The sequence below is a fragment of the Aythya marila genome (genome assembly GCF_965140915.1).
Source record: "Aythya marila genome assembly, chromosome: 27".
In the NCBI taxonomy this organism is placed as follows: Eukaryota; Metazoa; Chordata; class Aves; order Anseriformes; family Anatidae; genus Aythya; species Aythya marila.
The window spans coordinates 2,212,931-2,487,061 of NC_139068.1; the positions used below are offsets into that span (position 1 = coordinate 2,212,931).

At 47.9% G+C, this 274,131-nt stretch overlaps 13 protein-coding genes across 30 annotated transcripts; 7 read left to right on the forward strand and 6 right to left on the reverse strand.

Moving 5' to 3' along the window:
• Window positions 1-21,549: 21,549 nt before the first annotated feature.
• On the forward strand, window positions 21,550-30,294 carry ANGPTL4 (angiopoietin like 4; the record flags this gene model as incomplete). The annotated part of the gene is made up of 7 exons (XM_082780086.1): window positions 21,550-22,098; window positions 22,671-22,781; window positions 23,302-23,434; window positions 27,642-27,755; window positions 27,848-27,943; window positions 28,225-28,500; window positions 29,026-30,294. 7 exons carry the CDS (start codon window positions 21,550-21,552, stop codon window positions 29,205-29,207), a joined length of 1,461 nt encoding a protein of 486 aa, XP_082636212.1. The 3' UTR covers window positions 29,208-30,294.
• Window positions 30,295-34,297: 4,003 nt separating this feature from the next.
• RAB11B (RAB11B, member RAS oncogene family) lies at window positions 34,298-50,152 on the forward strand. The gene is made up of 5 exons (XM_082780100.1): window positions 34,298-34,438; window positions 40,334-40,529; window positions 42,386-42,579; window positions 44,051-44,131; window positions 48,342-50,152. Exons 1-5 carry the CDS (start codon window positions 34,399-34,401, stop codon window positions 48,485-48,487), a joined length of 657 nt encoding a protein of 218 aa, XP_082636226.1. The 5' UTR covers window positions 34,298-34,398; the 3' UTR covers window positions 48,488-50,152.
• Window positions 50,153-51,233: 1,081 nt separating this feature from the next.
• Window positions 51,234-85,784, forward strand: MARCHF2 (membrane associated ring-CH-type finger 2). Of its 2 annotated transcripts, XM_082780095.1 has the most exons (6): window positions 51,262-51,314; window positions 58,833-59,138; window positions 63,344-63,549; window positions 66,817-67,012; window positions 79,897-80,106; window positions 82,667-85,784. In XM_082780095.1, exons 3-6 carry the CDS (start codon window positions 63,374-63,376, stop codon window positions 82,823-82,825), a joined length of 741 nt encoding a protein of 246 aa, XP_082636221.1. In that variant the 5' UTR covers window positions 51,262-51,314; window positions 58,833-59,138; window positions 63,344-63,373; the 3' UTR covers window positions 82,826-85,784. The 2 variants fall into 2 exon arrangements, with proteins under 2 accessions (XP_082636220.1, XP_082636221.1); XM_082780094.1 differs by lacking the exon at window positions 58,833-59,138 and having other exon boundaries at window positions 51,234-51,314.
• Window positions 85,785-86,841: 1,057 nt separating this feature from the next.
• LOC309887966 (butyrophilin subfamily 1 member A1-like) lies at window positions 86,842-93,307 on the reverse strand. The gene is made up of 7 exons (XM_082780087.1): window positions 93,169-93,307; window positions 92,966-93,055; window positions 91,840-92,187; window positions 91,354-91,632; window positions 90,816-90,914; window positions 89,741-89,773; window positions 86,842-88,526 (listed from the first exon to the last, which is right to left on the reverse strand). Exons 2-7 carry the CDS (start codon window positions 93,036-93,038, stop codon window positions 88,006-88,008), a joined length of 1,353 nt encoding a protein of 450 aa, XP_082636213.1. The 5' UTR covers window positions 93,039-93,055; window positions 93,169-93,307; the 3' UTR covers window positions 86,842-88,005.
• A 477-nt stretch (window positions 93,308-93,784) lies between these two features.
• On the forward strand, window positions 93,785-113,613 carry LOC309887878 (uncharacterized protein). The gene is made up of 20 exons (XM_082779907.1): window positions 93,785-94,221; window positions 96,201-96,296; window positions 96,512-96,739; window positions 96,908-96,930; window positions 97,499-97,614; window positions 98,225-98,284; window positions 98,542-99,049; window positions 101,503-101,509; window positions 102,903-103,582; window positions 104,441-104,490; window positions 106,541-106,639; window positions 107,351-107,698; window positions 108,316-108,597; window positions 109,130-109,234; window positions 109,592-109,612; window positions 110,220-110,240; window positions 110,860-110,880; window positions 111,331-111,351; window positions 111,855-111,887; window positions 112,339-113,613. Exons 1-20 carry the CDS (start codon window positions 93,799-93,801, stop codon window positions 112,854-112,856), a joined length of 3,660 nt encoding a protein of 1,219 aa, XP_082636033.1. The 5' UTR covers window positions 93,785-93,798; the 3' UTR covers window positions 112,857-113,613.
• LOC309887975 (butyrophilin subfamily 1 member A1-like) lies at window positions 102,666-105,776 on the reverse strand. Of its 2 annotated transcripts, none has more exons than XM_082780102.1 (4): window positions 105,687-105,776; window positions 104,481-104,766; window positions 104,264-104,338; window positions 102,666-103,614 (listed from the first exon to the last, which is right to left on the reverse strand). In XM_082780102.1, exons 3-4 carry the CDS (start codon window positions 104,334-104,336, stop codon window positions 103,094-103,096), a joined length of 594 nt encoding a protein of 197 aa, XP_082636228.1. In that variant the 5' UTR covers window positions 104,337-104,338; window positions 104,481-104,766; window positions 105,687-105,776; the 3' UTR covers window positions 102,666-103,093. The 2 variants fall into 2 exon arrangements, with proteins under 2 accessions (XP_082636228.1, XP_082636227.1); XM_082780101.1 differs by having other exon boundaries at window positions 102,666-103,656.
• A 1,574-nt stretch (window positions 113,614-115,187) lies between the features above and the next one.
• Window positions 115,188-120,287, forward strand: LOC309887955 (uncharacterized protein). Of its 5 annotated transcripts, XM_082780063.1 has the most exons (3): window positions 115,253-115,363; window positions 116,185-116,958; window positions 117,434-120,287. In XM_082780063.1, exons 2-3 carry the CDS (start codon window positions 116,956-116,958, stop codon window positions 119,594-119,596), a joined length of 2,166 nt encoding a protein of 721 aa, XP_082636189.1. In that variant the 5' UTR covers window positions 115,253-115,363; window positions 116,185-116,955; the 3' UTR covers window positions 119,597-120,287. The 5 variants fall into 5 exon arrangements, with proteins under 5 accessions (XP_082636188.1, XP_082636187.1, XP_082636191.1 ...); XM_082780062.1 differs by lacking the exon at window positions 116,185-116,958 and having other exon boundaries at window positions 115,188-115,363; window positions 117,449-120,287; XM_082780061.1 differs by lacking the exon at window positions 116,185-116,958 and having other exon boundaries at window positions 115,188-115,363; window positions 117,434-120,286.
• A 4,964-nt stretch (window positions 120,288-125,251) lies between these two features.
• On the reverse strand, window positions 125,252-129,609 carry KLHL33 (kelch like family member 33). Its single transcript, XM_082780060.1, has 5 exons — window positions 129,432-129,609; window positions 128,347-128,874; window positions 127,113-128,046; window positions 126,560-126,730; window positions 125,252-126,023 (listed from the first exon to the last, which is right to left on the reverse strand). Exons 1-5 carry the CDS (start codon window positions 129,463-129,465, stop codon window positions 125,447-125,449), a joined length of 2,244 nt encoding a protein of 747 aa, XP_082636186.1. The 5' UTR covers window positions 129,466-129,609; the 3' UTR covers window positions 125,252-125,446.
• Window positions 129,610-131,279: 1,670 nt separating this feature from the next.
• On the reverse strand, window positions 131,280-135,305 carry NDUFA11 (NADH:ubiquinone oxidoreductase subunit A11). Its single transcript, XM_082780103.1, has 4 exons — window positions 135,147-135,305; window positions 134,838-134,930; window positions 132,361-132,483; window positions 131,280-131,473 (listed from the first exon to the last, which is right to left on the reverse strand). Exons 1-4 carry the CDS (start codon window positions 135,226-135,228, stop codon window positions 131,361-131,363), a joined length of 411 nt encoding a protein of 136 aa, XP_082636229.1. The 5' UTR covers window positions 135,229-135,305; the 3' UTR covers window positions 131,280-131,360.
• A 7,610-nt stretch (window positions 135,306-142,915) lies between these two features.
• Window positions 142,916-191,992, reverse strand: RANBP3 (RAN binding protein 3). The gene is made up of 17 exons (XM_082780085.1): window positions 191,920-191,992; window positions 173,656-173,711; window positions 163,052-163,088; window positions 162,876-162,962; window positions 159,345-159,416; window positions 158,073-158,138; window positions 156,566-156,658; window positions 155,379-155,482; window positions 153,304-153,423; window positions 152,140-152,243; window positions 150,819-150,897; window positions 149,818-149,920; window positions 148,779-148,903; window positions 147,334-147,454; window positions 146,512-146,654; window positions 144,400-144,580; window positions 142,916-143,224 (listed from the first exon to the last, which is right to left on the reverse strand). Exons 1-17 carry the CDS (start codon window positions 191,939-191,941, stop codon window positions 143,181-143,183), a joined length of 1,557 nt encoding a protein of 518 aa, XP_082636211.1. The 5' UTR covers window positions 191,942-191,992; the 3' UTR covers window positions 142,916-143,180.
• Window positions 191,993-206,121: 14,129 nt separating this feature from the next.
• LOC309887960 (excitatory amino acid transporter 4-like) lies at window positions 206,122-244,970 on the forward strand. 11 transcript variants are annotated; one of them, XR_014319110.1, is made up of 12 exons: window positions 206,122-206,524; window positions 216,515-216,678; window positions 227,332-227,589; window positions 228,516-228,653; window positions 229,371-229,575; window positions 230,523-230,565; window positions 232,091-232,431; window positions 235,052-235,285; window positions 236,328-236,522; window positions 236,963-237,097; window positions 238,329-239,080; window positions 243,211-244,970. XR_014319110.1 is itself a non-coding variant. In XM_082780079.1 (12 exons), exons 1-11 carry the CDS (start codon window positions 223,295-223,297, stop codon window positions 242,513-242,515), a joined length of 1,692 nt encoding a protein of 563 aa, XP_082636205.1. In that variant the 5' UTR covers window positions 222,826-223,294; the 3' UTR covers window positions 242,516-242,547; window positions 243,211-244,970. The 11 variants fall into 11 exon arrangements, 2 of the variants coding, with proteins under 2 accessions (XP_082636206.1, XP_082636205.1); XR_014319111.1 differs by having other exon boundaries at window positions 227,337-227,589; XR_014319112.1 differs by having other exon boundaries at window positions 216,518-216,678.
• A 1,732-nt stretch (window positions 244,971-246,702) lies between these two features.
• On the forward strand, window positions 246,703-266,709 carry LONP1 (lon peptidase 1, mitochondrial). 2 transcript variants are annotated; one of them, XM_082780058.1, is made up of 18 exons: window positions 246,708-247,120; window positions 248,678-248,766; window positions 249,172-249,291; window positions 250,753-250,981; window positions 251,514-251,575; window positions 252,139-252,268; window positions 252,668-252,751; window positions 253,943-254,163; window positions 255,843-255,981; window positions 257,503-257,681; window positions 258,847-258,934; window positions 260,715-260,837; window positions 261,532-261,648; window positions 261,952-262,092; window positions 262,178-262,343; window positions 263,497-263,705; window positions 264,993-265,157; window positions 265,837-266,709. In XM_082780058.1, exons 1-18 carry the CDS (start codon window positions 246,740-246,742, stop codon window positions 265,999-266,001), a joined length of 2,808 nt encoding a protein of 935 aa, XP_082636184.1. In that variant the 5' UTR covers window positions 246,708-246,739; the 3' UTR covers window positions 266,002-266,709. The 2 variants fall into 2 exon arrangements, with proteins under 2 accessions (XP_082636185.1, XP_082636184.1); XM_082780059.1 differs by lacking the exons at window positions 263,497-263,705; window positions 264,993-265,157; window positions 265,837-266,709 and adding an exon at window positions 262,796-262,885 and having other exon boundaries at window positions 246,703-247,120.
• A 1,919-nt stretch (window positions 266,710-268,628) lies between these two features.
• Window positions 268,629-270,817, reverse strand: RPL36 (ribosomal protein L36). The gene is made up of 3 exons (XM_082780106.1): window positions 270,610-270,817; window positions 269,250-269,384; window positions 268,629-268,759 (listed from the first exon to the last, which is right to left on the reverse strand). The coding sequence occupies exons 1-3, from the start codon at window positions 270,700-270,702 to the stop codon at window positions 268,670-268,672; spliced, it is 318 nt and encodes a 105-aa protein (XP_082636232.1). The 5' UTR covers window positions 270,703-270,817; the 3' UTR covers window positions 268,629-268,669.
• Window positions 270,818-274,131: the final 3,314 nt, after the last annotated feature.

Consider the following 274,131-nt stretch of genomic DNA (forward strand, 5'->3'; position numbering starts at 1 on the left):
GCAGCAATGCCCCAAGCATGCCGTGGCAGGCCCTGATCTCGCAGCACGTTCACGCATGTGCTTGCTCTTAAATGAGCAACTGCTGCTCTCCAAAGCCTGTGCATGGCATTAACTGTGCTGCGCTGAGCCCTTTATGCTTGATAAACACCTTTGGGAAATGCGTGCTTTCCAAATGCCTGCTTGTCTGGAGTTGGGTTTTCTTCGGAGGAAAAAATGAGCAAGCTACTGCCTTTTCTTCCCAGTGGGCAGGGGACTGTTTTTGCCTGGTTTGAGGTGCCTGCAGACATTTATTGCTGTGTTAATGTGAAGTCTGGCATGCTTCATCATGGCTGCTGGCGCAGAAAATCCCTCCCTGCCCTGGGGCTGCGTGCTTGAGCTCTGCTCTCAGGACCCTGCTCTGCACCAGCCCCACATCGTGCTCGGTCACCGGCCGCCTGGCAGCATGTGAGGGACCTGCCAAATCCTTTGCTTGCGGCCGTGGTTATGAAATGCCATGGAGCTCCTGCAGAAGGAGCACGGCAGAGCCCTGCGGACGGCTGGTGGTGATGGGGGATGAGGAAGGACAGCTGCAGACAGACTGCAGGCACCAGCATCGCAGCGCACGGCTCGAGCCCCCGAGCCTCGGATAAATGCTGTGGAGAGGGGACCCAAGGCCAACCTGTGGCCCTGCAGAGACCCAGACTGCTGGCAAGGGAGGGGGTGCCCCTGCCATGGCCTCAGGACCCCCAAATCTGCCCCTTTCCCAGCCTGCAGCCCCTGACGCTTGCCGTGCACCGCAGGTATGTCCCATGAGGTCCATCTCCATCAAGCCCTCTACCTGTCACAGGAAGAGACATTTTGCTGTCCCTCCCTGAGCTAGGTTTTGCTTTGCCCATGCTGCTGGGTGGGTGCCAGCAGCGGGAGCCTCCTTTGTGCTGCAGGGAGCAGCGGCATGGGGCAAGGACACGCAAGCAGGACCAAGCTACTGTGGTCTCTTGGGGTTTCTCTGGGACCAGAAGCAGACCCAAGGCTGGGATGTGAGCCACGCTGCCTGGCCAGGCTCGCTGAACCCCGAGGAGCAGCCTTCAGCCTCCCAGCCCCACCGTGCCCAAACCCAGGGGGCTGCTGAGCACCAGAGAAGCTCAGCGCTGTGGCTCATAACCCACCTGCCTGCTGAGCTCTGTCACCATGGAGATGGTTACTAATGAGGCTGGGCTGTTAACGAGGCTCCTGGTCATTTGCTTGCTCTCCTCTTGCTGTGACTCATCACAGCCATCAGCAGGCTTGGGGCTGCCCCAGATTTCCCCATGTCCCCACACCCTCAGGGACAGGAGCCCCTGGTGTCCCTTAGTGCCTAGCAGGGTGGGGACAGACCGAGTTTGCACAAGCTGGGACCATCTTCAACCTCTCTGCCTTCAGTCACGGAGCTGGCACGAGGACCAATGTCACAACAGGGGAGTGAAGATGTCCCTGGGGGCCCAGCATCCCTCATCCCAGGGGGTGCCAAGCATGAAGGGTAGCTGCAAAGCGTCTTGTGTGTGCTGCCAGCCCTCAGGAGGACACAGCACACACACAAATGTCTCTCCATCCTCACCAGAAGGGCAAATTTTCCTCTCGGGGCCGCTGGTCCTGAAGCTGGGCTCATGAAGCTGCCCCTTGCTGCCCGCTCACACCACACTACCTCTGCCTGCACCGTGGGTTGGCACCGTGATGCTGCAGCAATGGAAACCAATCAACATGCGGAGCCCCAAACATCACAGGAAGCAGCCTAAAAATCGTTGGTAATTAAGCAAGGAAATTGTGTCAAGCTATTTATAGGAGCTCCTCGCAGCGAAGGCATTGTGCTCGCTCCTCAGCCTGGGGAAGCGTCTGCTGCTGGGGGGAGCAGCCACGAAGCTCCTGGTACGCCCCCCATGGCTGCAGCGGGGACGAAGGCTGAGCCCTGTGGTTTGGAAAAAGGCATTGGGCACAGCTGAACCCAGGCATTTGAAGAGGTATCAGGGCTTTCGCCAAAAACTGTGTTGCTCTCAGATAATAAAAGCCTCCCAACCCTGCACTGCTCTGGCCCCAGCTTTGTGCTCGGAGCATGGCAGGAGCTGGGCAGCGAGCCCCTTGGGCTGGGAGGCTTTTGGTGTGTCCCCCCTGCCACCACCCTGGGGAGGGCAGGTCCCCACCGGCCCCCGGGCAGGGGGAGCAGGGCAATGTTGGTGGCGATGCCACCGTGCCCAGGAGTGCTCTGGAGCAGGGGCTTCTCAGATGCTGGAGCAGGGGCTGGCTGGGGGTCTCTGCAGAGAGGGGAGACGAGAATGGGGCTGCAAAAGCTGCTTATGGGATTTGAATTCTTAATCCCCATTAGAAATTAATGTCCAAATCCCTGGAGTGGTGGAAAATCCCACCCCAGAAGTTCATTTTTTCTTAAAACCAGAAAGAAACACAAGCTGCAAGCGTGCGCGACTGGCAGCCCGTGAGCTGGGCAGAGACAGCCTGATTTCCTCTCCACGCTGGGCATTTCTCTTCTGAGCTGGCTGTTATAAAGCCTGGGGACACAGGATCTCACCCCACTGACTGCTCTTCCCTCTCTGACCCAGCCGTCAGCGACTCCTCAGCATCCTGCTCCCAGATATTTGGGAAAACATTTCCCTCTTCTGTGACGCAAGAGCATGGTTTGGGAAGCAGCCGAGCAGCCACCCTTTGGGAATCTGTGTGGGTTGTTTTTGCCTTGAAAGTAATTCCCATCTGACTTAGCAAAGGGCTAAGCTAATTTTACACATGACTTACTTTCACACCTTTAAGAAGGGGCAGTTCCCTTCTCGATGAGCAGAGCATATGGCAGTGAAATTGATTATTTGCTGAATGAGTGAGAACACGCAGCACTGAAACTGCCTTTGATGATGTGACCATTGGAAAAGAGCTGCAGATGTAAATTGATTTTTTTTTCCTCCTTGTGCAGATATGACTGAATAGATCCGGTTACACGTGTGTCTGTGAACTGCAAAGATTGAATTTGATTGTTTCATTACCCTGAGAATCGCCGACAAAGATCACAGGGAAAAAAACAGAGCACAAGCTGCTGTCCCAGCCTTTGTGGGGCCACGGGTCTCTGCCGGAGCATCCCCAGCCCCTGGCAGTGCAGGGGGTCGGAGCTGCCTCTGTGCATGGCTGGGAATCGTCTCCAACATCCTCGCCGCGAGGGAGCCAGGCACTGTCAGCTCGCGTGACGTTTTAATTCAGGTTAATGAAAAGGCTGAGGCAAGAAGGAACAAGCAGACAGGCTCCTCAAAGCCGGCCGTGCGAGAGCCAAACCCGAGCTGACAACCGCCTGCGGGTGGCGGCTGGCGTTTGGGTGCTGATGTTGGGAATGCTGTGGCTGGGGGGGGGGGCATGAAAACAACCTGCACCTCTCCAAGACCCTGTGCACCAACAAACCAACCCGAGACCTTGTGGTGGGGGGAGGTTGTGGGTTTGGGGTTTTAGCGAGGCACGATGTGGGCGTGCTCGGATGGGGTGCATGGGATCTCAGCCCCTGGGGGGGCACCTCCAATGTGCTGGACCCCAGCACCTGCCTCGACACTGCTGGTTTGTGCCACCAAGCTGCTTTCATGCCTGCCCCAAACACAGGACAAGCCCTGAGGTGGGCAGGATCCGGCACCTGGGCAGGGGGATTCAGCCCGGGGCTGGGGGGTCTGGTTGCTGACCACCCCCGCTGGGATGGAGAGGGATGCTGGGGGCCACGCACCACCCCTGTGGGCGCTGTGCACAGAGTGTGAATTATTTCTCATTTTTGCTGTAAAACCGCGCTTCTGAGGGATACGTTCATGAAATATAAATGTGAGAGCTTGGAGATGAGCAGAGGGTCTGTGCACACAGCCTTTCCTATCGCAGCCGTGGTTAATAATGTATGACTTGCCTAATGAGGGCTGTGGTCTGAGAGCACTGAACACCCCGGGTGCTGGCAGGGCTCCCCCCAGCACCCTGTCCCCACTGCTTTACCTGCACGGACAGGCAATGTCCCTACCACCGCTGGGCAGGATCTGTCCAAGGCTCGGCATCTTCACAGGGTGGGTGCCAACTGGTGGGGATGAGTTAGCAACTGGTATGTGATGGGTGGGGACTGGTGGCAGCGGGCTGGTAACAGGCAATGGGTTGGTGTTGGGTGGTGACGGGTGGCATTGGCACCATAAAACTTCCCAGATTTGGGGCAGAAAGGGTGAGAAGGGTGATGGCCTGCTGGGGGGTGGGTACATCTGCACGAAAACTTCTTTTCTTAACCATCCCTGGGTGAAAGCCTCACTTTCTGTAACACCCACGTCTTCTTGCTGGGAAGACGACCCAGAAGAGTTCACTTTGAGTTAGCTGACACCGAGTCTGTGTCCAGGAGCTGCTGGGCCAAGGTTCAGAGGCGAAGGGACCAGCTTGTGCCCACGTGGAGGTCAATGCTGAGCTGTGCTAGGGCCAGGGCAGTGACGGGCCAGGGCTGTGATAGGAGCATGAGTCCTGAAGCAACAGCATGCAGGCACCATGGGCCTGGCTGGCACATGATGCTTTCTGTTCAAAACAATGATGTTGCAAGGCAAGGCTTTAAAGTCCTGTTGGGAAACACGGGTAGCTGGGGCTGTGGGTGGTGGGGAGAGGAGCAACCTTCATCCAGGGATGCTTGAAAGCAAAGGAGCCCCCAGCCCAGCCCGGGCAGGCAGAGCCCGAGCTCTGCACAGCGGGAGAGGTCGCTCCTGGAGCCAAGGTAGATCCAGCCCTTGCTGGAGGACGGGGACAGAGAGAGGCTGAGAAGGTCTTGCAGAGGAGACTCAACCTGGGTAGGATGCCCCAAAAGGCAGGGTGTGGAGTTGTGGGGTACAGCTGGGTGTCGGTGCACAGCCGGGTGTTGGTGCATGAGTTGGTGAACAGCTGGGTGTCAGTGGACTGGTTGGTGTCAGTGCACGGGTTGGTGTTGGTGCATGGGTTGGTGTCAGTGCACAGCCAGGTGTTGGTGCCCAGCCCACTGCATCCTTTGCTACCCCGCCTGGCAGGCGGTGACGCTGATGCTGCCCTCGTCACCATCCCTGGTGGTGCCTGGGTGGGTGTCCCCAGGCAGAGGCTGGCCCTGGGGCCGGCAGTGGGGCCAGGTGAGGTTCCCAGTTCCCACCTGCTGGGCCCGGGCTGAGCCTCCCCCTCCTGGCTCCTGCTCTGCTTTCAGCTCAGCTCAGAAACAACCCCTTTGTTTTCTTTAGTTCCTTTCCTAATTTAGACAGCCCCAAGGCCCCGCGGGCAGATAAAGGCAAGTTTATTCCTTCCCCCTGTTTATGGCTCTGCTGGAACACGCTGCTCCTGCAAATATTACATCAAGGGAATGAGGAGAAGGCTCAGCTTCACCAGCACGCTTCCCTCTCACCCAGATCTGGGCATCGCCGCTCACGGCCCCGATCCCAGCGAGGGACCCAGCCGAGCTCCTGCTGCACCCTGCCTGGTGGCAGCAGCTCTCTGCCTGCCAGCCCCTGTGCCACTGATGCCCTCGGCTCCTTGTGTGGGACACACCACGTCCCTTCTGCTTCCTCAACCACCTGGGCAGCACTCGGTATCATCCCTGCTTGAAAGCAGCCCCTGGGGAGGGAAGGAGGGGGTCCCAGCAGAGCCCCCGGTGCCAGGCGTGGGCATGGGGTGTCCCTGCCACCGTGCTGGCAGCGTGCTGCTGCCCAGGCTGTCGCAACGAACCACGAGGCTGGGAGCTGTGTTTGCTTTGCTGGAACAGCGTGTCACCGCCGGCCAAGCCTCGGTTGCATCATCCCGAGGGGGGACGGGAGAGCGGTGCCCAGCCTGCGGGGTTTCAGCACTTCCCAGTGGGGTGATGAGCCGCCACCCCCGGGCTGCCCCAATCTGGGCTTTAAATCACTGGCAGCCAAGTGAGCCCCAAAAGCCCCTCCGTGGGGCGGGCAGCTGGATGGACAGACAGACAGACGTGTCCAGCGGGACGGGGGTGATGGGGACAGCTTCCTCTCTCCTTCCTGGGAGGTGGAGGCTGTGCTGAAAAGCTGTGGTGACCAGCACCTGGGCACACACCCAGCTGCTCACCAGCAGGATTTGCCTCAAATGCAATTTTTTTTTACTAAAAACCTATCTTTTTGCAGAGCTCCTGACCCCAGACCAGCCTCACCACCACCTCCTGCACGAGGATGGATCCCTCGGAGCAGGGGCTGGGGTGACTTTGGGGATCTCCATCAGCAACATGGGCCACCCTAGTGCGAGAGGACATCATGTTCCCCCAAAATCAGCCTGGAGGCTGGGAGCAAGCTCATCCCTGAGGGTCAGGGACACCCCGAGAGGTGCTGGACCCTGAGGGTGGGGTGGTGTGAGGACAACAAAGGAAATCAGAGATACGGGCAGGAAATAACAAACGTGAGTCAGAAGAGAAGCACGCACACAAGGGCAGCTTGGGGAAGCTAATCTGCAAGGAGATAACGCTGCTGGGATGGAGGAAATCAGACACGAGCTTGTAAAAAGGGAGAACCAAGGCTTTCAAAACCATCCATCGTGGGTCAGTGCATCATGCCTGGCTGCGTCACCCATGGGTGCTGGGGGCAGCGTGGGCTGGAGCCATGCTCGGCACCCAGCCTTGGATGCTGTGGACAGCACGTGCGTGTCAGGGCACCCCGGCAGCCTCCAAAGGTTTCCAAAGCCCCTGAAATCCCACCCTGGGTGCTGATCCCCCTGCAGACAGGGCTAGCCCCCACACAGCCAGCCTGCTTTTAGTCTGGTGGAGATTAAGCTCTCTGGGGGCCTAATGGCAATTCTTTTGGCACGCGTTCAGCAAACCTTAATCCATCTTATCTCCTCTCTGAAAGGATGAACTCGGTGCCTCTCCAAGCGCTCCATGGGGAGCAGAAGCGGCGGGAGCCCTGGCAATGCGCAAGCTGCTGCGGGCTCCCTGGGGATGCCCTACATACAGCAAGGAGGCGGCAGGGCAGAGGCCAGAGCAATTTGACAGCCTGGGAGGAGGCAGAGGATCACACCCAGGTGGCAGGGAGGCTGACAGGGAGTGCCCCGCACAGCAGCACCTTTCTCCCCAGAGTTGATGTCACTGGGAGTCCTGGTGGAATACAGGGAGCACTGGTTTCTTTGGGATGTGCCTGGGTGTGGGCCAGGGGTGGTGTCTGGATGGGACAGGGTTTGGCCCTGTGGTGGCACATCGCTGCTCCCTCCGCACAAGGGCTCCCACACCAGCACCGGCTCCATCCTCTCCGCTGGGCTCCCTCGGTCCCCAGGGATGTCCCCGTTCCCCACGGTGTCCTGAGAGCATCCCGGCACTGCGGGGTGTGGGGCCGTGCTCCCACTGCTGCTCTCCCACTCAGGCACACAAACCTTGAACCTGCCTGGCTGCAAACCTGTCCTGACACCACTAATAATAACCTTGCTAATTGCGCAGCTCTGCCTGATTCGTTTGGTCAGCTCCACGGCTCGCTGTCACGGGAACGCCAACGAGGGCTGGCATTTGCACCCCTGGCCACCGTCTGGAGCACGGAGCCGTGTCTGACACCCAAGGGCACCGTGGCTCAGCCCAGCACAGACACACGGCCCCAGGACTTGCGGCGCAGACGCCCTCCAAGTGCGCTGATCACCTCCAGCACCAGCCCCCGAAGGTGACCGGCTGGGTGGCAGCCAGGCAGCCAGTCCCAAACCCCTCAGTGCTGTGGGATCTGCCTTTCCTGAGCCCCTTCCACAGGAAAGCAGAGAGGACAGAGAAACCATGTGCAGAACTTGAAATTCTCCACTTCTCCTGATCTCTGCTGGCAGTGGGTGTTTGGGGACTTTGTTTCCAGACGTGGTGTCCCTTGGGCTCCTGCCCCAGCACCAGACCAGCGTGCTGGGTGCCCAGAGCTATGCACACCTTCACAGGGAGGTTTCCTGCTCGCAGTCGGGCTCATGGCTGTGGTGAGATGGCTGGGGACAGCGGCAGGAGGTGGCAGTGGTGCTTTATGCCCCTTGAACCCATGGCACTGCAAGGTGGGACCAAACCCACCAGCCCTGCTCCAGCCTCCAGTGGCTTTGCACCATTTGCAGAGGGAGTCCCTGCTGGTGATCATGTCATGGGCTGTGGCCAGCCCCATCCCCAGCCCTAGATGCTTACAAAATCCCAGCACGGACCATGCCCTTCTAACCATGGGATTCGAAGGAAGAAAAACACCCCTGGGCAGGAGGGGTTGGTGGTGGTTGCGGCTTTCCAACATGCTTGAGCAACTTGTTTGTGCTCTTCGGCTGTGGGAGCTGTGGGCTCGGGTGGGCTGGTCTCACCTGGACCATGAAGCATCACCAAAAGGTGCTGGGGCTGTGGTTTGGGTGCGGTGAGGCTGCTGGCGCCGAGGGAGCCGAGGCACGTGCGGGGCAGGCGAGCCGCAGCGGTCCCCAGTGTGGGCAGCAAGGCTTTTGGTTTCCAGTTTCCTTGTTGAAACCAGAAAAATATAACCACACTTGGGAGATGAAAAAAACAAAACAAAACAAAACAAAACAAAAGAGCTATTTTGGTGGGAAGGAAATATTTTTGCTGAAATATTTCACTCTTGCAATTAGCCACACGCCCTTTCCCTTGGCTGTGGGTGGTGGGAGATGCTGCTGGCTGTCTCTCCTTGCACCTCTTGCTCTCACTCCTCCCACGGCTGTGGGTAGAAGGCTCGGGGCCCCTGGGTGCCCTGGCACTGGTGGGCGAGCAGCCAGCAGGGCCCTCATGGCCCCCCCGAGCTGCGTGGGGACAGCCCAGTGGTGGCAGTGGCAGGGAAAAGGATGAAAATAAGAGGGGCAGATCCCATGGCTGCATCCCAGCGAGGTGGTGATGATCTCTCCATGGCCGCAGCCAGGCAGCACCCATGGGTGTTGCCTCTGCTGCCGGATTTCCTGCTGGAGAGCTCTGGCTGGGCCATGGCTCAGCATCGCTGCCCGCCGGCCTTGCTCCCGGCCTTGGGCCTGTTTGCTTCGCATCAGGCTGTGTCCTCACCCCGCCGCCCATGAGTCAGCGTCTCGGGGCAGCCAAAAAAGCCCTTCAAAGCCCCGTGGGTGCTGCTGGGGTGAAAGCCCAGCCAGTGAAGCCATCCCACTGCCTGGCCCCCAGCCCTCCTGCCTCCCCATCGCGGTGTCACGGAGCTCCCTGGGGATGTGTGAGCCAGGCACGGCCACCAGCCCCGCCTCGGGCTGGAGTCAGAGCATTGAGGGACCCTCCCCAGGGGTCTCAGAGGCCTTGGCTGGAAAATGCAGCAGCACTTGCAAGCAACACTCATTCACTCCTCGCCTCCCAGAGCTCCTTTTCCCTCTGGAAGAGGAAATGAATTAATTGAACGGATGAATTGAGCAAGAATTAATTGAGAAGGAGAAAACAAAGCTGTATATTTGCAAGTGAGACGTGAAGCACTGCAGGACCTGCCCACCACTCTCTGCTGCAGGGGTGCAGAGTTTCTGACCCCGGCTCGTCCCACTCCGGCCCCAGCCACTGGATGCCCTCGTGTCCATTCACGCCCTGCTGCGTTGCATCACCGGTTGAACGCGGGTGCATGCCGTCTCTACGGCAACTTGCGGCTAAAAATGGGTAGAAAGTTTGATCTGAGCCTGTGCCAAGATTAATTTTTAATTGCTTCTAATTTCACTCTGCTGGTGTTGGCGAGCCCAGCCCGGCAGAAAGGTCGGGTGGCAGGTGCAGGTCTGGGTTACCCACGGGCAATGCTCCGGCCGGCCGGCACACCGGAGGTCTGCAGCCCCGTGAGGGCTTGGGCTTGTCAGCTCTGGCAGCAGCCAGGACCAGTGCCCTGTGGTTGTCTGCCTGTCCCCACTGTGGTTGTGTGGGCTCCTGGTTCAGCGCCTGCTCCCCATGGCTCTTAGCAGCCCTGGGAGCCCCTCTCCATGCCTCCAGCTGATGCGATTAGGCATCCTGATGGAGCCCCTGAAGCCAGGGACTTACAATTTTTCAGCTGTTGCCTTAGCGCATCCAAATGACCCACATGGTGTTAGAAATTGCCATCAAACCCCAAATACCCCCTGGCGCTCCTGGGTCCATTCCTGCCTCCCCCTTCCCATCCTATGGCTGGGCATCAGGGGAGTGTTTCTGGCATGGAGACGTGCAGGGAAACCCAGATTCTCTGCTTACATGCCTCGGGAGGCATCTCCTCTGCCCAGCATCTCCCTGCCCTGCTGAGCAGGGATTAGGAGCCTGCATTCCCAGGGCAGCTCGCGGCTGCCGTCAGAGAGAGTGCAAATTGCCTGGCCCTGGCTCAGCGCCCCGGCACCTTCCACAAAATCCCCCGAATGCGCCACGCTTGCGCTGACAAAGCAAACATTTATTCAAATGACAAAGGTCACCCCTTCCTTTTTTGACAGCTATTTTTGTCCATTTTGCTAAAGTCCAAGGGTAAAGGAACTGCAGAGGCAGGCACGGCGTGCTAAGGATGAGGCTCCAACCCTCACATCAGTGTGTTGGAGAGATTCAGGAAAGAGAAAATGAGCCTAAGCAGCCATCCTGGGCAGGAGCCGGGTGGAAGGGCTGCTCCGATTTGCTTTTCCCACAGCCATGAGGCCAGGGCAGCCCCATGAGAGCCCAATGGCCCCGTCCCCATGCACCGTGTGTCATCAGCAGGGACCTGTCCCTTCCACACCCAAGTACCCCTTGGCCAGCCTCCAGCACCGACGTCCCCCCAGAACAACCCAATGATGAGACCCTCTGAGATGACGTTTGTGAATATTTGTGAATATTTGTGAATATTTGCAGTAAAGTTGCTATTGTCAAGGAAAATAAGTCTAACTAAAACACATCGTATTTTTTAAATTTGACCTAGTAATTACTGTGATACTGTTAGGGGTATTTATGGTACAGTGACATTTCTAAGTCTTTCTTATTTTTGAAATCTTTTCTTAACGCTTCATCACAAAGGAATGTGCTCAATACTTCCTGGAAGTAAAAGATAAAGATATAAAACATGCACTTGCTGGTTTGTTTGCGGAAATTCTCATCCCTGTGGCTGCTGTAAGTATTTTCTTCTCCTTCCACTTCCCTCACTTACAGTTAAACTCATTGTTAAAATTGCTTCCAATGATCCCCGTTACATTGTATTTTACGTGTTTTAAAATGCTATAAAGCAAATTACAAGCACCTGTATAACCTTTTGAAGGGAAATGTGTAAGTATGTTTTGCATATTAGTTTCCCAACTGCAAGGATGCATTTGCTCACTCAGGGGGGCTGTAAACGGGCAGCTGGGCTCCCTGTGAGGTGCTGGCTGCGTGGCTGGCTTTCACCAGCACCCCGAGGCTGCAGGAAGGGTCACAGCACAGCCTCTCTGCCCACACAGAGCAGCCGCGAGCATCTCAGCAGCACCCAAAAAGAGGCACCTCGGTGACACCAGGTCACAGCCAGCACCTGGAGATCCTCCTGGGGAGGACTTCCTGGGTCTGGACTTGCTGATGGGACCTGTTCAGTGCAGGGGTGTCCCCTGGGCATGGCACAGTGCTGGGGAGGGGGACACACGTGGTGGGAAGGCGATGCCAGCCCCCTTTGGATCCTGGAGATGTGGGGATCTGCAGACCCTGAACACTTTGAGCTCCCTGAGCTGGTGAGCCCCAGCCTGGCCCCACGTCCCTGCACATTGCAAGGAGGCAGATGTGGCTGGGACCTCACGGGACACAACCACAAACCTTGCCCCTCTCCTGGCTGCTGTTTCGCCTCTGTGTGAGCAGCTCTGCCCAGCCACAGGCAGCACAGCCCCGAGCCACCCGGCGCCATGCCGAGCCTTCTCCCTTCTCGCCAGGGTGCCTGAGTCATGCCTGAGTTACAGGAAAACCGTCCTGCGAAACCACATTCCTGGCGGTAAACCCGGGCTGGGAGCAGCTCTCAGCCGGGTGGCACGCATGCAGCTGCCAGCGGGCTCCTCGGCTGAGCAAACAGCTTCCTGCTGCAGATGCTCTCCGGGTGCTCCTGCTCCCCTGAAAAGCCGCCTGGAATGCAGCTTTCCTGCAGAGCCCCAGCCAGGGCTGGTGGCGGCATGTCCCCAGGGAGCCACAGGCTGGAGGAAGAACATTTACCAGGAACCGCCGGTGGACTTTCTCCAGTTGCTCCAGAGACAATCCCGATGACAGCAGAGCTCCCCTGCACGGTCTGATGACACGGTTTTCCCTGCTGTGACCATCTGTGCCGCCTGCCGTTAATTCCTGCACGTTAAAGAAAATCCTCCCGAATATTAAACCCGCATGAAGGCACTGGGAGGCTGCCGACCTGCCCTGGGCATCCCCAGCTCTGCCCTTGCCCCTCCACTGCTCCCAGCTCCGGCCGTTCCCAGGACACCGATGAACACTGGAGCACCCAGTGCAGGGCCCTCAGCACTCTTACTGCCTGATTTCACCCCTTTGCATTATTTTAAGCCTCTTTCTATTGATTTTCTGCACTGCTTCCGTTGCTGGTAGCAGCACTGGCCTCTGCTTGTGTCACATCCCCAAAGCAGTGTGACCCTCAGGGTGTTCGCGCTCTGCTCACATGCAGGGTGTGAAGCCCACCCCAGGCTGTGGGGGTAGGTTTATAGCAGCAGATTTCTTCTGCTCCCTCTCTCTAATACAAATCCTGGCCCTGCCACAGGGATCCGAGAGGACTTGGTGTGTGATGGATGCCCACTGTGGGGTCTCTTCCAACGTAAGATGTTGCCTGGCCAAGGATATCGACGTGGTGATTTCGGAAACATCAGCCACTCAGCAGAAGCAAATCCCCAAGCTGCAATATTTAAGTGACACTTCACACACTGTGCTGAAATGGGGCAGTGCCTGGGCTGCCCACCCTGATGGTGTCACTGCCGGCCACAATGGCTCTGACACCCTGAGCTGCTTTGTTCGATGGGAAACCTCCCCTCTTGGACCACTTCTTAGGGGAAGATTTTCCTGGATCACACTTAGGAGTTTTGTTTTTTTTTTTTTTTCCCTTCATTTTGCAGTACGGAAGCAATCCCCAGGCACCCTGACCCATGCAGGCAGGTCCTTGGCATCTGCGTTTTGCCTCCACGGCTTTCCTTGTTGCAGGGAGACTGACAAATGCCAGACCCATGCTGCTCCCAGGGCACGTGCTCAGGTGCGGTGGTGGCCGGAGAGCATCTGAGCTCACAGCTCGGATGCAGCCTTGGACCCGCTTCAGGTTCGTTTCCCTCTGCTGAGCCAAGTCCTGCGGACTCAGGCATCCGTCCGTGCAGGGTGACCCCCCCCAGCGTTTGTTTTTCTAAGAAATGAAAACCAAACAAGGGCTGCTCTGTCCCAGCCATGCCCGAGCAGCATGACTTCCCTCCTGCTAGCCCCTTCTCCTGGCTGTGCGAGAGGACACAAGGCAAAGGTTGCTGTGAGACTGGCAAGGTGCAGGACAGACGGACAGGTCCATGTGTCTGTGGGTGCTGGTTCCTGCCCGTGCCGAGTGCCCGTGGGGTCCCTGTGGGTGCTGGGTGGACGGAGGCTACTGCCTGGGCAACCTGCAGGTGCCAGCCCCAGAGCCACTGCATCAGCACAGCTGCTGGGAAGGGGCTGCTCAAACCCTTTGTGCTTTGGGGCATTTCCACCCACTTATTTTCAAGTTTCCACCGCATTAATCAAAAACAGTAAGTTTTTTGTTTGTTTGTTTTGTTTTGTTTTTACATCACACAATGCCTGTAGATCCGGTGAAGCGTGAAAATTTAGAAAAATTTTAGATAAACTTTAAAATACACTTATAGACCCTCCTGGAAAACAGCCATGACAAGAAAATCTCCCTTGCCTTGCCTTGCCTTGCCTTCCCTTCCTGATGTGACCACCTGCAGGAAATGTTCCTGTTCCCACGCAGGTTTTCCCGGACGCGTCCACCCAAGTGCACCTTTGGGGGACGCTGAGGAGCATCACCGCCACCTCACACGGTCCCTTGGGGCTCGGCCGTGACCGTTCCCATTCTTTGCCCACTGGAGCCAGGGGGGGAACTGGACCGTCACGGCTGTGAGTCACAACCTGGGCAGGAAGGTGCTGGGAGAAGTTTGGGCCCCAGCTGGGACTTCCAGCACCGAGCCAGGAAGGCTGTGCCTTTTTCCCCTATGACGAGAAACATCCCCTCTGCCCTTGTTCCCATGTCTGCGGCCCCCTCCCACGGGTATCCTGAGCCTGCAGCTCCCTCCCCATGGGACAAGCAGCCGTGGCCCCGTGGGGGTGCAGGGGGTCCCGTGGGATCTGTGGGTGCCCTGTGCTCAGGGGGCTGAGCAGCACTCGCCCTCCAGGCACCCTGCAAGGTGTCAGCCAGGTGTGGAGGTGCCCGGGACCCGCGTGGACACCCGTCCTACGTGTCCTGAAAGCCTTCCTGGGCAGCAGAAGTGACCCTGGGGTTTATCACACGGCCAAAAAAAGCTGTTTGTGCTGCGACAGCAGATCCAGCTGATGAGGGCTGTGCCAGCAGGACGGAGGGGTCACGGCCACCGGCGGGTGCTGGCGGGTGGGTGCTGAGCGGTGCCAGCTCCGCCTGTGCCCCTGTGGCAGAGGAGGAGGGGACGGGGGGACCCTCCTTGCACCCTGGGGGTGTCACTGATGCTTGCCACAGCCACACTCTCCTCCCTTTTGGGTATCTCCTTCCAGAACAGGCAAAGGAAATGAAAGATGTGCAGAAAACACCTGGGTAAATGCCCTGTCACCCCTGTGCCTTGCGGTCCGCTTCAGGCTCTTCCAAAGCTGCTCTGTGGCTGGCCAGAGGCTGCTAATCAAAGGGAAGCCGAAGGGGAGCCACACCACTGTTTCTCTGGGGAGCAAATTTTCTTTTCCTCCCAGCTCCCTCAGCATCACAGAATGGTTGGGGTTTGGAGGGAGCCCTGGAGCTCTTCTGGCCCGACCCCTGCTCCAGCAGGACCACCCGCAGCAGGGTGCCCAGGACCACGTCCAGGCGGCTTCTGATGGTTCCCAAGGAGGAGACCCCACAGCCTCTCTGTGCAGCCTGTGCTCCATCACCCCACAGCACAGCAGCGCTTGCTGGTGTTCATCCAGAGCCTCCCGTGGCCAAGTTTGTGCCCATGGCCTCTCGTCCTGGCACTGGGCACCACTGGCAAGAGCCTGGCTCCATCCTCCCTGCACCCTCCCTTCAGGTATTTGTGGTGAGCCCCCCCTGAGCTTCCCCTTCTCCAGGCTGAGCAGTCCCAGCTCTCTCAGCCTCTCCCCACAGCAGAGGGGCTCCAGGCCCTTCAGTATCTTGGTGCCCCCCCGTTGGACTTCTCCCAGCACATCCACGTCTCTCTTGTACTAGGGGGCTCAGCACCGGCCCCAGCACTCCAGGCACAGCCTCGCTGGTGCTGGACGGAGGGGCAGGGTCTCCTCCCTTCACCTGTGGACAACACTTGGCCTAGCACAGCCAAGATCACCGTCAGCCTTCTTAGCAGCAGGGGCACATTGCTGGTTCTCGCTCAACCTGATGTCCACCAGAACTCCTAGGTCCTTTCTGCCCAGCTGGGTGCCCCCAGCATGTCCTGGTGCCTGGGGCTGCACTTTTCCTTGGTGAACAACACGAGATTTTTGGCAGCCCAGCTCTCCAGACTGTCCAACCCCCTCTGGAGAGCCGGCCACTGTGCCCAGCTTTGTGCCACCTGCAGAGTTACCGAGGGTGTGCCCTTCCCCATCACCCAGAGGGTTACTGGAGATGTCCAACAGGGCAGGACCCACCACCGACCCCCAGTGATTCTGTCCCCCAAGCCTGGCCACGGGGAGCTCACAGAGCTGAGCCCAAACCCCTCCAGGCTGCCACTTCCCAGAGCAGCCTTGTCCGAGCAGTGCAGCCTCCTGGGACCAGTTAGACACCCAAAAATGAGTTTGTTCTTTTTTTTTTTTTTTTTTTTTTTTTTTTTTAATACCCAACTATACTGATTAATGGGGAGTCTTTCACGGCACCAAGTAACCTGGTGACAAAGGCACCAAGGTGCACACAAGCACTGACCCTATTGTCCACCGTTTCCATCCAAAGGGTGGTGAAGCCTGGCGCTGGGCAGTGCACAGGATCCGGCCCCTCTGGCATAGGGCCAGGAGCACCCCGGGTGCTCCGATAGGCATCGTCCTCCCTGGGAACCTGCAGCTCCCTGCGTGGATGAGTCACGAGCCCAAGCAGCGAAAGCCAGTAATCCGAAACACATGTTGTTCAAATTCAGTGATGACTGTAAAAATAAGGGTCCAATTTCTCTGGCTGCCGAGCCTCCCACGTTAACCAAAGTGCTCCAGTTTCCTGCCTGATGGCAAGGGTGACCTTCCACACAGTGACCCAGCGCTCTCCAAGGAGCCTGGGGCACAGCAGGAAGAATAAAGGGTAGCGAGAACTTGCATAACTCCCATCCAGCCCGCCAGGAAAACAAGGGGCTGGTTGGGATGAGCGTTGCGGGCCTTTTATGTTGGCCTTTTTTTTCTGTGTGACGGTGGAAATTAGCTCCCCTGCTCCTGGCTGAGGGTGCTCGGAGCCTCCCCTGGCTGGGAAAAAAACCTTCAGGGTGTAAGGGGGGGAACCCAGCCAAGCTGTGACCCCACAGGTGATACCACAGCCGGGTGCTGGCCTCCACCCCATACGGGCTTGGGTGCACCAGGGCTGCTGGTGGTCTGCCCATGGGGGCCCTGTGCTGGCCGGGGAGCGAGGATGGGAACAGAGCCCGGGGACGTGGCCACTCTCATGGCACATCTGGATCTCGCTGCAACCATTTCCACGTTTCTGACTCACCCCGCTTGGAAATTTGTCTCCGCTCAAGAGGAAATTCCATCAAACGCAGAAATCTTTGCGAACACACTGACGGAGGTGTCCCTGGCGCAGGGGCTGGACAAGGTTGGTGCTCAGCAGCCCGGGACAGCCCCGTTGCAGCTCTTTGCCTTGCCGGGAGCCTCCTGCACCGTGCTCAGCACCATTGGGGCGGTGGGGCTGGGGGCACAGCAAACCCAGCTGCCGAGCAAACATCGGGGTTGAGTGACTCAAAGCGGTCGGTGGCTCTGAGCCCCCGCTGCCAGCTCAGGGTGCCGGGTCCAATCCAGCCCGGCTGGAGGTGCTGTGGCTCTGGGCAGGCTGCAGGAGCCGCCCAGTCCCTTGCTGCCTTGCAGTGAGGCTGGGAACCCCACAGCCCCGCCGCAGCCCAGGTCTCCGTCCAGCAGAGCCACGCTTGGGAAGAGTGTGGATAAGCGAACCCAGCACGTGGCTGCTTTAGCTGGCAGAACCATTTCACCAGCAGGGCTGTGTCTGTGGGTGTGTGACACATAAATCGCTGCTGTGACCTGGTCGGAGCAGAGACCGAGGCAGGTCGGGAGCCCGGCTCTGGCTGGGACGGCTGCCAGCGCCTGTCTGGGTGAGATGTGCTGGCTGCGCTCAGCTGGGGTCGGTGGGAAATCCCTGCTGGATGCCTCCTGACCTCCACTGGAACACAGCAATTGTTCCTCTGGAAAATCTAAATTTATCCCTGCGACGGTGACGGCATAATTCACACATGCCCCATTCCCCTTTCGTTGGAGTCTCCCTCACGCCTGCTCTTTCTAACAATAAAGCGACGCTGTGAGCAACCTTCCCGTCAATTCGCATCCCTCCCAGCCCTCCCGGTGACGTGAGCGCAGGGCTGAGCAGCTGCAGGAATGCAATCTGAGTTCAGACGGGGCTGAACTTTCGCACAGTGACCCAGGGGTCAGCGTGGGAAGGAGCGGGATGGAGCATGGCAGAGAACAAAGACGCTCATCGCAGCCTGGCGGGGTGCTGTGCCCGGGCACTGCCTCTCTGCTTGGGCTGGGGGCACCACGGGGAAGGGAGGGTGCAAGGAATAAAATGCAAAGTCACTCACTGAGAGAAGAAATCTGGGGGATGAAGGACCGCAGGGGAAAGTGATGGGGGAAAGGGGAGGGTTGGGGGAGGTCGCGCAGCATCAGAGGTTTGGGCACAGCCCTGGTCCTGCCCTGCTGTGAGCTCCTGGAGCAGGAGGGGAGGCCCTCTGCCCTCAGAACACACACAGGGGTGATGGGGATGGGGGTGAGGAAGAAGATGGGGAGGTGATGGGGATGGGGATGGGGATGGGGATGGATGGGGATGGGGATAAAGATAGGGAAGGGGGTGGGAAGTCCCCTGTTACTTCAGAGACACCTCCACAAAAATGAACTTGTTGAGACCCTGCTGGGGACAGGGGCTGACCCCTACGGAGGTCATGCAGAGACCTGGGTGATACCCCAAGGACCACGGTGTCCTGCTGCTCCCTGGGCTGCTGCAGTCCCCGTGCAGGGTCTGCCGTGCTGGTGCTGGTCCGTGTGGGGTCCCTCCTGAGCGTGGGCTGTGCTGGTCCTCCCTCCCCTGGCCTAGGGAAGGGGACAGCTTCACTCCCATTGTGCCAGCACCATCCCCGGGACCAAACCTGAGCTCTCTCCAGCCCCAAACCAGCCTGGAGCGAGCTGGATGGTTGGAGCCCCACAGGGATCATCGCTGCAGCCTCCTCCTGTGTAGGGCAAACCAGGGCTCCATCAGCACAGAGAAATGTGCTGAGATCCTCGAGCCACTGGACTGTCCATTTTAAGCTCTATTTAAACTCCTCGGACTGCAGGGAGCACCTTCCCATTACCCTGCAGTCATTCACAGGTAGCTCAGGTCCTTGGGGGGGGGGGGACTTTTCATTTCTGCATGTTAAAAATTCATATTTCTCAGGGCCAACTGGAGATGTCCCAGTAGGAAAATGTATCCAAAGTGAAATGCATAAATCATGTGGCTTCTGGAGGGGCCTCAGCTTCTTGCATTACCTCACTCCCACCTCAGCACAAACATTGCAAATGCAGAAAATCACCAGTGGGAACGCGTTTGCTTCAGGACCCTGCATAACCCCGTCATCTCCCAGGCTGCTATGTGGGACAAACTCTTCTGTTGGGTAACGGCAGGGCAGGGAGCTGAGTTTCTCACAAGATTCATTTAGCCTGACGTCGTGAACCTGGAGTAATAGTCAACATTTGAAATCGTGCTTCCCTGTTTGTCCCAGTGACACGGGGGGTTGTGTTTCCCGATCCGGAGGGTTCTCGAGGTGCTGCCGAGCATGTGGGCGCTCGGACCTCTGCTCTGCAGCTCAGCTCCTGGCAGCTCTTCTGCTGCTGGGCTGCCAAAGGATGGCAGGCACAAGGTGAAAAGCAGAAATTTCACGTTTTTCTTTGGGGGGAGTGATCCTGTTCGGGTGCCTTTGGCAGGGCACGCAGTGGGTGTCCCCTGGAGGGGGGCAGATGTGCCAATCGGCCACAAGCCAAGGGGCAGGGGCCAGCCTGGTGCCCTGAGGCACTGAGCAGGGACCCCAGGTGATGCCCTCACCCTGCTGGGGGGCAATTCTCCATCACCCTCCCCCCAGTGTCCCCAGCTCCCCCCAAGTGACTGCAGTGGCGCAGCAGGGTTTGTGCAGAGGCACCCCACAAACCTCAGAGGCAATGAAAAGGCAATGACCACAAGCGGCATTTTTTGTTTGTTTATTTGTTTCTTTTTTCCCCTTAGGTTTTTCCTAGCTGGTCTTTTTCCCATTCTTTTTCTATTTTTCCCATTCGGAAAATTCTTTCTGGCTTTGTAATAAACGCAGAAGCAATGCCAGCAGTGCGGCTGGGGGCTCCCAGGCTACTCCGCCCGCCAAAATCTCCCAAATTCCTCCTGCCCAGCCCCTACCTCGGTAACTCCTCCCTGCACTGTCAGCTCCAGGTGTTGGCTGGGAGGCCTCTTGCTCACCCTTCCTGCGAGAAGCAGGAGAAGCAGCCCAGGAAATGTTTGTGAAATGCTTGTGAGCACGGCAGGGAGAGGCGCGGGGCCAGGAGAGCAAGGAGCCGTCAGCCGGTTCCTGCAGGAGCCTCCCACACCCCTGTGCATAAACTCACCTCCACCGAAGAGGAGCTTCACCCCCAGGGACAGGGAGTTTGTCCTCCCAAAGTAAAAAGCACGGGAAACCCAAGTATCAGTCACTTACTCGGTCATAGGAAAAGAATTTGGAAGTGTACGTCATAGCTCCTGCCAGGCTGAAGCTGGGAGAGGCTGGGCTTGGAAATCAGCTCTGCAAACTCACGGTTAAACAGGGACCCCCGGGATGGGGGACGCCACTGCCGTGCGCTTTTGGACAAGAGGAAAAAGGGACGGAAGGGACGGATGGGCCCTACCCTGAGCTGCAGGGCTGGGAGCGGGGCTGGGATGGAGGCAGAGCTGCTGTGGGTTCACCCAGCTGCCAGGGCTGAGTGGGGGGAGCTCGGCACAAGCCCCCGCTGCAGCTTTTGTCCCCCATGGGCTCAGCAAGCGGTGGGCAGGGGGCTCACCCCTGAAGGCCGGCAGCTCCAGCTCCAGGATGTGTTTTACCGTGCTGAGCGCTGGGGCAGCAGGAGGAAGCGCCCGGCAGGGAGGGAGCAGAAGGGCTCCATCTGCTCTCATCTGAGCAGAGCCGAGAGCGGCTCGATCGCAGAGTGTGAATTCCTTCGTGGGGAGAAAAAAAAAAAAAAAAAAAAAAAGGAGACAGAAAATCGCTCTAAGCTAGTGGAAAAAGGCAGAGCAAGAAGGAAGAGCTGGTAACTGGAGTCAAGGACATTTTCAAATGAAATAAGATGCACATTTTTCACAAGGGGATGAATGAGCCTTTAGCTGGGGGAAGAATTCATCCTGGATTTCTTAGGGATGGGGAGTGCTGAGACAAATGAATGCCCTGCTCCCCCCAGGCACACAGAGGAGCATCACCCACCAACCCTGTGCCTGCAGTGTGCAGCAGTGCCATGGTCTGGGGCACCCAGCAGAGCCCTGCACCCACTGCAGGGCCCCAGCACCCATCAGGGCATGGCCTGGGAGCCCAGTGCCTGCAGCACACATCCACCCCAAGGCCAGCTGCTCACCATGCACAGGGATCTCTGTGCCAAGGGCTGCTGGGGAGAGGCTGCGGGTGCAGGCACCTGGTGTGGCAGCACCCATGGCTGGGAGATCCACGGGGTTTGCTCTGAGGGGGGTGAGGCAACAGGGTGGCAATGAGGGTACCCAGGTGAGGATGTGGGGTAGGGTCATCAGCATGGATGGGATGGGAATGGGGATAGGGATGGGGGTGGGAATGAGACGGGGAATGAGATGGGGATGGGATGGAGATGGGAATGGGGATAGGGGTGGGGATGGGATGGGACGGGGATGGGATGGGGTGGGATGGGGATGGGGATGGGATGGGGATGGGATGGGAGGGGATGGGGATGGGGGTGGGGATGGGGATGGGATGGGGATGGGAAGGAGATGGAATGGGAGGGGATGGGGATGGGGATGGGAACGGGGACGGGGACGGGGACGGGGACGGGGACGGGGACGGGGACGGGGACGGGGATGGGGATGGGGATGGGGATGGGGATGGGTGGGCGACATGGCGGGGTGTAACACCAAGCATGCACAGGGCTTGTCAGGGAAGGAACGGCTCTTCCAGGGGCTGGGGCTGCGCCCGGCGGTGCGGGAGCCGGAGCGGCTGCGGGAGGAAAAGGAACAAAGCGGCGGGGCCGGGCGGCGCGGGGCGGGCCGGCAGCGGGGCACTCCCCGCCGTGATGCAGCCGGTCCCCGCCCGAGCGCCGATAAAAGCGGCGGCGCGGCGGCGGGGCGCGCACCGGGACCGGCCATGCAGCTCACGGGGGCAGCGCTGGTGCTGTGCGCCGCGGCGGCGGCGGGCATGGCGATGGCACCGGGATCGGGACCGGCACCGGCACCGGGACCGGGACCGGGGCGAGCCGCGAGCGAGCGGCGGGCGGTGGCGAGCGGCAAGGAGCGGCGGGCGCAGTTCGCCTCCTGGGACGAGGTGAACGTGATCGCCCACGGGCTGCTGCAGCTCGGCCACGGCCTGAAGGAGCATGTGGACAGGACCAAGGGGCAGATGCGGGAGCTCGGCAGCCGCCTGAGCGCCCACAACAGCTCCATGGGGCGGCTGCTGCGCCAAGCCCGGGAGACGCAGGAGCAGGGCGAGCTGCTGCGGGCCAGCGTGCGGGAGCTGGAGGGCCGCGGCCGGCAGCTCTTCAACCTCTCCGAGACGCTGCGGCAGCGCCTGGAGGAGGTGGCGGCCGACAAAGCCGAGATCCAGGGCCGGCTGGAGCAGCTGGAGAGCCGCGTCCGGCAGGCGCTGCAGGCGCGGCCGGCAGAGAACCAGAGCGCCAAGGACCTGGGAGCGCTGCAGGTGAGCGCGGGGTCGGGGGGATCCCGGGGGACCCGACCCCACCGGGGGTACCGGGAGAGACCGGGGAGGGGGAGCGGCCCCGCGGGAGCCGGGGGAACCCGATCCCACCGGGAGAACCAGAGCCCATCGGGACCGACCCGAGCGGGGACGCCGGGAGCGAGCAGGGGGAGCGGCCCCGGGGGAGCCCAGGGGGACCCCAACCCGACCCGGGGGGCACCGGGACTGGCTGGAAGAAGCGGGGGGGTCCCCGCCCTCCTGGGAGCCACTCGTGGGGATTGGTCACAGGGAGAGCACTGGGGGACCCGACCCTCTCCGTGCACCGGGAATAGCTGGGGGGGACCGACCTGGGGGCACTGGTGGGGACCCACCCTCCCAGGACACGGGGATCAGCACGGAGGGACGCGAGCCACCCGGAGCACTGTGACAGCGGTTTGGGGGGGACCCGACCAGTCTGGGGACACGGGAGCTGCCAGCGGGGACCTTGCCCCAGGGCACCGGGAGCACCGTCCTGCCCAGCTCCGTGCCGTACGTGCTGCTGCGGGGTTCACCGAGCTCTTCCCCCCCCCCCGCAGACCCTGATGGATGCCCAGAACTCCCGAATCGAGGAGCTCTTGCAGAAGATCAAGCAGCAGCAGTACAAGCTGGACAAGCAGAATCTGCAGATTAAAAGCCTGCAGAGCAAGGTGAGCACCCGTCCGGCTCTGCACGCAGCAGCCATGTGGCTGGGGACCACTGCTGAGTCCTGAAGCCATCCCTCAAAACCCGGCTGGCACGGCACGCTGGTGGCAGCAGCAGCAGTGTTGCTGTCCTCTGGCTTCAAGTCCCTGTGCTGTGGTGTTGGTGCACGGGTAGCAAAAAAGCAGAGCCGGGAGCTTCCATTGTGTTTGCACAGTGAAATGTGAGGTGTTGCTGTGTGGGAAATGAGCAGCTCCGTGCTGTGCTGTTTAGTTTAGCTGTAGAGTAAAATCATTAGCATGGGTGTGAAAAACCCACAATAATAATTCCTGGCTGTGCCAGCCTTGGATGCCTCTTGCTCCTTGAGCTCTCTGGGCAAGTTCAGCCCCCAGCTCTGGTCTGACCCCAGCAGCATCACCCTGGTGATGGGGGGGCAGCAATGCCGTGACCCCTCGGCTCTGCTGGGCAGCGGTGTTGAAAACGAGCCAAGATAAAACTGTTCTGACTTGCATCTTCTCTTCTTTGCAGGTCAACCTACTGATCCCCTTACACCTGAAGGACAACAAAACGCAGTCTCCGAAGTGGAAGATAAACCTGAAGAAAAGCTTCAGCCACACCAACCAAAGCCAGAACGCGAGCGTGGACTCTGTGCTGACGCAGAGTAAGTATCTGCACGTGCCGCCCTGATTCTTGCTGGGGCGAACCAGCAGCAGTTGCAGTCATTCGGAAACAAAAGGTTCAGTTGTCCTGACTCAGGATGTGAGATTTGCTCACGAAACTGGGGCTTGGGAGCTTGGCCAGGCTGGATAAGATCTGGAGCATGGGCAGAACCCAGCCTTCAGGACCAGTATTAGTCCAGCAGGAATTTAAGGGTTTAGGAGGAATTTTTCTGCCTGATGTTAAGAATGCAGTGGGAAGCAAAGAAATTGCTAGCAGGTATTTTTCTCTGCTCCCTGGAGTTGGCTCTTGTTCACCTGCTCTCACTTTTGCCAAGCAGAATCTGCCTCTTGGGTAGAAGGGAGTGTTAGGGTGTCCTAGACCATGAGAAGACAGCTACATCCTTGTGCAACCATCTCCCTCTGCTTGTATTTGGGTCTCGAAAATGAAAGGCGAGTGCCTCAGCTCGTACTGTCCTTAGAGGACGGTGCTGAGCTGCAGCAAATGTCTGGGAGCTGCACTGGAGAGTTGCAGCCCTGGGAAACGTGTGCTAGAGCAGGCGAGTGGATGTCGTATCCAAAGCCCCTGTTTCTGCCTGGAGCATCCCCTGGGGTGGTAGGGATGGAGGAGCTCCTGCAGGGCAGCGGAGCAGCCTGGAGAGGGGTCTTGGTGGCTTTCCCCACCACGCTGTGCCTTGCAACCTCCCTCCCAGACAGAAACCTGCGATCCCGCAGGGTTCACTGGCCGGGAGCAGCTGCTCTCGTGTCGTGTCAGCTAAATCACAGCGCTGGCTCCGCTGGCCAGGGAAGCGTCTGTGCAGCTGTCTGGGGATGTCCAGTCTGAGCCAAACAGAAACCGAGCAGGGCGAGGATCCACGGGGATATCCTGCTTAGGGCTTAACGCAGGGACAGCTATGGGAAAGCACATGGGAGGTTGTATGTGGAGCCCCGAGCTGTCACCGCTGTGCTTGAACACTGGGTGAGCTGAACAAAGAATCCGTGCAGATAAGGAGAGAGGGGACACGGTGCTCCAAACTCCTGGCACCTGGCTCGGTGGGGCCAGCCAGCCCTGCTCAGAGAGGTACTATCAAGCTGGAGGACTGTCTCCAAACCTCTTTTTTCCAGTTTCCTCCCAGCTCTTTGCTTTGTGGCTTGTCTCCAGCAGCATCTCCTGCTCTCCTCTCAGCTCCGGGTTACGCCGAAAGTGGGGTGCAAGGAGGTGGGCGAGGTCTGTGCTATTTCCTGGTGTTGAATGTGGGCTGCGCCGGCTGGTGGGTGCCGGGTGCTGCAGCCCTTGTGAAACGCCTCGGGGCACAGCGAGGACCCCACCACCTGTGGGGGTGCAGCAAGGGGGTGTGTGAGAGCTCAGCACAGCGTGTTCCTGGCTCCCATCTGCACACCGTGGACCCTGCGCGCCCTCAGCCTGCTGGGCATCCCAGCCACAGCGATGGGCTGACCGAGCCGCGAGCTCCCCCCTTCTCTTGCCTAATCCCTGTTGTTGATATCAGTGACAGAAAACAAATTGGCTTCCTCTCGTTACCAAGTTAAGTGAGTTTTCTGGCAAATCTTAAAGCAGACAATATCTGGCAAGGCTGGCCCTGTGCCCCCTGCCTGGGAGGCTTGCTGGCAGCTCTTGGAGCAGGCAGTCGCGGCTCAGCCTCGTGCCCGTGGCTGCTCCCTGCCTATTGTCAGGCAGACCCACGATGCTGGCACAGCCCAGGGGAGCAGCAATGAACTCCACCAGCAGCCTTTTCAGAAAGACCCTTTTATTTGCATCCAGCGAACACAAGTTTTCAGGCCAGGGATGGCGGCGTGCCAAGCATGTGAAAGTTGAAGGCTTGGAGCAGCCTCGAGAGTGAAAGGTTTAATCACTTGCAGAAAGAGGATCACGTCTTTAGGCAGAGCCTGCGCTCCCTGGCAGCTGGCCCAGTAGGCGAAAGGTAAAGCCCCGCTCTCCCCGTGGTGCCGGGACTCCAAAATAATCGGGCTGGGGAGGGTGAGGGGCAGGCGATGCAAACAGCCCTGGTGGGGCGTGAGCGCAGCCAGGCACACCCAGCCCTCCGCCAGGACCGTGCTTGTCGCAGGTTGGTGACCTCCATCGTGGCTGGAGATCCCGCTGGGGAAATACTGTGCCATGCCTGGGGCTGCTCCAGTGAGCCTTGTTGATTTGAAGCCTTGTTTGGCTAAATAAAGGGGGAGGGAAAGGAAAACATCCAGTGCAGCCAGGAGGTCTTGTTGTTCTGCTGGTGCCATACGGATGTGCAACGCAAGCTGGAACTAACGAGCATGTTCCTCAAACAAAGATTGAGCTGAGGCTGTTCAAGCAGCTGCACCTCATTCAGCTGCTCGAAAGTCCCCATTGCCCCAGGAAAACAGAAGAGATAAGAGCGCAACGAGCTTGGTCAGAGCCCAGTGAAAAAACCAGCTGGGACAGGGCTGACTTCAGCACGCGGGAGCCACGTGGCGCAGCCGAGCATCCGCCTGGGCACTGTCCTGCCCGGGCTGGCGATAGTGTGGGAGAGGAGGCGAGGAGAGCACCGAGGGCTTGCTGCTGCTGGGAGCCTCCGGGACATCCCTGCTGCCTCTGTGTGAGCTGGGCTCGCCGTGGGGTCGGGGAACACCCTGGGTGGTTCCTTCCCTTTAAGCCCCCTTTGCCTTCCCTGGCTGCTTTTGCCTAGGGAGCGTGCATGTTGGCGATGTGCTGGGTGTCCCAAAGCTCGGTGCTTTGTGCTTTGATCCTTTGTGCAAAAAGCTCGCCCTCTGTCCGCGTGCATGCGGGCTGGGCTCTCGTCCTGTGCTGGCACCGGTGGCCTTGGTGGCACCTGGTCCTGCCTTGGCATCAGCCGGGGCTGAGGGATGCGAACGGCAGCACTGGGTGTGAGAGGGGGGCCGCCAAGGCGGGGAAAGTTCATGGCAGGGGGGGAGCGAAGGGGGGATAAGGGGCTGGAAGTGGGTGAAAGGTGGCGGTGGGTGTCACATTGCCATCCCCCGCCCCCCTCCCCGCTGACCTTTCCTCCAGTTCTGGCTCCGTCGCCCCAATGGGGATGGGGCCGGGGATGGGGCCGGTGCGATGTCCTGTGGGGCCGCCCTCCCCCTCAGCAGCCCAAAAGGCCCCACTCCCACCCTTTGGCCCCAGACGAAGCCCTGCGGCTCTGAGGGGAGGCTGCTCTCCCTGCCCGGACCCCCGTGAGCCGCTGCTGCTGTGGGGGGATCCCAAGAGGGGCTGCAGGAGGGGGATGCCGGTGTTTGGGTCTCCCCAGCCGCCTGCGTCGGGGTCACGCCGGCAGCAGCTGCGAGCCACCCGAACCCACCCCACGTTCAGCCGGGAGCTGCCCCCACAGGCAGGGAACAGAGCGCCTTTGTCTGGGGGTGACAGGGCCGGGGGGCCGGGGGCACCTGTCCCGGCACACAAAGAGCCCCTTGAGCGTGCCGGCACCCCGTGGCTGAAGGCTCTACGCATCCTCCAGCGGCCTTTCGACTCGGGTTTTGTAACAGGTTTTTTTTTTTTTTTTTTTTTTTTTTTTCCTTGCCGGGTGCTGCGGGTGGCGGTTCCCGGCTGGACTTTTATCAGCGCTGTTGAAACGCTGCGTTGCTGGCAGCCAGGGGCAAAGTCCCCAAGGGGCGGAAGGAGAGGTGGGAGCCCCGTGCCGGGGGTGGCCTCACCCTGTGCGAGATCAGCCGGGGCTCCCCGTGCCCATCCACCCCGGTCAGCGAGTCTCAGGGCACCGCGGGCTCCCTGCCGGCCAGCAGCAGCATCAGGCTTGGCTTGGATGGGTGTTGGGCACCTTCTGGACTTTCTTCCCACCCCATAGCCCTTGGAGGGCTCCAGTATGGGGCTGAGATGGGGAAGCTTTCCCCTTGCAGGTGGTTGCCCCGTCCCAAACCCTGGAGGGAGCTGGAAGTGCCTCGGTGTCTGCCCTCACTGGGGAGCCGTGCTCCCCAGCCCTGGGCTGCTGCCACCTGGCCCGATGCCCAGCTTCTGCCTTGGATGGGAGCCCAAATAGCTGCGTTAGGATAAATGGGAAGATATTGGGTCACTGGCGTTGAAATGCTGGGGACCCAGGGGCTGCCGGCTCCAGCACACATCCAACACCACAGCCGTAGGTGGCAGGCTCCTGGCGAGGGCTGTGCCTGCTGGGGTTGTGTTGACAGCAGCTGGGGGACATGGGACATGGGGATGTTTCCTCAGACACCTTCTCCTTCTTCCTGCAGAGCTCCCAGAGGACTGCCAGCAGCTCTTCCTGGCTGGGCAGCAAAGCAGCGGCATCTTCCAGGTGCAGCCCTCGGGGTCTCAGCCCTTCAAAGTCTACTGCGACATGACTGCAGGTAACGCGCTGGGGATGCCGTGCGCCTCGCAGCACGCTGCACGGCGGCCTTGCCGACGGTAGCCCTGAAATGACTGTCTGTAATCCCCGCAGAAGGTGGCTGGACAGTGATCCAGAGGCGCACAGATGGCTCTGTAGACTTTGACCAGCTTTGGGATGCCTACAAGAACGGCTTTGGAGACCTTCATGGTAGGTAGATGATGGCATTGATCTTATCGCAGGATGAGTGACAGCCTAACCAAGGATGAGTTATTTCCTCTTGCTGGCCCCTAGAGATCTCCACGTGCTGGAGCAGTGTTGGGGTGAGGAGAGGGGGGACACCGCTGTTGTGTCTGGTCTTTCTGACTTGTCCCATGGCCTGGCACGCAGCGGCTCAGGTGCTGCAGTGTCCTGACTTGTCCCATCCAGGGCCCCGTTTGCCTCTGCAGCCCGTCCGGTTCCTGGGACCAAGGCAAAGTTTCTTGTTTCAGGTGACTTCTGGCTGGGTCTGGAGAAGATCCATCACCTCGTCCAGGAGGGAAGGTACAACCTCCTGATCGAGCTGGAGGACTGGGAGGGAAATTCCCAGGCGGTTCAGTTTGAGTTCAGCCTCGGTGGAGAGAGCACAGCCTACACCCTCAACCTGCTGGGACCTCTATCAGGAGAACTGGAAAATGCCATTGGGGACTTCAGGCAGCTGCCCTTCTCCACTCGGGATCGTGACCACGACCTCAAAGCTGACACAAACTGTGCCAAGCACCTCTCAGGTCAGTGTGGGCTCTTCCTTCCCAGGGACGGGTGCTTTCCCTTCCACCCCCGGTGGTGGGCTGGGGCTGGATGCTCCCTCTGGTGCTGAGCTGCTTTGTTCCCTGCACCGGAGACCTGGGGGAGGAGGGACCCATGGGAAGAGCTGTCTGAGGAATGGGGAGGGGTAGCTGAAGCTGTGGTTCAGGTCTTGCCCCAAGAAGTTGCCTTTGTAAGGGCTTTGCTGGCTGCCACCCTTGAGTAAAGCAGGGGCCGGACCCAGGCCTGAGATGGGGCTGCCGCAGGGTTTGGTGAAGTTTTATTGCATGCAAGAAAGAGCAGCAGGGACATACAGACATGTCCTGAACTCCTACTGGGTCCATGCAAGGATTTCCAGTGCGTGGGACTCCTCAAATGTGTACGAGGTCTTGTAAGCTCCCAAAGCCCTGAGGTATGGGGAAAGCAGGGGCAGCAGCTGTCTTGAAGGTGGGTTTGTGTTCTGGCTGGAAGTGCTGTGGATTTAACCCTCCTCTGCATTGCCCTGGTAGGTGGCTGGTGGTTCAGCACCTGTGGCCATGCCAACCTCAACGGGAAGTATTTCCGCTCCATCCCTCGCCAGAGGCACGAGCGCAAGCAGGGCATCTTCTGGAAGACATGGAAAGGCAGGTACTACCCTCTGAAGTCCACCACCATGAAAATCCAACCCACAGCACTGGAAGCAGAGCCCTGAAGCTGCCATTGCAGACTTGACCTTCTCCGTGGAGCGCAGATGTGAGCTCCATCACTTGGTGTTTACAGAAAAATCAGCCCACCCTCCCCAGGAAGCCCCCAAGGACCGTTTCTCTTTGCTAGCAGCCCTTTAGCGGGCAGGGGCTGTGGCACGGCGCAGCTCCTCACTGCACGTAAAACAGCTCCGTGTCACCAAAACCCCTGGATGGGAGCTCCCAAAGCAAGAGGGGAGCTGCCGGCAGGGAGGCCAACCTCCAGAGCATGCCCGGGGGTCTTCAAGTCATCTGGTGCTTTCTGTCCTGCCTCAACACTTCCATGCTGGTTTTGATGAGCTGGGGTAAAAGGGAGGCACGGGAAGGGTTTTGCTACCCTGCCCCAAGCCGTTGGGTACTGAGCCTTGCCGCATCCCACCTCTCACCGTTGTTCCCAAGCCAGTTGTACGCACCCCCTGTGAATTTCCCCTATTTTCCCCTGGCCCCGTGGGGCAGGAGCCTCTGACAGCTTAATCTTGCTTCTGCCATGCAGCCCTGCTCCCGTGACTTCAACCCACTGGGAATGTGGGTGTCACTGGGAGGATGCAGGGCTCCTTTTGGACAAGGGGACTTTGGGCTCCCTCACCTCCCCTGGCCCCAAAGCTTTGAAGTCACTGCGATTTCTGGCTGTGCTGGCATTTGCTGGGAGCTGGAGAAAACACTCCCAGCTCCAGGAAAGGAGCTCCTGCCTTTGGGGTGGGTGTCAGGAAAGGGGGGCAAAGCAGGTCCCCAAAAACTGTTACGGGCCAAGCTGCCGTCTTGGGACTTCCCAAGCATCCTGCCCTATTGAAGTCATATTGACTACTGTGCTAGAGCTCCTAGCTGCTAAATATTGTACATAGTCATTTGTAGGATGTTGGATCTTTTTGATGAGTTTCCTGTTTTAATTTTGTTTCTGTATTTAAATGCAGTGTTAAAAACAATGTGGTGTAATTTATAAATGTTGACGCTGGAAAAAAAAAAACAACTGTAGTTTGTGTATTTTAAACTTTTTTTTTTTGTACTAAAATATCTTTTCTGAAGATGTCTTTTAATAAAAACAAGCCTGTAACTGTCCTGGCTGGATTATTTGCCTGATGGTTCACCAGTAAAGTTGTGTGGGAGCTGTGTGAGCACGCAGCATTCATAAACTTTGCTTTTATGTGTGCTTGATGGGAACACAACATTTCCTTCTTGGTGTGAACAATTTGCAATAGGCTTGTGGACCTCTGAGACAGCAGTGCCTGCTACAGCCCCAGCCATAGTTTTCAGTCTGCTTGAAGCTGATGGGTTTCTATGTTGTTTTTTTCACTGGAAACCAAGCCCTGGGACAGCAGTGACAGTGAGCAGGCCCTTATTCTTTGAAGGCAGAGTTTCACATGGGGGAGATTCCTTGCAGTCAGCAGGAAGGCTCCGTGCTGTGCGAGCACTCGCCAACACCTCGAACAAGAGCAGAGGCTGAGCTCTGAGTTACCTGCATGGGTTAAAGTCAGATCTGAGCAGGAGAAGCCCCAGTAAATAACTTCTTACCTGTTCATAACATATGTGCATAGTAATCTCCGTAAGTATTTATTGCAGGTTTGGGGCAGTTGTTATGTGTAAAGGAATCTGGGGATCCAGCAGAAGCCTTGATGATCTGCTCCTCAGGTAGAGCAGCGGGGCATGTGGTCCCGGACACGTGGCCCATCCAGGGTGATGGCAGAGCTAGAGAGAACAGCAACACATCTTTAGCTGATCATAGGTATTCTACAAGCACAAAAGATTTAAAAAAAAAAAAAAAAGAGGAGAAAAAAAAAAAATAAGAATTGCTCATGCCAGAAGGGAAAGACAAGAATAAACACGGCTTGGGAAGTCCCATGGAGCAGCTGCACAAATACCTGACGCACCTATATGTGGCTCGCCTTCCCCAGCTCCTGTGTCCACCCCCCTTCCCTGGGGAAAATACCGGGGTTAATGATAGCCCCAGGTACAATTGCACAAAGAGCCCATTACGCTGCCCTCTGCTATCTATCCGCTCCCTCTTGCCTTCAGAAATACATTTTTAATGTTCCATTTGCTTAATCCAAAGCTTGTTTAGTCCCTGGGTACAGCAGCAGACCCCGGAGGGCCGTGTTTTAGCCTGGATGCCGAAGTGATTAGCCTAAGGTGGGCTTTGTGCATAAAATATAAATCAGTGCCGCAGCCACACTGTGCCCAGCCATGGCCATTTTTCGGCAGGATACAGGGTTGCCCCCCAGAAGTGCATTTATTTGATCTTTAGCCCCGAGAAGAAGAGGCTGCAGGACAACGTGGGGGTTCCCCAGCTGGGGGATGGCCGAAAACCCCAAAGCCTGCCCACACCCGACACACACCCGCTGCTCCCTTCACCGCCTGCGCCCCCCGACCCCAGATCCCCCCAGCAGCGCTCCCCGGCCGCCAGCTGCACCAGCTTCTGCGACCGGTCTCTGCGCACACAAAACGCGTCCTGGGTCTGTGTTTTCCTCCGAAACCTCCCTCGGATCCTCCAGCTCCTTCATTTTGAACAAACGCCTCGAATGCGGCGTGTGGCAGCTCCCTCCAGTGACAGCGACAGAAACGGCACCGGGCGCCGCTGCCCCCCGAACCCAGGGCAAGCACCTCCTGGCACCCAAAAAACCCCTCCATCTGCCGTCCTCCTCGAGCCCTCTGAGCAAAGCCTCGCCCTGCAGCTGGAAATACAGGCTGCCACTCGATCCACTTGATTTTTATTTTTATTTTTTTTTTGTTATCCAGCCTGCGTCACCAAGGGCAGCCTCGCCCCATCCTCGCCTCGCAGCTTTCTGCCCATCTCAGTGGTGCCCGGGGGATGCTTGGTGCCCAGCGGTGACACGGAGGTGACACACGGCCTGTGCCTCTTTTTGTCAAGAGGCAGCAAAAATTGGGAGGAGGACAGAAAGGAGCAGCACACTGAGCCCTCTCCGACCGAGTGGGCTGTGCGGTGCGGTCTCACTGAGCAGCACAACAAAATGAAAAAGGCAAATTGGCAAAGTGGTGCTCGAGGCCAAAATCTGGGGCAAGTCCAAGAAACAGCTGATGAATAACACGGCCCGAGTTCTTTGTGGTTCTCCCCTCCTGGCACAGCCCAGGCAGCCCCAGACAGGCTCTCTGGCACCCACAGCAAAACCAAGACGCCGATGCCATCGGCGTGTCTGCTCTCAGGGGTTTGCACCCCAGTATATTGTAGTAAAAATGCTTGGGGTTTGTAGGACATCTGCAGCAAGAGGCTCAATGGCCTACAAGCAATTCTAGATGTGGGATTCTCAGAAAGTGTCTGCAGACACGTTACTCCAGCAGCAGCTGGTGACACGTGGCTGGTTTTGGTGACACAAAGCCAATTCCCCAGTGCAAAACCCACCATGAGCCTGGGGGACTCCCAAGGGCTGACAATGGGGGCTTGGGGGTCACACATAGCTCGGCATCGCCCTGGACCTCAGGGCACTGATCCTCCTCCTGCCCAGACATCATCTCACTGCCTGCAGCCAGCATCAAAGCTCTGCACACGCATGTCCTAGGACTCTCTCTTCAAAACTTAAGGCAGCATTTCCCAGGCAGGGGGAGAAGAGAGGGATTTGGATCCCAACCAGTAGGAAATAACTTTGCTTTTTCCTGCTAAATCCCCCTCCAGGATTCAGTTCAGAACTAATTAAGCTGCTTGTGATAATGAAAATGAGATGTTTCACTTCTGCTCACCAGGGCTAAGGGAGGTGTGGGAGACGTTTGCCTTAGGGAATCCCAGGGTAATTCCCTTCCCCAGGGGCTTCTGCAGCTGGCATATCACAGCCCTGCTTCTCTTGATAGCATTTCGCTGTTCAGCAGTTGGATGCTCGATATCCTGGGAGTGCTCGAGTCACTGCACAGCAGGGCCATTGGCTGCGGTCCTGTGGGAGGATGAATATCACAAACGGGAGAAGCTGATAATGCCTTCCTGCAGTCCTGGTTGATAAAACTCCCTTCTGCACAGATTAAAAGCCTGATGCCCTACACCGTGTGTTCTGTGAGCACTGAGATTACAAAGAAAAGGTGAAAAGAGACTTCCTCCCTGCTTCCTCAGAAATCTCTGTCTGTCGGAGAGGAGCAATTTGCCTGAACCTGTGCTGGGCCAGGCGATAGCATCTCCCCCAGAGCCCCACACGTCCATGCGTTTATGGCTTTCCTCCCCAGCTGCTTCCGTTGCCTTTTATGCGATGCCCACACACAATTCCCCAGCACGGCAGTGGGACCGCAATGTGTGATTGCAACGCGCTCCGTTTCTCACCTCATTTTCAGACTACCGTTCATAAAAAAGAATAATTTTCACTGAGCAGGAGCTGGCAGATAAGCTGTTAGGCCGGGTGCTGCCTGCTCACAGGCTCCCACATGTTACCAGCAGACACCGGGACCCCCCGAAACCTTGCTCCTGCGGGCCTGGGGGGCTCTGAGGTCTGGGAGAAGTCGGGGGCACCCCAGAGCCACACGGCCTGGGGGGGGTGCACAGGCACCCCCGCGTCATGCACCAAGCTGAGGGGGGCCCAGGCGGTGGGTGGCACCCCCAGTCCCCTCCCAGCCCCTCCCGGTCCCCCCCGGTCCCCTCCCAGTCCCCCCCCCAGTCCCTCCCAACCCCTCCCGGTCCCCCCCGGTCCCCTCCCGCTCCCCCCCCCATCCTCCCCCCACGCCGCCTCCGTGCGGACTGAGCTCCGCGCTGCGCAGCCCCGCCAAGCCCCGCCCCTCAAGCCCCGCCCCCTCAAACCCCGCCCAATCAGGCACCACCCCCAACAACTCCCCGCCCACACTTTTTTCAGGCCCCACCCATCCTCGCCCAGACCCCGCCCACCCTCCCCCAGACCCCGCCCCCTCTCCCCCCGCCCCCTCTCCTCCCCGGCCCCTCCCTGCCCCCTCTCCTCTCATCCCAGGGTCCCGGCTCAGCCCGCCAAGCACCTCCCCTCCCCACCTCCCCCCTCCCCATTGGACTCCTCCACCCGCCACTCAACGTCTCTCCGACCTCCTATTGGACAAAACCCACAGGGCCGGCGCGACGCCCGCCTCCCGCGGGCTGTGGCGGCCGCTGATAGGCTGCGGCGGTGAGGAGCGGCCCCCCCACACCCTCCTCCTCCTCCTCCTCCTCCTCCCACCCGGCTGGGCCGCGCTCGGTGCCTGGCAGCCAGAGGGGTCGGCGCCGCCATCGCCATGGGCACCCGCGACGACGAGTACGACTACCTCTTCAAAGGTACCGCCCCGCCGCCTCCTTTGTGAACGGGGCCGGGCCGCGGGCAGCCCCCAGGCCCACCCCGAGCCCCCTCGGGCCCACCCCGAGGCCCCCCCGGGCCCACCCTGAGGCCCGCGGGGTCGAGGCCTCGGCGCCCTGAGGGTGTCGCTGAGGCGGCGCCCCCCCCCCCTCAGATCCCCCCTCAGGGCCTGCCCCGGTGCTGAGGGAGCTCGGGCACCGCTCGCTGCTGCCTCACGGCGCCCCCCGGCCCTCGGAGCCGCTGCCTGAGGGGTCCCTCGGGGGTCGGCGTCGTGTGGGGGCAGCCCCCGGTTTGTTCTCCTCGCCTTGGGCCCCCTCTGGGGGTCGCCTCCCGGAGCGCTCGGGGCCGGTGTTGTGCCCAGGTGCTGGGGCTGAGCTGGGGCAGCCCAGGAGAGGAGCAGCTGGGCTGAGCCGGCCGGCCTCGTGCTCCCCAACCTGTTGTGGTTTGGGTTGTGCCAGGTGATCGTGGGGCTTTCTTCCAACCCAGACGATTCTTTGATCCCGTGGTCTCCCGCTGCTGACATCCGTGGGTTCACCCGCAGAGCTGCCCCTCTCCGAGGGTGCCGTCGCTGGGTGGCCTCGGGGCTGGGGGTTTCTCCATAGGCAGTCACCGAAAAATTCCCCCGGAGCTGGACGTTGGTGCTTGCTTTGTGGCCGTGACCCCTGGCAAGGGCAGCAGCAAGGCTTCATTCGCCGGTTGAGGAAAGGAACGAGCGGTTACTCACACGCTGGAAATGATTTCTGGGTGGCTTTGGCTATGTGGTGCCTTTGTTTGACAGGCTTCAGGACTGTGGGAAGGAAAAGCCCTTACAGGTAGAGTTAGAGGAGAACATAAAGCAGAGCTCTAGCCTCGGAAAATATGCTAAACTGTCTGGGTCTGAAACTAGTTTCTTTCTGAAGTCATTCCATCGTCTATTTCCCAAGTGGTTTAATAGCTGGGAACTTGAAAGCCTAAAAACTTAGTTTCTTCTTTCTTTCTGTGACTAGTCAATTAGGTAGGCAGAGCTGTATTCATCCCGAGGAACACTTCTGCTGCTTTGAAATGTGATTTTAATTTTATCGGGAGTGACACAACCTAAAGCTATTTGGGCAGGGACCATGCTGTTGTGTTGATACAGCAAATTGACTTGGCACACTTTGTAGCACTTAAATTAATGAAACGTGGGGGAGAGGATTGTTCTTTTCTGTGTCTTGGGTAGGGGTAGTTGTGTTATTGTTAAATAATAAAACAAAACAACACAAAAACCCCTTCCCTATCTAGTTGTCTTTCCTTCCTTCCTTCCTTCTGGGCTTTTTAGGACCGGACGAGAAGTGGCAAATGTAAACAAGATCAAGTGGGATGCGATCTCCACTATAATAAGAAAACGAAGAGGATCAACTCCCCTTGTTTTCCCTCCTTGCCCCTCCTGTAATGGAATTAAATATCAAGGGGAATTGACATAATGAAAAAAATCAATGTCCAGGGGTTGATTGAGTTCTGGTCTAGCCCCTTCTTTGCTCCACAGATGGTGTTTGAACTCTTCTCTGTCAGGCACATGGTGGTCAGAGATGGGGATGGTGGTGGAGGGGGTGGTTGCTGGCTGGGAAGGATTCATTTCATTTCCTTACCTCTGAGGTTGACTTTAATTTCTGACCATTTCTTCAGCCCCGTTTCCAAAGGAAATCTGACTTCAGCCTTCACAGTTGCACTTGAAGAAATGATCATCCTCACGTTGTAATATTATTTAGGGACGGCTGCTGCTGAATCCAGTTTTTAGCTTTTTATGTAGTGGAAGATCTGGAACTGCTTGTATAGGAGCTTGACTTCTGCCGTGGAGCACAGAATATATTAAGCAGCTTTATGAAGAGTTCAAAAGGCAGAGCCCCATTTGTTGGGAGCATCCTTTGTAAGAAATGCTGTAAGAAACAATTGCTCAGGGATGAAAACAGCGAAGGAGTTGGTAGTAATAATTTCCCCACGCAGCTGGCTCCCTGCTCTTAGGATTCCCTCATGCAAGAGAATGACGACTGGTGTCGTCAGCCACTTTGTGCTCTAGGACTGGCCGCTTCAGTAGGGCAGTAGAAAAGACACACATTATTGGCTTATCGGGTGTAGCACGCAGAGGTCAAACCTAATTTGAGGTTTGGTGGTACTCTGGGGATGCGAATGTGGTTTTAGTCAAAGCTGCTCTGCTAAACTGGCTCCCCTTTATCGTTATGTGCAATTTCCCTTCCTTCTGCATGCACCCCTACAGCCAGAACTGCTCATTTTATCGATCGAAACAAAATGTTGTTAAAAAAGCAATGATCTCCTCATGTTGAGTTTCGAGTGGTTTGGGTCCGGGGTAGAATTTGACGTTTTAATAGCTGTCGAACTATGGGAAGCCTTGTACCTATTGAAGTGCGATCTCTGCGTCGGGTGTCCTCTCGGGAAGATAGATGCTATCGGCGTTTCTTTAAAGAATTAAATTTGAGATTGTGCAGACGTGCTGGCTCGTGAAAAAGGAAGGAAAACAGCACCCATAGGGAAAAGCTTGCTTTTACCTTTGTGGGAGATTGCGCCACTCTGATTAGAGCGTAAGGCTAATGAGGGCTCTGCTTATTAAAATCAAATGTGTGTCGCGTTATTCATCAATACCTGCCAATCCTGCGTACTTAATATTTATAACGAACTCTGCTGATGTGGGCTCTGCTCGAGTCTTAATCCTCCGCGTTGTGCAGAGCAATATTCTCCCTTTGCCAGCCGAATGAACTCTTCTGTTTATAATTATATAATAAACTTCACGTTTCCATTTCCCTTACCATGGAAGGGTTGCGCCAGGTTTTTAATTCTTTCGTTTGCTTCGTGCCAGGATCCCGAGGCGTGACGGGTGATGTGCGGAGAGGCGCTGTGCTCTGCCCTGTAGGTCTGTGCTGGAGTTTTCCCTTTCCTAAGGCCCAGAACCGAGGCATGGTGCCCGTGCTGCTGACACGGAGGCGTTAGGAGAGGCCTCTGATGCTTTGCAGTTGATGGCGGGGCGATGTGGTGAATGGTGAGCAGCAAATGGACACAGGGCAGGGGAGGAGAAATAAAATCAGGAAGGGCTAAAGGAGGGGCACTGCAGTTCGGGATGCGAACTGGGCACTGCGAGTGGCTTGCTTTTGTACTTCCCCATCTGATGAGGACTGACTGTTTCAGATCATGTCCGAGTCAAAACCAGCGTGCCTTTCCCTTAGCAGCGTGGCCCAGAGGCTGTTTGAGGAGAGTGATTTCAGTGAGAGATGTAGCGAGGGTTCATGCTCCTGCATTTGATTTGGGACTTGAGCTCTGTTCAGGTTTGTGCATTCTGACACGCAGTCCTGTCTAGTGAGCAGTTTCCAAGTAGAGGAACTTCCCCAAGTTCGATTTGCTTTTGTCCTGAAGTTCAAAGGTGTCTTCCTGCTCGATTCCTGGAGAAAATAGAGACATGGGCTTCTTTGTGTTCTTCAGCTGCAAGAGAAAACGCTAATTCTTGATCGTGACCATTAATCAAGCAAGAAGCACTTGCAGACTGTGAGGCAGAGAGAACATTGCTTTTGGTGCTGACTTTGCACCTGACTGCCTTTCTTTGTCACTTCTGCATTCGGTGACATCTCAAAGCTGCTCTGAGCAGCTCTGTTGGAGTGGGAACAGCCTGGTAAAGGGACGCTGCTGCTCTGAAGGTAGCCAGCTTGCAGCAGCGGCAGGTAACCAGCTAAAGTGGCACGAGACACCCTGAATTTTCTTCCTGCAGCAAATGGAGCTAATGACCCAAGAGCCATTTGCGGAGTTCAGGCTTGAAATTGGTGATTTTAAAACACCAGAGGGTGGAAGATGGATGTGACCTGGAGAGCTGGCTGTGCCTTCCTGAGCTGTGGCTTCATTAGAAGGTAACTCCTGTTAGAAGCAACTGAAAGCTTTGAGTTTTTGTCAAGCTGGGCTAGCCTGTGTGATTTATACTCTTGCGGCCAGGTTTCTGCTGTGGGGTGCAGCCCCCACAAGCCAGCAATCGCTGTACGAAATGGGTGACCTGCGGCCCGTCCCCACAGTGCTCAGTGGGATGAGTTTGGGTAGGGGTGAGAAGCACTGGTCTGGAAAATAAACTGACAGTCCTAGAGTTAGAACTGAGATTTTTTTTTATCTATTCTCATGCCTGAAAAAAAAAAAATGTATATATATAAAAAAATGCCGTAGGCTGCTTGCGAGTGAAGCCAGAGCTGCATGGAGCTGGTTTGAGCCGTCCCGGGTGGGGAGCCGTGGCTCCTTGCCACCACCCGATCTTCTGGCTGCCCGTTCCTGCCTTGCTTGTGTTTGGATTTTCAGCTGTGCGGGTACAATTGTCCGTCTGTCCGTGCTGTCAGCTGGATGAAGGGCCGGTGGCTGAATCCGGAGCGTTTCAGCGGTCTCCTGGTGCAGCTCAGGAGCTGGTGCAGCACAGCGAGGAGGGGTACAGCAAGAGTTAGGGAATGCTCGGTTGTGTTGGGGGGGCGGGTATGGGAGCTGGAGAGTGTGCTGCCAAATCCGTAGCCTGAAACAATGGCCTGAGCGTTGGAAAACAAAAAGCAAATCTGAAATAACACTGAGATGAGATCAGTTTGCAGCCAAAGTTGTAGCGAGAAGTATTCTGTGGTTTGTGGTGGATGGAGCAGGAGGGTCTTCTGCCCGTGCCTGCTTTTCTGTACAAAAAACAAATAAAAATGAGAAAGAACAACAAATCTGCAGTTTAAACAGAAGGAGGGAATATTCCCAAGGTTAAAGAAGTCTGACTGAGAGTGCCTTTCTTCTGCTCGAGCTGTTAGCTCCAATACCCAAAGCCAAACATGGGGGGCTTGCTGGGACTACGGGAGGGTGGCTCAATGGGTTGTAGTCTCATTTCTCTTTGCTGAGCAGAGCAAGCAATAATGAACACAGGGATTTAAGAACATGCATGTAGTTGCTTTAGCAGCACGGAGAAGCCCCTGGTGTGACAGATACTGGGGCTGTCGAGGAGGAGAGCCCGGTGAGGAAGCAGCCTGCTGGACCAGAGGTGGGGAAGGGGTACGTCGGGGTCGGCAGGGAGCTTCAGCCCCAAAGCAGGGGAACTTCTACCATGAGATGTACCTTTTATTGCCATAATTCTTCTCAGCGCAGCTGCCTTTCATGTGCTAAAAATCTCCCTGCACTAATGTTTTCCTGTTAACATGGCAACACCTTGTGCGGAGGCAGAGATTTTTAGCTCATCCTTTACTTCTCATGCCATCCAGAGCTCGTCCTGCTGGATGAAGTTCGGGTTTGTTTTGTGCCTTGTTGGTAGTATCAGCTGTATTTTGCTCTCCCCTTTTTGTGGGGAACATATTGATGGATTAAATCATTAAAATACAACACACATGTGACCCCAGCAGGGACTGCAAGCAATTATTTACTTAGTGGTTGTTTTTTTTGTGTGTGTGTGTGTTTTTTAGTAAAAACAGAGCAGCCTATACAGTGCAGAGGCTCTTGGCAGGCAGGTAGCTGGGTGTTGTGCTCTTGACAAATGTTTCTCAAAGGGGGGGGTTGCAGCCTTCCTCTGCAAAAGGTTGGATGTGACGGGGACACCTTGTTGCCCCTAATTACTGGTGGTGGTGTGGTTCCTCCCAGGCACCGCTGAGCTGTTGGCTATTGCTCTTGCTGTTTCTCATTTCCATCTCTGAGGAACTGAGCAGCTGTGCGCAATGAAAAGGTTTGGGGCTGTTTTGGGGCTGGGGAAGCAAGCTGTGAGTAGTGAAATCCGAGGTGTTGTCGATGTAACTTTCTCCTACATTTATCCGGCTGTACATCTCTGGGGCTTGCCTGCGAGGCAGTGTAGCAGCCAGGTAGCACTACTGCTCCATGAAAATACTGGTGCGAAGAACTAATTCTGAAAATAATGCTTTTTCTTCCAGTTGTGTTGATTGGAGACTCCGGAGTTGGGAAGAGTAATCTTCTGTCACGCTTCACGCGCAATGAGTTCAACCTGGAAAGCAAGAGCACCATTGGGGTGGAGTTTGCCACCAGGAGCATCCAGGTGGATGGGAAGACGATAAAAGCACAGATCTGGGACACTGCAGGACAGGAACGATACCGCGCCATTACTTCAGCGTGAGTACTGTGCCTTCCTCAGGCCAAGAGCAGAATTGTGGCAGAGACAGCACAGATGCACCTCCAGGTGGAGAACAAATAAAACACATTTGGGACCTGATGGAATCAGACCTCGCTGTAGATCCAAGTCATAAGCTAACAAATAACGATATGTGATTAATACAATGAAAATAAGTTTTAGATTCTAGTGATATTTTTATAGATAAATGACACCTTAAATCTTAAGTCTGGGAAATCTGAGTCTTGTGGCTGTTTTTTTTTGTTCTGTTTTTTTTTTTTTACCTGCCCTCAGTGTGCTGTCTTCATCACGTGGAGTGTCATTTCTGATAGAAGCTGGGTGCTGTTGTGCATGAAGTTTGGGTCTAGGTATGGCAACTTACTGTACTGCAGGTGCCTTCTGGTCTTCATTACCGCCTCAATCTTGCAATTGAAGGCATTTTTAGGACAGTCTGCAGCCACAGACTCCCTTTAAATCTCAGTGAGTTGGAATTAGTCACGGCCCTGAAAATTAGGTCCAAGAGTGCCTGCTGAACACCCAGTAAATGTAAATTACCTCTGGTTATGCTGACTGCAGCAATGGGCACGTCCCTGTTTAAAACAGGGGATGCTGAGCAGCTTTTGGGGCACTTTGTTAGTCCAGACAGTGCCTTAATATGTAACCTCTGATTGGATTTGTTTCTATGCAGATAGTAGGCAGAAGTATCTTTTAGAGGAAGAAAACTATTGGCAGGCTTGCTTATCCAGAATATATTCTGATCATGGGGTTGAGATGTTAATGTTACAGATGGGTGTCACTGTTTAAAGGTTCAAACTTCATCCTGACTAATGCACAGATTGAGCCATTTATATTAAATTTAAGATGAGGGGAGTTTCTCTTGCTGAGGTGGATAGGGTAAGGCAAAACAGATGGGAGAAAAATAGAAGAGCACAGACCAAAGGGAATAATCTGTAGAGAAGGAATGCAAAAGTAAATTAATGCAGGAGGAGATAAGTGGTGAGTTCAACTTGCATTTTTTTTTTTAGAGTTGCTAGTTTGTTTTTTCTCAAGTGTTTTTGTGTTCTTGCTGCTGTAAAAGTTTAGCAGAAACTAAGTCCTGTGATGCTGTCTCTCCTTTTGCTGGTGCAGGCTCTTGCCTGACACATTGCTAGGCCAGTTCAGCTTGCTAAGCCAGCAGAAGGCCAACCAGCAGTAAAAAGCGTGTGTTTTCTGCTGACTTGGTGCTCTGAATCGGTTCAGTGATTGCTGCACAGGTGCTGGCAGAGCAGAGGAGTAGTGGTGGGATTGTATGGACATCATAGGGACCTGATCTAGGTTGGTTATGCTGTCTTGAGCTCTTGGCTTGAGTTGAAATGGGCTAAGACCTGCCCCAGTTTGCCCTGAGGGAGCAAACTTTTTAGGTTACAGGCTTGTGGATGTGTTAGTATAGCCTCCCTCTCAATTTTTTAGAGGGGCAGGAGATATTTGGAAGATCAGCAACAAATACATTTTACTAGGGATTATCTTTCCTAGTTGAAAGATAAGCTATAACTTCACAAAAACCTTCTCATAGTGCTGACTCTGAAATGCATTGTTTTAGTAGACCAAAAGCATCATATCTTCTGCAGTCTTCATTTTGTTAAATGCATTTAAATTTTCTAGAAATGCCATTAAAAATAGCATTTGGAACTTGTTTTTAGGAGATAGTTTTTAAAGGAAAAAAAAACAAAAAACCAACAGTATTAGCATCAGCACAACTTTCTAAATGGGAGGGAACGTTTTTTGCTTTTTTAGTAGTGAACAGCATAGAAGAAGCAGGTAGGAGGTTTGGTGTAACACGGATAATTTCTCTAAAGACGGGTGCCTTTTGTGGTTCCAGGTATTACCGTGGTGCCGTTGGGGCCCTTCTCGTCTATGACATTGCCAAACATCTCACCTACGAGAACGTGGAGCGTTGGCTAAAGGAGCTCAGAGATCATGCAGACAACAACATTGTCATCATGCTGGTGGGTAATAAGAGCGACCTCCGCCATCTGAGAGCTGTGCCCACCGATGAGGCCCGGGCTTTTGCAGGTTTGTAGGCAGTGTGTTCTGGGCTGGTGCTTTCTGAACTTGTGTGTTGTTGTTGTCCAGGACTGAACTTTTACCTTAAGTTTTGTTTTGGCCTAAAAAAAAAGATATTTAAGACTTTGTAAATGAAAATATCCTGGCTTATTAATAGTTTATGGTGGATTTTTTTTTTAAATCTGTTGGTAGGACATGTTTGTGAAGCGCCGTCCTTGAGCTGCCTGATATCTGAAGCATAAACATGTCCTCTAGCAAGGCTAGAAACAGTAAGCAATGTTTAGAGGAGAAAATAGCACAATATAAATATAAAATATCACAATGCAAAATGTCTTTCCCTCCTTCCTAGAGGCCTGGTTCTATGGAGAACTGCAAATGAATTCTGAACCTTCTCTTAGATGGTGTTTCTGCTCCAGAGCACTAATGTGTGTAGTAGTGTCATCTGGTTTCATTGAAATGCAATGATAATCAGACCTGGAGATAACCAATTGTTGGGAAAAGTCTAGTTGGTGATGTGAGCTGCTCCCTCTGCATTACTTCTTTTTCTTCCTTACCTTACAGAAGATTGGTCAAATATTCTTTTTGCCTGTATAGGCCAATGGACATTCAATTTACTGTTGTGTGGCTGTCAGGTTTGAGCTGGAATTTAAATACACAGCTTTTAAATTCCTTTTAGGAATATAATCATTTTTCTGAAATTTGCTAGTAAGCGAGTGCCCTGTGTTTAGTGAAGCTGCTTTAAATTTTCAAATGAATGAAAGAGTCATAACAAATTTGGTAGACACTCTGAATAGAGCATTGCTGTGATGATTTGGTTCAGCAACTTACTTTTTGCCCCTAACTTCCTACTAAGGCTGTTTTAAATATCTCATGGTGGTACAGGTGTTGCAGTTGCTCTGCCTGTATGCCTGTGTCTGGGTAGTGCTGTGCCACTCCAGGCTGGATGTTTGGTTGCTCATCACAGTTGTTAACTATGTGTAGATATATCTTTTGCATTCCAAAAGGCAAGGAAAAAAAATAGATTGTATCACCAGGAGGTTTACTGTAGTTTGGAGGCAGGGTCTGCTTAAGATAGCTTAGATCTATTGATCTGGTTTGGGATGCAGAGGAGTATTTTGATTCCCCTTTCAGCTAACACGTGTTAGCCTGTGCTCTTGCTGAAGGCACTTCTAGGAGTGATCTGCAGCCAGATGGGAATAATATTGTGTGAGGCTGGAGAAAACGCATTGCTTGACTAAATGAGTGCAGTGAGGAAAATATTCTCACGCTGTGGAGAGGCAGTGGTCAAAGGTGCTGCTGCTGAAAGGCTTGTAGCTGATTAAGTGGTGCACCTAATTGCTCCCATTGTAACTGGGGGGGAGGGAGGGGAACCTAGGTCTTGGCTGACTTGGCCTAAAGAAATAAAGGTGAAAACCCCAAATAAAAGCAAAAATAAAGTGTTTTTAAGATTCTTAACTGAACCACTTGTTGTTTATTACAGAAAAAAATAACTTATCTTTTATTGAAACTTCTGCTCTGGATTCAACAAATGTAGAAGAAGCCTTCAAGAACATCCTTACAGGTATGGTTTGTTAGGGATTGAGAGGACCTGCTGAGGTAGTGATCCTTTTTCACGGGCACTGTTTGCAGCTATCAAGACTGTTTTGGAAATGAATGTTGGGAATGCTGGGAATGATGATTTGTTTGCAAACCACCTGATCTTACCTTGTGTTCTTGCTCTCAAACCCCACGTGCCTTTCTGCCAAGGAATCTGGAGATGTTGTAGGCTCCTGATGTCATTGTAGTTGGTTTGTTGTAAGGGTTGCATGCAGCTATGCACCAACAGCGTAGTGGTACGCAGGCTGCCTTCTGGGAATGTCCCCTAGCAGTCCCAGGAATCGTCTGCGAATGTGATAGCAGTCACGGGCCAAAATGAAGCCAAGGATCCTGATTTCCTCTGCCCAGGAATGTTCCTCGGCGTGTGTAAGTGGTGTAGATGAGTGCATGGTGTCTGGTTGCAATTTCAGGACTCGCTGTGGGAATACCACGTGGCTTATGCAGTGGATCCACTGTGCGTAGTATCAGAGGTACTCCAGGTAGTAGCATTATCCTACTTGCCAAGCCCCTGTCTGAAATAGGACAAAAGCATTTCCATTCCTTTAGGTGGGACTTGTTTTCTGCATGTATCTTCTTGCTCCTGGAATAAGGGAGTGCCCTGCTGCATGAGACCTAGAAGTCACCAGCAAAGCTTTATTACTGTAGATACACCAAGTCCTCCTTGCTGTACTAGGCAAAAAAAACAGGGGGGGAGGAATGATGAAAGGCGTGATGAAAGCCCTTCCGCTGATTAGCTCACAGGGGTTTCCAGCTGGTGTTTTGCAAACTGAAGCTGAGCACTTATTTGGCTTCTGGAAGAGTGCAGCTCAGTTTTATGCTAAATACAACACGTGAGGAACTTGCTGTTTCCCTGACAGTGAGGTGGGCCCAGAAGTATGAGTGGTATGGTCAGCGGGTAGCAGGAGCAAGAAGGATGCATACTGGGAGGTGTGCAGGCTGCAGGCTGCGAAAGTGGGAAGCACACGGAGCAAGAGAGATGCTTCAGATAACTCCGCTGAGATAAGCAGTGCTTATTTGAGTGACTTTTTGGGGTATAGTTGGGTGGGGAACTTCTGCAATGGGTCTGGCATGACCCTACTCTAACTTCAGTTAGCTGCTGGTTTGCATGAGGTGCTGGGGTGTGTCAGCACTGCGTGCTCGAGCGCTCTGTCTTCCAGGGGATGCATTATTTTGGCACCACTCTGAAGTGACTCTCTGCAGTTGGGTAGCTCAGAGCCCGAGCTAATCCTTGGAAGCAGATTTCTGGGAACCATGGTGCAGGCACATCCGAGCATGTTTGAAGGAAGGCAGCACGGGCCTGCTGAGCTGGAGCTAACAAACCCCAGTAAACTCAAGCATCTCTGCTGTCAGAGGCTCTGCCTTCACTCTGTGTTCTGCAGTAGTCATATTATGAGGAATTCTATGCTGAGGGATGTTCTGGCACCTTTTTTTTTTTTTTTTTTAATGGATAAGGAGGAATTTACTCTATAGCTACGCTCTTTGTTAGTCCAGTCTCAAAATGCTATTTGATGTGACAGGGAAGTTACCTGCTGATGTTTGAAGGCATAGTCTTAGGCTCCTAAAAGCAGAATTGGAAGTAATGGGTAATTAGCAAAAAAATCTTTAAATTTCAGTTTGACTTAAGTAGGAAGAGAGCTGTCAAAGAGGCATTGAATTACCGTGCTACCTCCGTCTGCCTCATGCAGTCTGAATCTTTTCTTAGAGGGGAGAAAAATCCATACAATTTGTCAGCTTGTTTGTACTCTCTCTTGAAAAGCTCTTTAAGATCCATGACATGGACACTGGGTGAGGTCCAGTTCCTGGCTTTTCCTTACCATAGCTGAGTTTTGGGAGGATAAACTATTTCTGTGTTCTCCCCCCCGTATGCCGTTTGGTGAGGTTGTGCCTAATTTGTGTCCTACTGCCCCTCAAGGTGACCATTTTCTGAGCTTTGTTGTGAGGAGATACTGGTGATACTGGTGGCAGGTAGATGGGAAGGAGCCGTTGTTCTGGTGCTGCTTGGTGATCAGGAAGTGTCTGGTGTACGTTGGTTGTTGGACACTGACCAAAAAATGCGTTTTTTGTTACTGTTCCTTGATTACAGGCAAATGAGGACCTATTACTAGGAAGAGAGCTGAGTTTCAACACTGAATTCTGTGGGTGAAACCTGAATTCTTTCTCAGGCTTGTTTCACAGAGGTGTGGGGGTAAGCAGGGAGAAGAGGATCAGTAGGTCTGGTGCTGCCCAGCTCTGCTGATACCAAAAGCGTGTTGCAGTGGGAGGAAGATGACCAAGAAGGAGGCAGGCAGGAGAAAAAAGGATAGCTAAGCTGCTTCTAAAAAAAAAAAAAAAAAAAAGCATAGACTTAAAATTGGTTACATTCTCCTGCCCAGCAGGATTTGGATGTTACCAGAGCTGCTGGTGAAGTCATTGGAGGATATTGCTATTAAGACAAAGCTGTGGAGAAGAGAAAACTGCCTAGGGCCTGAGCAGGGCAGCCTTGAGAGCAGGCACATTGCCTTTTCTTGGCTGGACCCGAGGCAGCCTGCCTGGAACTGTCGGTGGGATCTGTGCTGTCAGTGGGGTCTGTGCTCTGCTCAGCTGTCACCATCCATCCTGTACTTTCCTTGCAGTGTTGTCCCAAGACTGACCCGGGGTAGAGAAGATGGCCAAAGGTTCTTCTAGGAGAGAGCTGTCCAGTGCTGTCTTCTGTAACAGATAAGGTGCTTCAGGAGCCAGAACTTGAGCTGAGGTCAGGCCTGGGCAAACTGAACTCGAAGCACAGCCTCTTGGCAGCATCCTGGGCTTCCAAGGGTGCTGAGATTGGCCAGCTGAGGTACAGTGGGGATGTAGCTAGTGTGGCTGAGTAGCCCTAAAAAGGCTGTTCCTACCGGGGGGCAGTCATCCCTCTGAGGAAGGAAAAGAAACAAAAAATGTGCTGTGAGCTGGGTGAGACCATGGTCAACTTGGAGGGAAAGGAGCAGCAGGACAGGAGTTCCCTTGGTGGCCACCAGTTTGAGGGAGGTTTTGGTAATAACTCTGAACAGCTAGTATTAAAATTCACCACTGAGCACAAAAGAGGGTGGATGTCATTGTCTCTCCTTTTCCCTAACAGCAAAAAGGGGCTGAAGGTAGCAAGGGGATCAGTCTTGGGTTAAAAGATTCGATTTGAAACAGAGTAAATATGTGCAGATTCTTTCAAATGCAAACAAAACAAAACAAAAAAAACAAAAAACACCCAAACAAAGCTTCACAATTCCCCGTGATTTTTAATCTTTGATAAAGACTTGGCTGTTGCTGTTTTGAGGCTGTGGCTCTATGAATGTGGCCATAATATTTACCGCAGACTTCCAGGGAGGTGCTTGCCCTTTTCCTGTGTTACAATGGAGGGAAGTTGGAACGAGGACTTAGGCAGCGAAATAAATGATTTAAAAATATTTCAACTTGACTTATTTTTACTGACTCCGCAGTTGTGATGGTTTGTTTCTGAAAGCTAACCTGGCAGTCTCTCTTCAGCAGTTATGGCTTCGTGAATCCCTGTGCTTTCAGGCATAATTTGAGTCAAAGAAATCAATTCTTTCAGGAAAGGCATTTTCAGATCAGTATGGGGCCTTACGGGACCTCGTGTCTTTTTTACTGCCATAGGTGAGAAAAATGAATTGTTACAGAGAGGAACGAGTGTTTCTGTCACTTGGTAGGGACAGCTTGCCAGAAGCTAAAGGGTGAACTAGATGCTGTCATTGCTGCTGCATGGCGATGTTTTGCAAGCATCCTGTTGAATAATGTTTTAGATAACATTGCCAATTTTTATCAAAAAAAAAAAAAAAAGATTCCCTGTTCTAGAAACGAGCATTGCTGCTCCTTTCTCATTTAACAAGCATTTTAGTAATATCCATGTTCATGGAATCATTGCAAAGAACATAGGAACATAGGAAGTAGCTGTCGTGGAAGACAGTAAGGAATCTTGTGTTGCTAATTTTTCCAGGCAGAGCTGGAGTATCCATTACAGAGCTGGAAAGCCAGCCAGATGTTACACTGCACAGCTGCTCAGACCAGATTCCTTTTCACAGCTCCCAAGTTAAAATCTTCTCCTTCCTGGGTTCAACCATCTTCATTGACAGCTTGCTGTGAGACGTGCACATGCTCTGTTGAAGAGAGTCTCTTCCTAGGCTCTAACAAGTCTGTTCTCATTTCAGAAATCTACCGCATTGTTTCGCAGAAGCAGATTGCAGATCGGTCTGCACACGATGAGTCTCCTGGCAACAACGTAGTCGATATCAGTGTCCCACCAACCACCGATGGACAGAAATCCAACAAACTCCAGTGCTGTCAGAACCTGTGACCTCCTGTAGATGACTCTTGTGCCCCTCACTTCGTCTGTGCTTCATTTAGAAACTTGTGTGCACTTCTTTATCTCCTGTGATTCAGTGACCCCCTCTCCCCTCCTTTACCCCATCCCAAGCTCCTCCTTTCATCTTAGAGCTTTAATTGTAGGGCTAACATTCCCTTGCCTCTGAAATCCCCTTGAATGTGATGACTTTTGGGCTTGAAATGTTGGCACTGATCTGATAGACATGTTTGTGTTGGAACATCTGCTGCTGGATATTATCCCATGAAACACTCTCCTCAAATGGTTCTGGGTTTTCTTTCTGGGAGAGAAGCCATGGGGTCTTGACTATAACAGTTGAAGAAATAACTACATTTAGGTTACAAGGTTTTTTCCTCCCATAGTCAGATTTTTCTCTCACGTTTCTGTAAACATAGGGGAGAAATTAAAAGAAAATAGCTATCCTACCAAATGCTCTGTTTTCTGTCCTGATGAAGTCTCACAGTGAGGTTTTAGTGGCTGCACACACATAAGAAAGGTGTTGAAAATAACATTACTTAATATGTAATTACCCCTAATACAGTTAGTCTGGCTGTGTAGTTTACCGTTTCCTGCTTGGGAAATCTTTCTCTATCCTTGTTTTATTTGGGAACAATGAAGTATGTCTGCATTGCTTTTTCTGCCACCATGAATGCCTGTGCTGCTTATGCAGGCTTTATGAAGTGGTTTAATATTTATTCATGGCTTATGTTAATCAGTTAACATTATTGTACAGTAAGTGCCAGCATATTCCTTTGAAAAAAAATGTTTGCAACCTGTACAAGTAGGCTTATTTTGTACTGTAGATCAGTGTCTGAACGCAGGATCTTCTCTAGTTCCAGAATTTTTTTGCATGCTGCTTTTTCTCTAGATCTCCCCTACCCTGTTTTGAGTGAGTGAAGCAATATTTTCATGTCATGTATATACCTGCACTTGTAAGGGTTTGGTTGTTGTTAGAGAAACACAATACTTTATACATTTTGTAAAACTTCGGCAGAACCATAGCATCTTAAACTTTCTTTTCATGATCTTTCACTATTGACCTTGTGCATAATCTTCTTGACCTTTACTAAAACGCATAATATTAAGATTTCACTGAACTACTAACCTGTTGTTTCCCTCTTATTCTGTTTTACTGAATTGCGAACTGTAATTCTCAAATGATTGTACTTCACCTGATGTAACAGACCTGTTGTCAGCAGGGTTAACTACTATAATATTTTGTTTTGCTGAATGGGAAGAATGTTACCACGACTTCATGTAGTCAGTCTCTTGCTAGCTTGTGGAAACTCTCTATGATGATGGCTTTTCAGCATTCACTAGCTCTTACACTTGCATCCCTCTGGTAACCACTGAATGTTATGGCGAGGCAATACTGGGTGAAATGATCTCAAGGAAGAGTTGGAGGCGATCTGCTGCTCTCTGAAGGCTAGTGAAGCAATTTGCAGTGAATTTTTGCTCTGTATTCTTCCAGATTTGGAGAACGTGCCTCACTTGATGAATCCTACCTGCATGTTAGCGAGTTGAAGTATTTTCTGATACAAAGCAAATATGAAACTGTAAATTGTGCTCGAAGGGGAAATCTGACATTCCAGTCTCAACTGTTCTGTCTGGTTATGTAATAAAATTAAGGGCGGTTAACTCTGATGGCTTTTCTTTTGTAAGATTTCCAGACCAATGCCTTCAATTTTGTAGCGTATGCACCTAGAGGGCTGTAGTTCAAAGCCAAGGTGGTGCCTACCCTTTCCATTCTCAGCTTTGTTTAGGGGATACACTCCAGACAAAGGGCTGCATGCTTGCAGCCTAATCCCAGCGAATGATGGTATGAATTCCTCCTTGGACATCACAGGAATCTGTCCTAAGGGTGTCCCAGCACAGGAAGCACTTTGAGCACTTGGTATGTACTTGAATAACATCCTCTTGGGACGAAGTGCAGCAAGTGGGAGCTGGAAACTTCTTTTTGGTGGTCCTATTTCGAAGGGTGAGCGCGGCGTCAGGGAGAGGGAACGCGGAGATACTGAAAAATCTCTCCTTTAAGAGCAGGTGGCCACGGGAGGAGCTGGGCTCCTTGATTGTTGAACCTTTAATTGTTGAACTTCTAATAAATGAGTTGAGTGGTGTGAATAATCATGCAGTTTAGAAGCCTTCTGGTCTAGGGTGCCGTGTCAATGTGTTTGCTTTCCAAATCCTGTTCTTGACAGGGAGTTCATTGAGCTGATCGACTGCTGTATGAGGCTGAGACGCAGCCTGGCTGCTTCCCGGCCTCCTCAAAGAGCTTTCCTTTGGTTTTTGACCCTGGGGGAGGCTCTGCTGTGAGGGCTGCTCTGTGCCCCCCATGCCCGGTGCCAGCAGGAGGGGGCAGGGGCTGGAGTGGGGCCAGGGGCGGTTCGGGGTGGCCATGGGGGTGCTTGGGCCTGCGCTGAGCACGGGGCGTGGCCCCGCCCACAGCCCCGCCCCACATAGGCGTGGCATTTCCCGGCCCCGCCTCTTATGGGCGTGGTTAGGAATAGTGGGCGTTGCCACTCGCAGGGGCGTGGCCTCGTCCCCCGAGCCGCTCCCCTATTGGCCGCCTCCTGTTGCCAGCGTGGTCGCGTCGCGCCGCCGGCCCCCTCTCGGCGCGGCCCATTGGTGCGGGCGGGGGACCCGGCGTCAAGGCGGGGCGGCGATTGGCGGGCGGGCGGGGAGGAGGCCCCGCCTACTACCGCGAAGGGCGTGGCCCGGGTGGGCGGGGCCCGGCGGCCGCAGGAGCCGGCGATGGGGCGGCGCGCGCCGCGCTGAGGGGCCGCGGGCGCCGGGACCGCAGGTACGGGGCGGGGGTGGGGGGGCGGCCACGGGCACGAAGCGACCGCACCGGGACCGGGACCGGGACCGGGACCGAGCCCCGCAGCGGTTGGGGGGGGAGGCTCCGGGCGAGCCCGGCCCCGGGGGTCCCGCAGCCGCTGGGAGCCGGCGGGGACCGGCCCCGGGGTGGCGAACGGGGGACGGGGGAGGCTCCAAATCGGCCCCCGCGGTTCCCTCCTCGCTCCGTGCCCGTCCCGGAGCGGCTCCGCTCCCGCATCTCGACCCCGCGGGGCCTGCGCGGCCCCGGCTTGGCCTCCCTTGAAGTTTCGCCGTCTCCTCTCCGCCGTTTGTTTAAAATTTATTATTATTATTTTTATTATTTTTATTATTTTTGACGTCTCAACCGGCGGCGGCGGCGGCCAAAAACTGCTGGATCACGGCACGCGTCCCAGGGGCGAGCCGGCCGGTGGCGGAGGAAGATGGCCGTGACATTGGAGGGGCCCTCCCGGCCTCCGAGCCTTCTGCTCCCACCCGCTGGGCTCTGCCCGGTGCCGGGACCCCCTCGAGAAACCCAAAAGCCCCTCGGGGGTCTTTGGCCGAGGCCGCTTTGAGCGGGGCGACCTGTGGAAGTGTCACGGCTCCGGGCTGGACGCTGCCCCTCAGGACGGCCCCGGCTGCCCCGCACCTTGGAGGAAGCCTTGTGGGGCTGAGGCCGTGCGAGGAGGCAGGTTGGGAACCGTGGGCAGCGGTGTCGGGGCCAGCAGGAGCAGCTCTGGTCACTCATCGGGCACGGTGGCGTTTGGAGCTGTGGCTGCTTCACCCCAAGAACCGGCTGTCCCGCTGCAGCACGTGCGAGGGAGATCCCCCAGTTGGGGACCTGCTTCTCCTCCCGCCCCATATCCCTCACGTATCCCTCCCTTGTGCTCACGGGGCTGTTTGTTCCCCCCTCTCGGCCCTGCTGCCAGCCCTTGTTTTCTTCAGGGCTCTGATTCTGCTCCTCTCTTCTTCCACCGAGCATTTCTGTGCACTTTTCCCTTTGGATGTGGTTTCCGGCACTTTCTCCATCTTCCAGACCCTCTCCAGACTCTTGCCAAGAGTCCTGGTGATGCCGCTGTGCTGGGTCAGTTCCAGTGGCCGTGGCCGGTCCCCTTCACCCTGCTCACAGGGACGTGCGACCCTGCGTGGCTGTCAGGCTTGCACACGCATGGAGTAATCCTTCCAACAGCTGGATGTGAGCCTCGTCTTTCCAAAGCTTAAGTGTCTGAATACAGTTTTTGTATCTCCAAAGGATTACGGAGACAGCTGCAGGGCAGAGTGGAGGACTAGAAAAGCGCTGCTTTTCCAGGTGCACTTGAAGCACTGACGGTAAGGAGCCCTTCAGGAACAGGATTGGAGGGAGAGGAGCAGGGACTGGAAAATCCCTTTGTCACATGCGCCGTAGCGGTGAATTTAATAACCCAAACTGAGGATGCCAGGTCCAGTTTCCCGCTGGCGTGGGCTGGAGCGTTGCAGGCCAGCAACTGTGGGCCAGGTGGCACAGGAAGCCTGTGCTTCACGTGTGTGCCGTGGATGTTGAGTACCAGCTGTGAAATCTGGGTTGTCTGCGGGGTTCGCTGATCAACACCACTGGCGTTGTTGAAAAAATAAGTGGAAACAGAAAAAAAAGCAATAGAACCGATGGTTTCTTGTTTCTGTTGTGCTTGGCTGTGTTCGTTGGTTTTATTTTGCTGTGGAATTGCACTGAGGCTGCAGACTGAGGTCACCCCGTGCTGGACACCAAGGAGGCCGAGCAGAGGAGCAGTGTCATGAATGTACTGATCGTAAACAGCTTCTGACAGAGTCCTTGCCTTAAGAGATGCTGGCAGAGGGGCTTTCTCATTCCGGGTTATTGATGCTGGCCTGGATCAAGCAAGTGGAGGACACGATGTTTCCCCAGGAGGAAGTTGCAGAGATTCCTTCAGATAGCATGGCCAGAATCAACCCCAAATGCTTCCAGCACGATCTGGGAACTGGGGAAGGAGAGGCTGGATACGGGCTCTGAGAGCCTGTTGGCCCTGAGGGACTGCTGCAGGTCCTCACTGTGTGACTGCCTGGAGTAGTTCTGCAAGCCAAGATACAAAGTGTAGTGTAAATTTAGGGGCTTTTTTCTCTGTTGTTTAAAACATCTTAGCTTCTGACTCTGAAAAATGCAAAACCGCTTCCTAGAAGATGAAGGGAGGAATCAGGCATCCTGCACTATAAACTACAGGATGAGTTTGTTTTTCCCCTACTTGACTTTGACTCAGTTTCGAATATTTGGAGCTTTCAGAGTTTCCGTTTTATAAACTCTTCGCTCGTTTTCCTCTTGGAGCAGAGTTTGTAACTGGTGTGTTTTTTCCACCCCCCAGTTTTATTTGCTTCTAGGTGACTTGTGCTCGTGTGCTTTTAGCTCAGACTCTCCCCACGAGCGAGAAGGGATCTCCGTGTGCCTGCGTTTGTCCCCCTGGACACACACTCACTGCTTCCAGCTTAGTAAGGAAGAGCCATGTGGGCCCCATGAGGTGAGAGAGGAGCCAGGTGAGAAATCAAGGGGGTCACAGGCAGAGCTGAGCGTGGCACAGGAGTGATGCGAGTGCTGGGCAGGCAGCTCCCGTGTGGGTTGTGTCAAGCTGCTTTCCTTGGTGGGGTTACCCTATGCCAGCCCAAGCCCTGGCTCCGTCTCTCCCTGCTCTGTGCTGGCCGTGACAGCACCGATCCCCTGGGGAGGACGTGGTCCCATGGGCTGTGTCGTGCTTGTGCCATGCTTGCCATCATTAGAGTGGGTCCCCTCTGGCACAGCAGCACTACAAATGCCACCAAGAGCCCCTCAGTGGTGGAATGGCTCCATTCATGTACCTGGTGTGTGTTACAAGAGCTCAGCGCGCTGGTGGCAAAATGCAGAATGGCAAAATCCTGAAGGCAAGGACTGATGAAGCATCTCGGGGGAGAGACTGAGCCATTTGTGTCCTCTTGTAAGCAAGCACCCACGGTCAGCCACGCTGCCCCGGAGCCTGCCCTGCCTCTTGTGCTCAGTGCTGGCCTGGGTCTCTCCGGGGTGAGCAGCGACCTGTGATTTGTCCCCAGCTGCAGTCAGAACAGGCATCTCCACGTCTTTCCTTCCAGATTTCCAACTCTCAGCTTCAATTTCTCAACTTTCCAGTTTCTGATCAAACAGAAGGTGATTGAGTGTGGTTAACCTCGAGGACAGGCACTGGAAGGGCTCTTGCGATGTTAGCCGCCTGTCGTGGAGTCAGCGACAGGCTGAAGGAAGCATTTTCCTGCTGCTCCCCAAAAGAGGGTGTTTTTTCAGAGGAGCAAGGAGCAATGCTGCCTTGGACAAAGTGTCAAGTACAAACAAACGAGCCAAGGTCTTGAAGTCTTGCTTTAACACCTATGGTTCTGTTTGAAGCTTTGATGTCTTTAGCCCTGTTTCAACCAAAAGCTTTGAGAGGGGTGAGAGGGGAAGGTGCTGTCAGCAGTTTGCAAGGTAAACTGAAGCTCTGGACTGTTCTCAACTTTTATTTCCTCCACGGTTTTTTGTACTTCCCTGCAGACAGATCGGTCAAGGCCTGTGTCTCCACAAGAAATGCAACCTAAGCAAAATATCGCAGACTTAAATGGGGGGGAGAGAGACTGGGATTTTGCAGCACTGGTATCAACAGTGAAGTTTCCCTTCAGAATTGAGGAGGGAGCATGTAGCAGTAAGGAGCAGGTGAAAGGGAGACGCTGGTGAAGGTAGCAGGGAGCAGCTACTTCTCCTTGGCTGTGGGGACTGAGGATGCTCACGGCTGGAGCCTGCCCTGGGGCTCTTCAGGTGTGGAGGGGTGGGAGCTGGCTTTGCTAGCAATCTCTTTGGAGACTGAGCATGCTAAAGAGATTTGCACAGTGAAATAGCAAAGTTGAAACATATAAATAGGCAAGTTAAATTCTAGATCAGATACCTGCTCACAGATCAGCCTGATTTCGAGCGCTGGCTGCGTGCTGGCCTGAGCCGTTGGCACGATCCTTCCTGAGCAGGGCTGCCGCGTGCTGCCAGGCGGCTTCCTCCAGCTCCAGTTTGTCTCCAGACGAAGCATTATTAATTGTAAAACAGCGTAAATGGTGCTTTGTAAACCAAGGGGGAGGACGCCGAGGCGAGCGCAAATTCTGGCACAGGATTCCCGGTCCCAAAATAATGTTTTGCATCCTTCTGAGTAATGATTGACCGACCCAACATTGTGTGGGCGCTTCCGTGTTGATCTGGTGCATGCGTTACTGCTACAGTAAAGTGTGGTTTGTTTTTTTTTTTTTTTTCCTTCTGGTGTATTGCCCAGAGCTGGAAAATGCATTTGTTCCGAATAAAACTGAAACTGCCTGGGAGGTGACAGCACAGGACAGGGGAGCCGCTGAGCTTTGGTGTTGCTGCAGATGCTGCCTCTCTTTAACGGGGAGATCTCTGAAGCTCTCGGGATAGGAAGCAGGAGCATTCGTGCATTGCTACTGCTGTTATTTTGGTAGAAGTCTGAGGTGCAGAGGGAAATGAGAGGCCACCTAGCTCGGCAGGAGCAGGGGTGTGCTGGCAGGTAGCTGGGGGTTGTTTTCCCCTCTGCAAAGTAATTTCTGCAAGCATTGCTTAGTGGGCATAATAGCCATGTGGTTTTCATCCTGGTTTGTGATTTAGAGAAAACTTTCAAGCCTTTCTAAAGCATCTTGCTTTCCCTACAGCAAGGGAATAATAAGGTGCAGGGGGAGGTGGGAACAGAGGCTGTACGGTTGCGTTACGTGGTGAATCATGCTGCTGCTCACCTCTTAAAAACTGATGGCCTCGGACTACTCGGAGGAGGAGCAGGTGTTCCTCATGTCCCAGCTTGTTTTCGATTGTTTCCTTATGGAACTTGCTATTAAAATGGCTGAGTTTTGGTTGGAGATATCCTCTGCAAAGAATTTTCTCTGAATGTTGCAATTCATTTTTCCAGATGTTGGTAATTAAGGAGCAGTAAACTTTCCTTTCATACGGTCTCGGGGCAGATAACAAGTCTCAGAAGATCTGAGATAACTTTGTTCGTTTTGGCACTCCAGCTGTTAGGCATGGCCTGATCTTTCCAAAGTACAGCCTGTAGCGAGAAAAAAAGTCATCCTTTCGGCTTCTCATTTTTACACTGATTATTTTCCAGCATCTTCGCTTGACTCTTTTGCTTTTTGAGCACTGAGTAACACATTGTTGCCTAATATAACCTATATTAGGCAATGATCTGCTGAAATAGTTCAGTTGACAAACCAGAAGGTGAAAGACACGATGTATATCCCAATCTCTGGGCTAACAGGAGCCCTGCCGTGTTCCAGGAGACCCATCCCTACAAAATTAAGTGAAAATGAGGGCCCACCTAAGGGGGAGCCCAGGGAGTAGCACTGGATACTCGCTGTCTGGGTTTCATCATTGCCAGTCACTAACCTGCCTGTGTGTGCTAGGCCTGGTACTAATGTGCAGGTAATCTTTTTTTTTTTACCAGCAGGGAATAGAAATCAGCTCACAGAATCACAGAATGGTTGGGGCTGGAAGGGGCCTTAAAGAGCTTCTAGTTCAAACCCCCTGCCATGGGCAGGGATGTCTCCCACCAGCCCAGGCTGCTCAAAGCCCCGTCCAGCCTGGCCTTGAGCACCTCCAGGCCTGGGGCATCCACAGCTTCTATGAGCAGCCTGTGCCAGGGCCTCACCACCCTCAGAGTAAAGAATTTCTTCCTTATATCTAACCTAAACCTACCCTATTTTAGTTTAAAGCCATTACCCCTTATCCTATCGCTACACTCTATGACAGAGTCCCTCCCCAACTTTCCTGCAGCACCTTCAGGTACTGGCAGGCCGCTGTAAGTTCTCCCTGGAGCTTTCTCTTCTCCAGGCTGAACACCCCCAACTCCCTCAGCCTGTCCTCAGAGCAGAGCTGCTCCAGCCCCTGAGCATCCCTGTGGCCTCCTAGTATCATTCTAGTATGTCCCTGTCCTTCTTGTGCTGGGGGCCCCAGAGCTGAACACAGGGCCTCAGGTGGGGTCTCACAAGAGCAGAGCAGAGGGGGACAATCCCCTCCCTCACCCTGCTGGCCACGCTGCTTTTGTTGCAGCCCAGGATACGGCTGGCTTTCTGGGCTGCAGGCACACATTGCCAGCCTGTGTCTGTGCTTGGGATTGCCCTGCCCAGATGCAGAACCTTGCACTTGGCCTTGCTGAACCTCATGAGGTTCTCAGAGGCACACCTCTTGAGCATGCCCAGGTCCCTCGGGATGGCATCCCTTCCCTCCAGCTTGTGACATCGTTTTTCTCTGTGGAAAAAAAATAAAATAGAATCACATCCTTTGGTAGGCTGTGTTGTCATCTGTGTTTGGAAAACAAACACGTTCACCATCAAACCACAGTAAAAATGGTCAAGGCTGCGGAGAGCTTCTGGAATAAATCCGAACAGGAGTTGGCCCAGAGATGGGAAGTTTTGGTCGTTGGTACCCAGCAAGAGCCTGGTGAGCAAAGGTTTGTGTTTCTATTTGATTTCTGGTGAGCTGAGTTACTGTAGATGTTGCAGGGCAGCTGAGTCGAGTCCCTTACAGAGGCTGATAAAATGCAAATGTGACAGAAACACGAGTCCCAAACAGCTGCTTCCCAGAAGCTTCCAACGTCCTCCTGGGTGTGACACGGTGAAACCTGGAGAGCTGCACGAACGGGTCCCGCACAGCATCTCCATCTCAACCTAAAGGTGCAGGAGGAGGTTGTTCCCAGCGTGAAGCTTTATTAGAGGGTTCACAGGTTCCCAGGACTTTGTCCCTTGATATTTTTTTGTTTATTTTTTTGAGCCTAGGATCAGGTTTGGCCCGTGACGGACTGGTTCACAGCACTGCTCCACTGGCATCGTCTGAAGAGAAAGTTAATGCTGAAGGTCTTGCAGCATCTCCTTTGACTGTGACTCTCAGCGAGATGTCGCAGGCCAGGCAGGAAATTGAGAAGCTGCCTGGGGAGCGAAATGCTTTCCTGTGTGCTGTGTTACAAAATTCTCTGGGACTCCAGGAGGTGTTGTGCGGCATCGGGTTTGATTCTGTGCTGGGTTTTATGGCGTGAAAGGTCGTGAGCATTTGCGCTAGGGGAGGGCTCTCCTTGCACCCCAACTCGCCGGGCTCTTGCCTTCAGAGCCTCTGGCTCCTGAGATTTCTTCCCAAGTCCTGGGCTGTGCAGGGGTAGCGTTGAAGTTGCAGAGCTCCCTTCTCTGTGTCTGAGGGCACGTCTTGTGAAGCTTCACAGCTATCTTCAGCTGATGGATCAGGCGTGGGCAGATCTGGCTTTTCGGGTACCTTAAAGCATTATTCAGCAGACCCACAGGGTGACTCCTGGGAGTCAGACGGGTGCTGAACAAGAACTTGTAGTTTTTTAAAGAACAAAGCAGTGCTGCTGTCTTCAGCCCTCAGCAGAGAGTGTGTTTAAACAAGCAAAAATAAAAAACAAAGCCCTGCAGCAGCTTGGGGCTGATGGTTGGTTTTATTTGGATTTCTGCTTGTTTGCTTCTATAGATTAAAGCAGCTCTGCAACCGGTTAAAAGCAGCTGGGAGGACTTCAGACCACTCATCCCATCCCTCCGTGCGTGGACTTGGTGGCAGTGCCTCGAGGTGGCGAAGGAAGCAATCCTTTGTACCGACTCCCACAAGAAGTTTGAGTTCAGGCAGTCGTAGGGCCCCAGGATTTGGGAAATCCAGTTTTTGTGGTGAAAAGGAAAGCGCTGGTGTTTGAAAACGCCCTGCAGCAAGTGAAAACCTCTCAGTTCACTAAAGACATCTGTAAGATTGTATGATTAGGAAACGCAGTGCCTGCGATCCCAGGTGAGATAAAAACTGGGTTGGAAAGGCAAGCTGGGAAGCCGTGCTCCTGGGGGTGAAATGTCAGCTTGCGTGAGCAGTGGTTAGATATTTGGCCATCTGCACACAAAGAATCTAATGGTTTACTAGCTAAAAACAAACCAAACATTATTTGTGGTTCTGAGTGGGTTATGTTGCCTCCAGCTTGGTTATCTCCTGAGGTTGCTGTAGCCTGGTGCCAGATCTTGGGTATTGTCATCAGGGGAAGGGACTGCTCAGGGAGAGCAGCAAATGTGGCTGCTGGCAGCGCTGCCGGGAGGTGGGCTTCGTGGTGGAGACATTCCAGGGAAGCCATCAGCTTGGAAGATCACTACAAAAGCTGGTGAGCAGCACACAAAGAAGGTGGAGCTGCTTCTGGTTCCAGTTTGCTCTGGATCCCATCAGAGCTCCAAAACTGCTCCAAGGCTTTACACCGGTTGAGATATTCATCGTGTAGACAAGCCACGAGCAGCCCAGAGGAGCCACAACCTGAACCTAACAATTGCCCGCTATTTAGCATCTTTCTTTCTTCCTTAGTCATTCCTGCTGCCTTTTTGATCTTGATTCTGGCTTTTTGCTGCGTGGCTTTGTTCCATACATTTATCTGGCCTGCTGTGGTTCCCCTGTCTGGGAGAAAGAGCTGAAGAGCTGTCTTATCAAGCTGCAGGCTTGAAATATGCAGAACCGAGCCTTTAGCTCCTTGTCTTTTGCTTTTCCTGCTGGGCATGACTTCTGGACGGAGAGCAGCCTGACCTCTGCAGCCCTGAGCTGCTCAATCGTTTTGGGGAGTTGAGAAACTCCCGTTGCCCTCTGGATGATACAAACCGGATTGCATTTCTCACTGCAATGCTGGAAGACTGCTAAGGAGGATTTTTTACAGGAATGTTTTGCGTGAGCTGGGCAGCAGGCAGGATCCTGCAGGAGCACCGCGGGCCCTGCGGTGCAGCAGGGTGCTCGCTGCTCTTCGAGGGACGCCGCATCTCGCTGCACGTGTTTGAGTTTTGGAGCCCTGGTGCACAAGTCGCTCTGCTGAGCCAACTTTCCACAAACAGGGTTTGTTTTTCTTCAGCTTGAATAAGCCCTGAAAGCTCGACCGTTTGTATCCTGGATCTGCTTAGCAGCTTAGGCTACAAAATGTTGCTGAGAAGAGACCTCTGATTTATTTGCTCTTGTCTAAGCGAGCAGCACAGGAGACATTGGTAATAAACTTAATGTCTCGGAGATCTTTATTGTTTTTGTTTTTGTTTTTTAATAATGCGAATAAGAAATACATCTCCAAGGAGTAGGCTCAGAAATCACAGCTGCCCAGAAAAAGCCGTGTGTGGTTCAAACCAGCTGTTTGGTACTTCATCCCGGCTGTGTTTTTGGGGTTTCTGCTCAGAGGTTGGGTTTGGATTCGGTGAGCTGTTGACAGTTGTGAGAGGAGGCTGCGTGGTGATGAGCTGAAGCCTTCAGGGAGCCAGGAAAGGGACTGGCTTGGCTGTACACCGTGGTTCATGTGCAGCTGGGTATGGAATTGGAAATGGAGCACACCGCAGATGTTATCTTTGGATTTCAGTGACTTCCCCGCTAACTGTATCCATGAAAATCTCGCTGCTTTTCCTTTGTGTTTGCTGAATGACATGAGTCAGTTACATATTAAAGCGGTGAGTTCAGGCTCCACCCTGGGACGGACCCCGACAAGGAAATGCCAAATAACTTGTAATCGAAAACCATGCGCTTCCTGATAGACTGCGGGGTGGCGATTCCCCCGCACCCCGAGCGGGGCTGCCAGGGCAAGGACACGGGGCTGCCTGTAGCTGTCAGATGCGGAGCACAAAGAGCCTCAGTATAAATACTCCCAGGACACAGGGAGTGAGAGCAGTTTTATTCCAATACACAAAATGGGCCTTTTTTCCTCTGGACTTAAAAATAAACAAGATTTTGGCTGAACAAATGGAACCAACCTTTTTATTAAAAGCATATATCTTCTCATGTCTGCTTCAGTCAGAGGCTTTTAAAACTGAAAGAACTCCTTAACTTGCAAAACAGCTGACTTAAGTCATTCCAATAGCATTTATCATCTTACTTTTTGCTCTTTAGAGTTGGAGCAGCTTTTTATTTTTGCCTTTTTTTTTCTTAAAAAAAAAAAAAGGAAAGCAATAAGAAAAGTGGCATTAACTCTGCATGCTCCTTGCGCAGAAGGACGGAGATGCTGAGCTGAGGCCATGCTGGACCCGTTCAGTTCATTTCAAAGCTGATGGAAAGATCTCTGGTCGTTTCAGTGGGGATTGACCTGCCCATGAGCTCGAGCCTATTCCTGTCCCAGTGCAGAGGAAGGGTTTGAAGATGGTTATCCAGAACAGCTGTGATAAATTAGAAGCTTTTCTATTACAAATCAGAAAACGTTCTGTGACTTGGGTGGATGCTGCTGAAGCGTTGGGTGCTGAGACACCAGAGAAGTGCTCCTCCTCCCCTCTTGAACGTGCTCACCCTGAAGGGAGCCATTTGGGCAGGTGAAGCTTTTGGTTGTGAAAGAATTGCTTAATTTACAAGAGGTGAAAAAACACCGGTGCTTACCCAAATCCGTGTTTTCAGGGCTCCAATGATCATGTTCTCGTACTGGCTTTTTGTTTTCTTCCTCTGTAGTCTGGCCAAGCCTCCAACCAGGAACAAGCCCTTATTTTCTTTAGCTATTTTAGTTTGATTTAGGCTTAGCTGAACCCGACAAAACTGCAGTTTCGTGGGAATGTTTGACTCCTGTTGTGCACAGAGATCTTGAGACAAAAAGGCATTTCCTCAGATGCGATGGTGAAGGTTTGTTTGTGTGCTTCCACCTCTGCGAGGCAGAGACTGAAGATTCCCTCTCACATCCCCCCATCTTCCCTAAATTAAACGAGCCTAATTCTTATAATATTTTTTCTCGGGTAAGTTGGTTTTTGAGACCTTTTTTCCTTTATTCGTTGCTTTCATTTGAGCTTTGTTTAGGGGTTTGTTTCTCTCTTGAAAGCCAGCCACCAGCATGAGACACTTCAGCAGCGATCCTCGTGGTGCTGGTGCTCAGGGATTGCTGTGCATGCCTTACGTAAGGCGGTCCTGTTTACAGACACAAGGATTTTGGTCTTTTCCAGCAGTATGATGTTGTTGGCTAACGTCCAGCCTGTGACTAATTGTAACCCCAGCTTTTTATTTCTGTGCAACCACCTCTGAGGGACCAGGCTAAGGGAGGTGGTGGGAAATGTCAGCTCTTTTTCTGAAGCTGCAAAGCACATCTGTCTTTGGGGTTGAGATAACCCTGCCGGGGAGGAACACGGCTCTTCCTGGCAGCCTGAGCAAGCTGCTGCCCTCCCTCGAAGGCAGAAAGCTCTCCTGGGTGCGTGGGGCTCTGCGCTTATCTGAGCCAGCTCCTGTTTTGTCACCTTGGGCTCTTTCTCTGCACCTCCTCCCTCATTCTTGCATTTGCTGCTTGTTCCTCGTGCTCTCTGCTGGGTAAGTCCCTGAGGTGCCAGAAGCGTGGCTGGGTGCCTTCGCTGTTTGCACAGGCTGGCGGAAAGGCTGTTGTAAAAGTCACGCCTGGCCTGAGGCTTCGAGAGGGAGAGGAGCAAAGCTGCGCCCTGCTGCCCTCGGTGAAGACCTGCAGCGCTTCTGGGTGGCTCACGCCTGCACACTCGCTGTGGGGACGTGGAAGTGGAGGCGCCTGTGTTTCTGTAAAGGAATAAAAAATGGAAAAACAGAATTTTTTGGATTTGGTGGCTTCGATGAGCTCAGAAAGCACCTGAGTGCAGCTGGAGAGAAGGGCCCTGCAGAGCTGTTCGGTGCCGCGGGTCGGCGAAACACGACGGCTCCACAGGGCCTGGGCCTACATTTTGGGTCTGGCTGTGGCCAACCCAACCTGGCCCCAGTGGGCTTCTGGTGCCTGCCCTACATCGGCCAGTTCCGTCGGAAAGGCCTCATCAGGTTCAAGGCTGTGTGCCTGCAGCTCTCGCTGGGAAGGGCGGATTTGCAATCCTGAGGCGAACTCACAGACGTAGGACACTTGGAGCCTCAATTTAATGTCCAGGCGGCCTCGCATGACACATCAGAGGGGACAGAGGCTGAGCAAACCCTTGTTGATGGGGCCTGGTGGCGACCGTGATGGCGAGGGTCCTGGGGTGGGGGGCCTGCAGCAGGCACTGGGGTGCCGGGCGCTCACGGCGCTGCTGTCCCCACAGGTCCCCGGGGCAGAAGGACCTGGAGCTGCGATGACGACGGGCGACTGCTGCCACCTCCCCGGCTCCCTCTGCGACTGCCCGGGCAGCGCTGCCCTCTCCAAGTCGGTGGAGGACTCCGACATAGGGCGCCCGCAGTACGTCACGCAGGTCACCGCCAAGGACGGCCGCCTCCTCTCCACCGTCATCAAGGCGCTGGGCGCACAGAGGTAAGGCCGTGGTGGTAGTCGGGGCTTGTGGTGATCGCATCCGTGTTTTGTTTTGTTTTCCCCGTTTTTCACAGCTCTCAGGGTGGAGGGGGGCGGCGAAGTCTTGCGAAGTTCTTGGTGAGGGGCTTCACCAGCGGTACCGAGTGTGACTGCTGGTCGTGGAGACGATTTGAGGGCTGAAAACGGAGCAAAGCCCCTTTCCCAAATGGGCTTAGCATAAAGGCACAGGGTCGGTTTTGCAGCCCTGGGGAGAGGAGGGTGTTTGTGTTGCAGGAACTGCAGCACCCAGCTATTGCTGGAGGGGCCGGGTGGCACCTCCAGTTGCTCAAATTCTTCTTTCCCTGACTTCTCATCGTGTATTTTGAGCAGCTTCCGGAACGGAGGACATTTGGCAGCATTATTCAGCCCAGCTAGTAACATCGGTCACATTTTGTGTTTAAATCCTATCTGAACAGCTGTTACTTTTTTTTTTTTTTTTTCAATGAAGTCAGCCAAACGTTGATGAGGTGTGAAAGTGGTGACTGCAAACGTGGGAGAGGGAGGTGGGAAGGCTGGATGTGAGCTGAGGAGAGAGAATTGCTCTGTCCAGCAAACCTGAGGCAGGGCATTAGAAATGCCAGGGGAGGTCACGTTGCCCTCTGACAGCAGAGAGCAGTTGTGCCTGCCCTTAAACCCCATGGAGGTGGGGAGATCAGGTGGGGAACTGCCTGAGATGACAGGTTTAAAAGAAAAACAAACAAGATTTGTTGTGGGGGCGTCCACGTGGCCCAGTGGCCCATGCAGTTTGGCAGTGGCCGTCTCCAGCCTCTTCCCTGCCACAAGTACTTCACCGAGCCCGAAGGAGCCGCAGGATTTGGCTTGTCTGTGACGTGTCTGAGCTGAGGGCACGTGAGACCAAACCTGCCTGAAACACCTGAGCGCAAGCCTTGGTTACTGGAAGGACGTGAGGTGAAAGAGAAGCAGGAATCCAAACAGGAAGGTGGAAGGCACCGTGCTTGGAGAATACAAAACCTCCTCGGCAGCAGACATCGAAATCCTGCGAGTGAAACAAGGCTGGGAGCGGCGTGGCTGCACGGACAGCCCGAGTTGGTGACAATTGGTGACAGTCCGAATTGGTGACAAGGTCTCTCCAGGCTGCTGGGAAGCTGCCCCTGAGGGGGAATCATGCAGGAGCGGGGCCAGGCCCCTTCCCCCTCCAGACAGGGAGGAAGGAAAATGGAGTCTGATAACAAATACGTTATTTTTTTCTCGCACTGTCAGCGAATTTTTTCCTCCTGGGTTGTTTATTGGTAGCCAAGGTTATATTAATGCTCTGGAAATATGAAACTTCTCAAACAGGAAGAGAAGGGATGAAATGTCTTACAGATGCTTTTCTTAGGAAATAACAGATGCGTGAGAGCACCCGAGGCCCGGGGGTTTTGTTGGTCAGTCACTAAGGCTTTACAGCAGCAGTGCTCGGAGGATCTCCAACTAAACCCGTGTGGAAGGGCCCTTTGGAGGGTGTCTGGGCCAGCCTCCCCTCAGAGCAAGGCCAACTTCAAAGTGGGGTCAGGCTGCTCAGAGCCATGTCCAGAGCAGTTCCCAGTGCCTCTGGGGATGGAGTTTCCAGCACCTCCCCTGTGGTGGGGATTATTTCTGCTGAAGAAGTCTCTTGAATAAAAGGCATTTAACAACTAGGAGACTGGGGTGGGTGGTGTTTGGCAGAGAGAAGGGGGTGGCACAGGGGTGTGCATGAGGAGGAGGGCTCAGGGCACCGGAGGAAGGATCTTGCTGGCTCACGGAGGGTGTGCTCACACCCCTGTGGTGCACATCCAGGAGAGGAGCCTTGCTTCTGCTTTGCTGAGCTGAGGTGCACTTTTCGTGCTGGACCTTCTCAGCCCTTCGTGTCCCCCCGATGCGCTTCCCCATGGGCTCCTTTCCTGTGCGCTGTGCTCCCAGATCTGTTCCTTTCTCACCCTGCCTCCTGCTCCCAAATCCGTGTGGCTGTGGATAGAGGAGAAAGGTGGTGTTGGGTGAGAGATGCTTGGAAGGCAGGAAAGGGAGATAGCAGCGAATGACCAGCTCTCGTGGTTCAGCAAGGGTAGGGCTGGGTTGGGCCTCTGTTGTCCAGCGTTTTATTCCTGAATGCTAAGGAGATGTGTGGAGTTGTGGAGACCAGTGGACTCTGAAGTCTAAAGCCATCACAGGTTTTCCAGGGAGCCCAAGACATTGTCATGGGGCTGGCAGATGTGGCACGGGGCTTCCAGGAAACCTGTGCTTTTGGAGGCCAGCCAGGATGTCCTTGCACCTAAAATGGCTCCAGCTGCCTAATTTAAGGCAACCAAACCTTACTGGAAGTGACCGCAGGCTAGAACAATAGGTGCAGTTCAGTGTGAAACGATGCAGCTGAAGGACACCCATCCCGGATTTGCGTGTGTGCTCAGGGGTTCAGAGGAAGGAGACCTGAGGCACGTGGCAGCAATGTGCAAGCTCCAGCAGAGAACAGAAAAGCAAATAAACTGCTGGGAATTAGGAATCGACAAAGGACAGAACACAGTCACTGCAAAAATCCCTGCTGTGCACGGATCCTGAAAACCGTATGGCTCTGGTCCCTGCAGCTTTAAAAGGATGCTTTAGAAACGCAAAAGGTACAGAGAAGGGTAGTGAAGGCAATCTGAGAGGTGGGTGTGTTTCTGAGATGTGATTGAATAGACTGGGACTCCTCATGAAAGACGTGACCGGGCAGGGTATGGCACAGGTCTGTAAATCTGAGGGGTGTGGAAAACCTTTTTTTTTTTTTTTTTTTTTTTTTTTTTTTTTTTTTTTTTACAGGACAAGAACTGGAGGGTAGTACACAACTTAGCTTGTAAAGCATTTCTGGTACTACGAGGTCCCAAGAGAGAAGACTGAGAGCACAGTCAAAGGATTTGGGTCTGTGGGTTGAGGCCTCGAGCCAAGAGGGGTGAGAAGTGGTGGCTGTTGGAGCACCGAGGTGTTCCCAAAAGGGTCCAGGTGGTTGGGGGCATGCAGTGCTCTCTGACTGGGGGTCGTCAGGCGTTGCTTTGGGCCTCTGGACTTGTTTCAGCACTTCGGGGCCGGTCCTGGGGCCGGTGTCAGCCCCTGCCCAGCGCGAGTGGAGCTGCAGCCGGGGCTGTGGGTGCTGCCACCCAGGGGTGCTGCGTGTGCACCCTCCTGGGGCCCGGTGGGGTCTCCCCCTGATCTCTGGATGTGGCCATGTCGTTGTGTCTGCTCTGACCGTGATTTCGTTCTGTTTGTCTGCCTCTTTAGTGACGGTCCCATCTGTCGAATCTGTCACGAAGGTGGAAATGGGGAGGGACTGCTTTCCCCGTGTGACTGCACAGGAACACTGGGCACCGTGCACAAGAGCTGCCTGGAAAAATGGTTATCCTCCTCCAACACAAGTTACTGTGAGCTCTGCCACACAGAATTTGTTGTAGAGAGAAGACCGAGACCTTTGACAGAGGTACTGCTTTCTTCCTGCTTCACTCTATTTCCTTACCGTTTGATGAAAAATGAACTGATTTGCCCTGCTGCCCCCGTGGTTCTGTCTCCTCCTTCTTGCAGTACTACTCACAAAGAACTATTTGTGCAGAGGGATCGAGTCTTTTATCAGCCAAGTGACGTAGCTGTGAAAATGCAGTAGCAATGTTTGGGGCAGCCCTTATCTGTGAAGCCCCCCTTGCGCTACCGACAGCGGGCTGTTGAGCTGCAGAAAGCAGTGCAGCAGTAGAGATGCTTCAATGCCTGAGCATCCAAACGCAGAGGTCACCACTCAACCCCCTGAAATATGAAGCTGTCAGAAATATGAGTCTTTTTTCCTGTTGGCTTTTATCTTATCTCCGTCTTACATTAGTGCAGCTCTCTCGCATGTGACTTCCTCGTCATGTTCTGCTCTGGAAAGTGAGATGTGGCGATTGCTGGCACTGTTCGTAAAGGACCCACACTCCTTGAGTAATGCTGATGTGTGCTTGAAAGCATTTGTCTGGCTCCTTCCTGCTGACCTGAGGTGTCCTGAGTAGCTCTGTCGCTGTCCTGTGCTCCCCAAAGCCAGAGCAGGCAGGACATGGCCCAGCCAGCCCTTACTCCTCTCCGCATTGCCGTAGGGGGACCTGGCTTTGGATGGGTCATCAGCCTTCTGGAGATGGATGGCACAGTCCAGGCTGCAGTTGGTGTTGTGTTTATATGTGCTTTGTGGTGCTTGTGTGTGTGTTTCCTTGTTTTTTTCTCTTTTTTTTTTAATCACAGTACTCTCTTCCTTCCCCCTATCTAGGTGGTCTGCTGTGCTCCCCTGTAAGACTTCCTTTCTCCCCCAGGGATTGCAGTAGCTGCCTGCAGCGAGGCCCCTTGCACGCGAGGAACAAGGGCAGCTGGGCCAGGCCATCCTCTGTCCTCAGAATTCAGGTGCAGGTCCCCAAAGAGGAATGAGGAAATGAGTGCCTCACAGCCCCAGAGGGGCTTGTTTCAGAAGGCCGTTTATTCTAAGTAAGCTTGAGAGGTGCTGGCAGCTGAGCAGTTGGTGTAGATACGGCTGGTGTTCCTCAGGGTGCTGCAGGACCAGGTAGAAGGTGACGTAGGTGTGACTGAGATGCAGCCTGGAAGAGCAAAGCGAGCTCCTGTGCTCCTCACTGTTCGGATCCTGTTCTCTGCCCGTGTCTGCATGCTGCTGGGCTGGGCTGGGCGCTCATCAGAGGCCACGAGGTGCCTCTCTGGCAGGGTTTGGACATAGCTCTGGGTTCTGTTTCCAAAGCTGCTTTTCCTGTTCATTATTTCAAACTGTTGCGAAGCCGTGCTGCTGCTCAGTCATCAGCGAGGCCACGGGAGGAGGGCTGTGAGCTGAGTCCCAACAGCGGGCTCCTTACCTGCCAGCGACCAGAGATTTGTCGGTGCCTGCCACCAGAAGTGCGTGAGGTTAATGCTGGTTTCTGACTGTGACTGCTCGTAGCCCACTCTGTCTTTCCCCCTGCTCCATCATCCAGACTAAAACTGAGTCACCACTGCAACGGTGAATTGCTTTTCCTGGTCCCATTTTTATCTGGTCCCATTCCCATTAATTCCAGAGGAATGATGTTCCCATCCCACCTCTCTCTCGAAGCCGTGCTCTCCTTCCCACGTTTTTATCTCCTCTGAGTGCCTGGAGAGCTGGCAGGGAAAAAGCCCCCCCTGGCTGGAGAAGCATTCGATCTGCATTTTGCAAAACCAATGCTCGGTTTTAATGATGACTGCTGAGTGGCCCGCTGACTGTCATTGACAGAGCAGCCCCATGCAGGAGGTGGCTTTAGACCACGGTGCTAAACTGAATCATGTCTTTAGAAAAGCAATTTGTGAAAGAGCATTACAGTGGTTAGGACTGGCTGAGCCTTATCACTTTGCTCCCAGCTGCTGAAACACATAGAACGGCTCTTTGACCAAAACCTTTGAAATGACTGTTTCAGAGGTTGAAAACCAATGCTTTAGAGCACTTGGGAAGGGCCAAAACATTTGGGAAGGGCCGTATCTGGGCCTTGAGGACGTGCTGCAGGCAAGCCCAGTACCAGTGAGCTGGTTTGGGCTTACACCGGCCAAAATTTTGAGTGCGGGTTTCAGATGTTTTAGCTTAAGAGCTAGTAAAGTATTCAGGGCCAGAAACAAACATGTGGAAGTGCATTTAGACATAGTTCACAGATGCTGTAGCACCTCATAACTAGTACAGGCTTGGAAAACTGCACATTTGAATAAAAGGCAAAAGAGAGGTGTGTGCTGGAGGAGTTTCTCCTCTGCCACTGACCCCTGTGCCCCCAGCAGGCAGAGGAGTGAGCTGTGATGGTGCCAGCTGCACCCGCAGGTCCACCGAGCCCCAGGCTGGGTGAAGAGGTTTTAATTCCTCTTGAAACCTGCGATCAGTCCCTGCAAGCTGTGACCAGCGAGCACTGTGCAAGGAGCATGAGGCAGTGAGCGCTGAGCGCGCAGCGAGGCAGCATTTCGTGATCGTAATGCAAGAGAAACGCCGCCGGCTACAGGCAGGAACAGAGCCTCCAGCCACTCCTGACCGCTCGACAGCTGCCACAGGGGTTGAGAAGCCGAGGATTTGTTACTTCTCAGACCTGGGGAGAGTCAGGGAGCGCAGAGGAGGGGACGATCTGCCCTGCTGTGCTGGGGAGCAGGTTGTGTGGGGTGCCCTGAGCGCCTCGGGGGCTCGGAGGCTGGCTGAGAAGTCGCCTGTTACCTGCCTGAGGGCGATTCCTGCCCTGAGCAGAGCCCAACTGCAGCTTGCCATCATCATACGGCCCCTGAGCCAGTCCCTGGCCTGTGGTTTGTTGGCACCAAGGTTTTTCTCTGACTCACAGAGCAGCTGTAGCCCGCTTTAATTAATCTGGAGGTGGCAGCCTGCTCCAGAACTTCCCAAAATTGCTCACCTGGCTGGCAAGACCTCATATTTTGGCTGTACCACACTGTACAACACAAACACGCTGATCCCTGCCCCTGGAGCCCAGGGAAATTGCCCTGCAGTGCAGTTTCTGTTTTATTTTTTTTTCTTTTTCCTCTTCGTGCAGAGCCCTTCTGAAACAGCCCGTAACCGCTCTGCCAGTTTGCCAACACTTCCCATTAATACCCTCCGTCTGCAGCCTGGCGTAACCTCATCCCCTTGGCAGCTCGGACTGAAACTCGTCACCAAATCATTTTGGGAAGTTTCAGCCCCAAATTGTTCATCTGGTTCTCAGAAGAGGGCCCGGGAAAGAGGCCGCTTAGTCACTCCCAAATGACACGCTTCCCTCCGTTGCCTTATCTGAGCGATTCTCCCCTCCCGGCTGATGTTGCTGGGGGGTAGGGAGCGTTTTGAAACTTTCGGGGAAGTGATGCTGGCGTGTGAGCGTGGGCAGCAGCTGTGCTGAGAACCTGCTGCTCCCTGAGTGAAACTGGAGGGCACGTGCCAAGGAGCACCCCCGTCACGCCGTGAGAGCCTCAGCCCTGGGACGGACGGAGAGCTTGGAGTCTCCAGCCCTGGAGCAAAGCTTCCCCTGGGGTCTGCCCCGTCCCTGCTGCTCACCAAGCCCCCGCCGTGGCTCTCAGAGCTCTGGCCCAGCCCTGGGCATCTTGTGGGGCTGCTGTGGGCCTGAGCTGGGCCCTGGGTGCTGGGAAAGTGGCTGCGTGCTCAGGCAAGGAGCTGGTGATGGGAAAGGGACGGTCCCGCGTGGCCGAGCAAGTGAAGCCTCTACTTTGCATGGTAAAAGGCTGGGAAGTCAAAGCAGGGATTGCTGAGCAGAGGATAAATGGGGTGCAGAGCAGGGCTGGGGGGAGAGCCGGTCTGAAGGGCTCTCAGGAGGGAGCCCCAGCTGACTGGGGGCTGGAGGAAGCATTTTAGCGAAAGCTGTGGGGAGGCTGCACGGCTGAGTCGAAATGCTTCTGCAGAAGCTGCAGGAAGTTCTTGGAAGTCAGGAAAAGCCACAATCAAAGTTGCCTTAGCTTTTAATTCAGTTCTCTGGTAAGCCTGCGTTGCAGTGTGGTCTCTGTGTGGTCGCAGGCTGCGCTTTCCAGGATCAGCACGGGGGCAGAAGATGCACACTGGCCAACTTTGTTTGTCCCGCTGTGTTGAGCCATGAGCTCTTCTGTCCCTGCTCTCAAGACAATTATTTATTTCCCCGTGGGCTTCTATGGGGCACTTGTTGCTGTGACAGCTGAGCACTTCACAACCAGTAATTTAATTTTGCAGCCTCCTTTTGAGAAGAAGGATGGCAACTTTGCGCAGCGTGGATTAAAGATAATTTTTTAATAGAATCAGATTTTTATTTTCTTTAACTAGCCATTTATTTATGTTGTAGGCTGTTCAATCTTAAAATAGTAACAGTGTTTGCTGCCAGCATGCCTGATCTCTCCTCCAGCAGTGGGGGACTTGTCAGAGCCCTGAGCCAGCTCTGGCAGCCATGGGCTGGCCCGTGGGTGCGGGGAGGAAACCTCCTGCAGTTCAGCCTCATTCAGTTATTTTTTAACTAAGAAGCTAGTGGAAAGCTGAAAAAAGCACAGAAGACTTTTGTTGACTGCTCTGCTGTCAGACTACTGGGCTGAATGCTTTTTTGGGAGCACGCGTGAGGCGCTGTGGGTGAAGATGGGGAGTCGATCAGCAGCCCTGGGTGCGTAGGAAGGGTGGGCAGCCAGCAGTGCGGGGTGCTGCCAGCTGATGCCTGTGCTGCACGGGGCTGGGGCAGCTCCTGCTTGGCTCTTTGAAACCCCCTCTGGCACGAGAAGGTTGCAGAGCAGGGTTGTCGTATGAGAAGCATGTCCCCAGCAGGCAATGAGACTGCAGAGCCTTGGAGAGAGACGGCTTGCCAGTACTTAGCATCCCCGCATTAACGTTAATTTGATGTGCATCTGTGTGTCTGCAGGGAAGTGACCTAAATCTGTGAGGCTAGCGAGCGTGGCCGACACGGGTGTGAAGTCTGGAGTAGGCTGCTGTGTGTGCTTCTTGGAAGGCTTCAGCAGCAGGGGTTCCGGTGAAGCATTCAAACTGCAAGTTGCAGTGCATGCAGCTTTCCTGGAACAGGTAGTTTCTGCTTTTTTTTTTTTTTTCAGAGGTTAGACACAGAAAGGAGCCATCTTCTGAAGATACCCATATCTCTGGTGTCCAGAGCGTTTTGGAAGGAGGAGCACAGCCCTTTGGAAGCGTAGCACTGCTTCATTCTAAACAGCTTTCCCTCAGGCCATGGATGGTCACGCAATCCTCCAGGCAAGGTTGGGTTTATTTGCCCTAGCTTTGTCCACCTTAAATTTGCCTCAGCCCCATTTTATTCTTTAGAATCCCATAGTCTCTGGAGAGAAGGAAATGCCTCTTGTGACCAGTTCATTCCTACCTCCTTAGAAACCTAGGTTAGGGTGGGTCAGCTTGTCTGGAGGTGCCTGGCTTTTTCTGTCTCTAGACAGAGCCAAGAGAAGTGCTGTTTCAGGCAGCTGGTTGTACAGGGGTATGTGTCCCACCTCGTAGCATTCTCCTTTTCACATAAACCCCTTTCTTTGGTTTGCAGTTCAATCCATCACAATCCAGTTCTCTCTTGCAAGGTGCTGTCTCTGCTGAAGATTTTGTCCTCTAGGATTTGGGGCAGGACTGCATGGATTGGGATATTTGGTACTGGATCTGATGCATCATGCATTTCTAGAAAGCATCATCAAAGGTGATGCTGTGGCTTTGTTTCTGTGGCCACAAGCGAGCGCTGCCCTCCTGCACGTCTCCTGGTTGGTCCCTGTTCCTGAGCCCTTCTGGCCTGATTTTGTTTTCAGACTGTTCCCTCTTTGTTTTCTCAGATTATCAGCAGAAGTATTTCCTTTCCGTGGATTCTTTGCCATGTGTATTTTGCCGTGGCACTGACTCTCGGGTCCCATCTCTCATCTCCCCGTGCTGCCTCCTCAGCCTCATCCCTTCTGCTGGACAACCCCTGTGTGCACGGCGAGCTCTCTGCATGGAAATGGCCGGGGCTGGCAGCTCGGGGAGGTGTTGGAGCAGCAGCCGTTTAATCCCAGCAACACGTCAGCCCATGTGAAAGAGGAAGGATGCGTTTCTGTCCACACATCATTTAAGTCCCAGGGAGAGGAACAGGATGACAGGGCTCGGTTGCGAGTGGATGTGTGTTTTTGGTGCTGGGGCCAAAGCTCTGGCTTTGCTAAAATTACCGGGATGTTGAAAGCCAACGTATCCTGGTAGCAAAAGCTAATGAGTGTTATGCATGACTTCTTCATAATGCCTCTCTAAGCCTTTAATGCCATTGCTAAAGCAAAACTTATATGAGACAGCTCGCTAATTACAAAAAACACCTCTCTGGTGAATCAGCCAAGGACTGTTTCATATTGTCACCGCTGAGCAGCTTAACCACTCCCCACATTTCTGTCCTTGCAGGCAGGTCTCATGGTGGAGCCTCAAGAGAATTCCCCATCCATGTCTTCAGAGCTGGTGTTTTCCTGCAATGTGTGTGTCACTGTGCTTTATTTCAAAATGCCAGCGTTGGTAATATCTGCCTGTCCCTGTGCTTCTGCAAAACAGTTCTTTCCAAGTGTGTTATCCACCACGGGAGACTGACAAGTGTTTTTTTTGTTGCTGTTCCTACTGTTTGTGTTCTATTAGGCAATTTCGATTAAAGATGTTTGTTTTTCACTGATTGCTAATGCTTTTGGCTTGCTTAAGCTGGATGCTTTATATAGGTCAGTGAATTTTGTTTTGTCTCGTTTGGAAGTCGTGCTTTCCTTACACAACCGCTGTCTGCAAAGCTTGTTACACGTTCTCAGAGGCGTTTGTTGGAATGTGGGGTCGTGCTGTAGCCCAGGACACCTCCGTGGGTCTGCCACGTGCAGTCTTTCTGCTCCTCTCACAAGTCTCCTGTAGCTGTGAGGTGCTGATGCAATATCTCCAGTACAAGCAGGATGAGGTTTGCAGGGAGCAGTGGTGATGTTCCTATTTAGCCCTGCTTCTATAACTAGGAAAAGAAATTTTGCTTTTGGGCACGGTGCCCAGCGCAGCGGTCACTGCCCCTCCTCCAGTTCAGAGAAGTGAGATGTGACGTGAGCTCTCCCCACCCTTCCTCCAGCCTTATCTTCCTCACAGACAGGCTTTTTTCTTTGCTTTCCTCGAACTCCTCTGCTGAACTCACTGCACCGTTCTCCATCTCCTCCACGTTCCTCTGTCCCCTTCCCCAACTTGTTGCTGTGGTCTCTCTCCTTTCTCAGTGCAAGCTGATGTTAGACTCCAGCACCTAGTCAAAATAAAACAAATCACTCGGCTTCAGCTGAGTCTTGTTCCTCTCTCATGTTTTCCTTCATCTCTTTGCTTGCATGTGCTGTCTGGAGATGTTCTTTCCCAGCTCCCACCCTCGATCCTCTCGGTGTTTCTCAGTGCGCTCCCTGGCATTGCTCTGCTGGACCCAGAGTGGCCTCTTTGAGGCCAAAGCTAGGAATTTTCATCCCCGCTCTCTTGGCAGTTACCGACACTGGCATCTTTCTTACATCTCTGCCTTCACTGCATCGTCCAGCCCTGTTTGTGCTCTGAGGGTCCCTAGGAGCGGGGCTCCTCTGGGGTGCAGCTGCTGGCGGTGCCGTGATCCCATAGCTGTGCGTTTTGTGGCGTGGCATTTCCCATGGTGGCAAACCACAGAAGCACACACTGGTGTGTAAGGAGGGGTCCTGGTGAGCTGCAGCTCTGCAGAATGGTTGCGTGGCCCTTTTCTCGAGGAGCGCTGAGGGCTGGAGTCGGTTCCTGTCCCGTGCGCTCCTGCAGCACCGTGCGTGCCACTCCTGTTCCCTGCCCTGTGCTTCCCTGCAGCTGGAGCTGGGCTGAGGGTGTGGAGAAGGGGCTCTCAGGTCCCTCTCGAGAGAGATTCAGCTTTTGGAGGTTTGTGGAGCATCAGCAGTAGCTGGCTGTGCAGTAGGGAAAGGAGGCTGAGGAGGGTCAGCTGTTCCGTGGCACTTGACTGCCCTGCGTACAGGGCCGGGGACATTTCTGGCCTCAGCTCCCTGACCTTTGGGTGCTCCATCAGAAAAGGTTCCTCGCCTTGGGAACAGGAGCAGGACCGTCCTGCTGGGCTGCACAGGTGGCTTGGTGACCTGTGAGGAGTTTCAGTTGTTAAACACGGACCTGCAGGGAAGGGATGGGACAGTCCCTCTGCTGGAGCTGTGGTTTTCGAATCAGCGCGATTCTCGGGGCAGGACAGCGCTGGTTGTGCTCCTGTGAATCCAGGTCATGCTTTTTGTTCCTGCCTGACATAGCCACGCAGCAGGTCAGCGATGAAAGGAACAGGCACCCGAGCAGCCACAGGTTAACGGTGGTGGATGGGAAGGACACAGGATGTTTTGTACACAGGTGGCTTCGTGCAGCCAAATGTTTCCTGTTTGTGGTGGCAGCGATGGCTGGAACAGGCAGCAGGTTACTGCGGTTGTGACCGGTGCTCTCCAGAGCAGGTAGCCCAGCTGCAGGGCAGGGAGAGACCCGAGCACCTGCTGGGACACTCCTTAATCAGTCCATGCCCCTGCTCCTAGGTGGCAGGATGTCACCCAGCTCTCTGGGCTGGGCTGGACTGTCTGGAAGACGGCTCTGATACGCCGTGAGCTCTGCCGTTGGCTTCCAGAGCAGCTGCTGATACGCTGGTGCCTTTTTCTGTGTGCCCTCCTCCTCCTGCTTTCCATCACCTGGTGCTTAGTCTAGTTTCGTGGGCACTGGAGCACCCAAAAATCAGAGACTCATCATTGCACAGCCCCGCTGTGAGTCCAAGAATCATGCTCTGCTCCACAGCCCTGCTGATCCCAGTAGAAAAAACAGCTGAGAAAGCCCCAGGATTGTGCTGGAGGACAAAAACGTGTGTGTAGCAGGAGGACCTCTTGTCATGCAAGCAGGGTGCTTGTTCCTAGCGGGGTGTCCTGGCAGCCAGCTCATAACTGAAGTGGGCAGAGCGGCCAGGTCAGGCTCTGCCTCCAGGCTCGCACTTGTTTGCAGCACGGAGGCAATTGGTTTTGGACTTGGCCTGGAAGAAGATCAAGTTGTGCTTTTGTTGCTTTCCCATGTTTACTTGACAGTTTTCCCTACAAAAATTGTTTAATCTGACCACTTTTTGGATTGTTTACAAGGTTTATTTTAAGTCCCATGTGCATTAAGCTGCTGCTATGCCAGAAACCCTGCGCCCTTAGGGTGCCTTATTGTATTCTTTTTTTTATTGTGTCATTGGCTGAGTAAATCAACTACTTCAAAAGGAAATTAATTTGCTTCCTGCCTTTACATGTTTGGCTCCTGTCTTGGGGAGAAAGGGGGAGCTTCAAAGGTTACGAAGAATATAAATAGAGTAAGATTCAATAAAATACCAATTTGCCCTATTGTTACTCGTATTGTACAGGGGTCAGAAGTGACCCAAGCTGTCCTTGTTTACAGGGACAGGATGCTCTGGGACTGCTGCTAGAGGGCTCTGAGCCCAGGTCTGGACAATTCAGCATTCACCCTAGTGCCACGCAGCCCGGACGGGTGGGTGCAGAGCTTGGTGCTGCCCGTGCCCTGTGTGTAGGAGCAGTTTTGCCTTGCAGCTGAGCTGCCATCCGCCCTCGCTTCCTTCCAGGGCTGCTCAGGACCGTGTGTGTGGTCCTTATCTTCCCCTCGCAGCTCATCACCGCTAATCTCCTCTGCAGAGACACGCAGAGGGTGACTTGCAGGGCTGCCTCCCTTCTTCCAGCTCCTCCTGTCCAAACCACAGTTGTGGCTGCTCTTCAATTTCCTTCTGGCTTTAAGGCCAGCCAGTCCTACTCAGAGTGGCTTTAAAAATGCTTTCAACTTGACCTTTCCTATTGCAGCATTGCTTGGTCTTTACCTTGTCTGTGCTCTTCAGTTCACTCTCCAGCTCCCCTCATTTTTGCTCTGTTTGGTCTCTCAGATGCTTCAGGTCACATCTCTGAATGAGCACCCTGCTTCCATCAGTCCTGCCAGCTGAAATTCCTAGCCAGCCTCTAACATGTCCTCTGGCAGTCCTCCTGTCTCTCCTCTGGCCTCGTCCAGCTTGGTGTCCCACCGCAGACATCTGCAGAGCACGCTGCCACCACAGCCCTGAGCGCTGCAGCTCTGCTGCTGCCTCTTGCCCGGATCTGCCATCTCTCCCTTCTCCTTCCCATCTCAATGAGAGGCGTCTGCAGTTCTCAGCCTGCCTTTGCTGCTCTGCCACATCCTACTGGACATCCCTCATGCCAGATTTTCTCCTTATTTAACTCTGCACCAACCCGTGGTTATCCTTCCGTGCTCCCCTTGCGGGTCAATGTTGCTTGCCTGTCCCTGGATCTCTTGTGGATATTCCTTTCCCTGCTCTGACTGCCTTTTTGGTCACATTCTCCAGTTTTGGTTTGGTTTTGAGCAAAAAATCCTAAACAAGCCAAGTAGTTCTGGTGCAGGAAACAGGGAAGGCTCCAGCAGCCCAGCTATACAAACCCAAATGCACCGCAACAGCTCTGGGTATTGGTAGGAACGGCAGTCACTTGCTGTTCTAAAAAAAGGAAAGGAAAGGCTGAAAATAACATAATCCCAGGAAAACTAGAACAATTGCTGTTGTAAAAGTCAACTGTCTGAAAAGAATCCACACTTGGAAGCAAGTCAGGGCTCTTAGAAGTAGTGACAGCTTCGAGGTTGTCTGCAGAGGGAAACCTGCCTGCAGCAGAGCTGTGCTCTTTCTGCTACCTGCTCATTGGCGAGTGCTGCAAGAAAGAAGCACTTGCAAAACTCGCAAAGCATCTTGATGACTGAGAGCAAGGTGCAGTCCCCATGATGGATCACTTAATGTGTGGGAGGAAGGCCACCAAGCCTGCAAACAGGAGGGAACCCAGCAGGATCAGCTCTGACGTAGTCCTGGCAGGTCTCTTCTGCCTGCCCGTCGTGTGGTGGCCAGTGGGAATGGAAAGGTTTGGGGGATTTTGCAGCTGTGGAGTTTTCAGCAGCTGTGACAGTGATCCTGAGACCCGGGAGAGAGCGGTGGGGGATCTTCCCCCCTGCACACCGAGTTCTGCCTCCCTCCTGACCTGACAGTCATGCTGATTTTTCTTTAGAAATAATCGACGCCTTTCTCTGGGAATTGGAATTTTTTACACCTGAAGACAAGGGTTTGGGCACAGATATTCCATAAAAGAAAATGAGTTTACATCACCTTCTCCTTCAAGGGCCAGCCTGACTCTGCAGCCCCTTGGTTGCAGTCGCACTTTGCCTGCTCAGATGCAAAGCTTTCTGGTAGCTATTCGCTTCCTTTTTGCCTTTTTTTTTTCAACTCCTGGTTTCTTATTTGCTGCAGAGAGAGATTTTTTCCCTTCTGTCATCATCTCAGTGGACAGACCAGGTGCGTGGGTGTTTGTGTTCCCCACTCGGGTGGGCGCGGGGCTCCCCCTGAGCAGCGTTGCTGCAGCTTGCTCAGGCCCCAGGGATGGCACCATGACCCTGAAGCTCTGCTTTCCCATAGCCCCTGCACCAATTCTAGAAGGGTTTGGAGTTGGAAGAGACCTTGAAGATCACCTTGTTCCAACCCCCCTGCCATGGGCCATGTTTCTCAAAGCCCCATCCAGCCTGGCCTTGAGCACCTCCAGGGATGGGGCACCCACAGCCTCTCTGGGCGGCCTGTGCCAGGGCCTCATCCAGCTAATTCCTCACCCACCGAGTGGTCCCTCTGTCAAATCCATGTCTCTTCAATTTATGAGACAAGGATATCATGGGGGACAGTGTCAAATGCTTTGCACAAGCCCAGGTAGATGATATCTGCTGCTCTTCCTCCATCCACCAAAGCTGCAACCCCCTTGTAGAAGGCCACCAGATCTGTCAGGCACAAACTGCCCTTAGTGAGGCCATGCTGGCTGTCACCAATCACCTCCTTATTTTCCATGCCCCTTAGCAGAGCTTCCAGGAGGATCTGCCCCATGATCTTGCCAGGCACAGAGGTGAGGCTGACTGGCCTGTAGTTTCCCAGGTCTTCCTTTTTTTTTTCCTTTTAAAAATGGGGGCTTTATTTCCCCTCTTGCAGTCAGTGGGAACTTCACTGGACTGCCACAGCTTCTCAAATATGATGGATCCTGGCTTAGCAGCTACATCTGCCACTTCCCTCAAGACCCACAGATGGATCTCATCAGGTCCTGTGGAGTTTTGCACCTTCAGGTTCCTTAGATGGCCTCACGCCTATCTCCTACACTGTGTGGTTCACCATTCTCCCAGTCCCTGCCTTTGTCTTCTGGGGCCCAGGCCATGTGGCTGGAGCTCTTGTCAGTGAAGACTGAGGCAAACTAGTCATTGAGTACCTCAGCTTTATTCATATTCCGGGTAACCAGGTCTCCCACATCCTTCCAGATTGGGCCCACAATTTTCCCGGTCTTTTATCACCCATGTACCTATAGAATCCTTTCTTGTTGCCCTTGATGTCCCTGGCCAAAATTCATTGTAAAAGGGCTTTGGCTTTCCTAACGTGATCCCTGGCTGTACCGGACAGTGTCTCTGTATCCCTCGAGGCTCTCTGTCCCTGCTTCCACTCTCTGCAGGTCTCCTGGTTCTGTTAGAGTTTGGCCAGGAGCTCCTTGTTCATCCATGCAGACCTCCCTCTGCCTGCTACCTGCTGCCTTCTCTTCCAGTGCGGAGCCCAGCCTGCTCCTGTGTTTTCTGCCATCCTCCCTCCCACGTATTCTTCAGCTGTCTCTTGCCTTTCCCTTGATGGTTATTAAAAATGTACTTGATGTGCTCTAGCCCTATTTTTATGATGGTTTATGTGAGTTAAGTGGATGCAGCGGGTACATATGGGCTGCAGAGAGCGTGTGAGAGCCTCCTGGTGCAGCAGTCCTGTTTCGCTAGCCCCCTGTGCGCCCTGCGTGCTGCTGATGCCCTTCTCACCTTCCTTCCCGCAGTGGCTGAAGGATCCTGGTCCCCGCAATGAGAAGAGGACCCTTTTCTGTGACATGGTGTGTTTCCTGTTCATTACTCCTCTGGCAGCAATCTCCGGCTGGCTGTGTCTTCGTGGAGCCCAGGATCATTTGCAGTTCAACAGCCGACTGGAGGCCATTGGACTCATAGCACTAACTATAGCACTTTTTACAATCTACGTCCTTTGGACGCTGGTAAGTGTGGAAGAGGGCTCTGCTCGCTGCTCCCGGGGGCCTTGTTCTTGTTCAAAATGTGAGGCTGAAGTCTTGGCTCACGCTGCTGCGGTGCAGCTGGCCCTCGCGACTCCCCGCGTGAGAAAAGCTTGGGCTCTTTCTCTTGAACGTCCATTTAATTATCTTTAAATGGAAGCTGTTAAAGTTGTCACTTAAAAAATGAGCTGTCTGGGAATGAGAAACCACTTCCTGGTGATCTCCTTTCCAGATTGACATGGGAGTCACGTTCCCCAGGGTGTAGTGTGCCCAGGCACAGGCGGGCCCAAGCGCGGCTGAGGCTGGGTGGGGAGGCCTGGAGCTGGCTGTTCCAGCTGCTGTGCCTGTTCCTATTTTCAAGAAAGAGCAGAAACACAATCTTGGCACCCGTGTGGTTTAGAGAAAAGTAAAATCTGGAAAATGTTTGGTCCCTTCAGAATCTGCCATCACATCCCTCCACGCTTTGTGGCCCACAGCTGAACAAATCCCTGCAAAAATATTTTAAAAGCATTGTTAGCATGGAAGGGTGTGTGCAAGGAATGCTCCAGCCCGGGGAGACCTCTGACTTCTCACACCAGATTTTCAGAATGGAACCCTGAGCTGAGGCCAGCCTGCCCTGGCCCACCACCGCTGCTTTACAGCTGCACTGCTGGGGCTGGAGGCGCTGGGGACCAGTGGGAACCTGCACTCGATGCTGCCTGGATGTTTAACTGCTCCATGCTGGGAAAGGGCTTCCCGCAGATGCCTCGCTGTACTTCCTTCTGGACATGCTGAACTAGGCAGCCAGGAGCTTACAGCTTGGAGCAGGGCCAGAATAGCAGGAAAGCAAACACACATTGGTGGTGCAGCACGTATCTGTGAGCGCTCCCAGCTGGGCTCCTCCCTCTGTTCCCAGTTCAGTTCTTTCACGTTCTGTTATCAGGTGGGTTTCTGGGTTTGAATCTCATTTCAGCTCTCCTCCTCTCAGCCCTGCATGTGCTCAGTACCCTTCTCCAGCCACTTGCACTGTTTCGGGAAGGGAAGGGGTGCAGTCGCTGGGGGAGAAGCGGTGGGACCCCAGAAGATGGCAGTTCTGCAGTCAGTAAAAATGCCACAGCCCACCTGCCTGCCATCTGATGCTCTGATTTCTCAGAAGCAGAGCTTTCTCTGGGGTTAGGACATTCCTTGCAACTAATCCCATGCAGATCCTGGTGCCAAGGAAGGGTGAGCTGGGGCTTCAGCCTTCCCTTTGGTGGGACACATGCTGCTGTCGAAACACACAGAGATAGCAATGCGCAGGGAGATGTGAAAGAAAAGCTCTGGCTGCATAAGGTTCACTTCTGTAGAAAGCCAAACTAAAATTGGAAACTTTAAGAGGAAGTGCTTCCGTCTTCTCTGTCCTGGGACTAGTCTGGTGCTGCCCCAAATCTGGAGGAAACGGAAAAATGTTTTCAGTGATATCATGCGTCATGACTCAAGTTGCTCTGCTTCTGCTGCACTTCCCACTTCCTTGAACAGGGAGGGATGTGAAGTGGAGCCCCTTTATTCAGCTTTACTGTACTCAGCTGCAGTTCCTCTGTGCCACTGCGGGCTGTGTGACACACAGGGCTGTTACACGGTCAGTGGTGATGTGCTGTAATCAGCATGAGGATTGCAAGAGATGCCACGGCCGAGCTTGCAGCTCCTTCCTGTGGAGCAGGGTCTTTCCGTGAGGTTTGCATTACTTAGCTCCTCGTTTGCATGCTCTCTGAAGACTGCAAGATCCATTTGCTTCTTGTTTATAAGCAAACAACCTTATTCCCAGTTGTACCTCTACTGCAGGCAGAAGGGGAGCACAGATCAGTAGGCTGGGTCACCCCAATGCTGTGGCGCTGCTCTGCTTCTCATAGCAGATGTCTCAGTCTCATACAAAAGCAATGGGAGTGCTGATGTTCCCTTGCCCGATCTGCTTCCTGGTGCTTCCTACTTGTCAGCAAAATGACACATTTCTTTTACAAAATGAGAAAGTTTGGTTCTGATGAGTGGCTGACTGGATTCAGTATTTAATTTTCTTTACCGCAATTTCTAGGAAAATAGCAGGGAAATATATGCTGCTTTTATTCCTTCCTCGAAAAAATAAAATCATCTAGAAACATTTAATTTCAAAGCTAAGGAATTGGCAGGAGCTGTGAGAAAGTCTGTGGTGGGGTTTGTGATTGCAGAAGGGCACGGCAAGAGGCGCAGCCCATGCGGAAAGTGCAGCTCGAAGCTCCCCCTTGCAGGGCTGCTCTGAAACTGCAGGGCCAGCTGCTGCCCCTGGGCCAGGCTGCTGCAGGCACCTCCAGTCCCATCCTGCTGCTGCCCAGAAAGCTCCTTTGGCCGCGCCAAGCTTATACATTTAGCACGAATTAATTTATTCCTCATTAGAGGCTTGGGTGACGGAGTACCCTAAACCGTTTTGGGGTCAGGGCTGCGTCCCTCGTCAGGGGGGTGCTGGTGGGACAAAAACTGGGCAGAGCCTGCACGGGGTGGATGCTCTCCGTGTCTCCCCGGCCCTCCGCCTGTAACCAGCCTTGTTGCCCACCAGGTCTCGTTCCGCTACCACTGCCAGCTGTACTCGGAGTGGCGAAGGACCAACCAGAAAGTCCGCCTGATGATCCCGGCCTCGCGGAGCCCTCACCCCGTGCCCCACTCCCTGCTCTCCGCCAAGCTCCTGAAGAAGACCGCGGACGAAACCACCGTCTGAGCCGTGGCTGCGCCCGCGGCCAGGGTGAGGGCGGCCCCCCCGGGGCCAGCAGAAGCAGAAGGGGCCGGGTCTCCCCCACGCGTGCAGGGAGCGCAGCAGCCATGGAGGCACTAGGGAGCAGTCGTCCCACCCGAAGGGACTTCGCGGTCGGCATGTACTTCGTACGATGGCAAACACAGAGGATAAAGGTCTGTCGTGTGAAACGGCCCAAAAGAGCCAGATGGCGGAACACGCCTGTCTGCAGGGACACTTTGCTATAACTAAATACCGTACGTGGAAAATCTCTCACATATATATATATATATCTATATATAATATTATTTTTTAATGGCCATGAATATTGTGTTTCAGTCCTTTTGTGTTGATGTTCTAAGCTTCAGTATAGAAGCTGGCAGCCTGATCTCATTCAGAGGTTAAATCTATGCCTTTTCTCTAAATGAGCGTATAAAGAACACTTTTCATTGACCGTTCTCGAAAGTCCCTTCTCCTTTGCACTAAATTGGTTTTGATAATATTGCAGCAGCCTTTCCCGTTACTCTTTGGTCTCTTTCGTGGTGTTTCTGTGCTTTCTAGAAAGTTATGTGTTTTTAATAATTATTATAATCCCAGAAGGAGTAAAATGACATAATACTGAATGGAGACATTTTGTATTGTAAAGTACTGTAATTTTGAGGATTTCAAAATAAGTTTCAAAAGCAGAAAATCTGTTCCTGTGCAGACGTGATCTCACAAAATGCTTTCCCTGCAGATCCTGGCTCATCCCCAGGACTCAGATGCGCTCAGCTCTTGGCTTGTCTGACAAAGGTAGATAGATGGAGGATCTGAGGGTGGGAAATGACGGCTCATCCTAGCTAAACCCACCGTTGCCTTTTGCTTTTAAAGGGTTCAGAAAGGCTCTTTCCCAACCCCAAAAGCTGAGAATAGGAGTCTCTGTTTTTGCTGACGTCCTTACACAATCTTGAGGCTGGACCTCTTGTAGTGTCAGTTATCCACATACCTTCCAGGGACAGGCCATGCTCTGCAGCTCTCGGCAGGACATCTCGGCTGTCTCTGTGCGCTTTATTTGCACATTCCTTGGCAGCAGAGGAGCTGCTGTCATTTGATTCATCCCTGAAATCGCTGCCTGCCCATTATGTGTCCTCTAGCAAAACACCCCAAGTTCACTGGTTCCCAGAGGCGTGCAGGCTCCGGGTCCCTTTCCTTGCAGGGCTGGCTTTCCTCCTCCTCCTCCATCCTCCTGCATTTCCAGCATGCCCAGCTCCCAAACCCCTCTGCCCCAGAGTGACCAATCTGCTGCAGGTCTCTAGCACATAGCAGAGTCTCTCCCTCTTCCTGAGCTTGGTGTTAGTCCGTGCCTCTCCAGCTCCTCGCTGCTGTGCCAGGCAATGCCTGTGTTTGGTGCTGTGCTCTCCCGAGCCCTGCTTGCAGAACAGACCGTAAGGATGCCAGCACTGGCACTGCTCTGCTGAGTGCAGCTGCTCAAGCATGAGACAGCTCCTGGTCCCGCAGCAGTGAGGGTAGAAAGCAGGGAGGAGGCAGGCTCCAAGGGTGTCTTTGCAGTGGGTGGTCACAGAGCATGTCCCTCAGTTCCTTTCCTGATCCCAAGTGGATCAGTTGATGCCCTGCAAGACTGAGGCCTGTAATTTCTTGAATTCGCAGCACCACGTGCTGTTCCTGCTTCCTTCTAGCTGCAAAGCTGGATATTTTTCCTTGCGTGCCCCTGTTCTTTGGTTGTTTGTGTTTTTGTTTTTGTTTTTTTGTTTGTTTTTCTTCTGCCTGACCCTAGGCTGGAAGTCCCTGGTGGACATGAGCAGCAGTGGCCAGTATCCTCTCTCCAAATAGGATTGCTCCAACCCCAGGGCTGGCTCTATGTCTGCTTTCCTCCTTTTATCTCCTGTCCCATGGTTATTCACGTGGCTCAGTGGTACCCCAGCACATCCTGCAGCAACACCTGTGCAGCTGTGTACCTGGGCAGGTCTCTGCTCTGAGCACGAGGGTCTCGTTGGATCACGGGCTGAATGCTGTGGCACAGCCGGGCTGTGTGTCTCTGCTCCCCTCTCTCTGCTAGGCCCTGTCTGGCCTGTTCCCTTCTGCTGCTTACCCTGGGCACCTTCCCTGCCTTTCAGCTGTCACAAAGTGGGGGCTTGGCCCCTAGTGCTCTTGGAGGCTTGCAGTGAGGAGGCCTCTTCAGTCCAGCCTCAGCATCCTACAAGTGCTCGCTTTGAATCAGCTCGTGCAGAGGAACTGTTCCTGCTGCCCCCAGCTCCTGCCTGCTGCTCCCCCTGCGTGGAGGTTTGTCTGTGCTCCGAGGCCATGCAGTGGGCCCTCTGCCCCTGGCTCTGCTGGCTGCACTGCGGGAAGGGAGCTGCAGATCCAACGCGGGTGCTGCCTCCTTTCCCTTGGCAGTGGGCACCGCAGCACCACCCTGCCTTGTCCTAGGTACCCCTGCACTCAGCCTGTCCTAACAAAACCCGTGTCACCGAGACATTCCCGCTGCAACAAAAATCTGGGGATTTGGTTTAACCTTCCCAGCCCTGGCTGCCTCCCAGGAGCTTTGTCTTCCAACGCATCTAGTTCTGGCAGGTATGTAAGGATGTGCACTCCCACACCACGTTCCCATAGTAAGGACTTAAAGGAGCCAGTGTTCCGGCTAGGAAACCCACTGTTGATCCAAATATGCAACTGTGAAAGCCAGAAGTCCCTGGCTGGGGCAGATGGGACCTGGCCCTGTGCTGCTGCACGGCCATGGCTTCACTCTGCTTCATTGTCTTTATTGTAGTTGCCGATAATTGGAGTTGTTGCATGTGCCCCTGCAAAACCCAATAGTGACTCTTTGAGTTCTTCTCCTCCTTCCCAGAGGAGATGTTCAGCTTGTGAATGTGGGAAATCAGTGTCTCTGACCCGCCACATTCCAGTGTCATGGGGAAACGGGCTGTGCAATTATGTAAATAAAAGTGAGACAAACTTTGGGCTGTTGTGTTGTTACTGGAGGAGACGGGAGGGCCCAGGCTATCTCTGTGATAACGAGCCGTGTATGCTGCCTTCCCAGGGCAGCTTTCCTTAACTGCCTCCAGGAGAGCTGGCAGAAGGTTTTGTGTTGGAGCCGAAGCTGGACAAATCCCAGGGCTTTTATTTTGTCTGTGCACAGAAACTTGCCTCGTGTGAGCCAAGTGAGGTGAGTTCTGGGACAAGAGGCTTCCTCACCAGGATGGGCATGGGGCTGCACAGATCGGTCCTGGTGACCCTGCAATACAGCCCCAGGGAGGCTCTGACTCTGCACTTTCTCTCTTTCCAAAAAAAAAAATCCATAAACCTAACCCTATGTATGACCCGAAAAAACATGGCTGTTGCCAAGTTTTCCCATCAGAAAGTGCTCCTAACAGAAGCCTTTGGGTAGGCCTGAACTCCCTTGGGGAGCCTTTTTGCAAACCCACATGCAACAGGACTCTGCGCATTCTCTCTTAGAGAACGTGGGTGTATCACATCTCCTATCACCTGCAAGCCTCTGGGAAGGTGGAGAGGTACAATGGGCTGTTAAAGACTATGTTACGAGCAGTGGGTGCTGGGGTGTGGAAACACTGGGACATAAATCTACCAGAGGCCACTTGGCTAGCTAACAACAGAGGGGCTGACAGCCGTAACCCTAACCCTGACACAAAAAAGTGTCAGGGTCAGGGTTAGCGCCAATGTGTACAGCCTTCTGGTGACACCCAATATCCTCAGGGATGCCCTAGAGGCCTCCCAGGGCACTATAGGACACCCTATGAGCCTCCTCTTGTAACCTGGAGGAAAAATAAGGACGTTTCCTGGAATCTAGAGCCCTCTGGAGGCCTCATAGGGCTCTCTAGTGCACTCTTGTGCACACTTGAGGCCTTCTGTGGTCCTCCCCTGCACTCTAGATCCTCTGCAGGTCTACCAGGGCCACCCAGTGCCCTCTAGCTCCTGAATGCCTCCCAGTGACTCCCAGGTTCCTTTAGGATGTCATAGAGGCCTTCAAGGGCATTCTAGACTGCCCTACGAGCCTCCTCTTGAACCCTAGAGGCAAAATAATGTGAGAAAAAAATCTCAATAATTTTCTTCAGACAGGATCTTCTGTGAAGCTATTTTATTCATGATTGCAACGGCGGGAGTCCTGCAAGCAGGAGCACATAGAAAAAATTTTATCATAACCTTATATTCCCTATTACCCGACACCTGGTTTCTCCCCTGTTTCCTCATTGGCTGAGTACAACAGGTTCACAACCTACTCGACGCACTTCTATACCGTATGTGTACAATTTGATTTGACCAATTGTTAATTCCTCCTTTTCCTTTTTTTTCCTTTTTCTCTTGTGACTAGAGGGTCCGTGATTTTTGTATTTACTGACTTCGTACTGCTCATCCTGTTTTCCTTAGCTAAACTCCTTATTTTGGGACAGTGGGACCATCCCCTTATCTGCTTAACATACTCCCCACTGCTATGCCACACAATCATTTTTGAGTATGCATGGTTAGTGGAATTTTCCACTGCAAAAACACCTTCTACTGCAAAAAACACACCTTTGTTTCTCCCAAGACTTCTTCAAGCCCCACGTTGAGTGGTGCCAAAAAGGACTGTGGTGGGTTGACCTCAGACAACAGCTAACCTGCTGGAAAAAAGGGATGTGTGGAGCCACCACATCCTGAGGTTGGTGGTTATTCTGGCACAGGACATTTCCAACAAGCTGCAAAACCAAGGCAAAGGTGCTGAGTGGTGGTCATGGAACTCTGAGTTCTGGTCTCATAATCTTGCTGTTGTGTGCCAAAAGACAAGAGCCTGGCCTAAAATGTCATGTAGGTGGACAGCCGTGAATGAAGCTCAAGCTTTCTCATCATCTCTTTCCATTCATAGAAACACATAGTCTGTGCACCTTCAAAAAAACAAGCGCCAGCCAGTAGGAATTGCTTCAGGACCACCCAGCTGTCACACAACACGTGGAAGAACTGCAAGCAAGGCTCAGCATGGACTACTGCCCTCCCAAGAGGGAAACCCTTTCTCTCAGCTGCCCGTCACCTTTTGACCCCTGCTCGCCTGTTAGCCTGCTGTTCAACAAAGCCATCCTAAAACATTGACCCCCCAGTTCACAAATTAATTCAGTAGGAAGTCTTCAGAAATGTAGAGGCAAGGCTAAACTAATACAGGTTCTCTAAAGGGCTGTGCTTCAGGGAGACAACCTGAGCCAGGATTCTTTATCCCATACCCAGAGCCAAAGGTGGATTCTCTCTCCCTTGAATGATGCTGGCAGGAAAGTGAAGATGAGGACATCCGTATCAGCGTTTGAAAAGGCTACTTGACCCTTCTCATAATCCAGAGAAACGCGCATCCTTCTTGGGATGCAGGTCAGTGGCAGTGGGGTGCATTTAGGGGACGTCAGAGCCCGAAAAACTTTGTCCAGCTTCACCACAGCCCAGAGCCCCTCCTGGGGGCTGAGTGGGATCCGTCCCTTCCTCTGCAGAGAGGCCCTGGCAAGTCCCACGCCCCAGCTCTTTGCACTGTCCACGGTGACCTCCCAGGTGTGCTGCCCAGAAATGAAGCCCTCGTAGCCCAGCACACAACACCACGTATCAAACCTCTCCGGTCCTTCAGGCCGCTTTTGCCACTCTGCTCCCCATCTCACGCCTTTACCATCCTCTGAGAGGAGCAGCCAGGGGTGAGCGGTGTCTGGATCCAGAGTCATGCTTGCTAGGAGAGAGAGAGACTTGATCAGTGGCTTAGGGTAGAGATTGGGATGGGGGTGGTGGCAGTGGTGGGGAAGAACCCCACCAGGGAATGAACCCTGCTGCTAGGATGCACCCAGTCCAGGATGAAGACTCTGACCCACAGCAAAATGCCAGTGAGGTCATTCTCTTTCTGTCACTGCACTGTCTGTGCTGAACAGCACTCAGGGGACTGGGTTTCAGAGTGGTCATTTCTCCTCCACCTCACGTTTTCCCAGAAAACTTAAGTTTGACAACATAAACAGCATTGCTGGTTGTGATAGAAGACCAGAAAGGAGGCCAGGAGTCAAGTTTCTGTTTCTCTGTGAGATAGAAGAGCAAAGAGAAGAGTGAGCAACATGAGTATCGCTGTGACAGTCATTTGTCTGGGTGAGAAACAGGTGAGGAACTCACAATCCAGCTGCCTTGGCTAGGAAGGATGTCCAACACTGAGCACCTCCTGAATGACAAGCTAGAAGCAAGAACAAGCAAGAAAAGACAAACGGAGAAAGAGAAAGGAAAAGCACACAGCAAGAAGAAGAGGGGGCAAGGAAATGGTGACCCACTGAGAGGAGAGACAAACAAAAGCCTCCCTCCCCAGTTGGGCTTCTGGTTGAGCAGATTACTTCAGGGAAGAAGGGCCATCCCATAATCAATGTATAATCATCTCTGCTAGAAAAAGAGGAACTCAAGGATGGACTTTGAGGGCTTGGCTCAACGCTGCATTGTAGTGCTGCAAATGGATCTTAGAACCCCATAACTGAACCACCACTGACTCTTTTACATAAGCCAAAGTACAACCACACCTTTCTACCCATTCTCACTTTGAGTCTACTTTCTTCCCCTTTTTCCCCTCTGTGATACCTTGCAGTAGGTAAAACTGCTTGTATCTGCATCCACCATTTCCTGCTCTGGCTCCCAACCATCTCTCTTTGCCTGTGCAGAACTCTCAAGGCTATGTTTTCATCGCACTGTCTCCCAGACTCTTTTTCACTTGACTTTTTTTTTTTGATTCCCTTATCATGGGTACTTGGAAATTAGATAGGGTTCAGCCATCCTATTCTTTGAGCCACGAGTCTTCCCTTTGCAGCTGGTGGGGAGGAGTAAAGCAAAAGATGAGAAGAGTTGGGTAGGGAAATTGGGATTTTGGTTTTTGAACCAATGTAACAGGGGCTGCCCTTGAAGATGCTCTTAAATTACCTTTTCCTAGTTTGTCTGCAAATCTCTTCCACCCTGAAAATTAAAAAAAGATTCAAATGAGAAGTGACACAAACAAAACTTGCTTTCCTCTGGACTAGTTTATAGCTATGTCACCAAATCAATGGGCAACTATAAGGCAAAGGTGGATTCAGAATGTCTTGGGCTACACACTGAGTTTACTTCTCTATTCAAATGCATTTCCTCCGTGCCTCTTGAATTACCCTGACCAGACTTTGTCTCTCCAGAAAAACAAGTTAAACTGCAGCAAAAACAAACACACAGAGCTATTTATAGTTCCTGTTTCTTACAATGGGCATCTGTGATCAAACTCCACTAAATTCAGGGCAGTAAATATATGCATGATAAAAGAGGAGAGCCTAGCTTCTGCATTCATCTCTTCTCTGAGTCACTGAATTAGTAGTATTTCCTCCAGAGCATGTGTAAACCCGGAGAGACGCTCTACAGTTGCCTTAAAAGACGCTATAGTGAGGTAGGGATCGGGCTCTTCTCCCAAACTCCAAGTGATAAGATGAAGAGAAATGGCTTCAAGTTGTGCCACGGGAGGTTTAGGTTGTATGTTAGGAGACACTTTACCAAAAGGGTTGTGCAGCACTGGAACAGGCTGCCCAGGGAAGTGGCTGAGTCACCATCCCTGAAGTTTTCAAGAAATGTGTAGATGTAGAACTTAGCATGGTTTAGTGGTGGACTTTAATACTAGGTTAAAGGTTGGACTAGAGGATCTTGGAGGTCTTTACCAACCTAAATGATTCTGTGATTCTGTGAAATGGAGGGAGATCCTGCAGAGACTAGCAGAACAGTATCAGATAAAATTTAGCTGTACATCTCTTGTTTTCCTCATTCTTGTCCCTATTTTTCCCTTTCACTCTTTCCACTCCATGAGTTTCATGCACCCAAGAAAAGAAAGCTCACTTCCTGTCTCCTCCATTCAGCATTTTCCTCCGCTTGCAGAGAGCAGCCCATGATCCTGCTCACCCTACCTGGATGTGTTTGCTAAAGAGCAGTTTCTTTGCCATAACCCAGATTCTCCTCTCTTGCAACTTGGGGAAACTTTTACCTTTGATCTTCAGCAGATAAGCAATGAAGCCAATGACAGCAAACACTGTTAGGATCACACTTGGAACAACCATGCCTGGAGAAGCTCCTTGTAAAAAGTCTAGGAACAAAAAAAATCCCAAGTTTACTTTTTTTTTTTTTTTTTTTCTGGGAACAGTAAGAGGGATGGCTGCAAGCCTATCACTAGCAGATCGTAGTACATATCAAAGCAAACAGGAGATCCTGTTTATGGTACACCAAGGTAAACGTACAAAATCTGTTCCACTTTTAACTTGCAATGGCCCCACAATGCAAAGAGACCTCATGCACCAGAAGAGAGCTGAATTTAAATTTAAATTATTATATTTCTCACCAAAATGCTGGAATTATTCAGGCACCAAAGAGTAGATATTTTTTCTTTGCACAGCAAAAAGGAACCAATTAAACCTCTTTCTCACCTTCCAAAACACAAAATTCCCCACAAGAGGATCCAGGACATCAACCTGTTCAGAAACCCAGCTTTCCTCCAGTCTTACCATGCCTGCACTGGGGCAACTAACCTGACATTCGAAAAGCAGTTTCCTTTTCTTCATTGAGGTACGTGTTCCTCACCACACAGGACAAGTCCTTTGGAGTATTTCCCATGACAAGGAGGGTGCTCTGTGCTTCAAAGAGGCCCCTTGCGTCCCGGGATCGGTTTTCAGCCTCTGAAGGTATGTGCTGATGGCTGGAATCTCTCCACAGGACCTGGGGCTCTGGGTACCAACCAGATGATCGACACACAATTCTGATGCCTCCTTGGATATTCTCCATGGAGATATGAGGAGCAGACCCCATGGCTAGGATGACATTAAAATAAAAATTGGGTTAAGCTATTCATGTTTTCAAAATCTAAGATCTACTTTTAGATTCCAGAAACTGCCAATGGGGAGTTGCAACTATTTTGTGCAGGGCAGACTAGAAGAATAAGCTTTTCCATCTTATCCCAAGCCAGTATTAACCTACAGGTATCCTTTAGATTTCAGAAGCACATGTGTCTGACGAACCTGTCACCTTCAGGTCCAGCTGAGCTTCTCTGTAGCTGATGCCACGACGAACCAAGCAGGTGTACTGCCCCTCATCAGAGGGTCGGACAGCAGAAAGTCTCAAATCCATGCAGCCCTGGCGGATGCGGTGCATCAGCAGTTCTGTCCTGCCTCGGTACTCTGGAGTCTGCTCCCTGTCCTGGCTCTTCTGCTCGCAGTAGTGATGCACAAGTGATGAGTGCGGCATCCGGAGCCAGCTCACCTCTGAGGGCCGAGCACTCACCCCAAGGTTAGGGCAGCAGGGCAGCACAGCAGCCTCCCCCACAGCAGCAAGGACAGGGTGACTGGGTGCTGGCACTGCAAACCCATCTGGGGAATGGCACCGGGGAGGAGGGGGAGAGAAAAGTTTCATTAGAAGCAAACCTCCAAATAGGGGGGAGATGTTAGAGAATGCAGGGCTGGACCTCGACGTTAGCCACTACGGATTCGCTGACCACCTGAGATCCATGGATTCAGGAGGGGGCTGTAGTCAAGTCCCCCACTGAGGAAACCTGTGCCACCTCACCCAGCATCTCAGCAGGGTTTTCCTCTTTTGTCACAGTCCAGGAACACAATGCTGTCCTGACCCCCACATTCTTGTGGATTAAAACAAAAAGATTGACTCCTGGCATGGAAGATATTTGGAGGACACTGGGATAGTTTTGCTTGTATGCCTGCCCTGGTTTTATTGGGGAGGTGACAAGCTGTTTCAGTGAAAGGCTTTTGGCTCAGTAACGCACCCTCCCACCTGGCCTGACCACTGCATGTAGACAAGTGGTCCAAGCATCTGCTTGGTGGAAGAAGGAGCTGATTAAAGAGGCAAGGAAAACAGTTTTAATAACTTTAATCCCTTACAAAACATCCCTGACATGCATGCAGATTCATGCAAATACTCTTGGCACTTCTGATGCTTGAATATATCCAGCCACCTGCCTGAGCTCAAAATAAATGGGGAGGCACATCAAAAAGCAAGCCAAGAAGCGAGCTAGATTTAGTCCTGGAGTTAATCTGGGCTGAGAGCAATCTCTCCCTAGGACCTTGAGCCACTGCATCGGGTGGGAAGCAGGGAGGGAAGCACAAAGCTGATCCAAAACGGGCAGAGTCCTACCTGTCCCCGGCTTGTGAGTGAGGAGCATCATGACGCACGTAACAAAGGAATGGAAAAACGAAAGAAAATGCATCTCTGCCAACGTATGACCTATAAAGGAGGAAAAGGGCAGGAGGGAAAAAAATGCAGAGGGTAACTCAGGTGTAGAAGGAACACAAAAAAACAGGAGACAGTCTGTAGAAAAGGGTGTTCAAAAGTGTTACCTGGGTGACCGATAGAGGAAAATCTTGCTCAGGACAGCTGGGCTTCTTCTGGGTTACAGTGAGCCAGATCAAAACACTTCCTTTTAATCTTCAGTTTAGATTAGGGCAGACTGGAAGGAGAGCTGGGGGCTGCGCTCCCCCTCCTGGCTTTGCAGCCACGTGGGGTCCCACAGCCGGGGTTGGTGCCAGTGGTGCCCCAGAGCCCCCCAAGGAGTCCCACGGCCACTGGGGCACCTGCAGCTCGGGGGGTGGGGGGGAACACACACACCCTGCAGCCCAGGGACCCTGCACCTGCCTTGTCCCAAAGCCACAAGAGGGATACCGAAGCCACGAGGGGGTCCCGAAGGCACAGAGGGGTCCTGAAGTCACTGGAGGGTCCCGAAGCCACAACGGCGGTTCCAAAGCCACGGGGGGGTCCCGAAGTCACCAGAGGGTCCCAAAGTCACGGGGTGGGGGGGGTGGGGGGGCCGAAGGCACAGAGGGGTCCCAAAGCGACAGGAGGGTCCCAAAGAAACGGAGGGGTCCCGAAGCCACAAGGGGGGTCCCAAAGGCACCGGAGGGTCCCGAAGGCACTGGAGGGTCTTGAAGGGATGGGGGAGGTCCCAAAGCCAGGAGGGGGGTCCTGAAGTCATGGGAGTTTCCCGAAGGCACGGGGGGGAGGTCCCACAGCTGTCGGGATCTCGCAGCCGTGAGGCACCGCCGCCACCCCGGGCTCCCCTCCCGGTTCCGAAAGCGAAAGAGCCCCAGAGCCAAGCTGGGAGCCGCACCCTGGGCCCCGCGGCCATGGCAGGCGGCAGCGAGGCGGCAGCGGAGCTGCAGGAGGAGGCGACCTGCGCCATCTGCTTGGATCTGTTCCGCAGCCCGGTGATGCTGGACTGCGGCCACAACTTCTGCCAGGCCTGCATCGGCCTGTGCTGGGCGAGATCCGCTGGGGCTCCCTCTTGCCCCCAGTGCCGCCAGACCCTGCCCAGCCGCAGCCTGAGGCCCAACCGGCAGCTGGGCAACATCGCGGCCGGGCTCAGGCGGCTCGGCCGGACCGCAGAGCCCCACCAGGTGAGGGGGAGCCAGGGAGGCCTCCGGAGCACCCCCAGTACCCGCTTTGGTGCCCGGGCTCTATCAGAGCCTGTGCGGCCGTGGCTCAGCCCTGTGTTGTGTGAGTCTTGCCCAGGGAGGCTGCGGAGCCTCCTCGGGAGATAGCCAGCACCCGCCTGGACACCCTCCTGCGCTATGGGGTTCTGCTTGGTGCAGGGTTTGGGCCAGGAGATCTCCAGAGATCCCCTCCAACCTCGGCCATTCCGGGGTTCGTTCTGCTCATAGCTTTCTCACACATCGCTTGCAAATTACGATTTTACATCTACATGCCTCTGAGCTTTGCAATCTGTCAGCAAAAGGCCACGCTCCCTGCAAGTTCACCCCGTGACTGCACCTTCTCTCTTCGCTTCTTTTCACCTTCCCTAAACGCTTACCATGTTTTCGTAATGGAATTCTGTCCTCAGGACTCTGGTAGATGGTTGGCATATGTGATGTTAATCATTTGCTGCCCCCGTGGGCTCTCCGGTGCCCCTCAGTGTGTTGCTGTCTCCCAGACCAGGGTGGTGGCAGTGGTTATAATAACCTTTAATATTCTATTGATTTGTGGCTTCTCACTCCAAGGGAATTTTTTATCGCTCTGTGCTTTGCATTTGGCTGTCTTCCTCCCACAAAACTGTTGCTGCAATTACTAAATCTATATGATTATTTAAGTTTAGATATATCTTTCCTCTGTGGTGTTCCTTAGACATCCAGGATTTGTGCAGAAGCACAGATTCACTGGGGGTCCAGACTTCCTCTAGTGAGAGACTTGGACTGCACAGAAGTTGCTTATTTTCTTTAAAGGAGGAGCAAAATGCATAGCAACCAGCGTGTCCTTCCCCCCATCCCCACGGTAAGAGGCAGGAATCCCATGCACAGCTTCTCCTTTCCTTATGGTCCCTGCTAAGGGATGTGGCCACCACTGCCTGCACAGCACTGGCCCAGCACCTGCCTGCCCAGCAGCTGGTGCCCTGCCTGGGGACTCATACTGATCCCCCGTGAGCTGGTTTTGGGGACACACGGTGTTCCCACACCAGTGCTGGTGGCTGAGACCCCCCCCCCCAACACACACACACTCCAGCAGCTGCCACCGCAGCCCTGGGGCACCTACACCCCATCCAACTGCAGCAGCTGGCACCAAACCCACCCATGCCAGTTGCCCCAGTAGCTGACACTTGGTCCTTAGCACTCATGCACTCAGGACAGACAGTGTGGTTATGCAGATTTAATGAATTAAAGGATTTAATTAGAAGACAAGACAGACTGCAGTGATCACATGCAGGGCTCACTCAGGCCAGTACACCAGCCAGCCCTGTGGTACATGCAGCTGGCCCCTTTTATATCCTTTTCTGCCTGCTCCTCACCGTCTCCCTGCAGCTCCCTCATCAGTTTGCTCATTCCCACACCTGTGAGCACCCTGTGCCCTCAGGGCAGCACCCTCATTAGCTGCTAAGTTGCGGTTTACCTGCCCTTTCTGAGCAGCCCATATGTTTGTGACTGACCAGGTTTGTTCCCAGTCTTTGTCTCATGTTTTTCTGTCTGGTTTGTGTTTCTGGGTGTTCTTGCTTATGGCTTCCTGCTTTTCTTATTGTCCCCTTTTTGCAGTGAAAAGGTTCTTGACCAGATGCCCATAAAGGAGCAGGTGCTGTCCTACCACATACCCTTACAGTCCCCAGTTCCATACACTTGCAAAATGGTACTTGACAGCACCATGCCTGCACTTAGCCTGCCCCCAACAAGCACGTCGAACCCTAAACTCTGAGAGAGTTGCTTTGTGGGGTGGCAGGGACATGACATTGCCTTTTGCTGCCCAGTTCTGCTTTGATAGCCATGCTCTTGGTTGTTCAAGCAGGAAATGAGGCTGACTCAGTGCCAGAGGCTGTGTATGTTCGCCCCAGTGAATAAGCTGTTTTTTTGGATACATGTGGTGGGGAGCACCTAAAGGATTTCTCTCCCTCCAGGAGCAAAACCAGTCTGAGCTAGAGAGCCTCAGGAGAGAGAGAGGAGAGCTGGAGGAACAGCTAAAGAAGGAGCGATGTACCTGCCAGGGCTATCTGGTAGGTGCACGGGGCTACCTGAAGGAAATGTATTTGGGAAGGGTGGGGAAAATTTGATTCTTGGCCCTTGGATATGAAATCACTGTGTCCAGCTGTTGGTGCACAATATGCACATCAGGAAAGTAAAAGATAACTTTTAACTACTGCCCAACCCACCTTTTAATTACTCTTTGTGGTCCCACCCCACTTTGAGAGGATTGTTTCTGCTTATAAAGGATAAAGTAAAAGCAGAGAGGCAGAAGATTGCGTCTGAATTCAAGCAGCTGCACCAATACCTGGAGGAACAAGAGTGCCTGCTGACGGCTCGGTTGGGAGAGCTGGAGAGGCAGATTGAAATGAGAGTGAAGGAAAATGCTGATAAATTGTCCAAGAGGATTTTTCAGCTGGATGGCCTGATCAGGGAGAAGGAGGAGTCTCAGCTCTCAGGATGTGAGTTCCCACAGGTGAGGTCTACTAGAAACACCAGCACTGTCTTAACAAACAGATCTGAGGTACCAGCAGACTTGAAACACACAGCAGGCTAATTTTACGTAGATGCTGGTGTAACAGGAATGTGAGAATTGTGTACAGGATAAATAGCATTAAGCTGCTTCTGTCTTTCTCCCATCTAGGATACTGGTGACATTCTGGGCAGGTATGTACCTTTTTCTCCTGTATATTACAATATGACTTTGGGGGTGCAAAGATTCCTGCCCCAAAACAAAGACAGATTCCTCACGTGCCAGGGATGCCCCAAAAATGTTCATATTTCAGTTTTACAGAAGTTGATGAAGTCGTATGGCTCTGACAACAAGATCAATTCTTGAGGAAGCACTTGCAGAGGACATTTCATTTCTAAGGTCTCTGGTTGTGAGCCTGGCTGTCTTCTCCATGAGACCAATGTTTAGTAATACTAAGGCACAGAGACCAGAGCAAATGCAGCTTTGCTCTGAAGGGACAGAGTGACTGAGGACACCAGCACCAGCACTCATAATAGGAACTGAATCAGCTGTTAGAGCATCAGGACGGAGCAGTGGCCTAGCCAATGAGACCTGCTGTCTCTTTTCTCGCTGTACTGTGTAGAGCTGAATTGGAATGAATTTTCTGGAGGTAACGGATCCAGCATCAGAGCCGTTCAGCTAGGAAAAGGTCTCTAGCAACTGGCATTAACAGGAGATTGAGTTGACGGAGGAAGATAAATGCTGTGGCTTGTACATCTCCAGGTGTGAGAAGGGAAAATTCCAGCAAAAGGAGTGGACGAGCCACAATCTGGAAAAGGCAGCTGGTGTCTGCTCAGAAAAACCTCCTGAACTAGAAGAGACAGCAAGAAAACTCCAAGGTACAAGGAAGGGATCCCAGAGGAGATCAGAGAAATGCCCCAGGGGTGGAAAGAAGGGGGTGGGCAATGCCCTGCAGAAGGGAGATAAAGCTGAATATCCTTCCCTTCCCTTCCCTTTTTTTTTTTTTTTTTTTTTTTTTTAGTGCATCTAGCAAGAATTTCACGTTCCAAGTTTATTTGCTGCCTCTTGTCCTTATCACTGTGCAGCACCAAGAAGAGCCTGCCCCTGCTGTCCCATTAAATAACTATAGGCATCAAAAAGATCTTGCCTTTACTTTTCTTAAGGCTGAACAAACCCAGTTCTCAGTGGTTCCCCATACTTCATCTTGTCCAGCCCAAACCATCCTGGTGACCCTCTGGATGTACTGCAGTATGTCAGTGTCCATTTCATACTAGGTAGCACCAAACATTTTTGGTCCTGCTGCTTTAGGTCCTCCTTTCCTACTCCAACTGGAGAAGGAGGTGAGCAGAGCAAGTAGTGCATGTGCTGGGAAAGAGGGATGTAGCATCTCTGCTTACTCCCTGGAGCTGATCTCCCCAGAGCACCTCCCAGGACTGGCATTATTATCCAGATGTCAGAGTTGATCTCTGGGCTCCATTTCCCTTTCAGATGCTTCAACAACTGCTCTGAGGGAGGAAGGGGAAGAGTCACAGGGCCTGTACACAAAAGGTGAGTTGTGCTGGGGAGCCTCCTAACATTAACCCTGCTTGCAAGGGATTCAACAGCCATTTGGGGGGAAGCAGTGAATCTTTGCGTAGCTTGGCTTAGCGTGCAGAGCTGCTCTTCACTTTGAGATCAGCATGTTCTGGAAGAAAGGTACCGCCTGTTTTCCTTCCAAATAGGACCAAACTTGTCCCCAGCATGGTGAAACTCTTCCCAGGACTGGTCTCTACCCCCAGTGCTTTGACCTGACCTCTCTTCTGCAGTGAACGTGACTCTGGATCCAGACACAGCTCAGTCACGGCTCATCTTATCAGAAGATCGGAAGAGTGTGATGCAGGGAGCCACGCAGCAACACCGGCCTGACAACCCGAAGCGGTTTGACCCATGGCCATGCGTGCTGGGCTGTGAGGGATTCGACTCAGGGCGACCTTGCTGGGAGGTGGAGGTGGGCCGTGGGTCCTGCTGGGCTGTGGGGGTGGCCCTGGAGTCTGTGAGGAGGAAGGGACCGATTGACATGAACCCCGTGGGGGGGATCTGGGCAGTGGGGCAGTACAAGGAGAAGTTCCAGGCTCTGACTTCCCCCACTCCCACCCCTTTCCTCCCCAGCATGGTCCCCCGCAGGGTACGGGTCTGTCTGAACCATGCAGAGGGGCGGGTGACGTTTGTCAATGCAGACAACGAGGCTACAATTTTCACTTTCCTGCAAGCCACGTTTTCAGGAAAGCGAATCTACCCCTGGTTCTGGGTGGGGAAGGGGTCCCAGCTCAAACTGTGAGGCTGAGGAAGCACAGTCCTCTGAGGAGGCTGCACTGTGGCCACGCTGGCCTCTTGCACCCCCATCTCGCTAGCCCTTGGGACTCCTGCCCATTAGCAAGCCTCCTACCGTGATCCTCAAAGGCAGTTGAACTCATCTGCCTGCCCGTGGAGAGCCTCTCTGGAGCAGAGGTCCGTGGGCTTCTCCAGTGGAGAAGGGCTCTTGGTGAAGAATGACAATTTCTGGGGAGATTTTATTTATGGAGGCCTCGAGGGGGAATGAGGGGCATAGCAGTGGCATTGGAGTAGCTACTGATAGTATACTTTTACTTGAGGAGATAAGTAGATGGGTAAGGAGAATAAAAACTTGCTCAACAGCCCACCTAGCCATGGGGTGACACTTGCTCTTTAGCCCTGAAGCCCAGTCAGCCTCCATGTGTTGTCCCTGTGGTGGGCCTGATTTGATTCTCTTAGCTCATGAAACCACAAGTCAACATTCATTTCTATGGGAGGTGTGAGTAGGATTTACATTTCAAAATAATTTAATCGGTTGAATTATAATCACTGCTTTTCAACGTATTAATGTACCTGATAATTCTTCAGTGTTTGACTACTTGATTTGTTTCCCTGGTTGTGATGGGCTTTTGGAAAGAAAATTTAGAGGTTTAGATCTTTTCCAACCACGGAACTACTACCAGGAATTTGCTGAAGTGTAGGAACAAACTAGAGGAATTGCTGTTTAGAGACTTGCAGATTTGTAGCAGTGCTGGGATTTATGGTGTTGCATGGTAGAAACTAAAAATATAAATAATCACGAATAAAACAAAGTTATACAAATAACCAATAAATAATCAAAGTTCAAATGCTGGTCAAACAAACACGCAGCTAAATCACATCCCAAAAAACCTTGTTGGTAGATTCAAAGGGCTTTAAATGTTTTAGCTCCATCAGTTCCTGTTCAAAGAGCTGACATGCAAAAGGGAGGTTGGGTGCTGGAGCCTGCAGAAGGAATGAGATTCAAAGAAAGGCAAAAGGGAGCAATGCTACAAACAAAAACAGCCGTGGACTTTTAATACAGTTTGTGAAAAAAGCACTTGTGAAAGTCATAGCTTGCTCTGGAGGCTTTGCAGGTGAAGCCCCCCCTCCTACCTGCCCCGTGGTCGGACGCCCTGCTGGCTTGCAGATGCCCACGGTGACCTGGATTTGTCAGCGCTGCTGCTGTGAGGTTTGCTTCCAGCTTTCCCCACGCTCACACCAGGCTGCCTTCTTGTTCCACCTGAAGGCTCTCACTTTCCCTCTGATGTGCTTGTGGAAACACGGAGCCATGGTCCCCGGCAGAGGTGAGCACAACATGGGCACAACATCAGCTTTGGCACCAGGAGCTGAGGATGTGCTGGGAGGCTGCAGGGAGACCCTGTCCTTTCCTCCCAGGATTGGCTCCTCCTTTGTGCCCTGCCAGGAGCAAGAGTTGCCCCTGCTTTCGGGGTCGGTTCCTTGAATGGTTGCTTTGCTGGACTTCTGTTCCAAAGGTGCCCGGGTGCAATGGGGTGTCACCCCTCCCTGTGCAGTGCCAGAGGTTGGTAAGCCCATCCTCTCACTCTTGAGGCAGGTTAACTCTGCCTGACCTCGTGCCATGAGTCTTCCCAGCTACTGGAGTATCTTAGGGAGACCAATGCTGCTGCCCATGCCTTGCTGCCACCGCAGCCTCATCTTCTCCTAAGAGGAGGAGATAGCAGACGAGGACAAAACAAGGTCCCTGATTGTGGGGACAAGCATGTCCTTTGAACACCATGCCCCAAAAAGATCTCGGAAAGGGAGAAGATGCTGGAATGGGTTGACATCACTTTGGGCTCTGCTATTCCTTCCCTTATCCCTACCTTCATCCCCTCCCACCCTTCCCTACCAAGTACATGCATACACAGGCTGCAGTGTCCCACAGGGCAGGAGAGGGCAGCTCAAACTCTGCCCGTGAAGCAGAGCAGGACTTGTGCTCCTCCAGACCCTGCAGGTGATGGGGAGAGACTTGTCTGGTTTAGCATCTCTGCCCAGAGGTCCCCTTTTCCAGCTTTACCTGTGGTAACATAAGCTTACGTATCTGCTGTCTGCACAACAGGCTGGTAGACCAAGGCTCAAACAACTGCCATGCTCTCAAAAGAGATTGAAGGCAGAAGGTACGTTCAAATAAAGTCACAGCTGGATGTTTCAAAGTTGGAAGCTGCTGTCTTAGCTTGCCAGGATTTGATTTCCCATCCTGTGTAAGAGTCACCTGCCATTTCCTACAGGTCTGTGGCTCATGAATCCCACCCTAGCGCCGTACATCATCAAGACAGTTACCAGTAATTCCTTCCCGGCCACAATCCTTTTGGATGAGATGCAATCACAGATTGGACCCCACATCACAGTGTTGGTTGCTGTACACCTGCAGCTAATCAGTCTTGTAAAATTAGGCCCATGTCCCATCACCTTTGCAGCTCTCAGGTGAGATTCAGCTGTGCTGGTACTGACTGCTTTAAGTCAGCACTTGTCAGACAATCTGCACAGATTTTCTTGGCTAATATTTAATAGTCATATTGTATGGACATAGAAATAAAAGAAATAAAACAGCTCCTAGCAAAGGGGGGAGAGAGGGGTGTGATTCTGTACATTAACCATTTCATGGCAAACTTATTTGAGGTGAGGTGGAAATGCAAAGCAGTTTTCAAAGATTAGAGAAAACAACTTTCTGATTTTCCTGTATTCTCCAGGAAAATAAAAGTTCTGGAAAGCCCAGGTGGGCTCGCTGCAGCTGCTGCAGCTGCTGCAGCTGGAGAGGACGTGTGTGCATCTTTAACAATCCTTTCCCGACATTCATGTGTTTTCTTGGCCCCAGCAGCAGATTCTTGGCAAACAAGGAAGAAAGTTTAATTTCCTGTTACATCTCAGCCTTGACTGCTTCTGTTGACGAAACTGTGTAAAAGATCAGTTTCTAGCAGTAGGATTTCCCTGAACAGATTGCCTCTGAGTTATTCATGGGAGAGGCTGAAATTTTTCTACACCCAGAAAATCTTTCTCTGATCTTTCTCAGATGAAAAACATTGACTCTATTGTTATAGAATTAGGATTTTTTTTCTCTCAGTCTAGCCCTACAGTTTCACATCCTTGAAAACAGGTTATTTTTATGGCAAAACTTCTGCAAAGAAACATACAGCAGCTAAAGTCCCAAGGAGGCCGAAGGCTCTGTTAACTGGTAAATGTTTTTTGTAGATAAAGTTTAGGGGAGCAGAGTGGAAGATAAAATGCTTCCACTTCAAACTGCCTTCCCTTTCCCTTGTCCTTTCTATTTTTTCCACAAGTGGCCTGTGTGTTTTTGACCAGCTGAAAGAATCTACAGGAGATGAGGAAAAGGAGACCGAGATGGGGGGAGGAAGAAGATCCAAAACTGGTAGATCTATGGGAATTATCTGGCCCATGGGATTGAGACACCTCAATCAGTTTCTTGCTCACTACCCTTCACATGTGCCTACAGCTCTTCCTAGTCTTCTGCTGTGAGAAATGTGAAAGAAAACACATGTGCCTAAAGCAGATGCCAGTGAGAGCTGGAAATAAGGCAGGGAGAAGTTTTGGATGTATGGAAAAGATAAGTGTTATCATGAGGCCCAGCACCCAAATATGTTTTTATTTTTTTTTTTGACTTAATCATTAAGCTTAATTAAAGAAAGCCAGACACGGTACTTGGAAATTTTTAAGGCGTTTGGACCCGATGCATTTCTCATGGCCTTGCATGAACCTGCTCCACAGTGTCCCAGCACTCAACACCACATCTTGGCCTTGGGGCCTCCTTGCACCAAGCTCCTCTGTGCCTCAAATCCCCATACCCCCATTGTCTCTGCAGTCCCTGCTGTGGGGTCGAGCAGGACAAAGGAGCTTCTTTGGTGGTGTCCATCTCCAGGACCTTCCATTTCTCCCATTCATTGGCCAGACGGACTGTGTGAGGAAAAAACAGCAAGGACACACGATGCTCCCAGCTCCCAGCACCGTGATCCAAGGCCACGGCATTCGTCTTTCTTCTGGTCGTCCTCCACATCAGGGGCACAGCCTGAGGCACGAGTCCATCCCCACCCAGAGCCACGGGTGTAGCCTCTCCTCAGGACATGAAGCCAGGCAGAAAGCAAAGATCGGGGCTTCGTTTTCAGCATCAGCAAACGCCACCTGCCTGCCCACCAAGTCCAAAGAGACCTGGATGGCCCTGGGCACCTGGGCGAGGTGCAGGGGTGTCCAGTCAGGGTTGGTAAAAGCATGGTACTGTCCAAACCACTGCCCCACGGCCCAGATCCCCTCCTCGGGGGTAAAACTGAGGACCCCCTTCCTCCTGACAGACTCCCGGGCCACCCCCGCAGCCCACCAGTCGCCCCCCTCGGCCACCTCCACCTCCCAGCAGTGCTGCCCCATGGTGAAACCCCGGCCCCCCAGCACGCACGGCTCCGTGTCGAACCGCTCGGGGTTGTCGGGCAGCAACGCCCACGTGTCCCCACGCCTCACGTCTCGCCCATCATCAGCCAGGATGAGGAAGGGGTTGGCAGTGTTTGGGTCCAGGGTCACATCCGCTGGGGACAAGAGGAGAAGCCGCTCAGGACAGGCAGCCTGTCCTGAGTCAGGGGGTGCATCAGGGCTGTGCCCACCGCAGCAAGAGGAGGGATGGGAAAAGAACTGGAAAGATATCTTCCCCCTGGCCAGAACCCCCTCCCCCTTGTGTTGGACTGCCCCAGACTCAGTTCTGCCCTGTTCCTGCCCTCTTCTGGACTGTCTTTATGGTTCCTGGCCAAGGGGACCCTGATTTTTTCCTAAGGACAGTGCACCTGAGCGTTGGGGTGCACATCTGCTGTGCAGACACCTGGGCCTGCATGCAGGTTTCTGTGGTGATACAAGAGAGAAATGGGCATGTGGGGGCAAAAACCAGCACACACTGTGACAGAGATTGACCCCAAGACCAATAACCCATGACCTCAGATTCCTCTTTCTCTGTGGGCAATGAAGAGAGCCAAGGATGGCAGCTCAGGTGTCTGTGGTGGTGGTGGTGGGTCTACAGATAAACTAGAGGAATCCAGCTGGGGACAGTGCAGCCACCACATCTCAAACCCATGACAAGCCCTGGCTGGGACAAGCCCCAAGTGCCTCGACCTTAACTGGCTCCTCCACAGAAGAAGCAGGGTACAATTTTCTCCCAAACACGGCAGTTACCCTCTAAAAACTCACCTCTTCCACCCCCCTCCTCCACCTCATTGGCCAGGGTCTCCATCTCTTCTATCTCCATACTGGACACCAGCATTCCTGCAGAAAAGTACCAGAAAGAGAGATGTATTCCCTGCTGAAAGTGGAAATTGCAAGACATAGAGACCACGTGAAGATGATAAAGGGGTCCCTGTTCCCCAGATGCAGAGGTAGTGATGAAGAAGCCAGAGCTAGCACTCACCTGTGGGAAGGTAGGTTTCAGATGGGTCTGAACATCTTCAGTCTGCTCTCTACTCCCTTGACCTCAGCAGATCTTGGCTGGACTGGACTTGCAGTGTTTCCCACCTTGTTCGAGTGAGTGGGTTGAACCCCAGAGGAGCTGGATGGCTGGGAGAGCACCGCTGGGTGTCTGGCACCGTCTGCTCCTTGCAGCTGGAGCTGCCAGCAGCTGCGTGGCCTCATCTAACACTCGTTTTGCTCATCTTCCTTCAGGAGTTCCCTCCTGGCGCTCCTGCAGTGCCCCTGTCCTGTTTGTAGAAATGCAGTTACTACATCACGGGAATTGCCATATCTCCCTCCCTTTGGCCAGCTGCAGGTTGGTGATAAGAGTCCCCTGCGCTGCTGGCAGAGGCTGCTCTGAGCCCTCCTGGGCCCGGTGCCCTGCGCTCATCTCTGGTGTGCTGGGGGTGCCCTGGGGACCTGGGTGCCCTGGGGACACCATCCACAGACCAACAGCCAGGTCATGCTCCTTACAGGCTTCTCCAGATTTATCACTCTGCCAGTGGGTTATGGGGGGAGATGTTTTCAGGGCATGCATTGCCTCAGTTGCTCTACTGGTAAACAGGGGAGTGGGGGACAGTGGGTGCCGGGCTTTGCATCCCACCTCCCCTTTCTCCAGGCAGCTTTTCACATGCCTAGAAGCGATGTGAAAAGCGTGGCCCCTGCCCCCGGGCACTCAGTCCGGGTTTCTCCTTGCCATCCTGCATGTTCCCAGCTCTTATTCAGGACTGGATTTAAAAAAAAAAAAGAAAAAAAAAAGAGTCCTCCACCCTTCACATGCTTCTTCTGAACCCCCTTCCCCCCCAGTGCCTGCAACCTCCCATGTTTGCATCTTTATGAGTTGCAAAGGCCAGGCTGGTCCTTCTTTGAAGCGGTGCCTGCAATTTCTTGCTAGCCCCACAACTATTGTGAATTACAAAGCTGTTTTAATTATTGCTGCTATCACATCTGCCAGGCAGTGTCTCTGAATGCTTCGTTTATTGCCTCCCCCTTTTCTTTTCCATCCTGTTTCAACAAAGTCCTGGGAATAGCTGTTCTCACTCTACCAATCGGCATGAATGGATTTATTTCATGTTATCATCTCCGTTACAGTTTGGGGCTTGTGCCTCTGTGTGTTTTGCTTCCCCCTGTCCCTTGTCACCCTTGGCAGGTCCCGGAGCAGCCCCACCTGATGCTCTCGCCTCCCAGATGCTGGGGCCGGACCGAGCTGGGGCATGGGGATGCAGCCGAAGAGCAGGGCTGGAAGGGAGTGTTTCCGGAGCAAAAGCATTGACAAGAAATGACCACATCTCTCGGTTACTTTCATTTTCCAGCGGAGGTGGCGCAAGAGGAAACAGGCAACAGGCCGGCAGTGACATCTCATTGAGATTGCACAGAGAAATTGCTTCCTGCTCCCTGACGAGACCACCCATGTGCTTCATCCCTTGCCAGCAAAGCCGGGACAGAGGGAGAGGTAAGCTTGGGGCCAGGGTGGGCTGTTCGGGCTGCTGTTGTTGTGTTCCCCTCCGTTCTGAGACCTCCTGCTCATCACATCCCCAGTTTGGGCTGGGGGAGAAGCGTGGCCCCAGCCCCAGGGGCATTCAGTCTGAGTTTTTCCTTGCCATCCTGCATGTTCCCAGCTCTTATTCAGGGCTGACTAAAAAAAAAAAATAAAAATAAATAAAAAAAGGAACTCTATATTCAAGTAACTGCTCGGTGCATGCTGCTTTGTGCACAAAGCACCCAAGTGGTATGAAAAGTTGTAGAAATTTCCCACATGGGGAAAGAAGGAAAAGCTACAACATCTCCTTTAATGCAATGAAAAAGTGGCAAAGTCAGACTGATGATGTAAAATTGACTTCAACCTTGGGCAATTTAATCTTAGATTTTTTCCTGGATATTATAAAAAAGGTGCTGAAATCACCAATAAACTCCTTTAAAAGGAAATTATTCCCTATAATATTCTGCCTTTCAAATCTTTACTCGTAACCCTTTTGTTCTGCCTTTCTCCCTTAACTTCTCCTTCTCCATCCCCAGGCTGAGCTCCAGCAAAGAGGATGGTCTTTGGCTGCCACCTCCAGTGCTCTCTGCTGGCTTTTATCCCTTACAGTTTGGTTTTCCATGTTTGTGAGCTTCAATCAGGTATGGATTCCCCTGTTTCCTGCTGATCCTTGCGGTACTCACTTCCAGCCTGAATATTTTCCTGAGCCACTCCCTGTGAATGGTTTAGCACTGAGCAGGGTCAGTTTAGCACGGAGCAGGACCCTTTTCAGAACCAATTCAATAAAGGGAGAAAGACCACCAACAAAAAATCTTTTAAAAACTATTTGAGTTTTGTACGTGCACAAGTTGTCTGCTTTCTCCAATCACCCACCTTCCAGCCACTTCCTCCTTTCTCCTGCTGTGGTGGTTTTTACCATGCTGGGCAGCCAGATTCCACCACAACCACTCTCTCACTGCCCCTTCTTAGAAAAAGAAAGTATGCTGGAAATAAATAATAAAAAAAAAAATCACGGGTTGAGATAGGGATAACTTAATTAAAGGGAAAAAGAAGAGGGAGAAAAAAAAAAAAAAAAAAAAAAAAAAAAAGCAAAGGCGCTGCATGGCAGCACAGAGAGAAGACAAAACTTCTGTCTCCCCCCAAGCAGCATCTTGTCCCCTTGAGAACAACTCATCCTTTCAGTAGTTTGAAGACCTTGGGCAGGGCAGAGCAGGGGATGGTGGCCAGGTCCTGCTCCCAGCCCTCCTGCCTCCTGTTTCACCTGCTGTGGTTACCCTGCCACAGAGCAGCTCTGCTGGTTTTCAGGGCTGTCACCACAGCAAACTCATGGTCATTTCTTCTTTTTCTCCCAGCCACATTCAGCGTCAAGGGACCCCCTGACCCTGTGGCCATGGCTGTTGGCCAGGACGTGGTGCTGCCCTGCCACATCTCCCCGGCGCAGAGCGTGCAGGACATGGAGGTGACCTGGTTTCGGGAGCAATTCACACCCTTTGTGCATCGCTACAAGGAGCGCCAGGACCAGTACGGGGACCAGATGGTTCAGTACCAAGGGCGCACGGAGCTGCTGAAAGACGGCCTCACCAATGGCAGCGTGGACTTGAGAATTTTCCGTGTCCAGCTGTCTGACAAAGGGCTTTACACTTGCTTTGTCCGCAGTGGTTCAGAGTACGACGAGGCTGTGGTGGAGCTGAAGGTGACAGGTCTGTAGTCTGTGTCCCTGTCTGCACTGCGGGGCTCTGCCCGTTACCTCTGATTTGCTTCCTTGCAGCCAGTGCTCTTCTTACCAGTCCTTCATCCCAGCAGCGACTTCAGGTGCTTGCTTTAGGAATAAGTCTTTATCAAGTGCTACAGTTGATAATGTTAATCAAGTTGTCTCAGAGATATAAAACCATCCACTGAGCAGCTGTGAAGAGCTCATGAGATATGTCCCAAGTGTTCTTGATCTTATTTTCTTAATATAAGTGGGTGTAGGAAAAAAAAAAAGTCAATGGATAATAAAGTAAGAATGCCTTGTTTAATATGTTTATATTTTAATATCCAGGCCTAAGGATTAATTTGTTGAAGTAGCAGGTTCCAGGGCAGAGCTTTGTGTAATATGAAAAAGACTGGAAGAGGGGTCTCTGTGCATCTCTCTAACAGCTGGTGATGCTGGTTAAGCTGCTGCTATGGCCCTAAATAAAACATGCATTTGCCTGTGTTGAGGCTCATCCCTTCTTGCCAGTAGAGGATCAAGCAGACCCCATTATTCCCCCCAGACCTGGCATCCCGTGGAACAGCTCCATCCGCACAATAACCCGGGTTCTCTGTTTTCCTGCAGCCAGCGGCTCTGCTCCGCGCATCGTGCTGGAGCACTACCAGGACGGGGGCATCCGCGTGGCATGTCGCTCAGGCGGCTGGTTCCCACAGCCCCAGGTGCTGTGGCAGGACCACTGTGGGCAGCACCTGCCCTCCCTCTCAGAAAACATCACCCAGGACGAGAGCGGCCTCTTTGCGATGGAGAGCATCCTCATCCTCACCAGGAGTGCAAGCCAGGAGGTGGCCTGTGTGGTCAGACCTGCCCTGCAGAGCCAGGAGAAGGAGTCCTCTTTCTACATATCAGGTAAGCAGAGGACAGGAGCGTCATCCTGGTGACGTTTCCAGGGGATCAGTGCTCTTGGAGGTGCTGTAGGCAGAAAATTTGAGGTTCACTTGCACACCGGGTATGAGGTGCATCGAGTGCATTTTGCATGCTGCCACTGCAAACAACTTCCTTCCCCCTGTAGTTTTGGGCAGCATTTGTGAAACCTCCATCTCACCTGCTGTAAAATCCTGGTCCGATGATAAGATTTTCACAAGATCACGTGGTTTTCAGATCTAATTTGGTTCATTCTTATACTGGGGATGAACAATTTGGGAGAATTTATTTCCCCAGCAGGCCAATACCTTTCCCCTGATGGCAGTGCTCTCTACTCGAGTGTTCCTGTTAACACCCCTGTTAACCCAGGCTTTTACTGCTCCTATATTGACCAATGAAACATATAGAGAGATAAGATTCAGATATGCTTGGAATAGGCTTGTATGAAATGGAAATAATCTGCTTTCTCTTTCTGCTTGCAGAGTAACCTAATCCCTTTGAGGCTTCTATTTTTCAGATCCCTTTTTCCAAAATGCCCATCCTTGGAAAATTGGCCTGGGTGTGGTCCTGGTTGCTGTGCTCTCTCTTTTCATCATCGCCGTTTATCTATTTAGAAGGAAAGGTATAGTCCTGGTACAGTGTTTGGGGCTGGGAGCTCTGTAAACCATCTTATTCAGCCCCTCTGGTTCTGGTTCATGGGTAGGTTTGGGCTATGAGGATGGTCCTGAGCCTGGAGCTCAGTGACGCCTCTGGACTGTGCCCCATCATGTAAATCATACAGAGGGATAAAGGAAATAGAAATCCCGATGTCTTGCAGAAGGGGCAGGGAGCCTGTGGGTCACAAAGGCACTGCAGCACGTTTAGACACCTCTGCCTTGCTGCCTTGTGTGTGGTTGTAATGTGGCTGTAGTTAATCAGAGCTCATTGGAAGTGGTGATTTTTTAAATGACTGACATTTCTTTCTTTCCCTCTTTCATAGGACAGCATGAGAAAAAAATAGGTAAGCTTCACTTTCTGTTTTCCAGAAACTGGAAAATGGGAGAATTCCCTTCAATTGAAGACTTGATGGGACATATTTTAGGGGTAGGAGTGGTGGAGGCAAATGGGTTGCCTAGCAGCTATAGAAAATTATGAAATTCATTTCTGGAATGATGAAACTACAAAGCTGTGAAATAGTGTTGAAAGTTTAAGAAAAATCATGGCGGAATCAAAAAGAGCATGAACAGATATTGTATCAACAGTGGTCTTTGCTTTGCAAAGGGCTATCCAGGTTCTTTCCGATCGGGGATCACACATTTCATGTTGTAGGAACACAGCTTTGTATCAGCACTAAAACAAAACAAAACAAAACAAAAATGTGGGAACAGAATGGTAACACAGCATCACAGCAATGAGTGAAATTTCACCCCTGCTCCTCCCCTGCTTGTGCAAACCTGCTGGTGTCCAGCAATGCAGCAATGACCTCTGCCCTAGGGACTTGGAGACACCCTTGGGCCGCAGCTTTTCCACCATGAAACAATTTTAGCCCCCTCCCTGCCCCAACAGGTGTATCAGTGAAAAAGGAATTGACTTGGGTGGTAATGCACTTTTTTGTTTTTGCTTTTCAGCAATGCAAGCAGCAGCACTGTGTAAGTCTCACTCCCTGTCTTCCCTGGTGAAATCCTCTGCAAAAACTTGTTATTCACCCTGTCGTTAAATTCAAATGTTCTCTTTAGGCAAAGACTTTCCTCCCCCAAATAGCCAATAATATGAACATTCACTCTGTAACATTGTAGGAATTTTCTTCCTGAGTGACTGTCAGTGCTTTTTAACACTCATTTTAACTTAAGCAGTGAAGTAGCACTGAAAAGTTTGTGCTTTTTAGGGGATGACTATGGAAACATAAGCCCTTGAGAATTTTGTTATCAAGAGAAGGATGGTTTGACTACCAAGGAATTAAAAAATAAGAAAACATTTGAAGAGGGAATATAAATATATATTTGTTTGTTTTCAGCTCATTACCAATAAATAGTCCTTTGGCTATTAAAACGGAGCTCTTGCTCATTGCTAAAGTGATGCCATTACAGTTTGATAGGGAAAAGAAATACCGCTCAGCTCACTGGGAAATTAGGAGTCCATGCCAGGAGAGAACAGATCCATGCACCTGTCCTTTCAGGACAGCTCCCTTCACCAGTGCAGCCCCTTAGCTGGGATCCAAGGGCAGTGATTGGAAAGAGTAACCGGGATGTGCTTCTGTTTGCTGTTTAGGGCACCGTGCTGCTGAAATTGGTGAGTCTTCTTCCTTTCCTTAAAAAGGACTTTTTACTGACTGTATATTCTTAAGACGTGAAGCGAACCTAAGAGCAACTGAGAGTGTGGGGAAAAGAAAGAGTGAGGGAATTTAAGACCGCCAAAATGCAAGATGATTGAAAATGGTATCTGGGGTTGGGGTGTGGCTGACAACAGTGGCAGGGTGAGCATGCTGGGGGCTTCCTGCACACACCGTAAGCTGATGGCAGCGCTGTGGGACACATCCCCTGGCCAGGGAGGGACCTCTCAGGGACCTCTCTCAGCCCTGGGCTGAAGCAGGACCTGCACTGTCACCCTTCAAGGGCTTTGCATTGCTGGGGTCGGCAGAAGTACAGCCTCCTGCACAGGCAGATGGTTGCAGGAGAGGTGATATCCAAGCCGACATCCCACAACCCATTAGTGATGATTTACATGCATTTTGTTTTGCAGAGAGACAAGCTGAGGAGCTTGGTGAGTATCATTCTCCTTCCTTAGTAAGAGACTTCCTTGTAAGAGACTTTCATTTTCTCATTTGGGTGTTGCATTTATGGCCTAGTTTTGTTTTTTTCTTTTGGGAAAGGAAGAGGTGGCAAATGCTGAACTCATTTCAGAAACATTGTTTTCCTTTGCTCTGTATGTGTTTTTATGTTACTCTCTGTAATCCTTCTATACCAAGAAAAAATTGCTTTCATTTCACAAAGTACAAACAGAGGATAAGTATGTGTGTGAGGTCAGACAAAGGGATCATATTTATCAGAATGGAAGAAGCACTTCCATGTAACTAGACACTGAAGTTTTGAAATTACACACTGTGAGATGACTTTTACAAATACAGCTACAGTTCAGGAAATGTGCAATTACACCAGCATATCATTATGTTGAGCTATTCCAGTACCACGAGGGTGTTCAGATTACTTCTCATCAGTATTTTTCTTTTGTTTGTTTTTGTTTTTGTCTTTTGTTTTTGTTTTAAGAATGGAGAAGATACGCAGTGCCTATCGAAAATGGTAATTGAAGTTCTGTCTTCCAGGGGGCTGAATCATCTTCCCTGCTTTTCTTTCTCTTCCTGACAACTCCCCTCCTGCAGTGACGCTGGTGGCACCAGGGATGCTTACTTTGCAGTGCAGCACTCAGTCCCCTCATTCACTTGGTGCATGTTCCACTCTCAGACAAATCTGAAGAGTCCTGGTCCTTAGTGAGCAGCGCTGGCCATGCTTTAGAGATGCAAGGACTTCTTCAGCCTGGAGGTGTGCTGATGGTCCTCTTCCCTGTGTGCTCAGGGTCATCTCTCTGGTTCATTTTCTGCTCCTCACACTAATGCCATCGCTTGTGCATCTTCCCATACCACAGCCAGCAAACTGTCGCCTTCACCCTTTTTCTTCTTCCTGAGGCAGCCTCAGCAGAGGCCTCTCCTGGGGAGAGCTCTGCCCTAACGTGTTGACTCCCTCTGTCCCACAGTGGCAGTGGTTCTGGATTCAGACACAGCCCACTGTGACCTTGTCCTGTCTGATGACTGCAAAAGCGTGAAGCGAGAGGACAAGCTGCAGAACGTCCCCAGCCTCCCTCAGAGATTTGACCCCTGGCGCTGCGTGCTGGGCTGTGAAGGCTACACCTCAGGGAGATACTACTGGGAGGTGGAGGTGGTGGATGGAGGAGGATGGGCCGTAGGGGTCTCTCGAGAAGATGTGAAGAGGAAGGGCGAGATTCAGTTCAGCCCGGAGGAGGGCATCTGGGCAGTGGGGAACTGGGCAGGGAAGTTCAAAGCTTTCACATCCCCTGAGCACACTCTCCTTCATGAAAGCCAGGCTCCCACGCGGGTCCGGGTCTCTCTGGATTATGAAGTGGGCCGGGTGACATTTTTCAGTGTTGATGAGAAGAATTCTATCTTCACATTTCCACTGGCATCATTCGATGGGTTCAGAGTCCACCCATGGGTCTGGCTGGGTCCTGGTACGTGGCTCAAAATGTGTCCCTGATGAAGGGAAGGGAGAAAGAGAAGGCTTCATATGGCACTGCCATAGTTCATAGACTCATAGCAAGATGGAGGTTGGAGGGAACTTGTAAAGGTTTCCACTGCAATCTCCTGCTCACAGCAGAGCTAACTTCAAAGCTACTTTAGGTAGCTTTGGGCTTTGTTCAGGTGAATTTAGTGTCTCCAAGGGTGGAGATTGTGCTACCTCTGTGGACCCAGGGCTGCACCTCTCTCATGGGGAAGACAGAATCCCTTATACATGATGGGTTTCCCCGATTGCAGCTTGTAACAGTGGCCTTTCATCCTCTTTCTCTACCTGTTGAGCAACACTTCCACTGAAAAGAGACACTCCCTCAGCAGGGACTGTTTGTAAAAAGTACAGAATAAAGTTATTTTAGCAGGATTTTTTTATGTGTGAGTCAGCATGAGATGTCTGTGCCTGCGGCTGTTGCATCCACATCCTTTAGGCAGGGGGAAGTTGCAGACACTTCTGAGACACGAGTCACCTCACCCTGCAGAAGTCCATGAAAGCACAGCAGTAGAACTTGCCCAGGCTGTACTTGTGCAGCCCCCTGGCCACAGCACAAGTCCAGGCAACTAGCTCATCTATCCACTTCCTAACATAGAGGGCAACTCCACCTCCCCTCCTTCCTCACCTACCCCTTCTGAACAGTTTGTAACCATCAAGAGCCACACTCCAGTCATGGGAATCATCCCACCAGGTTTCTATGATGGCAACTACATCATAGTTTCCTACTAGCACGGTGGCCTCCAGCTCCTCCTGTTTTTTACTCATACTGTGTGCATTAGTGTAAATGCACCTCAGCTGGGCCACCTTTTGGGATGGAGAACACCTAATACCCTCTTGACCATACTCAGGTGCTTTCATAGTTACCAACCTCTCACCAACCCTTGTGTCTTTTCTGCAAATTGCTGTGTCATCCTCATCCTTCACCAAAACACAGGACTGCAAGGTCTTGCTAGCACTTTTCTCACCCACAAGAACTGGCATGTTACATTCAGACTCCTTTCTAGTGACCCCGGTTCTACCCCCACCCCCCTTCATACCTCTGTCAATGAACCCTGCCAAGTCCCATCCTAAAACCCTTTTCTGCTGGTCACCTGCTGGTGACACCAGGCTCGGAGCCAATTACTAATCTGCTGGCTCATCATGTCCCTCATTATTTCCTGTAACTAGAGGGACAGAGAAGTACACAACTTGTGCTCCTGAACCCTTGACCTCTCTCCCCAAGTCTCTTTATTTGTACCATGGTTTCCAACTCCTTCTAATCGTTTCCCATGCTGTGTGCATTGGTGTAGAGGCACTTCAGCTGGGCTGTCGGTCTCATCACCTTTTCAGAGGAGCCCTTCCAAATTGCTTTGAGACAGTTCACAAGTATTTCCTAAAGGGACAGTGTTCCTAGGTTCATTTCCATCACTCACATGTACATCCCCCTTCCCCATCTGCATCTAGTTTAAAACCCTGCTTATAATCCCGGCAGGCTTATTATAATCATTTTGTCTGTAAGAGTATTTAGAGTAGGACAGTTGTAAGTATCAAAACATTTGGACTGTAAATTAAGTAGACATTAGGACGTTTTCCTTAGAAACAACTTTAGGTTTAAGAAGCTGACTTCTTTTCAGACAAAATAAAGTGCTACTTAAGCTGAGGGTGGGTGAGAGTCTACAAGGTGATGCAGCAGGGACAGCTGACCCTAACTGACCAAAGGGATGTCCCATATGCCGAGACTGGGGAACTACAGGCCAGTCAGTCTCACCTCTGTGCCTGGCAAGATCATGGAGAAGATCCTCCAGGAGACTCTGCTAAGGGACATGGAAAATAAGGAGGTGATTGGTGACAGCCAGCATGGCCTCACTAAGGGCAGTTTGTGCCTGACAAATCTGGTGGCCTTCTACAAGGGGGTTACAGAATTGGTGGATGGGGGAAGAGCAGCAGACATCATCTACCTGGACTGTGCAAAGCATTTGACACTGTCCCCCATGATATCCTTGTCTCTAAACTGGAGAGACATGGACCTGACAGAGCGTGTTAGGACTCAAAACCATTAGGTAGGTCCAATGTGAAACAGGCATTATGAAACTAGCAAGGCAGAACGCTGACCTTGTGGGAACACACATTGCTAGCTCAGCGATATGGCACCAGGCCACAGGTCATCCGGCACGAGACAATGCTGCCATCCGCACAGCACGCGCTGGCCATGCAGCTGTGCGTGATCGCAGCAGCCTATCAACTAGCAACCTCTAGGGTTTGGGAGCACACAAGGGCAAAACTTATAAACAGAGCAAGTTGCTCTGCATCCGAGAGGCAGGAACATCAACCGAGGTCAACGTTGCCTCCACGGGGACGCCCGCAAGACATTGATACCTACCACACTGATAGGGTTCCAATCATGACCTGGCTAAGTATCTGTGATCTATTGGGTTTCGGTAATGGACATCAGTGACCGGGAAAAGCATCACGCTCATTGGTACCCTTGCCATCACCCTGGGGTCGGTATGTTAACAAGCTAACTCATTAATAAATTCTTTGTTTTTCTATCTCTCCTCAGCTGTGTGTGTGTGTACAAGTGTATTTGATATGCCTGAATAACTCGCTTGCTTTATATATATATACTCTTTTCTGATCCTTGCTGGGCTGAACTAATCAGCTTTGGCCCCTGGAATCTAACTAGAACACAGAGGGATCACTTGGTGGGTAAGGAATTGTCTGGATGGCCATATTCAAAGAGTTGCAGTTAGTGGCTCCAGGTCCAGGTGGAGACCAGGAATGAGTGGTGTCCCTTAGGGGTCTGTACTAGGACCAGCACTATTCAACATCTTTGTCAGCGACATGGACAGTGGGACTGAGTGCATCCTAAGCATGTTTGCAGACAACACCAAGCTGCGTTGTGTGCTTGACACAGTGGAAGGATAGGATGCCATCCAAATGGGACCTAGATGGGCTTGAGACATGAGCCTGTGCTGAGCAACCTAATTTAGTGGGAGGTGTCCCTGCCCACAGCAGGAGATTAAACAGGTTGATCTTTAAAGGTCCCTTCTAACCCAAATCATGCTGTGTTTCTATTCTATCGTTCTATGACAGCATGCTCAGCAATAAACTTTGGGGTGTCTTTCCTAGGTCCTGTGGGTCAGGGTCTGACTGGGCATTGGTCTGCTGGTGGGAGGCAGTGAGTGATTGCCTTTGCATTACTTATTTTTTCCTCCCTTCCCTTCTCTTATTAAACTCTCATTAACTCAACACATGAGGTGTGTTTTTTTTGTTTGTTTGTTTGTTTTGTTTGTTTGTTTGTTTTTTCCTTTTGCTTTTCCAGTTCTCTCCCCCATCCTGCTTTGGGGGGCAGTGGGCAAGCAGCTGCTGGGTCTTCAAGTGCTGACTGGCATTAACCCGTCATGACCAACAGAATGTAGAAACAGTACAAAACCCGTACCTCCCCCCCTCTGCAGCACCTGCCCTTGTAGATTTTGGGTGACCCCCAGCCCTGTTGCCCAAAGTGCTTGGTGGTGACCCATGGGCCGTGGAAGTGGCGATGGCTCGGCCATGGGAATGGAGAGCAGGAAGAATTGCAAAACCCAGTTCCTTCCTCTGTTCCTAATCTCCTTGCCTGCACTGTGCTGTGGCTTCTCCCACTAACGTTAAAACTGCCTTGCAGCTCTCCAGAAGAGCCATCCCTCTCTTTTCTGGGAAGCCAGAAAGAAAGGAGCCCTCCTGGACGCCACCACCAACCAGCTGAGGTGATGTGCAAAAGCTGCTCCTCTCTGGTATGCCAAGCAGGCTGCAGTCCCCAGGTCAAGGGACCTTAAGCAAGAAATTTTTTAGCCAAGCTGACCCACAGTTCCTTATGGAAACACGAGCTGGAGGCGTTTACAAAGAGCCATGGTGTGGCAGTGCAATTAAAGCGGGGGCTATACTGAAGGACAGCAGATGAGTTTGGCTTCTCCGGAAACCACAGCTCCCTTCCCAGCAGCTGGGGGTGCTGATAGAGGGCCTGGCCAGCCCTGCTGGGAGCGCCGCTGCAGGGGCAGCTCCCATTGCTGGGGCAGGAGGGAGGCAAAGCAGCAGGAGAGCAGACGTTGAGGGGTTCATGGTGAGTGCCAGGGGAGCGGTGGCCATCGGGGGTGCTTGGGACAGTTATGCCTGTGCAGAGGAAGCTCTTCTGGTGATTTGTACTCCTGCCGCAGAAGCACAAGTCTTGCAGAGGGCTTCACTGGGCAAAAGCCTGCTGTCCTCAGAGGAGGGTGAGGACGGGAGGATGGGGTGGACACTGGCCGAGGCTGCTGGACTCCTCTGTCCCCTCTGCACAAAGCGATGAGGTGAGGGTGGGTGGGGGAGGCCCCACATGGCTCTCCAGGGCAGCTAGTGGAGCGGGTGCTGCCACAGCACATGCATGAGCTCTGCACCCTCCTTGGGGCTTGCTCCTGCTCCCCACATGCCAGGGAGGAGCTCAGAGCTCAGGGGGCTTCTGGGCAGGCTCAGGGGGCTTCCAGAGGACTTCATGTGGGCTGGCAGCACTGCTGCCAATGGTGGGAAGCAAAGCTGGGGCTGTACCCATGCGTGTCCAGGGCTCTCCCCTGCAGGCCATGCGGTTCCCTGTGCTGCTTGTGTTGATCCTCCTGGCCCTGCTGCCCCTGGCCAGTGCCACTGACCCACAACAGCCCTGCCCATCGGAGATGAACAAGGTGAAGGACATCCTGGAGGTGAACTGCACGGGGCAGGCTCTCAGCGCAGTGCCTTCTGGCCTGCCCGAAGACACGGGAATCCTGCTGCTCAATGCCAACCACCTGACATCTGTCTCCACTGCCGCCTTCCTGCCCCTGGCCGTACTGCAGGACCTCGACCTGTCTGAAAACAGGATGGTGGCCCTGAACACCGAGTCCCCACTGCCATCCCTCAGGGAGCTGCTGCTGTCCCGCAACGCGCTGGTGGCCCTGCCCAACCTGCAGGGCCTGCCCGCGCTCATCCGCCTGACCCTGTCCTACAACACCCTGCAGAATCTGGCCCCGGAGGCTTTCCGCGCCGTGCCATTGCTGCAGGAGCTGGACCTGCGAGGGAACCAGCTGGAGACACTTCCCGGGGACACCTTTGCAGGGCTTCGGGCACTCAAGGATTTGGACCTCTCAGACAACCTTTTGGAGGAGCTCCCCAAGGAGCTGCTGCAGGACTTGGAAGCGCTGGAGACCCTCTGGCTCTCAGGGAACCTCCTCCGCACCCTTCCCAACGACTTCTTTGTTGATGGGCACATCTTTGCCTATGTCTTCCTCACCGAGAATCCCTGGCACTGTGACTGCGACCTGTCCTACCTGCGGAATTGGATCCGGATAAATGAGGGGAGCGTCTACCAGCCAGAGCGGGGCCTGGAGAAGACGAAGGTGGAGGTGGCCCCGGAGAAGGTGCTGTGCCACAGCCCCCCTGAGCATCAGCATAAGCCTGTCATCCACTTCAAGTCTGACTGCGGCAATGTGGGGGACACAGATGGGGATGAGTATGACTACAATGAGGAAGAAACACCCCAAAAAACTACCATGTCCCCTTCCCCCACGACACATCCAGCTGTCCCCAAAGAGCACACTACTACCCTACGTGCTCTTACCCAGCCTCCTCTCACTACCACAAATCCTCCCATCAGCTCCCCTTCTAGCTCCAGCCTTGCCCCAAGCACTTCCGATGAGGTTCCTGCAAGCACCAGCACTCCCAGCACCATCGCTCCTGCACCAGTCAGTTCCACCATCACATCCACTGTACAGCCCCCCAGCACTGCCCTTGTTCTAACTGCTGCTCCCCCCACCACCTTCATCTCCACCACCTCACTGACAACTGCTGTGAGCACCGGACTCCCCAGCACCAGCAACCATCCCCAAACCAGCCTTGCCACCAGCACTGCCACCAGCACTCTCCCGATGTCCACTGGCATGTTTTCCACCAGCAGTCCCACAGCATTGCCTTCCACTAGCACGCCAAGGGCCTCTTCCGTTGTCGAATCTTCATCTTCTCTAATGTCCACCACATTGGTGGTCTCTACCACCATGCTTTCTCCTCATGCCCCAAAGTTGCTGGCTCCCCGGAACACCACACATTTCCTCCAGCCATCCCCTCTGCCCCCACCTCAACCTCTCTGTCCTTGCTCCACCACAGCAGAGACTGTGCCCATGCTGCTCTTGCGGGCGGGTGGGGAGGGTCCTCAGTGGGTGCAGTGGGTGTTGAGCCACTGCTGCCTGCTGCACTGCATGCTCTACCTGGCCTCCTTGGTTCTGCTGCTCCTGTCCATGCTGGCTTTAGCTTGCTGGCTGCTTTGGATGTGCCTGGTGGGATGGCCTTCCTCGCGCAAATCACTGCAGACCCAAGAGGTGCAGTACCCACTTTTGAGGCAGAGGGAATCAACAGAAAGTCCTGTGTGGCATCTCAGCAGCTTCCAAAGTCCCCTCCAACAAACCACATTCTGCACCATCAAGGAAATAGATCTATGCCCTGAAGTCACTACATCCCACACCTACTGCACAATTAAAGACCTAGGAATACAGGGCAGTCCTCCTGCAGAGTCCTCCTTCTGCACAACAAAGGAGCTGTGGGTCTGCCACTGTCCCCCGAATACTTCATTCAAGTCTTTCTCCAGGAAGCCGACAGACACAAACCTTGGCCCCCTGAGGGCCCCTTCTGCTTACAGCCTGGATAGGGGTGCCGAGGCCATCGGCACTGTCAGCGTGAAGAATGCTGGCAACACCTTGTAAATGCTCCTGTATGTTCAGAGAGAGCGATGGAGGGTCATGGCTCTGCCTCTTATACCTTTTTTGCACGAGGGGACAATCTACTTGCTACAGAAGGGGAAGTCATCCCATCCCTCCCCCTAGCACTCCTCTCACACTCATTGTGGTTGCTGGATCTGAAATAATTACTTGGGTAGTTGGCAGGGGTAGAAGTCACCCTAGAGCAGAGTTTGGGGCTGACACTGCCTGATTTTGGGGTGAGAACAGCTTTTTGAGCTTTTTTTTTTTCTTCTTTTGAGAAGAGCTTGCTTTGTACACTGTGTCCTAATCGCTTCTGTCTGAATGGTGCACATAAAGATGTGCTATGCTTTCAACTCAGTCTCAGGTTGCTAATTACAGAATAAATATTCTCTTTGCCTAACTTTCAAATGGGTGCTAGTTTCATTTTACTGGACCTCCGGTAGTCTTAAACTTTAAGTGATGCTTCAATGTTAACCCATTCTTTCCTGTATCCTTGAAGTAAATGGACAAGAGCAATCTCTATACAAGAAGAGACTGAATAGATGCAAAATAAATGTGATGTGGCACTATAGACACCAGACCCCAACTTTGGTGTCACCTATGCATGACCCAAAAGGCCTTGAGAACTACATCAGGGAAATAAAAGTCACTTTTCCTTTCATGCATGATGACTCTACCCAGGATGCTGGTTGATGTCTGGAGTGAGGAGACCTGAGTCATCGTGAGCTGGTGGTCCTGACTGGAGACCAAGTGTCCATCCTGTCCGTTCAGATGCTTCATTTGCAACTATAAAGCAGGGAGCCACCGAGCCCTATATAAAATTTCTGGCTCGGTTGCACAATGTTTTAGACTGTCAGGTGGAGAATCCTGCCACACGGGAGAGTCTATTGCGACAATTGGCAATTAAAAACGCTAATGCAGACTGTAGGAAAATTTGGGGATCTATTAAAGCCGCTAACCCTACTATAGCCGATTTGATCAAAGCCTGACTGGATGGAGGAACAGAGAGCCATAAGATGTCGCTGTTGGCTGACGCTTTAACCTCGTATGTCAGGGTGGGGGTGGCACAAAAGGCCAATTGTTTAAATTTCGGGGAAAGCCTCTGGAACGAAAGTGCATAAAAGGAGCATAGCCGGGTAAAGACTCTTACTTACTTGATCACAATAAGAGTCCATGCATTCAGATGCCACATATTCAGAAGAGGAAGCTGCAATACAAAATCCCTGTTGGTACTGAGTACTCACATGTTTGGACCAACCAGATTCAGAAATTATCAACTGATTCTATTTTTCTGATTAATCCAATCAAAAGCACACATTCAGAAAAAACAGTCATCACCAGAGTGTGATTTGCAGCTACATCTAGGCTGAGGTGAACTCTTTCTATTGGCAGTGTCAGATAACGTGGTCAACTCTATGAGTAAATTCACCTGTAGTTGACTGGAGCTGCCGATGTTCTCTGTCTCTATGCCATTCTTGTCCAATCTTATTTCTCTACCTGAACTAGCTTGGCCTTCTTTGGTGTTTGCATCTTGTTTTTAATAAGCTGTATTAATATTAGCTGATACTTGTCCTCTGCAATGATAAGGAAAAGGGCTCAGAAAATAACATTCATTGATACAAATCTTGCACATCTTACACAAACAGCAGGACAATATTCCAAGGAAATTTTCTTTTTCACTTTGTTACTACTTTTATCAGGGTAAAAACCCCAGGACTGCAAAAGTGTCTGAGTTTTCTGAGGAGCAGCAATCACAGAATGGCTTAGGTTGGACAGGAGTTCTGGAGATCATCTAGTCAAACAGGACAGTCAGAGCAGGTTGCCCAGGACCATGTCTAGTTGGTTTATAATATCTCCATAGATGGAGACTCCACAACTTGTTTCAGTGTTTGACTGCCCTCACAGTAAAAGTTTTTTCTTGAGTTCAGATGAAGTTACATGTGATCTGATCCTGTCTGAGCACTGCTGAGAAGACATTTCAGTCCACTTCATTGTCCATTTACCTACTGTGTACTTTGTTTTTGTCCCCAAAGAAGTCCAAGCAGGACTGATGGACCATTCCAGCATGCTTTGACAAGGGCAGGGAAACACTCCTGGCTGCTCCCAGCTCTGAAGCACTGGTCGTATGCAACTTTGAAATGTGCTAGCATGCATACATAAGGGGAAACTATCAGGCATACAGGCCAAACTTCTGTATGTATTTACTACAGAGAAAAGTGTTTCTGTGCTCAAGGAAAGCAAATAACTATGCACTTGTTAATTAGAAAAAATAAATTAAAATGTTTAAAAAATTCTTAATACTGCTAGGCTGTGTTTGCAACTTTCAGTTGGTTGTAGCATTTGAAAACACCCTGAGACACCACTGCTGGCAAATTCACCAGTGGTTGTACTTACAGGTAATGTTCTCTGCTTCTACAGCAATTCCATCATTCCATGTTTCTTTCCAAAGTTTGGTCTTGCTTCTGCTGTATTTGGGCCTACTCTTTTATACCAGGAGTCTGCAATAGTAATGCAGGTAATACCAGTACTCTGCAATAATAAAAATACGTTTATAAAATATATGTATATAGATTGATATGAATGACAGGAGGATTCCTTCTTCTCCTTGCTGCCTACCCAAGCACTTAGAGAAAGGTCAAGCAGGAGGGAGCAGTTTCCATCTTCACGAGCACTGTGGTCCCTTGTCAGCTGCTGAAAGCTTTGCTGATAAAGCACTGAGGATCATGTCCTTGTGATAAAGACAGCTGCAATTTCTATGTTTAGGGGTGACTTGCTGAGCTTTGTTATTGAGGAGCGACAGAGAGGAGCTGTTACAGACTGGCCACATCCCCCACAACCCATCGCCCTGCACTGCTCGAGGTGAGGACAGGTGTAGGTGTCAGGAGAGAAGGAGCAGCAGAAGACAGTCTAGTTTTGGTCCTTGTTTCTCACAATCCAACACTATTTTAATTGGAAATAAATCAGTTTTCCCCAAGTTGAGTCTGTTTTACTCATGAGGGTAGTTGGTCAGTGACCTCCCTGTCTTTGTCTCAACTCACAAATGTTTTCATCTTATTTTTTCCCCATACCCTGTTGAAGAGGGGAAGTGGGAGAGCAGCTGGGTGGGTGTCTGGCAGCCAGAAAAGGTTAATGTGCCACAGCCAGCAAGAGTAACATGGGAATTAGTAAAACAGTCAACAAATGTGGAAAAAGGTAAACAACTACAGAAGGGTTAAGAGATCATCTAGGTTCAGAACAGTGTAACTTCCTCTAATTGCAAGCCCTTTGTACACTTAAAAACAATAAAAATAAAAATCTCAGAATAGTGTTCTCTCGGACACAAGGGCTGTTACACAAGCAAACATATCAGATTATAATGCATATACTAATCGTTTTATAATACTAAGTATTGCATAATTTCATGTAGATGCATGTAGGGTACAAGGTCCTGTCAGAGGACAGTGCTCCAGGGGGCATGTGCAGGACACTGGCAGGTATTGCCTCAGCGTGGGCTCTTGAGTGCCAGGTCTATTGCTACAGGTGATCAAGGAGATGGGCATCTGCAGAGCTGGCCCCTGCCTTCACAAGAAATTTAAGATTTTGCTGTGTAGACAAAGGGTGGAGTATCATACACTGAAGCTTACACAGATGCACCAGGCAGATGGAAAGGCTCTACAAAAATGTTAAAGACAAAAAGTAAAACCATTAAATCCAGATGTGAGTACTGTGCAATACATTTCAGCAGGCAAATGAATCAATAGATCGGACTACGAGTTCCATATGCAAAGTATTACCTGTAGAACAGGTGAAAATAGCAATACCAAAAGATAATTCTCTCATCTTGGTTGCCACAAGTCATGCTGAATAATATTGACATGTGGCAGGGGATAGGGCACTCTGGAAATTGGACAGCATGGGCTTTAAATGACATGCAGTCATTGATGGAACTGAAAAACAGCAATATGTTGTAGGAATACAAGCTTTACATCAGAATCAACACATCGTTCAGACTGCAAGGCAAGTAGCTAGCTCTGATTCCTGGCTACTGCACTGTTAGCAGTCACAGCAAGCATGCTGTGCATCAAAATTATGTCTACTATGATGAGCTGCAGATATGAGTACCAGACTGGCATGCAGGTGATCGCCTCCATGTCCATCAAGGAGTGGAGTGTAGTTGTCACCTGAATGATTGTTGTACAACTGCTGAAACACATAATGGCCAATCCAAGTGTATCGTGAACTCAATGTGACCACTGCTTGATCCTAAAAGACTATTTAATCAAATAATATTCTATCAGAAGTGTATGTGTATTGTATTGTTCTGTCCATTCAAAATATTATACATCTTTGATCACCATTTCTGGGTGTTGTCCCCAGGAACTGCAGGTTTATTAAACTCATTATCCCTCCTCCCCATTGCCCCCCCCCCCCCTTTTTTTTTTTTAATATGTGCTATGAATACCTTGTTATCACTGGTGATGACGGCAGCAGGAATAAGTCTTTTCCCCATGTGCTGGAAGTGGAAAGGTCCTGTCCTTCCAAAACATTTCCTCAATCGTTGTTTCCTGTGACCCATAACTAGCTCACTGTTCTGTCTGTAGTGGCTGGACAAAACATGGAAGGATATCTTTGTCTCTGCCACAGCACTTGTGCCAGCTGAAGTCCTAGAGACACACATTTCTTGCATAGTCTGCTGTTCTAACAAGGCACCAAGCCAAGAGGCCAGCAGGCAGCCAGTGGGGTGAAGAGCGGTACGTTTCCTCCAGGCAGGAGTTTGGTTTCCCAGTCTGCCATTCCCAGCCAGGAATAACACTCAGTGAAATGTCAAGATCGCTTGTGTCACGAATTGGTGAGGCTTATAAGGATTACAGTTATCTTTGTTCCTAAAGCCAGAATATTTCCTTTCACATAAGCTCCCAATATACTCAGTTGCTTTTTTGTTGTTGTTGTTGTTGTCTGTTTTTTGTAATCCCTCTCCCCCTGCCTTCTTCACCCAGGACCTTCAATTCCCTTCCTCAGGCTATCACGAGTACCCCAATTAATGCCGGAAACCCCATTGCCTCAGCCTTTCCCTGCAAGGCCTCCCTAGAATTCCCCCCACCTCCAGATAACCTTCCAGGTAACTCCAGGAAGCCAAGACCCCCTAGGAACCTCCCTCTCCCCAGGAACCTCAAACCCTCCAACAGCCCTGTGTAGGTGGAGTTGCCATCCCTGGGGGTGTTTAAGGTTGGACTTGGTGCTTTGGGACACGGTTTAGTGGGTGATGTTGGTGGTAGGGGATAGTTGAACCAGATGACCTCGGAGGCCTTTTCCAACCTTAATCATTCTATGATTCTATGATCTACACCAAAACCCTGGCACCTCAGGACTCCCCTATTCTCTCAGAATCCCACACGAACTCCAAGATGCCTGTAAATCCCAAGACCCTTGCTCTATGCCCAATGAACACAGGCATTCAGAGTCCCAGTGCCCTCCATAACCATTCCCCAGCAGACCCCAGAATACAGGCAAGCCTGGTCCCCACCATCACCCGTCCAGGACACTCAGCCCTCTAGTCATCTGCTGTACTCTTGTTCCTTGTGAGAAACCTCTGGATGCCTGGGTTCTCCAGCAGAACAAAGCAGACCCAGACGAGCTGTTCAGGAACCATGTTTATTCAATCCATGTGCGTGGGGGAAATTGAGGTGGTGGAGCAACCTCCTGAGTATTCCTGGAGGCACAGTTTTGCAGTGTGGGGGTCTTTGTGTGCCACGGGGTCCCCACAATTTAGGGCAAAGTACCATGGGGGCTGAGGAGGGATCTGGGGTCAATTTTGCTCTGTAGAGATGCCCATTGGGAGACCAATAGGGGGGGGTACAGAGTTTTTAAGGTCCACTAAGTGTTACGGTGGGTGTCAGATGATCTAGAGGAAACCTCAAGGCAGTTGGGGCCACGTAAGGCTGAGGGCACAGTGAGGACACACACACGGAGGTCAGTATAGGCATGGGGCAAGGTGCCCCGGGTGATCCAGCGCCGGGTGCCTGGCTGGTAGGCATGGATCAAGTGAGTGTCCCGGTAGGTTTCATGACTGTACCCACCCAGTACGAGCAGCTCCCCTCCCAGCACAGCTGCACCCCCCACTACATGGGCTTGGGGCAGGGGGCTGAGCAGAACCCAGATATTTAGCTTGGGACTGTAGACCTCAAAGGCCAGCTGGTCCTTGTAGCCACTCTGCCCATCCCGCTGGCACAGCCCCCCAGCCACATAGAGCTGCCCACCTGCCTCCTCCATGACGTGGCCAGCTCGCTGGCCATTCATGGGGGCCAGGAGCGTGGCAGGAGCACCCGGAACATAGCGCAGAAGGGCCGTCTGGCACTGGTACGCCTCGTCACAGCCCCCTGACACATAGAGGGCACCATCCAGGGCACATGCTGCATGCCCACACAGAGCCATCGGCAGGGGCTGGCACGTCCTGGGCAAGGAGAGAGGGAACAGTGAAGGGCAGGTAAAGCAGGGCTGCCCCTCAGTGGCTGCCTGGCCAGCAGGTCCCTGCTGAGCACTGCTGGCCATGGATCTTTTGATCACTCAGCAGGCACTGCTGGCCGAGCCCCAGCGGGCAGCATTAGCTGCATGTAATGGATGAACAAGGGGCATTGCTCTTCAACAAATGACACCTTTAGTCGACCCACAAGGGACTCCCCCAGTGAGCAGTGTTGGCCAACACCTGGTGGAGCACCCAAAGAACATAGCTGGAAGGTATTGAAACGATTCCCGTCATTGGCAGATGGCCAGCAGACCCTCAGTGAACACTACTGGCCAACCCATTCACTACCAATAGGCATCACTGGCCAACACCCAGTGTCCCAAGGGACACTTCTTCCACACATGCCAACTGCAGGCCAGTGACTCCTCCATGGGAGCGTCAGTGGGCATTCAGTGGGCACCATTGGCTAATGCAAGGGGCTATGAGGGCAGAGGAAAGCAGGTGTCCGAGAGGAGAGGTCTCACCTCCAGGTGTCAGCAGACAGGTCGTAGCACTCCACGGTGTCTGTGCAGTAGAGGTCACCTGAGCTGCCCCCCAGGGCATAGATGAAGCCCCCAAGTGCCACAGCAGCGAAGTAGCTCCGCCCGCAGGTCATGCTGGCCAGGCGCTCCCAGGAGTTGTCCATGGGCCGATACCTGGTGTTAAAAGGACATGGGGGCAAGAGACTAGCTGTTACCCACAGTGGCATGAGGTGGTGTTGGCACTGCTGAGGACAGCAAACCACCCACAAGCAACCAACCCCATAATGCCCTGGAGACCCTTGCATAGAAACATCCTCCCCCCTCCAGCAATACCGATCCCATAAGGCTGTGAGGCCACATATCCTGGTGGGGGCCTCCCTGCCCTGTCCCCTACAAATCCTGTAACAACCCCAGGTGGGATAGCTCCATAGGGACAGGAAGCTCCCAGTCCAACAGACAACCGAAATACCACAGAGCCTTGGGTCCGTGTGGTAGCTCTTGCTCCCCCAATAATTCCAATCCCACAGGACGCCTCTCGGTCCCCTGTAGCCCTCACCTGTAAACACTGGCCAGGGTGTCATGGACCCCATAGTAGCGCTTTCCACCCAGGACGTAGAGGACATTGCCTACCACAGCTACAGCATGGCGGAAGCGTGGACCGTCAGGAAAGTCCCCCAGTGCCCTCCACTCCACACGCTTCACTAGCCCCACAGCACTGAGGTAGCGGTGGGCAAACCAGAGGTGCCTGCTGGGCTTCCGAGCAGCCATGTTGGTTGTCAGTTTGTCTCCACCACAGACCACCAGCACCTCTTGCAAGGAACGCACCCGGCACGGCAGCTGGGGCACCGGCTCCAAACTTGCTATCATGAGCTGGCGGAGGAGGCCTGGGTCAGCTGCCCCTGCGGCCACCGACTGGACCTTCTTCAGCTCCTGACCGGACATGAGGGCAAAGCGAACAGATGACAAGACTTCCTTGGCTATGTCCTCTTGGCCATCTCCATTGGCCACGAGCCACCGGGATGCTGCTTCCAAAGCCTCCAGTTCATGGAGGACATTGAGACCATCAGAGCGGAGGAGGCGGATCAGGAGGTGTGCAGGAAGCTCCAGGAAGGCTGGTGTGGTCACCACAGAGGGGAAGGTGGCCAAGATGTAGTCCTCTGCCACGCGGCTCACCTGGGCCAGCCCATAGTCCACAGCAAAGGCCAACACATCCAGACCAGTTTCTGGGGTCAGGCCATGGGTGAAAACATCCAGGCAGAGGGTGAGGAGCCCCCAGGCCTGGTAGCGCAGGGAGGTCTCGGCTGCCTCCAGGACTACAGGCCATGGTCCGGCCACAGCCCCTGTGTAGGCGAAGGAGAGGAGGAGGCGCAGCTCCTCTGGGGACAGTCCCGTGGCCAGTGGGGCAGCAGGGTCATGGGTTGCCTCCCGCATGGGGCAAGTGAAGAGGGCCCGGAAGAAGTCACAGGAGCAGCTCAGGGCCAGGCGCTGAACTAGGTGAAAGGAGGGAAAACGATGGGGGCAGGAGGGGGACCCAGTGTCTGGGTACTGCCCTTTGCACCTTGCAGCCCCCCAGAAGCTCAGGCATCCCCTGCTGGTCCTCCTGCTGACCCGACAGGACCAGACATGGGGCACCTCCAGCTCCCGCCCCACTTCAAGACAGGCACTGGAGACCCTGGCACTGACCCTGTGCACCCACCCTCCCTTCCCAGGGACCTAGGGGTCCCAGCTAGCCCTGCCACCTCCTCAATTCCCTCCCTTCCTCCCCCCACAAGAGCCCACCCCCGGCTCACCTGGGATAACCTCATCCCCTGCCTGCAGCTGGAGGTCGCAACCCAAGCCGCAGGCATGGAGCTTCTCCATGGCTCTGAGAGTCTCCCACTGCTCCTCCAGGGCCTCAGGACCCCCTTCCTGGTGGTCATTCTCCAGCCTGGAGGCACAGGCTGCCACCACCCGGGGGGCCCCCAGAGCCCTTGCAGCCTCCTCCACCTCCTTCTCTCTGCCACAGGGCACGGTTCCCTCATAGGCAAAGGCCAGCACGGCTCGCCAGCCCCATAGTGTGACCCCCGGTGGAAGGGGGACATGGGAAGGGGGTCCCTGGCGCAGCTCTCTGGTCCTGCCCTCCAGAAAGCGTAGGAAGAAGGAGCTGATGGATGCTAGGACCACGGCATGGGCCACATCACCCTCCGGACCCACAGCCACGTCCACCAGCTGTCCTGCGGTGCGGAGGTCATTGGCGACAGCCAGGAACTGTCCGGCATGGGTCCCATCCCGCAGTTGCCATTGGGATGGGGATGGCCCCTCTGCAACCCACATCTTGCCTGTGGGAACATAGGGAGCAGAGGTAAGGGTGCCATCCCCACAACCAGAGCCTCTGGCCAATGGCAGGAGTCCTGGGTGGGGATGTGGGGTGCTGCTGCTGGCACTGCCCCATAGCGAAAGCCACTAGATCTATTGCCAAAGGCTCTAGAGACCACCACCAGGCTCTGCTACTGCCCCACAGCTGAATTTGATGCCCCTTGCTGAAACTGCAGCTCCATAGATGAATGTGATGCCCCCTATCTGCCTCATCACTCAACCCTCTGCTCTACAGCATGGGATGAAGCTACTGAGCCATCGCCAAAGCCAACTGAAAGCCACAGCCCCACAGCTGAGTGTCCCCATCAAAGCTTCTGCCCCATAGTAGAAGCCACGAAGTTCTGGCCCAGCCATTGCCCCACATTCAAAACTACTGGAGCACCACCACCACCAAAGCTGCTGACCCCTGCCCTGCCTCTCCTTGAAGACACCGCTCCCACCCCTTTGGTGCCCACCGCACGCAGCCACACGTTGCCCCATAAACCATGCGTGATGCCATGCGTCGTGCGTCCTCTCACACCGTTTGCCGTGCTGCATCGTGCCGACCCTGGCATGGCACATCACGCTGCATGCCCCGTCGCCCCGTGGCACCCCGCACATCGATCGCGTTGTTGCGGGGTGTCGAGTGTCCTTTGCAGCGCTGCCTGTCGCGTGGCACGTGCCGTGCGCTGCATCCTGCGCTGCCGTGCTGCGCGGTGTGCGGCAACCGCGCGCCTGTCCCCCCTTACCGCCTGCCGCAGCTCCAGGACGCTCCTGTGACCCCCTAGGAATGTGTCTGGGTAATTATAGCCCAGCCTGGACACGTGGCCCCAGCAACGGAGCTGGGATGGGCCCGGGCAGAGGGAGGGCCGTGGCCCCTGTCCCCGGGACGGGGCGGTCAGACACTAGGGTTCCCTGAGGACGGCAGGGCAGGAGGACACCGCTGGGATTATTTTCACCCCTCTCAGGCAAGGAGGGTGCAGGTAGGGCCATAAACTCTGGGTTTATCCCCAACAGGCTGTGCCAGCCTCTGGCCCATCAGATTCCCCCCCAAACCTTGCTCATTCTTATGGAGCCCCTTCCACAGCCCCCACCAGCACCCCCCACCCCAAAAAAGCCCCTGTGTCAGAGCAACCACCCCCCCTGCACTGCCAGCTGTATGGCAGGGAGACACTCCCACTGTTCTCCCAAGGTGCTGCCCAGCCCCGCCAACCCCCCCATAGAAGAGGCAGGGTTCCCCAGCCCACACAAGGGGGCACACAGGGACACCAACAGGGACACGAGCCTTGGGGCCCTCACGTGCACCCATAGCAGCACAGCCTACCATGGCCGTGACCATGTCCCCACCCCATGCTGCTCCATCCCCACCTCTTCTGTCCTTGGATCCCCAAGTCTCCGTGTCTGCTGTCCCAACACCCTCCCATCTCGCTGTGCTCCCCTCTCCAATCCTGTTTCCCCTAATACCCATGTTTCCCCTCTATGAACTCATATCCCCAGCCCCGAATTTCCTGTCCCTATACCCTCATGTTCCCATGTATCTGGCTCAATTTTCCATGTCCCCAGAGATGAAGGTCCATTTTATTCTCCGGGTCCATTTTCCGGTGCTTATTTACCCCATCTGTAGAGATTATATTTTCTTGTTCTAGCCAGGCACAATTTCACTTTCTGCAACTTGCACTTATTATTTTTGTCCTTTCACTGTGCACCCGAATCTGTCTTTTCTGTAACCACCAACTTGTGAAAAATCCTATTTGATCACCCCATCACCTTCTTTTCTCTGGGCTGAGCAACCCAGTTCTATTAGCCTCTCCTCATGCATCCCATACCTCAACACCCTAAAACTGTTTGGCGGCCTTTGCTGGATGTGCTGCAGTCTGCACACAGAACATTTGACCACATCTGCTCCACCTCTGAGCTGAAAGACCTCTGGAGGTCCCTTTCAGCCTCAGGTATTTCCCAATTCTTTAGTTGTGGACTCTAGACTTCCTTAAAGTCTTACAGGAGAAAGCAACCAAGCTCCCAGACACTTAGCTATGGGCAAACCGTAACCCCTCCACCCCTCAAATTCTTCAACCTTAACCTAAAGCCAAACGTATCAGCTGTGACTCCAGACCCTAACTGACAGACTCAGTGAGGTGCCATCTTGCAGGACAAAATCTTGCAGGACTCAACAGAAACTACACGGTTAAAAAGCCTGAATGAAAACATTAAATCTGCCCCTCAGGTTTGTATGCACAATACAGAGAAATGGAGGCAAAGTGACTGATGCATGAAAAAATTCTCAGCAGGAGCACGAGATCAAAACTTTGTGTTTCAATGCCTTCAGCTTTTTCCACATCTCAGTCCCAACCCTGTAAACAGCTGGATGATGTTAAAATTTAGCGACAACTCATTTGACAGTATCTTTATTATACAATGTCTTATTACATACAGCACTCAAAGGACAGCTTGCACGGAGGAATGGCAACATTTACAGCCTGGGAGGTCCTGTCAGCCTCCAGCCCTCCTGTCTACCTATCTTCATTAAAGCAGCAGCAGCTCCAAAACCCAAACACGCAATGGTGCCCGTCATGTAATTGCGAGCTGGAAAAAAAGAAAGAAAAAACAACCAATTAAAGCAAAAAAGATCTATCAGGACACAAGTACTACGCAGTACATCTTGACATACTCTGCAATTTTTCATCAGCAGTTTGTGGTCCCTTGACCAAAATATCACTGAGGGTCAAGAGAAATCAGAAAAATGTATTTTTTCAATTAAGTTTTCTCATGATTTTGCCTACAGTTTCAACTATAAATATCCATAATCCACTGCCCTGTCTCCTTACACAGGGAATCTTAAATTGCTTACTTCAATGACTAAAACAACTGCTGCTTCAAACTCTCATCAGTTTAGCAACCAGGAAAAGTAAAGAGAAATCCTACTTCACCAGAATAGCAACTTCAGAAAAAAAAAACACACTCAGATCTTTAATACTGAGTCTACAAATGCCTGCAGAAAACAATACTGTGTAAAAATCTGCAGGAATTAATCTAGCCTGACAGCATCACATGAGCAAGAGCCAAAAGATACAGCTCATCCCTCAGACTGCATGAAAAATTCACAAAGCAGATGATAGACTGCATTTTCAATGTAAAATAAATTACATCTGCTGTTAAGAAAACAGATTTCCACAACTATGTTTTTCATATCCTGCAATTTCAAGTTACAACTCGTAGTTATAATCGTCAGAGCTGGGTCAGCTCCGTTTCAAGCTGTAAATCATCTTGCTATCATCTCTGGTCTCCTTCTGTATTTGTAGTATTTGTTTTAGCACACCTATGCAATGAAGCATCACTGAAACTGGCGTAAAAGGGAATATACACACAGAGATGAATCTTTACCAAATAAGCCTGACATCAAGATTATTTAACTATTTTCCCTAATACAAAGGTTTCTGAAAACAGAGGGCTCATTTCATTGCAGGCATTACCTCTTGCACCTAAGACAACTCCTGTTGCACAGCCTCCTATGAAATAGTTCATAGGATCCTCTGGCTTCTCTCGGATTTGGGCGCTGAGGCAGGTAGTCAAGCCAAACACGGCTCCTAGTGTAGCTGTAAACAAAAGGCAAAGAAACCAAATAAGCCCCCTCGAGAAACTGAGAATAAAATATAAAGCATATTTTGGAGAAGCATGGTGCCATTCACCAGTTCCACTGCGAGGAAAGAGGATAATGAAGCATTAACATCTGCTTATGATTACCTGGGGCCATCGTAACCCAGGCACATGATTAGACTCCAGCACTGTGTAAGTCCCACGGGATTCTTTCCGGTACCTCCTCTGGTTCAGAAGCAGCACAGCCACCCTGTGCAGTGCAGATCCTGCACCAGCAGGTCCAGCTCGGTCATGGCTGGAAGTGGCTGTGTGCCACAAGGCCGGCACATCCGCATGGCTACAGACAAAGGCCACCACGTCCAGCTTGCTTATGAGCTTGGAATTCATAAGAACCCTTGCTCGTGAGACAATGGGACAGCCCCCAGACACTCAGAGGGTAACAGAAGAGAGGAGCAGGTTTCTCTGGAGCACTTTTGCTCTGGATGCAGGAGATAGCAGAGCAGTGTTTGTGCTCTTTGCTGAAACTTTGCTCCTGAGCCCCTCTGTACCCAGCCTTGCAGGGAATCAGGTAGAGAAAGGCAGGCGGCTCTGCTCTCTTTAAAGGTTGGTTTGCCCTTGCACTTTACATCCTGCTTTTGCCTGCCTGGGACTTGTAATGATTTTTAGAAAACAGAAAAATTGACTGAATTTGTAAGTTACTGATTTTTTAAAAATTGATTTTGGTATTGTAAATTGATTCCACGAACTGAAATAAGACAATGCAACTGCAGCATTTTCTTGTCTACTGAAGTACACATCCCGTTCCATCTGTGTAACTGAAAACTTTGGCAAACAACCATGTCAAGCAAACATATAAAAAGCTTCTTTGGTTTATAACACAGGTTCTTGATCAGAAACATAAAACTGGCTACCAGGCACTGTCTCCAGGTTCTAATTCATCCTTCTGGGAACAACACACTGACTCAAAAATGCCCAAGATGAAGTTTCCAGCCTGTATGGTAACTCATAAACTGGAAGCTCATGTTATAAAGCCTATCACTTTTTTCCGCAGAAAATGCGATTACACTGATCCTAAAGTCAATTTAAAAGAGTTCTAAAGAAACAAAACCCATAGACCAAGCACTGTACTTCAGCTCCCCCCACTTTTACTGCTTTGGACCAAAGACTCTGCAGGCAAAACACAGGGTTCCAGCCCATCAGGCTTGGCCTCCTTAGCAGTGGACATGATAAAATTCTTCCTTAGGTGTGAAAAGTAGCAAGAGGATTCTGTGCTAGTTTAGGATTACAAGATTTATGCAAGTAATAACTAATGACATTATCTGGTCCATTACAATGACCTGTCAGGGCTCAAGTCATTACGTGAGATTGCAGGTCCTATTTTAGAGTTGAAAAACTCAAAACTGCAGACGTGGATCACTTCTGAATCAGCTTCTAGTTCAGAACACCAATGCTGGGGTGACAGATAGAGGTGGCACAGGCCATTAAATTACACTGAAAAACAAGGTGAGCTTAGTGAAAAGAAACTGCATTTGCCAAGGGTTTGGGGAGGGAGAGGGGGCACCCTTGTGGATATGTACCTGCATCTGGAACAGACCCTCAGCTCCCTGCTTACTTCTTCAGCATCCTCTCCCTCTTGCAGACCACAGACAACTCAAGACAACTAAATGGTTTCTTCTTGGCTATACAACATGATTGGAAAAAAAAACACTCATTTTCCTTTTAGCTTTTCAGAAACAGAAAGTCATTTATTAAGGGTAGTGCCTAACTTATATGAAGTAGAGGAGTAAAATAATTTTGCTTTTAAGTTTGCTTAAAAATAACTTTTGCTTCCCTTATGCTTTTGTCTTAGAACTGAATACACACACACGTACATATAAATATATTAAGTATTAAAAACATGTACCTTTTACTCTAGTTTGTAAGAAATGCATCCTTTAAGTTTTAAATAAAGACTATGGTACTTGTTCTTATCCAGTTTTAGGGGCTGTCACCACAGGATGCACCTTCAGCCTGAGCTGTGATGGCTGTTCCTGTGTCTCAAGCACCTAACCAGGAGTTTCTTCTGCCATCCCCCCTGCAATCAGTGGCATTCCATTATCCAGCAGAAAACATTACCCACACGCAAGTGACACTTGCGCATATAAATAAGTCGCAAGTTGGAATAAAGCAAAAGGAAGACACCAGCTGCAGCGCTTTGCTCTTAGGTGCTTTAAGGGGCTTTAGCATTTTGGTTTCCAGCTCCTGTCCTTAAACTGCTTTGAGGTCGGTGAGCGGTGGAAGCGCTGAGCCAAAGGGCCCCAGGGGACCGAGCACGGCCGGAGCCGAGTCCCCGCTGCAGGGCGCAGCCCCTTACCCATCGTGGCGCTGTCGGCGGCTGCCATCTGCAAGGCGGCGAGCGCGGTGCTGGGCCGGAGCAGGATGATGCGGTACGCCGACCCGACCAGGCCTGCAAGACGGAACGGGCCGGGTGAGCAGCGGGACGGGACGCACCGGGAACCCCCTGCAGCAGCACGGCAGCACCGGAGCCCGAGCACCGGGACCGGGACGCGTCCGAGGGAACTGCGACCGGTCCGGGGCCGCCCTGCCCCGCTCCGCCAGCCCACCCCCGGCGGAGCTCGCCCCCCCGGCCCGGCCTCGAAGCCGCGGTCACCCCGCTCCTTACCGGCGGCGGCACCGACGCGGGTGGTGAGCCAGGTGCGGCGCGGGCAGTCCTCGCCCTCGGGGCCGTCCCAGTAGCCCGCCATGGCGCCGCAAGGGCACGGCCGCGCTCTCGCGAGATGGCGGCGCGGGGACCTCGCCTCGCTCCGCCCCGGGCCGGCGGGTGAGGGAGGCTGCGGTGTCCCGGAGGGGTCGGGGGGAGGGAATGGAAGCGGCCCCGGCGGAGTCCCGAGGGGGTTTCTCGGGGGCTGTGAGGGGATTGACGGCTGGGGAAGGGAGGGGGGAGCTCCAGGGCTTGAAGTGCTTGCAGTACTTGAAGGGAGCGTATAAAGAGGTGGAGGAGGAACTCCTGTTTATGCGTTGGTAGTGACAGGACAAGGGGGAATGGTTTTAAACCAAGACAGGGGAGATTTAGGTTGGAAATTAGAAGAAAGTTTTTCACTCGGGGTGGTGAGGCAGTGAAACGGGTTGCCCAGGGAGGCTGTGGATGCCCCACCCCTGGAGGCGGCTCTGGGCAGCCCGCTCTAGTGGTGGATATACAGCCCCCTGAGCAGGGGGGTTTGAACTGGATGATATTTAAGGTCCTTTTCAACCCAGGCCATTCTATGATTTTTTGAGGAGAAGCATTCATCCCCGAAATCCCCTCGCGAGGCTGGATTCTGTCGTGGTTTTAAGCCACGGGGCACGGGGTGAGGCAGGTGGGTGCTGTGCAGCTCGCAGGCTTCTCACGAAGAAACTGCAGGATCGGTGCTTCTGCTGCTTTCCGGGGTTTTAATTAAAATCACGCTCCTGCCAAATCCCCAGCAGAGGTCCGAAGGTGCTGCTGCACCAAGCTCTGCCTGTCTGCTATGCGACCCTCAGGATTTACCAAATTCCTGTCATTTTTCGAAGTTCATCTTTAGGTAAAGCAGAATCCTGAAAACCCAGCTGGCGGTCACTGTACCTACATTTTGATGGAGCTGGTGACGTGCTGCCCATCACAAATACCTTTCACAGGGGATGGGCTGTGTTAATTCCTCAGTCACAAACGAGCAACAAGAATAGATAAAATGCTTCCAGTAGAAAAATTAATTTTGAGAAACTGTTTTGAACAAATGTATATTTATACAACTAGCTCTGAGGTGCGTGTTTTGCACCACTAACCTGCTAATACTCTTTTAATGTCCCAAGGAGTGATTGCTTTTTGCTCAAAGAAGCAGAGGCATGTAGAAGAAACACCTTCAATGTGATCCGTTCAGAGCTGGGCCAGTAAGCACAACTTTGAATAATAAATGAATAATAAATGTCTCGGGAAGCTCTGTGAGTGGCTTTGCTCAACTGTTGGCATTTCGTTACCTGATGGAATACTTGTGAGATGACTGCAGAGTTTGAAGAAACAGCCGTTAAGTTCCCTAACTCACCTTTTTTTCTGTTGTTGGTCAGCCGTGGGTCAACAGACAGGTTCTCTTTCTAAGGCTTTTTCCGTGTAGCTGGCACAAAGTCTCACTGTCATGACCTGACCTGGAGATGCAGCTAGATTCAGGACAGAGCTGGCTGTGGGTACAAGTACTGGTCAGACTCCTTCCTCATCCCACCCCCAGAACTGATTTCCGCAGGTCCAGCCTGGATGTATGTTTAGGCCAGGGGTAGGATACCTTTGATGCAGAACTAGCTAATTTTCATCCAGCAGAAAGCAGATATTACCATGAGCTTGTGATCTTGTCTGTGAGACCTCCAAGACCTGTTGAATTCATTGCATGGCCTCTGTATGCCCAAATGTTTTCTAAAGGGAAGGGCTTCCTGAATGTGCTCCTATTTCCTGAAGTTCTTTAGTAGGACAAACTCTGGAAGATTTGTGGCTACTTCTCCTCCTCCTGCTGTGAATAGGCTCATCATGCACACACAATGAAGTTACCCTGTTGGAAAACATCACATCAGCTTTATATTCTAATGTTTCCTGCTGTGAAAGCATTGGCTTTCACAGATATAATGCCTACACAAGGACTTGATTATACCTGAAATTCTTTAGAAAAGTAATTGTATTTCATGTTTCAAAACATAGCCAATTCTTGTCTCTTAAAGTATCACTTGATTCCAGATAGTACAGCTCTGTACTAACAACACACCCTTCTGATAACTCCAATCCTTTAATTTTTCAGCAGTGGATGGTTTTGTGGTTGTACTTTTATTTTTGGTTTTGTTTTTGTTTATTTGTGTGTGTGGTTAAGGGCTACAGATATAACTAGTTAGGACTTGAGCTATTTCCTTTGGATTTTCAAGGGCTCTATTCTAATTCTGTCCTCTGTGTACTGTTTTATCTTTTTCTTCCGAAATAATAAAGATGTATTGATACATTTAGGCCACACTGTATGTATTTTTCAGTGGTTGTCACTTTGCTAATAAAAATATTTAGCAACTTACTATCATTCTTTCTCAGTGGTATGCCTTCAAATCAGGCTCTTCCATTCTTATTTTGCCACTGTTAACATAACTTCAGTAGCTGACTGGATGAAGTCCATAACTGGCTGGAATCTTGGTTCAAGCTTTATCTTCTCTTTAAGCATCTTTAAGATATGCTAAAGCATGTAGCATAAAGCATGTAGCTTTAGCATACCTTAAAGATTAAGTTGGAGCTGCTGGGTGGCATGCAAGATGAGGATGGCAGGGTCATCTCCAGTCCAGAGCTGCCCCAACTGTCAGTTTTAGGGTTGGTGTTTGGGTATATTAATGAGTCTCAGCCTAATCTTAAAGTGTCTGCTTATGGTGATGGTTGTATCCAGCAACAGCAGTAGGGCCACTGTACTACTGCCCTGTGCTCCAAAAACGTGCCTGTTCTTAAAAATAGAAACCAAACCCAACAATCAAGTACTTGCAACTTATTAAAGGAAGCAGTTCATAGAGCAGTTTTATTCCTCCTGCTAAGCACATCTAATGAAGGGTAGAATCACTATTACAGACTGCAGGGCTAGAAAACGCACGACAGCAGTCACACAGTGTCATGATGCATTTGCCCCAATGTAAAAAAACTGGGGCCAGTAAGCCTTGCATGGAGTAAGGCTCTATACCAGGTAACAAGTGACACTCCACAGTTTGAGCAGGTATCAAAAGCCTTTCTGGCCTGAGCACGTTATGTGTAGTTATTACCCGTAATGGATTCATACTGCATCTCCTGCACACTTTTCATTTTTGCGCTCAAGTCAGGTCCTGGACTATTAATGCTCATCACAGAACCATTAGGAGACAGGAGCTTGCAACTTATTATAAACAAGCGAGTTCCAGGTAAAGCAACAAGCAAGTCAATCTAATTAATTAACATTACACTTAGACCAGCTATCTTGAGTCAAAATATTTTGGTTGCAGAGGGTTTACTGTAAGCCATGGCTACATGCCAGAGTTAGCTAATCCAGGCACAGTATTTGTGTTACCTCCCTGAACTGTTGGAGGTGGGGGGTAAAATGACTTGCCATTGTGCTACAAGAAACTCATTTCCCTTCTCCATCTGGAACTGTTGTAGAAGTAAGGACAGAACCACTGCCCTGTAAATCATATCCAAAAGAATTCCCCATTCTCCCCTCTTGGGAGCTTTTTGCATGGACTTACTCTCCACGTAGTTCAGCAGCCTAAGCTTGTAATCCGTACTTGTCAGAAAAGGAATTTTACCTCGCCTGCAAAACAGGCTAATCAAATCCAGTATCAACAATCAGTAAGCTGCTTTCCAGTGCTCAGTGTAAGAAGCAAGCTCCTCAGCCCATGTGCACAACTGGTAGTCTAATGATTTTTTTGGGACTATTCAGGTAACTGCCATCAGTAGCCATGCCCCAAAATTGAAGAGACCATGCCCTGGTCTCTTCAAGAGTGGGAGGAGGACAAATACAACATTATTACTTTTTTTTTCCTAGGTTTCATTAGAATCTGAGAGTAACCTACCAAAATTCAATCAGCATCTCCTTTAAAACATACCTCCCACTCAATGCACAGATACATTCACTGCCCCCAGCAACAGAATTCCTGGGATTCCTGCTGACAAATTCAGCTGTAGTTCTTTAAACCCTTGAAAAAAGGCAGTCACTCAAAAGGGAACTTTGAATACTATCTTTAAAAAATTAAAGAAAAATCTTTGAGCATTTCTGTATAAAAGAGCTGTAACCAAAACCTATGCGTTAGGAATTGACTTCAGGAGTCTTGTATAGCAATTGTATCTTGGCACCTTTGTTTCTCTCTCCTCATCTTTACAAGGTGGGAAAAAAAAAAAGTTATCCTGGAAAATTAAAATACCATTCTGTAATGTTATTTCTGAATTTATCTGCTATCCATAACCTGTGAGCTCAAGTCCATTATACGAAAGTCAGTGCACCAAAAGACCAAAGAACAAGGGGAGAAAAAGCGCACAGTGAAAAGTCAGTTTAATGAAATCTTGCATGACAAATTATGGCAATTATCATAACTGGAATTGCTAAGACTAGAGATTACGGAGAAACATGGTAAATTTTCAAATCTGTCAGATGTTTCTATAAAGGAAATAAACCATTTTCTATACTCACTGGGAGAACAAGAGGCCAGTCAAACTGCAGAAAATGGGATGCATTAGGAAGAGTCTATTTAACGGCAGCAATACCTAAGCAATGGAATTGATTGGTACCTCAATGGCGAGACAAGGGGGAGAGCCATCGAAACGTTGCGGGTCTTTTATTATCTTATTTGGGTTTTATTCCTGTAGGCTTCTAACAATTTGGACACCTGCTCGGCCTGCTTTCAGTGGCAGACTGCCAAGGACTAGTTTGAGATCTTTCCCTGCCCCGTCTTCTCTGAAGCAGTGCATTGCACACTGGGAAATGGACTGTGGAAAGATGCCAAAATGACACATTTTCTTATCTCAATGTTTAAATTTCCTGCAGGTCTAATCTTATTTTATATATATATTTTTTAAATAGGTTTATTTTTTTGTTTTACTAACATCACCGTACTCGTAATATTCCCCCATCAAGTGTGTTACATGTTATTATCTTCAGTAAGCTGTTTTCCTGGAAATTGTTAATAACTATGGTGACATCAGTCAGCAGCCAGAACAAGAGATGCAGTAATTGCTAACAACATCCATACATCAACAACAGACTTAGAAGCAAAGATGCAGGGGGGAGGGTGGTGCAAGGGAAGATCATCGTAACACAGCACAACTGGGCATCGTAAGCCTCCAAAAAGCAGGAGGCTCAAGCACAGGAAACACAACACAGGGCTTGGGTTGTTTTGTTTGCTTGTTTTCTGTTAGAAGATTTAATGCAATCCCCAAATACACTTTCATATGACAGTCTTGCATAAATCTTTCAAAACACATGGGCATCATCTGGTTTTACTTGTCAGTAATTTACTAAGGCTTAAAGCAGAGAATTAAACAATTTTTGTTTGGTCTAACTATACCTTGCTGGACAGGGCTTGAAGTAAATCTATAGCTAATTCTGTTAGTGATTCACACTACTGTTTTTCTCTTCATTGTAAACATATGCAAGGCTTCCAGCTGAAATAAAATTTGTATCAGGTAGTAGCTGCCAGATCATTATTTTTTTTTTGGAATGCTGAAGGTGCCTGTGTACCACCACTAAACCCCATCAAAGCTGGCATGCTTAGGCCATTATTATTAATGTTCATGCACCATCAATTTCATGTTTAGGTAAAGCACCTCAAAGTGAGACTCTGCATAGACCCCAAAATTAATGGATTTTGGGACCAGGAAATAACACCTGTTTCTCCACAATTAGGCTCTGCTGACAAAGACACCTTGTTAATTTTCTTATGCTGACAACAATAAACTTTACGCTGCAAGGTTGTTTAAAAAGAGTAGTTTAAAATCTGAGTATCAGTGTAAAAAGATCAAAGATCCAAAATGCAGATCGCTCATTTGAAAATACAGAAGTTCCCCAGGACATGTGATGAAGAAACAATTGTGTGGGTGGGTGGTAAGAAACACGCTAATTTTCTGTTAGCGAGTTGCAAGGGAAAGGGTGCATCATAGGTTTGTGCGTGGTTAAAAAAAAAAAAACAGAACAAAAACCCACAGCTGTAGGGAGAAAAAAATACAAAAGGAATGAGCAGACAGTCCAGAGAAATCATGAATGCAATGGCACAGCTAATCATTAGCCCCTTTTTACTCCCAAGATGCTCCTTCAGAAGGCTATCACAGGAAAAGCAACCTTTCTACCCCCCACCCCACCAAGTGAAGTCTCAAACAGTGGCTAAAATTGGCCAACAATTAAACGTTCTCAACCCCCAATGAAGAAAAGTGTGTTTTCATAAAATAAAGGCAATAAGGGCTGTTTTGATCTTTGAATAAGTTGAAAGTTGCTTTTGTGCTGCAACCTAGGTTTACATTTTCAATTCATGCCACATTAAAATAAACTGGAAGGGGAAGAAGCATTTAAACGGTGCATTTAGACCTCCTTAGTCTAAAGGAGAAAGGGCAAGCAAATGAGAAATTATCTAGCAGTAAACTACTTATAAAGAACACAGAACACTTTGGGGAATTTACAGAAAAATGATGCAGTCACTGCTCTTAAGTGACTACCAAATTCCAGCTGTGCTCCATAACACCAGATGTTTTAATAACAAAATAAAACTCAACTTTCACACAAAAGGCCCAAATGATCAGAAAACGTCCAAAGTAAAAAAGTGAGTTACGGTTACAGTAGGAGTACTTCAGAATTACACACAGGAAAACACATTCTTGCTTTTATTTTGGTGGAACAGAATACAATATCCTTCAGCCCAAACTATTCAAAGCTGGCAATATTACCTTTTTCTTCATGCTGCAAGACTTCAGGAAACAGAATAAGGACAGGAAGGGTTAAAGGTTAATTTTCTATTTAAGGCCGTTAATTCAGCAAGATATTTAAAAATGTACTCAACTTTAAGCATGAATAGTTGCATTGACTTCAGTAAGATTATTCACATGTAGTTAAGTCAGGCAAGTGCTTAAATGGCTTGTTGAATCAAGCCATTAAATGAGAGCTGCTTTATTATACAGATTTATTTTAATGGCTGACCAAGCTCATTACATGAGCCTATTTTATTCTTCCAAGGGCTAACAGCTGCTTCCTCATCAACTTTTCTGAAGGTGTAACCTGTATGCCTCCCTACACTTTACTGTAGCCACAGAAACATATAATTTTCTAAGAAAAATTGTATGCAACATCTATTATATATAGTGGCTTAGCTCTCCCTTAAATAGTAACAGAAAAGAACAGTACAAAACAATAGTTTCACTTTTTCAACACACAAGAGCATCTTATTGAAAAACTAAAATAAAAAAGTATCACCACAATATAAATCCCCAAATAATAATAATGAAATGGGAAGAAAGAAAAGGAGTTAGCAAAATGTCCTGTGGACTTTAAAGTCTCTTATTAACGCATTAAAAAAGCTTCTCTGGTGAATCACAATGTTTTGTTTCTTTCTGTTTACAAACCCACTAGACAGGGAACAACGGTGTCCACAACCTACGTTGGGATTAAAAGGTAAAAACGCAAGCTGCCCCATCTGCAGTCCAAAAAGAGAATGAACCCAAAAGGGCAGTCAGTGAGCGTAGGAACTGGTGAGGACCCGGTTTCCCTGCAGGTGGCAGAAACTCATAAGGGGGAGTAGGGGGTTACCAAAGCAGAATTCATGTTGGAACCGTGTCGGAAAGTTCTATCTCGGAGGCCTGCAAGACATGAACTACTGAAGAAACAGTCAAAAGGTCCCAATGAAAAGCTGTGACAAGCTGTAATGTGCCATTTCAATTACAAGGAAGAGGGGAAATGTTTGGTTGTTTGTTTTTTTTTGGCTCATCAATATGATGAGCTTTCACGTCCCAAACCACATTCAGGTAGTTTCCAAGTCTGCTTTTTTTTTTTTTGTATGGAATCTACTGATCCAGACCAAAAAACCAAACAAACAGAACAGGGATGCACAGTTCTTAAGTCCTGGAGCCTTCAACACTGCCTGAAACAATAGCTGGCCTGGGGTATCCAGAGAGATGCCTGCAAGATGGTGTTCATAGCAGCCTTGCAAGCAGATCGGCTCACATCTGCTATGTGCTGCCAACATTCTGCCCATCACCTTCGTCATTAGGACCTGAAACAGACAACAGTTTTGTTATATATATTTTTTCTTGCCTTACACTAAGACACCTCACTTGAGAGGCCTATAGACGTCTCACATTTAGGATTTCAACGACAGATTAGAATGACAGTTGCTTCTCTCCCCCCTCCCTCCAACTGACATATTCCCTCTACAGATAAAGTTCTGTCCACTGCAAAATTTTATATTCTTGACTAGCCTGGTTTTAGGATCCCAGTAGCATCCCAGAGCTCAGTTTGCAGCCTCTTCAAGTCCACACACTGTGGGTTTTTTTAGTTTCGTATTAGTATTATTAGCATTTTTCCCCATCAATGAATCAGGATGGAGCACTGATCTGAGTAAAAGATGGGATGTATTAAGCCGTAGGAAGGCAAAGCACAGACAGCTTGAGGTCAGAAGGAAATCTTCTTCACACTAATGATTGGTGCTTTGCTCATCTATGGCCTCTCTGCATACAATGAAAGCAATTACACTTTTTCCACTACTTTTTGTAAATCTGCTTTCCAAACAGCACTCTACTCAAAGGTCAGCCTGTTTTGTTTTTTAAAGTGCAAGCCTTGGCCATATGGAAGGCAAAATTGAAACTCAAATCACCCTTTAATGGTCCTATAAACAAAGCCAGAACTAACTGAAGCATAGATCACTTCCACTAATCTGTGACGTAACTCAGCAGACAGAAGCAGCAGCCTTTTTACCAGTCTGGAGAAGTAACTAGAATCTTAGAATTGCTTGGGTTGGAAGGGACCCCATAGACCATCTAGTTCCAATCCCCTGATGCAGGGAGGACTGCCACCCACTAGATCATGTTGCTCAGGGCCTCATCTAACCTGGTCTTGGACACCTACAATGATGGAGCATCCACAACCTCTCTGGGCAACCTGTTCCAATGCCTCACCACCCTCTGACAGATGAATTTCCTCCTAACCTCTAATCTAAATCTCCCCTCTTTTAGTTTAAAACCATTCCCCCTTGTCCTGCCATTATCCAATTGAGCAAACTAGAAACAATTTGGTTCAAAAAAGGCAACTCATATGAGTCATAATCCACAAACACTCAGAGAATTAACAGGCCAGAAGTATATCTATGGTGTACAGAGAGGACAAACAGTCTGCCTTAAACAACAACAAAGAAAATGTATGGAGAAGAAATCCCATGTCTTGCTTGCTTACCACTTCCGACTGATCCTGAAGGTGCAAGGACATCATCATCACTGTCTTCCTCATTTGATTGTGTTACTTCTGGCTCAGGTGCTACATTCTTGACTTCTTGTTCTTGTTCCACTCTACTCCTCAAAGCCAAGATCCGGTGGTGTAATGCAGCATACAACTGCCCTGTATCCTTAGAGCTTGCCTAGATATTTTTTTTTTTTTTTAATATTCAGAAACAAGAAAAGGTGCAAGGAATTACAACAGAATAAAGCACTTACTTAATCTACAACAGTGAGGCCAAATTTCTCAAGCTACTTTTCAGTTTTCTCACATGGAGATTTTTCAAGCTAAGTCACAATGGGTTGTGGTATACATATTAAGATGTTAGATATACTCAATTCTGACATTCAGAGTATATTCCCCTCTGCTCAGCACCAACCTTCTCTGGATAACACAACTAGTGCTTGCTGATTTTATATAAGCTTCTTCACCCAGGTGTCACAAAGCTTTCATGACACCCCAAAAACCTTAAGATAAAAAGATCTTTTTAATAAAAAGTTTGTTTTGCACAGATTTTCCAGGTTTGCCAATCATTCAGCTTCACGTATTTGTTAATCATAATCAAGTCATTCAAATGTTTCATGATACAGCTACATAAAATTTCAACATATGATATACTGAGAAAACTGAATGGGCATGCAATTGGGCAGGTGGTAGGTTGGTGGTTACTTTTTTGTTTGTTAAAAATACACACATACACACAAAAAAAAAAAGCCAACACTCCCATAAGAGAGCCATCAGTTCAGAGAGCCTCATTAGTGACCATCTGTCCAGAGTATTTTTTCCTCTTACTCTGAAAGTGGTTTATGACCACTTCATGGCTTCAAAAATAGTAATTTTTAGGCCTGTAAAACAAAACGTTCTGTGAACATTATAATCAATTTAAAAGAACTCTTCTATGAAGCTCTGTATTCACCATATCAATGAATTTCTCGCATTAACTACTATTACCTTTACACCCCAAGTTAACTTTAAGATAACAATTTCACTTCTTAGATTACTTCATAAAAACAAGTTTCCACATCCAGCCCAACCTGTCACTTAAATCAGTCACCTCTGTATTTGTAAAATTCCCCTGAAGTGAGCTGCGGTGCAATCATTTATTCCATACAAGGTATTTTTAGAATTGATTAAAAAAGGAATACTGAATAACCTGATGACTTGTCAAGTCTAGAGAAAAGTGGTAAGGAAAGTTAACCGCTCGTTTCAGTGCTTTTTCTTCATCACTGGGTATTTGGTACCTTTAATACCAGACTCTGGGATTCCAGATCCCAGTCCTACAACCTTAACGTCACAAGAGAAGCTTTTTGTTGTTGTTCTCTTAATTTCTGTTCCACTTTAATTCCTTAGCAACCCCTTCTGTAAAACTAGCATAATTCAAAATAATGTGTTCAGACCTCTCAAATCTGTAAATGCTCTTGGCAGGCATTAGGGAATGACCCCTCTTTCTTGCTGAGTACATTATAATCTCTCAAGTGTTTTGGTAATTCTAATTGGAATTCCTGGTTACCCACTTAGCAAGCATCAAAATCACTTTAACTGTCCTGCTACTGCTTGGTACAGTCTGTATTAAAGGAAAATCAAAGATAAAACATGTTACTCTTAACTAGTAACATGCTGTTCTTGACAGATACTTAGTGTTACAATTTTAGTGAGTCTGTGCATCCACCCACACTGTAGATGGACAACAATAACTTTCTTGTACTACAAATTGTGTAAGAATTTGAAACTTTGGTTTCATTACACAGAGAACTATGAAATTCCTATTTTCCTTTGATAATAGAAAATGATTAGCATTAATCTTATGCTGCAGTTATAGCCTGAATAGACATGAAAGATTCCACAACTCCATGGTAAATGCTTTGGAAAAATCAGGCTTCCTAGAGCAGCCTTTACATGGCACTTCTTCAAAACTAGTGATGATTTTTCAGAGAAGAAAAGTCTGTTAAGCCCCGTGTCTTGGGAGGGGGGGGGAACAGGGTGTGGAGAAGAATGGGAACGTTAGCTCAACTGCAATTTAAGCAAGCACCAATTTCAGTAGAGAGATTTAAGGTGTAAACCAAAACTACTCACTGATATAAGAAAAACTTTAACTCCCTGGTCCTCTGTATCCATGGCGGTGATCCGGATGCTCTTCTCACTGGCTTTATCGATCTGCATCTGAGCCCAGAGCTTGGTATTTAAGATTAACCTGAGACTCCCCTGAGTCCTCATCACTAAAGCAAACATACAAGACCAGTTAGGTGGAAAAAAGACAACAGGAACACGAGAATAGCCAAAATGGCTTTTAGTGTCTGTGTGTGCTGTGAGGCTGGGGCAGGGAGAGGAGAGAGGAATTCTTAAGTCTCCTCTACAATGAATAAATGTCAAGGGAAAGCCTTTGAAAGAGAAGTCTTGTCATGAGTGTTCAGCAGAAAGTAGGCTATTAAAGATGGTAAGACATGTCTAAAGATATTAGCCCAACGTCTCATATGTTTAATACATCAAAGTTCAATGGTCAGATCTGAGCTGATAATCTCAGGCTAATGCACCTTCCTGAAGGTCTGAAAACTCATGCAGTATCCAAAGAGATTTCCCCCACAAGTCCTGAAGAGCAGAGAGCCCAGATCTGAAGAAGGTTGCCATACATTCCTAGTCAAATATTCTAGTTGGCAAATACAGCTTGCTTTTAGGGGGAATTAAAAAAATGGAACATTTGCTACAATAGGAAAATAGGCAAATATCCTGTCTTTGGAGGAAATAGTCTTAAAATAAAGCAAAAGAAAAGGGCCAAACTTCCTTCAGAGTTGCTATAGCTAAGAGGACCTAAAGCAGATGCTACTGTGTGTCATGGAAACATCCTATGAAAATTACCCAGACTATCGTACAGTAACTCATTTCCCCAGTTCCTCTTACCCAGCCGGGACTGTAATGTTCCATCGTCCGCTGAAGCCATATCATTGAGTCTAAGAAGTCCTCGACCTCTTTCTACCCAAGATTGAGAGTTTTTATCAAATACAAACAGCTTGCACTGAATCTGTAACAGAAAATATCTCTATAGCGTAATGGTTGATTTTCAAATTCTGTATTTGAATTTTAAACTGTTTTAGCCGTGTCATCATCCCTTTTGCAATAAGTCTCTCAAAATATGCTAACTGGTTTCAGAAGGTTTTATTAATGGAAGTTAGATATTCTTAGAGAATATCTATGTTCAAGATCAAACAAAAAGAATGATTTTCAGAGTTACTCTCTTCAATATTTCACATCCCTTGTTCCTCACATAGTATATATATTTGCTTTCCCTCTGTTTCTGTCTTTCTCTTATACAGAACACCCAGCTCTGTATACTTAATTTGTGCCAGATTAATGTTGTTCTGTCTGTACAAGTCCCATTCAGTATTCCAGTGTATTAAGTATCACAGGGAAAAAGAAGAGAAGTTGGGTGAGAGACTATTAAGCTACAACATAACAGAGGACTGATTTGCATGAGTAAGCATATTACTGCTAAAATTTTCAAGTTGTGGTTTTCCTAAGCAAACCAGGACACTCCCATCTTGCTATTATTATAGATTATATCTTGCTTGGTCTGAGAAAACAAACATTATGATTACTTTGTACAATAATACAACTTCAACTGATATGCATTAGTTACTGAAAATTACTGAAAAAGTACATCTGTTTGGTGTCAGAAGAGACCAAAACGTCATGGCAAAAACCTCTCCAAAAAAAATACCCCACAATGTAATTCGGGTGTAAAGAAACTTAAAAGATCAAGAAAAAAAAAAAAAAACAAAACAAAAACAGAGGTACAAAGGGAGGAAGAAAAGAAGTATATGCCTTTCAGATTCACAGCAAAACCCTGCTTGTTTCTCTTAAAGACACTGAAGTTAATAAGTAAATTTAAGGTAATGAGTAACTACAAAGTTAAATAAATCACCACTGAAATCAGAAGTCTGAGTCATAACAACATCTTTTTAAAATGTCACTAATTCAAGCAAATATCCTCAGAATAAATTCTTGAGTACTGTTTTTTTTTTTTTTATTATTGTTTCTGCCAGGCGTAATGGCCCATTCTGAGTTTTAAAAAAAATATTCAGAAGTACAGTAATTGTTTTGCACTTAATTCAAGGAAGTATGCTTAAGATTTTTTGGGTTGTCCAAATGCTGAAATTTCTCCGGAAAGAGGAAATTAAGAAACAACAGAGTAAGGATCTGACAATAAATATCCAAAGTCTGCACTCTAACACATGAAAGCACATCAGAGATAAAGAAGATGGCTCAGCTGAAGGAACAGGTGGTACCCTGGTCACCCATATTAATCCCCACAAGCTCAAAGCTCCCCTACATTATCAGTTTCTTACCTGTAAAACATTACTTTCGGCTTCCTCCCCGGTAATCACTTCTACCTTTGCTAATAAACACTTCCTTGCAGTTGCTTTAGTATAGGCTGCTGCAGACTCGGCCAGTGACTCTGAAATATTATTAGCTGAACAAAATTTTGAAAGTTTATTTTGAGAATGATTAGCTTATACTTATATAGGATTTCTAAAGTTCTCACAAGTAAACCAATGTTTAGAGGGAAAAATACAGAAGAGGGACAGGGACAGAACATTGGAAACAGGCTTTAAGTTTAAAGTAGAAGTTAAAGCCTGCCCTTTCAAGCCTCGTTTTATAAACACAAGATACAAAGCACAGAAGAAAGAAGTTATTGAACATTTTGTTCCCACATAAAATGTTTTTTTTTGATACATACAACTACGCAAAACCTTTACTAACTCATATACACCTACATATCTGTAGGTGTTCCAGCAGTACTAATGCTGCTACCAGCTAGCTACACTGTTGTGCCTACATATGTATACCATGATTCATTTTCCAATTTTGCATTGGCCTGCAAGCAGTTTGCTGGAGAAAACCCACTGCTCCCCAAATTTCCAGAAAATCTTGCGCATCTGAAGAGTCACTGAGGTCTATAATCCAGCAAACAATTCTTGGTTGAAACAACACATTTGGTACACCCACTCAACACAATATACAATCATTGGAAGTATAACAGAATTGTTAAAAAAAATGGTTTGCAACATTTCTTCTACACTCTAGAGGTCCAAGTATCTTCTCTGTTAAAACCTGCTTTCATTGCTGAAGACAATCCTAATAGTGCAGAAAAAAAACACATGAAAAAGACAGCATAACCTGTAGGTGTTTAATAGTAAAGACAGAAGCACAAGAGTATCTATAGCATGCAACATGTAACCCCCCCCAACCCCAAAAGGCTCTATCTTTGGTTAGAAGAGACAATAAAGGCAACATTAAATGTTTTTATAAAGTAACAATATTGAAAACTTCAGTCATTTAAACAAGGCTTGACTACAGCTCCTAAAAAAATGTTTTATTTTTCACCTTTCTCTGGTGTGGCTTCCTGAGAAGATGATTCAGACCCAGACTCTGTAGCAGCATTCTCCTTATTACTCTCTGTGCTACCTTCATTTGATTTTGGTGGACTCTATCACAAATAGAAGATGAGGTAAACAGAAGAGAAAGCATACGCTAATTTTAGTTTTGCAGAAGACTAGTCATCAATCACGGAGGGAGGCCCCTAGTGTTTATAAACCATGTGGCAAGAGAAGAATCCCACAGATGACATCCTGTCACAGTAAAAGCTGCTTTACCGCCCCAGCCAAGGAATTAAATGGATTCTGACCTAAAAAAAAAGCACTTCAAATTATTTTGTCCTCAACCGAAACCAAATTTCAACCCTTAATTTGAGGTTACGTCCAAACAAAGCTAACTAATTCCAGCCACAGTTCAGGCAAGTATGTCTCAAGTTGACCTCCCTGCTCAATGGTTAGGTAATTATGAATGCACAGTATTAAGTGCTTCCCTTTTGCACAATCATAACGATAAAACAGAAGTAGGAAACACTAAAGGCACTAGAAATTATACCTGGGGGTTGGCAAACAGTTAGGATTTCCTGAGTTGTACTGAGGTAGCTGCCTTAATGCTGGACTTGAAATCCCATCATTTGGATCATCATGCAATTGAATTTCTGTCAATTTAGTTATAGTGAAGAAGCCATTGAAAGGAATCAAGCTGTGCCATATTTACACTGCTTGGATTTGAGAACCATGTGTGCCACAGAAAAGGGTATTCTACCTCCTTACACTGGCAGTGCTTAGCAGGGAAATCCTGGAGGGCACTGCAGTAGCACCCAATAATTCATACAATGAAACCCCCAGATTTCACTCAGTTACCTAAGTGGGAAACACCAAAAGGAATCTGTGCTCCAGTGACAAGTATATTTAAATACTTGTAATACTTGTATATCGCACATTTCCTGAGTGAGAATCCATAACACAAACTTCACAGAAAATTAGAACACTTCATAAAAAGTGGATACTCACTAGGACACGCTCACTCATGTTCTGTCCAAAAACAAACTTGTTGCTAGATGCATCTGCACTGTTTGTAGAGTTCTCTATACTAGAGGGGAAAAAATGTTTCTGTAAGTCAAGAAAATACCTGTTTATCCTCTACAGATCAAATTCCTCAAAAGCAAGCAACTATTATTGACTTTAAAAAATTAACTATTGGCTTCCATAGAAACAAAGTAAAAAATTAATTTAACTTGGTAACATGAGAGCATGCATCATTTTTACAGAATGAGAATTATCCCAGAATAATGGCAAATTATTTTGTCCCTGTAAATATTTTCCCTCTGCATATCTAATTACTTATTAAGCAATGCTGAATGCTAAGCAAGGGCTTACTATTTAATCACATAACATACTTTTTTAAAAAACAGTATTCTACACGCACAGAAAACTCAAACCACTACACATCCTTAGGTCAATTTTCTCAAAAAGTCAGGGAAAGAACTGAAGCAAAAACACCTGCAATACCAAACTGAAGCAACAGTAGCAGGGATGAGCCATGTCTTTTCTTGGACTAGCTGCAATGTTACAGACTTCCCAAGAAGTCTCACAATCAAGACATCCCTCTCATTTTCCTAATAGAAGAGCAACCTCCCACATGTGACATTTTTATTAGAAGATTTTAAACCCCTGTTTAGGAAGGGCGATAGTTTTACTACCATTTTACATACTCAAAAATTGAACAAGTCATTGTTCACCCATCTTCCCTGGGTACATACCTCTCTAAAAGTTAAGTTCAGCTCTAATACTCAGGTCCAAGAAGGAATACTCAATGATTGATAAGGGAACTGATACATTTCCAGAACAGGTACTATATGCCTACCAACAGGTAGGGAACTTCATGTAACTGATCTGCAAATCTGAAGGCTAGAAGTGCTTCAAATGAACAAGACAATAAACTAGAGGCTCTATAACTGCTAATACACGGTAAGGTCACCAGGAAAGATGGCCCAAAAAAACAAAAACTGTTTTGGGACAGCCAATTCCTTAGACCGCAGGTAGACATGAACAGGAAGACAATGTCCTGGAGACTCTCATGAAGTAAAGACATCCAAAGTGCACACCTGAGCTCATGTTATGAACACACCTGTTTTGCAGAAGGAGCTGTTCTGTGTAACCGTGATCAGACAGAAACTGAAGACAAAAATAATTCAGAAAAAAATCTGAAGCTTGCTACCTGCTTTCTTCAGTGGGTTCCCACTGACCCAGTTATAATCCCTGCATCCAAAAAAGCAGAATCACAAATAATTTTAAGCACAAATTAAAGATATAGGATTCTCTGTAGTCTCACCTGGAACTGATGTACTGTAGGAAATAATTTGTTGCAGAAGGTGTGTCTGATGTCGGAAGGCCAGCATTCTGCACATCGGCAGTTTCATCACTTTCATCTCCTAACTACAAAAACAGTATTTATTAAGACAGCTTTAACTATGAACCACAAACATTTCAGCTCTTTTCTCCCTCAAGAAAATGCTCTGTTCGCAAACACTTTCTTAAATAAAATAAGATAACCCCATATCCCAGTACTGCACTTTTTCTTTCGTTACGCTAGGAAACCTGTACTAACTTGCATTATAAGGGGGTACAAACAATCCAACCCAAATACTTCATGCACAGATTTGAACCCAAGCTGCCCTGTTTTTATTTTCTTACTTTTTCTGTGAAACCTTGGTTGTATAGGAGCATCTTAGGAACAGATGTCAACTTAAATCTAACCCAAAAAGTGAGAGAAAATATTGTGTTGCATTGATCTGTTAGAGTAGGTCCAGAGGAGGCCAAGAAGATGATCAGAGGGCTGGAGCACCTCTCCTATGAAAAAAGGTGAGAGCTGAGAGAGCTGGGGATGTTCAGCCTGAAGAAAAGGCTCAGGTGTGACCTTATTGCAGCTTTTCAGTACTTAAATGGGGACTTAGAAAAAAGACGGAGAGCAACTTTTTGTGCTAGGGCAGACAATGACTATGCAAGGGGGAAAGACTATAAACTAAAAGAGGGAAGATTTACATTAGAGGTTAGGAGGAAACTCTTCACTCACAGGGTGTTGAGGTACTGGAACAGGTTGCCCGGAGAGGTTGTGGATGCCCCATCCCTGGAGGCGCTTAAGACCAGGCTGGACAAGGCCCTGAGGAACCTGATCTAGTGGGTGGCATCCCTGCTCATGGCAGGGGGGTTGGAACTGGATGGTCTGTAAGACCCCTTCCAACCCAAGCTGTTCTATGATTCTGTGATTTGTAACAGTAACAGGAGTTTACTAAATAACTGGAAGACCAGTTTTACTAAGCAGCCAGCTGAACTGTGTACAGTTTTGGATTTGGCAAGAATGAAAGGAAGTTTTAACCCCATTATATAATGGCTTTGAATAACTTTATAAACAGTGTGCAACACTCATGCCAACAAATAGTCAAGTCCAGTGTTTCTTATCCTCAACTCCTAGTCAAGATAACAAGCATGTGTTTACCTTAACCCTATCTCTTAAATTTTGCCCAAATACAAATGCTTGCTGTGCATTTAACTCCGCCTTCTCGCAGCTGTCGTCATCTGAAGTGTTGTTGGACTCTTTTTTCTGACATTCTCCTGCCTGAAGAAAGACATTGAAAATCTTAGTCTAGATAATTAAAAGCATTTTCTTTAAGCGAAAAATGAAGGTTATGATATGGTGAGTCACAGTCATTTACAATGCCAAGCCAATAAAATCTTCAGAGCTACAAGGCAAATTTTACATTTTAAAAAAACTGTTGTTGTTCAGATAATCTTTCTAAAAGAAACACAGAATAGTTCAGGGAACTTTAAATGCCATTTTGTTCAAACTGTGCTCAAAGCAGTATCAACTTCAATGTTACACTAGGCTGGCTGCCTAGGACACTGTATAGGCAGGTTTAATACAAATCTAAGGATGGCAGCCCTACATTGTGTAGCCTGTTTCAATGTCTGAATGGACTCAATTCAATCATTTTGCCCTACTATCCAACTGGAGTCCTCCTTTCCCATGCTTGCTGCCTTTTATTTTTTTGATAGGCACTTCCAGGCTCATTCCATCTTGCTCACACTAGATGCAAGCCCCCAGCTATACACGATATTCCTGATGAAGCCCACAAAGTGGCAAGTAAACAGGGAACAGTCACTTTGCTTAACCTATTGGCTACCGCCTTAGGGAAACAGCCCAGCGTGTTGTTTGCCTTGAAGTATGAACCCCTCTCATTCACATTCAACACTGTCTCATGGGACATTAAGGCTCTTGAACTTTTTGCAGTGTTAAAGTCCTTGTATCTGTACATCTGCATTGAACTTTCCACCTGCAGCCTTTCAGGGCAGCTGCCAAGACAGGGGCATAGCTGAGCAGGTGCCCTGCTATGGCTATGCTCAGTGTGGCATCAAAAAGCAATCTACTCTCTAATGAATCCACAAAAACAAACCCCCAGACAAAAAAATGGTGCAAAATCACCGAACATCTCCTTATGCCCTCAGTCACTGTATCATAAGATACCAGTAGTTAGCTCAACACCTGCTGGCAAGAATGGACTAGACACGTTGCACAGAACACAGAAGGAACTACTCCACTGCTTTCCCTTCAAAATACCGCGTAACTTTTTTATGCACTTATATGCCTTTTCCCCTAGCTCAAATTTTTCAGCCCCCCATTACCTCTGCTCTCCCTCTACTGTTTCCCATATGGAATTTACTTGCTACCTCTTTACTAATTATCAGTTCCAACTCTATCACTCTAAACTTTTACGTGTCACTCATTCACTTCAGTTTCTTGTATGCTTCCTGTCTTCAAAATTTCCCAACACCATTCTACATTCAATTGTTAGAAATCAAGGTGGTAGCAGTAAAGCTATCCATGGGTAGGTGATGGCTTTTTGCTAGGCAGTCTAAGAAGGAAGACTGAACACAGTGTAAACTGCTCAGTGCCCCTTGCTCAAAACCAAAGGTTCTTCAGACTGGAAATGCTTCCTAGACTCCGGCCTGACAGAAGCAGCAGACCTGGCAATGGCCACTGGATGTTAAAACAGCTTTTCTCCCCTCAAAGAAGAAAGTTCCCTGAAATTCATGCCATCTGATAGAGGAAAAAGCAACATTCTGTCAGTCCACAGAACCAAGATACCTAACTACAGAAATTCAATGCCTATGATGGCAACAGCATCACCCATGCAGCAATAAGATTTTACCATAAGACGAAACAAAGTAAGAGGGACAAAAGAAAACAGTGAGAGTAGAAGCAGAATTGAGCAGTTTTTTTCATACTTTGTAAGGAAAAAATACAGACTAAAGTAATTCTAAATTCTCTATGATATTTCAACTCAGCAATCTTTGCCACAGTTCCTGATTTAGTAAATATAAACAGAGTAGTATTAGAACCGATAAAACCTACTTACTATTAACTCCTAAAGTGGGCTAGCATAGTATGGATCGACAAAGGGGTCATCAGCTGATGAAACTGCACTCATATTAACGAACAGACAGGCTCCATTCAGAGATACTTGTTTTAAATTTTCTCAGATTGAGTGCCCTTTAAATCCTTCTCCAACTCACCTTGTCTTCAGAGTCAGAACTTTTCAGTGTTGCATTACTTAGTGATTCTGATGTGCCTGCAGAATCTGGTGGAATATTTACGCCATTGGTCCCACTGCTCAGAACTGCAACAAGGAATAACAAGCTGGCATTGATTCTCTAGCTATTTAGAGCACCCTAAAAGAAGCAGCAGTTTTCTATAGTAAATGGCATACTTGTCTCCCTCTCCTTTTTTTTTTTTTAAATATAGGAAACATGGCAATGTAAACTACAGGGTTCCCATAGTATTTTGCAGAATGAAAATTCCAACTGCAGAAAACCATGTAAGGGAAATGTCACATAGTCTGTATAAATATGGGCTTCACCACATAGAACTTCAAGCAACAACCCCCAATTTAATACTTTACAGCTCCTCTTTGGGCTGATTTAGGAACCTACATAATGAACTCCAAGAGGAAATTTTAACCCCAAAATTTAGGTCCTCTGTAGAATTCATTCTGCCAACAGGCAGACCAAGAAGTCAAGCTAGAAACGTTCAAAACAGTGTGAAATTCAGCAGTAGCTGAAGTTACTTCTCTTTCACATCAATTAAACTTCCAAATAACAGAAGGCAGAAGAGCCAGGAAAGCATAAAAGTTTAGGAGATGTGGAAACCTTGAACAACTTTTTGCTTTAACTTTCATTTTCCAATAATGCCTGTTTCTAACTGCTATATTAGATTCCATAAGAATACATTAAATAATTAACATGTCTAAATTAACAATGAAAAACCTTGCTCAAAGTCTCTGCTTCAGAAAGTTCCCTGGCTTGGAAACACCTGCTAGTGGTTCAGGCATTTTACATCACTCTGCAGGTAGCTGAAGTCTACCACACGGGCAGTAGCTCATTATGCCACGGTCAATGTTGTTGTTTGAGACTGCCAATTTACACACTTAGAAGTTTTTTTTTATTCCAAAAATGAAGCATGGATTACAACAAAGTTCAGGGCCTGGCAATGTCAGATAGTCATCCACACAAAAACTGAAAAGGTGACACAATCAAGCCTTATGTAACACAGATACGCTTAACGTGTAAGATGTTTCCTTTCAGAAAGGAGAAACCTAGAAAAACAAAGGCAGCTGCTGAGTAAAATCAGACTGCTGCATGAAACAGATTGAGTATTTTTGTTCTTCCTCTGTGGTATTCCAGAAAGCAAAAGCATTATTTACCCATCTGTGAGAAAGCTTTTGGCTGTGGTGCCTGTAATACTGCAGGACGTAGCACACTTCGCTGCTGTTCCTTCGGTTTCTGGCTTGGGAGTCCTGCAAGTAGGAAATTTTTTCAAGAGTTATAAAGCTTTGAAGTCGAAAAATTTAGCTTCATCTAATCTTCTCCAGAAGTGCTTCCAATAGAACATGTAATGGAACTCTAATCATTTTAAAAGCTTCCACCCCCCTGTTTTCCCATCCCTCATTCCACCCTGAAAAAATAAATCAGTCCCACATAGAGAAGACAACCATTTGTTTTCTAGCCATAAGAGAGACCTTTGAATATATTCTCTACCTTAACCAGGAAAGCACCCAAGGAGAGGTTATGACATTAACTCAGAAACAAAATTCAGAAATGTAGGAAGTGAACAGTACATAAGCAATCCTATTTATTCACCAAAGTATTACTTGACTACATATTCCAAGTATTTTTTTCTCCTTCTAATGACGTCACTTTTGGATACTGATAAATTAATGTTTTCATTCTTCCTATGATCAAATATTGGCAGCATAATATAATGTACATGTTTTATTTAACGACCTTTTGGATTTGAGTTAACTTGGCCTCTCTGGTTTGCTGTAGAAAGATACAAGGCACTACAATTCTTTGTTTCAGCTCTGATTCAAAAAAGCCAACTGACATAAAACAAACCACTCAAAAAAAAAAAGTAACATCAACTCTAGATGGCTATGGTAATTCTAAAGGATTCAGATGTCTTCACTTAAAAAAAAAAAAAAAAACAACACAAAACCACCACTAAAGTTGAATTCTTGATCCATTAAGATACTGTGATGGAAGCTACCCATACTGACTCACTTCAATATTTTGTATATCTAATATCTTAAGTCCAAACATTCATATGTCAGCTTCTTCTAAGAACATAATTTGATTACTTTTTGTTTTTATTTTGCTATGCCTCCTGAAAATGAAGCCATTTCTATACACATTACATATAATTTCTTCCATTATCAAAACGTGTTATTTCCTTAAACTCCAATAAACTAATATTAACGTTCTTCCCCTACTGGCTAAGTCTACATTAGCAAATACAAAGCTCAAAACAAAACTATACTGCAGAACAGGTGTCATCAAGGACACCACACTTGTGCTGCATTCAAAGGCCAGAGACAGGGAAAGTGAAGGTTAAGAGTTTGAGTGCACATTAACAGCTAAGAACTTTCTGAGCACACTCGTAGTGCATGCCTTTTGTCCCCATTTGACACTAAAGGAACTGAGTTCATGAAGCCCAGGACTACTTTAAGTGAGCCAAAGCATGCTCAGCAGAGGCAACTGGGAATCCCATTTCAGAAATACATGGCTGGTCCAACCCAAAATTGTAATATGTCTAAGCAAAGGTTTCGCCACCTGGGTTTGCCAACAACAGAAGCATGAGAAAACTCCTAAATAGATAAAAATGCTTGAACTACCCTGGTTTCATTCTACTGCTGCAGAAAACATTGAACTTACCTGCACTGGGTGCTTGACCATGAATAAGTATTGGTGGCTTCAGCCGGAATCCACTGCTCTTTTCCTCTAGAAGCAAAACAGAATTAAAAGGACATAGATGTAAAATTCTACAGATGTAACCTACTTTCAGACAGTCATAACACTGCTCATACTTTCCCCATTGTAACAACCCACAAGCTTTATAAATATCCAATGCGAAGTCTTATTGAAATTTCCAAAAAATGAGATCCCTTCTACCAGAAGTCTAATTCCCAGTGATCATCACAGCACACATATACAATTTGTTGCAAGTATTCAAAGGTATTTTTCAGGAGAAAGATGAAACAGCATTTTCAAAAGAGAAACAGAGTTCTTTCTGTGTAAGTACTTAATAGAGCTTTTATGTGAGAATCAAGAAAAAACCGGCAATCATCAGTAACTGAGCATGGCAAATGCTAACAAGCACCAACTGCCAATTATCATTAGCTAAGTCAAAGATTAATCGCTTAATATTAATTTATTGTAAATCCATTAGCTATTACCTTATGCTTTCATAGTATGAAGGCAAAAAAAATCCATGGTTGTACTTACTAAAGTTAAGGCTTTTAGATATAATACCTAAATTTCAAAAAAATAATATTCATAAATCCACAACTATTATGAAATCAGTTCCCCCCAAAATTTACAAGATGTAATTCTGAAGTGTTTTCTTTAAGGGTTGTAGCAGCTGTGCTCAGAATAAGATGACTGGCTCAGCACCATATCATCTTACTGTACTTCATCAGTCTCATGCCAGTTAAGCATAACAACATGCTATACAGTGGCACTAATACAACAACCTTGCAGAACACGTGTGTTCAACAAAATAAACAGTACTGTGAACATTTGAAGGTCATGGTTCAACAAAATCATGACCATAGGTTATGGTTGATTGGATTGTGATATCAAAGAAACGGTATCAAACAGGTAGACAAGTGACATTTCCCTTAAGTTTTATCTTGAGGTTAACAGGTAAAAATATTCCCGTTGCACTCCATCACTCCCAAAGCATTTATAAATTTTTGTATTCATTATTTTAATTACCTCCAGCAAGCATGAAAACAAGTAAGTATGAACAAGAGAAGAAGTAAGCAAGTGAGAACAAGAAATAAGCATGATAAAAGCTGTAAGACCAGACCCACCATTTCCCTTCTCCCAGATAGGGTCTAATTTCTGAAGTGTCAGAATATTTTGGATTGTCATAGACTGCCAACAGTTTGCTGAGACAAAGGAGGAAAAACTAAGAAATCTCACCTTGTTCTGAGTCAGAATTGCCTGTAGAAGGTTCACAGAAGCTTGATGGCATAAAGACATTGTTCTTTGTTACTGTGGTCAAGGGGAAAAAGAAAAAGAGAAGTTGGGTATGTTGTTCTTAATGATAAACTCCCTTCCAGGCATATCATGGCTACAGATTGAACACACTTTTTCTGGTCATTTGTTTTATTTTAGGTTTTTCTGTCTTTAACTTATACAGTATTGCAACCACAGAAATAAACTGTTCATTGTAAAAAAAAAATATATAAATAAATAAAATTAATTTGAAAAAAACACTTCAGTTTCTCCTGAAACAGAGAAAAAGTAAACTTCAGTTGTAAAGGGAAGACAAACACAGTATTCCTGGTCTGAATTCTATTTGAACTAGGAATTAATAAAGATAATAGAATATGAAATACAATTACAAAACACATACAACATTTCAAAAGTTAAAATTTTTAAGTCCATGGGACCTGATGGGATTCATCCCAGGGTACTCAGAGAGCAGGCTGATACCATCACGGGACCCCTCTCAAATATTTTCAATGGTCTTGGGAATCCGGAGAGGTCCCAGTTGACTGGAAGCTGGCAAATATGGTCCTAATTTTCAAGAAGGGCAAGGAAGAAGATCCTAGCAATTATAGGCCTATAAGTCTCGCTTCAATGCCTGGTAAAATTATGGAGATCATTCGGTGAGTTATTGAAAAACACCTGAAGGACGCCACAGTCATTGGTAAAATCCAACATGGTTTCACAACATGTTTAACAAAATTTATTTTTATGACAAGATCACCCATCTCGTTGACCAAAGGAAGCCAACTGATGTAATCTTTCTGGATTTCAGTATAGCTTTCGATACAGTCTTTCACAGTATCCTTCTGGACAAATTGACCAGAGTACAGCCAGGTGTATATAATACATAACTTCTAAACTAACTTCTACATTTTAACAAGCCTTGTCATTTCTCCAACCGGTCTGAGTCCTTACTTAGTGGGCAGTTCAAAGGATCCTTTGAAGAATTTAATGTCAGGTAAGAAATGCACTCAATCATAACAGCTGCAAATAACTGCTCAGTCAAGTCCATTCAAAGTCATCCACTTCCAAAGGTACTTTCTGAGATAATTTGAGATCTTGAAGAAGTGATATTGAAACACTGTGGAAGTGGATCTCAAAGATCTGTTATCACTGCGGGAACCACCCTATAAAGGAACACACAACCCTAGAAACAGAATCCAAGCTGGTAACCCAAGAGCTGCCCTCCAAAGCTCAACTGTCCCCTCACGTGGGCCCTCTGCTGAAGGAAATGGGAGACCTAATTATGCAGGATATGAAGAAAGCTGAGATACTCCACAACTTTTTTTGCCTCAATCTTCTTTGGCAAGTGTTTGAGGCAAAAAAATAAAAGTTAAAATCGAACTCTGGGGACTTCCAGAGTTGCATGAAACATTTAACAGAAGATGATTAGTAATTAAACTACTAAGGCAATATACGATAGCACTCCTGTTCAGGCATAAGACTAAGCCTCACAAAATAAAAGGCAAAGTATCAGGGCAATCTAATAAAATCAGCAAAAAAAAAAAGTCTTAATAAATCTCTCGTGTAACATTAACAGCAAATGTCAGAATCATAGCAGTAGCTGTTGTATACAGTGATCTTAGAAGTAGGTTAAAAATAGTAGCTATATGAAAGATGTTGAAGAGGTTTCCCTACCTAAGTAAGGTAAGGTGAGGGAAGTACATGTAGGATGCTTTTGCAGTGAGCTGTACACTTGCAAAATCTTCACAGTATTTATCACTACTTAAAAGACTTGGAGCGATGAGAAGGCTGGCAACAACAAGCTTCAAGCAATGAACAAGAGAAATGAGCTTTTAAGCAGTATTCTTAGTAAACATAGGGAAATTATGTTGTTTCCATAGCAAGAGAAGAGTCTGGGGCAGAAAACGTACACAGCAAATTCTTGAAGCCAGGCTGAAGAAAATACAACCTTTGAAGATTTCTACAGTTAGAACAGAAACATCAGCTAAGCTGTGTTATACAAAGCAAGTCACAAAAGAGTAGAAAAACAGAGGGAATTAAGAGTCTTAAGTGATTTGGGAAATAGTCCTTAAATGACAGAGGATGGAGAATTCCTCCCAAGTGGCACAAGTGTTTCGAAAATGGAGACAAGAAGAGTTCAACTTTAAAAGCTGGTGTAAAACACAGTGCTCAGAAGGAAACAGCAGATAGGATCAAATGCCACAGAGATCTGTTGGATCAGAAGTTTGGATCTGTTCAAGGAGGCAGCAAAAGCTGTTTGAACAGACCTGAAAGGACAAACTCACTACAGGAATAGACGTGAGGCTAGCCAAGTGAGAAGTGTTTATAAGAAAACTAGAAATATGAGGTCCAATAAATAAAGAAGCTCCTAAGGGGCTATACACATTCTGTGTTCCTCTAAGAAAATCTGCAGACAAAAAAAAATCCATTATTTTTGTGCAAAGTGTTCTTCTACGAAGAGTGATGAGAAAGCAGACAGCAGCAACACTTGCCCCCTGAAACTTACTCAGTTAACAGGACTGCACCTTGAAACTGGCTAAACACCAGAAAATCTAGATCTTGTAATTCTCACCCTGACTAGCACTGGTGATAACAGCAACTGCATTTAAAATTCCAGTCACCTATTCCTTTAAAAGGCAACAAAATAATTAATTAGTTCTGTACCTTTTAATCACACTTCCTGAATGTGCTGCATATGCTAGAGGAATATTTATTGTTTGACTGTTTTCCCAACCTACTTTCCCAGCTAAGAGAGAAATGAAAGATCAAAGTCTCCAAGCATTGAAGTCTCTTAATTAAAACAATCCTCAAACAAAACTAAAAACTTTGTATTGTTTGTGAAGAGAGAAGGCACAAATTTTATAGACAGTTCCTGTACGTGAACACAGGTGTCAAACATGACCATTCCAATGCATATGAACTGCAAAAACTTATCCAGGCCCTCTCCAGTGGTGTTGCTGTACTAACTACATATACATTCAGATGGTGGTCAGTATCGCTCACATATGCCAGGTGTGAATGTTGTTGAAATGCACTGAATTCTCTCAATTTCAGAAGGAATGGGAGAAAAGAAACAGACTAAAGGAACTCAAGCACAACTTGAGACTTGGAAGATTTGCTTGGCAGCAGAACAACTAAAGGAAAAACACAGCATTTACATAGATTTTGTAAGAAGTGACCTGATCACAACAGGGCAAAAAGATTTCTTATAAATTCTTCCATCGAACAGCATAAGATTAAAAGATAAAACTAGAAAGGGTGTGTGTGTATAAATAGACGCACATAAGCTTGTCTATCTCGATTCCTCCAGGCTTGATTCAATTTACTATCACAGACCACAGAAGAAAATCTGAAATCAGAGTACATGAGTACATGGTTGCTGCAGTCTTTCAAACCAAAGCACAGCATGCAATAGTAAGACTGACAGCATGACTGTGAAAAAAAATAAACAACTCACCTCTCTCACATATTAATATGGTAAAAATTAATATTTACCTGACTGAGAAGGAGGGAACTGAGTTAATGATGAAGTTCTCTCACGCTTTACAGGCGGACAGTAGTTTCCATCCTCTCGATCAGATTCTGTAGAAAAAAAAGCAATTAGAGAAAACACATAAAATCCTGGAAAGATGTTTACTAGTGCTTCTTAATCTTATGATCAAATTTCTTACCATCTCCATCTTCTGGACTTGATCCATCTGCTGATCTCTGAAATCAGATGACAGTGATAAAACAAAATCACATAATGAACATTTCAGTCTTTTGGGTACACAGAAATGCTTTAATCCTCAGTTCAGAGGCTTTTTCTTTACTGCCAGTGATATACGTTTAAGGAAAAACATCTTTATGAATTACTTATATGCATATCAAATTTCCTCCAGACACTATACATAACATTATTTCAAAACATTTCATTTACAAGATAACTGAAAACTCAAGTCCAGGGACTAACATCCTTAACAGAGACCATGCAATGATTGTTAGTTTTCTCTACACTGAAAATGGTAATTCTCAAATGTGGTTTGATTTAAAAAAAAAAAAAAACAAAATCATTCAAGTTCTAAACTCATCGTGAAGACATCTGTTGTTTGGGAGTTCATTCCAAAGCACTTTTTCTAATTAATGTCACTGACATCAGTTCCTTCAACAAAACACCAGTGTTGGAGGGATGTCTTTCAAAGCACTATTGACCAGCACTATGAGGTTTTCATAGGAATTAGCAATGGATAGTTTCATAGCATATTCACGGTACCAGAGGAAAAAAAAGAGGCATCACTGGCTACAACATTAAGAAGTCTTTGAACAAAGTTTTCACATCTTCTCTGAGGATTTCTAAGTCTCACCCCTCCTACTCGCCCTGTAGCTGCCTTCCCCAGCTAACATCATTTCCCTTGTTCCTGCAAAATGTAACCCCACGAGGGATTCCTTCCACAACAGAAGGCACCTGGAGGAGCCTAAGCCTGTCTTTACAAGACCTCTTGACATACTGCACTTTGCCCTACACCAGCACTGCTCACTCCTTCATCCTGCTCCTGCTGCAATACAAACCCTCGGCGACTCGCAGCTGCTGTCCTCCAGCACAAGGAGAGAACGGGCAGACACAGGGATCATGCAGCACAAACTGGGACTGCTTAGAGCTGCACAGAACTACCAGCTAAACGACAGAGACTGGATACATGAACAGCAGAAATCACAAAATGTTCTGTCTGGTACTTTACGTGTTTATAATCTAGATACGGATGTACTATCGGTGTTCTATCCAATGTTAATAAGTACTTTATCCAATGCTAATAAAAAGTACGTTTACTTCAAGGCAAGCAATTCTGTCTATGCAATAAAGTCTAAGGGTTAATGGAAGAATGTCAATATTTCACTAGCACCCCAGTCAAGTACCACCTTTGAAACCTTCACCATACAGAATGAAAAGTTATTTACAGTTTTGAAATGCAATTTCCCTACCCCAACACAGCTGTCAGCCCAACCTCAATAAACTGTTTGATAATCCATGCTATTCCTACATAATTCACCAAGTAATCCACATTCTTGTGGATCACTGCAATATGATCTTATTAGGCATCTCTGTTGCCAATATACCAGTGTCCTAAAAGGAAAGGGTAAGTGGGAACCCATGCTATCTCCTATTTCAGCAATCACTATCTGAAGTAAGAAAAAAACTCTGTTTTACAGAAAGAGCACTGTCATCATACACCAGCAATTTGTTTCAGTTGTTAGCAAAAATCCTAAAAGCAAAAGGAAACTATTTGGTAACGGAAAGTTGCACTAAATTGCAGATCTATATGTGCAAAAATTCTTGAAAATCAACAAGTCCAGAACTTAAAAAACTTCTAAAACTGTTAAATAGTACTCTGGCACTGAGAACAGAGCAATGATCTATGCAACACTGACCAAAAAAATCAAATCTGTACAGAACAAGCTTCAAATTATCACATCACTGTCTTTTTATTAACTGATGCACGGCTGTCACTGTATTTAGTATGCAAGGAGCATCAATAACCAAAACCAAGTCTGTAACCTATGGAGGGCAAGGCAGAGCTGGTATCTACTCTCTCTGAATTATTTCTCTGCTTTCGAGCCCAAGAGTTTCAGGAGATTAAAAGTTGGGCAAGAGCCACATGACAAGTGTTACAGTGGTTACTGACACAGCCTGCCCTAGCTGAAGCAGCTGCTGCACAGAATAGAAAAGGTATTCCTTTGTCTCAAATATATTTTTCCTACCTATACATCTAAATATGTAGATCATTTGGTATGCTACCTCCTATCCTTACCCATTCACACACTGTTAAAACCGTCTATTACCACTTGGAGAAGTAAGGGCAGAGTTTGCTAATAACTCCTACCAGAAAAACAAGCAAACAACAGAGTTAAAGCTTTCATAGGCTCAGGAATTCAAAGGCCATGGGAAAAAAAAAAGTCTTAATCTCTTAGGCTGGCCTCCATGCACAGACAGGCTGAAGACCCTTATTTGTGTCTGCCTCACTCCTGAAAGTCCTGCATTTAAGACATCCAGGTTTGATTTTCTACTTTTAAATGAATGAGGATATGCAAGAGTTATTCCACTGCAGTTACCAACACTGTTGAGAACTGCTTTTAATTTTGTTATATTTAGCTTCCAGCAAAAGACACACCCCATACCTTTTCCTTGCTTTTATTAAAAAAAAAAAAACAAACCTGCAATAAATATTTACTCCCTGTTAGTTTGGCATTCACTAGTCAAGTTTCCCCAACCTTGGATAAATCTTCAGTTTTCTCAGTATGATGCCTTCAACAGTGACCAATTCACTTACAGTGAAGGACATTCATTGTCCTTCTTTGCTAGAAAAAGATTTTACAGAAAAAAAAAGCTGGTCTAAAGAAACTTGATTTTCCATGGATCCTACAGAGATGACGATGTGGAATAACCTACAGTGAGAAGACAAATGCCAGTGGCGGAGAGATGTTTCCTATCCAGCTTTCATGTATCCACAAACTGTACAGAAACTGTATAAAATAAACAAACAACAGGTCATCAAACAAACCCAGTCTGGGTGCCAGAAGGTGCATAAACTACAGATGTTCATACCTTGTCATGACAATCCATTCTGCCCTGGGTTGAAAAGGTCCGTTCTTGGAAATAAGAGCAGTGCAAGGAAAAGCGTGCATATAAAGTGCAGGGCAGCCCTAACAGACCAAAATCAAACAGTCCCTGCCTGTGAGCGGTAGAATGTGTGGTCACAATTAGGAACAAGACTCCCCTGCACCCAGAAACCACGCTTCACCAAACAGAAAGGTTAGGACCAATTTTAAAATCTCTCTGAAAGACTGCATGGTGGCCGTCACTTAGTCACCTCATCTTTCCAGAAGTATTTGCCTGCACCAGCAGTAGAAAAGTCTTAAGCTGGCACTGCTGATAGCTTTCCATACCTCAAGACACTGAAATTGTGCTTTTTCAAGTACCTAAATTCAAACTTCTGCTTTAGCATCTTTCTTGCTGCTTTTGACCCGTTAAGTACATTACTGGTCGGCATGACAAGCTCCAGCTCACATCCAGTGCGAACGGAGCATCAGCTACTTGCTTTGTCAGGCTGCAGCATTGCTGCTCAGAAGGAACAAAGAATCCTCCTCTAACCTGCTTTGAGGCAAATCCTTCTCATAGAGCCACCTTCTCACTCACTTCCCTTTCATCCCTTTGGCAGCAGAAGCACTTGGTAGGTTCACGTTTACCCGTGCCAGTTCCTGTTGAATAGGAGCAAGCAGGGCTTCAGAGATGGGGCTCAGAGTAGCACTGACTGAGGCAACAGGAGCAGAAAGGTCAGAGCTGTGTCCACCAGCTGGGGCTTTGCAACCCAATGGGGGGGCTCAACCTCTTCCTGGGGGTCCTCACCTGAATCCAACAAACCTTTTTGTCTTTTTTTACTCCCAGTCCCCTGCAGGGCAAAGTTCCTTCAATGCAAGGTTGCAACATGATGGAGGGACGGTCCTAGTGAGAGATCTGTTTCAGCATTTAAAGCTCTATCCCCTTCCTATCGTGAGCAGAATCAGCAAGCTTTCAAGGTTATGAGGAGCTCATCAGAAGAGCACAGGTAGCACAGCCTCATCAGCCTGGCTTCCTGCTTCAAAGCAGGCTCCCAGATCCACCCGGACAGCCACCAGAGATGCCACCAGTATGACCCAACAGATCACAGACCTGCTCCAATTGCTGCACTGGTGGAGGAGACGACCCTGCCATTATTCACAGAGCCTTTGAAGAACTGGGGTAAAGCCTAACATCCACAGTGGGGAAAATGCTGAAAAATATAAACAGAATGTTACTGAGGAAATGGAGAAGACCATCCTTGTCAATGGACCTCATGAATCTCAGGATGAGCTTACTATGGACAGACACTGGGGCTGATGACGACTTGGAAGATTCAGTGTCTGTAAGAAGCAAAATAACGCATAGGAAAGGGTACAGAAGTGTTTCCATATGAAAAATAGATAAATAGCTTAGGATTCTTCAGCCATAACGCACAGATTTTTTTGGGGGGAGAAGGAAGAATACAAATCAGGAGCTGTACACAGGATGACAATGTAGTGACTCAGTACAAGAGCTAGAAGTAGTCAATTAAACTAGGCTGTAAGAAGTTCCAAACTCCAACCCCAAAAACCCAAACAAGATGAAAAGCTTAGCATACCGAACCCCTTGTTGAGGATCATGCAGATGTCTGTAGCTCATATGCTTGGGTTCAGCAAGCAATTGGAAAAATTCAAAGAAAAAAAAAAAACCAGAGTCCTACTACCAGTTCACATTCACCTCCAGCCATAGATCATAAAATTGTCAACAATGCAGGAAGAGGCAAGAACATTGAAGGCACACTTCTGCTATATTGTTAACAGGGGAAATGACAAATTCTTTTCCAAACAATTCATATCAATACAGTTCAGAACATTTCAAAGTTAAACATGCAACAGATTTAAGTAATTTAAGTAACTCTTGTAATATTTGGCAAGGGTCAGTAATTGAAAAAGTGAAGCAAGGCATCCTACTGGTATAAATCTGATTTGTCTCCTAAGCAAAACTGTAATATGTGCTCCAAGACTCAAAAAAAAAAAAAAAAAAAAAGGAATTAAGCAAAACTAGCCATTAACATTAATGCCAATCACCACTTACACAGAAAAATCAGATGTCGAGGTGAGAGTCTCCTGGCCAGGTCAATTCATAAAACATATTTTTCTTAATTAATATATTAAATGGAACAAAAGCTGCTGCAAGTGTTAGATTTTTGCAATTGGATTGTCCAACCAAAACTGTGAGACAGACATTTGTACAGCTGTTCTGAAAAAAGCACATCCAAAGGGAACTGCAAACTCCCCCAGAATTCATTTTAGACTTCAGTCACGCTTGCTATTTAAAGTACTTCCTAATCTCTTCAGAAATTCTGATCTGAGTTCTTGTTCTAAGTTCCTTGGCACTCATAAGGAACAGTTCCTTCTCTTCCTTCTTGCCGTAATGTTTTATACCAGTGACAACCTGTCTCCTTGAGCCTTCTCTTCTCTAGAGAGTCCTAAGAAGCACAGCTCTGGGGAGACCTTGGCAGAAACCTGCTCCTGTTTCTTAAATGCTAAGACGATCTTTGGATCATCAGCGAGACTAACGATGCTAGGAAGCCACTTACACCAACTCACCTTGCTCAACCAGATGAAACAAAATCTATTTTATTAAAATAAACAAAAATAACATGTCTAGGCCAAATATGTAGAAGTCTACTTGGAGGTTTGGCCTCCTCTGTACTACACGGAATAAATGAGACACAAAGAAACAGACAGACTAATATGATGCTGGAATATCAAATATAGGCAAGGAAGTAATACCACTTTTAAATAAAGACTGGCACAAACCCTCTTAGCCTGTTTTTACTCACAGTTATGTTTATGTGCTATTTATGGTTCCTTTACTCTTTCCCCAGCCTAGCATCCATACCCAGTGGCACCATGTACGGCTTCCAGTTTCGCAATCTTTATCTGCTTAGAGCCCAGGAGTTGTACAACTCTTGTTGGTACTCTCAGAAGCCTTTGGCATTATCAGCCTCTCAATATCCCTCTAATCTCTGCCACATACAACTGTCCTAAAACATCTACAATTATTTTTTTAAGTGCAGCAGTGTAGCAACATATTCACAATGAGCCCCTTAATTTTAAATATCCTGTTGACTTCCAGCACCGTTCAACTCACTCTCCCCAAGAAACCTCTGACTAGCTATGCTGACGCTGCCAAGGCTGTCTGTAAAATGATATTGTTGCCTCTCCCCTGTAAAAGTTACTTTTTCCACATTTCTTTCTCTGCCACCATCCAAACCCTACCAATCATACCCCAGCACGCAAACATCTTCTAATCACCCAGTTCCTCAAACCACCAAAACCCAGACATACCCAAGTCACTTTAATCAAATCAGGACTTCAACCCATCCCTTACTGTGTTGTGCACTAACACAACTTTCTCTTTTTTAAGCTCAGACACATGACCTTGCTCTCTGGACTACATGCGAATGCCACCAGCCTACGTCACCTTTTCGACACCACATCTTCTAACACTCCACAGCTAAGACCTCAGCAGCAGATTTAACAACTTAGGGATGAAAATCATTGTTCACTGCACAACTAACCCCCTACCTTTATGACCCAGGTGTCATTTACCCCTTTAACTCTGCATCATCTTGCAGTACCATTCAGGTATGAGCCATGATCCAAGCAAACATCACACAACTTACCTTCCTTCAGAGCCATCCTTAATAGCTCACCACTAGCACTTCACCCCTAGAGCACACTGACCAACACCGGGCACATAACAAGCTAGAAGCAGTGTTCATTTTTATCTTCTACCACCTTACCCAGCCCAGACTGGTGGGGGGAAGAGAACAAGCTACAGGCCATGTGCAATACTGGCCTATTTTAAAGTGCAAAATTATTCTGAAAATCTGAACAGAGCGTCTACCTTTTGTAGTATTCGCAACCAATGTCTTTAAGATGTTCATAGCACATACTTGCAGAACAAGGGACAGTACTATAAAAGCATTTTTGGACAAAATATTTCTTGGAAACTGTTTCTTAGCTTGGAAATGAGGAGACATTTCTTCTCAGAAAGAGCAGTCAGGCATTGGGATGAGTTGCCCAAGGAGGTGGTGGAGTCACTGTCCCTGGGGGTGTTCAAGGAAAGGTTGGACCTGGCGCTTGGGGACGTCGTTTAGTGGGTGATGTTGGTGTTAGGGGGATGGTTGGACCTTGGATCTTGGAGGGCTTTTCCAACCTTAATGATTCCTTGATTCTGTAAGTTATTGGTACAGACAACAGAATAACAGTAATATTCTATGATCAGCATAACGAGGTTAGGACTTTATGGTGCTTTCTGGTCTTAGTAAGTCCAGAGTCTTTTAAGTCTTCATAAGCTGAGGCAATTTTCCAACTAGTGCCAGCACCAGCAGCTCTGACTAGCAGTGTAAAAGAAACAAGCAATGTATATGGTCACCATCGTTCAGATATGAAGCTGAGGGAACACTGTAAAAAACTTTATAGGGAGACAAAGAGGTAAGAATAATTAAAATACAGACTCATTCAACAAATGTGGAAACTGAGGAAACAGCAATGTGTGAAAGGAACAAGTCCAAAACAGAAACTCTGAAAGGAACTGAAAACACGGATCTGAAAATGCAGCTCAGCAGTTACAGCACTTCAACAAGAGAGGGCAGGGGGGGAACAGCATGCCTGAACTAGACAATTGAAAAAAAAACAATGAGGTTAGAATTCAGAACATGACACAAGAAGAGCAGTAAGACACAAGGCCACATACCAATAAGTAGATACACCACCACTACACTCAATTAGATTTTCAAACAAACATATGTGGAGGTGTTCAAGACCAGGTTAGATGAGGCCCTGGGAAATGTGATCTAGTGGGTAGTGTCTGGGCCTATGGCAGGGATTGGGACTAAATGGTCTTTAATGTCCCTTCCAACCCAAGCCATTCTGTGATTGTATGATACCTGGTCTGTTATTTGTTCCAGCTCCTTGGAGCATCCAGAATAATTGTAAAAAGCCATTACTGCCCTGCTTCGGAAGAGCAAGTAATTGTCTTATGAAGCAAGAAGACTTAGAAATAATTATGGACTAGTCATGGGCATCCAGCTTTACATCCACCATTAACTATTATAATACAAATCAGAACAGATACGCAAATCCTATATTTTTAACTTTGAAACAACCAGAATCTCCTTACTGAAAGTTAGAGACATTACTCTGAACCACCACTTTGTATCCCCTCTAAATAAACACGACAAGCTGCACATCTGATGCTTCACTGAACTGTATACACATTTATTTGGAAAAACAATTCCAAAATTACTTTACAGACTAGCATGCATTTTGTTCTGCAGCATGCTGAATCTTTTGCAACTGCTAACAAAGAAATAGATGTCTGACACCTTCAAAAAACAAACTTAGGTAGAGAGAAAAAAATTCCTTAACTTAATCGTAGACAACGTTAGCTCCGGAAAACCACTGAATAATATCAACCCAGCTTGTAGACACTGCCAGAAAAAAATTCTGCTCAGGATGTCCTGTTTGATGGAGGAGAGCACTAGACAAACATCTCAACGTTCATCATGGACAGCAAAAACTTAACTTGAATATACAACGCAGTGCCTCCTCCTCGCTCTCAGCTCACCGTCAGATCGCTGTATTGGCACTGAAAAGCCTCCATGAAGACTTTGTTTACAGCTCTGGATGAAAGCCAACTTGACCACACAGATATCTTGCTAAATGGAAATTATGATTTAGATAGCGAACAACACACTTGTAGAATATGTCGTTTCACTATCTCATTCTTTTCTAAATGTTATCCTGGGAAAAACTCCTCTTAACAGATTTTCTTGTTAGCTTTACTAACCATCAGCTCTTGTGGAAGGCAATTCACTTACCCAAACACCTCACAGAGAAGGTAGTCTGCTGGTAACTGTAACACTTACAAGGCTATCAATCCTTTCAAAAATACAGTGAAAGGCCTTAACCAGCATGTAGCCCGAACACCACTTCTTGATTAAAGTTAGAGACACTCAGCTGGCCTGAATGTTGGGTTCTGATAAATTCAGCACGTATTAAGCGGCTGTTGCTTTTGGCTGCCAGCACCACAGCCTGACTGTATTGCTGACCTACCAGCTCCACAAAGGATGGCTACTGGAACAAGCACCAAGCAGGCTTTGGCCCTCCACTTACAAAGCAGCACACAGCACAGCACCAATGCTTCTGTTGCTCTATTCCAGTCTCAGTTGCACACAGTGTAAGCTACTAAAGTGATCATTAACTCCCCTTAAGAAAATTGTACATCTCCGCACGTTTACACAGCTTAACATAAATGTTTGTATTTGTTACTAGGTGTGTTTACAGTTTGGAAATCAGCCACCACCTGACAGATGCCACTGGTGGGGTCTGAATGACCTCCTTCAAGGAATGAGCTTAGCTCCCCAGCAGACCAGGGCTCCTCCACAGCCATGCAGACCATGGCTCACCCCTTCTCAGGAGGTCCGATTATATCAACATGACACAGTACTTAGATCAGTTCTTAACTCATTTCTCTCCAGCGTGAGGTCAAGTTGCTTGGCTCCACTACAAATCTCCATGCAGTCGCTCCGCTCAGCCCCCAGGCCGGCTTTCTGGCCAAGCCTTAGCAGTCCTGAAGGCAGCACCTACCCAGCACCGCGACCACCTGCAGCATCTGTGTAGGCAGCTAGGGAGAAGAAATGATAGACCTCCTTCCCTGCAATCCACCAGCCCAAAGAGACATTGAGCTGTTAGTTCCTTCAGATTCTTTACGAATATTTTCTTGAAACACACCAAGTGCAACAGATCCATCCCACAGCCTGACACAAGCTCCTACAGCATGGCCCCGAAGGGATGCGCTGCGTGCAGGTCTGCACCCTGTGCAGATGGCACAGAAAGCAACACGATTGTGCAAGACCTGGTGGCTTACAGCTGGGGAAGGAGGCCAGAGAAGAAAGGACACAGCCCCACATTGCTCTGCTCGGGCTGCATGCTCTGATCACCATTTCCAAGCCGGCTGTGGAAGCACTGCCAGCTTAAAAAGGGAGAAAAATCACCAGTACAGAAGGGACTTCATGAACTGTCCAAACAACAGTGGGTGACTGAGAGCTGTCTCCTTGATAGTGCTAACTCTACTACTCCCGGCGTTCCAAACTGCATGTAAATTGTCACTGTGAAGACTCGTTGGAAAGAATACCTCAAAACTAGTACTTACAGTAAGATACATTTAACTGGATGAGCTAATATTAGAAAAAAACAGCAGATTTAATCCTTGCTAATCTGACAAAAGATTTCAAGCAAGCACCTGCTGATGAATATGCCCCCAAAAAAGTGAGAAAATTCACATCTTGTTCCAAAGAAAAGCTACAAACCACAAAACAGTTTGATATTTCTATTGAAACATTTGATATTTTCTGATCGTGCAGATAAACATAACAATCCAGTGATTCCAAAAAGGTCTCTCTCAAAGTAGCATTTGCAGTTTTGAGAAAGTTTATTGTGAAAGACTGGCTACAGTGGGGGAATATCCACATCTAACTACCACTGCAGCAGCTTCTTCACCCTACACCCAGTAATAGTGTTACTGCTCTATTGTCCATCTTCACCGTCAGAAAAATACACACAAGTGGCTGCTCACCACAGAGTATGAGTTATACGAGTTAGGGCTACAGAACAAAGAAGTTAATATACATTATCAACATCTCCTTACCTTCTGTGCTTTATCCTTCTGAAATACAAAGACAGGTGGAGCAATGGCAGGTTTTTCTGCAAAAAGAAAAATTGTTGTTGTTTTTGTTTTTCCAACCACATTAATTAGTAACTAACATGTTACGCTTTATGATGCTTTGACAGACAATGAATCTCTAGACCAGTTAAATCTCGGTTACATGAATTGTTTGACTGGTTCCTGGTAACGTGTAGTTATTCTTAAGCACTTGATCTTCAATAGGAAGAAGTGTTTTGAGAACAGCAATACAACTGACAGAAATGATACCTGAAAGCTCGATCAGTTTCCTTGTCTCTGCAGATCTCTCTGTGTTAAAGCAGTACTTTCACCATCCTTGGGTACATCAGCAGGAAAAGGCCCTTTACTACGACAGTTCACTTTTGTACACACCAACATTCTGCTTTCGTAGAGGAAAGCGACTGTTTACAGATACATGATTTAAACCAAACATCCCATGTGTATTATCACAGAGGCACCAGCCTCAGGTATGTAACTAGAAAGCAAGTCCGCTATGTACTTGAAGTTCAGATTCAAACATTAGCAGGACATTTTTCTAAACATACCACCATTTGGTCAAGTCCAGACTGAATTTCTGGAATGAGTGCACGTCTTCCTCTGTCCTTAATGACCTCAAAACAAAGGGGTGGATGGTGTGAAATCACAAGAAGCGAGCTTTCCTCAGAGTTCAACAAAATTATACCACGCACATGTGTTGCATTTGAAGACAAACTGCACGTACAGTATGCAGTCAGCAACCCTCCTCTATGTTTGCAGGGCTAAAGGCGAGTATAACATTTAAAACTGTCTTCAGATTGAGACTGCAGTGAAATGAGAATTCAGGGAGGGCTGTACTTTGGCTAATTTCTTTGCAGAAGTTCCATCTTTGCAATTATTTAGTTCTATGAACAAGACCAGGCTCTTAATAAAAACTGACTGTAAATCTTTTTGGACTTGAAAAGATACCACAAAAAAGAAATAAAAACCAACAAGAATTACCTCGCTCTGAAAAAATGACAGGATCACAAAATTCTCCATACGTCAGTTGGGTCAGTGCAGGAATACACAGAATAGAAGAAAAAAGGGATGAGATTTTTCAGGGAACTGCTAGCTATTAGATTGGTTGAGGTTAAGAAATGAACCTTTACTTGGCAAGCACACACACACAAAAAAATTTCTAAGAACTCCGTGCACTTATTTGGGAGGGTGGACTTTCCACCCTCCTGTGAGTCTCACCCAGAGGGACAACCCAGCAAAGACTGACTTTGCAAGATCAGTGTTCCACGTGTTCGACAAAAGGTAAAGCAGCCATGAAATGAAGACCATTATTACAGCCTTTGTCCTGCTCTTTTTCCTTTGTTTTCTAAGGTCTCTGGCAATTCTACCCACAACACAGCGCTGAATCTTAAAAATGCTTATTAATGAGAGCAATGCAGACAAGCTATTTCAAAAATCAAAAGTAATCTACAGTCAGACAAACTTAACTGCTATCCTTGTCCTAAAAGGAGAGTCTGCTGAAAGGGAACGGGGTCTTCAAATTACCCTGAAAGAACACCTGCATCCATAGAAGCCAGGGCTCCTCTTTAATTCCTCTGGCCTCCCTATAACCTGTCTGGGGGAGGTTCCCCGTGCAGGGGGGCGAGCTTTTAACACTTTACTTCAAAGAGATTTTCATTTTATTTTTTCTACCACATTTGGTCTAGTTTAATATTCATTAATGAGGAAGTTACAGCAGTGACTAGCACGCATTCTACCCAACTAGTTTTATCTAAGACCACCGACCCAGTCAATAATATCCTGTATTAGTGCTCTTCCCTTTTGGAGAGCTGCCTGAAATCAGGACTCAGTTGTGTAGTGCAAGACATACCCGAGACTCCTGTACCAAGTTCCAGAGATACCACAGAGGATCAAACAGAAAGCAGCTACTTGTCTATTTAGTACTTAATACGGGATCAAAGCCCTGAGGCAGAAGAAATCAAACAGTAAAAACAAAATGAAACAAACAAACAAAAACAGACTCAGCCATGCAAAGGCCAGAGGAAACACTGGCTGGCTGGCAAAAGGCTACAGCAGGGAGCCAAAGATGAGGCAAAGGAACAGGACAAAATAAGAGACAGGGTCTGGTGACAGAAAACAGAGTCCTCAAAGAAAGGTACAGGGATGCCAAGAGCAGAAAACTCACAAATAAAGATGACTGGCTGGAGGAACCAAAGAAAAAAGAAAAGAAAATCAAGTATTGCAGATTGTGCCCAGCTACAGCAAATAAAGCTGGGAAAAGGAGCTAGTGAAAAACTGCGGTGAGATCCGTTAGTGAAGGTGGAAGGAGAGATCAGACATGTGCAAGATAAGGGAGTTTCTAGGTACTGAAGGAACGCCATCCTCCAAGCTGGAGGTTTAGAAAGCTCCCTGTTCCTCGCTGCTTGTGAGACACCGGACAAGCTGGCAGCCGGCAGGAACAAGGGCACTACAGCAGGCAGTCGCTGCTACCAACTATCCCATGGCTTAACCAGGCACACTCCTTACTGTGGATCCTAAACTTACAGCACTGCCGAGGATGTGTGCATGCGCTGCTGCACCGTTACACAATGGATGTGTTGTTTAGCAGAGAATACTTTCAGAAAATTACTTCCACTAAATCAGCATTAATTTTTTAGAGGTTGACTGCCACTGCACACTTCAGTGACAACCGCATGATCTTCAGTCAGTTTCTAGTGCGTATATATGAAGCCTTTATAGAAATGATCATTGTTTCTCTTGCAGACTTACTTCTTTGAGAAGCACAAGAGATCTTTATATAGGAAAAAAAAAGTAAGGGGAGCTGTATAAAGGTCATCTTTTCTCTTGTTCATCGTGTCCTTAAGTCTGCAATGCAACCACAAGGCTGGAGAAGCGTTTGCCTAATTCTAGCCCACAGCAAGCAAGGATTGCTAGGTCATCTAATCTGACCTTCATACCAAGCCATTGCGTATTTTTCTGAGCCTTAAAGTTTTGAGGAAACATTTTCAGCAAAGGCATTCATTCTTGAAGACATTAAAAGAAAAGCTTTGTTACCACTGATCATTTGTTACCTCACTTGTAAAAAAAAAAAAGGAAAAAAACACTGCAGCGTCTAATTTCCCATTCAAATGCCTGGCTTCAACTTTCTGCTCTGATTCCTAAGTATGTTTTTGGAATGCATTTCTCTGCTGTATTAATGAGCTCTAGTATTTACTGCTTTCCCTGTACCCAGGTCCCCTTCCATATTGCTTTTCATTAAAGAGGACAGAACCAATCTCTCTCAATTGATGACTTACATCTTATCAACATACGCCATTGTGAAAAGCCTGCCTCTTTCTGATAACCTCCATGTAGACCGTGGAAAGCTCCAAATGTGGCTCTCTGAAGCTTTCCCTTTTCTAGGATGGAAAATCCCAGTTCCTTCAGCCACAAAGCGTCATGCAACCCAGGCCCCTTCCCATCTCGGTCACCCAAACGAAACTTTGAAACGTTAGAATAAGCCCAGACCCTAAGTCATGGTAACAACTCCGAATTCCTCACCAGCACCGCTGCAGCAAGTTCATGACAAGGTGATTTCATCTTTTAAACCTAAGAACCACAGCATTGCAAACCTTTTCTAAATTTACCATTTAAAGGTACAACAGCGCCTGACTACACAGAAACTTGTAACACAGGCAAAAGAAATGCGTACAAGTTGAGAACAACTGCCTTGACTTCAACTCATAACTTATCACCTGAGACAAAAAGTAGATAATAGCTATGAACCATGAATAAGTGTTAAATGGCTAAGGACAATTAGGTTGTCAATTCATGAAACAGATTCAGTGTGGTTAACTGTTATCTATTAAAAGCTGAGGGGTAGACCAACACATGAACTGCAATTCACTATAAAAACTGTATTTGTTGTACCTGCAATTCTTAGTATCTAAGGCTATTTCTGAATTTTAGCTCCCAGACATACTCCAGAGGATATTTCCTGGGAGGTAGCACTGAGGAATAGATCCTGAGAGCTGTCTTAGAGAGCCCCTCACCAGGATCTAGGTGTCCATCCTTACCAGCTGCCCAGTAAGAGTTCACTTCCACTCCCAGCTCTCCAGAGGCTTCTGGGGTTCATTACAGTCTGGGCAGTACACCTATGAAAATCTAGGAATTTTGGATATTTCTGTTGAAGCAAGGATTTGCTGGCCTGTTTGAAATCGCTGCCCATTCCTGAAGCACAGGCTAGTTCCACTCAAGAAAACATTGGTGCATTTTCTTCTGATGTTACTGAGACTGAAGGCAGTACAAAGGGGAAGGGTTCTTTGGGGGGTATCTTTCTACATCAGCTTTTTCCTGTGTATGTTCTACTTAATATTTTGACACTGTGGTTGCAGACACCAGGAATACATGGTAGTCAATCAACTGATACACACAATCAACAGAAAGAAAAAAACAGTTATCTGAAAACATGATGTACTTCCCTTGAAGTCTAAAACATTAAGCATGCATTGGGTGGTGAAAGAGCATTTCCCAGGAAATACCCACTCCACCTCTGATCTCCTAAAACCTGTTCCTTAGGGGAAAGATGTAACTCTTTTATTAAAAAGCCCAGCAGTACCATTCCAAAAGTCCAGTGAACACAGACACTGATTTTCAAGGACACGTTACAACTCACTTCCATTTCTCCAGTTTCCACCTCAAGGCACTCCGTGTTGTAAAGAAGAGTTAAACTAAATCTTCTGGGCAGCAGCGCACAGCCTTACCCATTCCTCTCTTACTTATGCTTTCTTCTAGACTCAGAATTACCAACTGCCTTTCTCCAGGATGGTTGAACTGATTAACATAACCAAGTTAATCACTGACCCGCTTGGTTCTCAAATTATGTAGTTATCAAGGTAACTACCTTTAGTTCAGATCTGAAGACAAGCATGTATGTCCCGAAACTGGTCTGCTTTTTCCAAGGTAGACCAACTGTCCTAATGAGATATTTTCTTTCCCACAAACGATTCCTTCCTTACATCCTTACACCACTGCAAAACATACCAGCAATCACCAAGAACACTACTAGTACGTCATCTTCTCATCTTTTAAGAAAAACATAAGGGACTTCAACAGCTCATAGGATCGATATCATTTCTTCTAAAGACTTCCATTTGCAGCAGCTGCCACAGCACCTAGCCATGCACACCTGCTTAGCTCTTCCCAAGCAGAACCTATCCTTTCCAGCTCAGCTTGGTGGGAGCACACCAAAACGAGGTAAAACCAAGACAGAAATAAACAGTAAAGCTGGGTGACAAATATTCATCAAAAAAAGAATGACATAAAAGAAGGGAGAATGAAAAGAGTACCTAGGGAGGGGAGAAGCACCAACATTTTGACACCCTGATAGGATTTGAAGAAAAACTCATATTGTTCCTTCACACTAACTGCAGTACTAAAATATTGCTGAGGATACAAGGTAAAAGGCCTATTTAAATGCCACAGAAGGTTTTCTTTACGATTCTGTAAGATTTTGGTAAAATAAGTACCAATAAAAATATTCAAAAAATAAAAACAATGGGCAATAAAAAAGTCTATTAGTTATAAACAGAACAAAGTGTTGGATATATGGATTGTAAGCATTTTCTCAGCATATTCTGCCTTCCTTATCACACAAGCTGTTCTTCCTGTTTGCTTTGGTACCAGTCAAAACACAGCTATGAAATAGCAGCTGAATCCTACATGTATACAAGCCTGCATGGTATCAATCCTGGAAAAGAACTGCATGTGTTTGCTTTATACTACATTCTGGAAGAAAAAAAAAAAAAAGAAGTGGTAGTGACAAAAACTGTGCCAGTCATAGAATATTAGATGGCAATAGCTTATTAAGAAGAAGGAAAAAAAAACGTTATGGAAGGAAGCATGCAGGCAAACAGAAAATGTTTGATTTGCGAACAACTGCACACGCAGACTGCTTCCATTCCTTTAAGGAATAAACTTGTATGTGGAATCAGATAAAAACACAGCTCTGCAATTTTACAAAGACAAATGTCTTTCCAACATTCCCTGATATAATACGGTTTCATAAAACAAATATATATTTAAAAAACAGTACTCACTAAAATCATTTGTTCCTTGCTTAAAAAAGGTTATGCTGAATGCAATCAAACATAGAATCACTGAGGCTACTAAATTTGTTTCAAGTTTAGGGACTTTCTGTCTTAAAGAAAAAAAGAAATTGCATGTTAAGAAAAAAAAATGCTTTTCTGTAGGTGCTGATTTACAGCCTGCACGCAGGAAGTTCCAACCACTGTGAACTCAGGAGTAACCTTCTGATTGTGATGGGTGCCAACTCAAAGTAGAAAGACAAGTTCCTTTGACTAAAGGTTGAATGAAAGGAAGATAAAAAATTAAGCTCAAGGTTAAATTTAATTATGCTTACTTGAGCAGTTCAGATAGCAAAAAATGTTCTTTCACCTTAATACTACTTAAGTTACGAAAAGCAGAGTAATCACATCAGAAGGATAATATATAAATTAAAAAAGAGACAAACAGGCGTTTGTAGCTTTATAAAAGGGGCTGATACCAAAACAAGACTCCTGTCTCTCCCAATAGCTATGACTAGACTGAAAGCAATGAGCAAGCGACCAAGCCAGCAGCTGATCACTGAAAATGACCCCACAAGAAAAGTCCAATCATACCTAATGTCATTAGATCACTTACATCCAGACTTCACAAATGATGTCATAGCGAATATAACTGACAACAGGAGGGAGAAAAAAAAAAAAAAGAAAAAAGATGCTTCTGCCTCACTTTCAAAACTCTAATAAATTGCTTTTTATGAATTAAAACATCTGATGACTTGGTTCATCTTCAAACTATTTATTTTGTCTTCTGTAACATGAACAAGGCTACTTCTAGGTAGTACTTCCACAGCTGGCATGGGAATGTGGAATGCTTTTTACATATTTAAGACGAGAAGAAATTTTAGATCATATTTGAAGCGCAAACCTTTTGTGTTTGCAGAGTATGTGTTGTTTTGTTTCCTGCACCCTTGTCGCATTAATAAATTACCCTCTGCATTAGGTCATTTTACTATTTCAGCACAGGCACTTCACACAAAGCAAATGCTACAAGTCAGAAATGGAAAAAAAAGTAGCTTAATTTCAGCTGGTAGGAAGAAGAAAACCATGAGGCAGCCAATTACTCTGCAGTGTAGTTATCTATAAAGAACTCTGAAAAGTGCTAACAACAAATTTTTAATGTATGTAGACAGTTCTGTCTTGTAAACTAAATGCTAGTTTGTGGCATTTGGATGTGAGTTATTAGCACATCTCAAAAAAAAAAAATCCCAACAAAAAACAAATCATTCAGTCTAACTTTGTATCCGTTAGTGAAGAAAATTACCAAGGAGGGGAAGATACTGCTCAAAGAGTCTGTAAGGTTTAGAGACAGTAGCAAATGCCAGGCTTTGCCCTCAAAGTAGAAGACCTCCCTCTCTCCAAACGTAGAGCTGGAGGGAAGAACTGACACAGAAGCACCTACTGAACGGGAAATGTAAAGGAAGTCATCAAGTGTTAGCCATGAAAAAAACCTGTACCTCTTCAACAACTGAAAGGAAATAAAGTAATTCACGCTCACCATGAAGAGATCCTATCACCTAAAGAGCAGCTTCAGAAACAAGTTATATACCAATTAGTAGTTGTCTATTAACAGCGAGTTAACGAGAAGAGCATTCAGGTTTATGTGAATATACGCCTGACAGTTTTCTAGTTCTCCGTCATACAACACTGACAGACTCATGGATGTGAAGTGCCAATTTTAAGATGCGATCTGGCTAGAATACTGATGTCTGGGTCTGTCCCCTCCCAGCTCTTACTGCACCCCCCAGCCTGCCCGTTGGCAGGACAGAGCAAAGGCTGAGATGTCCTTGGCTTAGTATAAGCACTGCTCTGCAACAATTAAAGCATCGGGGTGTTATCAGCACTCTTCTCATTCTAAGCCAAAACACAGCATTCCACCAGCTACTAGGAAGAAAATTAATTCTGTGCTAACTGAAACCAGGACATCTATCCACCCCTTATTCCATACCATTTATGTCATGCTCAGGTTACACTCTTTTCCATACATTCTAATTAGTCACCTATAGTAATCATGGTAGTGATAACATACAGTATAATATACTATTTAACATGGTGCAATTCAGTTCATGGGCTATTCTCACCCAGTATTAAATCTCCTTGAGGTACACACCGGACCTCTCCGTTCTTTTGCATCACCCACCAAGTATATCCAGGTCCCTGAGCGAAAACAATTCCACGAATAGGTTTGCCTTTTCCTGAGGCAGGAGTAGCCCAGACTGTTTTACCCAGCATATTTTTTACATGCACTACAGGAACTTTATCCCCATCTACAGTACGTAACAGGTTTGATTGGGCAGGTCCAGCTCGGTTGGTAGATCCCCTAGTATTGACTAACCAGGTGGCCTTTGCCAAATGCGTATCCCAGTTTTTGAACGTCCCAGCGCCCATTGCTTTCAAGGTAGTCTTTAACAGGCCATTGTATCGTTCAACTTTCCCGGAGGCTGGTGCATGATAGGGGATGTGATACACCCATTCAATACCATGTTCTTTGGCCCAAGTGTCTATAAGGTTGTTTCGGAAGTGAGTCCCATTGTCTGATTCTATTCTTTCTGGGGTGCCATGTCGCCATAGGACTTGCTTTTCAAGGCCCAGGATGGTGTTCCGGGCGGTAGCATGAGGCACAGGATATGTTTCCAGCCATCCGGTGGTTGCTTCCACCATTGTAAGTACGTGGCGCTTGCCATTGCGAGTTTGAGGGAGTGTGATGTAATCAATCTGCCAGGCCTCTCCATATTTATATTTCAGCCATCGTCCTCCATACCAAAGAGGCTTTGACCGTTTGGCTTGCTTGATTGCAGCACATGTTTCACAGTCATGAATAACCTGTGCTATAGCGTCCATGGTCAAGTCCACCCCTCGATCACGAGCCCATCTGTATGTTGCATCTCTACCTTGATGGCCTGAGGTGTCATGGGCCCATCGGGCTATAAATAATTCACCTTTATGCTGCCAATCCAGATCCACCTGAGCTACTTCAATCTTAGCAGCCTGATCCACCTGCTGGTTGTTCTGATGTTCTTCAGTAGCCCTATTCTTGGGCACATGAGCATCTACGTGACGTACTTTCACAGCCAGGTTCTCTACCCGAGCAGCAATATCTTGCCACAATGCAGCAGCCCAGATGGGTTTGCCCCTACGCTGCCAGTTGTTTTGCTTCCATTGCTGTAACCATCCCCACAGGGCATTTGCTACCATCCATGAATCGGTGTAGAGATAGAGAACTGGCCATTTTTCTCGTTCAGCAATGTCTAAAGCCAGCTGAATGGCTTTCACTTCTGCAAACTGACTCGATTCACCTTCTCCCTCAGCAGCTTCTGCAACTCGTCGCGTAGGACTCCATACAGCAGCCTTCCATCTCCGATGCTTCCCCACAATACGACAGGACCCATCAGTGAACAGGGCATATTTCTTTTCATTCTCTGGCAACTGGTTGTACAGTGGGGCTTCTTCAGCACGACCCACCTCCTCCTCTGATGATATCCCAAAGTATTTGCCTTCTGGCCAGTCCATGATCACTTCCAATATTCCTGGGCGACTGGGGTTTCCTATTCGAGCCCGCTGAGTAATCAGTGCAACCCACTTGCTCCATGTAGCATCAGTTGCATGATGCGTAGAGGGGACCCTTCCCTTGAACATCCAGCCTAGTACCGGTAATCGGGGTGCTAGGAGGAGCTGCGCTTCAGTACCGACCACCTCCGAAGCAGATCGAACTCCTTCATATGCTGCCAATATCTCCTTTTCAGTTGGAGTATAGCGGGCCTCAGATCCTCTGTATCCCCGACTCCAAAACCCCAGAGGCCGACCTCGAGTTTCCCCAGGTTCTTTCTGCCAGAGGCTCCAGGTGGGGCCGTTCTCCCCGGCTGCAGTGTAGAGCACATTCTTTACATCTGGTCCTGTTCGAACTGGCCCAAGGGCTACTGCATGGACTATTTCCTGCTTGATTTGTTCAAAGGCTTGTCGTTGTTCAGGGCCCCATTCAAACTCATTCTTCTTACGAGTTACTTGGTAGAGTGGGTTTACAATCAGACTGTAATTTGGGATGTGCATTCTCCAAAACCCCACAACACCTAGGAAAGTCTGTGTTTCTTTTTTGTTAGTTGGTGGAGACATAGCTGTTATTTTGTTGATCACATCCATTGGGATTTGACGACGTCCATCTTGCCATTTTATTCCTAAAAACTGGATCTCCCGTGCAGGTCCTTTGACTTTATTTTGTTTTATGGCAAAACCGGCTTTCAGAAGGATTTGGACTATTTTCTTCCCTTTCTCGAAAACTTCCTCTGCTGTGTCACCCCACACAATAATGTCATCGATGTACTGCAGGTGTTCAGGAGCTTCCCCCTGCTCTATTGCAGACTGGATCAGCCCATGGCAAATGGTAGGGCTGTGTTTCCACCCCTGGGGCAGCCTATTCCAAGTATATTGGACTCCCCTCCAAGTGAAGGCAAATTGTGGCCTGCACTCTGCTGCTAGAGGGATGGAGAAAAATGCATTAGCGATATCAATTGTGGCGTACCACTTGGCTGCCTTCGATTCAAGTTCATACTGAAGTTCCAGCATGTCCGGCACTGCAGCACTCAGTGGTGGCGTGACTTCGTTCAGGCCGCGATAGTCCACTGTTAGTCTCCACTCGCCATTAGACTTTCGCACTGGCCATATGGGACTATTGAAAGGTGAATGAGTCTTGCTGATCACTCCTTGGCTCTCCAATTGACGAATTAGCTTATGGATGGGAATCAGGGAGTCTCGGTTGGTGCGATATTGCCGCCGGTGCACAGTTGTGGTAGCAATTGGCACTTGCTGTTCTTCGACCCTCAGCAACCCCACAACAGAGGGGTCCTCTGAGAGACCAGGCAAGGTAGATAATTGTTTAATGCCCTCTGTCTCTAAGGCAGCAATACCAAAAGCCCACCGGAACCCTTTTGGGTCCTTGCAGTATCCTCTTCTAAGATAGTCTATGCCAAGGATACATGGAGCATCCGGACCAGTCACAATGCGGTGCTTTTCCCACTCATTCCCAGTCAGACTCACTTCAGCCTCCAATACAGTCAACTGCTGAGATCCCCCTGTCACTCCACAAATATAGATGGGCTCTGGTCCTTTATAGCTCGATGGCATTATAGTACATTGTGCACCGGTGTCTACTAAAGCCTTATACTTCTGTGCGCGTGATGTGCCAGGCCATCGAATCCACACAGTCCAATAAACTCGATTGTCCCTTTCCTCCCCCTGGCTGGAGGCAGGGCCCCCCTAATCCTGGTCAGAATCTTCCTCGTTTCTGTGTTTGAAGGACTGTCTGCTGGAAGTTGGAGCAGCAAACTTTTCGGAGAATCCCTTTTTCCTGATTGTTTTCTTTTGCAACTCACGTACCCGTGCCTCTAGGGTCGCGGTAGATTTTCCATCCCACTTTCTCATGTCCTCTCCATGGTCTCGTAAGTAAAACCACAGGGTGGCACGGGGTGAGTACCCACCATATCGTCTTCCTTGTGTGGGTGAACGCCTACCCCTGACAGCTGAGACACTGCTTTGTACAGGTGCGAAGGAGAATAATCTCTCTTCAAGTTGGTGAACCTTTTCAGAAAGTTTCTCCCAAGTGTTCTCCTTTGGTCGGTGGGCACTGGTTGGTTCAGGTGGGGAGGACAATAGATTCTCTTCAAGTTGGTGAACCTTTTCAGAAAGTTTCTCCACAGCTGAGACGCAGGCCTGTAAGGAAGAGGAGAGACTTTCTTCGTACTGCCGGAGTTGTTTAGCCGCTTCACCCACTGTGGGTTCCTCATCCTCTTTCCAGGCCATTATTGCCAATGAGCTGGCATATGATGATGGTGCACTCCGTACAAACTTCCGCCACATGGGTCGTGTACACTTGACTTCATCTGGATCTGTGGATGTTTGTTTGAGGTCTGGATCCTCATAAATCACTTCCCGTACGGCTAATTCCCTCAGGTACTGGATTCCCTTCTCCATAGTGGTCCACTTGCCTGGTAGACATAAAATATCTTCCTTGAAGGGATACCTTTCCCTCACAGCTGAGAGGAGACGCCTCCAGAGGCTGGTGGGTCGTGCTCCATCTGCAATTGCTTTGTCAATGCCGGCGTCTCGAGCAAGGGATCCCAGCCGCTTGGCTTCCCTGCCGTCTAATTCCACACAATTGGCTCCAGAGTCCCAGCACCGGAGCAGCCAGGTGACAAGCTGCTCACCTATACAGCGACCAAAATCTTTTCGCACATCTCGTAGCTCGCGCTCGTTTAGGCTTCGGGTAGTTACTGTTGCTCTTTCGGCATCCTCATCTTCCTCCTCCTGAATCCTTGACGGCCCAGCGTCGTCATCATCTTCGTCATCTCTATACTTAGTTTTGGCAGAAGCCTTACCTGGATTGGCAGAAGACTCTCTGCGTTCTAAACGACTTGAATTTCTATACCATATTTTCACCTTCTCTACAGGGGCAGCTTGCACTGCTACTGCTCGTTTCTCTGACTTTGTTACAGGGTCTGCCACAGGGGTTGGAATGCCCTCTGCAGGGTCAACTTGCACTGCTACAGCTCGTTTCTCTGACACGGCCACAGGAGCTGGAGCGGCTACAGGAGCTGGAGCAGTTGCAGGAACCGGAGCTGTAGCGGCTACAGGAGCTGGAGCTGGAGCTGGAGCAGTTGCAGGAGCTGGGACTGGAGCAGCAGTAGGAGCTGGAGCTGGAGCGGCTTCAGGAGCTGGAGCTGGAGCAGTTGCAGGAACTGGGACTGGAGTAGCGGCCGGAGCTGGAACTGGAGCGACTGCAGGAACTGGGACTGGAGCAGCTGCAGGAGCTGGAGCTGGAGCGGCTTCAGGAGCTGGAGCTGGAGCGGCTTCAGGAGCTGGAGCTGGAGCGGCTTCAGGAGCTGGAGCTGGAGCAGCTTCAGGAGCTGGGACTGGAGCAGTTGCAGGAACTGGGACTGGAGTAGCGGCCGGAGCTGGAACTGGAGCGACTGCAGGAACTGGGACTGGAGCGGCTGCAGGAGCTGGGACTGGAGCGGCTGCAGGAGCTGGGACTGGAGCGGCTGCAGGAGCTGGGACTGGAGCGGCTGCAGGAGCTGGGACTGGAGCGGCTGCAGGAGCTGGGACTGGAGCGGCTGCAGGAGCTGGGACTGGAGCGGCTGCAGGAGCTGGGACTGGAGCGGCTGCAGGAGCTGGGACTGGAGCGGCTGCAGGAGCTGGGACTGGAGCGGCTGCAGAATCCACCGTAGGGGTCACAGTGGCCGTTGGATCTGTCACAGGGTTTGGAGTGGCCGCAGGGTCTGTCACTAAGTTGACAGCAGTATCAATGGCAGCTCGATAGGCATGAGCCAGGCCCCAGCACGTTACAATGATTTGTGTTACTTTGGAACTGCCAGAATCATTACACCTTTTTTTCAAGCATTCTGCCAGTTTTTGAGGATTTTGCCATTGTTCAGGGGTGAATTTCCAACACACTGGGGGTGCCAACTGCTCTAGATGCCTGCCCATATCCACCCATACTCCCTGCCACCCACAACTATACTGCCTCCGGGCAGATCTCCGGATGAGCTTCATAAGTAGTTGTTTAACTTTAAGCAGAATCTGAAGTGCATTCATGAGGCAGAACAACAAGACTATGGTATTCTGAGTATTCCAGAAATATTCAATATCTTGGAGAGCTATTGTGACAAGCTCAGGGGATAAGAGGGTGGTGAAGGAGGAAGGCAGAGTGACCCAGGAGGATACAGGGGTGGTGAAGGAGAAAGGGAGAGTAAGCAAGTAAGGAAAAATATCCTCCCCTTTCCCCTCCACAGATTGACTCTCTAATGGAGAAAAACAATAGGTATAATTGCTAATAGTTCCCAAGATGCCGTTTCCAAAGTACAGAGTCCACGATGTTACTGAGTATAAATACCAAGTTAGAGTCATGACCAGATATCTTATCGTCTCATAAGCCATTGCTATAACACTTAGTACCATAATGGTCTGAAACCAGGGCCCGGAGAGGAGAAACAACACTACAGAGAGCAAATACGGAAAATAATGTACTATAATACTCAATTTGGAAAACAGGCGCAGCAGAGTTGTGATTAAAGCAATCAGCATCATGACAAGTGACTATTAAGCAGGTCTAATCCTTACACCAATTTTAGTTTAACACACTCTGATCAGATCTGCCGTTATCTCAACCTTTCGGGCCCCACGTTGGGCGCCAAAAAGACTGTCGTGGTTTAACCCGACTGGCAGCTAAACACCACGCAGCCGTTCGCTCACCCTCCCCCCTCCCTCTCTGGGACGGGGGAGAGAAATGGAAAGTGAAGCCCGTGAGTTGAGATAAAGACAGTTTAATAAGACAGGAAAAAAAAATAACAAAAATAATAATAACAATAATAATAATGATGATACAATGGTGATAATACGAAAGTAATAATAGTATGTACAAACAAGTGATGCACAATGCAATTGCTCACCACCCGCTGACCGATGCCCAGCCTAACCCCGAGCAGTCCGGCCCCCTCCCCCCGGCTAGCCACCCCTATATATTGTTTAGCATGACGTCAGATGGTATGGAATACCCCTTTGGCTAGTTTGGGTCACCTGTCCTGGGTCTGTCCCCTCCCAGCTCTTACTGCACCCCCCAGCCTGCCCGTTGGCAGGACAGAGCAAAGGCTGAGATGTCCTTGGCTTAGTATAAGCACTGCTCTGCAACAATTAAAGCATCGGGGTGTTATCAGCACTCTTCTCATTCTAAGCCAAAACACAGCATTCCACCAGCTACTAGGAAGAAAATTAATTCTGTGCTAACTGAAACCAGGACAAGTCTAACTTTGTATCCGTTAGTGAAGAAAATTACCAAGGAGGGGAAGATACTGCTCAAAGAGTCTGTAAGGTTTAGAGACAGTAGCAAATGCCAGGCTTTGCCCTCAAAGTAGAAGACCTCCCTCTCTCCAAACGTAGAGCTGGAGGGAAGAACTGACACAGAAGCACCTACTGAACGGGAAATGTAAAGGAAGTCATCAAGTGTTAGCCATGAAAAAAACCTGTACCTCTTCAACAACTGAAAGGAAATAAAGTAATTCACGCTCACCATGAAGAGATCCTATCACCTAAAGAGCAGCTTCAGAAACAAGTTATATACCAATTAGTAGTTGTCTATTAACAGCGAGTTAACGAGAAGAGCATTCAGGTTTATGTGAATATACGCCTGACAGTTTTCTAGTTCTCCGTCATACAACACTGACAGACTCATGGATGTGAAGTGCCAATTTTAAGATGCGATCTGGCTAGAATACTGATGTAGAAAGATCATACCAAAGACTTCAGAGGAAATTTCTAATACCATTCGATAACTACTTTATACAATAGTGACAATAACAATTGTGAATACTATTTCAAAATCCTGGTTTTCAGTGATGGTATAAATCAAATCAACAGTCAAGGTGCCAATCCCCAAAGCCTGTATCTCAATCTCACTAAGTCTTTGTGATAAAGTCAATCAAACTTTAAACAGCTGGAGAACTCTTCCTTCTTCCTCCTCATTAGCTCCATAATCATCAGCTTCACCAGTGGTTTCACCAGGTGCAGCTTCACCAACACACCAGAGAAAAAGAAGGAAAGATAAGTGAATGGGAAAAAAAAACATTGAACAATTAGATTGAGGACAATTAAGTAGTTCTGAGAATACTGGAGCTATCAAGAAATGCATCACAGAAAGACTGTCCATGAGAACAGTTTGAAGACTTTGAGGACATTGAATGGTTACTTGGAGACTACTGACATCTCAGTGGTGGTTTAAGATAGACAATAGAGTAAGAGAAGAGCAGTCAGCACCTAGAAGTAAAAGTAACAAATCTACTTACTCCTGGAAAAGAATGAATGAATTGAAACAAAGGAGTGCCATGATAAAAGTGACAGGTTAAAAATGCTACGCATGAGTGAGATGCAAGGATATGAGCAAAATGAAATGGCACTTCTCAAGGCCAGAAGAAGGTTTGTTGCAGTAACCAGACCGATAAGATCCCAAGTGAGTTTCACTTGCATGAACCAACAAGAAGAGCTATTGCTTAAGCATGCTAAGCAAAAACATTCCGCAAAAATGACTGAAACCACCTTCTACGTACTTATGCCTATTATGTGTCAAGGAATAATTAGCTTCGCACTTCATAATGAAGTATGACTGAGACAGCACTGCTGTACAAACCAATCAAGATTAAGGAATGTTAAGAGCTTTGTTTTAACCATGCTTGGTTTGTGAACAGGAACATTTAGCTATCAAACACTTAAAAGAAGATCAATAAAAAGTATAAGATCAAATAATTAACAGTACTGAAATAGTCATTACTTATATTCAGTGAAAATACACAGTATGGGGAAGGAAAACATTCATCTACGGTCCTGGAAAAATTAAACACTGATACGTGTTAGAATGAGGAGAAAATAGTCAAAGTCACCTGAGAGTATTGCTGCAGTATCAGAGACAGCAAACAATGCAAGTAGAAAGATCACAGAATCCACCGACTTCCAGCAGCCACCAGTTCCAGAAAGTACATGTATTTGCTCCGCTATACCAAGAACGGATACCTCAAAAGTGGAACTGGAGAAAAGAAAACTAACACCATACAATGACATCAGAATGAGCTGAACAGCCTATAGTTCAGAGGTGATCTTACTTAACTTTAAGGCAGTTTAAATCCCGTTCTTATTGAGAGAAGACAGACAAAAGGGACGAATGAAGACGGCAACTCTGAAAGGAGATGCAAGCACAAACTAACGAGATTAGCAAGTGAGGGAAATCACTGGAGTCAGGAAAGGGTCTGAAGGGGAAAAAGAGAAAGATGAAAAAGAACAGATTGGGATTTTTTTTTCCACCACAGAAAGTGTACAAGATTCTGCAGAAATACAGAGATAAGAATAGCAACACAAGATAAGTCAGCATCAAATGATGTAATGAACACTGGTAATTTAGAATTCACCTTTCAGCTATTTCCTACTAGAAGGTAAAGTGAGGGACTTGCATGAATTAAGATAGCCATTCCCAAACTTTGGGTGCTAAAAAATGCAACAAGCCATCAAAATTTATTACAAGGTTTTACATACCATCAGCAAATTTCTCACCAAAAATCAGTACATATTTGACTATGTACTACAGCCCTCAAAACTATTTATCGTGCCTCTCTGTGCACTAACAGCACATCTTCAGTTTGGGAGCCAGCAGCTCCAGACATGCTGCATCAGAGGATTTGTCAAATAACTTCAGTGTAATTATGTGGTTAGCTGCTGGTAGGATTCCTCTTCAAAAGCTACACCTACAACAGATATCTGCTTCCTGGTGTTTAATATCAGAAGCATAATTATAACTGAAACGCGATTTCAGGTATCAGAAAAATTCTTGACAGAAGGGGCTATGCATGTTTTCATTTGCCTCCTACAGAGATTCACCCCCTCTGTTAGCCCAAGAAAAATAACGAGAAATGGACGGTTGAGAACAAACTTGGTTTTACTGAGAGTTCAAGGGGGAGTTACTCTCAAACACACGCTGCTGGTGCCCGCTGTCAGTTAACCAAGCCTGCACAGCTCGGAGCAGAACCCTCAAAACCTACACCGGCGCAGCCCAGCTTACCCTAGACTTCTGCCGAGAAAAAGAGGAATTCTTTATTTCAGAGACACTCCAGCTAAAAATAAACAAAACTATTCCACTTCGCCTAGCGCCCCCCAGCCGCCTCGATCACCCCCTTTTGCCGGGGGAAGGATTAACGAGCGCGGCAGCCGAGGGAGCGCTGCGAACACCCGCAGGCTGCGGACGGCGGCCCCGAGGAGCGGCGCGGGGGCCCCGGGGCACGGCCGCTGCGCGCAGGAAGTGCGGGAGCCGGGAGCTGGGACCCGGCGGGAGGCAGCCGCCGGCGCCGCCTCACGGGGCGCAGCGGGCGGCCCGGCCGGGCGCTCCCTTTGTCCGGGCCGCTCGCCCCGCCGGGGGGGGGGGGGGGCCGGGGCACGGAGAGGCCGCGGGGAGGGGGCACTTCCGAGGGCAGGCCCGCCGCCGGGGCGCACCCACACCCCCCGCCGGGAGCAGGGCGCGGAGGAGGGAGCCGGGAGCGCGGCGGCCCCGCGGTGAGAACCAAACCGGCGGGGGAAGCGGTGACGGGCCCGCGGCCGGCATCGCTGCGCAGCGCCAGCGCCCGCCTACCTTCGTTCGCTAGGTCCGCCATTTTACTTCCTCAGTCACGCCCAAGATGCATCGCGCAGCCGGGCGGCCTCCACTGCCCGCCGGCCCCGCCTGGCGGCGCCTGCGCTACCTCACGGCCGGCTCGCGGCGGCAGCGCGCGTGCGCCGCTGGGCGGGCGGGGAGAACGGGGAGAACGGGGGGGGGGGATGATGGCGGAGGGGTGGTTACCGGGTGCCGGGCGCTGCCGCGCGTGCGCAGTGGGGGGGTGGGGTGGGGGCCTAAAGTGTGGCGGCCGCCTCAGAGCCGTCAGTGTGGGGTTGTTGGTGGAGGGGGAGGTTGCGGTGTGTGGGGCTGTCTCTTAGCGTCCTGCACTTGTCGTCCTTAGGCACCCGCAGTCCTTCAGGGCTGGCTGGCCGTGAATCTTTCTTTTCCCCTCCAGTCAGCCTCCGTGGCTTCCTGTGGCTGCAGGGTTCCGAAGTTCACTCCAGAGTTAAATGGCTTTTTAATTCCTGTTACTCCTTTCAGTAGTGCTCCACAGTTTTGGTCTTGTGGGATTTGCTGGGCATAAGTTCTGTGTTTAGGTTTGACTTTATAATCCTTGCCTGCATCTGCCATAGCCATGCCACAGACTGAAGAATTAAAATAATTTGTTTCTTAGAAGGCTTTTTCTCCATCCCCAAAATCATTTTTTAACTCTCTGTGGATTCTAAACCTACTTGTTAATGTGGCATTGACTAGGTCTCCACTCCAAAGGTAGGGACCCAATAGCAACAACTAGTTCAGAGGGAGACATCTGGCGTTATGCTACTTTACTCATACCCTTAACATATTTTTCCAGTGTGGTTGCACAATGTAACAACCACATTCATAGATCCTGATCATTTGAAGGTATCACAAGCATAAAGCAGAATCCAAACAGCTGGCTCCTGATCTCTATTCAACGTACCCTGTATACAAACCATCCGGTGTAGTTGCTGGGAAATTTTTCAGCCAGGAATATGACAGCAGAACTGGCAAAAGTTGGTAAAAATAAATGAATGGTGCTAGTTTAGAAAAGTTATAGGATATCTGTCTAATTCAGTCAGTTGTTAGTAATCACTGAAACTTTTCTGTAGATCAGAAATACTCAAGATTGGCTGTCACCAATCACCTCCATATATTCTATGTCCCTTAGCACAGTTTCCAGGAGGATCAGCTTAATGGTCTTGCCAGGCACAGAGGTGAGACTGACTGGTCTGTAGTTCCCCAGGTCTTCCTTTAAAAATGGGGATTATGTTTCCCCTCTTCCAGTCAGTGGGAACTTCACTGAACTGCCACAGCTTCTCAGATAGGATGGACAGCTTAGCAACTACATTTCCAAGTTCCCTTAGGACCCATGAAGGATATGATGATGTATCTCATCAGGTCCTGTGGACTTGTGCACCTTCAGGTTCCTTAGATGGCCTCACACCTGATCTTCTCCTACGCTGGGCAGTTCATCGTTCTCCCAGTCCCTGCCTTTCCCTTCTGAGGCCCGGACCATGTGGTTGGAGATCTTGTCTGTGAAGACTGAGGCAAAAAAGTCATTGAGTACCTCAGCTTTATCCATATTCTGAGTGACCAGGTTTCTCACTTCCTTCCAGAGAGGGTCCACAATGTCACCAGTCCTACAACCATACATAGATTTGCCAGATTCAAATGGCCCTTTCAGTCCCCTTCCCTTTGGCAGAAAAAAAGCTACCTGTACTCCCGAGTCTTTTCCTGCTGCTCCCAGGGCTCTGTAATCCCACATGACTGCTCCTGCCTGTATCACTGGTGCCCACGTGAAACAGCAGCAGCAGATAATAGTGCTTAGGCTGCACAAGGCTTGGCAGTCTCTTGGTGACAGCCCTGATACAAGCCCCTGGTAAGCAGCAGACTTGCCTCAAGAGTGGATTGGGTTGGCAGAAGGACACCTCAGTACCTCTCATCAGAGTCTCCTGCTGCTATCACCCATCACCTTTTCTTAGTGGGACTGGTTGTTATATGGGGAGCAGACCAGACTGCCTTACTCAGCTCCAACCCCCTGCCACAGGTCTTTCCTTTTCCATCTGCAGAGGGGTGAAGCAGTTCTGTAAGTGCACCTCAGGCTTTGGGGGAAGGCTCTTGGGAAAACTCTTCCTCCTGCTCATCCTCGTTGTTGTCAACTTCCACTCTCTGGTGTTATTGCCCCCCCTGCTTCTCCTGTGAGTGCTGGTGAGGGAGTCTAGGGGTGCTTGGCCATGGGCTGTGGGTCCAGCTGTCTAACTCCTCCTCAGCCTCCCTGTTCCTGGATTTTCATTATCTCCACGCATGGAGATTCCACCACTTCTCTGAGTCTCTCTCATAGGTTTGGACACAGTTGGAACAGACACAGTACAAGCAATGTAAGCCTTTACCCTACCATTTCTGATTACGTCTATTGGATACAGTTGGACTGTTTCATGAATGAGTAGTCCCCATGACAACTTACTGGGTGGTTTCTGCAAAGAGCCCCAGAGCAGGGGCTGAAAAACCTGGAGGACACACAGCAAGGCTTCAGAAATGTTTGGGTTAGGCCTCTGCAGGAACATCTCCTTTCTGGAGCTAAGAACATGAAAGAGATTTGCAAAATTATTGTTTGTCTAGAAAAAGTCCCAGATCCCCAAAGTTGCTGAGCTCACTAACTTCCATAGGGATTAAGCATCTAAGTCCTGGAGAGGATCCAAGACTTAAAATAAAATGGACTCAGCAGAGAAAATCATTCAACAAAATTATTAATAATTAATTAATTATTCTGTGTTTGGTGCAGAGTCTGATTGCAATGCATTTGAACGCAAAGCACGATGCCTGTAAAGAGGCTCAAAAGAGAGGCTGGACAGTTACCTCTTCAGTAAGGACAGTCACATTTGCTCCTAAACAGGAAAAAAGTTTGAAAGGACGGAGCTACCATGAGTGTCTATCAAACATCTTTTTCACAAGGCAACTGTGAAAAGCTGAGCAACCTTAATGGCCGCTCAGTGTAAAATTTTGAGCAGTAATCTTATACACAGGAATGGGATTTTCCTCATGAGGGGTAAAGCTGCAGCTGCACTCAGACTAAATCCAACTTTGCAGAGACTAAGTGCAACTTCTGACTTTCTTCTTCACAGAGAATAAAAACTGTTCCTCCTCATTTGGGTGTAAACTCTCTGACTTCACATGCATTATACTTCAGGCATTTTCCAGCTCTTATAAAAGTGTCAAATGTACTTGTTTTTATAGAAGATAATGTTTTAAGCACTACAAGTGGACTAAATCCAAGAGCGAAGGGCGCTTCAACTTTTGTGAAGGAGAAAGTAAAATGATCCAGTGAAACTGCAAATGCAGCCTGTCAGTCAGTCAGTGCAGTTTTTTTGAAATTCCCATGGTAATTGTATGTCCTTCCCAAATATTAGATTCTGGTTCTTCACTTCTTTTTTCCAGTTAATGGGGGTATTGCAAAATAGAGCCTAGGACTCCTTTTCAAATGAAAATGTTTATTTTCTATCTGAACTGTCATAATGAAATGAACTGCATGCTATTTATTAGGATGTGTTATCTGGGTTAGGAACACAATTCACTGCAGTACCTTAAGAGCTCTCTCAACTTGGAAAGTGACAGGACCAACTTTATCACCCAGAGAAATGAACAGATGCCTTTATCTGAAAGTGTAGATTTTCTGTTAACAGCATCTGAATGAAATAAGTAGCTGATATGGCTCAAAGAAACCACCACAGATACAAGAAAATATCCAGCAAGCAGCTGGATATTGAACAGCTTTGTAAGATTTTATCATTCTGTGCATGTCCACTGGAAATTTACAGGGCTAGGCATTACTGCTGGCAGCTGTGTGATGTCCAAGCCTAGATGATGTCTAGACCTTGGCTGTGCCTCTTCACTGGATAATTGGATAATTGTGTTTGGTGCACACAATTTGCAGAAAATTTAGCTGAAAACATTAGCATGTCTAAACCCATGAGAACCGTAGTTTTCACACATATACAATGTGGCTGACTTAGCTCCAGTTTGCATGGAATTAAGTCCCTGTCCCAAAGCAGACATGCCCTACAAACCGAGGAAATCACTCATATTGAATTGGTGAGAGTAATTGCCCATTATTTAAGTATCTAAAACCCAGAAATTATATTTTGAACTTAAGCGCTTATTCTGATACACTTACCTGTCACAGAAATTTTCACTTTCAGAGCATTAAAGCCTGTTAAACCTATAAGAAACTGCAAACATGCTTTTATCATGGAAATGTTGGGCAACTTTAATTATAGGCACTACTGTACTGTGCTTCTCTAATGAATACATGGTACTAGCATAGTGGGTGGTGTGACCTAGTTAAAGGAAGTGATTTAGCAAGAATTTACCTCTGAAAGTTACACTCACTAGACCTTAAGAGCCAGCAGGTCACAGTGTGTTCTCTATTCATGTTCTAATTAGAGCCCATACTTCTCCAGCATTAACACAAGAGAGGAAAATTAACAGTTTTATCTTATCACAGTTTGGAGGCCAGATTCTGATTTAATTTACCTCCAAGTCTATATTAATACCAGGGTAAATGTGATTCTGGCACTTTATTATTTCAATAAAAAGTAAACTCCACCCACACCAACTTTACAGTTCCTGTGACTTTTAGAAATTAATTACAAGAGGTGTCTGTACCCTGTGAGCTTGTCAACTTGCTGATATAACTAGAATCTATTTTGGGTGCATGCCATTAAGATACTATAAATGCCGTGCTTTCTGATTAGTACTATTGTTAGGTCAGCATTTCTAAAGGGACATGGCCTAAAAGTCACTATGACTTTGACAAATTAAATATTTTTCCATGGCAGAGTGCTCTCTCTCTCTCTCTCTCTCAAAAACAAACAAACAAAAAAAAACCACAACCACCCTGTTTGGACACTTTCTTCTTCTGAGACTTCGTAATTTGAATGAGCTCAGACCCTGAAAGATTTACACAGTGTTGTGCTTTGTAGCATGATACTAATAATATCACTTGGCATTTTGATCCATAGGTATAAGCATGCAGCAGCAGTATAGGAAACAGGCTGTAGAGTGAAGACAGCACCACAGGTGATCATAATCTCATTTCCAGTTCTTATCTCTCTACCACTGCCCTGGACCAGAAGACGATCACGCTGGATGTGCACAGCATGTAGGTCAGTGGATGTACAACCTTTTCTGCTGTTGCTGGCTCAAGCAGAAAGTTGTACAAGAGGTCTCCATAGATGCCTTCTACCAGCACTTGTATGATTTGTAATGACACAGTGACCATTATAAATCGGGAGTTCTATCCAGGACACTAAGTCAGATTCTGCTCAAACTGATCCAGTCAAACACCTTTTTTTTTTTTTTTTTTTTTTTTTTTTTTTTCTGGTCTCTGCTCTGTTGGACTGATTACTTGTGGTACAAGACAGCTGGTGGGAACGAGCAACCTCAGGAAGGATAGGACTTCCCTTTTCTTTTTTTCAGCAGCATGGGTTTATGTTAAACTCAGTTGACCTATGTCACAGCTAGTGGTAGCAGTTCACAGCCTTTCCCAGCTGGTAGAACCATTTCTGTGGATCTTCTGGACCCACTTCTGCACGATGTAGTGTTAGAATCCTGATCCCTCTCATGACTGCTGATCCCTCCTGTGGCATCATGACCCCTAGCCAGAAACCACTGTGTTAATGACATTGGGTTATTGAATACCTGCTAAGCTACAGATTTGCAAACATTTCCTTGCTGGAAATTATAACAATTAAGAAAATGCATCTGGTGGACTGACTTCAAGGCACCTGCAACTGTGAAGGCAGTAGTTCATCCCTGAAAACTAACAGCTGTGTATAAGTTAATGTGAGCATCCTTAACACCATAACAGTGACATTAGTTACCACCATTAGTGTTTTCAGGGGTTCTAACTCAGCACATGATTTCTTATCAAATATTTACTTCCCACTTAGCAAAGACGGTGAGCCACAGAGCCTTCCCCAGGGAAGGAAAGTCTTCCATCTTTCTCCATCTCTAAGGAAAGAAGATATCTGATAGTTTTGAGGAAGTCCATATGAGTCCATATGAGAAACCTACACTTACTCTTGTTGTTGGCATCTGGTACAGTTTCAGTAAACTTTAAAAAGGGGGAAGAAGAAGAAAGTAGAGGAGCAATTTTCTCTTCATATCTTCTTAAAAGAGGAAAAGAAATGTTGCCAACCTCTGAAAAGAAATGTTGCATGCCTGTTTCCTTGTAGGTATGGTTATTTCAAGATCAGGATTACTTTTTTTTTAAACTTCTTTCATTACTTTTAACTGAGACCTATGGACAGGTACCTTGAGAAACTGTAAAGTCAGAAGAGACCCTTGCATATCCAAAGTCCATTAAAATTCATATGTTTAAGTCCTTCTTTTATATTCAGTAACTAAAGCACTAAAGCACTATATTCAGTAACTAAAGCAATCCTTCTGGAGAGAAACCATGCATCTCACCAACAGATCCTTACATCACCAAAGCTGCAATGTCTGCCTCAAAACACCAATACCCCAACATAACACTGTTACATCCCTTTCACCATGCCACTCCATCCATGACCCATCACTACAGTGTCTTCTTCACTACAGCTTACACACCTGCCCCACACAAATCACCATCATTTTTGCTTCACCCTTACTGCATCCTTCACAAAATCATGTAGCTCTGTCCTATGTAAAAAAAGCTTAATGCAGACAAAGGTGCATTGGGATGTTTTTGAAGCAGGTATGCTAGGTTGCTGCCTTCCAGTTTTATCGATTGGGCCTTTGCTGCTCAACTAAGCCTGTGGCCTTTTTTGTGAGACATCATAGTATCAGTCTCCTGGCAGTAGCTACCTAAGCACCAAGGCCTGGAGGTCTCCAGTCCCCATTCCCACCCAGAGCAAAGCCAACTTCAAAGCAAAATCATGCAGCTCAGGGCCTTCCCATTGAGTTTGGAATACCACCAAGGATGGTGATCCCCACCAATCCTTTTCATAGAATCAGAGAATTACAGAATTGCTTGGGTTGGAAGAAACCTTAAAAACCATCTATTTCCAACCCCACTGGGAATTTTGATCCATAGGTATAAGCATGCAGCAGCAGTATAGGAAACAGGCTGTGGAGTGAAGACAGCACCACAGGTGATCATAATCTCATTTCCAGTTCTTATCATCCCTGCCCCACTGGGCAGGGATGCCTCCCACTAGATCAGTTTGTTTGTTTGTTTGTTTGTTTGTTTGTTTATTTTTAAACAAAAACAACACCAACAAAAAAACTCTAACTTTTAGGTCCCTATTCCTGGGGTCTCTGCAAAGTCTAATTACTGATGGTAAGTATATGAAAACAACGGATGTTAGAACTCTGTGAGCTTGTTTCATTTCTTTTCACTTCTGATTTGATCCATCTGGAGTGTCTTCATCGTTCCTCTTTGGTTCTTTTCTGTTTTGACATGTGAGTTGTCATCCTAGCCAACAGTACAATTTGCTTCATATTTATTTTCTTTAACTTTTCTTATATCAGAATTCCTTCTGCATCTTACCTGATATGTTTAGTCTATTTTCCTCTCCACTGAGGAGAGATGCAAAGTACAGCTGTGTTGGCAGACAGTTCTGCTTATTTTTCAATAGTCTGATAAAAAATCAGTCTCATTTTATTTTTTTTCTTCCATTAATTTGAAGCACAAAAAAGGATATGGGCTCATTTGAACTGAAGCTGGGATAAGCAAGCCAGGCCTCTCCCATGCACTGATTTCTGTTTTAAAAAATAACAATAATCCTCCAGCATGTGAGTTTACTCCTCCTTAAGAATACCTATCTGCAGCACTCATTACCAAAAGCTGCATTCATCGCTGAGGTTTCCTGCAGACATGCACACATGCCTAGACACAGAGACGCAAACACAAGCACACCTCTGACAGTGACACTTGCATGTGTGCACGTGTACATACTTTCATGCACAGGTACTCATGCATGTGCACACACACGCACAGAGAAATGCTTGTGGTACATTGGCTTTCTTAGTGCCTTCCATTAAAAAAACAGACAGCTTAGTAAGTGCTGCATGCGGTTATAGCTGGCACGGCCATCACTGGAACTAAATGTCACAAAACCTCTTACTAGGTCTCTGCTTCTGTTTTCACTTCTGCTTGAGGGTGGACCTTTTCATGGAAGCCAGGTGACTTGGGGGAGTTCATGTATTCCAGCAGCAGAAGGTCCACATCCAAAACACACAGGACCTGGAACAGAGCTGAGTCTTATCATTGCCCTAGCCTTTGTGCCTACTCACTGCACCCCTCTCTGGAGGCACGCACAGGACACAGTCACAACTTACTGACCAATAACACCTGACAGTGCAGGAGACCTTGGCTGTTGTCAAGTTCAACTTCCCTATAAGAGTATAAAGGTGATGACTGCAAGGTTTTCAGGTAGAAAGGTCCACATCCAGGTTCTCTGCAAGGGGGTGGTCACTGCCCTCCATAGCAGGGCTGTGTCTTCCAAAAACTTGTGCCACTGTAGCAGGCAGCTGCCTTTGTTTTCAGGAGTCTTGCTATCCTATTCTTCTACATCAGTTGAGGGCCATTCAAGGGTGGAAACTTCATGGAGTTAGAGGCCAGGAATATGAATCCCCAAAGGATATCCATTGCCAGGGTGCCTCAGGTGATTGTCCAGTGCCCCAACCTCTCCAACTACTCCAAGCTACAGAGGGTAGCTGGGGTTTCACATGTGTGTGTTATGCCAGGGAACTCCTATGACTGAATCATCTGCAAGAGGAGACTGTCAAATTGGGTGGAAAGCTGAGCAGAATACCAAAAAATGTCATGTTCAGCATCATCTGGTACCACAATTACACATTCAGTTCTAGCACCTCCACCTCCCTTCTGTACACATCCAGGCTAGGACTTACCCCTCTCTAGCTGTGAATATCAGCCTGCATCTGACACAGTACCATACTGGTACGTGACAGTTCCCTGCTACAGCTGACAGTCATGTAGTCATTTCAAGAAAACTGCAGACAGGTGTGATGGCCAGCATGACCTGGATGAAGAATTCATTCAGCCATGCATCTGCAGGTTGATATGCCCTGGAGGACGCATTGCACAGTGGTGTCCCTCAGCTGTGCACTACACTGCAGGCTGTGGCACCATGCCCCATCCATGTGAGGACATTGTTGAACCATTCCAGACAGACCCTTCAGCTTTAGATGTTGAACTTAGCGATATGGTTTAGTGGAGGACTTGTTAGTGTTAGGTCAGAGGTTGGACTCGATGATCTTGAGGTCTCTTCCAACCTAGACAATTCTGTGATTCTGTGATTCTGTACTGCTAGCAGTGAGGGCAAGAAGTGCATGAAGCAGAATGGGTCCCTCTGGTGCTTGAGCATCAGAGCTGCTTTATCTGAGATCAGGAGTTAGCCCAAAAACAGATGTCCCCTTCTTCTCATTGCTCTATACCACCCACCAGTCAGTCACAAAAGATATTTACTCATATCATTGCCAATGATCAGCTTCATTGTTTTCATTGCTGGTCAGAGCTGCTGTACAAATGAGTGGCATTGGCTTCACCCAGCGTCCGTGGTCGTGTCCAGACTCACCTGTTCCTGGTTTGCAGCTGTGACATCAAGGTCAGAGATGGGAAGGTGGTGCACTGGTTCTTCCTCGGGCTCCTCAGGAGCAGGTGGCCATCAGGATGAGGAAGGAGAGCCTGTTGCTTCAGGGATATCCTTGGCTTTGAAGCCAGAAGACACAAATGAGATTTGCCATAGAGGCAGGTGAAACCTGTGACTGTGAGGTGTTGATTCACAGCTTCATATGTGGTGGATGATAGGAAGCAATGCATGAAGGGTTGGGCTTATTGGCCTGGCTTTGAGGACATGGCACTATGTTTTCTGCTCTGCAGGGACATGACCATGTTCAGGTGCCAGACAGTTCTACTCTTCAGCAGTGCCAATCTGTGTCCCAACAGGACTGGTGGTGAGGATGTCTGGTGGAAATGCAGAAGGGATCTCAAAGATCTACTGCACCTCTGTAACAAAAGCTGTGGAAGATTTGTTGGCAAAGGCTTCTGCTGGTATGCCAGACCCGGTCTCCATCTGATTTGGGTGCTGTATGGCCTGCATGTCTTGCTTGCCAGCCATGCTGGATATCTGAGAGGCTAATGGTAGAGGGGAAAGGGGCATATAGGAAAGGTGCTTGCCCTCCCCAAAGCCCCTTCGTTCTGGAGCCAGAGCAGGCAGGCAGGCGATATGAAGGCCAGGTTGCCATCTCGCCCAAGTTCTAGAGGGGGACATCTCCCACAGCTCTTCAGAGCATTGCCTCCCAGCACCCATATGCATCTCAGCACTGCCAGGTCAGCCATCCAGAACTGCTCTTGGCATCTCTGGGATGCCATGAAGTAGGTTTCATCTTCTTGAGCTTTGGGGTTAGTCCTGCTTCCTGCTGGCACACAGCTCTGCATCAGGGCATTTCTCTTGGGTCAGTTCAGAAGAGCAACCTGGTCTCAAATCACCACATATCCCTCTTCTATGGCTGTTACGTGATCACCAGCACCCACTAGATGGTAGTCTAGGATAACAAGAAGGAGGCTTCATCGCCCCTGAGAGCAGCAGGCCAGGTGTCATTTTGCTTGAGGCGCTGCAGGAATGTGTTAAAGCACAAGACCTGTCGGCCCCATCCTAAAAATGCCGAGGGGGTGGGAGGGAGGATCACTGAAACTGCCCTTCTGGAAAGAGATGATGTTTTGTTTCAGAGGGAGCAAGCTGGATCACTCAAAGTTGTGGCTGACTTCCAGAAACACGTATATGTGAGAGGGCAACTAAGAACACTCATAAACACAAAGAAATGCCTTAGAATGGTTCATAGTCTATAGTTCCCATCTCTATTTCTTTTGAAACTCGAACCCTGTTCTCAGGATTTGACTCTCTGGACCCAATGGTATAAAAGGGTGTGCTGGTAGCTCTCACAGCTCTTGGTGGGTTGTACATAACAACAGGGCCTAAAAGTATGAGCAAGAGCCTCAGCAATTACAGCTGTACAGGGATTGAATTAAATGGCTTAGAGACTTCACTGATCTCCCTGTACCACTGGGAGACCCTGGCAGTTTGAGTCTGTGCTTGGCACAACCTAAGAGGTAAAGAGCAAAGAGCATCTTCTTTGATGCAGCCTTGCTCTAAATAGGAAGTTAAAATATAAAATGTCCTACCCTACATGTATTGTTCTATGATTTTGTTATATATTTGATCTCTTTCACATTCAGAGTACTGTCTAAGATGAGCTGTGAAGGTAGAAGGGGAAAAGGATGTGGACCAGTTACCACTGGAACAGCCTTACCATCTGAAGAGGACCTGCAAAACCATGTATCATCACATTTGTGGTGTTCGATCCTAGCGTTCAATCCCACAGGTGAATGCGTACAGCCCCAGCCTTGTGACCAACAGCCAATTTTTACTGGAGCCTTCTTCCTTCTCAACATAACCACTAGATGGGGAAGCAAGCACTTCATTTTACACAATTTCTTACTCCAAAATTTCACTTCCTTGCTTTTGGCTGTTCTCATATAAAGTCCTGATTCACTGCATTCTTGCCTTTCTTTCTTGTTGGTGCCTCTGTGATACAGAGTGTAGTAAAAGTTAGAGAAATTAGTGTATAATGGGCACAAATAAACCCTAACTTTCTTTATTTGTCCTGCCGAGATGTCTGCAGGAAATTTTGAAAATTAACACATTTCTGCATCTTGTTGGTTTATTATAGGACTATCACTGTGGTCTATAGGAGGCACTACTGCATCTGAGAGCACCAGCAAGTCTCAAATACAGTACTGCAAAATGTACTGCAAATACAACAGTGCTCTTCTGCTGCAGAACAGGTATCCTGGGGAGCTCTGAAATGCCTCTGGTACACAAAGTAAAGCAAGGTTTTGATTTTAATCGCCACTGACTAGAGGCTTCATGTTGAGTACTTATCCATGTTGGGCTGCTGTAGACTTCAGAAAAGATGTAGAACAATTGGAGAAGCCAGACAAGGAAAACAGGCAAGATCTGGAAAACATAACCCACAAAGAAATATAGGTGAATTTTGAGTTGTTCAGCCTTTGACATTGTTCAGACTTTCTGTAGCTCTGGTGAATGCATTCATCACAGAGTAAGTGGGCACTTCCAAACTTCAGTCTGGAAGAGGTGGATTTATAGCTGCTTATGAACAAAGCAGTAAGATAGTTCTTATTGTAGCAGAAAATATATGTATATCTATAAAGCTGTTTTCAAAGTCACATTAAAGTAATGTTGATTTCATTGAAACAGTGCTGGCAACTGAGACTATTCTTGTATTTTTCTAAGGATTTTTCTATTCTTGGAAGATATAGAAATGACTATTCTTGCTAAAGGAGTAAAAAAAAAAAAAAAAAAAAAAAATTGCAAAGAAGCACTTATGCGTGCAGCAGTGTGTGATACTGTGCATGGGAGTTTGTGCTGTGGCTGCTGGCTGCAAAGCCAGTGCTTATGCTGCTGCACAGGACACAGCTGGAGGCCAGAGCTGCTGCCTGTCTCCACTGATGTCCTGGCAGACCATGAGACCTTCCTAGAAGTTCCATTCTAGGAATTACCAGTGGTAAATTTGAGCTTGATTGCATCCACTGACTTTTTGTAATTTCTCTGATAATTCCCAACTTCTCTCATGGTGATCAGGTGTTCTATTAAATCCAGACACGTGACATTTAGTACAATTCATAGCTTTTAAAGGCAAAAATGACATCCACACTGGTCTCCTGTATAGCAAAAGAATTTTTCTCATTTTGTCTGCAATTAGCTTCATGAGTGAATTAGAACATAGCCTTGAAAGGCGATATCCAATTCTGGCATAAAGCATGCTGAATTAAAGGACTTTTCTGATACTCTGGCATGCGATAGTGATTAAAAATTGTTGCTCTTAAAGGGCTGTATCTAGTTTGAATATGTCTAGCTTCAGCTCCCAACTGTAGAATTTTATTCTGTATTTGTTTTAAATTAATATGCCCTCTCTTCATGTCTTCTGATGACACTTGACTACTTCAAGTCACGTCTTCAGCTCTTCTTGATCAGTTGAATTAATGAGCCTAAATAAACATAGCCTGTATGTTGTTGTCGCACCAACGATTTCCAGAGAACCACAGCAATGCTGTTGAAGACCACTTCTTTCAGGGACATGAATCTGTGCACATTCCCCAGCACACTGGATTCAGCTGCTTGTGTGGACTAGCTGCACAAAGCCATAGGCACGAGACACTTCACAGAACTGTCAGACACCTTGCAAATGTTTTACACTTGTTTCTGTTCAGATATCATAGACGATTTAACCAGTCAATTACAGACTAAAAGAAAATGAGAACTGAAAGTTTGGGTATAACTGCAGTGTAATTAAGTGTTTGTTCTTCTCATTTGAGTTAGTCAATTTTGTTGTGAGTTTGGGTAATACTCGAGTCATCTTTATTTCCTATGCTTCTTTCTCTAGTTGCTTCTGTACTATCTGATGAATCTCTTGAAGAATGTATTGTACAAAAGAATACATGAGTCCTCAACTTCTCTCTTAATACAAGATTTTGCAGTATAGGGACAGGCTGTAGCTAGTCCAGTGTGTTGCAAAATCATGCAGAAGCTTTTCCAGGCTCTTTATGACTTTTTTCATCTTGCCCAACTTCCTCCTCTGAGCTGTGGTGCCCCCTGCAATTCTGTAGAAGTATCAGTAGACGTTAAGTAGTCAGTCTCTTGAAAGCAACATGAGCAACACCTTCATGCATTGGTACGTGGGCTGTATGTGCAACATACCAGGTAGCATCAGCTCAATGTTCCCATGCAGGAACAGCCAGGTGCTGAGCAGCTCTGCCCTGCCACTGGGTCGTCTTGGGCCAGCAAGGAGCTGGTCCCTGTGCTGCAGGTCAAGGCTGTGGTGTTCAGGGCTCAGGAAAGAGGTTGTCTGGCACTTTTCAGGGGCCTCTGTGCCTGTCTGTGTGCTCTGAGAAGGGCCCCCTCTGTTCTGACTTTGCAAATGGTTCATCATTAATATCAAACAGCATTATTATCACTGTGACTTGCAGTCACTTCTCTCCCCAGGACAAGCTGTCTCCCTCAGCTCTCAGTGTTACTAAAGCTGATCTCAGGCCTCCTGGCTCCTTCCTGCTTCTCCCCTCCAGCAGATCCTGCTGCCCTCCCTAGCCCTTGCCCAACATCTCCCAGCAGCAAGCGCACGGGGTCTGAGCCCTGCCAGCCGTCTGCTCTCGCCATGCCGCTATCTGTGCATGCTGCTCAGCCACGGGGACCGCCGCGTTCCTTCCACTGCAGCTCGTGCCGACCCTGGCTCCCAGCCCAACTGGGAGGGCAACAGCACAGCCTTGCTCCTGGAGGCCAGCAGAAGTCAAAGTCACAAGAAGGCACAAGGAGCAAGCCACGGATGTGACGCTGTGTGGGGCTTGTGGATAACTGCTCCTCTCCAAAGGATTTCTTTCCATCTTTGATAGCTCAGTGCCTGGCTTTCCTCTGCAGCTGGGAGTTTGCAAATGCTGTCGTTTGGCCTCAGCAGGCAGAGGCTGGCCCCTGAGTGAACTTGAGCTCCCTGCTGCCTCCCAAGCTTTCCAGATTCTTCGCTTCAGGTCTACTGCATGCAGGTATGGTGAGAACCTTGTAAAAGTAATAATCAGTGTGATGATTGATTTTGCATCAAGACTTTGTTATCCACAGAGGAGATCCTAAACTCGGAGAGGATTTCTGATCCAGGGAAAGCACTAAAGGTGCTAAAAGACTTTCAACGCTCAGAAATACTCTTTTTTTTTTTCTGGTATTCAGATATTCTGTACCATTTCCCATTGTCACAGGAATGGGTGATGAGGATATGGGATATATCTAATACAATTCGTTTATCTTACAAAATGTATGCAAATCCATGAAGCTCACATGCCTGTGACCTTTGAGAAGCAGCTTTGCTTCTGGGCTTCATGTAAGTAAAGGCAGGACATCGAGCTTGTCACCTCACTCACTCCTGTTCTCTCTTTTACATTTTCTGCCATGGCTATGTAAGACATGCACTTTAACCAGAACTCGAGAATTATGTTATGTGCTAGTTGCCTGGAAATGTTGGTTAAACTGAGCAAGCATCACTTCTTCAAATCCCTGTCCCTCTTCTGATACCTTATTTTAAAATAACTGACCTGGAAAGTGCTAACAGACCTCCCCCACTGACTGTTTTTTGAGGCATTATTTTAAGCATGTGGATAAAACATGTATATGCATCTAAAAACCCAACTAAGGGAAAGCATATCATGGAAATGAAGCATTAGTAAACAACCCTGTTACTGAGGACCTAAGTAAAATCCTTCAGAGCATGCATCCTGCTTGCACCTCACTGCCCTTCTCAGTGCCAAGAATATGTTAGTGCTGCAAGGTGCTTGTTTGGTCTCTTGGATGGTTGTAGAGACACTTGCTCTGCATTTCCTTGTGCCTGCAGTGATCACAAGCAGCTGGGTGCTTTGAGTCCATTAGCAAGTGAGAGGCTGCAAGTTTTCGGAACGTTACAGGAAAAAGTCTGAATAATGTTTATTTCTTGCTTTGCTGTTTATACATGTAAGCTTCTGAGATGCCTTCTGTGGTATTTCAGTGCTTAGTATTGAAAGGAATCCAGCAATAGTAGTTTGAAGTGCAAAGCCTAGTTTCCAGGAATTACAGCTGCCTAATTCCCATGGGATTTATTCCCATTGGTTGCTAATGGGTGGCTGCTGGTGACCTCAGTGACATTGTAACACGAGGCTTTCCACCCAGACACTTGCAGGCTTTTCTCGCCTCCTAACAGGGGATTAAACATCCCCACAGCAAGCACAGCTGCAAATCCGGAAGGTAGGAGCATGTCTGTGGGTGGGAGTGCGCAAGCATTAAAAAGGGAGAGGGGGGAAAGTTGTGCGGAAGTGTGGCAGAGAGAGAGGGGGGCTGGGAGCACTTGAAACCTTTCCGATCTTCAGCCAGTCAGTATTCCTTCAGTACTGGAAGGCTAAATGTTCTAATATTTATTAGGATTACTTTGGGATTCATGGTTTGATAGTCAGAAGACACCATTGTAAGTCATTTGACCAATTCTACGCAAGTTTAGCAGGTTTCAGGTTGGTCTGGGGTGGGGATGTCCGCAGCTGCTCACATAGCAGAGGTGCCAGGAGAGAAAGCATCAAGGAGCTGGGTTCTTGTGCACAGCTTGGCCAGAGCTGGAGGAGAAGCTGGTCCTGCTGGCGTCCTTACTCCAGAGCCTCACCCTTTGAGCTACCCTGTATTGACGGTCAGCCGTGCTAAAATAATACAATGAAACAGAGCAAAGGAAGCAGGATGCTGTTTCGTAGCTACTTCTTATCACGATACTAAAAGAGCGCTGAGCAGATAGTGCAGGTGTCCTGGCAAATGGGACACAATTCACAGCAGCAAAGCAGAGCAGCAGCCTGGCAGGCAGATAAACACACCGCTGGCAGGGCTTGCTTCCTAAGCGCCCGAGCATGGTCTGCAGTGATGAAGAGGAGTGGAATTTTCCAGCCGGGCAGGCAGATTGCGCGTGCCACGCTTGCGCCTCCCCACCGTGGCTGCTTGCTGATGCCCATTTAGCTGCAGGCTATGAACTGTGAGATTTCTCAGGGGCTTCTCCTAGGTCAGGAACAATCACTTGAAAAGTAGATCAGAGAGCTCACAGAGGAGGTGGCCTGATAAGCTGGGAACGTGCCTTCCCTTTGGCTCAGTTTCTGTAATGAGCTGTGAGACAGTTTGCATTGCCTCTGTTGACAGCGTGCAGCCAGCACCACTCCAAGCTTCTCTGTGCTACAATTTGGGTCCTGGGTGCTTGCCTGAGCTCAGTCTGACACCCACAGGAATCAGGGCCACCACTTCACCCTTCTACTTTATGATCTGTGATAGGGGACAGGACCAATACCTCAAAGGAGGCTATAGCAGGGTGGAGGTCAGTCCCTTCTCCCAAGCAGCAAGTGGTAAGGCAAGAGGAAATGACCCCCAGTTGTGCCAGGGGAGGTTTAGGTTGGGTGTTAGGAAAAATTCTTCACTGAAAGGGTTGTGAGGCATTGGAACAGGCAGCCCATGGAAGTAGTTGGGTCACCATCCCTGGAGGTCTTCAAAAGATGTGTAGATGTGGTGCTCAGCGATATAGTTTAGTGGTAGGCCTGGCAGTGCAAGGTTAAAGGTTGGACTTGATAATCCCAGAGGTCTTTTCTGACCTAAATGATTCTGTGATTCTAAGCCCAGTGCTATACCTGCAGGTCAGGTGCTCCCTGCTTGTTCCAGGGAGCCACAGACAACAAATCCACACCACCTGGCTGGGTGATGGGTGCCCACCAGACACTTCTGTAGCCCTGTGTGGGGAAAAGTTGTCACTGAGACACCAGTTCTGGAGAAGGCTATACCTTCATTTGGATACTTCAAAGTATTAAGTGTTAGAGTAGGGCTATACCCCAAGGTACAAAATTACGAGTGTAAGAAACATGACAGAAGGGTGTCATAAAAAGAGTGACAAAAAAGTCTCTGAAGAAGAGATAGGTAGAGTGTGATTTTCCTAGAGAGAACTGGTGGGAATGAAAGACCAAGTCCGTCAGGAGTGGTTGAAAGTAGCTGGTTTTAGGGGATTCTGAAATTCTGTGAAGGAAAGCCAAGGGTGTAGAATTGCCATACAGCTGTTTTCTCTGAAATCCTGTAGTTTTGAATTCTCCTTCAAGAAAGCTAGTAAATGTTTGCATAAATTCCTAAAGGAAAGCAAATTGTGAAATCAGATTTGCATGTCTACATGCAAATGTTGTTTAAGGTATGCTACAGGCTCTTGGCGTGATAATGGCAGTGTTACTATTAGCACTAAGTTCAGTTCAGCTCATTTACAGCAGCAGCTGACTGCTTCTTCCAAATTATCATGCATAATTTCAAGGGTCAGGTAGACCCAGGCTTATATAATTTGCCTGGAATTGTGGTGAATTCATCACCACCAGAAAGGAGTAATGCAGGTTCAGAAATTTTTCTAAATAGTATATTCTACTTAAAAGAAAATTAATTAACACAGGACTATTCCTGTCCTGAAAAAGGAGGTCAGACTAGATGATCACAAATGGTCCCTTTTGTCCTTGTAATATACATATATACAGCGTTGGGAACTAATGGAGAAGAGCATAATGCCAATGGTAATACCATGTGGAGAATACCAGAGAAAATGGGCCAAGTTAAATTTGGACAAATATATCATCGGAGCAGCAGAAGTATTTCCATCCTGTTTTCCCAGCTCAGAGAAGGCAGACTTAACCCACAGTAGCATCGGACCAAGCTACTTGAAATATCAGTAAGGTTTTTTTGGCGTTTTCCAGCTTGTACCACTCACTAATATAGGATGCCCAGAAGTCACATGCTGTTGTTGGAAAGCCATGAAAGCCATTCCCCTGAAGTAATGAATTGCCAGTTGAGGCATTTCAGGCTGTTAATATGGAGCAGGGTGTACATGAAGGTGCTATATCACAGTTTCTCATCCAGAGAAACAAGCCACACTCAGAATAAGTAATAACTGTGTCCACTACTGTTCAGTGGACTGCTGCTCCTGCCAAGAAACATTGTTCACAAATTTTGTATTATTTGGCTGCACAAAAGGCGCAATCATACAGCATGGTATAGCCCACGTGCAGGTCTGCAGCTTTCTCTCAACCCAAAAGCTGTTTCAGTTCTGGCCTTCCTGCTACCATGGTCATCCTGTGGGCTGCCATCACCCTTCACTGAAGATTAAATTTCCCCCTCCGTGACTTCCCAGGACCCAGGGACCAGCTCACATCCCTCAAGCCAGAGACTGTTCCAGAGCAGCTGCTGCCAACCTAACAACCTGTTTCCTGAGTACCCAACTCTTACCCAGAAATTGTGTGGGATTCTCTTCTCCCCAGCCATTATTCATTGCCCCATTATCACCCAGCTGTATCAGGGAGGCTGAGAGCAGGAAGGAGATGCTGGGGACAGAAAGGACAAAGTGAGAAAGACTCTGAACATGTTAATGCCCCCAGAAAAGACGCTGAACTGTGGAAGAAAATACGTAAGATTTGAGCCTCACTGTTTGAAATGCATCCCTCAGAAGAAATGTGGTGAAATCAGACAAGGCAGGAGGTGAAGGGATAAGAACAGGTCACATTCATCTCATGCTAGGATGGGCATTTAGCTCCTGCCTGTCTGAATTGCCTCTTGCCGTGCTAGATAGATGTGTCAGAAATAAAATTGTGGAAAAAGGGATAGGGAAAGCAGGGACAGCAGCCTGTCCTGGCTGCTCCAAGACCAGCAGTGACAAGGCACATCCAACTTGTGTAGCTCAAGTTTTGAATAGTGCCTTTCTCCACAGCAGGAAGTATTCTTTTTGAACCAATTTGCATTTGACAGTTTCAATAAGAAAACATTTTTTCTTTAAGAGCAGTCCCTAGGAGTGATGCTGTCTCTCATGCTGGCAGGATGTTTTATGGTCCTTCAAAAATTGTATGAAAATGGAGTGGGAGGTGGGGTGGGAGAATTCAGGTGAGTTTCCACTAAGGAACATATTGGGGATAGAGCAGGAGATTCCAGTGGAAATATCAGTAAAGATTGTGGAAAAGTTTGACAAAATGCTGGGTTTAGGACTTCGGACATCACCACCAGCTTAGGCATTTGCAGCTCATACTGACAGGGGCTATATGTAGTGATATACTGAGGTTTGTGAAAAATGGTATGGAGCAAATGACACAGCCTCCTGAAGCAGAACTGCCCTTGCAAGTGTGCAGCACATGTTCCCTGTGTGCCTGGGAGGAGCAGGGAGCATGAGTTGACATTCAGCATAGCTGAAACCTCTCGATCCCATGTACTCTCAGGAGAACCAAGGAGAAAATGGCCACACCTCTGAACAGCAGATATGGCAGGAGTTCAGACAAGTTTGTCTCACTCATCAGTTGAAACCCAGTCAAAAATCAGTGGTGAGAATTTTTTCTCATCAGAAATATCAATTTTTAACTATTACTTTCTTTGCTGGCTGTCAGAAATTCTAACCAGAATGTCCTGTCAGCAAGAATTGCACCACATCTCTTTTGGCCCTTCTGGCCCTGTTCTCCTTGGCCTTTGCTCATCCTCAAGGCTGCATCAAGGACGAGGCACCACAGGAGCTCCACAACAGGGCATGCTGCAGTGTAACATGAGAGCTGCAGTCTATCCTACAAGGTAAAAATATGCTCATGAGAGGCATTCTTCACATGAAGAAACATTACAGCTCAAGTGGGAGCAGATTTACATCAGCCTGATCCCAGCCAAAATGTTTCTTTACATTTCTGCTAGAATTTTTCTGAACATCGTGTGTTGCAAGAGTTTGAGTTTTGACTTTTTGTTTCAAAATAGGGCAAAAATAAATGTTGAAATATTGGCATTTCCCATAGGAAGGAAATTCCATTATTTGAGCAGCTCTGTGAAACAGAAAAGGAGGTTCATTTGCAGAAACTCTGCTAACTTTGAATGAAGGTCATGGCTGGACTACGCTCCCTGGGCCAAGTGAGCAGTGCAAGACAGAAAATTAATCCCAGCCCCCAAAGTGAGGTTACTGTAACAAGGGGAACCAGACCACAGAATTGCAAAATCCAGGAAAGGAAGAGTTGAAGGGTTGCTTAACATACAAGAAAATCACATCTTTCCCCATGGCAATTAGCAAGTGGGAATATTAGCAACTGGGTTTTCTAACACCCCAGTGGAAACCATCCACATTCCTCTGACAGGTCTAGGTAAGGGTTGCTCACGGACCTCCTCATCAGCGTGTTCAGGTGACAAGGGTGCACACACCCTGGTGATTCACTGCAGCATGCTCCTTAATGTGTTTTTCACAGCAGTTCAGAGAGATTTATCTCTTTCAAAAGGCTGTTTACAATAAATGCTGATTGTAAAGCAGTGAACCTATGGGATAACAGACACAGCTATCTGCTGTTTTTGGGGGTTTTGTTTTTTCCCAACCTGGTCCTGCAGTCTCAATGCTTCATCCGAGTTGCATACAGCAACCCGAATGTGCCAGGACTGCATTTTAACAGAGATTCATGTGTGGGGCTTTCCTTATAATTACATCAGGAATCAACACTTGACTGTCCATCTTTAGGTGTTCTGCTTTTCAAATACCAAATAGGTAATCAAGGTCTCCCTTAAAAAACAAAGAGGTAAAAAAGATGTAGTCATTCTGCTGGGCCTGCAAACCTCATTTAGAGAGACATAAACCCATAAGCCCTGTGTAAAAATCTGTCTCAAGAGCCCTTGCCCCAGAACTTCACTCATTTAGGACTGAGGTCTTTCCAAGCCGCACAGAGACAGAGACTGAGGGTGTGTTAAAGAGGGAGTGGGCGCCAAAGAAACTGCCCTGTCCCTATATGACATTTTTAGTCTACTTGTGAGATTAGCATAAATCAGTTTGAAAGGCACTTTACAGAGAAAATCACAAGGGAGGTGATTTGGAAAAGCTGTTCCAGGCTGTTTCTCAACAAGCCCTTTCTTTATCTTCACTCTCAAATGGCTGCACAGAGACAGCTCAGTGGACTGAGCGGTAACTCAGTGCCATGAGGAGCCGTGGTCTCATCTCTTCTCAATGCGTCTCACAAGGGTGACATCGAGAGTTTCCCTTATACCTGTTGTCGATAACTTGCAGTATCACATGGCCTCTGTGCAACGTGGCTGATGAGGTGTGCCTGGCACTCATGGGAAGAGGCAAGTCTCAGGGTCTTATCTCATGGTGGGGTTTGTTCCCCAAGGAATGCTCCACCCTGGGAAGGCTCTGCCCTCTACTAGGGCCACCATCCTGAGGGAGCAGAGCTCTTCACCTCCTCCATAGCTTCAGATTGCTGCTCTGTGTCCTACTTTATAACTTGAAGGTGTCTGGAAACTGCCGTAGGTAAAAGTCAAAATGAAACATTGAGGAAATTGGTGAAAGAGAAGTGTTAAGGCACTAATCACTGTGAGTTTATGGCTAAAGGAGGCTTAGAGGTATTAACCTGGGGTTTAAGAAACTGGGTAGGAATTACTACAGACCCTAGGAGCCAAGGTGAACTGCAGGCATAGAAGGTGAAAACAGGCAATTATCCACCTTTAGTCAACCATTTCTCCTTCAAGTAGGTTCACGGAAAAAAAAAAAAAAAAAAAAAAAAAAAGTGCAGCTGTTGCGAGATGGCCAAGTGCGTGGCAGCTCTGCCCCTCGCTGGGTAGTGTCAGAAATGCACTGTCCATGCAAAGAGCACTCTTCTGACTGCTGCTGATCACCCAAGCCTGCAGCACACAGCTAACAGCGAAGTCAGGTACCCATCTGTGATAAAGCTGCTGGCTAAGGCACTGGGAGAAGCAGGGCAGGCGCACTAAGGGATGTCCTTCCTCCAGGACCACCCCACTGGCAGCCGATGGCCGTGAACCAGCAGAAGGAGCAGAGATGAGCTGTGCACAAGGCTGCACTTACACAATCTGCCTCCTTTTCCTTCTGCTGCTGGACTGGCTCTCATCCACATTTCTGCAGGAATACTTTGGGTGCATAGTGCAGGCAGAATGCTGGAGTCTGTGTCACAAAACCAGAGACATTTATTTTGGAAAAAAAAAAAAAAAAGAAGAAGAAAAAAAAATCTCACATTCCAATATGTGTTTTGCTGAAAAGATAACTGAAACTTTGCAGAGTACAGAGCTAGGGTTTCCAGTCCCCAGCTGACACTCACATGACCTGAGACCTCACTGAACTTCTGTATCCTTCAGTAGGAAAACTAGCGCTGTTTCCTCCATTTACAAATGAGCAACTGAGTCACATGAAGACCAAGCAATTTGTCGGGTGCAGACAGTGTGTCCTTGCCTCCTGATGTAGCAATGGTCTGTGTCCGTGCTGATTTGGCAGATGGAGGAAGTTATAACAAGGGAGAGTGATAGAACTAGTCAAGACCCTAGGTTCCAAATGGCCCATCCACCAAAATTCCAGCTAATCACCCTCCTGATTGATGTCTGTCTTTTTCTGGAAGGAAGCCAGTGCGTGTTGGGAGCTGCTCTCTGTAGCATGGGGCTGAGGAGGTTTAGCTCTCCCCTTCCCGCAGAGTCCAAAGAGGACAGAGGGCTGGGGGATTTCAGTTCCAGGACTCTGCCCGATGAGCCTGACACTGAGGCTTTGATCTTCTCCCTGCTGGATAAGTCACACTCCATGGCAAGTTCTGGCTGCAGACACGGTGCACTGCTGTTGGTGTGTACTGAAGCTGGGGCACACAGCAAAGCCCCTACACCTGAAATAGGGAGAAGTCTACCAGCAGGTAACAACCAATGCATCTCCCTGTGAGCTGTGTATCTGACAGGAATAGAAAGAGAAGTGCTGTTGGAACCTTGGGCTTGTATTTTGGTAATAATTCATCACTTTACCCCATCCAGAAGCTAGCACTATGTGTCACTCACACCTTCAATTTGACTTGTGTTTTTGGCATCATGCATTAGTGTACATTTTGTAATGCAGGACTCCCAAGTGCAGTGGAAATCAATATTTAATTGATCAATGAATCACAGAATCATTCAGGTTGGAGAAGACCTCCAAGATCCTCTAGTCCACTTTAACCTAGTACTAAAGTCCACCAATAAATCATGTTACTAAGTTCTACATCTCCATGTTTCTTGAAAACCTCCAGGGATGGTGACTCAGCCACTTCCCTGGGCAGCCTGTTCCAGTGCTGCACAATCCTTTCAGTTAAGAAATTTCTCTTAATATCAACCCTAAACCTCCCCTGGTGCAGCTTGGAACCATTTCCCTTTGTCTTACCACTTGGTGCTTGTGAGAAGAGCTCGATCCCCACCTCACTACAGCCTCATTTAAGGTAATTGTAAGGTACAATAAGGTCTCTCCTGAGCCTTCTCTTCTTCAAGTTAAATAACCCTAGCTCCCTCAGCCGCCCCTCATAAGACTTGTTCTCTAGACCCTTCACCAGCTTCGTTGCTCTCCTTTGGGCACGCTCCAGCACCTCGATGTCCTTCTTGCAGTGAGATGAGTAAAGACAGTGCCTGCTTCCTTGAAAGCAGAGTTTGGCTCACTGACAGGCTGGATTGCTAACGTATTTCCTTTGCACACCCAGTGAACGGATTCTTGCCTTGTGACTTGCCTAACACACCACTGGGAAATTACAGCTATTTGGCTGAGGCGCAGACACATGTCCATCCCCTCAGGCCGGTCTGGACAAACCACAGAGGTGTGTCTGGATCTCTGAGGCCCTGCTTACACAGACAGGGCTGGTGAAGGACCTGCCTGCTCCGAGTATACAGCTGTTGCTGCCGGCTGGATTTCTGCACACAGCCACCCTTGAGGAAGGCAGCAGACTGAGGGGGCAGGACTGGGATGGGGATGAGATCTGGTTCTCATTTAACAGCTCTCCCTGCTCTCTGTTGCTACTAACTCTCTTTGCAGCTTGTGTGAGGAGGGAGAAGAAAGTGCAAAACCTCTGGTATTGTTAAACTCAGTGTGGACTAAATGCAACATCACGGTGACAGGTGCTTGCTGTCCTCTGGTCTCCTGCAATCATCAAAGATTTTTTCAGTCTCCTCCTACATGCCACTCCCCCACCCCCTACTGCCATGTATCCTGAGCATATTACAGTCTTCCTTTCCTCTCTCAGGAGGTATTGCTCAGAGCTCTCTGCTAACGCTGCACCTTTCTAAGGAGAAAATCCTGCATCCTGCCTTTGAGCTTAAAGAATTAAAGAACAAAACAACTCAGAATAATCCCCCAAGCCGAAAAAGACCCGCTGTTGTCCTGCTCGACAACTGACGCTTGTTCCAGGTGAGTGGTTTTATCAGCAAATCTGGATGCATGAATAAGAGCAGTGCCAGGTCCAGTGGCTGGAGGACAGCAGGCGATTTCCTTGGGCACATGCATGAGAGGGCAGGAGGGATAGCTCTCGCCCTGCTTTGGGAGAGGGGACTGCCCCCAAGGGAGTGCTTTAAAAGTGGGACTGTGTGCTTGGGGCTGGGTGAAATGCCTGGTGGGCAGGCAGAAAGAGCCAGCCTCGTCACAGGACATCAGTATGAGCAGGGGGCTTTGGAGAGAAAGGGACTTGTCCTCCCAGGATTGGACTTAGGCTGCAAGCCAGCTGATCAGTAAGTGATCACTGTCACTGCAGGGCTTAGTGGGGATGAAATTCCTGCCCATCGCATGGTCCCCTCCACTTGGCCGGTTCCCTCACACCGACATGTGCCAGCGGCTGGACCCTGGGCAGATCCGTTCTCATCCTGCGTCCATCGCTGTGGCAGGAGTTGGCTGGGGGGAAGCTGGCTGCCAGTCAGGGAGTGAAAAATGGACAAGCCCTAGCACTGCACCGAGTGGGAAGCCCTGCCAGGGGCTGCTATAGCAACTCAAAGACGGCTGAGTTGAGCCCAGCTGGGCTGGTGAGTGGAAGTTTTCTGTGTAGGCACTTTGGCTGCATTGCTTTCAGCATGTGCTGTCCTTATGAGGGCAAGCAACGGGGCGGGCTGCAGAGGATCCAAGAGCAAGAGGGGTGAGGATGCCTTCAGCCCAAGGCTTTGCGAGCCCTCTCTGTCTTGGTCCTCAGTACTGGAAAACAGAACACATAATGGCACAGTGGCTGGACTCAGTGCTCCTGACAGCAGGCACTGAGCTACCAATGTGGCAGTGAGACAGGAGCGGAGGCACCCAAGACAGCCCCTGCGAAGCGTCTGTTTTTCTTGGTGCTGGAGGTATTTTGTAGATTCTTGGTCTGGAGTACCCGTTGTCTGCCCAGAAGCAGGTAGGACCTGCTTGCTGTTAAACTGAAGTTGCCAGGCCACTGAGCAGAGCCCCGAGAGCAAGGCACGGCCCTGCCTGCCCTCCACGAGCAGCCTGGTGCGTCCCTTCCTCCCAAGCTTGATCCTTCCCTCTCTCCTCACAAGAGTGGGCTATTTAATTTCTGCCTCCTTATTTTCTGACCCAGTGCCAGAAGCTGTCCACCTCAGAAATACTCGAGCAGCTTTCTCATGGACCCTCTCTCCTCCTTCTCCTTCTTCTCCCCCTTAGCATGCTTCCCTGCTGCTCCTTGTGGAGACTTCCCTCCTTGAAAATCCTACTCATTTTGATATTAAACATAATAGCAGAGTTTCCTTGGAGACAAGAGAAACAGTGGGCTCAAAAGTGCTGATTATTTCACAGTTCCTGGCTGGCTTTCAGCAATGGAAAAAAAAAAAAAAGAGAGAGAGAGAGAGAGAGAGAGAGGGAGAGAAAAAGAAAAGGAAAGAAAAAGAAAAGGAGAGAGAGAAGGAGAGGGAAGAAAAAGAAAAGAAAAAAGAGAAAAGAAAAGAAAAGAAAAGAAAAGAAAAGAAAAGAAAAGAAAAGAAAAGAAAAGAAAAGAAAAGAAAAGAAAAGAAAAGAAAAGAAAAGAAAAGAAAAGAAAAGAAAAGAAAAGAAAAGGAAAGGAAAAGAAAAGAAAAGAGAAAAGAAAAAAGAAAAGAAAAGAAAAGAAAAGAAAAGAAAAGAAAAGAAAAGAAAAGAAAAGAAAAGAAAAGAAAAGAAAAGAAAAGAAAAGAAAAGAAAAGAAAAGAAAAGAAAAGAAAAGAAAAGAAAAGAAAAGAAAAAGTAAAGAGTTGTGTTAGAAAGAGGGAGCCTGGGGCAGCCACTCTTCAGGGGGGCACCAGCCACTGACTTCCTTTTCCAGTGCTGTCTTTACAGCAAGGCTTGCCTAAGCACTGGGCCAGTGCTCGTGGCAGTGGTGTGACAGCACACGCTGTACCGAACACCACAGCTTTGGGATTCGGTTGCCACTCCAGTCCCTGGAGGCTGGTAAACTGGAGAGAGACTTTTTGACGGGCAGTTCTAATTTGGCTGATTTCTGTCAGTCCCGGGAGTACAACTGACTAATTAGATTAACCCTTTGTGTATTTTTCTACACAGACTTTAGCAATAGTGGGACAACAACATAAAGCGCTAGCATTTAAGTCCTTATCTCCTATCCACTTGTCCCAAGGTATGACAAGAGTGTTTGTTCCAGCCCAGAGCTTGAGTCCACCAGGAGACACCAGTGCTCTCCTCTGCTGTGCTGGCCACACAGGTTTTTGCGTTGCACTGGGGCTGGGTTTGTGCTATCTGGCTGACATGTCTGCCGTACTTGGGCAGAGGGAGCAGGGGACGGACTGAGTGCTGATGCTCTGCCCCACAAGAGGACAAAGGGCAAGACAAAAATGCAGAAAGTCTTCACTTAAATTTTGCATTTACCTTCTCCAACACCAGACACCATGGCAAGAGTGCCCTGTAATGCCGCATCCTGCCAGTGTCCAGGAACTTCCTTGTCCCAGAAGAGTATCTCACAGAGGATTGCACTTGACTGATGGTTCCCCCTCTGCTGAGACACCCCTGGGGTCCCCACAATCTGTCTGCAACAAATGGCACTTGGTCATTTCCCTGAAGCAGCGTTTTCTTGTTTATTTTTCAGTGTGGTGCAAGAGTGCTGTGCGGGGGTTAGAGGGTGAGAGAAGAAGAGAGGGAAACCAGACCATAGCCATGTGCCAATTAGATGTATAAATTAGTTCCAGGACATGACTGGGGATGGGGTTGTGTCAGTGCTGTGTGAGAGGCCTGCAAAGCCTTGTCACGCAGTGCTTCAACAGGACATGGAAGGACCACAGAATGGCTGAGATTGGCAAGGACCTCTGGAGATCATCTCATCAACATTCTTCCTCAAAGCAGTGTCAGCCACAACTGGTTGCTCAGGACCATTACTCAGAACCATGCCCAGTCTGTTTTTGAGTATCTCCAAGGATGGAGACCCTACAGCCTCTCTGGGCAACCTGCTCCAGAACTCAACCTTAAAGAGTAAAAAAAAAAAAAACAAAAACAAAAAACAAACAAACCACCACAGCTCTTTTCTTATGCATAAGTAGAATTTCTTTGTACTTCAGTGTCCACAATGTTATGCTTTGTTCACCTCCTCCCCCTCCTGGCCTATTCTTGTCGAGGAGCCTGTACTTGTCTTCTCCAGCTCTTCTGCTAGGTGAGCTGTGCCACCACATCTCTGTGAGTTCAACGAGACTGCAGCCTTGTTACTTCATGTGGATCTCTTAATTTCTCCTTTTGGTTTGCCATGCTGTTGTGCTCACTAGCATACATGCACCTCAGAGGGGCACACATCTGTGCTCTTTTTCCCAGAAAATTGTGAGAATTTCCTGCATCATTTTGCCTTAGAATCACAGAATGGTTTGGGTTGGAACGGATGTTAAAGACCATCCAGTTCCAACCCCCCTGCCACAGGCAACAACACCTCACACCAGCACAGGTTGCCCAAAGCCCTGCCCAACCTGGCCTTGAACAATTCCAGGGATGGGGCATCCACAGAATGTCTCCATGGCCATAAAAGCCAAAAACCTGTTATTTATACCAGCTGTTCACCCGCAGGATCCATTCAGTCCTCCACAAGTCCCTCTCACAAGCAGGATCAGTGAAGACAACGCCTGGGCCACCATACCATGCTCTTGACCATTGCCTCCAAAGCCATGTGGTCAAGCTTCATATGCTCCGAGAATCTTCTGGCCATATCACTTGGAGCAACAGCCCAAGGGCTGGACAAGCATCAGCAGTTTCTCCACAGCATCCCTGATCTGAGCCCCAGGTAGGCAGGAAACCTCTCTAGATGCCAGAGCTTGACAGATGGGGGCCTCTGTCACTTTCAGAAGGGAGTCTCCATTCCTAACCCTCACCGCTTCTTCCTGGTGCTCCTACAGGGTTCCAGCAGCTCAGAGTTTTGTTGGTCAGAGCCTTCAGCCCTCCTCTCTTACCAGGGCCGAATCTGTCCCGTCGCTGCAGATGTGCAGATGAAGCAGGAGCTCTCCTCTTGTTGCCAGAAGCCGCAGTCTTCCAGCCTTTCAGACTTCTCAACCTAATACACACAGATTCTGCTTGCCCCTACTGTGGTGAAGTCGGGGGTTCACATTCTTGTATCTGCTGTCCGATGTGACTCAGAATATGCAGTCAGTCTTTTTTCCATTGCCGCAGATGCTGCACAGTCGGCTGACCTCTTCATCCAGACCTCTTCTCCCATGTGCCTGGTGACAGGACGAGGGGGAATGGGCTTAAGTTGAGCCAGGGGAGTTTTAGGTTAGATGTTAGGAAGAACTTCTTCACTGAAAGGGTTGTGAGGCACTGGAACAAGCTGCCCAGGGAAGTGGTGGAGTCACCATCCCTGCAAGTCTTCAAAAGACGTTTAGATGTAGAGCTTAGGGAAATGGTTTAGTGGGGACTGTTAGCGTTAGGTCAGAGGTTGGACTCGATGATCTTGAGGTCTCTTCCAACCTAGAAAATTCTGTGATTCTGTGATTTATGATATTTCAAGAAGTTTCTCTGCTGAGTGCAATATTTTATTCTCTTAGTTTCTGTTTCTAAGTTTGGAACTACCCAGTTCCCACTATTTCTGAGGACAAGACTCTCCCTGTGAGCCACCAGGCTGCAGCAGAGCAGTGGACGCAGAACAGAAAGCTCAGTCCGTGTTGTGGGGCTGTTTTATTGCTGTCCTTAGGACTTCAGATGGATGGGCAGACTCGTGCTTGTGCCCAGCATTCCCCATTGTGCAAAAGTTAGATAAATTTGCGAATAACCCTCAGTAGGTGGTAGCATCAGGGCAGATTTGTATCGCCCTGTCAGAGATCTGAGTAGAACTAGGATACCACTTGGAAAATTAAATGAGTTTCAAAGAATCATAGAATTGTGGAATCACTGAGGTTAGAAATGACCTTCAAGATCATCAAGTCCAACCATTGACCTGACCTTTGAGTCATTATGGAGCAAATTACCTAAGCCATGAGCAGCCAGTTTCTGCAGAACAATAGTGTCCTGACATTTCTTAGCTCCTGTTTACTATAAAGTGATATTTAGGGATAAGCCTGCAATTGGAGGTAAAAGTATGCGATCTGTGGCATGGGGATAAAAATCTGCCTTGAGGCTACCCCTGTTAACCTGCCAGTGAAACTACCTCTTTCATTCAACTCCTGCATCCAGATGATTCATTAACATGTTGAATGGGACTGGCCCTAGAAATGAGCCCTGGGGAGCACCACCAGTGAGCAGTCACCAGCTAAATGTAGCCCCATTCACTAAAACCCTTTGAGTTCTACCATCAAGCCAGTTCATCACCCAGTGTAGCATGAACCTGGTTATCTCACAGTCAGACAGCTTGTCCAGAAGGCTGCTGTGAGGGACAGTATCAAAGGCCTTACTGACATCCAGGAAGATTACATCCGCATCCTTTCCTTCCACCACCGAGTGGGTGACCTTATCATAGAAGGAGATCAAATTACTAAGGCGAGTCTTTCCCTTGATGAACTCATGTTGACTATGTCTGATAATAGCTTTGTTCTTGAAATGCCTTTCAGTCTGCCCCAGCACAATCTTCTCCAAGATTGGTGAGTGTGCAATGGCTACTTCTGCTTTCCCTTCAGCCAGGATTTTGTTACCTGGTGTCTTTAAAATATACCCATGGAAGGTGATGTACATTGGATGGTTTCAGCTCTTCTGATTTGGTAGCTTTAGTGAAGACAAGGCATAGAGGGGAGGGATGTTCCTCAAACACAGCACAAGCTGGAAAAAACACATCTCTGTTGAGTCAGAGATTCCTTATTTTTCAGCTCTTTATAGGTTTAAACGCTCTTCACAAACCTGTCTGTTGTGCCCATCCTACTGTGCTGGAAATCCTCTCTCCATACAGATGGGAAGATGACCACACAAAACTCTGCAAAAAGCATAACAAAAAATACAATGCAAAAATCTTACTTCCCCATTTTTTACTTTCACCATCTTCTGATTGCTCTCCCTAAAACAGCCAACATTCCACTGTTTATGTGAAACTTCACTGCCAGGAACTAGGCATTAGTTTTGCAATACTGAACTTTCTTACAAAACATCCTGTCCTTCCTGGTCTAGTCTTGAAGTTACCTCCAAAAATGCTCTCTCAAATATCTCAATGCTTTTGGCAGAACGGAGATTGGAAAAGCAGACATGAATAGGAGAACCTTTACCAAGAGATCAAAGCCACCGTTCTCCTCCTAAGAAGGAAAATCCATGCCATTGGCAGCTTGTTTATCTGCAAGGAGTGTATTTTGATGACTTACTGCAGCAGTCTGAGAACTTCCAGCTGATGCAATAGAGAATATTTACACAATTTCAGGCTGGCAATGCAGAGGGAATGTGCTGTGGAGGGGACTGCTGTATTGCAAAATATGCAGATGGAGAAAGGAGCTAGTCATCGAGAGGGTGGGGACTTCACAGGAGCGAGTTCTTCTGGTGAGCTTCTTCTGTGAGATAAGCGTTGCTCTGAGAAGGCTGCTGAGCATATGGTGGAACATGGGATCTAGTGACTCATCCTGAATTTTCCATCAAAATTGAAATTTCATTTTCTTTGCACAAAAATACTGTCTTCCAGTACATGTGGATGGGGAGACATCTGGAGAAAAAAGCAGGTGAGTCCCTTTATACAAGTGGGTTCTGCTCCCATCTTCCCTGTACAGGAATTCTTGTCATTGCTGTGATATGGTCTGACACTAAGAAAAAGTTTGGAGGAGAGATGAGTCTACATTTCCATACCCGTGTTTTAGTGCAGGTCTCCTGGGGTCACCATGGCAAATGGGAAGCCTAGTTTGCATTTAGTAAGCCTGTAATGGATGATTTCAGAGCTGTCAATGTGACTGTTTTCATTTCATTGAAGAAATGGTAGCTGTGCATGTCAAAGTGAGGTAGCACTTTACCTTACCAGGGTTTGCTTGGTTTTCTGGTGAACAGTGGTTGGGGTGTAAGAAATCTTGGAGGGTTTGACACTTTCTTTGGTGGTTTACCTTCTGGAAGTGTTTACCTTGGGCAGTCAGCCGTTTGCCTGTAAGAAGTCATCCTATGTCCCAAAAGCCACTGACGGTGCAAACAATTACATTTCTCACTGTTAGAGCAGTAAGGTCTGGGACAGGCTTCTGGAAATCCTGCAGACAAAGGAAGATAAGATTGATCCTGTTAAACTCGGGAAAGGGATTATTCAGTGAGTCTGATAGCAAAGGGTGAGATCTGAGAGGTGTCCTAATGTAGGGACAGTAATACTAGTAACTGCTAAGACAGGAGGATAGAAGATGTGTGAAATCCCTGTCTCATTTGAACCTTACAGTTAACAGTTTTGTTTGTCTAAATCTGTAACTGGGAGACAACTAGATAATACAAGACTCTTCTAGGGTACAGAGATAGCTTCTTAATGTACTGTGAAGTTCAGGAGGCACAAATTCAATGCACTGAAGAAATATGTAACTTGGAGTTTCCTTATTTTGTGCCTAACTGTGAAAAGGAGGCAGTCTGACAGTGAAAAGGAGGAAGACAGGCAAAATTTTCACCCAGTCTTATGTATATTGGCTCCACCAGCAGAAAAGAAGTGGGGGTGGTGTAATGAGGAAGTGAATATGTGATGAAGCGAGAATTAGGTCTCTGTCCAAAATCTGTGGAATGCTGTTGCAAATCCAAGAGCTTGGGTGACCCACAGCAGCACTGCAAGGATCCTGCAGCAAAAAACCAGAGTCTTTGCCAGTGGCCTTCACGCAGCTTAGTCTTGGGAGGACTTGGAGTGACTTGGCTCAGCAGCCTCAGGCGTGTTTCTCTACTGCTCTGAACCTCATGAAGGCATTAGCATCTGTGTAAATGATTCTTCTATTAGAATGGGGATTTCCACAGGAGGTTTAGGTTGAATATTAAGAAAAACTTCTTTACCGTAAGGGTTGTTAGGCATTGGAATGGGCTGCCCAGGGAAGTGGTTGAGTCACCATCCCTGGAGGTATTTAAAAGATGTTTAGATGTAGAGCTTGGTGATATGGTTTAGTGGAGGACTGGTTAGTGTTAGGTCGGAGGTTGAACTAAGTAGTCTTGGAGGTCTCTTCCAACTTAAATGATTCTGTGATTCTGTAACGAACATGAGGCTTTCCTCCATGTCTCTGTTGGAGAAGACAATGTGCAATCAGAGCTCTTCTGTTCAGGGGTGAAATTTAGGAAAAAAATAAACTTTTTTTTCTTTTTTTCCACTGGCTTCCACAGTGTGGGACATCCCAGGCCAAGCATTCATCTCTTTCAGCAGGGGAGAACAACATGCCTGGCAAAGTGAGAACTCTGGTGGTCACTGTGTGAGCACACAGACAGTAGAGATCTTGCAGTGCCCCATAGTGGCAGGCGGGCACATGCAATGCAATTAGGGTGATGTGTGATGTCTGTCCCTTTCTCTGCCTGTGTCCATCTTTCTAAGTATGGGTGAGGGGCCTGAGAGGGGTTGCTTATGTTGACCACGCAGCCCAACCTACTTAGACATAGAGCATGGCAGTGAATGGAGCACAGAACAGTTTTGAGGTGGCTGGGCCTAGGCCTACCTCGTCATGGAAGGGAGCATTTCAAAACAAAATAGAACAAAACAAAACAAAACTTAATTTCCTAATGAAAAGTGAAGCAAAAGGGAAGTCAGAATGGAAAGTCAAAAGTTTATAAATGAAGCTCCCTTCCCATTGCAGCTCTGCAGACGGGTGCTTGATTTGTACCAAATCAGCGTGGTTGAAGCAAACTCTGCACAGTCCTTCTGCCCTGGAGAACTTTTATATCTGTCACTCTGAGGCCTGGCCATAGCCGGCCCTGTCCCTCCTTGGGGTCTGTCAGCTCCAGAAGGTTCCAGACCCCTGTAAACCTCCAGTCTCCAGCTGGGCCCTGTGCCTGTTACACGGGATCTCCTTGCCTCCAGCCAGCCCTGGTGATGCTCTTGTAGAAGTGTAATCCACAAAGAAGTCAGGCACTGTGTGTTGTGGTGGCCTTTCTGTACTGCTAGAGCTTTCATCTTCTGGATCTGCCTGTCTTAAGTCAATTCTGCTTTGAGACCTTCAGACCAGTCCTCTCCCCTCGTTGGCACTGGGACCAGTTCTGGCTGTACAGATCCATCCCTGCACCTCCCCTGCATTTCCACCAGTTTTCTCTGTCCCTTAGGGGAGTAGGTTAAGGTATCTCTCTCCCTTTCCCTGGGCTGAGGAGGAAACATACATCCTCTGCTTCATCTCATTTGACATGCAGTTGTGTTTCTAGCCCAGGAGAAAACGATAATGTTGAAAAAGTGATCCAAAAATAAGCTTACACCGTGTGTTAACAGTGATTTTTCCAGACCTTGTATTCAGAGTTTGGTTCAGTTGTGAGGCCAGGCACTGAGGAAGAAAAATTGATTGATTAATTACCTAGTTTTATTCTTGTGTGGCTTAAAGCCTGTATACTTAATGCCTTCTTTTAAAGGTGGTTAGATTTTAGGGCAGCAGAGACATCTGGAGGGATTTTCAGAATCATCAGTGTATCTTTTGCATCTCCTGGTTCTTAAATATGTCTTAAAATCTGCTTCTCAATATCAACTCAGTTACAGATGAAAACATTTAATAATTCAGTGTCATTATTAAAATTATATATATATATATATATATATATATATATATAAAAAAAAAGAGTCCAAATAAAACAAGTCATACCATGAACTGATGATGGCTGGTTTAGGTGATGCCTTTGATTCATTACAGATATTTATCTGGGTACAAATGACAGAGACTAGATATGTATTGTATAGAGAATATAATCCCAAGATGTGATGGTTTCTTTGATTTAAAATTAGGATTGCAACTGGAGCGGCTGTTATTTGACTTGCATCTCCAAATAAACTTCTCTCAGCACCTGCTGATGTACTAAGGTGACTTTGTGCTTTTAGAGTTGTTTGGATTCATCTAGTCATATTTTCTTTGTGAACTCTTGGAAAAAATAATCATTTTCAGGTCATATTTGCCAAGGCACAGTGACAGTAGGGAACTGGCACCTGCATAGTAGGCAGTAATATTCCAAATGATAAGAAGTGTTGGATTATTGGTGCCTCCTAGCACTCCAGTTTCAATTGATATGCAAGTGTATCTCCCTTGTTCTTTTCATTTGAGGAATATGGGAATAATAGTGAAAAATGAAGGAAGAACAGTAAAGAGACTGCTCCAGGCCTTGTGGCCAGTAGGTAATGGAGCAGAACTGGTCCTTTGGAGTGGGTTTGATCTCAATCTTAGTATTTATGGAGCCAGTTTGTGTACTGGAACTGGTTTTATTGCCAGATGATAAAAACTCATTTCTGTGCAAACTGATAAATGTCTAAGAACAAACTTAGGTGGCTGTGGAGCCCCTCCTGGCTCCCCAGGCCACTATGGGCTGCTCCTTGGTGCAGGTGGGTGCTACAGAAGCCAGAGCTTCTCCAGAGACACCAGAGCACCTACCTGACCACAGTCGTGACAAGACTGCAGTGGTCCTTTTGACACCTCACACCCAGACCAGTTCCTTATTCAACACTAAATAAGGATGCTCAGGGTCCCAGAGAAATTACTTGAAAATGAAGGCAAGGTGTCAGGTACTGCAGCTTATGCTTTCTTTCCCGTGTTCCTCCCTGCCCAGCACAGGCAGAGCCGTGCCCTGGGGACCGAGCGGCCGTGCCAGCCATGAGTGAGCAGAGCCACGTCAACAGCCTCTTCCTCAACGAGGATGCAGCCAAGAGGCTCAGTGCCGAGGGACGGGTCCAGAGGTTCCGGCAGGCAGTGCAGAAGCGGGCAGCGCGGGCCAAGAAACGGATGCACAGCATCACCGCCGAGAGCGCCAAGAGCTTCTTCAGGAGAAATGCCTTCGTCCTCTTCACCATCGCTGCAGTCTTACTAGGTATGGAGCTGATGGTGGGCTTAGGGGCAGGTGGTGGGCACCAAATATAAATGTGGGGAAAAGTTTATCCCACAAAGATTTTATTTTATCATAATAAATCAGCTGGGGAAGTGAAACTGGACAGCCCCTTTGTATATAGCTGCACTCACAAGAAGCCTCTGAGCAAACCTGGGTGATTTTTTCTGAGGATTAGTAGAGCTAGATCAGCAAACTGTTTCTGTTGTGGAATCTCCCTAAGCTCCAGCCAGAAGAAAAGACTCCCTCACACTCCCCCTCTGCAAGGGCTGTTGTCTTGCATGCAAGAGCTCTTCTGATTTGGACAGCATTTTGACTGCTGCTAGCTGGCCAGCCTCAAGCTGAACTCTACATGCAGCAGGCTTGTCAGAGTTCTCCTGAAACCATTAATCTGTGCTGTGTTTTGTAAGCCAAAAAGCATCCTACAAGTTTAGTTCCATAGTACAAAAAGGGGGAACTGATTCAGACAACTGGTCTGTGATACTGTGCAAACTAAAGCTGCCAAGCAGAGAGTGAATTGTCCCTAACTTCTAATCCAGGCTGGCTGAACTCAACTCTAATAGGTGGCTGGAAAAGGTCCCTGGGCTAACAAGGTGGGCAGTCACATCTCTTTGGTGGTAACGAGCTTCCTAGGAACAGACTCCAGAGGAGCAGCAGACAATACAGCAGGGAGTGGTACGCCTGTGGTTCAGCACGAGGCTCCTGTGCATACAGATATGTCAAAGGGATATAAAGCATACAGTAAAAATTGGAACATAACCTTTTAGAAAAGAAAGAGCATTTGCTCCTTTGCAGAGGGGAGAAGCTGAAAGGAGAAGAGGAAAAGGAAAGCCATATTGTAGGACTGACTGAGGGACAGACCACTGGATCACACTTTTCCATTTCCATTCTCATTCCTTGTTGATTCACAGGGATCATCCTGGCATTTTCCCTTCGGCCCTACCAGCTGACCTATCGCCAGATCAAGTATTTCTCCTTCCCAGGAGAGCTGCTGATGCGTATGCTCCAGATGCTGGTTCTTCCTCTCATTGTCTCTAGCTTGATTACAGGTGAGCAGAGCTTTCTGGTGCTTTCAGCCAAGACTATGCTAGTTGTCAGAGTACCCCTTTGTGTCCCAACTGCAGGTGTTGGGATAAGGTGGGCTAATAGTGACAAGCCTAAACCTACAGCTGTAGTGACCATGATTTACACTCATACCCTCACTGACTCAGTAGTGGGAAAGAGAAGCAGAAGACCTTTTGCTTTCTCATTAGACTGGGAAAGGCACAATGTGGTGTTTCCAATGCCCAACTCTTGAGCACTAGCAAGGATTTACCTGCTCTAGGTATCCTTGCTTGTGCAGAAGGGTTAGACAAGATGGCCAACAGAGGTCCCTTCCAACGTTAAGCAGTCAGTGATTCTGTGATTTCATTCCACATAACCTTAAACATCAAAGTGTGTTGCCCAAATCTGATTCAAGCTTCCAGTAGCCTAGGAGAGGTTAATTTGTGTCAGTCCAAAGAACTGAAGTTGATCACCATCTGGAGAGCCTGTTTCATCCAGGTCTTCACAGAAGATACCCCAGCCAGCAAACTTTCAGACAGTGTAAAGGGTTGCAATACTTTCCACCCCTGAAACATCCCACCATTATGAATGTAAAGATCCAATGTACTGGGGTTGGATGTTATTTCCTTTCTGATAGCTTTAGGAGGAAGTTTTATATTAAGATAATATAAGATTTATAGATAATAGACCTTCTCACCTTGTCTGACTGTTTGCCTACACAGGAATGGCCTCACTGGATGGCAGAGCCTCAGGGAAGATGGGGATGCGGGCTGTGGTCTACTACATGGTGACCACAATCATAGCAGTCTTCATTGGCATCCTCATGGTGATCATCATCCACCCAGGGAAAGGATCCAAGGACAAGCTTCACCGAGAAGGCAGAATTGAGCAAGTGCAGACAACAGATGCCTTCATGGATTTGGTGAGGTAGGTGAACAAGCTGGTCTCGTGTGAGTCCGTATCAGTGAGAGTACATTCCTGCACTGAATGTCCTTTTGAAGTGTCACAGCTTTTGGAATACACTGTCAGGGAAAGAGGTCTTTGGCTGAGTCTTGCCTGGCCTGCTACTTTTAGCTCAGTCAGGACAGGCTTATCACCTTTCTGCAGAGCTACAGCCTTTGTACCATGCTTGAGTTTACACTTGAGCAAATCAGGCCCATTCTGCTAACCAGCTGTTTTGCATCAGGTGATGCTGGTTTATTAATGATCCCAGTAAAAAAGGTACTCAGACTCTGTAAAATAGAAATTTTAAATGCTATTTATTAAAGCTAACACCATAAAGAAAGAGAGGATAGTACAGATAATTTTATATCCTTTCAGATGTTGTGAACTCCAAGTTGTGCAGCATCTGTGATCAGGGTCTGTGAAAAAAAAGTGTGGGAATGTTACTGGCAGCTGGGTATTCCTGCTCTGTGGGAAATTCCAAAGTTATATTTTTTAAGTGTTGTTTTGCAATGAACTGAAAAGTCCCAACTTCAGAATTTTCTACAGAAAAACAAAATGGAAATTTTCATCCTAAACATCTGGGAAAGTCAATCCATTCTTACCATTTTGTAAGCTTAACTCTGAGATGCTCAGCCTCTCCCTTTTTGCTTGTCAGGATATTAAGAAGCAAAGACCAGGGACGTGGTCCCACATGACATCCTCATCTCCAAACTGGAGAGAGATGGATTCAAAAGGTGGACCATTCAGAGGATAAGGAATTGGCTTGAAGGTCACACCCAGAGAGTGGTGGTCAGTGGCTCTATGTCCAAGTGGAGGCCAGTGACAAGTGGTGTCCCTCAGGGGTCTGTCTTGGGACCATTCTATGAAGCCCATGTTTGCTTGCTAGTCAAACAGGACAATTAACTCTTTCCTTGTTTTATCTACTGCAGGAATATGTTCCCGCCCAACCTGGTAGAAGCCTGCTTCAAACAGGTATGAAAACCCATCTAACCTATCACCTTCCTTGATGCCCTGTTCAGTAGGCAATGGTCCAGCCTACTTCTCTGAGGGATGAGAACAAAGTTTGCTTTTTTACTGCTTTTCTCTAACTCCAACTGCTCAAGAAGGGGCATTGTAGTCATTAGCCTGTATTATAGCATCCCTCATGCAAGTTTTTTAGGCTGTCTGTACGTGGGGGGCTTCAAACCCTGGAGCAGACAGAGCAGAGCAACTCTGGTTTCCTGCTTCCATCTCATTCCACACTCAAAGTTAGGAAGAATTTGTGTAACCTCGGTTAGCAGATTTGGACTGGAAGTAAAGTGGGAACAGATTCTCCAAGGATTTGTCTCTTCCATAGTGCTAGTGCCCTTGGAAGCAGTATAAAGGGTTCCAGAAGTATAAAGAGGAGCCAGAATATCTGGGCCTCAGAGCTGGGGGTTCCCTAGCTGTGCTCCAAGATAGACACCTTCGCCTGATGGTAAGTAACAGGTTGCTGTAGTCATGGTGTTTGGTATTAGAGGGAAGAGCAATTTTAGAAGTATTTGTCCAACAAATAATCCTGTGGTGTTTTGTTGTTTGTTTTTTTTGCTAAACTTGGTAAACTGTGATTGAATGCAACTTAAAAAAAAAATCACGTCTAGGAACAAGGAGTGTGAAGAGTCCTACAGAAAGGGAAACCATATCCTGGAAAGCAGGGTCTCTGAAAAGGGTGTGGGGATATTGCGGAGAACATCAGTGACTGTGAACTTTTATTCTATGGTTAAATGGTCCTACGTGAGCCTAGGATTTCCAGAGAAGGAAGTAGTTAATTTTGTGTTAGTATCTCTAATTGCAAAGAGAAATGCTGAACACAGATAAACTACCTCCCTTTTAAAGTTGTTAAACATTAGAAGGCTACAGAGAAGAACTACAGTGCAGAGAAAAACTGGTCAAATAACATATGACCAAAACTGGTCATAAGTGAACAACTTCAGGGACTCAGTCTGTTTAGTCTATCAAATAAAGAGTCTTTGTCTTGCAAGAGTATAAATATATCCAAAGGAGAGAACAATCATATCAAAGGGACCAAGGGATCTCATGCCCAAGGTGGACGCATGATATTAGAAGTAATAATGACTGTAAAATGAGAGCAACAGTTCATTTGGAAAAGTCAATGCAGATTTTAACAGTGAAACAAACAATCCAGGGCAGTACAGAATTTGGTCTCTCAATATTTTTAAATTGAGATTAACAAAAAGGATGCTTTAGCAATATACAACCATACCCGAGTCAGTAAATGGTATCTAGGTGAAGTCCTCCAGATGCTCCAGTGCTCTCTTTTGACCTTAAGCTCTGTGAACATTTCAATGAAAGCACTAAGCCAGGGAGACTGAGAACACGTAAGGCAAGTTTCCCACAGAGGTCAGTAAGAACTTGCCATACTCTCCTTTCTTTAGGAAGCAATGCAATAGTCTAGCATGTTGTCCTAAGCTTCTGAACAAGGGCCTGTGAGTGCATCTGATAATCTGTGTCATTTCAGTACAAGACGCAGTACAGCACCAGGGTCTTCACCAGAACCGTTCTCCACAGCAGCAATGTCACAGCAGGTGTGACAACCACTCCACTCCCTGTGCCTGAGAACTTCACTGGCATCCTGGAGAACGTCACTCATGCCCTGGGGACCATCTCCGAGGTGCTGACCTTTGAAGAAGTCATTCCCATCCCAGGCTCAGCCAATGGGGTGAACGCGCTGGGGCTGGTAGTGTTCTCCATGTGCTTCGGTTTGGTGATCGGCAGCATGAAGCAGAAGGGACGGGCCCTGCGGGAGTTCTTTAACTGCCTCAACGAAGCCATCATGAGGCTGGTGGCCATTATCATCTGGTGAGGAACACGGCCGGTTGGAGCAGGAGGTCTGCAGGTGCAGTTTCCGCTGACCTGATGAGAAATGGGGTAGCATTAAGGATGACATGCACAGGAAAAGCAGATGGGCACAGCTCTCCTTTGGCTCCATCAGGCTGGAGGGAAAAGTCTGGATGGGATATTTGTTCACATTTCATTTCCTGTTTTTTTGTTTTTACCTTAGAAATATCAGGTACACCAGGACTTGCTTTCCTTGAGGCTGCTGGAAACATCCTTGGAAGACCAGAGAGCTGAAGTGGAAGATCTCTTAGCCTTACCAACTGGGGTAGGGTGTGAGGCTTTCCCACAGAAAGCTTTCCTTCCAGCTATGTTTCAGGAGTCTGACTTAGCTATGAGTCACAATAACCTACTGCCAGTTTCCTGCCACTCAGGGTGACACCTGTATGCATTAGCTGTGAAAGTGGACCTGGGTTGGCAAGATCATCTCAAAATTACTGCCTTTCAGTTTGAGGTCTCCCAGGCCCCAGCTCCTCTAGAGCTCAGCTGCTTGGTGCTTCCTGTGTAAGGCTGACTGTACTACATGGTTCAGATAAGCAAGGCATTGCTGCAATGAGTCCTCTTAGAAAACAGCATTTTAACAAATCTTATTTGAAGCTCCTTACCTATCTAAAACTCAAGCTCTGAATAGGAGCTTGCGGTAGGTACCATGAGGCAGGAAAGATATGGGACTGGCAGAATACAAGGAAATGCCTGACAGGGCATCTGTTAGCCCCACATCCTCTCCCCTATTTTTGATCACTCCAGCTTTCTTTCCCTGGTTTTCTAGTCACAGTCTTGTATTGTAGAGAAACATCCTAGGCACAGAGGGACAGGTCTTACACAAAAAGAAATAAAGGGGAACCCTGAGCTCATGGCAGAGAAATTCACTGCCTGGGGAGTTCCAGCCCCTCTGGGATCTTTTTCTCCACGGACAAGTCAAAATCTGGGGCCTTGCTTTCTTAAGGGGAGATAAGAGTTGCCTAAGGGCAAGAAAGGGAGAACACAGTGGAAAAAGTGGACCTGCACGCTACTCCCAGAGACGATTGCAAACTGCCTTCAACTGCCTCTTCCAGCAAAGAAAGGCAGGGTGTTGAGGGATAGGATATTGGTTGCACTTAGGAAGCTGCCTGTGCACATACACAGTAATGTTTGAAGACATCTCCTGACTTAACAAAATCCTGCTGGTATAGGAGGCAGGAGTATCCCCTGAGGCTCAGCACTCCTTCCTGAAGCCACAGTCTGCAGAGCATCTCCCAGGAGCTTCTTTTTCCTAGGGAGATCTGGTCATTACCTGCAACCAAGAGTGTCTTCTACGAAAAAGGTCAGAGGAAATGAAATATTTGTGAAATCCTTTCCTGAAACTTTTCCAAACCTCCTACGCTAAGTTGGAGTTTGGCATGTGGACCTCTGAGCCTTGTGCATGAATTGCATGTGAGCTCCCGAGCTGTAGAGGCCAAGTCCTGAGAGGTGTGGCCATGGAGCTGTGATTTTCTTTAGTCCAGTTATTTGTCCATGTTTAGTTTAGTGCCCATGATATTCTCCATGTGTGTGTCATGACTTCCTTCTTGTGCAGCCTCACTGCTGCTCATGAGATGCATTGTTAAGGGGGGGAAAAAACCTGTAAGGAATGGAAAGGATAGCAGTGTAGCTGTGGGGTTTTACCTTGCTGGGCAGCTAACTCCACCACAACCGCTGTCTCATTCCCCCTCCTCAGAAGAGGAGGGGGAGAAGAAAGTATGCTGCAAAGAAAAAGAAAGTCTCATGGGTTGAGATCAGGATAATTTAATTAAAGGGGAAAAAAAAAAAAAAGACTTCATAAGAGAGGGAAAAAAAAATATTCTCTACTTCCCATCAATGAACAATGTTCAACCACATCCTGGGAAGCAGGGCCTCAGTATGTGTAGTGGTTGCTTGGGAGGGCAGACGTCTTCATAACAAGAGCCCCCCCTCTCCTTCCCCTTTCCCAGCGGTTGTGGTAGAGTTTAGCTGCCCAGCAAGGTAAAATTACCACTGCGCCTCAAAAAGAGGTTTCATACAAGCCACAGCTGTCTTCACAGATGTTGGTATGCCCAGTCCAAACTATACTAGCTATGGATTTTCTGTATGTTCCTATTCCCTGTACGTGAACCTCTAAAGATAACAAGGCTGATATCCCAGAGCATGCAGGGCAATATTGCTTCTGCTCCCTCCTTCCCTTTTACTTCTGTAACTTTCTGTGCCTCTCAGTAAAAAGGACACACTCAGCTCAGGCTCTGTTAGGAAAGGAAGGGACTGTGCAAACTCCTTTGTATAACCTCCACTAGCAGTGCTACAAGGAGTGTTGAGGAGACATGTAGGAACCTGGAAGGAGGAGGAAACCTTCACCATGTACTGTGTGCACACAGCAGTTCCCCAAAAGAGCATCAAGTGCTGTTTTTTGACTGCACAGCAAACAAGTCCAAGATCTTTTCACATTGCCAGAAAAGAAACCAGCAGTATCATCCACTAACTAGCACACTTCTGATGTGGCAGCTTATTGAGGATATGTCCAGAAAGCATGCATTGAAGCAAGTATGAAGTGTGGATGTCAGTTCTGAGAATTGTCCTTGTGTTTCTGCCACAGGTATGCCCCAGTTGGGATCATGTTTTTAATTGCTGGCAAAATCCTGGAGATGGATGACCTTGCAGTGATGGGGGGCCAGCTGGGGATGTACACGCTCACTGTCATCGTTGGACTCCTCATCCATGCCCTCTGCATCCTGCCACTGCTCTACTTTATCGTCACCCACAGGAACCCCTGGGTATTCATTGCAGGGCTTCTGCAGGCCCTCATCACAGCCCTGGGCACCTCCTCAAGGTACGATGGCCACATAGTCCTGGGGAGAAGTACGGTGTGGATATTCTGGGGCTGCTTCTCAGCACTTCCATCGCCCTCAGTGCAGTGCTGAGGTCTCACCATTTCTAGCACTACCAGCTTTTTGCACTGGTCCAGCCAACTCAATTGAGAGTGGAAGGATTCCCACTCCCCTGCTCAGGAGCCCAAATTGTGTTGCCATCTCTAACCATCAGTGCGTGACCCATAGTCCTCCTCACCAAGCACGGTGGAGGCTCTTTTTGCAGCACTGAAATACCGAGCTCAAAAGACAAATCAATCACCCCTCAATTCCAACATTATTCCCCGTGCACATATCTCCACACACATGTACTTGCACACATTTGCACATTTCTCTTTTCCAGGCACACAGACTGTGTGCAGCTGGCATTAAACTCACAGGAAGCCTAGGCAAAAGCACAAACAAATGTTCGGTGACTCACACAACCAAAGCAACAGATTGTAGGTTGCTGTTATATTATTAAGTGGTGTTTCTTGACGTATTCATTTCCTGGCAAGCACAGAGTCTCTCCCACGTGCATTTTGACACCGAAACACACAGCATTTTTCTTGCTCGTGTTCTCTTTCAGAAACAATTCTCTGCTTTTGCTGCAAGGTATATTCTCACACTTGGGTCATTCTTGTCTTATGCACTGAGCTGGGGAAGAGAGAGGACTCAAGTTTTTTAATAGCTGGAAGAGGAGTTTTGGTCTTGAGGCTCTGTCCTATGTACCCAGAATTCCCCAGAATCACCTTCTTTTGGTGTTGTACCAGCTTCACCAGCTTCAGGGCCACACAGCCCCTGCCCAGCCCCTGAGGAAAGTCATGTCTGAATGTGCAACTGCAGCGTGCAGCATATCTGAGGAACCCTTGCTTAGACTGTTCTTTCTCCTAGCAGCATCTGGCCTCTGGCTCACATGGCAGGGTGAAAAAGCAGGTGGGTAAGGTCATAAACCAGGCAGAGGCTTAGTCCCTCTTCCACAGTCAGCATATACCCAATTCATGTTGTTTTGTAAATTCCTTTCAGCTCAGCGACTCTGCCCATCACCTTCAGGTGTTTGGAAGAAAACAATGGTGTGGACAGGCGCATCACGAGGTTTGTTCTGCCTGTGGGAGCTACAATTAACATGGATGGCACTGCTCTGTACGAGGCCCTTGCAGCCATCTTCATTGCACAAGTCAACAACTATGAACTTGACTTCGGGCAGATCATCACAATAAGGTGACTTTTGAAAGAGTTATGGGGCTACAGGAGGGATTCCAGTTTTGTTGGCTTATCTGAGGTGCTTTCAAGTTCCTCCTTTGCTCAGAAGATACAATGAGATTAGAAAAAAATAAGGAAAAGGAAGGTGAAACCTCCAGGGGTATAAGTAAATATGGTTTTGGGTGCCACATCTTGGAGTCTCCCCTCATGCCTTTATTGGATTTCCAAGTCTGGGCCATCCCTTAGATAGAGCTGCAGTGTGCAGTCCACGTTGGGTGGGTGCCTGCAGGGGAAGCTTGGGTGCTGTGTCGATGTCATCATCCTGCTCTGTGACCAGAGCAGAAGGGTTGCCCAGATGGTTTGTAAATAATATGTTGAGATACTTCCTGACACTTCTGCAAATGTGACTGCCTGTTTTCTTCCCTCTGCTGATAGCTGTGCTTTCCTCTTCCCTCCAGCATCACTGCCACAGCAGCCAGCATTGGAGCCGCAGGTATTCCCCAGGCAGGACTGGTGACCATGGTCATAGTGTTGACATCAGTGGGGCTGCCTACAGAAGACATTACACTGATCATCGCTGTGGACTGGTTTCTGTGAGTTCTCTGCTCAGCAGCATGCATTTCTCTGTGTTCCTTGCCAATGTGTAGAGAGTTCATCTGCATTCCCACTGTCTCTGCTACAAGCAGACTCAGTAACCTGAGGCCTGAAACACACCCGTATCCACGAGACCTTTGCACAGTAACCCTCTGTTCATGCTAGAGTCTTCACCATAGACTTCAGTGACCAAGTTCATGTACAGACCAGCTTGGTGACCAAGCAGAATTTCCTTTGTTTGGTTTATCTAACAAGATAATTATCAGAAACAATCTACATCTTTGGGGGGTGGTCCTTTGGGATAGGTTTGCATCAGAATTTCTGAATTTATAAAACAAATACAACTGAATTATAATGGATGTGGCAAAGCTCATCTAAATCTGCAGAAAGGCTTGAGCAGGCCTTTGGAGAGGAATCCATCTCTGTGGGTCCACAGTAACAATGTTTTTCCTCATTTTCCTCATTTCCTCTGGGAGTATTGTGTCCAGTTCTGGGCTCCCCAGTACAAGAGGGACATAGAAGGGCTACTAATATGATTAGAGGACTGGAGCACCTGTTGTATGAGGACAGGCTGAAAGAACTATGCTTGTTTAGCCTGGAAAAGAGAAGACTGAGGGGAGACCGCATTAAAGTATATAACTTATATGAGGGGAGGGTGCAAGAGGATGGAGCCAGTCTCTCTTCAGTTGTGCCCAGTGACAGGATGAGAGGCAACAGACACAAACTGAAGCACAAGAGGATCCAGACAAATATAAGGGGGCACTTCTTTACTGTGAGGGTGACAGAGCACTGGGACAGGCTGCCCAGAGAGATTTTGGAGTCTCCTTCTCTGGAGATATTCAAAACCCTCCTGGATGCCATCCTGTGCAAAGTGTTCTAGGTGATCCTGCTTGGCAAGGGGGTTGGACTAGATGATCTTCAGAGGTCCCTTCCAACCTCGTCTGTTCTGTGATTTTGTGATTCTGTGATTTTGTGGCAAGTCCAAAATTTTTCATTGAGATATTGGGAATGCAACAGAACAGGAATGAATGTGAAGCCTGTACTCAGGCTAGCAATGTAGGAGAGCTCTCTGGGAGTAATTTCTCTGTAAATATTGAAATGCCAATTATTAGAGTGACTTGAAAAGTCAAAAAAAAATCATTGAAGAAAACTTCATGTTTCTTGAAATATTCTTAATCCCCTTAGCTGATACTAAGAAGCTGCATCTAATTTTTCTCCCTGATTTTTCAGAGACCGCCTTAGAACGACCACCAATGTCCTGGGGGATTCTCTGGGTGCTGGCATTGTGGAGCATCTCTCCCGGCACGAGCTGGATGCACAGGACTGCGAACTTGGTAATTCTGTGATAGAGGAGAAACACCAGCCTTCCCACCTGGTCTGCCCACAGAACGACACCCTTTGGCACCCCAGGAGTGAGACAGCATTGTGAAATCAGGCAGCAGAGAGCAAATTAATGCTGTAAAAAGCCAAGACTTGAAAAAGAAGTCTTGGAGGACATTCTGGAGAACAGAGAAAGATCCACTTTCAAAGACCTACACTTTTCTCCTCCCTCTCCCACATGCAGTTCCCTTAATCCCATTTCTCCCCTATCTCTTTCCGACTGACATTAAAGAAGAGAAAATTAAACTGCAAAGAAACTTTTGTTCCACAAAAGCCTGATTTAGTCATTCTTATCGGGATCCAAGAGTTTGACCTGAGTAAGTAAGACTCAGTGAATGAGCTGGACTAAGAGCTCCCTCATTTCTGAGCTTAAGTATGAGCACAGTTAAGTGACAAAGTGGGTTGGTGACACCACCACCTGTGGACCGGGACCAGAATATTGCCATGATGTCTCCTTCCTGCAGGAAACAGCTGCAGAGCAGCAAAGCCTTTATTTGTTCAGTGGCTTCCCCTGAGCATGTAAAGCTTTTAGCATTGGCCGTTTGGAGATCTCTGGAGAGCCCCAGCACTCCTGTTCAACTCTTCACTGGCAAGTGTTTATGGTAAACCCAGTGTCCTCCTTGCTCACAGTCCTGGTGTTTGCACAGTAACACCACTAATGCTTCCTGAAGGCTTCTTGCTCCTCTGGCAACCTTTCTGGCTGTAGGTATTAATGTCGCCCAGCTCCTGAAGGAATGTGCAGCAGGGACAGGGCTTGTTGTGCTGGCTGGTAGTACAAATAGAGGTCATACCAGCCTTTTATTAGTGGCAGCAGCTAAAGGATCGTGAAAGCAGCAATTGAAGAATTGATTAGATCTGTTATTGAGCCTCTGAACCAGCTCTCCCCTCTACAAAGCTCTGCCAAACAGCAGTTAACTTAGTTTCTTTTTAGAAATCTGTTCTCTTATTGAAACCAGAAGGGAACTGCATAGGTCATGACCAGTCTGCCCACCTGAGTAGCTGGATGGTGCCTCCATGCCAGGGATGACTCCCTACCACCCGTTTCACTCAGATAATTCCTCATCATAAAACTCCAAGGAAACAGTTTGTTCAGGCATCTTTGGCTATTTTCAGAAGCGCCTTTCCTTCAATCACAGTGCTCAAGAATGTGTTTCAAAATCTCTTGGTCTTTCTACAGCTCTTTATCTTTTCTAGACAGTGCACAATCACTTCTCAGCACTTGTAGAAGATGCCAGACCCCAAACTTATAAATGTAGTTTTCATCAGGATAAATTTCTTAGTTCCTACCAAATTGAGTTCAGTTTCTGTTTCACACATGGGCATAAGCCCACATGACATCTGGATCATCTCATAGGTCCAAGCAACAAGTAGGGACCTGCTTTGTCTGTGCTCTATCCCCCTTCCATGGAACAGAGGAACAGAGTCCTCATGTCTCACATCAGTAAACAGGACCAGCAGGACTTGCTTCATAATCTTCAGGTCATCTCCACGAACATCCAGAAAATGAGTACCTAAGACCCAACTTTGAAGATGGAAAGGATCCACAGTTTTGGGGCTACTCTATTGTAACTATTCTGCTTCTGAAAGGCCAGAAACAGCAGCAAACAGCCTCCTGGCACAGCTGAGCTATCTAAACTTGATTGAGGATATCAACCAGTCTGCTCATTACTCCAGACTCAGTATATCTCTTGAACCCCTCTACCCTGGCTTCCCAGAATGATCCTTTCCATCCAAAAGCCCTAGCCATACGCTGACAGGCACCTCTAAGTGGACCACAGGACAGAAGACCCCAGAGCCATCTGCTCGAGGCAGCTTTTCCAACTACAATCACGCCTGCCCGTCTTTAGCTCCTCAGTGTAAGAAAAACTTCCTAGAACACATTTCTTGAAGTGCCCAAAGCCAGATCCTGAGGCTCTTTTTGGTCCTTCAGGACTTGCAGGGTTATACATTTGTGCTGCCATGTTCCACAACCTGTAGGTAAACACAGTTTTCTATGTTTATGGGTTGGGATAAAGGTGGGAATCTGAGATAAACAGTCAAATGCATCTCTTTCAGATAAAAACAGGTAACACAGAAGAATTGTACTGTAGTCCTGCTTAGTAGTAGTTGTCCCCAGACTTCACAGCAGCAGGCTGTTTCCTGACCACTGGAGGCAGGTTACTTGTTCTGACAAGAGATCTATGCTAGCAGGGGCAAGCTGCTGTTGTACAGTTACGTATCTGGTTGTTCTTCACAAATATTATTCCTATTCCATCAGCTAAAACATTCTTAGATGTATAGATTTTGACCTACTGCATGCTTTGTCTGGTGCAGTGCACCCTTCCTCTCCTGAGACTGTCATCAGTAAAAGCAAGCAGAGCAACTGTATAACCCAGTGGTATTTTGGTCCCTGAAAGGTGATGGTCAGTTGTTGTTTTTTTTTTTTATATTATTATTTATTTATTTATGTTTTGTTTTGTTTTGTTTTGTTTTTAAACTGAGATAGTGGAAGACTGCTGGGTAACAGTGGAAGATAATAAACTCTTAATTAGAATATACATGGCCCAAGAAATTGGCGTTGTGTGGAATATGCTGCTGAACCTAGGAAAAGATGACATTTGCAGCTGTCGTAACTGTTTCCTAAGTTTTGCTTGGTTACGGAGATGTAACAGGAACAAAAAAAAATGTCCCAGTTCAATGAGTGTTGGCTTTCATATGGGACCTGACCTGTGCATAACATCTAGACAATTAAAATTCTGTTTAAAAGGAAGGAGGAGGTAAATGGAAATTAGATCCTTGTTCATCAAGTATCGAAATGAGATGATAATCAAGTGTGGGCCTTGGCTTCTACAAATGGACATTTGCCTTGTACAAATTTGTACTTTTTCAGCTCAGAGGCAGGGACAGATGACAAAATCTATCCTGTACCTTTGCATTAATCACCTGCATCTCTGCCACAGTAACATGGACAGAATATTTCTATCTTACACTTCGGGTTTTCTCACTCTTAATGCCTGAACTATGCTATTTAAGTTGGCTGGACTATCACTTCCCTATCCAAGACCAGTTTAAAAAATAATAATAATAATCAGTCTGACAAACTCAGAAGGAACCCAAAGGAGCTCTGGTTAACATTATTTTCTTATTTTTACCTGCCATTGGGTGCCCAAGGTCAGGTATCCCAGAGGGAAGGCTGGCTACACCTGTGGGTCCAGGACCTCAGGGACCAAACTGGTCCACATACTCTGACTGATGATTTTCCATCTGTGTTTTGGTTTCTGTAGCTGTAAAACAAATAAACGGATGCTATCTGCCCCATAATAGCTAGAAATGTAGCTACAATATCAAGGTTGCTAAGTCTAAAACGAGAAAAGTTACCAATTGTTTCTTTCTAATTTTTATAAACTATTGTAGTCCAACTTTTGAGGCAAAACTAAACCTTTAAAGCAGAAGGCCAGAACACTTAGTTCACAGCAGTGTTTATTATTCTCCACATTCAATTAAAGGATTACAAATGTTCAAAATATAAGAATAGCTTCTAGGACAGTCATTCTTGGTGTAGGACTGTAAATAGCACTAACAGGAATACATCACTCAAGAATGTCTGAGATGCTAAAACAACAAAATCCAACTGCTCAAATCTTCTTGGCCATAATTACTTGCTATTTATACCCAGGAATAGAGAGCAGTTACTATGACTTTCAGCATACATTGGATTTTTTTTTTCCTGTCTTTATGGGACTTACAGAAAACAGCACTGAAAAAGATCCTAAGAAGTCATCTAGGACATTCTATGTTCCCAGGCAGCAAGAGCTAGACCCAAAACAATCCCCCCCCCAAAAAAAAAGCTGCTTGTTAAGCTCTTCTGATCTCCAAGTTAAGTGTTCCAATGCATTTTTTTTTCTTCTCTGACACAAATCTCTCTTGTTACAATGCAAGAACATTATTTCTTGTCCTGTCCCAGTGAGTAGGATAAGAGATTATTATCCTCCTCTTTGCAGCATTTTTATCTTGTATGAATGGTATTATAATGTCTGCTCTTCTCCTTTCTAGACTAAACAGACCCAGTTCTTTCAGTATACCTTCACAGGTAATAATCATTCACATTCCTGTCCTCTGGACTTTTTCCTCACATCTTTCTTAAAGTGGAGTAACTAAAATTTGACACAACAATCCAACTAAAGATTTATTAGTGCTAAGCACTGAGGAAAGACTCTTTCATGTACATTAAGATTTAGATCTTAGACTCAAATTACCATAGTTTAACAGCATGCTCTGCTTCAGCTGATCAAGGTAACTGTCCATGATGCATACCTACAGCAAGTTCAAGTCTGTTCAGCTTATCTTAAATCTTAGTGAGGTTAGACTCTAACTTTGATGAGATGGCTGTATCCAAAGACTGGATCTTAATCAAAGAGTTTTAAGATACACTGCATTAGCTTGTATCTGCAGTGGGCTAAGACAGCACTAACTTACCATTAACACAGCTCAGCTGACATGAGTCTAACCCATCATAAAGAACAGACCTGCTTACAAAATCCAGTAAAATGCTTGATTTTTTCACAACAGCATGACAGCACCGATAGCAGTGGTAATCCATGCTAATTCCTACATCATTTTAAGCAGAACTGCTGCCTAGCTAGTAATTTCCCAGCCTGTGTTTGTGCTGCTGATTATTGTTACCTGAATATAGTAATTTCTATTTGTCCATATTGAATTGCATCTAGTTTTTCTTCTTTTCTTCTTTTTGCAGACTATTTGTCCAACTTCTCAAGAAAGCATTGAATTCTAATCCTGAAGAGACTTCCTGTATATAAAGGGCAAACTGGTGGATGAATTGGAAGAAAAGATTGATGGATTGGACTCTAGCTCAAATAGGAATCAATTCTGGGAAGTCTGTGGCTTGGGTTATACCTAGAGTCAAACTAGATGATCATAAGGGTCCCTTCTGGCTTTATAATATATGCACGTGCTTTCTGGTTTAGAGATATTGCAAAGGGTCCTCCTAGCTTGATCATTTTCAAAAGCTATCTGAAAGGATCCTAATGATACTTCTGTAAAAATCAGCAGGACTCTAAACTGTTTTCAGTTGCTGTTAGCAGATATGTAAACATACCACAAAAGGGGCTCTCCATGTCACATTGCATCAAAATGTCCTCAGTTGTTCCCACAAAGTAGCACACTCCAAGGCTGGCCATTTGTGATTTCCTACCTTCCACACAAGATTAACGGAGCACAAACAAGTAGTCATTTTTGAATACTGCAAACCATTCTACTGTGGGGAATTTCAGAATTCAGATCATATTTTTTAGCTCTGGTGTTTACCCATGTTGTTAACCAATTTATGATTGGGATTGTCTATCCGTTTACAATACCCAGACAGTATTGTTAGGAATTTGTTTACGTATATATGTGTGTGTGTGTTTGTGTGTATAGGTATATATATATCGGTGTATATATAGAGAGAGATATAAATATATATATAGGCTTATATATATATATATATGAAAGGGGCGCGTGTACACAAATACATACATATATACACAGAGTTAACTTTTTTTTTTGCTAATCCAAAAGAGAAAGAAGATACTAAACTCTCACTCTGTTAAGTTGCATACTTAATTTTGATGCCTGACTTGTTTTGCATAATTAATTTTATCCTTAAAGCAGCAGAAGCTATTTCATATCTTTCCCGTAATGAATCTTCTAAAGCAAGGTTTGTCAGGAAGGAGCTCAATGCATGCTGCTTTTGAGTTGTACCTGCTGGTGACATAATTAGAACTTATCAACATGTGGAGAGAACTCTACAGTTCATCTTTGAATTCCCTGCATATATCCCAAGGACTCCAGTCCCTGATGTGTCTAACCTTGCAAAGAGGCAGTCTTTTAAGAGCTCAGCCAATAACATGAAAGTGTTTGTATTCTTTCCAAACCCAAACACTGACCTTGTACTAAATCAGCCTTCGAAACTGCATAACTGACAATATGAAATCATTTTATCAGCTGTCTTTTTAAATTATCAGATATTTGAGATTTTATACAGTCTTTTCTTTACTGCAGTAGCAGCTTCTAGTTGCAGAAATTATCTAAGTTTCTCCTTTTGGCAAGCAATTTATTCCTAATGATCAGATGGGCAATATTTGGATGAAATAGGGAGTTATCTCAATGCATATGTACATGAGGAGCTCTTGGATTAGGGCACATCTCTTCAAAATTAATTTAAAGAGAGAAAATAGATGAAGAATATGGATTTTCACACAATAGGCCATGAATCACATTAAGTATGTTATATGTGTACACTGTCTCAGGAGCCAGATCTGCCCGTATGATCTGTCCTGAAATCATGTCCTTTTGCTATACCCAAGGAGGAAAGAAATAACTGGAAATCACTGCTATATAGTGTGTTTGTAGCATTCTGGCAGTTTTACGATGTTAATTTCCAAGGCCTTTCTCTTCATGCTGTGAGTTTCAGTGTCAATAAAGATTGCATATTTGAAAAATAAAGGGAATTTTTTCCACGATGCTTTTCAATTCTTTTTTTTTTTTCCTAATATTTTCCCTCGGAACCATGACAGTTAGGAATGTTACTTTTAGCATTAGGCATCACACATCTTTATGTGTTTAACATGAGACACCAGTACATTTTGAAGGCCAACCAGCTTGGAAAGCAGTTGGCAGAAAAGGATCTGAAGGTCCTGGCGGACACCAAGTTGGGCATGGGCAAGGAATGTGACCTTGTGGCAAAGAGGCTAATGGTATTCTGGATTGCATTACGAGGAGCATTACCAGCAGGTCAAGGGAGGTGATCCTTCCACTCTACTCAGCACTGGTGAAGCCACACCTGAAGCACTGTGTCCAGTGCTGTACTCCCCAGTACAAGAGATGGAGCTATTGGAGAGAGTCCAACAAGTGGGCACAAAGGTGATGAAGGGACTGCAGCACTTCTGTGATGAAAGGCTCAGAGCTGGGACTGTTCAGGCTGAAGAAGCGGAGGTTTGGGAAGGAAAGGGGTCTTATCAATGTATGTAAAAGTCTGAAGGGAGGGTGCAGACTCTTGTCAATAGTGCCCAGTGCCAGGATGAGAGGCCATGGGCACAACAAGAGGTGACACAGGGCGCTCTGTCTGAACACCAGCAAGCACTGCTGTGCTGTGTGGTGATGGAGCACTGCCACAGGCTGCCCAGAGAGGCTGTGGAGCCTCCCTCCTTGGAGATCTCCAAAAACCATCTGGACGTGGCCCTGGGCACCCTACGCTGGGTAACCACTGAGGTCTTGTCCCACTGAGGACTTGAGAGTCCTTACAGAGCCTTGACCAAAGGGGCTGCAGGGCACTGCCTGTGCAGGGTCCTCTCTCTAGCAGGAAGGGACCTGCCCAGGTACAGCAAAGGCAAGGGACTGTGTGGCCTTTCTTCCCACTCCTCCAAAGCCTCTCAGGGAGGTGCTGTGGTGCACTTTTCTCTTTCAGTATCACAGCTGATTCCCTTCATTTCTCTCCTCGTTTCACCCAGGGCAATTTGGTTTCTCCACAGAATTGCACAGAACTGAAGGGGTTGGAAAGGACCTCAAAAGATCATCGGGTCCAACCCCCCTGCCAAAGCAGTTCCCCAGAGCAGGCTGCCCAGGGAGGCATCCAGACAGGCCTTGAATATCTCCAGAGGAGCCCCCCCAGCCTCCCTGGGCAGCCTGTCCCAGCGCTCCGGCACCCTCCCCGGGAAGAAGTTCTTTGGCGTGTTGGTGCGGAACTGTCTGGGCTGTATCTTGTGACCATTACTCTTTGTCCTGTCCCCGCAAACCACTGAAAAGAGGTTGGCCAAATCCCTCTGTCTCCCACCCCTCATGTATTCATGCACATTGATGAGATCCCCTCTCAGCCTTCTTTTCTCCAGGCTGACCAGCCCCAGCTCTCTCAGCCTTTCCTCGTAAGGAAGGTGCTCCAGGCCCAGGATCATCTTTGTGGCCCTCCACACTCGCCTCCTGGGCGAGCCTCCCCCCTCAGAGGAGGAGGAGGAGGAGGAAGAGCAGCAGCAGGAGGAGGAGGAGGAGAAGGAGGAGGAGGAGCAGCGGCAGCGGCAGCAGCAGCCGCCCCTCTACACCCCTCCGCTCCTCCTCCCGCAAGCCCACCGGCCCCCAGCCGAGCCGGGACTCGAACCCGCGACCCCAGGGGGAGGCCCCCGCAGCTCGCAGCGGACGTGCGCGGCCCCACGCTCGGCGAGTCCCCGCGGCTCCCCCGGCGCCTGCGCGGGGCGGCGCGGGCCGGAAGTGCGGCAGCGCCCGCCGGCAGCATGGCGGCCGCCCGCTGCTTGCGGCTCTGCGGCCGCTGGCGGCCGGCGCTGCTGGGGCCCGCGCGGCGCCGCCTCTTGGCGGCCGCCTCGGCTTCCCCGGGCCCCGCCGCCGCCTCTCCGAGCCCCGCTCCGCCGGCCCGCGCCGCCTTCAGCACCGCCCCGCGGTGGCACCAGTGGAGCCCCGGGGGCCTGGCGGGGGGCGACGCGCTGGAGGGCGGCGGCGGGGGAGCCGAGGACGGCGGCGGCGGGGCGGACCCCGGCGGGGCCGCGCCGGTGATGACGGCGCTGACGCCGCTGATGGTCCCGGAGCATTTCCCCAACGTGCCGCTCATCGCCGTGACGCGCAACCCGGTTTTCCCTCGCTTCATCAAGATCATTGAGGTGAGCGGCCCGGGGGGGGGACCCGGGACTGCAGCTCGGGGCCGTGCCCGGGCCCGGGATCCGTCAGGCGGCTCCCGACGGGTCCTGGGGCGGCTCCCCTGCAGCACAGGCACCGGGCTCGGGAGCTTCCCTCCCGGTTTGTGCCTTTTTTGTCCTTATTATTTACGAATCCCGGTTAATTACTCGGGAGGGCAGCGCGGTGTGGCACGCTCGAGGGCCTTCTGCTTCTCCGTGTTAGTTTTTAGCGGTCTAATTTTACTGACACATTGCTTTTTGGGGCTGGTAGCGGCTGTACGGTTTCACAAGTATTGCATCAGAGCCCGTTATGCTGCTTCTGAGGGGGCAATCGCGCGGGAACTCTTCCAGAGGTCGCTGTCCTCGCTCCTTTGCTGAAGGTTAAGGGAAAGTGTCCTTGGTTTAGCTTCATGGGCTTGTGTCAATGCACCAAGAGGAATATTTTTGTGAAGGCAGTAATTGGTGAGGTGCAAGAGGAAAGCTCGAGTCCAGTGTAGAGCAACGCTGCTAAGTGGGAGGTGGTGCTGAGACAGGATGATAATTGCAAAATTTCAGAGCACGAGTCCTCCTCTCTGCACTCCCATAGTTAATTTTAATAAATATAAATTTGATCTTTGATATGTGATGTGAGCTCACAAGGCAGACATACCTTCTCTTCCTGGAAGGTAATCATTTTGGAACAAACACTCATGTTTGTACCACCCAATAGTATTTTTCCAAACCAGTTTTGGGGGAAATGGAACAGATACTGAACCAATAATTCCCTATTCATGTAGTGCTTTTTATCCTAATGTAATTCCTACTGGAGTTTTTTTTGCATGTCTAAATCTGATATATGCAAATTCTAGTGGCTTTGTAGCTGTGTTGGGGAGTGTAGAAGCTTGTGTATTATTGTGATCTTCAGACATGTAATCATATGACACTTCTATATATAAGTGATTAATTTCAGTGCACAGGTCAGGTCTTACATTCAGACAGTTGTTAAATGCTGTCTTATATCCTGTGAATTCACAGAGCTACCATTTATTGCTTTAGTGACAAAGTGAGGTACTATCGTGAATATGGAAGGGCCCCTGGGTAGGCTGCTGGGGCTGTAGGAGATAAGGAACAGGACAGGTTTTGGATATGAGGATTTAAAGTAGGCTGGATGGGTTGATGGGGAAGGTTGGGCTAGCTGCCTAGTTGGAGTGGAGGGCTGGGACACACAGGTGTTGAAGTGATAGCAACAGAAATACTTACAAAGTGTTGCTCAAGTGACTGAGAAGTTTCTTGCTCAGAAGATTTGTAGGGTTTAGGCCTGATTTCTTCCCCTGCCTTCAAGTTAATTTCATATACTCAGTGCCTTGTCTTAAATATTCAGTTTTCCCATTTCTCTAATATTCTTCCACTTCTGTGTTACTATCCCTTAATGAAGACAAGACTGGAAAGAACAAAGATTAGACTTGATAATTCAGTCAAAGGGTTTCCCCATGCCTGCTCTTACACACTGAGTGTTCAAAGCTTATGGAAAATCTACATCTGACTTCACACTTATTGTCCCAGGTAAAAAATAAGAAGCTGGTGGAGCTGCTGAGGAGGAAGGTTCGTCTTGCTCAGCCTTATGCTGGTGTATTCCTTAAAAAGGATGACAAGTAAGTTGTTTCTCTTGATCTTTTTAACAATAAAATAATTCCACGACTAGCCTACATTTACACAAAAGGCTGTCATTTGAGATCCCCTGCCTTTGATAGTATTAGAGAAATCTATATATATGCTTGGACCATTCTCTTACTACGACAGTTTCTGTTACCACCACCAGCACTGCCAGGGGCTTGAGTCTTGCTATAGGAAGGGCTGTTGTTGTCTGGGAGGGGGATGATCCATCCAGATAATTGAGTGATTTGTAAAGGGACATGGTGATGACTGCAAATAATGCGAACAGTCTTTGCTCCTGAATCGAGTTTGAAGTTCTGCAAACAGTGATTGTTTTTATCCTTTTTTATATTTTACCTGTTTTCTCAAGATTGTGAATATCTACTCTGTTTGTTTCTCAATAGTAATGAATCTGATGTAGTGGAGGATCTGAATGAAATCTACCAGATGGGAACTTTTGTACAGATTCATGAAATGCAAGACCTTGGAGACAAGTTGCGTATGATAGTCATGGGGCACCGAAGGTAAATACTTGTACTTCCACCACATCTTGTCAGAATTTTTTTCTAAAGATATGTCCCTTGATCATTTTCACCGTGTATATACAGTTCCGTATGCAGCTCTTGTACAACAAGCTTTTATTTTGTTACCACGATGTATTCTGACAGTATTCCAGATGCAATATTCTGTGTACTGTCACAGATGCAGCAGGTTAGCCCCCAAAAAGAAGAGCCTCGTGCATGTCATTCTTCTGTAAACCATAATGTGATGCAAACAAGCATTCAAGATGTGGGAAATTGGTCTTTATTTGATTGAGATGGAGAGCACTGTTCAGTCGTGTCCACAGGAGGAACCAGACTGGGTATCAGATCTCAGGAGCATGCTGCATTTTGGAGGAAAAAATACAGAAAATGGAATTGTTTTATCAGCAGCCATAATAATGAGATGTGGTGTCCTACAAGTGTGGGTCCTCTCATTTCTAAATCCCTCCCTTAGCTCTTCCCATACACCTTCTGGAATGTGGCAGCAACATCTTTATGAATGTGTTTGTAATGAGAACTTGAGGAAGGGAATGGGAAAGCTACAGTCTGAAACAAATGATGATCTTTAGAAATAGTGGAATTCATTTGTAGTGGTCTAAGAATACATGCAAGGTAAGCACAGTAGTGTATTTTTTAGACTAGCGTTATTGTTGGAAGAAAGGCAAGCAAAGACAGATGAACTTTAGAGCTTAAAAACTTTGTTGAGGAACTGAACTTGAATATGAGCATTTCAGGAGGAGTGCAAAGGGGTTTTGACTTGATAACTTGATCCCTTTTTAAATATCTTACATCATGCATTAAGTTAGCAGGAACACATTTAGGAAGCATTGAGGAGCAAAAGCTAATTTGAAACTATATCCAAGTACTGAAAGAACCTTTCAGGGTTCATACTAGATACAGAGGAAATAGTAGGAGGTGACTTTTTTGTTTGCTGAAGCATATTTTAACAGCCCATGCCTTTAACTCTCGACTTGATATCACGATACAATCTTAAGTACATAACGATTTGACGCAGTGGGAGCAGCTTAGGTATCCATCTTCCTTCAGAAAAGCCTCCTATTACTTCTTCCAGCTATTTATGATTTTGTTTGAGAAAGCTAGCCTGTCAAAAACTGGAGAGCAGAAACAGAAATAGGCAGGTCAATTAACTTTTTTTTTTTTTTTTTAATACTTACTCACTATGAATAGAGATTACATACTCACTGTAAAATTACTTAAGTCCCATCCATATCTATCACTTTACTGTTTTACTAAATCAAGCCTTATTTTGACAGAATGAACCCAAACCTAAACCTTATCAAAATACATAGTCTATTAGTTGCCTTTGTCAAATTTGGGAATTTTAGGTTATTCAAAATACAACTCTTTCCTTTTCATGCTGAAGAGCTGAAGTTACATACAGCAGGGGAGAATTGGTTGTATCCGGTTTCTTTTGGCTTTCAGGATTCGTATAAACAGGCAGCTGGAGGTTGAGCCTGAGGAGCCTGAAAACAAACAGAAAGCTAGAAGGAAACAGAAACGCTCTAAGAAAGAGGCTGAAGAGGAGTCAGGAGCAAAGGACCAAGCCGTGGAAGTGGTACTAGATCCTGTAGCTGCTTCCTCACAAGAAGTTCTCATGGTAGAAGTAGAGAATGTGGTTCATGAAGATTTTCAGATCACAGAAGAGGTTAAAGTAAGTGAATTGATCATGCAAGCCTCAGCCTGTCCTGTAGAATTGCATCCATATTTATTGCTAAAAGGAAGAGTTCTAAAATGAAGCTCTAATTTCAGGCTTTGGAAACCATTTCCTTTTTCTCACAGTCACTGCCTGAGGGGACTTCATGAAAATAATGGTTTTTCATTGCAACACCTCAATTCCTTAGAATCAGTCACTTCAAAAAATTGCTGACTGAAGACATTAAACTGTGCTTAAGTCTGTGTAATATCTTTTATCAAATCGGACCTTTGCGCCAAGGTGACTTGAGTGGTCAACCTGACTGTATCTCTGTCCCAGAACAAGTTTTGTGCATGCAGGAAGCCAGCCTCCCCAGGAAGCTTGCCCCCCAGGAGAAGTAACTGCCCCAACATGAAATACCATTTCAGCACAGCATTGGAGACAGATGGATTGAGTTCCCACAGTGGAGGGGTTGGGGAACATTGTGTTTATACTGAGGCCTTGTCCTTTTCCAGTCTTTTTCTTGATTAATTCTCTCTTGTGTTTATAGGCTCTTACTGCAGAAATTGTCAAAACTATCCGGGACATCATTGCCTTGAACCCTTTGTACAGGTACGTATTTCCCACACTGCTCTGCCTTGGGAACGGTGTATTCTCAGGCTGAAGTACCCCGAGATTCTCTGTTCCATTTGTCCTTTCGCTGTAACAAAGAGGAGACACTTGCTGAATTGCTACCTAGAAGTTTGTTTTGAGATGTAAGCTTTAGCATCCATTGTTAGTAAAAGAGAGGAACATTTGAAACCTATGAAATAGAACAATTGGGCTTGCAGCAGGTGGTTTGGATCTATGTGAAACTCACTGCAATAACAGTCACAGTCTTGATGCATGTAATATGAGCATAGTAAGAGACTTAGCATAGTGGGACACAAAAATTTTGTGTGACTATTGAGATAACACTTCACCTAGTTGATTATATTTATCATTGATCATTCCTTTCATCAAGTGATGTATGCGCTTGGTAAAATTTTTAAAAAGTTTTTAAAAGTTCCTTTGCTATGAAACTGAGCAGCATTTAATTTCTTTACCATTATAACAAGTAAGTAACCCCATAATGTTACTCCCTTATGAATGTACGTATTTACTGAGCACTTTGTTTTTTACTACCATTTTTCTAGAGAGTCCGTGCTTCAGATGATGCAGGCTGGACAACGTGTGGTAGATAACCCTATCTATCTGAGTGACATGGGTGCAGCACTGACAGGAGCAGAGTCGCACGAACTTCAAGATATCCTGGAAGAAACAAGTGTAAGATGAAACTTCTAACTAAAGCTATATTAGCTGAACCAAAAGTGTGTCTGCCATATGCCATGGTTTCTCTACCAGCCTCACTACAGAGGAGATTTCAGTACTACATTTGATGATATCAGTTAGTATCAGTGATGAGATTCCTGTTGAAGGATATAGTGAGTAATTAGGAACTTGGCTTCAGGGAAAGGATGCTCTGCATCTTTGGTGGCAAACATACTGGTTGTGTGTTGCTGTATTGCTAAATGGTTGGTCTTTCTACATCTGGGTGCTGGAGAATTAGGAAATGTATCTCCCAGGCAATCTGATGGAGCTTTTTATTCTAGATTATAGCCTTTTGTACAGGGAGCTGACATGACTACAGTGCTTGAAAACTCATTTTGTATCTATTGTTTCCAGATTCCTAAAAGGCTTTACAAAGCCCTCTCACTTCTTAAGAAGGAATATGAGTTGAGCAAACTTCAGCAACGTCTTGGAAGGGAGGTAAGTCTTTCAAGTAACGTGGATCTCTCTCTCTCTCTATATATATACATGTATAATATAATATGATATATATTTATATCATGTCCACCACTGCGGTGCTTAGCACTACCAGTGATGAATTTTAAAGCAAATAACACACACACTAAAGGAAGTTGATTATTTTATGAGTTTGGAATTTGATACTTTTTTCCATTAGAAATTTGATTTTTCTTGCACATCTGTAAAAATAATACAGAATCTGATGTTAAATGTTAAATGCTTTCTCCTGGAAGCCTGTGCAGGCAAATGAAGGAGAAGGAGATGATTTGGAAGAGCCAGAAGGCATTTTAAAAGAGCAAACTGGGCCTGACCTAAGTGATTACCTTCTCAGATAAGAAGGCCTAGAGCACAAAGGGAGAACAATACGTACTGTATACCTTGATGTTAGCAAGGCCTTTGTTGTGGTCATCATTAGTATTCTTATGGTCAAATTGGGTGATATAGACTAGAAGGATGAAGTACAAGATGTGTGAAAAAGTTGGCTAGATTGCTGGACAGAAAGGATTATGATCAACAATACAAAGTCTAAAATGCAACTAGTTGGTAGTGCTGTCTCTCAGAGAGTCAGTAAGAACCTCCTTGAGTTCAGCAAAGAGAAATTCATAGTCCTACAGGTGAGTTGGAATAATCCCATGCAACAGGCAAAAAAAAAAAACTAAAATACTGAAATGTCAGTCAAGCCCAATTTTCCTAAGTGGAGGACAAGAAGGATGAACTACAGCTTTTCCTTCTGTGAGATAAATTAAACTGCACAGCCCTTCAATATACTTGGATAGTGGGCGTAGAAGAATGAGAAGTTATGGTATATCGGAGGGGTGTGTGAAGGTAAAATGCGTAGTCCCATATGGGACTATGCTCTTAAGGAGGCTCATTTTCTTGCAGGTCATTTCCAGAGTTTGCAAAAATTCTCCAGCTTATAGTATATCTGTATATATGTACATATACACAAAAACAGTTGTGGAGATACTGTTGTCAGAGTGTTTGAAATGGTACAATTAGAGTCACCTGTTATATTAGAACACGCTTCAAATTAAGATTTCTGTTGTATTTTCAGCTGCTGAGGAGGTCATAACTCAGAAATGTTTGGAAGCATTTGATGTTTCTTGGTGGTACCAAGAACAGAATAGTAACGATACTTGTTGCTGTGTGTAGGTTGAGGAGAAGATCAAGCAGACGCATCGCAAGTATCTTCTCCAGGAGCAGCTGAAGATCATTAAAAAAGAGCTAGGTCTGGAAAAAGAGGACAAGGATGCTATAGAAGAAAAATTCCGTGAGCGACTAAAAGATCTGGTAGTGCCAAAGCATGTTATGGATGTGATTGATGAAGAGTTGAACAAGTTGGGCTTGCTGGATAATCACTCCTCAGAATTCAAGTGAGTGCATGCTTGTGTCCTCTGCTATCAGGATTAGTTAGTGGAATGTGGGAAATGGGAGAAATCTATCCAGTTCTGTTCAACTCTTACCTTAAGTATTTATTTTCTCTTTTTGTTGTAATTGTATTCCCTGCGTGTAGTATCTGATAACACCATAGTTGTAGGATGCTTCTCTAAATCTCCAGGGTTTTACTGTATTTGACCTTTTTTGGAACATTTTAGCTCTTCTCTTGCAACCTAATGCTATGTGTAAGTACAGTTCTATTCCTCCTCATGAAAAATGCAGTGATTCCTACAGTCCTTAAGTTTGTCTCGTCTCGCATCATCTTAGGTGTTTTCATTAGATGCTAGCGAAAAGAAGCGAGTAGCTAACACAACGCTGGCTGTGTGTTTGATTCCCTGCGCTGAGTGTGCAGAGTTTTAGAACAGACAAGCGCTGCTTTCACTCGTGTTCTCCTCTGTAGTAGTCTGTTTAAACTGCTTACCTCTGCCATTAGTTTCTCCATTAACATCCTTTTCTCCCAGTCTGAAATCTTTCTCTGTCATACCATACATCCAGCCCTTTTTCCTTCTTCTTGTACCAGGAAGCTTTCTTTATGTTGTCTTGGTCCACTAGGAAAGCAGACAATCCTACTTTGCTGTTTTAAAGCTTCATAGCCTGATTCAAACAGTTGACAGTGGTGCAGAGCTTACAAAAAATTTCACTCAGCTTCAGACGGGAACCAGCACAACACCAAGAAATCGTACAAAGAAACTGTGTGCAGCAATCCAAGTGTTTGAACAGTACATTGGAGGTGCTGCTTTTTTTTTCTTTTTAAACCAACATTACTGAGGATTTTCACACGAAACATAGAAACTTGTCACATGCAGAAAGTTCCTGCTCTGGCATATTTCAAATCTTCCACTTCTGAAGCATGGTGAGATGATTATACCATAGCGGAAAAGTGTCAGTATTGTTTAACAGTTTCCTTTTGTCCAAATTAGGCGGGTCTGGTTGTTTGATTTTTTCATTGATAATTATCTGTAGTTAAAATTAAAGGTCTGTTTTATTGCTAGAACATTAGACTAGAACTTTTGGCAAAGTCGCAGCATGGTTTCAAATGTCTTGTAAAAGGGAGCAGTGTGTGCTTGTGTTGGTTGGTGATACCAGACTGTAAGATCAGGTGTAAAAATAAATAACCACAAAGCCAGTATTACCTTTAAGTCCAGCATTGCTGTGCACCCACTGGATAACAAACAGGTCTTGTTTTCAAGCCTTGCTTCACTACAAACTGGATTTTTATGCAGTATTTACTGCAACCGCGTGATTCTAGCTATAAATGCTCATGTGGGATAGTCCTGGCAAGCCAACAGCCTTTGTCTCCTAAATAATGCAAGCAAAAGGAAGTAAGCCGATGTGGGAGTTCAACAGAAGGGAATTTACTACCTAGACCAAGGTTCTTTTTCGTAGATTTTGCTTTCCTGAGACAAAAGTTTTGATTTTCTAGGGAAGGAGCAAGGGAATGAAGACGTCAACGAAAGGTTAGCAGTGACTGCTCAGATCATGATGATATTTTCATAGTCCCCTGTTCATGAGTACAGTTTATACCCCATTTGTTTTGGGCAAGGTTATTTTGAAAGGCAGTGGAGAGTGGGAGCTGGTTGTTGTTAAATCACTCTCACTTGCGTGTTTCTGTCAGTGTTACACGGAACTACTTGGACTGGCTGACATCCATCCCGTGGGGCAAGTGCAGTGAGGAGAACCTGGAGCTGACCAGAGCCCGAGCAGTTCTGGAGGAGGATCATTATGGAATGGATGATGTCAAGAAGCGAATCCTGGTAAGGCAGGAATAGGCAGAGAGCACAGCTTCACGCTCTGCCTGACCCTGGGCAGTTTGTTTGTGTTTCAGCTTGTGGCTCTCCATTGAATTTGCATTAGTTCAGGAATCACAGAAAGCTGGAGGAATGTTCTGGTGATAAGTTAATGTGTTTAATTGCCAGTGACAGTGAAAGTCATGTTCTGATTTAAGTAACAAAAGAGGTATATTTCATTTAAAAGAGGTATGCTGAGGAAATGAATAAATATTTGAGAAGAGCGATCTCTGGATTTTAATCAATGTATCATCAAAATGGTTCATCACAACAGGCAAAGCTTCTGCCCTTCCAAAGTATATTGAACTCCTACTTAAATCTCTCCAGTTATGGCAGGGGGAGGTGTTAGCTAAGATGCATGTTTGCCTCATGACCTTTACCTGTCCCTAGAGTTGTGTTGCAAGCTGAAGGGTTTATAACGTTGCCTTGTTCCACAACTTCCCTTGCTTTTGCCTGAAGGTGTCCCACCTGCACTTAACATTGTTAGCAACGCTGTTATATATAAGACTAGATACATGCAACAGGTTGCAGAAACTTGCAGTGGGAGCTGCCTGCCTGTCCAGAAGACAGCAATAGGATCCTGCTTTTAGGCAGCTAGTGATTTCAAGCAGTGAAACACGACCCCAGTGTTGGCAGGATTCTGGGAGGAGCGCGTGAAAATGCCCTGTAGAGAGGAGGCAGGTGCAAATACTGACTTTGTGTTACAAATTTGCAGCGAGACCTTGCCAGATTTGGTGAAGCTACCAAGTACAGCTAGCCTTCAGCTTGACCTAGATGCCATTTCCTTCCAACAGTGCATTAAGACAGTTTCTCTTATTGTTCGATGTGCCGTATGTAGCACAGCTGTGTGTTACCTTGTGGACAGAACTGATTACAGTTAGGCCACCTCAGTAATCACTGTGCACAGAAACAGAAGCTGTAGAGGCACCTCCTAAGCTACCAGTGAAATATTGATATGTATAACAAACCATAAATTCTTAGCCGTCCTGGATCATTATTTTTATTAAATTGCTTTGTTCCACTCTGTAGAAAAAGGTAAAGGTTGTGAAATGTCTTCTCTCTGATCCTGAAAGGGGGATTCTTTCCCTAGTAGCACCCAAGACTTGTGAATTAATCCTGCTATCTAATTCATTATTTTAAATGCTTTACAGTAAGCCCGTTGTTGCACGTCAGCAAGCAGGCAGTCCCTTTTGAGTATCAGCCAGCCATGCTGCTCATCAGCACTAGCACTATTTATGCTGTCTATGCCCAGTCTTTATACAGAATCAAATTGAGTTGCATCATGCAGGCCTGTGGATTTGATTACTGATGCAGCTGATTCCATGCAGTGGAAGAGTTGCACCAGTAATCTAACTTCTCCCCTTGCCCCCTCCAGCTCCTCTGGGGACCAGTTTTGTGTATGATGCTCATTTTGTAAGTGTTGCTTGACCCAATAACAAATATGCTGCAGTTGCCCTCTTCACTACTGGTGCTTCATCTGTTGTGCAGGAATTTATCGCAGTCAGCCAGCTGCGAGGATCCACCCAAGGGAAAATCCTGTGTTTTTATGGCCCCCCTGGGGTTGGCAAAACCAGCATTGCCCGCTCCATTGCCAGAGCCCTAAACAGGGAGTACTTCCGCTTCAGTGTTGGAGGGATGACCGATGTGGCAGAAATAAAAGGACACAGGTGAGTGTACCTTGAGCAATTTCTCTGTCCAGCAGTTTTTATTAATGTTGTCAAAATAGGAGTGTGACTGAAGTTGGACAATGTGTGTAATTTCATCTCTGTTCTCCAACTCCCTTCAGCAAGAGTTGGCATAGAGGAAGAGTTGAAAATGATAGCAAAGGGAGGAGTTCATCAAAATCATATCCATGCCTTGAAATGCCATTGCTTGCTGCTGCTTACATATGCTTACAGGAGATCTTTGGAAAGTTGTGAGAGCTTCACAAAAGCATTGGACTTAGATGCAAATGTTAATTCGTGTTTGTCTATAAGAGCCAGCACTAGAGGATGGGGACAGTTTGAACAAAAGGTGATTCATTTGTTTTCAAATGTAACTGAGACTTGGTGTCTGAATGATTAGGAGAGAGGTGCTGCATGAGGGAAACTTGGGAACAAGAATATTCATGGAAGAATGGGAAGTGAATACAAAAATCAGTAAAGCAGCTCCTGCCAGGGGGTTATTTTTCCCCTGTGTATACCTTAAAACATTTTTATTCAAACTAGTAAGAAAAGCAGCAGTTCTGCAAGTTCTACAGCATGGATTGAACCTGTGAGGTTCTGCCCTGTGTGATACAGAAGTAGAGATAAATATTTTAGATGCTTTTCAGGAAGTTCTCTGCTCTGTGCCTCCTGGCATTCATCCTGCTGTTATCCTCTTGCTCTTCTTCTGCCTGTTCCTCTAACAGGATTGTGTTTTGCTGTTAGCAATAAGTACCTTTAGTGTACCTCTTGATTTACACTGATCCTCCTTTTTTTCTGTCTACCAAGTGAAGGAATGAAACGTTCCCTTTCCTAACATTTATTTAACTAAAAACAAGAGGTTGCTTTTCAACCCTCTCACTTCTTAGCTTTACCTATTTGCTTCTCACTGATTTAAAAGAGATTAAAACTAAAGATAAAAACTGCAGTCCAGGAGTAGTCTGACAAAATTCAAGTCTGATCTCTAGTAGAAACAGACTGTATAGGTCTGGGTGCTTAGTATGGTGATGGAGAATGCTTTTGATAGATGTTAAAGAAATGCAGGATTGTTTTCCAGCAGGATATACCTGTTTCACCATCTGCATGCTGTGTTGTGTGATGTGTGCTGTACTGCATGGTTCTTCCCTAAACATGGTTTCTGATAAAACAGGAGGACCTATGTTGGAGCAATGCCAGGAAAAATCATCCAGTGTCTGAAGAAGACCAAGACGGAGAATCCACTTATACTGATCGATGAGGTGATATATCTGCCCTTCTAGTTTTTGCTCTTAAAAACATATGTCAGTTACTGACACCAACAGAAAAGCTGCAGCAGTGACTAGATTCTTTTTGTTTTTAAATTATGCTGGGCTCTCTGGTTCTTTAGGTGACAGTGATACTTTAGACCTTTGTTTTCTCTTCCTGTAATAGACTTCAGCTTTTATATTTCAGTTGTGCTCTTTGCTTTAAATTGCAATTATTTGGATCATGAGGATTGTAGTGGTGCTGGCTGAGTATTCAGAGAATTCAGTAGCTCTCACATTCCCTACCTAGTTGTTGATACACCATTGTGCACAAAAACATATGATTATTAGAAAAAGTCACTTTTGGCATGTCTAAAGGAATACTATAAGGAGTAAGATGTTTACAGTCACTTTCAGGTCTGATTTGAGAATAAATAAGAGCCAGGTCTACCAGTCCACTGCTTTGTGGAAAAGCAAATAGGGACGGGATATAAAAGCAGGTGTTCAGAATGGACCAGAGATATCTCTAGTTCCATTACATGCCATGCATGGGAAAGATCAACAGCAGGTGTTTTGGAAATGCTATAGAGGACTAAGAAGCTGGGTAAGGGGTTGCAGTGTAGTGAAACCATTAAGTAACTGGTAATGATTTGAAAGATAATTAAATCTGTAGCTCATGGCACTTCTACTTAAGTGGCATTGGTGAGGAGCTGTGTGTTGGCCATAGCAGCGCACTGTGTAAGTATTGTCTAGTTAATTCTTTTTACGGAGGGAGAAAGCAGTGGAGAGGCACCTTGTTGAGAGCTTGTCCTCCTTCTGAGAGCATGGACAACACAGAAAGTAACAGCAACCGTGGAGATGCTCAAAAGCTGGTCCTGGGCAGCCAGCTCTATAGGTGGCCTCACTTGAGCAGGGATGTTGGACAAGATGATGCCCTCCAGAGAGGTCTATCCCAACCTCAGCCAGTTTGTGATTCTGTCAAAGTAGCCAAGTCCTCTAGCTGAGCTGTTTTCAGTGGCTGTGTGTATGTGTATTATTTGAGTATGCATTGGTTTTGGTATTACAGCTGCAGGGGTATTACAGCCCCCATTCCCCGTTCTCCTGTGCTGCTCAGGGGATGACGCAGAAGAGGATGGATGCAGAGGAAGGTGGTTTTAGCTTGCTTTTAGTTTCTCACTGTTCTAGCCTGCTAGTGATAGGCCATACATTACATTAATATCTCTGTGCTGAATCTGTTTTGCCCATGATATAATTGTTGAGTGATCTCCCTGTCCTTATCTCAACCCTTGAGCCCTTTCCATTTTATTTTCTCCCCTTTTTTTCTTTGAGGAGGAGTGAGAGTGGTTGTGGTGGAGTTCAGCTGCGTAGCAGGGTAAAACCACCACAGTACGCACTTTGCACTTTGAGCAGTGTAAGTAAGGCATCTTAGATTAAATATTAGGGGAATGGTTTAAGCTAGCACCGTGTAGTCCTCCCACTCTGGGTTCTGTGAATATAGCTTGGATTGGCAAATAGCCCGCTGATCCATGCTAACTCATTTGTTTCTAATTACACGCACACTTCTGAGACTTTGTGGTGCTTCTCCACACCACTGTTAAGAGTCCTGTGTCTTGTTAGCGTGCCACAGGCTCATGCCTGTTAGATCATAGTAACTTGGGTAAATCTACAGAAAGCTTGGTAGTGGCTGTTTATGAACAAACATGAAGATTTTGAAATGGAGTCTTTAAAGAATCTTTACGTGGCAATCTATTGTGGTGAGAAACGTCTTGTAGCATGTAAATTGTGTCTCCTATAGGTGGATAAAATAGGAAGAGGATATCAGGGGGATCCATCCTCAGCACTTCTAGAGCTGCTGGACCCAGAACAGAACTCTAACTTCTTGGATCATTACCTTGATGTTCCTGTGGACTTATCAAAGGTAAGGTTCTTAAGGTGTAGACTTATCAAAGGTTAGGTTCTGGCTGTCTTGGATAACCTCCTTGTCTCCAGGCCACATGTCCCTGCTTCCACTGCCTCTGCATCTCTTTCTTGTGCCTCAGGCTGGCCAGCAGGTCCATGCTCAGCCATCCAGGTTTTCTGCTCTCCCTGCCCGCTTTCTTACCCAGGGGGTTGGAGAGTTCTCGTGCTCTAAGGAAAACATCCGTAAAGATTTGCCAGCTCTGTTCAGCTCCTTTGTCCCTAACAACAATGTTCCAGGGCATCTCTTCCACTAGGTCTTCAAATAGCTGGAAGTTTGCTCTTTAGAAAAATTCAGGGTCCTGACTTTGCTCTTTGCCAAGCCTGTATTCCTTGAGATCACAAAATCCACCAGGGCATGGACATTGCAGCCCAGACTGGCACTGATCTTAACCTCTTTGATGAGTTTGTCTGCATTGGTGAGCACCAGGTCCAGTAATGCTTCAATAGGGAACATCCTATTACATAGTTCTAGAATCCAAAGCATTATCTGTAATAAAAAAAAAAAAAAAAAAGACTCCACAAAGGACATGACCTTGTTCCATCCCTTCAGATCTTGGTCCAGCTCTTCAGACAGAAACGCAGTGAGGATGTACTGCTTGGAATAAAGTAGCAGCTTAATGAAAATGCCTAAAAGGATCTGGTTATGCTTTCAGGTACTTTTTATTTGTACTGCCAATGTAACGGAAACCATTCCAGAGCCACTGCGGGATAGAATGGAAGTGATCAATGTGTCAGGATATGTAGCAGAAGAGAAACTTGCAATTGCAGAGGTAAGAGAAACTACTTCAGTGATGCACTGTAAATTACATCTAATAATGTTTTTTGGCAGCTTCAGGCTTGCATATCTACATCCAACTATATCAACAAATATTAGGCACATGGTGTTGTGGACGGTGTACCTCTGATTTGAATACCCACTTAAAATAATTCCAGCATTCTGTAACAGTCTGTGAACTCCAGCAAATGTCATTCAGCTAATGGCAGATTGAAGTTAAGTAAATTGGAACTACCAGGCTTTTTTTTTTTTCCCCCACAAATACTAACAAAAGAATGTGCTGGATGATCTCTTTCAGAGGTACTTGGTCCCTCAAGCACGAGTTCTGTGTGGCTTGGATGAAAACAAAGCCAAAATCACATCGGATGTTTTGACTGTTCTCATCAAGCAGTACTGCAGAGAGAGTGGGGTGAGGAATCTGCAGAAACAAGTAGAAAAGGTAACGGAAAATTATGTGTAACCGTGACCTCTTTGCTTCAGCATTCGCAGCTTTTCCTACAGAAACAAATTCTTGTCTCACTCAGGTACTGAGAAAATCAGCCTATAAAATTGTGAGTGGAGAAGCAGAGACAGTCCAAGTAACACCTGAAAACCTGCAGGACTTTGTAGGAAAGCCCATCTTCACTGTGGATCGAATGTATGAAACCACTCCTCCAGGAGTGGTGATGGGTCTGGCCTGGACAGCTATGGGTAAGAGTTGTGCAGGTATCCAATGTGCAGTTAAACAGTGGCTTTTGGGTAAATGTGCATTTCCAGGAGAAATGCTTCCTCTTATCCTGCATTGAGGTGAGGCTGCAGGTTCTGAAATGTAAGTAGTAGCTGGAAAACTGAAATGTGTGTCTACATTTCCATATAATTTTCAAAAATTGAGTGTGGTAGTCAAACTGAATTCTCCCAAGCCCACCAAAGTTCTTCTGCTGGCATCTGTAATGTTAACTTCTGTTGCTTTTTAGATTCTGACCTCTTCTTCCCTAAAGAAAGGACATTTTTTTATAAGCCCAGGCTAATTTTGGCTTCAGGCCAGAATGTTTTCTCTTCATGCTCTGTATCCTGTATGAACTGCATCCATTAGGAACAGTAACGATTAAAAGCATAATACTTGCTAAAAGCAAGGACAAAACCTTGTCTTACTTCCTTAAAAGCAGGAGGTGCTTACGGCACAGCTGGGGCATGCTGTATCTCTTCCATGATGTCTCACCACTGACTTGGCTTTCGATGTCAAGGGCAGATACAGGTATTCTAGCATTGCGTTGGGGTGGGTGGAAGTGACTAGTTACATAGGTCCTTGGATTATTCCCCATAGTGACTTGGAGGCTTATGAATACCACTGAGAGGAAACAGAGTACGTATTAAAGGATAAGGCTTTTAGATATTCCTCCTGTGTATTCTCATTGACTTTTGGTAGAATTGAAATCCTGGGAGTAGTTAGGAGGGAGATAATGAGTATAGTGGAGAAGGTAAAGAGGTGTCTGACAATGGAAACCAGAAATGGCCAGAAGTGTGTTGTGGTGTGAGCTTGTCTTACTTTGTAGCCCAAAAAAGTGTCTAAAACCTTAATATGAACTGCTTGTTTCCACTAACTATGGGTTGCATCTGTGTTGGTGGAGTATAAAGTCTAAAGAAGCAATGAATGGAGGCTGTCAATGCAGGTCTGCTGAGAATTCTAGCTAAGCTTTCTGAAGGGATCCGGAAAGCAGGTTTTAATTGCTCTTTACCCAAGAGCTTCTGTCTCATTAGAGGGCCACAGACTCAAATCTGACATCGCTTCTGCATCACCAAAGCTGCCTGCTCAAATTTTCCTTTAACTTCTTTCAGAATGTCCTTTTTCTATTTTTTTTCTTAGGAGGTTCCACTCTGTTTGTTGAAACATCCCTGAAGCGACCCAAAGACAAGGAGAACAAGGATGGGTCCCTTGAAGTAACAGGGCAACTGGGAGATGTAATGAAAGAGAGTGCCAAAATAGCATACACATTTGCAAGAGCATTTCTGATGCAGAAGGAACCCAGCAATGACTTCCTCGTGTCCTCCCACATCCACCTGCATGTGCCAGAGGTAATCTGATACAGAATTCAGAGGTGCATAGCAGCTAGGTTTACTTGCTACCTATGACATGAAGTTGGGAAACACTTAATTTGTCCATGTGTTGTCCATGTATTGAATGCACTCTTTTAGCAGTAAAACCTAGAAAAGAAGACATTTTCCTCAGGATCCTGTGAAAACATTCTTATGAGCCATGTGTCTGTTCCTGTCTGCAGCAAATATGTGGCAAGAATACAGGGGATTTCATAATACTGCAAGCAATCTTAGGCTTCTGTTATAGCTATTGGCCCTGTTGTGCAGGTGGTGGAACCATGGCAGAGATGAGTCTGCAGCTAAAGGAAGCTGAAGTTTTTGTTTCTGTGTTACTAGTTATTCATAAAGGCTTCAGATCATTTTAACATTATTGAAGATGCTTCTCTGGGCTGTGGTTCCTAGTCAGTGATTGCATTTCTCCAGTGTTTGGAATAGAGAATAGACATGCACGATCCTTAGAGGTGCTCATATACTGTGTTGCCAGGCTTTGGGCAGGTGCTTTGCTGAAGACAGAGTTTGTCGTACCACTGTACACAAGCTTCGCTTCTGTTAAAGCATGATTTACCATAGTGCACAGTCTCCTTATTGAAGCTTTCAGTGCAGTAGAAACTTGGTTGTAACCTGAGTATTGGTTTCCTGGAGGATTAGAAAGCAGCAGATGCTTTCTTTTCCTCTGCTCCCTCAAACACTTGTTTCCTTGGCTTTCACCTCATCACCTCAACTTTCACCTCAAAGATCTGTTTGATACCAGATAAATCCAGGCTGTCACTGGTTTAGGCTTTTTTTTTTTTTGGGTACTAAACTGAACAGTACTTTCTGCCTTGAATGATTTTTAGTATTGTTCTCCATTATTTTGTGAGTCTTGATGCTCTCTTCCCTTGTGATACTGACCTCTGTTACTTGCATCCATGTTTGGCTTAGTTCAACAAAAAGCTTTAATGCATTCACGCTCATTTTTGCTCAGGATGATAATTGCAACTTGCTCAAGTCCTGAGCCTTATGAGTATCATGGTGGCATCAGTCCAGAAACCAAATTTCAGACTCATTTGGTTTATTCCTCGTGAATAAGATGAGGAATGTATTAGATGGGCCAATTCAAGAATTCCATCGGTGACGACTTAACAAAAAGCTTTGTGTAGTGAATTTTCACCAACCTGAAATTGGTGCCATTGTAAAAACAAGAGCAAAGGTTTTGTCTGTTTTTATACTCTTTGAATGAGGTAAGAAGTTTTTTTTGTACTTGTGTTTTTTGTTTTTTTTAAAAAGGGAGCGACACCGAAGGATGGACCAAGTGCAGGGTGTACAATAGTAACAGCTTTGCTGTCGTTGGCCATGAATTGCCCAGTGAGGCAGAATGTGGCCATGACTGGAGAGGTGTCATTAACTGGAAAAATTCTTCCTGTTGGTGGAATCAAGGAGAAGACTATTGCGGTAAGAGCTCTCTCTGTCTCCATGCATCATGGATTCATCTCAGGAGTATTTTGCTTTATGATGGTCATTACAGAAGGAATAGCATACAATAGGGATGTCTGCAGGTCTGATGATGAGCTGCGCTTGCAGGAGCGTGAATGGCCCCCAGAGATAAATGCAAGAGCACCCAGAGAGTGGGTGAACACCTGCCAGTTGATGAGCGGGTTCCACTTACGTGCTGTTTCTGATGCATGTGTCTGTATCGAAAGGCTTTGTAGAACTGTGCTATGGGTCATGATGTGGTGGGTTGGTCTGATAAACTTCGTCTGAATTTAAGGTTTGTCCTCAGACAAGTTGGAGCAGGCTTCTAAAACTCAGTAAAATACTACGAATTAGCATAACGCTCCCCTGGTGTGCTCTCGTAGTCCTACTAAAATACCTCCCCCTTCATCTGACCACACACCCACTGGAAAGTGTTTTGGGGGGCTTGAAGAGATCTTGAAATATGATCTGTCCTAGTGACAGCTTCTATGAGTAATGTCATTGCTGCTCTCTGAAGAAGAGAGTAAAGCCAGATCATGTTCTTTAATAACTGTGTTTGTTCTTGCTTTCTGAAGTGGGAGAGAATCTCTGTTTTTAGTAGAGTGATGGATTTCTAGGACTAAACACGCAGACTGCATAATTTTCTTTTTCCCCATAGGCAAAGAGAGCAGGTGTTACCTGCATCATTTTGCCATCAGAGAATAAAAAGGATTATTACGACCTTGCTGGATTCATTACAGAAGGACTAGAAGTGCATTTTGTTGAGCACTACAATGAGGTGTTTGATATAGCATTTTCAAAACTGGATTCGGCTGGAGGATGATGTTCAACAACCTGATGACTTCAAGGTGGTTTGTACCTTAATGCTCTGCCTCAGCTCAGAAATGGGGCAGTCCTGAAGTGGGACATGGAGCTATTGCTGCTGCGCAGCTGCTGAAATGAATTAGAGCTTTGGTAGAATAAAGTATTTCTCACTCTTTCGTATTGAATTATGATTCAACTTAAGTATTTCCAATAAAAATAAAGCTGTGAAATTTTACCTAGAGAACGTGCATCTTATCAGCCAGCAGCAGTGGAGCTAGTTTTCCCTTAAGTATAAAAGAGACTAATGTTTTCAGTTATTTCACTGTAAATCTTAGTATCTGCTTCAGGAAATATTTAACTAGAACATATAAAGCGGTCATGATGTGGTACTGGTGGTTGAGTAGCTCACAAAAACCTCTCCCTGTCTTGGCTTAAAAGCCCACACTAAGCTAGAGGGAAAATTGAAATTCTCCTCGGACACTGCAGTAGATCTAGCAAATTCAGCTGCAGAGAAAAATGGTTCTTTTATTACAGAATAAACCATATACCATCAGTAACAGTTTCAAGCTTAAAGAGAGCAAACTGGGACAAAAGAGAAACCTGCTCAGTGTCAGTAGTCAGCACTGCACACCACTATAGGCTTTGTCACTATAGCAGCTGTGTTATGTTCACTGAGGGGAAAAAAGGAATTAAATGTGTTAGTGTGACTATTGTGCATCAATAAACACAGGCTTGTTCTAGAGAATTTGAGTACTTCATCTATGTCAAGCACTAGAAAAACTGAGTTTAAATAGGACTCATTAAATAGCTGAAGAGTAGTTCCATGAAGCATTTGAAATGCATTTCCTTCTGCTGGAAGAACAGCAGCTGCCCTGTCTCTCAGCGAGGTAGTCCTCGGTGGAGAATAAGGAATTCGGGCAGCTGGTACTAACTCCAGTTCTTCAATGATTTGAAAACATGCTGAAACTAGCGTGAGCGGAGGATGCAAAGGGAGAAAGGCAAGAACAATAGAAACTGCAGAAGGAACACGTTGAAGTATCAAGAGGGAGAAGTGCAAAGTTGTTACTGTTAGTAACAATTCTTGCCCCTGATGTCTGCCTGCACACCTACACACCGGTAGGGGAGGCTGAGAAAGGATTTCCCTGGCATTGCAGCCTTCGAAGACTGGTCTATTGCAGAGACCAACCCTATCCCAAGGAAGCCCAGTTCAGTGAAACCAGGAGATGTCGTCTTCCTCTGGAATGTATCAACAGGACAGTTTCTGGGATAACACCAAGCCTGAGACAGCACAAGCCTGGACAAAAAAGGTTTGAGCTAAGGCTGTCCCAGAACACAGTTAAACTCCCTGGTCAGCCTGCAGGATACAAAGGAAAGACAGATCTAGGCCTGTTGTTTCATAGGACCTGACAACCACATGAAGTGGTAAAGCATAGCTCTCTATTATCACTGTCTTTACATTTTTTTATATGTACTTCTTGCACTAACTCCAGATCTGGGCATGGTGCTTTGCTAGAAAACAGGTACTGTGTTTTGCAGCAACTTCTGTCTGCATCCCCAGACGGGCCAGTCATGAACTGGTCTTTCTCCCTCATGATCATAGAAGAGCTGGAGTGTCAGGACAGGCAGACTTCACCACCTATTGGCAGTCATTTCCTCTCCTCATTTTCCTTTTATTGATTTACTTATGGTTCAGTGGACCAGCCAGGCCCACATACCTAAAAGAAGATGGGATGCTCAGAGGTGTAAGGGAAGCATCCCTTTCCTTATAGCAGGTGGGACAGATGACATGTGCTGAGGCTGGTCCTGAGGCTGGTCCCAGCTGCCTGAAGCACGGTGAAATGGTGTAGGATGGTCACGGGTTCAGGAACCTGCCTTGACTCAAGGATGCAGCACAGCCTGGAGTTCAAGGGAGAACATGACACCCGTACCTGATGATATCCTCTGTCCAGCTGCCACCAAATCTAGGACAGGAGTTCTGTGGAATGTAACTCCTCCTTGATGCTATATTGGGGACTTCTGCAACCACCAGGAGTCAAAAGGTAGACTTAACAGAAGAGTGGAAAACAGGTAGAGTTCACAGAAAGGAAGAAGGGATGGGTTATAGCCAGGTACGTTACTGCTCGTTGTGGCAGGCTGCCAGGCAGGATGGGGTATTCAGCCTCAGAAGCCCTGTGCAGGTCTTCTGCAACAGGATTTAGCTTTTTGCACTGTCTCTTTATGTTATGAAAGACTCTTTGAAATGACAGGCCTCTTCTCAGACAGCGTGAGAAGGCCATGAGCCATGCTGCTCTGGAGGAGCAGAAGCTGTGGCTCTACACATACAGAAAACACTCGCAGAGTTGCCTGCAGTCCCTGCAGGGCTTTTTGTGTGCTCTGGATGGTTTTCCTGCATTTCCCTTTCCCCTAGTGCCTGTTTTGAGAATAACGATGAACTGCCCTGCTACTGCAACAGGCACAAAAGGGATTTTAAAAGGAGTTCATCCACATTTAGGAAGGTAGAAGTTGCAGGAGGGAGTGGCAGAATAAGGGCATCACCATCTGCAGCATTTTTTCCAGCTTACTGTATCTTAGGGATTCAGCATCCCCAGGAGCTACCCCAGTCCCCACAGACTGAAGCAGACAGACCATTAACAGCTGCTACACCGCTTTTGTGAGAAAGGACTTTATTGAGTTACAGACTGTACAACTCAATCCTTCTTTGCAGCAGCTTTCCTCATGGCTGCCAGGACGTTACTGAGCTCCTCCCGCTTTCGCTTGGCCCGAATGTGAGTGCCAACCTGCAGAGACGAGAGCAGTACAGTCAGCATTCATCCCAGCAAAGAGCAGGGAAAAGAACCTTGTCAGACTTCAACCCCATCAACCTCAACTGGCAAGCCAGGAACTACTTAACATCACAGCTCGGTAGTATTTCTACTCTAAATTTTTGGAGGCAAGGCAGATGATGCTCTCAACTATTGGAGCTGCCTTCAACAAACTCCCAATTCACCTGGTTAATGGTACCCAGCCTCCATCAATGCTGCTATCCTGTTCCCAGCACCAGCTTTGCAAATAATACAAAAACAGCAAAGAAAATCTATTGCTGTAGCTTGGAGCCTTGTCAGCAAAGTATCTTTGTCTGCCACCCTCTCTCTCACTGTCACTCGGCTGCTAACTGTGCTAACAACTGAAAAAAAAAAATAAACAGCAAAGTTTCCCTAGGAAAGGGCAGAAAACAAAGTTGGCAAAAAAAGTTTCTGATATCCTCATTATGGCATCAAATTGACCTACCCGTTTCTTTATGAACTTCAGAGCACGTTTATCTTTGGAAACTTTCAGCAGTTCCATAGCACGTCTCTCATAGGGTGCAAAGCCACAGACTTCCCTGATCATGTCTCGCACAAACTTGGTGTGTTTGGTCAGGCGCTACAGGAAGGGGAAAAAAATGTAAGTCACAATGAACACGAGCACTAACACAGCCAGCATCAATATTTCCATCAAAGCAGTTACTATAAAATAACTTTTGTTATAAAGCTCGATTCAGCAACATACAAAAACCATCCTTCTTAAGTGCCAGGATCAGCGCAGCCCTTTCACATATCCTGCAAGGTTTTCAACTACCTTGGCTGCTTGCCTGCACTTCTAGCACAGCTGGAGAGGAAGCAGACTTAGCTATCTGAAAACACCTCCTAGAGAGCAGGGATACACCCTGCTGGAACACCTGAATAATCTAAACCAAGCAGTCTCCAGTTGTATGTTAGTCACCTGCACTCAGTCAGCCTGGAACACTGATCATACTCACACATCAGAGCTTTCAGGAAAATACTCCCCTCAGCAAACAGAGGAGTTTGGGTGTACCACGCAGCAATGTTTCACACACAGAAACAAATCCCACACCACACAAGCAACTTTACAAAGAATGTAGGCAAACTGCTTGTACGTTACTATTTAAGTACCAAAATGCAATTTAGGAATTCAAAACAAAGTACACAGTAGTACAGTTGGGTGGAACTTGTCTTCCTGGACTGAAGGCCTGGACTGCAAAGGGCTGTGGCAAACCCTAGGTTAAGGCCCCAAACCCATTATGCCGTTAGCACATCTCAGAAGACCCCTTGTAGGCTGTAAGCAGCACGGTGCTTTCAGAGACATGCTACTTTCTGCTCATTTTAGCCATAACACCTCTTATTGAGCACATCTGCGTGCACCAACACCTTTAGATGGGGCCAAGAGGAATCCACAGTGTGTAGTGCTACATATCTCAAACACCATGTGCAAATACTCCATTTAACCAAAGTGTGACAAAAGATGCAAACTGAATTTCTGTCACACGCACTAAACCTTCACAGCTCCCTGTATCTGTCATCAGCTGTCAGTGACGTAGAAACCTGCTGCTGTTCCCCAAACAAGCAGACTAGGAAGGCCTTTGGGAACCATCCAGCCCGTTTTCTATTTCGCTATTAATTCAAGCCGTGCTCACCTACCTTTCTCTTTCACCTTCTCGTCCACCTACCTTATTCTCCCACTACCGACTCCTCCCCCGCTAGCTCGGGGCCGCGCCTCCAATTCCTGCTCCGCTGCCAGCGACCCCCCCACACCCTCTCCCCCGGTACCTCAGGGGCCATGCGCACCCCCCCCCCCGCCCCGTACTCACCCCGCGGCGGCGGCACTGGCGCGGCTTGGTCACGTTCTTCGTCACTTTGTAGCCCTTGTTGAGGCCCACGGCCATCGGGTAGCGGATCGCCATGTCTGCGGGGAGAGAGCGGTCAGCGCTGAGCCGCCGATGGACGCGGATGGAGGCGGATCCCGGCCCGGCCCGGCCCGCTCCTCACCTGCCCCTCCACCGATGGCGCCGCACCGGAAGGAAAGACCGCGCGCGGGGCTCTGAGGCGGCACTTCCGGTGGCACTTCCGCCAGCCCGCCCCTCGCCCCGCCCGGCGGCCGCTCTATCTCGCCTCTGCACCATCGAGGTGGCGGACTGGAGGACTGGCGGGCTCCCTGAGGGGACTGAACGCAGGCACAGGAGGGCAGCTGCCCTGGGGGCAAATGGTCCTTAATTGGGAATGGCATTTGTGCCTTTCTCTGTGCCAGAGCGCCTGTAGTTTCTGTCTAGCTCGTGCTTGAAATGCTGCTGAAAGTGGCTGCTTCTCCAGGAGCTGCTGGGGAAGGTTTTTGCCTTTTCCTCTTGCTGCTTCCTCAGCTCCAGCTCCACCACTTGCAAGCCCAAAGCCCCTTGGCCTCAGGCCTTGCTAGCAGGCAGCATTAATGTTCAATAGGATGTGAGGGTTTGTGCACACTTCCAGACTTTTCAGGCTCTGTAGCAGTAAGAGGACTCGAGCAGGTTGCTGCTAAATTCTGAAGGGCAAACCAAGGAAGGAAGCTGTTTGATTTCCCCCTGATAGTTTTACAAATATATTTTAATTTTGATAAACGGATCAAATTAAACAGCGTAAACAGAAGTTTTTGAAATGAAAGCGCTTAGATTTTCCTGCCTGAACAAATCCTTGCCTCTTAGAACAGAGAGGAACACGTAGTTCAACCCAAAGAACTGTTTTCTACTTCCAAAGGCTGATAATATTTTTAACTGAAAATATTGAATTGAAAATATAAAATTGAAAACATTTCATTTTAAAGCAAATTATAGAATATAATTAAGAAGTTATTACATCTCACCATTAGATGTAAAGATCACATTAGATGTATAGATCACACAGTATAGAACTAGTCCGGATGCGAGACTCATTCCTGCTGTACCAGGGTGGTTGTTTCAACCAACACGCGAATCGTGTTTGGATTCCCTGTCACCCAGCTCATGGCACAGATTCAAGAGCTGGGGAATCTTCATCCCATACATCCTGGAGCAGGTCCAGCTGTAACTTTTTTCTCCACAGGAGGGCAGAATATTGACGGACCTGTGCAGCAGGGAAGTGACTGTCCCACAGAGACAAAAAAAAATCCCGAATCTGCTTCATTCTAACGTTTCTGAAAGTCATTAAAGCAACATTAGGAATGCCAAATTTGTTATACGCACCTCTACAATCAGCCCAAATTTGGTATAATGTTTATTAAAACAGAACTATCATACAAGGCAAATAAAGCTCCATCCATCCACAAGCCCTTGTTTTCGTTCAGGAGATGTTGTACGCCCCAAGCTGGACAAGATGTCATGTCCCCTGCCTGGGGCTATTTTGGTTGCTGCCTACATCAGCTCTGGGTGTGCAGAAGGGGAACATCCACCCACTTGGTCCCTGTAGCCACCAGCCAGCAAGGTGGCTCTGAAACAAGCACTTGCCTGAAGGAGGAAGAGGCCACTGCCTTCTGCGGCCTGATTCTGCGAGCACAATTGAACCAGGATGTGCTTCGGGATGGGTATTTTCCTCCACTCACCTGGCTACTGGAATATTCCACTCATGATGCTTTCTTCTTTCCCACTCAATGTGCAGACACATCGATGTACTGCTACCAACCTCTTCTTGGGTTTCTCCTCATTTTGCCTCCCTATTCTTCACTAAAAACCCCAAGAAAAACCATCTTTCCCCCATCCTTTTAGATCCTTTGCCTCCCATCATTGCTTTTACAAGTCCCTTATCACCTACTTGAAAATCCAGTCTTGCAGTTCCCAAAAGCCTCTGCCACATTCCATCAGAGGTAAATGCCTTGTCCCACATTTCCAGCATTTGCAAGTGGTTTGCATCTCAGCAGAATTTCCCCCTTTAATTAATTCCACATTAAGTCTCCGTGCTCTTTTCCCTTATTAATTTCTCAGAGCTGTTATGAGCAAAGTCTCCATCAGGGGAGCGTGGAGGTTTTGTCTGGCCCAAGTACAGGAAGGATGGAGGCTGTTCCCAGATGAGTAACTAATTCTTTTGCCCAAAGCTTCGGTTGGCTAGGTCAGGCAAAAAGGGCTCATAGACATTCCCAGGTGGGGATGAACCTGAGCTGGTCCCCAGAGTCGATGATTCAGCAGGCATATAAGAACACAGGTATTTAAAATCCAAGTTGTAAAATAGTTGGCTGCAGGGAAGTTTGTGGGTCTTTTCAAGTCAGATTCTTCCGAATCTCCCTTTTAGAACTGGTGACTCTAGGATGACTAATTCTTTCACTTTTACACAACGGCTGTCTGTTATGCTCTTCAAGGCAATTTTTACATGAATCAGCCATTTCGGAGAACAAGCAAGGAAAATGTGCTTTCACCACCAAATGTGGTTAATGTGGCCAAGGTTGAATCAGTGCCTTTTTTCCCGTCGTCTTCACCAACAGGTTCTCCCAGACTTTTAAGCCTACAGACAGAGATTTCTTGAGAAAATACCTACATCTCTACAGGACCAAATGAGATGCAGCCAGTGGTGCAAAGACACCTGGCTGATATCAATGCAAGACTGCTGTCTAATTTCTGAAAGCTCATGGAAATCACTGATGATCACTGAGAAAGCACAACATTGCACCAGCCTTCAAAAAGTAGTTCCACGCATTAACTTAATTGCCTCCACAGAAGTGAGAACAGTCAGGAAGCTGTAGCCTGCTGCTGTCTAGCCATGGTCCACCTTCGTGTCTTACCTGTCCTTGACCAAGGCCTTGCATGTTGTAGGCATTTGCATTTGCCTGGATCCAGCCATACTTTTCTGCTGGATGTCTTCTAGAAAGCAGCACAGGGTCACTCTGCCCACTGAGTGGTTGGAAAGCTGCCTGGCGGAGAAGGACCTGGGAGTATTGGTGGATAGTCGGCTGAATATGAGCCAGCAGTGTGCTCAGGTGGCCAAGAAGGCCAACAGCATCCTGGCTTGTATAAGAAGCAGTGTGGCCAGCAGGTCTAGTGATTGTCCCCCTGTACTCAGCTCTGGTGAGGCCGCACCTTGAGTACTGTGTTCAGTTTTGGGCCCCTCGCTACAAGAAGGACATCAAGGTGCTCGAGCGGGTCCAGAGAAGGGCGACAAAGCTGGTGAGGGGCCTGGAGAACAAGTCCTACAAGAAGCAGCTGAGGGAGCTGGGCTTTTTCAGCCTGAAGAAAAGGAGGCTCATGGGCAACCTTGTCGCTCTTTATAAGTACATTAAAGGAGGCTGTAGCGGGGTGGGGTTGGTCTATTCTCCCATGTGCCTGGTGACAGGATGAGGGGGAATGGGCTAAAGTTGCGCCGGGGTGTTTTAGGTTGGATATTAGGAAGAACTTCTTTACCGG

Excerpts from the sequence above, each read along its gene's own strand:
- RAB11B (XM_082780100.1), top strand. The coding sequence starts at position 34,399 with ATGGGCACCCGCGACGACGAGTACGACTACCTCTTCAAAG. Across the intron at positions 34,439-40,333 it reads GTACGACTACCTCTTCAAAG|TTGTGTTGATTGGAGACTCC; the intron begins GTACCGCCCCGC and ends TTTTTCTTCCAG. Across the intron at positions 44,132-48,341 it reads CTTCAAGAACATCCTTACAG|AAATCTACCGCATTGTTTCG; the intron begins GTATGGTTTGTT and ends TTCTCATTTCAG.
- MARCHF2 (XM_082780094.1), top strand. The coding sequence starts at position 63,374 with ATGACGACGGGCGACTGCTGCCACCTCCCCGGCTCCCTCTGCGACTGC. Across the intron at positions 63,550-66,816 it reads AAGGCGCTGGGCGCACAGAG|TGACGGTCCCATCTGTCGAA; the intron begins GTAAGGCCGTGG and ends CTGCCTCTTTAG. Across the intron at positions 67,013-79,896 it reads GACCGAGACCTTTGACAGAG|TGGCTGAAGGATCCTGGTCC; the intron begins GTACTGCTTTCT and ends TCCTTCCCGCAG.
- LOC309887966 (XM_082780087.1), bottom strand. The coding sequence starts at position 93,038 with ATGCATTTTCTTTCGTTTTTCCATTCCTTTGTTACGTGCGTCATGATG. Across the intron at positions 89,774-90,815 it reads TTATCTGCTGAAGATCAAAG|GGTGGAAGAGATTTGCAGAC; the intron begins GTAAAAGTTTCC and ends TTTAATTTTCAG. Across the intron at positions 88,527-89,740 it reads TGCAGACAAACTAGGAAAAG|CAAGCATGACTCTGGATCCA; the intron begins GTAATTTAAGAG and ends TCTCTCTCCTAG.
- LOC309887878 (XM_082779907.1), top strand. The coding sequence starts at position 93,799 with ATGGGAGTTTCCCGAAGGCACGGGGGGGAGGTCCCACAGCTGTCGGGA. Across the intron at positions 94,222-96,200 it reads GGACCGCAGAGCCCCACCAG|GAGCAAAACCAGTCTGAGCT; the intron begins GTGAGGGGGAGC and ends CTCTCCCTCCAG. Across the intron at positions 111,888-112,338 it reads CGCAGTGCCTATCGAAAATG|TGGCAGTGGTTCTGGATTCA; the intron begins GTAATTGAAGTT and ends TCTGTCCCACAG.
- LOC309887975 (XM_082780101.1), bottom strand. The coding sequence starts at position 104,336 with ATGCTGGTGTCCAGTATGGAGATAGAAGAGATGGAGACCCTGGCCAAT. Across the intron at positions 103,657-104,263 it reads GGAGGAGGGGGGTGGAAGAG|GACAGGCTGCCTGTCCTGAG; the intron begins GTGAGTTTTTAG and ends CCCCTGACTCAG.
- LOC309887955 (XM_082780061.1), top strand. The coding sequence starts at position 115,304 with ATGGACATCAGTGACCGGGAAAAGCATCACGCTCATTGGTACCCTTGC. Across the intron at positions 115,364-117,433 it reads ACCCTTGCCATCACCCTGGG|GGCTCTCCCCTGCAGGCCAT; the intron begins GTCGGTATGTTA and ends ATGCGTGTCCAG.
- KLHL33 (XM_082780060.1), bottom strand. The coding sequence starts at position 129,465 with ATGCCAGGGTCGGCACGATGCAGCACGGCAAACG. Across the intron at positions 128,875-129,431 it reads ACGATGCAGCACGGCAAACG|GCAAGATGTGGGTTGCAGAG; the intron begins GTGTGAGAGGAC and ends ATGTTCCCACAG. Across the intron at positions 126,731-127,112 it reads ACCCTGGCCAGTGTTTACAG|GTATCGGCCCATGGACAACT; the intron begins GTGAGGGCTACA and ends TTTTAACACCAG.
- NDUFA11 (XM_082780103.1), bottom strand. The coding sequence starts at position 135,228 with ATGGCGGGCTACTGGGACGGCCCCGAGGGCGAGGACTGCCCGCGCCGC. Across the intron at positions 134,931-135,146 it reads CCGCGTCGGTGCCGCCGCCG|GCCTGGTCGGGTCGGCGTAC; the intron begins GTAAGGAGCGGG and ends TCCGTCTTGCAG. Across the intron at positions 131,474-132,360 it reads AGTTGTCTTAGGTGCAAGAG|CTCGCAATTACATGACGGGC; the intron begins GTAATGCCTGCA and ends CTTTTTTTCCAG.
- RANBP3 (XM_082780085.1), bottom strand. The coding sequence starts at position 191,941 with ATGGCGGACCTAGCGAACGAAG. Across the intron at positions 158,139-159,344 it reads CAATTCTGACTCAGAACAAG|AGGAAAAGAGCAGTGGATTC; the intron begins GTGAGATTTCTT and ends TTTTGCTTCTAG. Across the intron at positions 146,655-147,333 it reads AACATTACAGTCCCGGCTGG|TGATGAGGACTCAGGGGAGT; the intron begins GTAAGAGGAACT and ends TGTTTGCTTTAG.
- LOC309887960 (XM_082780080.1), top strand. The coding sequence starts at position 223,295 with ATGTGGATGGGGAGACATCTGGAGAAAAAAGCAG. Across the intron at positions 230,566-232,090 it reads TAGAAGCCTGCTTCAAACAG|TACAAGACGCAGTACAGCAC; the intron begins GTATGAAAACCC and ends GTGTCATTTCAG. Across the intron at positions 232,432-235,051 it reads CTGGTGGCCATTATCATCTG|GTATGCCCCAGTTGGGATCA; the intron begins GTGAGGAACACG and ends TTTCTGCCACAG.
- LONP1 (XM_082780058.1), top strand. The coding sequence starts at position 246,740 with ATGGCGGCCGCCCGCTGCTTGCGGCTCTGCGGCCGCTGGCGGCCGGCG. Across the intron at positions 250,982-251,513 it reads AGATCACAGAAGAGGTTAAA|GCTCTTACTGCAGAAATTGT; the intron begins GTAAGTGAATTG and ends TTGTGTTTATAG. Across the intron at positions 263,706-264,992 it reads TCCACCTGCATGTGCCAGAG|GGAGCGACACCGAAGGATGG; the intron begins GTAATCTGATAC and ends TTTTTTAAAAAG.
- RPL36 (XM_082780106.1), bottom strand. The coding sequence starts at position 270,702 with ATGGCGATCCGCTACCCGATGGCCGTGGGCCTCAACAAGGGCTACAAA. Across the intron at positions 269,385-270,609 it reads GCCAGTGCCGCCGCCGCGGG|CGCCTGACCAAACACACCAA; the intron begins GTGAGTACGGGG and ends CCCTTCCTGTAG. Across the intron at positions 268,760-269,249 it reads TGAAGTTCATAAAGAAACGG|GTTGGCACTCACATTCGGGC; the intron begins GTAGGTCAATTT and ends TCGTCTCTGCAG.